At 49.4% G+C, this 277,239-nt stretch overlaps 3 protein-coding genes across 13 annotated transcripts; 2 read left to right on the top strand and 1 right to left on the bottom strand.

Annotated features, from left to right (window-relative positions):
- Positions 1-13,631: 13,631 nt before the first annotated feature.
- Positions 13,632-38,075, top strand: borcs8 (BLOC-1 related complex subunit 8). 9 transcript variants are annotated; one of them, XR_015080507.1, is made up of 7 exons: positions 13,649-13,767; positions 16,809-16,921; positions 19,899-19,963; positions 21,855-21,962; positions 26,397-26,466; positions 31,006-31,085; positions 37,403-37,489. XR_015080507.1 is itself a non-coding variant. In XM_086004433.1 (6 exons), the coding sequence occupies exons 1-6, from the start codon at positions 13,731-13,733 to the stop codon at positions 37,487-37,489; spliced, it is 480 nt and encodes a 159-aa protein (XP_085860559.1). In that variant the 5' UTR covers positions 13,652-13,730; the 3' UTR covers positions 37,490-38,075. The 9 variants fall into 9 exon arrangements, 7 of the variants coding, with proteins under 7 accessions (XP_085860561.1, XP_085860557.1, XP_085860558.1 ...); XR_015080508.1 differs by having other exon boundaries at positions 13,653-13,767; positions 26,439-26,466; XM_086004433.1 differs by lacking the exon at positions 31,006-31,085 and having other exon boundaries at positions 13,652-13,767; positions 37,403-38,075.
- On the bottom strand, positions 33,062-52,439 carry tmem221 (transmembrane protein 221). The gene is made up of 3 exons (XM_086004429.1): positions 52,041-52,439; positions 40,425-40,510; positions 33,062-34,128 (listed from the first exon to the last, which is right to left on the bottom strand). The coding sequence occupies exons 1-3, from the start codon at positions 52,349-52,351 to the stop codon at positions 33,629-33,631; spliced, it is 897 nt and encodes a 298-aa protein (XP_085860555.1). The 5' UTR covers positions 52,352-52,439; the 3' UTR covers positions 33,062-33,628.
- Positions 52,440-131,607: 79,168 nt separating this feature from the next.
- mef2b (myocyte enhancer factor 2b) lies at positions 131,608-261,193 on the top strand. 3 transcript variants are annotated; one of them, XM_086004427.1, is made up of 9 exons: positions 131,608-131,943; positions 198,516-198,648; positions 208,253-208,456; positions 211,793-211,933; positions 216,878-217,058; positions 250,997-251,166; positions 251,744-251,846; positions 257,951-258,104; positions 259,762-261,193. In XM_086004427.1, exons 2-9 carry the CDS (start codon positions 198,595-198,597, stop codon positions 260,075-260,077), a joined length of 1,323 nt encoding a protein of 440 aa, XP_085860553.1. In that variant the 5' UTR covers positions 131,608-131,943; positions 198,516-198,594; the 3' UTR covers positions 260,078-261,193. The 3 variants fall into 3 exon arrangements, with proteins under 3 accessions (XP_085860553.1, XP_085860552.1, XP_085860554.1); XM_086004426.1 differs by having other exon boundaries at positions 131,608-132,266; XM_086004428.1 differs by lacking the exon at positions 131,608-131,943 and adding an exon at positions 142,673-143,217.
- Positions 261,194-277,239: the final 16,046 nt, after the last annotated feature.

The raw sequence follows: 277,239 nt of genomic DNA, 5'->3' as shown, positions 1-277,239 counted from the left end.
GTATATGTGCTCTATGGTCAGTAGCCGGGTGCCGGTAATGCGTTGGGCAGTTTTGACTACCCGCTGCAGGGCTTTCCGGTCATAGTAGCTACAGCTGCCATACCACACTGTGATACAGTTCGTCAGGATGCTCTCTATTGTGCAGCGGTAAAAGTTAGAGAGGATCAGGGGTGACAGGTTACATCCCTTCAGCCTCCTTAGGAAATATAGGCGCTGCTGGGCCGCCTTCACCAAAGAGGAGGTATTGAGGGACCAGGAGAGGTCTTCCGTGATGTGGACTCCGAGGAACTTAAAGCTGTCCACCCTTTCCACCACAGCCCCATGGATGTGGATGGGGATGTGACTTCCGCCTTTAGATCGGTCAAGAATAGGGCGAGCAATGGCCCAGGTATTGCCGTTAGCTACGCTTTTTCCTGCAAACCTCTGCCCAAAGAATCTTTGCCCTGGATGTTGCGAGGGTAATGGGGCATCTGGGACCTCGGTGAACGATGGGACCAAGAGTCTATCTCCTTAATCCAAGAGATAGAAGGATTGAGAAAGAAAACAGGAGCAACAGAGAAGGAAATGGGGTTAATGGAGTCAAATCAGGTACAGAAAGAGAGCGAAAGATTGGATTAAAAGCGAGAGAAAAGAGACAGAAAGGACAAGTAAAAAAACATTAAAAAAAAATTAAACCGCTAAGAAGAATTTACTACCTGCAGGAATGAGACTCAACAGTTTAAATTGTTCCCTTTCTGGGCCGAGAGGTTGAGTGGCATTGCATTAACAATTATCACGTCGTTAAAGGGGTATTACGTTCCAGCCCTAACTTTCTGCGGTGAGTTTAAGGGGCAAATCCGGCAAGTTCTTAAAAATAGCGGGGAGGTTGAAGCCAAGATGCTGTTTGTGCGAGGCAAATGGCGGAGCGGCGTAAATCGGCCAGCAAGTTCTGGAGATTCGCAACTCCCGGTGTATCACTCCTTCACCTGAACTTGCTGATTGGCGCATTAATAACACCGTGTGTTGTAAACTCCCTGTTACTCACCCAGCAGGATTTGGGCCACTACAGTTAGGGGATTAAATACGTGGGGTTACGGGGATCGGGTGGGATATGTGTCGGTGCAGGCTCGATGGGCCGAAATGGCCTCTATCTGCACTGTGGGGATTCTGTGATACAGTTGGCCTCAACGCACCTGGGCTGAAGGGGGCGGGGGGAGAGAGAAAAAATCACACGTGGTTCCTGCTCCTGATCTCTATCCAGTGATGCCTACTGGAAACGCACGTGTGAATGTCATGTAGTTAGAGGGTTGAGCTGGGCTGTGATGCCCCCACAGTCGAGTAGCCAGTCAGCGCTCATTGTCCAGACTCATGCCTGCAGAATGGTCACTCAGAAGGTCTGCCCACTCCTGAGAGATTATTGTCGAGTGTCGGTTATGTTGTGATTTTTAAATCTTTGCTTTTAAATGAAGTTTTGAGCAAATCGGGACAAGTAATTTCGTCGCTGCTGAATGAAACCATTTGGATTTTTAAGACCTAATCTCAGTATCGAGCGATCAAGGTAAATTTTGCAAGGCCCCACTGAGCCACAGAGTACCACACTGGATGATGCATTTACTCACTGAGCCTGGGGAGGGAAAGGTCCTTTTTTTTTTTGCATATCTTGAAAAACCTAATTTTTAAAAGCAAACAGGCCCATTCAATGGCGCGCAGAGCACAGGAGTTAACCTCCTTAGTGCTGACAAAAGTATTTGATTTTTATATCTCGACACCTTGGGAGTAGAACCCCTTTATATCGACGTACTGCATTAAGAGATGCCACGGTCGATGCCGTCTCCACCAGCCTTCAGATTAATTCCTTTGAAGTTATGGCAGAGCTAGCCCGACCTCAAGGCAGGCGGTTGTCCTGAAACATAAATGGGAGTTGGACGGACGCCAGCCCTTCAGCGATTCTCTGTCAGACAGTGAGATAAACCTGGCGACAGTGGTTTGGCATCGGAGTTAGCTTGTTTCTGGCTAGAATGAATCTGTCTTTCACTTACTCGCGCGATAAAGGCCATGGTGACTGAAATATGCTTGTGTGCTTTCTTTCAAGCGATCGGTATGGATGCTGAAAGCCCTTCAGCGCATTTCAGCTCACCCTGTCGGAATAACAACCCTACTGTCTTCCCCCATTACAGCACTGGCTGTTTCTTTAGTGCGTCCAGCATCGTAGAATCTTACAGCACAGGAGGAGGCCATTTGGCCCATCGTGCCTGTGCCGGCTCTTTGGAAGGGCTATCCAATTAGTCCCACTCCCCCGCGCTATCCCCATAGCCCTGCAAACCTTTCTTGGCCACCATCACTGAGGACCCCAGTACCAGCTGTCAATCACTCTCTTGCTGGTGTTTGTCTTAAGCTTGCCCTTCACTGTCCCAACCTTACCCTCCTCTTGTCCTGCACCCTTGGGAGTCTCTACAGATACTGCTTCAGGTTTACCTTTTCTATCCCATCGAGTACGTACCTCTATACGTCTCTCAGTTGTCTGTTTTCCAGGCTGCATACCTGTAGCTGGGATTCAGCCACGTTGCTCACCTCTGCCCTGCCTCTGGCCCTAGATGTCGCCTTATCTGATTGCTTTCCTGTTCTGAGCAGTGGCATCTTTTCCCTGTCAGCTGTGGCTCCGTGGGTAGCACTCTCTCGCCCCTGAGTCTGAAGGCTGTGGGTTCAAGTCCCACTCCAGAAACTTGAGCACAAATTCTACACTGACACTCCCAGTGCAGTACTGAGGAAATGCTGCACTGTTGGAGGTGCCGTCTTTCGGATGAGACGTTAAGCCGAGGCCCCATCTGCGCCCTCAAGTGGTGTAAAAGATCCCACGGCACTATTCAAAGAAGAGCAGGGGAATTCTCACTGGTGTCCTGCCCAATATGTATCCCTCAACCAACATCACTAAAAACAGGTTATCTGGCCATTATCTCATTGCTGTTTGTGGGAGCTTGCTGTGTGCAAATTGGCTGCCGTGTTTCCTACATTACAGAAATGACTATACTTCATTGGCTGTAAAGTGCTTTGGGACGTCCTGAGGTGAAAAGTGCAGTAGAAATCTAAGTTTTACATTTTCCCCCCACACTTTTCACACAGAGAACAGAATTAAGGGCCTAGATCAGATGGGGAACATCCACCACCGGCACACTGTGGCTGCAGTGTGTACCATCTATAGGATGCACTGCAGCAACTCGCCAAGGCTGCGTGGACATCACTTCCAAGTCACACACCATCCTGACTTGGACGTACATCGGCCGTTCCTTCATTGTCGCTGGTTCAAAATCCTGGCACTCCCTAACAGCACTGCGGGAGTACCTTCACCACACGGACTGCAGCGGTTGAAGAAGGCGGCTCACCACCACCTTCTCGAGGGCAACTAGGGATGGGTAATAAATGCTGGCCTTGCCAGCGACGCCCAGATCCTGAGAATGAATTTTAAAAAACATCCCTAACCCCTGAAGTGACAGGGATAGTGCACCTCAACTCGGCAACCGATGAGAATTTCTTTCTAGCTCATTACACGCCCGTCTCTATCGATTTGTGTCATTCAGGTCTTTGACATTTAATTCTGTAGCTCAGAATATCCTGTGAGGCTGGCACATTGTTCCTGGTCCAAAGGTGGGCAGAGGGCGGAACTGGGACTCAAGCTCTGAGGTTTGAATGACTGATAACATTCCCACATCAGACGCAAAGGTGAGTGAGAAAAAACTGAATTTCTCACTTCACAAATCTTTTCTGTCCCCATCACCAAGACCGCCTACTTCCACCTCCGTAACATCGCTCGTCTCCGTCCCTGCCTCAGCTCATCCGCTGCTGAAACCCTCACCCGTGTTTTGTTACCGCTAGACTTGACTATTCCAACGCGCTCCTGGCCGGCCTCTCAAAACTCCGCTGCCCCCATATCCTAACTCGCACCGAGTCCCGTTCACCCATCACCCCCTGTTGCTCGCTGACCTACGTCGGCTCCCGGTTCAGCAACGCTTCAATTTTAAAATTCTCATCCTTGATTTCAAATCCCTCCATGGCCTCGCCCCCCTCCCTCTCTCTGTAACCTCCTCCAGCCCCATAACCCCCCCCCCCCCCCCGAGATCTTTGCAATTCTGGCCTCTTGCGCACCCCCCAAATTTTAATCGCTCCACCATTGGCAGCCGTGCCTTCAGCTGCCTGGGCCGTAAACTCTGGAATTCCCTCCCTAAACCTCTCCGCCTCTCCTCCTTTAAGACTCTCCTTAAAACCTACCTCTTTGACCAAGCTTTTGGTCATCTCTTATGTGGTTCGGATAACGCTCCTGTGAAGTGCCTTGGGACATTTTATTACGTTAAAGGCGCTATATAAATGCACGTCTGCTTTGAATTTCGGAAATCTCTGGATACGCACTCAAAATGTGACTGTCCGGACTGATAGCGCCACTGTTCCGAGTTGGGCAGAAGAAATGAAGAGTTGAGAGACAGCAGCAGCCTCGAGATCGAAAGGGGAGGGAAATAGGATAACCTGGCTAAGCATTATTCCACAGAGAGGCCTCGGGCCTTGCCTCTGCTGGTTCCCTTTCTTCCTTCAGTACACAATCTGGATATTTTAAGAGGGGGAGGGGATGTAAAGTCAGCACTTGGGGTGGGTTTTGTGTGTCCAGGTCTACAGGGGGTGGGCGGCTGATGGCCACTCCAGGCTTTGGGTTGGGTTGGCTTCCATTGCGCAATGAATTGACCAGCCAAGAACGAGCCTGGTTTCATTTTCCTTCAGAGACTCGCGCACATTAACTCCAGTTCTGTAACGGAAGGGGAAGAAATGGAACTGAACAGGGAGGTAAGCAGAGCAGTCCTGAATGTTTCTTTTTTCTTTATCTTCAGCTGACACGCTTTTATTGGCGTTGCTGTGGCCAGCATTGATCGACGTACAGCGTGTCCCTCACACAAATTAACATCAGTGGTCTGTGATGTGCAATTAGTGGGAGGCAATGTACAAAGCAGCTCCTCAGCATCAACCAAATTAAACTACTGCTGGCCACGGGCCAACAAAAGGCCATTAAATCCATCATATGAGGGGAGACTAGATATCACCTCTATTAATAATGCAAGAAGTCAACTTCAAAGGAAATCTCACAAACTATCAATGGCACCTTGGGTTATGGAACTGAGCCATAAAGGGAAGGTCCCAGGTTTGATTCCTGCTCTGCTGAGTTGGAAGATCTCAGCGGGTACGGTAGTGCAGCGGTTATGTTGCTGAACGAGCGATCCACAGGCCTGGGCGAATAATTCAGGGAACGCGAGTTCAAAACCCGCAGTTTGAGAATTGGACCTCAGTTTAAAGGTAATCTGGTTACGGTGAAGCTCTGGGATTGTCGTTAAAAACACCCCAACTGGTTCACTAATGTCCTTTAGGGAATCATAGAAGTTTATGGCACAGAAGGAGGCCCTTTGGCCCAATGTGTCCGTGCCGGTAAAAGAGCTCTCCAGCCTAATCCTACTTTCCAGCTCTCGGTCCGTAGCCCTGTGGGTTACGGCACTTCAAGCACATATCCAAGTACTTTTTAAATGTGATGAGGGTTTCTGCCTCTCCCACCCTTTCAGGCAGTGAGTTCCAGACCCCCACCACCCTCTGGGTGAAAAAAGTTCTCCTCAACTCCCCTCTAATCCTTCTACCAATTACTTTAAATCTGTGCCCCTGGTTATTGACCTCTCTGCTAGGGGAAATAGGTCCTTCCTATCCTCTCTATTTTATACACCTCAACCAAGTCTCCCCTCAGCCTCCTCTGTTCCAAAGACAACAACGCCAGCCTATCCAATCTTTCCTAATAGCTAAAATTCTCCAGCCCAGGCAACATCCTCGTAAGGCTCCTCTGTACCCTCTCTAGTGCGAGCACATCCTTCCTGTAATGTGATGACCAGAACTGTGCGCTGTACTCTAGCTGTGGCCTAACTAGTGTTTTAAGCATAACCTCCCTGGTCTTATATTCTATGCCTCGGCTAATAAAGGAAAAGAAAGAATTGCATTTCTATAGCGCCTTTCACGACCACCGGACATCCCAATGCGCTTTACAGCCAATGAAGTACTTTTCTGAAGTGTTGTTACTGTTATAATGTGGGAAACGTGGCAGCCAATTTGCGCACAGCAAGCTCCCACAAACAACAATATATTAATGACCAGATAATCTGCTTTTAGTGATGTTGGTTGAGGGATAAACATTGGCCCCAGGACACCAGGGAGAACTCCCCTGCTCTTCTTCGAAATAGTGTCATGGGATCTTTTACGTCCACCCGAGAGGGCAGATGGGGCCGCGGTTTAATGTCTTATCCAAAAGATGGCACCTCTGACAGTGCAACACTCCCTCAGTACTGCACTGGAGTGTCAGCCTAGATTTCTTGCACCCACAACCTTCTGACTCAGAGGCAAGGGTGTTACCAACTGAGCCACAGCTGACACCTGCCATGGCTTAACCTCTGTTGACTAACCTCTGAAGTGGCCCAGCAAGCCACTCAGTCACGGCAACTCGGGAACAGAAATACACGCTGGCCTTGCCAGCGATGCCCACATTCCCAGAGAATGAATTAAAAAAACAAAGTGAGTATTGACACCACTGTGTCAGCCAATGAGTTGGAGGTAGGGCAGAAGTTATGGCAAACAGTTTATTTTACAGCAAAATGTAAATTGAGTGCAGCTCCAACAACACTCAAGAAGGTCGACACCATCCAGGACAAAGCAGCCTGCTTGATTGGCACCCCATCCACCACCTTAAACATTCACTCCCTCCACCACCGGCGCACCGTGGCTGCAGTGTGTACCATCTACAAGATGCACTGCAGCAACTCGCCAAGGCTTCTTCAACAGCACCTCCCAAACCCGCGACCTCTTCCACCTAGAAGGACAAGGGCAGCTGGCGCATGGGAACACCGCCACCTCCAAGTTCTCCTCCAAGTGACACACCATCCTAACTTGGAAATATATTGGCCGATCTTTCATCGTCGCTGGGTGAAAATCCCGGAACTCCCTCCCTAACGGCACTGTGGGAGCACCTTCACCACACGGACTGCAGCGGTTCAAGAAGGCGGCTCACCACCACCTTCTCAAGGGCGATTAGGGATGAGCAATAAATGCCGGCCTTGCCAGCGACGCCCACATCCCAGGAACAAATAAAAAAAAACAAAGTCAACACTTCTGAAAACTAGCGCATTGGCACCCAGACCGCCAGTTGCGGCCAAAGTGGAAAGTCTCGGCCCGTATCTTTATATTGAAACTTTATATTAGGACGTTGATGCCCCTTTAAATCAATCCGAGCGAAGGTAATTTTATTTTGGATGTCAGAACAGATTGCAAAGCTTCAACAGAAACACAAGAATCACAGGCTGTGAAAAACAAAAACTGCTCCCAAAAGGTCTGTAGGGGAGCACAGGAGCTGCGCGGAACCTGACCTAGTTTCGAGACTGTTTCTTTATTAAATGAACAGTGCCCCGGGGATGTGATTCTAATGCAATGTGTGTCTGTGTCCTTTAGGAACAGCTTTCTTGCTGGGTATGAAAGGCTAGAGAGGGGGGGAGCTACTCAATTATTATACAGCGCAGGCACAAGGTAATGAGGATGTGCTGTTGCGGCTGTTTTCTTTGGTCCCTCTGGGGGTGGGGTGGGGGGATGCGGGGGGGGTGGGGGGAGGTGGACAGAGGCCACGTGTAATTTTTAAATCCCCGTTCCCATTCATTTGCTCTCAGGTTGCTAATACTGCCAGAGGCGATGCGAGGAATCATTTCTTTACACAGCGAGTTGTTGTGATCTGAAATGCACTGCCTGAAAGCTCATCCAATAGTATCTTTCAAAAGAGAATTGGATAAATACTTGAAAGGGAACAAATTTGCAGGCCTTTGGGGAAAGAGCAGGGAGTGTGGGACTAATTGGACAGCTCTCCCAAAGAGCCAGCACAGGCGCGATGGGCCAAATGGCCTCCTTCTGTGCTGCATCATTCTATGATTCTGACTTAGCATTTATCTACCAATGTGAACAGCCCTTTGCAAACCTCCAGACCCACAAAATTTAAACAACATGCATTTATATAGCGCCTTTAACGGTAAAACGTCCCAAGGCGCTTCACAGGAGCGTTATCAGACAACAAACAGACACCGAGCCAAAGAAGGAGTGTTTAAGGATAGTCTTAAAGGAGGAGGGAGAGGTGGAAAGGCGGTGAGGTTTAGGAAGGGATTTCAAGATCTTAGGGCATTGATGTCTGAAGGCACGGCCACCAATGGTGGGGTGAAGGGAGTGGGGGATGCATAAGAGGCCGGAGTTGGAGGAACGCAGAGCTCTTGGAGTGTTGTCGGGTTGGAGGTGGGAAAAGAATCAGGTCGGGGTTTAAAAAATTCATTCTCGGGGACGTGGGCGTCGCTGGCAAGGCCAGCATTTATTGCCCATCCCTAATTGCCCTTGCGAAGGTGGTGGTGAGCCGCCTTCTTGAACCGCTGCAGTCCGTGTGGTGAAGGTGCTCCCACAGTGCTGTTAGGGAGGGAGTTCCAGGATTTTGACCCGGCGACGACGAAGGATCGGCCGATATACTTCAAAGTCAGGATGGTGTGTGACTTGGAGGAGAACTTGGAGGTGGTGGCGCTCCCATATGCCTGCTGCCCTTGTCCTTCTAGGTGGAAGAAGTCGCGGGTTTGGGAGGTGCTGCCGAAGAAGCCTTGGCGAGTTGCTGCAGTGCATCTTGTAGCTGGTACACACTGCAGCCACGACGGGCCGGTGGTGGAGGGAGTGAACGTTTAAGGTGGTGGGTGGGCTGTCGAACAAGTTGCTGCTCCTGCTGAATATCTGGTGAGCCCTCCTGGGAAGTATCTATGGGGTGAAGACATGATGGGACTCAGCTGCGATGCCCTCCATGGTCAAATAGGGCACGAAGGCTCACCATGTGAGAATGTACTGGCGCATGAACTGTGCCTCAGCAAGAGTCAGCAACTTCAGGAGAGGAGGGGAGGAATGGAGGGAGGAAAATAAGAGCACCAAGAGAAATGAACACTGTGAAAATATATCTCACTGACATGCAGACAGAAGGCTGGCAGTCTGGCATCCTGCTCCAGCACAGCACTGGCAGGAGCTGCCACTTTGTGTCATTAATATTCAGCTGAAGCCTATTCAGCAGAGTGCTGGCCTGCTTGTACACAGGGCTCATTCAATCATCCTGGCAGGACGCTCGGAAAGCTATATCATTAAAACAAGCCATTATTTCTTTTGCGACATTTTGAGGTCGCATGGTTTGGGGGTGGGGGGGAGGATACAGTTTGTGCCGAGTCGATTCTCCGACCTTATATAATTAGCTGCTCTGTCCTGTTCTCCTCCTTCCTGTACCGAAGGTGCTGCCTCTCCCTGGGGGTCAGGTCCACCTGAAGGTGCTGCCTCTCCCTGGGGGTCAGGTCCACCCAAAGGTGCTGCCTCTCCCTGGGGGTCAGGTCCACCCAAAGGTGCTGCCTCTCCCTGGGGGTCAGGTCCACCCGAAGGTGCTGCCTCTCCCTGGGGGTCAGGTCCACCCAAAGGTGCTGCCTCTCCCTGGGGGTCAGGTCCACCCAAAGGTGCTGCCTCTCCCTGGGGGCAGGTCCACCCAAAGGTGCTGCCTCTCCCTGGGGGTCAGGTCCACCCGAAGGTGCTGCCTCTCCCTGGGGGTCAGGTCCACCCAAAGGTGCTGCCTCTCCCTGGGGGCAGGTCCACCCGAAGGTGCTGCCTCTCCCTGGGGGTCAGGTCCACCTGAAGGTGCTGCCCCTCCCTGGGGGTCAGGTCCACCCGAAGGTGCTGCCTCTCCCTGGGGGCAGGTCCACCCAAAGGTGCTAACTCTCACTGGGGGACAGGTACACCCAAAGGTGCTGACTCTCGCTGGGGGAAGGTACACCCAAAGGTGCTGCCTCTCCCTGGGGGTCAGGTCCACCCAAAGGTGCTAACTCTCACTGGGGGACAGGTACACCCAAAGGTGCTGACTCTCGCTGGGGGAAGGTACACCCAAAGGTGCTGCCTCTCCCTGGGGGTCAGGTCCACCCAAAGGCGCTAACTCTCGCTGGGGGACAGGTCCACCCGAAGGTGCTGCCTCTCCCTGGGGGCAGGTCCACCCGAAGGTGCTGACTCTCGCTGGGGGCAGGTCCACCCGAAGGTGCTGACTCTCGCTGGGGGCAGGTCCACCCGAAGTTGCTGACTCTCGCTGGGGGACAGGTCCACCCGACGGTGCTGACACTCCCTTGGGGGGACAGGTCCACCCGAAGGTGCTGACTCTCGCTGGGGGCAGGTCCACCCGAAGGTGCTGACTGTCGCTGGGGGCAGGTACACCCGAAGGTGCTGACTCTCGTTGGGGGTCAGGTCCACCAAAAGGTGCTGACTCTCGCTGGGGGCCGGTCCACCCGAAGGTGCTGACTCTCCCTCGGGGGGAGGAGGGGGAACAGTTTCCGCAGTCGCCAGAATGTCCACCGGCACCGTGAGCAAATGGCCGTTCTTCACCTGTGGGAGCCGAGGCAGCAAATAGCAGTGGGCCGTTTGACCGGGTAAGGCATCACAGTCAAACTCGATCCTGTCCTCACGTGATGTTCACGCCCGCCCCGTTCGGTTTCAGGCAGGAGTCACTGGCAGAGCGAGAACCCTGGCTGATCGTTTAACTGCTGCCTCCCAGAGACGAACAGCTACCTCAGCACGGATTGAGGCTGGAACCTCCAGAAGGAACTGACTCATGCTCGGTTCCATTGCCCAGGTGGCAGGCGCCCTCTGATAGCTCATGGAGATGAGTATGTTGGAATGCTATTCCACCATGGGGGCTATCACAGTTGAACCCTAATCACTCGTCACCCAATGTATAAACATACACCCATTGCGTTCAAATCCCGCTAGAGAATTTAACTTCAGAATAAAAAGCTAGAATCAGTAATGGTGACCATGAAACTACTGAATTGTAAAAAAAATCTGGTTCCCTAATGTCCTTTAGGGAAGGAAATCTGCCGTCCTTACCCGGTCTGGCCTATATGTGACTCCAGACCCACAGCAATGTGGTTGACTCTTAACTGCCCTCTGAAATGGCCCAGCAAGGCACTCAGTTTTATAATAATAATTCAACTTTATTGTCATTGTACAACAAAATGTGATCTTGCAAGCTCCCATGAGTCCAGTACAAATAACATTAAACGTAAATAGCACTGTCCTGGGAGAAGCAAAGCCGCTGCGTCTGTGCGCGCCGCCATTCCATTTCCACCATTCCTCCTGTCCGACAATCTTCAGCCCAACGCCCGGGCCTGCTCACCAGCCACCCCTCCCGGGGCTCCTTCCGTGACCTTCTCACCAACCGCCCCTCCTCGGGGCTCCTTCCGTGACCTTCTGCACCTGGTCTTACCCTAATGATCACCCCTCCAGGTACTAACCAGGCCTGGCTCTGCTTAGCTTCCAAAGCCTTGCCAGTGACCCTGTCCCTAGTCCCAGGAACCACAATGCTTTCACCACATGGACTGCAGCAGTTCAAGAAGACAGCTCACCACCACCTTCTCAAGGGCAATAAATGCTGGCATTGCCTTGCCAGTGATGCCCCCATCGTGTGTGTGTGTGTGTATGCTATTCCACCATGTGGGCTATCACAGTTGAACCCAATTCACTCCTCGCTCAATGTATAAACATACAGCCATTTGCCAGGAGGAGGCAGTGGTGAGCAAGCACAAGTTCAAACTCCGGTTGGCTTTACCCCTCCCAAACCCAGAAGATGTGCTCGGGTAACTTAGCTAACACAGCACAGACAAAGAATTTAACCTTCCTGCTCTGTGCCAAGCAGCGCCCGTTTAATAGACAAACGTGGTTCCTGCCTTCATCTGATACAGCATTTTGTGGGAGCGAGTTGCAGAATTCCACTAACCTGTGTGTTCAAAAATCGCTTCCTGATTTCTCTCCTCAACGGCCTAACTCTAATTTTAAGGTTATGCTCCCTTGTTCTTGATTCCCCCTACCAGAGGAACTAGTTTCTCTGTATCTACCTTACCAAGTCCTTTTAACATTTAAACATCTCCATCAGTTCACCCCCTCAACCTTCTAAACTCAAGGGAATACAAGACAAGATTATGCAAACTGTCCTCATAATTTATTTGATGCATTTAAGGGGAAGCTAGATAAGTGAGAAAGGAATAGGCTGATAAGAATGAGATGAAATAGGGGTGGGAGGAGGCTGGTGTGGAGCATAAACACCGGCACGGACCAGTTGGGCCGAATGGCCTGTTTCTGTGCTGCACATTCGATTTATGCCTCTATGTAATTACAGTGACACAGGAACAGGAGGAGGCCATTCAGCCTCTTGAACCTGTTCCGCCATTCAAGTAGATCATGGCTGGTCCGCACCCTAAATCCATTTACCCGCCTTTGCTCCATATCCCTCGATACCCTTACCCAACAAAAATCTGTCGCGGTCAGTCTTGAAAATTTCAACTGACCCCCCCCCCAGCATCCACAGCCTTTTGGGGGAAGAGAGTTTCAGATTTCCACTACCCATTGTGAGCAAGATTCGTTCCTGATTCCCCTCCTGAATGGCCTCGCTCTAATTTTAAGTTATGCCCCCTTGCTCAGGACTTCCCCCCCAACAAAGGGTTGCCCGTCCCCATCCCTGTAACCTGCTCCGGCACTAAATAAAACATAGGAACAGGAGTAGCCATTCAGCCCCTCAAGCCTGTTCCACCATTCAATCAGATCAACCCGCTCAAAGTCTGACCCCGGCCTCTTGCGCGTCCCCCCACCCTCCCGTCACCCATCATTGGTGGCCATGCCTTCAGCCGTCTAGGCTCCGGGCTCTACAATTCCCACCGAAGCTCTTCCTTCTCTTCAAGCATGTCCTTAAAATCCACCTCTTCGAGCAACCCTTTGGTCACGTCTCTTAACCTCTCCTTTTGTTGGTAGTCCATATTTTTGACTGTTCCTCTGTGAAGCACCTTGGGCGGTTCTTCTGTGTTAAAGGCACGATTTAAATGCAAATTGTTGTTGTTGTAACTTCGACCGGGGCACAGCAAGACAGCCTCTTGTATAGACATTGGGTGAGACCAGGATCATACTCAGATGTGATGCTCCCTGCAGTCAAATAGCTGATCAGCACTCAGCGTGCTGACGCTCACATGAAAAGCAAAGGGCTGGTAGGATTGCCATCGCTGATTGGACATATCCTTAGAGGTTTAATCGCACGACCTTGTGTCGCCAATTGCCCCCCACCCTCTAACCCATTGCCCCGAAAAAAAACCCCATTGCCCCGCCCTCCCCCTGACCAATCGGAAAGCAAACAGACTCTTTGTTACCTGATTGGATGATTCTTGACAGCCAGTCAAACAGCCCTTCCCCCTTCCCCCCCCATCAACAATATTTTTAAAATAATAAATAAAAGAAGTACTTAACACCCCTATGATTTTTTCCCCCAGGTGTGTCCTGGAGATTAACCTTTAATTTTTGGAGACTAATTCTTGGCAACCCTAACCTGCGCGAGAGGGACACAACAGAAACGTACCACACTAATGACTTTTGATTTTAATTCCCTTTCGCAAAACAAGGGGAAGTTTTTTTTTTAACCTCCACCAAAAATAAACCAGGCTTATTGAATGAACAAGATTAAAGCGAGTCCCCTTTCGGTGGGGCAGGGTGTGAGAGAGGGGTGGAACTGTTGTTGATGGTGTTGGTTTTCCAGAGGGAAGGCAGAGTGGGCGAGCATTTCCTGGAGAGGGAGGGGGGCAGGAAGTGGCTGTGTGCATCTTTGCAGATTGTGCTTGAAGATGGAGGATCCAGAGATGCAGCTGAAAGTTAAGAAGGGTGAGAGCTTCATTTACACAAAATAAAACCTTGAGGGAGGGGGGTGGGGAAGCTTTGAGCAGCTGCAGTCAAAAAGGGGGGCAAGGAACCAGAATCAGGTACAAAGACAGAGAGTAAGGGGTTAAGGGCAGCTGCTCAGACTGTCATTTGGCCATCTTGCCTTTATTAGCCGAGGCATAGAATACAAGAGCAGGGGGGTTATGCTTGAACTGTATAAAACGCTAGTTAGGCTGCAGCTAGAGCACTGTGTGCAGTTCTGGTCAGCACATTACAGGAAGAATGTGATTGCACTAGAGAGGGTGCAAAGGAGATTTAAAGAAAGACTTGCATTTCTATAGCGCCTTTCATGACCACCGGATGTCTCAAAGTGCTTTACAGCCAATGAAGTACTTTTTGAAGCATAGTAACTGTTGCAATGTGGGAAACGCGGCAAACAATTTGCGCACAGCAAGCTCCCACAAACTGCAATGTGATAATGACCAGATAATCTGTTTTGGTGATGTTGATTTTTAGGGATAAATATTGGCCCCAGTTCTTCTTCGAAGTAGTGCTATGGGGTCTTTTACATCCACCTGAGAGAGCAGACGGGGCCTCGGTTTTAACGTCTCATCTGAAAGTCGACACTGCCGACAGTGCAGCGCCCCCTCAGCACTGCACTGGGCGGCGTGTCAGCCTAGCTTTTTGTGCTCAAGTGCCTGGGGTGGGACTCGGAACCCACAACCTTCTGACTCAGAGGCGGGTGTGCCACCCACTGAGCCACAGCTGACACTAGATTTACGAGAATGTTGCCAAGACGGGAGAATTTTAGCTTTGAGGAGAGGTTGGATAGGCTGGGGTTGTTTTCTTTGGAACAGAGGAGGCTGAGGGAGGATTTAATTGAGGTGTATAAAATTATGAGGGGCCTAGATAGAGTGGATAGGAAGGATTTACTTCCCTTCGCAGTGAGGTCAATAACCAGGGGGCATAGATTTAAAGTAATTGGTGGAAGGATTAGAGGGGAGTTGAGGAGAACTTTCTTCACCCAGAGGGTGGTGGGGGTCTGGAACTCACTGCCTGAGAGGGTGGTCGAGGCAGAAACCCTCATCACATTTAAACAGTACTTGGATATGCACTTGAAGTGCCGTAACCTGCAGGGCTACGGGCCGAGAGCTGGAAAGTGGGATTAGGCTGGAGAGCTCTTTTTCGGCCGGCACAGACACGATGGGCCAAATGGCCTCCTCCTGTGCCATAAATTTCTATGAGTCTAAGTGGATTTCTACAGGGATCGATGATGTTGGCTATTTACATAAATGATTTGGACTCTGGAATCGGAAGTGCAATTTTGAAACTGGGGGAGTGTAGTTAATACAGAGGAGGACTACCACAAAATACAGGAAGATGTTCATAAGCTTGGTGTGTAATTGGCAAATGAACTTCAATATAGATAAGTGTGAGGTGGTACATTATGGTAGGAAGAATAAAGAGGCCACATACTGCTTGGAAAATAAGTGTCTTAAGTGGGGCAGAGGGATCTGGGAGTACAGATACACAAATCACTAAAAGTAGCGACACCGGCTAATAAGGCCATAAAAAAAGCAAACCAAACACTGAGGTTCATTTCTAGAGGGATAGAATTGAAAAGTAGAGAAGTGATGTTAAACTTGTATCGAACCTTGGTTAGACCACACTTGGACTGTGCACAGTTCTGGCCTCCATATTATAAAAAGGATATAGAGGCACGGGAGAAGGTGCAAAAAAGATTTACTACAGTAGAATGATTTCAATCCATTCCTTTTTTTTCCAATGATAAAATGTAGTGTGGAGAAGATGTCCTCTGTTTGATATTTGTAGTGAGATTGTTTTTTTATGAACTCACTGCCGACAGCGCATAGTTATTGTTGAAGAAAGACTTGCATTTATACAGCGCCTTTCACGACCTCCGGAGGTCCCAAAACGCTTTACAGCCAATGAAGTACTTTTTGAAATGCAGTCACTGCTGTAATGTGGTATATTCAAGACTGAGCTCGATAGATTTTTGGATACCAAGGGAATCAAGGGATATGGAGATTGGGCGGGATGGTGGAGTTGAGGTCGAAGATCAGCCATGATCTTATTGAATCACGTACGGCCTACTCCTGCTCCTAATTCTTATGTTCTTATGAAACGTGGCAGCCAATTTGCGCACAGCAAGGTCCCACAAACAGCAATGCGATAATGACCAGATCATCTTTTTTTAGTGATGGTGGTTGAGGGATAAATATTGGCCCCAGGACGCTTCCCTGTTCTTCGAATAGTGCTGTGGAATATTTTACATCCACTTGTAGGGTTTGTGATCCCTGGTCAGGTATGGCACAGACTCAGTAAAGATTAGATTTCGGGCTAATGTTCTCTCCCTCCGGTTCGATCTGGGTTTGGTACAGGTTTCGTGCCCCCTGGGCAGGATTGGCACGGGTTAGATGTGGGGCTAGAGCTCCCAGGTTTTGCATCAAGCTCGCTGTAGAGGTGACACGAAGCAGGTGACAGTGTGTGGCTTGTGGTGACGCACGCTCGCTGAATCTCGATGTACCAGCAAGGACATTGTCACGTGTTCAAATCTCACCGCCTCGCCCACCCTCCCTATCTCTACAACCTCCTCCAGCCCTACAACCCTCTGAGATCACTGCGCTCCTCCAATTCTGGCCTCTTGCGCATCCCCGATTTCCATCACTCCACCATTGGCGGCCGTGCCTTCAGCTGCCTGGGCCCTAAGCTCTGGAATTCCCTCCCTAAACCTCTCCGCCTCTCTCTCCTCCTTTAAGACGCTCCTTAAAACCGACCTCTTTGACCAAGCTTTTGGTCACCTGTCCTAATATCTCCTTATGTGGCTCGGTCTCCATTTTCTTTTCTGGTAACACTCCCGTGAAGTGCCTCGGGATCCTTTACTACGTTAAAGGCGCTATATAAATGCAAGTTGTTATTGTTATCTCGATATACTGTGCCGGTTAAATCGTGCGGTGCTGCCTTCCCGAGAGCGGGGCAGCCCCGTGAATCACACCTGGTCTAACTCCTGAGTTCTCATCCAGTTACAGATAAATTCACAGAGAGTATGTACTTCTTGGCCAACGAGCCCTCGGTGGCTCTGTACCGACTCCAGGAGCACGTGCGCCGATCCCTCCCGGAGCTGGTGCAGCACAAGGTGAGGAGAGCGTGAGTGCCGGGGAATTATTGGCTTGCAATTCAGTTATACCTGCTCCAATTCTGATTGTCCAGTACCAGCAGGAAATAACCAGTCAGATCGTCCGCACCCGCTCCTTCACCCCTCCTCCTCCCCCTCCCCCCTCCCCTCCCCCTCCCCCCTCCCCTCCCCTCCTCTCCTCCCCTCCCCCCTCCCCTCCCCTCCCCTCTCCCCCCCCTCCTCCTTCCCCCCTCCCCTCCCCCCTCCTCCTCCCCCCTCCTCCTCCTCTCCCCCTCCTCCATCCTCCTCCTCCCCCCTCCCCTCCCCCCCTCCCCCTCCCCCCCTCCCCCTCTCCCCCTCTCCCCCTCCCCCTCCCTCCCCCCTCCCTCCCCCTCCTCCCCCCCTCCTCCCCCCCTCCCTCCCCCCCTCCTCCCTCCCTCCCCCCCTCCTCCCCTCCCTCTCCTCCCCCCTCCCTCCCCTCCTCCCCCCCCCTCCCTCGCCCCCCCTCCCCCCCTCCTCGCCCCCCCTCCCTCGCCCCCCCTCCCTCGCCCCCCCTCCCCCCCTCCCTCGCTCCCCCTCCCCCCTCCCTCGCCCCCCTCCCTCGCCCCCCCTCCCTCGCCCCCCTCCCTCGCCCCCCTCCTCCTCGCCCCCTCCTCCATCCTCTCCCCCCTCCTCCATCCTCCCCCCTCCTCCATCCTCCCCCCCTTCTCCATCCTCCTCCTCCCCCCCCCCTCCATCCTCCTCCTCCCCCCCCCCATCCTCCTCCTCCCCCCCCCTCCATCCTCCTCCTCCCCCCTCCTCCTCCCCCCCCTCCTCCTCCCCCCTCCTCCTCCCCCCCCTCCTCCTCCCCCCTCCTCCTCCCCCCCCTCCTCCTCCCCCCCTCCTCCTCCCCCCCTCCTCCTCCCCCCCCTCCTCCTCCCCCCCTCCTCCTCCCCCCCTCCTCCTCCCCCCCTCCTCCTCCCCCCCTCCTCCTCCCCCCCCTCCTCCTCCCCCCCCTCCTCCTCTCCCCCTCCTCCTCTCCCCCTCCTCCTCTCCCCCTCCTCCTCCCCCCCTCCTCCTCCCCCCCTCCTCCTCCCCCCTCCATCCTCCTCCATCCTCCTCCTTCCCCCCTCCTCCATCCTCCTCCTTCCCCCCCTCCATCCTCCTCCTTCCCCCCCCCTCCATCCTCCTCCTTCCCCCCCCCTCCATCCTCCTCCTTCCCCCCCTCCTCCATCCTCCTCCTTCCCCCCTCCTCCTCTTCCTCCCTGCCTTCCTCCTACTCCTCCCCCCTCCCCACCTTCTCACCCCCCCCCGCTCCTCCCCACTAATAGGTAATCGGTGTTGGCAAAAGCTATTTGACTGCAGGAGCCATCATTGCCGACCCTGCTCTACACAATTGTGAGCTTTGCAGCAGGACTTCCTGGGCAGTAACCATGAGCAGGCCTGTTTCTGATTTTTTTTTTTTTTTACCCCTTCCTTCCCCGCACTTTTGTTACCCCAAAGGCACCGAAACCCGACCACATTGTCCCCTGCTGTTAGTCCTGGCTGGGATCAGCCAGACAGGTTGAAGCCGCGGAAAATGTCCCGGTTTGTGCTGAGCCGCCAGGGACAGCATCAGGTTCTCCTGCTATAGGGATGTTGGCACCTTGCAGATCGCTAACCCCCCCCACACCCCCCGCCCCACCATGTAACTGACTGGGGAGCAGCAGAATAACGGGGGTAAGGTGGGCAGTGATGTTTTCCTCCCCCCTTCACGAGTTCACCAGTCCCGTCCGTGTGCTGACGGTCAGGCTGTTTACGCCGGGAGGGAGAACCGCACAACTGGGGGTCGGCTGCAATCCTCGTGTGTTTCCCAACCCCAATTTTTTTCTTCTCCTTTCCTGAAGCCTCATACTCAATAACTAGGGTGGAACTGCTGGACTCCACAGGAAGCACCGGGTTGAGTTTAACAGTTGATGCATCTGTTAATGTTTAATGCCTTTGTTACTACAGGGTTATAGCCTGTGAAACCCAGGCAGAGAGGACCTGTGGGAAGGAGGGAGGAGAACAGTAGGAGTGTGTTTGTGTGTGTGTGTGCTAGGCCAATGTAGCAGAGCCTGGTCTCCAATCGTCTTGGATCCCCTTGACATTGGACCAAGACCTTGCTCTGTCAAGGCCGTGTGGTAGCTGGTGTGCAACGGCCACCCATGTTAAAAGAATTCACGCACAGGCATCTTCCACCCTTTAAAATGAAGTTCGGGGCCTGGAACGTCAGGACCCTCATGGACAACCCCAACAGCGACAGAGACTGTAGGTCCCGCATTGGACTCATCAGTCACCTGAGAACTCATTTTTAGTGTGGAACAAGTCATCCTCGGTTCCGAGGGACTGCCTAAGAAGAAGAAGCAGTGTGTAAAAGCACCTCTACACAGCAAACACACAATCACATGCGGGTAACAGCACTCTCACAGTCACACGCGAATGACAGTATACTCACGATCACCCGCGGGAGTCACGCAATCAATCGCGGGTAAATGCCCTCGCACAGTCACACACACACACACACACACACACACACACACACACAGTCCCACGCAGTCCCACGCAGTCCCACGCAGTCACACGCACACGCACTCGCACTCGCACTCGCACTCGCACATTCACACTCACACACACACACAGACACAGTCTCTCACACACACACGCACACACTCACACTCACACTCACACTCACACTCACACTCACTCACACACACAGTCTCACACACACGCACTCTCACACACACACACACACACTCACACTCACATTCAGATATTGTTTTGTGTCGGTACCCCAGTCGCATGGAAACCGTCCCACAATGTAAATGGGGCTGATTTTATGGGCACGCGGAGCCCCGGTGTGTTAACAGTGACAGTTCTGCTCAGAGTAGCTCCATGAAAGGGACCTAAAAAAGGATCCCTCAGCCTCAAAGTAAAATGATGTCTGTTTAATCAGCAGGGTTGGCCTTGTTAGATCCGCATGCTTTTGTTTCCCCTGCAGACAGACATGCAAGGCGTGGAGGAACAGTGCCAAGGTGCGATATATACCGTCGAATACGCCTGCAGGTGAGACTCCTCGGCGGAGAAAGAGGTTGAAGGAATGTTTTCAACGTGTACTGAGCGCAAGTTGCCCGCTTCGACCCCAGTCTGTGCTACGTAAGCTGATTGCAGCGGGGTGTGACAGTAGGAGATGCTATAATAGCACTTGGCTCCAATAAGGTTGGATTCCCCCTCCAGATGTCTGTCCAGTGACCTCTGTTGGAGAGCGCGTCCATGTACGGGCAGCGGATAAAAAACGCATTTTACTGGCCTGTGAAGCTCCCATTGTCGAATAGCCAGCCAGCACTCACTGACTGGCTTTGACTTGCGTGCCTAGGTGGGGTACTGGTGTGCATCCCAAGTCTGTGGAAGTTGAACTCCAGCAGGGGGCACCGCCTTCAAGGGAGGCGGGGAGAAATATCTGTAACCCCTTCTAATCGAGCCATATACAGAGACTGTACTGTGAATGGATGTCTTTATTCTTATGCACATCAAGGTGAGGGATGTTGGTGCCAGAGGATGGAACACTTGCCCAGTTTGGGGACATAATCTCACCATCAAGAACTCTCGTTTCAGGTACAGCACGGTTTAGATACAGAGTAAAGCTCCCTCTACACTGTCCCATCAAACACTCCCAGGGCAGGTACAGCACGGGTTAGATACAGAATAAAGCTCCCTCTGCACTGTCTCATCAAACACTCCCAGGGCAGGTACAGCACGGGTTAGATACAGAGTAAAGCTCCCTCTACACTGTCCCATCAAACACTCCCAGGGCAGGTACAGCACGGGTTAGATACAGAGTAAATCTCCCTCTACACTGTCTCATCAAACACTCCCAGGGCAGGTATAGCACGGTTTAGATACAGAGTAAAGCTCCCTCTACACTGTCCCATCAAACACTCCCAGGGCAGGTACAGCACGGGTTAGATACAGAGTAAAGCTCCCTCTACACTGTCCCATCAAACACTCCCAGGGCAGGTACAGCATGGGTTAGATACAGAGTAAAGCTCCCTCTCCACTGTCCCATCCAACACTCCCAGGGCAGCTACAGCACGGGTTAGATACAGAGTAAAGCTCCCTCTACACTGTCCCCTCAAACACTCCCAGGGCAGGTACAGCACAGGTTAGATACAGAGTAAAGCTCCTTCTGCACTGTCCCATCAAACACTCCCAGGGCAGGTACAGCACGGGTTAGATACAGAGTAAAGCTCCCTCTCCACTGTCCCATCCAACACTCCCAGGGCAGCTACAGCACGGGTTAGATACAGAGTAAAGCTCCCTCTACACTGTCCCCTCAAACACTCCCAGGGCAGGTACAGCACGGGTTAGATACAGAGTAAAGCTCCTTCTGCACTGTCCCATCAAACACTCCCAGGGCAGGGACAGCACGGGTTAGATACAGAGTAAAGCTCCCAACAGTGTGACTCTGATCTGCACCAGTGTGGCATTTTTCCATTTCACCCATCAACTCTCTTGTCTCTGAGTGATATTGGCAAATGGTGTCAGTTTTGTGTTGTGGGTCCATAACCCCTGGGGCCTGGCCCTGGGTTGAGACTCATTTACATAGCAACCTTACGGCCAACAAACCTAGGAGACAGGGATAACTATTGGCCAGGACACCAGGGAGAACTCTGCTTTTCTACGAATATTGCCGTGGAATCTATTACGTCCACCTCAGAGGGCAGACAGAACCTCGGTTTAACGTCTCATTCAAAAGACTGCACCTCCAACGGTGCGGCACTCCCTCAGCACTGCACTGGAGTGTCAGCCCAGATTTTTGTGCTCAGGTCCCTGGAGTGGGGACTCGAACCCGCAACCTTCTGACTCCGAGGCAAGAGCGCTACCCACTGAGCCACAGCTGACACCTATCCTGAAAGGGTTAATTCTGCCTTTTTTTCTTCCCCCACTCCCTCTGTAGCGCGGTGAAAAGCATGTCCAACAGTGGGGCCTACTTCAAGAACATCGAGGGGCTGCTCCGACAAGCCATCAGCATCAAGGACCAGATGAGCTCTCTGCAGAGCCGCAGGTACTGTGAGGGCCGTGGGTTCTGCTTGGTGCGCCCATTGTTTCCATCCTCTATCCTTTCATTTTGATCATTCCACCGTCAGTTTGGGTCAGTGTGTGTCGGGGGCGGGGGAGTCATTAAAAGCAGCACACCAGACCTGGGTAGTCATGGAGGTTTATTGTATTGTGGCGAGGTTAGAATTGGACTTGAAACCAGCCGGCCTGACTAAAATGACCTCTCAACTTTAGAAGAAAAAAAAAATCACTTCACAGCGCCACTCAATGGCCAGAACCTGCATCTGTAGCGTGACAGTTTACATAGGAAAATTTAATGGGAAATGTTGACATAGCAATTTACAGTGGCACACGTTGACAGAAAGGCGTGGCCAAAAATAAGATAGCAACAACAACTTGACTGCATGGCACCTTTAACACATCAAAATATCCTGAGGCGCTTCGGAAAGGTGTCATTTAGAAAAAAAGAATGGGCCTCCGAACCAAAGGAGGACGTGTATTAAGAGGGGTGACCAAAATGGGTGGTGAAGGAGGAGAGGGAGATGGAGACGAAAAGTCGAAAGGGCTGTAGGGAGGGTATTCGAGGGCGTGGGGTCGAGGTGTCTGAAGGCACGGCCGCCAATGTTGGGGCGCAGGGCGAGGGGGATGTGCAAGAGGCCTAAATCGGAGGAAGGGAGTGTTTGTGAAGGGAGAATTGTAGGGCTGGAGGTTAGAGAGAGAGGGGTAAAGGTCATTGAGGGAATATAAACATGAGAATTTTTAATTTGAGGCATCCTCAGGGGAACAGGCACCATTGTAGCTCAGGGATGACAATATATATCAATGATTTGGATGAGGGAACCAAATGTAATATTTCCAAGTTTGCTGATGACACGAAACTAGGTGGGGTTGTGAGGAGGATACAAAGAGGCTTCAAGGTGATTTAGACAAGTTGAGTGAGTGGGCAAATACATGGCAGATGCAGTATAACGTGGATAAATGTGAAGTTATCCACTTCGGTAGGAAAAACAGAAAGGCAGAGTATTATTTAAATAGTGATAGATTGGGAAATGTTGAAATACAGAGGGACCTGGGTGTCCTTGTACACCAGTCACTGAAAGCAAACATGCAGGTGCAGCAAGCAAATGATATATTGGCCTTCATTGCAAGAGGATTTGAGTACAGGAGCAAGGATGTCTTACTACAGTTATACAGGGCCTTGATGAGACCACACCTGGAGTACTGTGTGCGGTTTTGGTCTCCTTACCTAAGAAAGGATATACTTGCCATAGAGGGAGTGCAGCGAAGGTTCACCAGACTGATTCCTAGGATGGCAGGACTGTCGTATGAGGAGAGATTGGGTCGACTAGGCTTGTATTCACTAGAGTTTAGAAGAATGAGGGGGGTCTCATTGAAATGTATAAAATTCTGACAGGGCTAGACAGACTGGATGCAGGGAGGATGTTTCCCCTGGCTGGGGGGGGGGGTCTAGAATGAAGGGTCACAGTCTCAGGATACGGGGTAGGACATTTAGGACTGAGATGAGGAGAAATTTCTTCACTCAGAGGGTGGTGAACCTGTGGAATTCTCTACCACAGAAGGCTGTGGAGGCCAAGTCACTGAATATATTTAAGGAGATAGATAGATTTCTAGACATAAAAGGCATCAAGGGGTATGGGGAGCGAGCGGGAATATGGTATTGAGATAGAGGATCAGCCAGGATCGCGTTGAATGGCGGAGCAGGCTCGAAGGGCTGAATGGCCGACTCCTGCTCCTATGTTTCTATGATGAGTGGCAGAGTTTTGGATGAGCTGAAGTTCACGGCGGGTGGAGGAGAAGGCGAGGTGAGCAGATCGTTGGACTAGTCATGAGGCAGAACCTCATTCCTTTGATGGCCTTGCTGTGCAGTGTTCACCCCGTGACGTGCAGAGTTGGATATCTAGCGGCGTAGCTGGGTTTCTGCGGGGTCATCAGACGAGTGGCAGATGGGACCTTAAAATTTTTTTATTTCCCCCATGCGTCACATCCGCTTCGTGTCAGCAGCATCAGTGATGCCATCTCAGGGAAGGTGCGGCAGAGAGACTGCGGGTGCTGCTGGGATTTTTTTCCTCATTGCCCATCGCAACTCTTCCCCCTCGCCCCAATGTGCTATAAAAATCTCAGTAGTACATTAAAATGCACATCGGATATTTTGGAGTCTTCCCGCTGGTCCGTGCGTTAGGGGGGATTTCGTAGGCGGTATGCACTGCGATTCCCAACGGGCGCGACCGGCGGGCATTTCTCCCTGCCCACCCCCACCCACCCAGCAAGAACACGTGACAAATTACCCCTCTGTGACTCATCCCGCTACATTTTAGGGCTCACCGGGTGGGTCTTCCCAGCTGCCAGCCTCAGTCTGTCGTCGGTGTTGCCAACGGCTGCCCGAGACCCACTCAGCGGCACCGGCATTGGCGCAGTCCGCAAGGCGGCCGTACAGCACGGAGCATCAGAGCTGAGGTTGATTTCTTGCCGTTGCGAACGTGCTTGTAAGTTGCTTGTAGCATTGTCTACGGTCAGTTGACGAATATAAGTTTTATTTTACATACAAAATGAAGGGCGGTTCTGAGGAAAGAAATAATCACTTTGCAGCGCCACTTAAGGGCCAGAGCCTGCAAGTACAGCGTGACAGTTGACATAGGAAAATTGAATGGGAAATGTTGACATAGCAATTTACAATGGTACGCGTTGACAGAAAGGCGTGACCAAAAATAAGTGACGACAGAAAGTGAGTTTTCTTGACGGTTTTTAATAAGATACAGAGAAAAATATGCTACAAAGATGATGGCGGTGATGTGCTGATTTAATGAAACCCCCCTGGGAGGCCTGTTTAGTTTGATGTATTGAGTTTTAATATTTTATTTTGTAGCTGTTTCTTAGTCCTGTGAGTACTGAGTGTCTATTACAGCATAAAGTGGCATCCTTTTTATATTGTGTGTGTGTGTAACCCCTTTACACCTCTTCCTGTGTCCCGTACTCCCATCAGCCTCACGAGCAGTCCTGCATCTAAATTATTTAGGTGTGGGGGGGAATGGTGGGGAGGGTGTGGGTGGGAAACCGTGATAAACCTCTGTGCAGAGACACTTGGATTGTGTCAAACCATCCAGACATTCATGCTCCTCAGTCAAGACAAACCTTTTGCTCAGTAAAAGGCTTACTTGAATGAGGGAAGAAAGTGGAACTGCTTTCTGGAGTCAGTGTTGTATTGATGGTGCATCTGCTGGGGAGGCCCCAGGAGCTCTTTAACTTCAGGTTTTGAAGAAATTAAAGCAGTCGGTCCACCCCTCTCCCCCCTTCAACCTCTTCTGAACAAGTCCTCTTTTGCTGGGGTCCTGTTCTGTGGGAGCTGCCCCTGTCCACTTATACCTCCCTACAAGCGGCCGTTCTTCATGAGCGAGCCTCGGGAACGAGTGTCAGGAAGTTATTCGACTGTGGGGGGGCATTGCACCGGAGCTCTATCCTGTCCTCCCCCCTGCGTCCACATGCACTTTGCAACAGAAGGTCACTGAACTGCAATGAAGGGCAGAAATTCTGGCTGACGATAATGGAGTCAATGACTAATCATGGCAATCAATCTCTTATCAATGAGTCGACAACAGACCCAGAGATTGAGTGGAATGGGCCGATACTCTCTGGAGTTTCGAAGAATGAGAGGTGATCTCATTGAAATGTACAAGATTCTGAGGGGCATTGACAGGGTAGATGCTGAGAGGCTGTTCCCCCCTGGCTGGAGAGTCTAGAACCAGGGGGCATAGTCTTGGGATAGGGGTGCGCCATTTAGGACTGAGATGAGGAGAAATTTCTTCACTCAGAGGGTGGTGAATCTTTGGAATTCTCTACCCCAGGGGGCTGTGGAGGCTCAGTCGTTGAGTATATTCAAGACTGAGCTCGATAGATATTTGGATACTAAGAGAATCGAGGGATATGGGGATCGGGCGGGAAGGTGGAGTTGAGGTCGAAGATCAGCCATGATCTTATTGAATGGCGGAGCAGGCTCGAGGGGCCATACGGCCTACTCCTGCTCCTAATTCTTATGTTCTTGAGGCGAGTGGTGGAGAGCTTTGGGAACCAGAGGTCCAAAGTCACCTTTTTCTTCCCAAGCGTGTTACACTCACCACACGCCATGTCTCAAGTTACTCGTATACTGACCTCCTAAAATGTTATTTTCTGAATGAAATCTTATCCATCTCGACCCCAAGCATTTGTGGGCTGATAGATCGCCAGAGTCTAAAGGGCAGACGAGATTGCGATGCGCGGCAGGGTGAAGCTCCTGCCCCGCTTGTAACTGGATTTTAAATGCACAATGTTAAAATGCACCCTCAGTACTCCAGTGTTTATGTTGCACTTCCATTTTAGTTTTTATTTACCCTTCGCTGCATGCAGCTTTAGTGATGTGAGTGTCTGTTACAGTTCCATTGTTACACAGGCAGTTCCTGAACCTCCCTCCTTCTCTTCTTCCTGAGTGCAGAGCCAAGCGTGCACCCCTCCCTTTCCAGGTTAGTACTGCTGAAATCGGGGGCACAAGCAAAAATCTAGTGCCAGGCTTGGGGCCTACTCGGCCTCGAGTACAGTTGAATCTTGATGAATACTTTGGCCACCGCAGACCTTCCAACGTGCCATCTTTTCCGAGCCATCTCCTCAAATGATTTAATCGTTATATACTTGTCTTTGTTTACTGGTATACTTTGTATCAAACCGATTAGTGGCAGCTCAAAGCTTCTGTGGGCCTAAAGCAGCCGCTGAATCACCGGCCAATTTGGTTAACTCAAGCCTTTGGTACTTGGTCTTATTGTCGCTCGAATGGAATTTACCTCAAGGTTGGAAGGTCTGCTCTTGTGCCAAGGTTTATATTTTTTCTCTCCCATTTTCCTCCTCCCACAGGCTGTTCAATCGCCCCACGATCAGTAGGTGGGCACGCGGGTGCAGGGACAACAACAGCACAGTCCGGCTGACCGTCTTGCATGATTGTCGCGCAAGAGAGACTGGCACCATTCTGTTATTTTTTCTTTATATTCGTTCGTGGGATGTGGACGTCGCTGGCAAGGCCGGCATTTATTGCCCATTCCTAATTGCCCCTTGAGAAGGTGGTGGTGAGCCGCCGCCTTGAACCGCCGCAGTCCGTGTGGTGAAGATACTCCCACAGTGCTGTTAGGGAGGGAGTTCCAGGATTTTGACCCAGCGACGATGAAGGAACGGCGATATATTTCCAAGTCAGGATGGTGTGTGACTTGGAGGGAAACTTGGAGGTGGTGGTGTTCCCATGCGCCTGCTGCCCTTGTCCTTCTAGGTGGTAGAGGTCGCGGGTTTGGGAGGTGCTGCTGAAGAAGCCTTGGTGAATTGCTGCAGTGCATCTTGTAGATGGTACACACTGCAGCCACGGTGCGCCGGTGGTGGAGGGAGTGAATTTTAAGGTGATGGATGCGAAGCTGAGGTGTAGGGGCGAGGGCCTCCATGCAGGAAAGGTCGATAGCAATGCTCCCCCTAACTTTGGTTTTGGGTGAGCGGCCCATTCACCGTTTTCGTGCATGCACGAACTTTAACATTGGCAAAAGCCAGTCCCGGGCTGCGCGGGACCAGCAGAGAGCTGGGCGGCCACACAGCTTAGAGGGAACGTCGGTCGAAAGGGGTGGAGGAGGAGATGAGGTAAAATCGAGAAGTGATGACACCAAGCTTGGGTTTCAAAAGGCCGTAGATAGGAGGAGGAGGAGGAGAAAGGGAAGAATGAGGGGGCTGGGGAGTTCTACGGTTTTGAGGTCCCGAGAGAGAATGAGTTAAGAGCGACGAGTCTCGATTGGAGTGCAGGGAGAGCTTAGGGTTGCCAACTCTGGTTGGATGGTTCCTGGAGGTTTTCTTCTCTCCCCCCCCCCCCGCCGCTCCCGCCATTGGTCACCCAACACGTCCATCCTCAGCGCTCCACCTCCCTGCGGCCAATGGGAAACATATAGAAACATAGAAGATAGGAGCAGGAGTCGGCCATTCGGCCCCTCGAGCCTGCTCTGCCATTTAATGAGATCATGGCTGATCATCCAAATTCAGTACCCTGTCCCTGCTTTCTCCCCATATCCCTTGATCCCTTTAGCCTTAAGAAATATATCCAACTCCTTCTTGAATATATTTAATAGGTTGGCCTCCACTGCCTTCTGTGGTAGAGAATTCCACAGGTTCACCACTCTCTGGGTGAAGAAATTCCTCCTCATCTCTGTCCTAAATGGCTTACCCCTTATCCTTAGACTGTGACCCCTGGTTCTGGAATTCCCGACCATCGGGAACATCCTTCCTGCATCTAGTCTGTCTAGTCCTGTTAGAATTTTATAAGTTTCAATGAGATCCCCTCTCATTTTTCTAAACTCCAGCGGATATAAGCCCAATCGACCCAATCTCTCCTCATACGTCATTCCTGCCATCCCAGGTATCAGCCTGGTGAATCTTCGCTGCACTCCCTCCATGGCAAGAACATCCTTCCTCAGATAAGGCGACCAAAACTGCACACAATACTCAAGGTGTGGTCTCACCAAGGCCCTGTACAACTGTAGCAAGACATCCTTGTTCCTGTACTCGAATCCTCTCGCTATGAAGGCCAACATACCATTTGCAAACGGGCTCTTCATTCACCCGATTGGAGGATGCTTAACTGTCCGTCAAACAGCCCTTTTTTAAACCGTCTCTCAATATTTTTACAACTAATAAATGTTCAACGGTAATGGAACAAAAAAAAAACGCACACAATTTTTGTTTAACGTCCCTTTGACTTTTCTCCTGGGTGTTGCTGGCAGCAGGGGCCTGGTGATTCATTTTTTAAATCCTGGAGGGTTGCCAACCCCCAGGGAGAGAGAGCGCGTGGGATGCGGCATTTCGAATTTAGGAGATGAAATTTGACGGAGCATTAACCAACAAAGTGGAGAAGAAAACGAGAGTGATGGAGGGGGAGTCCGGAACCAGGGGTCACAGTCTAAGGATAAGGGGTAAGCCATTTAGGACAGAGATGAGGAGGAATTTCTTCACCCAGAGAGTGGTGAACCTGTAGAATTCTCTACCACAGAAGGCAGTTGAGGCCAACTTATTAAATATATTCAAGAAGGAGTTGGATATATTTCTTAAGGCTAAAGGGATCAAGGGGTATGGGGAGAAAGCAGGGACAGGGTACTGAGTTTGGATGATCAGCCATGATCTCATTGAATGGCGGAGCAGGCTCGAGGGGCCGAATGGCCGACTCCTGCTCCTATCTTCTATGTTTCTATGGTTGTGACTGAGAGAGGTCGCAGGTAGAGGTGAGGGAAGCACGGCCTGTCGGGCAGCAAGGGGAGCTAAGCTGTACTGCCCCTCCCCCCCAGCTAGTCGGTGGGAGATCGTTGAACCCTCCCGAGACCCTCGGTGGTGAAAGTGATACATACCGTGCCGCTCCGCCAGAATTGAAGGAGATTGACCAGCGATGAGCCGCTGGTGAATGAAGGGGAGAAAGGAGGTGGGGGAGGGGGTAACATGGAGGGCGGCTTCAACCTGGTGACACGAGGACTAAACGGCAGTCATGACTAAGACCATCTATTTCCACCTCCGTAACATGGCCCGTCTCCGCCCTTGCCTCAGCTCATCCGCTGCTGAAACCCTCATCCATGCCTTTGTTACCTCTAGACTTGACTATTCCAACGCACTCCTGGCTGGCCTCCCACATTCCACCCTACGTAAACTTGAGCTCGTCCAAATCTCGGCTGCCCGTGTCCCAACTCGCACCAAGTCCCGTTCACCCATCACCCCCTGTGCTCACTGCCCCGTGTCCTTGCTCACTGCCCCGTGTCCTAACTCACACCCAGTCCCGTATCACCCCCTGTGCTCACTGCCCCGTGTCCCAACTCGCACCAAGTCCCGTTCACCCATCACCCCCTGTGCTCACTGCCCCGTGTCCTAACTCGCACCGAGTCCCGTTCACCCATCACCCCCTGTGCTCACTGCCCCGTGTCCTAACTCACACCCAGTCCTGTTCACCCATCACCCCCTGTGCTCGCTGCCCCGTGTCCTAACTCGCACCAAGTCCCGTTCACCCATCACCCCCTGTGCTCACTGCCCCGTGTCCTAACTCACACCAAGTCCCATTCACCCATCGCCCCCTGTGCTCACTGCCCCGTGTCCTAACTCGCATCAAATCCCGTTCACCCATCGCCCCCTGTGCTCGCTGACCTACATTGGCTCCCGGTTAAGCAATGCCTCAATTTTAAAATTCTCATCCTTGTTTTCAAATCCCTCCATGGCCTCGCCCCTCCCTATCTCTGTAATCTCCTTCAGCCCCACAACAACCCCCAACCCACCCCCGAGATATCTGCGCTCCTCTAATTCTGCCCTCTTGAGCATCCCCGATTTTAATCGCTCCACCATTGGTGGCCGTGCCTTCTGTTGCCTGGGCCCTAAGCTCTGGAATTCCCTCCCTAAACCTCTCCGCCTCTCTACCTCTCTTTCCTCCTTTAAGACGCTCCTTAAAACCTACCTCTTAGGCCAAGCTTTTGGTCATCTGCCCTAACTTCTCCTTATGTGGCTCGGTGTCAAATTTTGTTTTATAACACTCCTGTGCAGCGCCTTGGTATGTTTTACTACGTTAAAGTAGTAGTTATTGTTTTTTGGAATCTAGACACAAAAGGCATCAAGGGGTATGGGGAGAGAGCGGGAATATGGTATTGAGATAGAGGATCAGCCATGGTCATATTGAATGGCGGAGCAGGCTCGAAGGGCCGAATGGCCGACTCCTGCTCCTATTTTTCTATGTTTCTATGAAAGACAACTCAAATCACAGTGGAGATAAGTTGAAGGTTCCCGGCTATTTGGATCGGTGCCCAACAGACCCAACCCGTCACTGTCCGAGACGCTTGACGCTCTCTGACTGGTCAAGGGGCCAATCTTTCTTCCTTTTTGCCTCACTTTCTGTATAGGGAAAACATCAAAATAAGGGGTGGGTGGGGAGGGGGAAGGAAATTTAAATTATGCACGTGCATAGTTTATTTTTTGATTGGACAACAGTTACCATGGCATTTTTTCTTTGTCCACCACAGGAAGTGATGCAAAGAATGTCCTGAGCTTGGGTTGAAGAGAATGAGTCGTGTGAGCGCCATTCTTGTCTTCAAAAAGCCAGGTGAGCTACAGGCAAGCTGTTTGTTCTCCTTCATCCCGTCCCCCTTCCCCAAGAGCGCCTGGCCTCCACTTGACCACATGAGCAAGGCTGGAAGCTCGTCCACCCACGTGGTCGCCACTGTATCCCTTTGGAAAAACGAGCCCCTTCCTTGGGATTCCCGGAGATGTGGCTCGCGTGTCATTTGTAAATCCCCCTCCCTCCCACCCCCCACCCAGCTCGACATTGCTTTTTGCAGACATTAACATCTGTGCATAAACCTTTGTCAAAAATTAGTTCTGTTCCTTCGCCCCCCTGCTCAGCTAAAGGGGCTGCCTCTTGCTTTGATCACCAGTCTGTTCACAGTTAGCGGAGGTTGTTGGGAGCGACACTAGAATTGGCCCCAGCATCCCAGGGGTTGGGAAAGGCGGTGCGGGGACGGGGGGCGGAAATTAGCTTGGGATCTCGCTCTTAATCACTATCCAGCGATCGCTGCTGGAAAGTGTGCGTGTCCGTGTGTGTGTGGAAGCTGGGGGGGGCGGTGGGGGTGGGGAAGAGGCCACAGAGCTCAGATGCGATGCCTTCCCAAGTCAAATAGCCGGCCGATACTTGCGTTCCCCAGCACGGGTTCCGAACCTCGAGGGGGCAGGAGGGAATTGGAATTCCGAAACAAAGCCAGCTTGATTTAAATCCAAACTTATTGCAAGACACACTGTAGCGACCACTTGAAATAACAGTGTGGTAGGGTGTGCCGAGGTGTAGTGTGCTGGAGCTCCAGGTGAGGTTAGGACAGCAAGCACGGAGTGGTGCCAAATTTCCAGCCCCCAGTCTGATGCTGAGTTAGTTCATCTGACCCAGGGAAGGTGTGGGGATGCTACGATCAGCCTCGGAACCCCCCTGGGGCAGGGGGAGGGAGGGGGGGGAAGGGGGGGTGGAGGTGGAAAATCAGTCAGAGGTTCCCACTGCAGATCGCTACCCTGTGACGGCAGCTGGAAAAGGGCTCGGGTTCGGGTGTGATGCCCTACGCAGTCGAGCAGCCTGCTGGGATCGCTCGTGAAGGAGTGGTTCCCGGAGGGCAGCTGGCAGCTTCACCTTAACCTTGCATGAGTTAGTGCAATAGTCCAAAAAATATTTATATTTATTTAGCTGCAAAGGGAGTCAGTTTTCTTAGATTATAAATTAACAGCACTTTAAGTAAGACATTCTTCTCCCCATTCAGTTAACTCTACCTGCCACTGTTCTAAGTAAAAAAAAAAAAAAAAAATGCCCCGATCAGTAATCGAATGTAGTAAATTTCTCTACCTGTACATTTTTTTGGAACCATTCAGGGGACGTGGGTGTCGCTGGCAAGGCCCATCCTTAATTGCCCTTAGTGGTGGTGAGCTACCTTCTTGAATACAACTGTGTGGCTTGCTGAGCCATTTCAGAGGGCTGTGGGTCTGGAGTCACATACAGGCCAGACCGGGTAAGGACGGCAGATTTCCTTCCCCTAAAGGAAATTAGTGAACCAGATGGGTTCACGGTTGCCATTACTGATACTAGCTTCTTTTTTTTAAATATCCAGATTTATTTAATTGAATTTAAATTTCCCAGCTGCCTTGGTGGGATTTGAACTCGGATCTGTGGGTAATTAGTCCAGGCCTCTGGATTACTCGTCCAATAACATGACCACTATGCTACAGTACTTCTTGCGCTTTGTAGAGGCTTCTGACCCGTTCTCCCCGCCAGATGAAGATGGGACTCCCACCTGGGAAACAATTGGCCCAGAATTTGCTGCCAAAGTAATGGCGAGTTTAATTGCACTTGCCAGTGTCGATGTGGAAATCGTCCCGGCAACTTGTGGCGAGGAGAGAGATACCCGGCGAGTTGCGAATCGCCACGAGTTGCCGGACGATTTGCGCCACTCCACCGCCAGCCTCGCGTAAATGGCAGCGCGCCCTCAAAACTCCCCGTGAGGTTTATGAAATTGCTGCGTTTGTGCATTAATTAAACTCGCCGCAGAAAGTTAGCGCTGCGACTTAACAGCGTAAAGACTTTTTTAATGAGGAGATTTATGTTCATACAATGACACTCAACCTCTCCGGCCCAGAAAAAGAACAATTAAAACTGTGGAGTCTGATTCCTACAGGTAGTAAATTGTTGTTAGCAGTTTTTAAAATTTAAAATTTATATATTTTTTTCTTACTTTTCCTTTCTGTCTTTATTCTCTCTTAATTCAGTCTTACTTCCCTTCTTTCTCTTTCTCTTTCTGCCACTGATTTTGACTCGAATTCACTCTATTTCCTCCTCCGTCGATCGCTCTGTTCCTTTCTCGGCCCTTGGTTATGGGGGATAGTCTGTTGGTCCCGTCGTTCACTAAAGTCCCAGACGTCCCGTTGCCCTCGCCGCGCACTCTCAGCAACTCGCTGGGCAAAATCTTTCTCCGAGCTGAAGGGTGAGGTGGGGGGGGGGGGTTAAAAGTCTTAACTAACGGGGTCACGCCGTGAGATGCCCCTGCTCCGACAGGATCTGTGCCATTATTGCCACCTGCCTCCCCCCCGGTCCCGTCTCCGCTGGGGACCCGGGGCTCAGACAAGTGTTGAGTCCTTCCTGCAGACGGTCCCCTTGCGAGCCAGCACACGCCTCATTTCGTGCGTCACCCCGTCCCAGGGTGCGGCGCACGGCACACCGCGTCCCGCCGACAGCGCCCGCGGGCGCCCGTACCGGTCTCGTCCCGTCACCGCGGGGCCGGCCCGGCTGGCCGAAGTGGCCACATAAAAGGCCTTCTGCTCGCGGTACCGCTCGTAGGCCGTCTCCCGGCGGAAGGCGGGCAGGCGCGATGACTCCTCCTCCTCCTCCCCGTGGACCGGACGCTCCGGGTCAGGCTCCGGCCAGCCGCCTCTCGGGGCGCGGTTGTTCTCGAACAAGGTGGTACCACGCTCTGGGAGACCGGCCCTGCTCGTGCACCAAGCCTTCGCCAAGGCGTGGATGACAATGATGGAGAGCGCCAGCGCCCCAGTGGCGAGGACACTGGCACTCGCTATTGCGCTCTCCTTCTCAAACTCCAGCAGCACGTAAATGGAGAGAGCTGGAACGAAAGCACAGAAATCTTTATGTAAGTCCCACAGGGCCGAGAGTAATGCACGATCAAATGTCTGAGCATTAGTCCTGTCACTGGGCAAGTGCTAAAGGTTGTGCCTTTCAATTAATTTTTTCTTGTGTCTATTAAGGTGAACACCTTTTATTTGAGGCATACAGTGTCAGCATCAAACACTCCCAGGGCAGGTACAGCACGGGTTAGATACAGAGTAAAGCTCCCTCTACACTGTTCCCATCAAACACTCCCAGAGCAGGTACAGCATGGGTTAGATACAGAGTAAAGCTCCCTCTACACTGTCCCATCAAACACTCCCAGGGCAGGTACAGCACGGGGTTAGATACAGAGTAAAGCTCCCTCTACACTGTCCCATCAAACACTCCCAGGGCAGGTACAGCACGGGTTAGATACAGAGTAAAGCTCCCTCTACAGTGTCCCATCAAACACTCCCAGGGCAGGTACAGCACGGGTTAGATACAGAGTAAAGCTCCCTCTACACTGTCCCATCAAACACTCCCAGGGCAGGTACAGCACGGGTTAGATACAGAGTAAAGCTCCCTCTACACTGTCCCATCAAACACTCCCAGGGCAGGTACAGCACGGGTTAGATACAGAGTAAAGCTCCCTCTACACTGTCCCATCAAACACTCCCAGGGCAGGTACAGCACGGGTTAGATACAGAGTAAAGCTCCCTCTACACTGTCCCATCAAACACTCCCAGGGCGTACAGCACGGGTTAGATGCAGAGTAAAGCTGCCTCTACACTGTCCCATCAAACACTCCCAGGGCAGGTACAGCATGGGTTAGATACAGAGTAAAGCTCCCTCTACACTGTCCCATCAAACACTCCCAGGGCAGGTACAGCACGGGTTAGATACAGAGTAAAGCTCCCTCTACAGTGTCCCATCAAACACTCCCAGGGCAGGTACAGCACGGGTTAGATACAGAGTAAAGCTCCCTCTACACTGTCCTATCAAACAATCCCAGGGCAGGTACAGCACGGGTTAGATACAGAGTAAAGCTCCCTCTACAGTGTCCCATCAAACACTCCCAGGGCAGGTACAGCACGGGTTAGATACAGAGTAAAGCTCCCTCACACTGTCCCATCAAACACTCCCAGGGCAGGTACAGCACGGGTTAGATACAGAGTAAAGCTCCCTCACACTGTCCCAACCTCAGAAGGGAGCCGCCTGCTGGACCAGAGAGACAGAGATAACAGGTTCGAGGGGCTGAATGGCCTCCTCCTGTTTTTATGCATTGCAGCTGAGATTCGGAGACATGGACTGGGGATTGGACCAATTCATTTTTCACAGGAACTTAAATGATAATTTTTGTATTCCAAAACATTCCCACGTATTGTCTGCTCCTTGGGGCTCTGAGGATCTTAAACATGAATCCTTTCTGATGATGTCAGGCGAGGGGAATCCCTTGAGGTGTGGTATTGTGTACTTCTCTTGTGTCCGAGCTGTATTCTGGCCCGCGGAAGGAGTTTCGGTTTTTGCTCCAGGCCTGCTCTTCAGAATTGCTGTCTCCCTCAAACGCTTGTATTGATACAGCACCAGGTCACAGCAGAATGCTTCACAGAATTGCCGTGTCGAAGTGTATGTCGCTTTTGAAGGTGCCACCGATCGCTCGTTAGTAGCACTCTGTGGGTTCAGTTCTCCAGAGACTTCAGCCCATAATCCCGGCTGACTCTCCTCGGTGAGGGAGTGCTACACTGTCTGAGGTGCCGTTAAACCATCTGCCCTCTCAGGTGAACGTAAAAGATCGCATTGCACTTTTCAAAGAAGAGCAGGGGGAGTTCTCCCTGGTGTCCTGGGCCTATATATATCCCTCAATCAGCATCACTAAAAACAGTTTATCTGGTCATTATCACATCGCTGTCTGTGGGAGCTTGCAGTGCGTAAAATTGGCTGCCGCGTTTCCCACATTACAACAGTGACTACACTTCAAGAAGTACTTCATTGGCTGTAAAGTGCTTTGGGACGTCGTGATGTTGTGAAAGGCGCTGTATAAATGTTGTAATGTAGGCAAACATGGCAGCCATGTTTCACACAGCAAGATCCCACAAACAGCAATGCGACAAATGACCCTTTAACCTGTTTCTGGTGATGTTGATTGAGGTATAAATGTTGGCCAGGATACCTGAGAGAAGTGCCCTGCTCTTCGAAATAGTGGCCGTGGGATTTTTTTATGTGCACCTGAGAGGGTAGAGGGGGGCCTCGGTTTAACGTCTCATCCGAAAGACGGCACCTCCGACAGTGCAGCGCCTCCCTCAGTACTGTACGGGGTGAGTCCGCCTGGGTTATGTGCTCAAGTCCTCATGGGGTTTGGCGCACCGGTATGAGTGCTACCGACTGAGCCAAGCTGACACACTGTAAAATGTAACCTTTTCGCTAAGTTAATTGAACCCCTTTCCGAAATGCAAGGGTAAGTTTCCCAATCATGCCCTCTTGGTGCAGAGCCCCACCTGCCGAGAGTGCGTATCACGAAATTAGCATAGCGCTAATCGTGGGCCGTGCACACTCAATTTCTCAACATGCACTCCTGACGTGCGAGAGTTTGCACGAGCAGCACGCTCGCCAGTTTAGCGCCATCTACTGGTGGGACATCAGAACTGCGGCAACCTTTATTTGCACTATTTACACAGAATCACACACCGAAACCCCACAGTGCAGATAGAGGCCATTTCGGCGCATCGAGCCTGCACCGACACATATCCCACCCGATCCCCGTAACCCCTACATATCCCACCCTATCCCCGTAACCCCACGTATTTAATCCCCCTAACACTAAGGGTCAATTTATCATAGCCAATCAACCTAACCCGCACATCTTTGGACTTTACGTATCAGAATTAGACCGCACAGGAGGAGGCCATTCGGCCCATCGTGCTCATGCTGGCTCTTTGAAAGAGCCGTCCAATTAGTCCCACATTTTCCCCCAAGTATTTCTCCAATTCCCTTTTGAAAGTTACTGCTGAATCTGCTTCCACCGCCCTTTCAGGCAGCGCATTCCAGATCATCGCAGATCTTGGAGTAGGAACCCTGGTTGACCCCCTCCTCTCCCAGCTCATGGGTGCTGAGGCCAGTTGTAGTGCTCCAGCTGCTGTCCTGGGCGGGATCAGGGATCAGACCCGGGGGACCCTCCCCTCTTTATGGGTCAGTAGCCCACCTGGCAGCTCGCTTAGCCAGCGAGTCACTGAAGGGCGCCGCGCTGTAACACTAACGCGGCTGATGTTTGTTTTTTTTGGGTTTCTCCGCAGTGTTGGATGGTGTATTCAGTGAACAATGGTCGCAAAGCTCATTCCGGGCCACGCGAACAAAACGGATCAGATGGGATAAGGTTCTGAAGGAGTTGGACAGTTAACGGCACTGGTGTGTTTACACGTGGGTGTGTGTGTGTGTTTACACGTGTGTGTGTGTGTGTGTGTGTGTGTGTGTGTTTTCACAAGCGTTAACAGAAAAACCTCTTTGCCGAGCGCAGCTCTTTACAAAGGAACAGCTTTGAATTCTTCCCATCAGCACTTTACGACAGCACTGAAGAAGCTATTCCACAGAAGCTGAGTCGCACCTGCAGATAAGTCGCACCCTATCGCAATAGCCTGCCTCTCCGTCCCAAAAAAATGTTGCACTATTGTGTGTGTGTATGTGTGTATATAAGATTTTGCACAAAGGAAATCAGCCCCCTTTTCCACCCACATTCTCCCCACGGTGTTGAGAAGGCTCGGGTACAAAGGTCTGGCTTCTGTACAAAGATTTTCCGGTTGATTTGCTTGAAAATCCGCACTCCCGTCCTCAGGATACAGAGACTGCCGAGAGATCTCGGGAGAGTACCTGACGATTCTTCTGTGTACTTTTTGTGGGGGGGGGGTGGGGTTTGCATTGACTGTAGCACCTTGTGCACCAGTACTGTAATAAATAAATGGATGGAAAGACTGAACTGCCTTGGTAACAGGATGCTTTGCTGCCTTTAGTGCAGCCGAACCCCCATCCCACACATTAGTGAACTTCTCACCGGGTCTCCACCCCACTGTGTTTGGAGGGCCGTGCGGTGGATTACATAGAATTACGTAGCGTTTCCAGCACAGAAGTAAATATAAATACAAAGTATAAATATAAATATAAATTTATATAAATATAAATAAATACAAAGTATTTACAGCCCAGAAACAGGCCCTTTGGCCCAACTGCTCCGTGCCGGTATTTATACTCCACACGAGCCTCCTCCCACCCCTCTTCATCTCACCCTATCAAAGTATCCTATTCCTTTCTCCCTCATGTGTTTATCCAGATTCCCCTTAAATCCATCGATACTATTCGCCTCAACCACTCCCTGTGGGAGCGAGTTCCACATTCTCACCACTCTCTGGGTAAAGAAGTTTCTCCTGAATTCCCCATTGGATTTATTAGTGACTCTCTTATATTGATGGCCTCTAGTTCTGGTCTCCCCCACAAGTGGAAACATCTTCTCTACGTCTACCCTATTAGGTCACCCCTCAGCCTTCTCTCTCTTTTCTCCAGGAAAGAGTCCTAGCCTGTTCAGTCTTTCAGGATACTGATGGTGCCAAGGCGTTGTGCCATGGACTGGCTAGACGCAGGTCTGTTCCCACAATTTGCCTGCACTTGTTGTGGTCCTGATCTGAAGGCCAAGTGCCGAGGACAACATCAATGGGATGCTACGACCGGGAAGGTCCTGGGTGCGATTGCCAGCCTGTGTGGAGTTGGTTGACCTGTGTAGGGGTGCTGCAGTTGGCCTCAGCACCCTAAGGCTGCTCCTGTGCACCTCCTGGTGGTCAGTTTCAGATCGGCCTTGGCGAAGAACCCGGAAGAGAGGGCGGGGTCACCAGACTTGGTCATGAGGAGAAGGCCCAAGGCCCTCTGCCGGCCCAGTGGGCCCAAGGCCCTCTGCCGGCCCAGTGGGCCCAAGGCCCTCTGCCGGTCCAGTGGGCCCAAGGCCCTCTGCCGGCCCAGTGGGTAAATGCACCTTTGTCCTCCAGGTTTGGGGAAGACTGGGAATCCAGCTACTTATCACTAGCCAGCAACTCTTGTTGGAAGAAATGCATGTGTGGACGAAGGGCAAGGACGGGACTGCGCTCGGCTGTGATGGCCCTCCAATCCCCACAGTCAGACAGCCTGCTGACCCTCGAAGTCCAGGCTCGTACATGACGAGCGGCCAGAACAGGTGAGATGGCTGCCCGTAGGAAGAAAGAAAGAACTTGCATTTATATAGTACCTTTTGCATCCTCAGGACGTCCCAAAGCAGTGAACAGCCAATGAAATAGAGAAGTTATGTTAAACTTGCATCGAACCATGGTTAGGCCACACTTGGAGTACTGTGTACAGTTCTGGTCGCCATATTATAAAACGGATATAGAGGCACTGGAGAGGGTGCAGAGAAGATTTACAAGGATGATACCAGAAATGCGAGGGTATACACATCAGGAAAGGATGAACAGGCTGGGTCTCTCTTGAAAAAAGGCTGAGGGGTGACCTAATAGAGGTCTTTAAAATTATGCAAGGTTTTGATAGAGTGGATACAGAGAGAGTGTTTCCACTTGTGGGGAAGAGCATAACTAGAGGCCATCAATATAAGATAGTCACCAAGAAATCCAATAGGGAATTCAGGAGAAACTTCTTTACCCAGAGAGTGGTGAGAATGTGGAACTTGCTACCACAGGGAGTGGTTGAAGCAAATAGTATGGATGCATTTAAGGGGAGGCTGGAGAAGCACATGAGGGAGAAGGGAATAGAGGGTTACGCTGATAGATTTAGATGAGGAAAGACGGGAGGAGGCTCGAGTGGAGCATAAACACCGGCATGGACGGGTTGGGCCGAATGGCCTGTTTCTGTGCCGTACATTCCGTGTAATTCTATGAATTACTTCTGAACTCTTGCCACTGTTGTATTATGGGAAACATGGCAGGCAATGTGCGCACAGCAAGATCCCACACAACAGCAATGGACAATTAATTGGTTTTGATGGTGTCGATTGAGGGATATTGTCAAGGGCACCAGGAGAGTGCTCTGTTCTTCAAAACTAGTGCCATGGGATCTTTTACGTCCACCCACACAGACAGACGGGGCATCGGTTTAACGTCTCATCCAAAAGACGGCACCTCCGACAGTGCAGGGCTCGCTCAGGGGTAGATTTGTTTTTTTGGGCTCCAGTCTCTGGAGTGGGACTTGAACCCACGACCTTCTGACTCGGAGGCGAAAGAGTGCGGCCCACTGAGAGCCAAACTGACGAGACGGGGAAGAACTCGTGCCTCCCGTCTCACCACTTACCTGCCAGATACACGATGACACCCAGACAGAACGAACTGAGGGCCACACGACGGGAACATCGACTGTTCAGGAGAAGCCAGCCAGCCCTGGAATGGGAGAGTAAAAAGGACCCAGGGTTAGAATCCCAGCAACGTCGCCGATATCAATTGTCTAACCTTTTTTTTTACAAAAAATGATTATTAAAATGGTGTGTGCCATCAAACGAGGTACCTGATCTGCTTTTTCAAATCCTGATCCTTGTTTTCAAATCCCTCAGTGGCCTCACCCCCTCCCTATCAATTCAATTCAAATCACTTTATTGGCATGACAAGTTACATCTTATGTTGCCAAAGCATCGGAAAACATTCATGTTTGTTCACAAAAATACAGATCTATCCATACAGTGTATAAACAGATATATCCCTGAGTGTATAAATATACTTTCATATAATTTATATATACTCTTATCTTATCTTTAGTGGTTGTCCCTCTGTTTATGGCAAGCTGTAACATAGTGTGCCGCTAGTGTTACGCAATTTCTCTCTTCCCCTAGTAGGTATGGGAGTTTTTGGTCGTCATTCAAATTTCTGAATTCCGGGCATATTTTTGTAAATTTTGGGTAGAAATTCTCCCTTATGCCCTGATATTTTCTACAAGCTGTGAGGAAGTGCATCTCTGTCTCCACCATTCCCTGACTGCAGTGAGAGCATATCCTGTCCTCTCTTGGTAGCCGGGTCTGCCTGTGTCTACCTTTTTCGATCGCCAGGCTATGTTCACTAAGTCTGTATCTCTGTAATCTCCTCCAGCCCTACAACCCTCCGAGATCTCTGCGCTCCTCCAATTCTAGCCTCTTGATTATCCCCGATTTTAATCGCTCCACCATTGGCGGCCGTGCCTTCAGCTGCCTGGGCCCTAAGTTCTGGAATACCCTCCCTGAACCTCTCTTTCCTCCTTCAAGACGCTCCTTAAAACCTACCTCTTTGACCAAGTATTTGGTCACCTGTCCTAATATTTTTTTTTACGTGGCTCGGTGTCAAATTTTGTCTAATAACACTCCTCTAAAGCACCATGGGATGTTTTACTACGTTAAAGGCGCTATATAAATGCAACTTGTTCATGCCTTCAAAGGAATCTGCAGTTCACAGCCTCCCCACATGGGGGCAGACTGTGTGACCCCCCCTGCCCCTCAGGCCTGTGCCCTCTCATCTCCCAGAACCTGGTGACCTTGTGGTCCTGGCAGAGGCTTGGGATCCGTGCCCGACTGATCGCAGGGTATGATGTCCCAAGACCTATAGCAGCTGTGTAATGGGAGATTTAGAAGTGGATCGACTGTGTGTCGTGTATGAGATTAATTAGCCAGGAGAGCCTCACGGATACTGGGGGGTCAATTGAAATTTTCAAGACTGAGATCAATAGATTTCTCTGGGGTGAGGGTATCGAGGGATATGGAGCAAAGGCGGATAGATGGAGTTGTGGTGCAGATCCGCCATGATCTGTCTGAGTGGCGGAGCAGGCTCGAGGGGCTGAGTGGCCTCCTCCTGTTCCCATGTTTGCCTCTTCCTTGAAATTTATGAAACTTTATTTTGGAGTATAGCTTTTGTAAGTATTTTCTGATGTGAACGCGCTATTTCATATGGGAGCTGGATACAAAAACCACAATGGGGAATCACACATCACTGCAACGCAAGGGCAGATGTGGGAGCCCATTCGGCCCATCGAGCGCTTCCTCCCATGGCCGACGACCCACTCGAGCAAAGGATAAACGGGGATTTCGGCATCTTTCAGACAAAACTCCAAACACCGCGATCCTTCAAAAGGGAGCTGGACGAGTTCCTGAGAGCCAAGAACATCTCCAGTTATAGAAGGTGGGTGGGGGGAGCGGCGGGGTAGCTGGGACTGAGTTCATGTCGTCCCCTGGAGCCTCAGTGGGCTGGAGAGGAATTTCCTTCAGTTTTATTTTCCTGAATTATTGTGTTGCACTGGGGCCAATATTTATCCCTCAAATCAACATCACTAAAACATGATCTGGTCATCATCACATTGCTGTTGTGGGAGCTTGCTGTGCGCAAATTGGCTGCTGCGTTTCCCACATTACAACAGTGACTACACTTCAAAAATGTACTTCATTGGCTGTAAAGCACTTTGGGACGTCCGGTGGTCGTTTAAGGTGCTATAGAAATGCAAGTATTTCTTTTCTAAATTGGTCTAATTAGCTTCAATCTGTGTCCTCTGGTTCCCGACCCACCTGCTCGTGGAAACAGTTACTCCTTATTTACTCTATCAAAGCTCCTGGGCCGAAGGGAGGACAGTTCTGCAGCACAGAGGGTGCGGAGTTTGGCAGGGGAGACCCCCAGGGGGGGGTGGAATTTGTAGCAGAACACTGAATCCAGATGGTTGCAGCCCCTTTTCCGCCCCCCCACCCCCTCCCTTAGAAATGCTAGTGCTACCGGTGACAGAACTGCGGGGAACATCGGCACAATTTCATCTCGCACCCAGTTTAAGCAGGCACCCACACCGAGTCCGAAATAGCACAGGCTCACACCCACACTATTTAAATTAGCCTGACCATGGGACTTTGGCCTGGGCCAGGGTTAAGACAGAACTTGCATTTATATAGCGCCTTACACGACCTCAGGATGTCCCCAAAGCGCTTCACAGCCAATTAAGTACTTTTTGAAGTGTAGTCACTGTTGTAATGTGGGAAACGCAGCAGCCAATTTGTAAGATCTCACAAACCGTAATGAGATAATGATCAGATAATCAATCTTTTTTAAGTGATGTTTGTTGATCAATATTTACCGGTACACCTGGCAGAACTCCCCAGCGCAGTTAGAAGATGTATCTGTTGCGTTTTTAAGTAAAATGTCCTGGATGCGGGGACATAAGTGACGAATCCTACCAACCCTGGCAGTGCGGAGTTATGTCGTGGCAACAGTGTAAGAATATTTGGTTAAGATTCTCCTCCTGAGTATTTCTATATTTTTTTATTCGTTTATGAGATGTTGGCGTCGCTGGCAAGGCCAGCATTTATTGCCCATCCCTAATTGCCCTTGAGAAGGTGGTGGTGAGCCGCCTTCTTGAACCGCTGCAGTCCCGTGTGGTGAAGGTGCTCCCACAGTGCTGTCAGGGAGGGAGTTCCAGGATTTTGACCCAGCGACGATGAAGGAACGGCCGATATATTTCCAAGTCAGGCTGGTGTGTGACTTGGAGGGGAACTTGGAGGTGGTGGTGTTCCCATGTGCCTGTTGGCCTTGTCCTTCTGGGTGGAAGAGGTTGCGGGTTTGGGAGGTGCTGCCGAAGAAGCCTTGGTGAGTTGCTGCAGTGCATCTTGTAGATGGTACACACTGGAGGGAGTGAATGTTTAAGGTGGTGGATGGGGTGCCAATCAAGTGGGCTGCTTTTCCTGGATGGTGTTGAGCTTCTTGAGGCTGTACTCATCCAGGCAAGTGGAGAGTGTCCATCACACTCCTGACTTGTGTCTTGTAGATGGTGGAAAGGCTTTGGGGGAGTCAGAAGGTGAGACGCTCGCTGCAGAATACCCAGCCTCTGAGCTGCTCTTGTTGCCACAGTATTTATGTGACTGGTCCAGTTAAGTTTCTGGTCAATGGTGACCCCCCAGGATGTTGATGGTGGGGGATTCGGCGATGGTAATGCCGTTGAATGTCAAGGGGCGGTGGTTAGACTCTCGCTTGTTGGAAATAGTCATTGCCTGGCACTTCTATGGCGCGAATGTTACCTGCCACTTAACAGCCCAGGCCTGAACGTCGTCCAGGTCTTGTTGCATGTGGGCATGGACTGCTTCATTATCTGAGGAGTTGTGAATGGTGCTGAACACTGCAGTCATCAGCGAACATCCCCATTTCTGACCTTATGTTGAAGGGAAGGTCATTGATGAAGCAGCGGAAGATGGTTTGGCCTAGGACACTGCCCTGAGGAGCTCCTGCAGCGATGTCCTGGGGCTGTGATGATTGACCTTCAATCACCACAACCATCTTCCTTTGTGCTAGATATGACTATATACAACAAACAATAACTTGCATTTATATAGCGCCTCTAACATAGTAAAACGTCCCAAGGTGCTTCACAGGAGCGATTATCAGACAAGATTTAACACCGAGCCACAAAAGGAGATATTAGGGCAGGTGACCAAAAGCTTGGCAAAGAGGTAGGTTTTAAGGAGCGTCTTCGGAATAGCGCCATGGGATTTTTATACATCCACCCGAGTGGGCAGACGGTTTAACGTCTCACCTGAAAGACGGCACCTCCGACAGTGCAGCACTCCCTCAGTGCTGCACCGGGACTGTCGGCCTGGATTATGTGCTCTGGAGCGAGGCTTGAACCCACAACATAGTTCCGCACTGCCCGGGGTTGGTAGGTAGGGTCGTCACTCATGTCCCTGCATCCAGGACACCGTACTTCAAAAAGGCAACAGATGCATCTTCTAACTGCGCTGGACCTCACTCGCCAGCAGCGCACGATTTCCTGGTAACGCACTCGCTGTGAGGATCACCCATACCTGAACATTCACACCATCATGGTACACAAGGTGAAAACCTCAGGACTCGAGGAGCAAATTAAATCTGGAGGAGGCAACTCGAGCACGGCTTATAGCTCCGGGTGTGGGGAAAACTCTTGCCTGCTGCAGGTAACGATATTGTAAATGTATTCATGTTTAGGTCTCTCAAACCTCTCCGCCTCTCTCTCCTCCTTTAAGACACTGCTTAAAACCTGCCTCTTTGACCAATCTTTTGCTCACCTGTCCTAATATCTCATGATGTGGCTCGGGGTCAATATTTTGTTTGATAATCGCTCCTGTGAAGCACCTTGGGACGTTTTACTACATTAAAGGTGCTGTATAAATGCAGGTTGTTGTTTGTTGTGTATAGAAATACTCAAGAGGAGGACCTTAACCAAATATTCTTACAGCGTTGCTTTGCACTGTGACCCGACGAGCCCCTGGCACCCAATGCTTTTTCTTTTACACTTTCTGCTCCTCCCTCCCCTTCTAGGCTGGAACCCCACCCCGCTAAAACAACGATTCGAATTGAATTCCTGTCAAACAAAGGTCTGAGGGAAAGCGACGAGGGGAATCAATGCAGCAAACTCGCACGGGCCATTATTCCCTCTAAAAGAGCTAATTCAAAGCAGCGCCAGCCGCAAAGCGGGCAGGTTTAAGGGTGGCACGTCCTCGCTCAGCTGGGCTTCCTTTTCAAGGGGCCTGTCCTGGGGGTCTTTCTGTAGAAGAAAAGCTCACACAAAGACTGCGGCTCATTAAACTCCCTGCTCACGCTATTGAGTGCTTTCCCGCATCCCTCCCCCCCACCACACGACCTGGCTGATTACAGAATCAGGACTCGGTAAAAGCCACAAAGCAGCTCATTCTCTAACAAGCTCCCTTCTTTCCCCTCTGGCCCAGTTGATACGTGCACTGTCTGCTGTGGTACCGAGACACACACACAGACCACGAGACAAGCACTTAATCGAAGCACCGCACTTCGGTACCGAGGGAGTGCTGCACTGTCGGAGGTGCCGTCGTTCAGGTGAGACGTTAAACCGAGGCCCCGTCTGCTCTCTCAGGTGGACGTACAAGATCCCACGGGCACTACTTCGAAGAAGAGCAGGGGGGCTCTCCCCGTGGTCCTGGGGCCAATATTTATCGATCAATCAACATCACTAAAAAACAGATTATCTGGTCATTATCACATTGCTGTTTGTGGGAGCTTGCTGTGCGCCAGTTGGTGGCCGCGTTTCCTACATTATTCCTCAACCCCCTTTCAAAAATACAGGAGTGACTGTGATCTGCTTTGGGACAGTCCCGAGGATGAAATCGATGGTGGTGAAAAATCGGGCGGTTTCTGTAAACGGTCAGGCAATCTTCAACCTCACTTTTACCCCTGTGCAGAGACTTAAATATCCAGCCCATCGTCTCTCTGAGTTCGACCTGGTCACGCTGCTCTGATTTGCTGCATTACTGATCCGGCCCTGGTAACTGCAGATCCTCAGACAGCAACACCCGACTTGTATTATGGGCTGTGACTCGCATTTGGCTGTTTACACAGTGTGCAGCAAAGTCATCAGCTTTGCCCCCAACTATAGAAAGGCTCTGCAGTGAGTTTATAAAATGCCCAGGAAAATCTCATGGCAGCACGGTGGCATAGTGGTTAGCACTGTTGCCTCACAGCGACAGGGACCCGGGTTCGAATCCGGCTTCGGGTGTCTGTGTGGAGTTTGCACATTCTCCCCGTGTTTGCGTGGGTTTTCTCCGGGTGCTCCGGTTTCCTCCCACAGTCCAAAGATGTGTGGGTTAGGTTGATTGGCTATGATAAATTGACCCTTAGTGTTAGGGGGATTAAATACATGGGGTTACGGGGATAGCGTGGGATATGTGTTGGTGTAGGGGTTACGGGGATCGGGTGGGATATGTGTCGGTGCAGGCTCGATGGGCCGAAATGGCCTCTATCTGCACTGTGGAGTTTCTGTGATTCTGTGACCCATCCGAGTATTTGTTCAACACAGAATTTGGTCCGCACTGGAGTTATACCGCACACGGTGCCAGGTCCCAGCCAAGAGGTGACTTCACATTGCATGGTCCGCACTGGAGTTATACCGCACACGGTGCCAGGGCCCAGCCAAGAGGTGACCTCACATTGCATGGTCCGCACTGGAGTTATACCACACACGGTGCCAGGTCCCAGCCAAGAGGTGACCTCACATTGCATGGTCCGCACTGGAGTTATACTGCACACGGTGCCAAGCTCAAACCAGCCTCCTGGAGTTGACGTAACATTGCTTGGTACCAACCGGCTATGGACCAAATTGGAGTTATACTCCAGGTGGTGCCAAGCTAATCTCAGCTTCCTGGAGGTGACCTCACTGAAGTTGCCTTTGCATCGGGTTTACTGCCAGGACCACGGGCTTCCAGATTTGCTGCTGCCCGTGAATGGAAAATCCCCAGCTTTAGAGAATCCAGGAAATTTGCTTTGGTGTTGCCGGGAACACCATGACCTGGCACCGCCACCGCTGGCAAGACACTAGTCAACCACCCACCCCTTGTCAACCACGTTGGTGTGGGACTGGAGTCACATAGGCCAGCCTGAGCAAAGACGGCTGATTTCCTTCCCTGAAGGTCATTAATGAACCTGTTCATCAATCCAATATCTTCACAAATTCAAATTCTCAAAATGCCACAGTGGGATTTGAACTCACGTGCTCCAGATTATTAGTCCAGGCCTCTGGATTACTAGTAGCATAACCACTGTACTATTGTAACCCTGTGTATAATTCCATAAGACCAAACTGGAGTTATACTCCAGGTGGTGCCAAGCTAATCTCAACTTCCTGGAGGTGACCTCACTGAGGCTGCGTCCTATCATCATTATGACCTGAAGCCGCCTTTGCATCGGGTTCACTGCCAGGATCATGGGTTCCCAGATCCTTGGAGCAGAGAAGGCTAAGAGGAGATTTGATAGAGGCGTTTAAAACCATGAAGGGTTTAGAGAGAGCAAATAAAGAGAAACTGTTTCCAATGGCTGAGGGGGTCGATAACCAGAGGGCACAGATTTAAGGTGATTGGAAAAAGAACCAGAGGTGACATGAGGAAAAACTTTTTACACAACGAGTGGTTAGGATTTGGAATGCGCTGCCTGATAGGGTCGTGCAAACAGATTCAATAGCAGCCTTCAAAAGGGAATTGGATAAATACTTGAAGGAGATAAAAATTGCAGGGATATGGGGAAAGAGCAGGGGAAGTGGGACAACATAGAAACATAGAAGACAGGAGCAGGAGTAGGCCATTCGGCCCCTCGAGCCTGCTCCGCCATTCAATGAGATTGTTGAAGATAATTTTGGAGCAAAGACTCTTGCAAAGACTGTCGGGATACTTGACATTAAAACTGGCTAACACTGGGCCTTGAGCTCGCACCTACTCTGGGATGAGGTAGTGCCAGCTGCATTTTTGGTATTGTACTTTTGTGGTTATCTTGCAAGGACAGACAGTCTGGTATTGTTTTACTTCTGCTTATCCTGTCTCGCGGTCAAAGGTCCCAAGAAGTTTTAACCCTGTTGCACATTGCTTAGAATAGCCCCCCGTTATAGATGTCACGGGGTATCACTGTGATTATGTAATCAATTGCTCAACTGTTTTGACTCCTGTATAAAGGTAGGAGCATTTAGAGTGTAAAACGAGAAGTCCGGCGGTTGCACAAGGGTGCATAGCAGCTTCTCCCAGAGCTCTGCAATAAAAGTGTACTCTCACATTTCAATTAAACTACAGTCGTCTGAGTCTTATTACTCTATCAAGCTGAGGTTGGGTATACGTCGACCTTGTATATCACTTGGTCCGTTCAGGCTCCAACTTGGGGAATTAGTGGTGCTGGTCATTTCTCTGAGTATACCTCGTTCCACTAATCCCTTAACAAGATCATGGCTGATCATTTAAATTCAGTACCCTGTCCCTGCCTTCTCCCCATATCCCTTGATCCCTTTAGCCTTAAGAAATATATCTAACTCTTTCTTGAATATATTTAATGAACTGGCCTCCACCGCCCTCTGTGGCAGAGAGTTCCACAGGTTCACCACTCTCTGGGTGAAGAAATTCCTCCTCATTTCAGTCCTAAATGTCCTACCCTTTATCCTTAGACTGTGACCACTGGTTCTGGACTCCCCGACCATCGGGCACATCCTTCCTGCATCTAGTCTGTCCAGGCCTGACAGAATTTTATAGGTTTCGATGCGATTCCCCTCTCAATCTTCTAAACTCCAGTGAGTATAAGCCCAATCAACACAATCTCTCCTCATACGTCATTCCTGCCATCCCAGGTATCAGCCTGGTAAATCTTCGCTGCACTCCTTCCATGGCAAGAACGTCCTTCCTCAGATAAGGCGACCAAAACTGCACACAATACTCAAGCTGCGGTCTCACCAAGGCCCTGTACAACTGCAGCAAGACATCCTTGTTCTTGTACTCGAACCCTCTTGCTACGAAGGCCAACATACCATTTGCCTTCTTAACCGCCTGCTGCACCTGCATGCTTACCTTCAGCGACTGGTGCACAAGAACACCCAGGTCTCTTTGCACTTCCCCTTCTCCCAATCTATTGCCATTCAAATAATAATCTGCCTTCCTGTTTTTGCCACCAAAGTGGATAACCTCACATTTATCCACATTATAGTGCATTTGCCATGTTTCTGCCCAATCACCCAACCTGTCCAAATCGTACTGGAGTTTCACGACATCCTCCTCACAGCATACCCTCCCACCCAGCTTTGTGTCGTCTGCAAATTTGGAGATATTACATCCAATTCCCGCATCCAGATTATTAATATATATTGTGAACAGCTGGGGTCCTAGGACCGATCCTTGCGGTACCCCACTAGTCACTGCCTGCCACTCGGAAAACGACCCGTTTATTCCAACTCTTTGCTTTCTATCCGCCAACCAGTTCTCTATCCAAGTCAATACCTTGCCCCCAATCCCATGTGCCTTAATTTTGCACACTAATCTCTTATGCGGGACCTTATCGAAAGCCTTCTGAAAGTCCAAATACACCACATCCACTGGTTCTCCCTTATCTATTTTACCAGTTACATCCTCAAAAAATTCCAGTAGATTAGTCAAGCACGATTTACCTTTTGTAAATCCATGTTGACTTTGTCCGATCCTGCCACTGTTTTCCAAGTGCTCTGCTATTACATCTATCTATATATATAAAAGAGCTCTTCTGTCTGTCCCGATGTCTGTCTATTCTCTATACGTTTGAAAGTTACAGAGCGTACCGATGCGCGCGTCGCCTCAAAAGAAAGCTTGCGATTCCGGACCGGTCATAGGCGTATTTACGTTTCGGCCGGACAAAAACCGCGCCCGCGGTATCCAAAAAACGTTCAGCCTTCCGCTCATTAGCATCTCATTAGCGACCGTGTGATGTCGAGGTCGACCAATCGGACGGCGGGTTCCTTCCTACAGTTGAGTGTCGAGTGACTCGACGATTGACCAATCCTATGCTTCGGTGACCTGACCGGTCGACCAATCGGTGCGTGTGTGGGCGGGCCTTATCCTTCTGAACCGAGGTGAGTGGCCGCCATCTTGATTTTTCATGATTTTTTCCCCACACTTTCAGTGTGTTAGGGAAGTTAGGTAAATATTTGAATTATGTGTTAGGGAATTAATTAACAATTTATTTGAGTTTTATATTGTGTTTAGCAACCCCCCCCTCCTCCTCACCCTCGCGCAGGGGGGACTTGGGGCCTGAAGCTCAAAAAATTTCTCTCTCTCTCTCTCTTTCTTCCCTCTCGCTCTCTCCTTCTCCTCTTCCCTCTCTCCTCTTCCCTCTCTCTCCTTCTCCTCTTCCCTGTCTCTCTCTACTTCCCCCTCTCAGGTTTCACGGTGTCGGGGCCGTAGCGCGGGCGGGCCGCCCGAAGTTTCCCGCTCGCTAACGGCCGCCAGGCCGCCTCGCGCCGCCCGCGCATGCGCCGCCCGCACTGACCGCGCATGCGCCGCCCGCACTGACCGCGCATGCGCCGCCCGCACTGACCGCGCATGCGCCGCCCGCACTGACCGCGCATGCGCCGCCCGCGAGAGCCCGCTCCCGGCGCCGGCCGCCGCTCAGCATTCCTCGTCTGTGCTGAGTTAGCTGTTCCCAGCTGGTGGGGGAGCAAGATCGGTGTCCTTGATGGAGACGGAGACGGGGTCGTGGGGGGGGGAGACAGTGATTACACCGGGGGGGGGGGGGAGACAGTGATTTCACGGAGGGGGGGGGGGGGAGACAGTGATTACACGGGGGGGGGGAAGATAGTGATTACACGGGGGGGGGGAGACAGTGATTACACGGGGGGGGGGAGACAGTGATTACACGGGGGGGGGGAGACAGTGATTACACGAGTGGGGAGTGTGAGGGGAGGGAGAGGAGGGGAGGGAGGGGAGGGAGAGGAGGGGAGGGAGGGATAGGACAGGGAGAGGACATGACAGGGAGAGGGGGGACACACAGGGGCAGGGAGACCAAGCGCCCCAAAATTGCCCTCGCAACGCGGGGCTCCCCAGCTAGTCCTTTATAATGGACTCTAGCATTTTCCCCACTACTAATGTCAGGCTTACTGGTCTATAATTCCCCGCTTTTTCTCTACCACCTTTTTTGAATAGTGGGGTAACATTAGCTACCCTCCAATCCATGGGTACTGTTCCAGAGTCTATCGAGTTCTGGAAGATGACCAGCAATGCATCTACTATTTGTGGATTGCTCTTCGAAAGAGCCGGCGCAGACTCGACGGGCCGAATGGCCTCCTTCTGTGCCGTACTATTTTATGATTCGATGAAATGCAGCGGCAACTGTGCACTCGCACGCATTTGCAGGGCTATGGGGAGAGAGCAGGGGAGCGGGCACCTAATTGGGCGGCTCTGTCACAGAGCTGGCACGGGTACGATGGGCTGACTGGCCTCTTTCTGTGCTGTACCATTCCATAATTCTATCCAGTTTGCATCGAAACCGTTCTTGCATCAATGAAAACAACTAGCTTAAGTGGGTCTGCAAGCTGCCAGTCTTAATGGTCATTAAAGTCACTCCCAACACATCAGCTCTGTCCAACCACAGTTTTTGTTAAAAAGAAAGCAGGATTTTTTTCTTTTTTTGTCAATTTTTGTTTTACCTGTCTGGTTCCGCCTCCCCTCCGCAGACCTCGGCGGCCAGGTAGCCGTGCATCAGCGCCAGGAGCAGGCAGCACAGGTGCAGAGCGAGCGAGAGAGACGCCAGTCCCCGGGAGACGCAGCGCAGCAGCCGCCGGGACAACGCCCACGGGACCGGCGATCGCGACTCGCCGCCGGGCTGCGAGCGGAGCTGCAACAGCAGAGTGGCCGAGAGCAGGGACATGAGAGCGCCCAAGGCGGCCAGGCAGAGCAAGGCGGCCAGGCAGCCGGAGCCCGGAGCCTCCACCGCCGCCCTCCTGTCTGCTTGCTGCATAACTGCATCAATTTGAAAGTTTGCACCAACTTTGTTCTTGTCCGGAGTCTCTCTCTCTCTCTCTCTCTCTCACTGCCTTCACTGTGACTTCATTCCTTCACCACTTTCCGGTTGCAATTTATATTAAGTTGCATGACCACTGGATGTCTCAAAGTGCTTTACAGCCAATGAAGTACTTTTTGGAGTGTGGTCACTGTTGTAGGAAAATTAAAGTAATTGGTAGAAAGATTTGAGGGGAGTTGAGGAGAACTTTTTTCACCCAGAGGGTGGTGGGGGTCTGGAACTCACTGCCTGAAAGGGTGGGAGAGACAGAAACCCTCATCACATTTAAAAAGTACTTGGATATGCGCTCGAAGTGCCGTAACCTACAGGGCTACGGACCGAGAGCTGGACAGTGGGATTAGGCTGGAGAGCTCTTTGTCGGCCGGCACGGACACGATGGGCCGAATGGCCTCCTTCTGTGCCGTAAATTCCTATGATTCTACGAATATATTTAATTCTGACGAAGGGTCATCGACCTGAAACGTTGATTCTGTTTCTCTCTACAGATGCTGCCTGACCTGCCGAGTGTTTCCAGCATTTTCTGTGTTTTATTTCAGATCTCCAGCATCCGCAGTATTTTGCCTTTTGTATTAAAGATAAAATAGGTGAATGGCTGCAGAGATAGTGGATGCGTTGGTTGTAATCTACCAAAATTCCCTGGATTCTGGAGAGCTCCCAGCGGATTGGAAAACCGCAAATGTAACGCCCCTAGTCAAGAAAGGAGGGAGACAGAACGCAGGAAACTATCGACCAGTTAGTCTAACATCGGTCATTGGGAAAATGCTGGAATCCATTATTAAGGAAGTAGTCGCAGGACATTTAGAAAATCATAAGACAGTCAAGCAGAGTCAACATGGTTTTATGAAAGGGAAATCGTGTTTGACAAATTTGCTGGAGTTCTTTGAGGATGTAACAAACAGGGTGGATAAAGGGGAACCAGTAGATGTAGTGTATTTGGATTTCCAGAAGGCATTCGATAAGGTGCCACATAAAAGGTTACTGCACAAGATAAGAGATCACGGGGTTGGGGGTAATATATTAGCATGGATAGGGGATTGGCTAACTAACAAAAAACAGAGAGTCGGGATAAATGGGTCATTTTCCGGTTGGCAATCAGTAACTAGTGGGGTGCCACAGGGATCAGTGCTGGGGCCTCAACTATTTACAATCTATATTAATGACTTGGATGAAGGGACCGAGTGCACTGTAGCCAAATTTGCTGATGATACAAAGATAGGTGGGTTAGCAAGTTGTGTGGAGGACAGAGTCTGCAAAGGGATATAGATAGGTTCAGTGAGTGGGCAAAGATTTGGCAGATGGAGTATAATGTGGGAAAATGTGAGGTTATCCACTTTGGTAGGAAAAATAGAAAAGCAAAATATAATTTAAGTGGAGAGAGACTACAGAATGCTGCGGTATAAAGGGATCTGGGGGTCCTAGTACATGAAACACAATGTTAGTATGCAGGTACAGCAAGTAATTAGGAAGGCAAATGGAATGTTGGCCTTTATTGCAAGAGGTATGGAGTATAAAAGTAGGGAAGTGTTGCTGCAACTGTACAGGGCGCTGGTGAGACCACACCTGGAGTACTGCGTACAGTTGTGGTCTCCTTATTTAAGGAAGGATATACTTGCATTGGAGACAGTTCAGAGAAGGTTCACGAGGTTGATTCCGGAGTTGAAGGGGTTGACGTATGAAGAAAGGTTGAGCAGGTTGGGCCTATACTCATTGGAGTTTAGAAGAATGAGAGGTGATCTTATTGAAACATATAAGATTCTGAGGGGGATTGACAGGGTGGATGCAGAGAGGATGTTTCCCCTCGTGGGGGAATCTAGAACTCGGGGGCATAGTCTCAGAATAAGGGGTCGCCCATTTAAGACGGAGATGAGGAGGAATTTTTTCTCTCAGAGGGTCGTGAATCGTTGGAATTCTCTTCCCCAGAGAGCTGTGAATATATTCAAGGCAGAGATTGACAGACATTTGAACTACAGGGGGGTCAAGGGTTATGGGGAGTGAGCGGGAAAGTGGAGTTGAGGCCAAGATTGGATCAGCCATGATCTTATTGAATGGCGGAGCAGGCTCGAGGGGCCGATTGGCCGACTCCTGCTCCTGATTCTTAAGTCAATCAATTGCTGTGGAGGAGAAATTTTGAAATGTGTTTTCAAAGAAAGTGCATTTTTACAGCGCCTTTCACAACCTCAGGACGTCCCAAAGCACTTTACAGCCAATTAAAGTACTTTTTTGAAGTGTAGTCACTGTTGTAATGTAGGAAATGCAGCAGCCAATTTGCGCACAGCAAGCTCCCACAAACAGCAATGTGATAATGACCAGATTATCTGTTTCAGTGATGTTGATTGAGGGATAAATATTGGCCCCAGGACATCTCCCCCTGCTCTTCTTTGAAATAGTGTCATGGGATGTTTTACATCCACCTGAGAGGGCAGACGGGGCCTCGGTTTAACGTCTCATCCGAAAGACAACACCTCCGACAGTGCGGCGCTCCCTCAGCACTGCAAGCGTCAGCCTAGCTTATGGGGCTTAAGTTTCTGGAGTGGGACTTGAACCCACAACCTTCTGACTCAGGCGAGGGTGCTGCCCACTGAGCCACGGCTGACACTATGCAAAACAATACTAAACACAACAGGGATGAGGGACTTCAGTTACGTGCAGCGTCGAGAGAAGCTGGGATTGGTCTCCTTAGAACAACAACAACAACTTGTATTTATATAGCGCCTTTAACATAGTAAAACATCCCAAAGCGCTTCACAGCAGAATAATCAGACAAACCTTTGACACCGAGCCACATAAGTAGATGTTAGGACGGGCGACCAAAAGCTTGGTCAAAGAGACAGGTTTTAAGGAGCATCTTAAAGGAGGGGAGAGAGATGGAGAGGTTTAGGGAGGGAATTCCAGAGCTCGGGGCCCAGGCAGCTGAAGGCACGGCCGCCAATGGTGGAGCGATGGAAATCGGGGATGAGAAGCCAGAATTGGAGGAGTGCTGAGATCTCGGAGGGTTGTAGGGCTGGAGGAGATTACAGAGATAGGGAGGGGGCGAGGCCACGGAGGGATTTGAAAACAAGGATGAGCAGAGGAGTTAACGGGAGATTTAATAGAGCGGTTCAAAATTATGAGGAATTTGATAGAGTAAATAAGGAGAAACTGTTTCCAGTGGCAGGAGGGTCGGTAACCAGAGGACACAGATTGAAGGTAATCGGCAAAAGAACCAGAGGGGAGATGAGGAGAATGTTTTTACGCAGCGAGTTGTTGTGATCTGGAATGCGCTGCCTGAAAGGGCGGTGGAAGCAGATTCAATAGTAACTTTCAAAAGGGGAATTGGAGAAATACTTGAAAAGGAAACATTTGCAGGGCTCTGGGGAAGTCGAAGTGGGTGGGGGGGAGGTGATGGGGGAGGAAGAGTGGAATGAATCGGAGAGCTCTTTCAAAGAGCCGGCACAGACACGATGGGCTGAATGGCCTCCTGTGCTGTCAGATTGTACGATAATTCTATAATCTTCACTTAATTCAAAGTTGCTTGCTTCAAGTGATCTGATTACGAGGAGCGTGCTGAGTGCTTGGAATGAGATTTACAATCGATAAGCTCCTTTTAACAATGTGGCATGCTGAAACGATACGTGGGAGACTCTCGCTCCAAATGAAAGCGAGGGGTCAGTTTTTAAATGAAAACTGCTTTTACTCCCTGGCCTCACCTATTTTTAGTCGATCACCTAACACATTTTCAAAAAAAACAATCCTGTCTTTATTCAACTGAAGCAGTGGATAACTTTAGTTTAAACAGACAAGACAATAGTATCACAGACAGAAATCTGGGTGAATATCTTAACCAGTTCACTAAATTTAGCACATAGGGGAAATTGAACCCCAAATATTTTCAGAGTAATGCTAATTTTTTTAATTGAATATGTAGTTTATTTCTAGCCAATTAATAATTACAATTAACATATTCATGCTTCTCACTGAATTGCAATTTTACATTTTAAAATCTCCATTTTATTTTTGAAATGTATTTCTGTATTAATAGCCAGTTTCCCATTTCCGCCTTCCCCCATTCCCCCCTCCCAACTCGTTCTCGCTTTCCCATTCCCCTTTCCCCATTCCTGCTCTTTCCCCATTCCCGCTCTTTCCCCATCCCCTTCTCCCTTTCCCCATTCCCCTTTCCCCATTCCTGCTCTTTCCCCATTCCCCCTTCCTTTCCCCATCCCCTTCTCCCTTTCCCCATCCCCTCTCCCTTTCCCCATTCCCCTTTCCCCATTCCCGCTCTTTCCCCAATACCCCCTCCCTTTCCTCATTCCCCATCACCCTCTCAATTTCCTCATTTTCCTTCTCCCTTTCCCCATTCCCCCATTTTTCCTATTCCCCCTCTTTCCAACCCCCGTTCCCCCTCTTTCCCCATTCCCCCTCTTTCCCCATTCCCCCTCTTTCCCCATCCCCCCTCTTTCCCCATCCCCCTCTTTCCCCATCCCCCTCTTTCCCCGTTCCCCCTCTTTCCCCGTTCCCCCTCTTTCCCCGTTCCCCCTCTCCCTTTCCCCATTCCCCCTCTTTCCCCATTCCCCCTCTTTCCCCATTCCCCCTCTTTCCCCATCCTCCTCTTTCCCCATTCCCCCTCTTTCCCCATCCTCCTCTTTCCCCATTCCCCCTCTTTCCCCATTCCCCCTCTCCCTTTCCCCATTCCCCCTCTTTCCCCATTCCCCCTCTTTCCCCATTCCCCCTCTCCCTTTCCCCGTTCCCCCTCTCCCTTTCCCCATTCCCCCTCTTTCCCCATTCCCCCTCTTTCCCCATTCCCCGTTAGTTAAGATGCTAGTTGCCGATGCAGAGCCACTGACCCAGATGCAGTTTCCATTCTTGTCTCATTTGCATCGTCTAAGTTTCCCAGGGTTTCCTTAGCAACGGAGATTAGCATGTATCTCCAAACTGTGGGAACCTGATCTGAGGAGCAGCGAGAATTTGCATTAACCGTTTAAGGGACGTGGCAGAATTTGTGCACCAAGATCTTAAAGAATATTAAACCCAATGGCTCTCGAATTGGACCAGACCCAAGAGCTGAATTTCCTCTGCTGTTGAAAATATGGAGGGGACCAGTTTTCCTGCCCCTCTCCTGAATGCTCTAACTCAGCCTGGGGTACGATGCCATGGCCCCCACCCCGTATCTTGCCCATTCTTCACCTGAGTCCAGAGACTGAATGAATGGTGCATGCTACTTGACCATGTGGGGCATTACCACAGGCAAGCCCGATCCTTTTAATCAGAGGGCTGTTATGATACGCAATTCCTTGCCAGAAACAAGGGTGGCAGCAGGGTACAGTAGTGTAGTGGTTATGCTACTGGACAAGTAATCCGGAGAACGTGAGTTAAAATCCCACCGGGGCAGTCTGAGAATTTGAATTCACTTTAAAAAAAAAATCTAGAAATAAAAAGCTGGTCAGAGTAATAGTGACCATGAAGCTGTCGGATTGTCGTTTAAAAAAAAAGGACGTGTTTATTCGCAACACCAAAAGCTCTGATTGGTCCCCTTGGATGACGAGTCCTGATTGCTGATTGGTCCCCTTGGATGACAAGTCCTGATTGCTGATTGGTCCCCTTGGATGACAAGTCCTGATTGCTGATTGGTCCCCTTGGAGACCAGACACACCCAGCAGTTTCTCTGGAACGTGTAATTAGATCCTCCCTGCCTAAGTGATCAGTTACTTTGCAAAGTGGAATTTGAGCCATTCTGACTCTCGACTCCAGACGGAGCAGAGCTCACTTGGAACAGACAGGGCTCACCCTCGTGGGTTAAGGCCTTCTCCCACCCCCAAACAAGTTCCCGCCACCCCACCCAAGTTACTGACATACTCCCCGCGCCCCCCCACCCAAGCTCCTGACCTTCCCCCCACCCCTCCCTCCAATTCCCTCTCTCGCTCCGATTCCCTCTCTCTCTCCCCCTCCAATTCCCCCTCTCACTCTGATACAGGGTAGAACATTTAGGACTGAGATGAGGAGAAATTTCTTCACTCAGAGGGTGGTGAACCTGTGGAATTCTCGACCACAGAAGGCTGAGGAGGCCAAGTCACTGAATATATTTAAGAAGGAGATAGATAGATTTCTAGACACAAAAGGCATCAAGGGGTATGGGTATTGAATGGCAGAGCTGCTCCTATTTTTCTATGTTTCTATGATACCCTCTCTCCCCCCCGCCCCCTCCGATCCCTGCTGTATCCCTCTCCCCTCTCCTCTCCCCCTCCCCTCCTCTCTCACCCCTTTTGATCCTCTCTCCCCCCCCCCGCCCCCCCCCCCCCGGACCAGCACGGATCCAGTGACGGGCCTCGTCCCACGGAGCTGAACAAAGCCCGGTCCGCGCTGCACTGCAGCCACAACAGTGGGGTACGGCGCTTGGGCAGCCTCGGTAACAGCGCGCAAGGGGATCGGGTGCACATGCGCAAGAAAGGGGGTGGGGCCAACCACAGAAGGACTCAAAAAATGTTTGTGCAGATAATCACTTTGTAAAAAAAAAACAGGTTCACTGATGTCCTTCTTTACATTAGGAAACCTGCTGTCCTTAACCCGGTCTGGGCCTAATTGTGACTCCAATCCCACACCAGCGTGGCTGACTCTTAATGGCCTTCTGAAGCGGCCTCGCAAGCCCCTCCATTGTATGAGAACGGACTGCAGTGGTTCCAGAAGAAGGCGCACCACCACCTTCTCCAGGTAACGAGGGAATGGGCAATAAACGCCGACCGAGCCAGTGACGTCCACAATCCCCAGAATGAGTTTTAAAAAGAAAACCAGAATCAATAGTGGCTTCTGATGTAAAAAGACTACCGAGTGCTTGGTTTGAGTATAAAACAAGGCTTTAATCAACTGTTTCACAACCATGAGATTCTAGTTACATCACTAGTTCCTGGTTACAGAAACATCCTGAGCAAGCTGGGCCCACGCCAGTGTATTTATACTTCTTGGACGGCGCCACCAGCTGGCCGCCTAGTGTTACTTCGTGAGTCATGATAAGATTCATGACAACTTCTAAAAGGGAAGTGGATAAATATTTCAAAAAATAAAATCGAATGGGAAATGGGGCTGAATGGATAGTTCTTCCAGAGTGCCAGCACAGAGATAATGGGCTGAATGGCCTCCTTCAGTGCTGTAAGATTAAGAAGAATATAAGAATTAGGAGCAGGAGTTGGCCATTCGGCCCCTCGAGCCTGCTCCACCATTCAATGAGATCACGGCTGATCTTCGACCTCAACTCCACTTTCCCGCCTGCTCCTGATTCTATTTCACAGGAGGAGTCACTGGATAGTGACCAGGGATGGGAGCCCATTGCTGATATTTTGTTCCCCTCTTAGCCGGGGGGACCTGAGCCCAGTCGTAGAACAGGGTCAGGGAGGAAACCCGACACCTTCCTCGACTGTGTGCCTCAGTACCACGCTGGAGGGCTGGGGGATCCAGCAGGGGACAGAGCTGCCGACAGCAAAGAATATCCGTCAGACGCGCAAAAACCCAAGCCTTTGGCACTGACTCCAGTCCCCCAGCTCCGCCACTTCTAAGACTGAACCAGACTATACCTAATGAAGGATGTACTTGCCTTTAGAGGGGGGGGCAACGAAGGTTCACGAGATTGATCCCTGGGAGGAGAGGGTTGTCCTACGAGGAGAGATTGAGTAGAATGGGCCGATACTCTGTGGAGTTTAGAAGAATGAGAGGTGATCTCATTGAAACATAGAAGATCCTGAGGGGGATTGACAGGGTAGATGCTGAGAGGCTGTTTCCCCCTGGCTGGAGAGTCTAGAACTAGGGGGCATAGTCTCAGGATAAGGGGCCATTTAGGACTGAGATGAGGAGGAATTTCTTCACTCGGAGGGTGGGTTGTGAATCTTTAGAATTCTCCACCCCAGAGGGCTGTTGAGTATATTCAAGGCCGAGATCGGTAGATTTTTGGACTCTAGGGGAATCGAGGGATATGGGGATCGTGCGGGAAAGTGGAGTTGAGGTCGATGATCAGCCGTGATCTTATTGAATGGCGGAGCAGGCTCGAGGGGCCGAATGGCCGACTCCTGCTCCTAAATCTTATGTTCTTATGTTGACTATTCCAACTGCTCTCCTGACCAGCCTCCCCTCTCCCTCCCTCCACAAACTACAGCTCATCCCAAACTCTGCTGCCCCGTGTCCTAACTCGCACCAAGTCCCGTTCACCCATCACCCCCTGTGCTCACTGCCCCGTGTCCTAACTCACACCCAGTCCCGTTCACCCATCACCCCCTGTGCTCACTGCCCCGTGTCCTAACTCGCACCCAGTCCCGTTCACCCATCACCCCCTGTGCTCACTGACCTACATTGGCTTCCGGTCCGGCAACGCCTCGATTTTAAAATTCTCATCCTTGTTTTCAAATCGCTCCATGGCCTCCTCGCCCCTCCCAATATCTGTAATCTCCTCCAGCTCCACACCCAATGTTTCTGTTAAGCTGTGTGGGAGCGCAGTGGTCTGGAGGCTTTATAATGGAAATAAGCGCACATGCGCGGTTATTTAACGGGACCGCGCACCCAAAAAAAAATTCGCGGGGACATTGCCTACAACCCCCCCCCAAGATCTCTGCGCTCCTCCAATTCTGGCCTCTTGTGAATTCTCGATTTCCATCGCTCTTTGGCGGCCGTGCCTTCAGCTGTCTGGGCCCTAAGCTCTGGAATTCCCTTCCTAAATCTCTCCATCTTTCTACCTCTCTCTCCTCCTTTAAAAACCTTCTCAAAGCCTACCTCTTTGACGCTGTTTCTGGACACCCCTTGTAACCTCTCCTCTCCGGTTTCGGTGCCCATTTGTGAAACGCCGTCAACCGGGTTTCACGTTATATAAAAGCAACGTGTTGTTGTCAGCTGGACAGCTTATATATTTTTTAATTAATTCTCTGGATCTGGGCGTCGTTGGCAAGGCCAGCATTTATTGCCCATCCCTAGTTGCCCTCGAGAAGGTGGTGGCGAGCCGCCTTCTTGAACCGCTGCAGTCCGTGTGGTGAAGGTGCTCCCACAGTGCTGTTAGGGAGGGAGTTCCAGGATTTTGACCCAGCGACGATGAAGGATCGGTGATACATCTCCAAGTCAGGATGGTGTGTGACTTGGAGGGGAACTTGGAGGTGGTGGTGTTCCCATGCGCCTGCTGCCCTTGTCCTTCTAGTTGGAAGAGGTCGCGGGTTTGGGAGGTGCTGCCGAAGAAGCCTTGGCGAGTTGATGCAGTGCAGAAAATATGAACACACTCCTGGGAAACTCCCCCCCACCCCCTTATGCAAATACTGAGTGTTAGTTACCAAAGAAAACAGCGTTATTATTGCAGAAATGTTTTCAATTAGTAAAATGAAAGACAGACTTGTATTTCTATAGCGCCTTTCATGACCACGTGACTTCCCAAAGCGCTTTACAGCCAATGAAGTACTTTTTGAAGTGTAGTCACTGTTGTAATGTAGGAAATGCGGCAGCCAATATGCGCTCAACAAGCTCCCATAAACAGCAATGAGATAAATGGCCAGATCATCTGTTTTCAGTGATGTTAATTGAGGGATAAATATTTTACCCAGGACACTGGGGAGAACTCCCCTGCTCTTTTCGAAATAGTCCCACAGGATCTTTTATGTTCACCTGACAGGAGCAGACGGGGCCTTGGTTTAACCCCTCCTCCGAAAAATGGCACCTCCGACAGTGCAGCACTCCCTCACTACTGCACTGGAGTGTCAGTCTAGATTTTTATGCTCAAGTCTCTGGAGTGGGACTTGAACCCACGACCTTCTGACTCAGAGGCAAGAGAGTGCTGCCCACTGAGCTACTGGCTGACAGGAAAGGCTTTCATTCAATTAATGTGTAGCCAGTGTGTGACACCAAGCAACATCAGCACTGCATTTGGGAGTGTCAGCCTAGATTTTTGTGCTCAAGTCTCTGCAGTGGGACTTGAACCCACAACCTTCTGACTCAGAGGCGAGGGTGCTGCCCACTGAGCCACGGCTGACACACCCACGGCTAACATCGGGAGGCTGATGTTGCCCACGGACTCGTACCCCAGGAAGAGCGGAACAGAGAAAATGAGGGGAATAAAGCAAGGACAAGTTGCGACAGTATTTGAATAATTAGATGTGGATTCCACATTCATCCTGTTTCATCTGCTCCAATGCGCACACAGCCCTTGCCTATCTGGCAGCTCACTGGCTCTCTCCTGTGACCTTTATTAGTATTGCAGCATCCAGCGAGTAGGGGGGAACTGCACGGATTGCAGTCTGAGGGCTAAATTCTAAATTTCAGCGGGGGCGAATTACCCGCTCGTTATACACACCGCCCGATTTAGCATTCCATTGAAACCCCAGCCGATAGTTAGCATGTACCCTAAAGCTCTTAACCACTGGCTTCTCACGGGCATCCAAAACTCAGCTGCCCGTGTCCTAACTCGCACCGAGTCCCGTTCACCCATCACCCCCTGTGCTCGCTGATATACATTGGCTCCCGGTCCGGCAACACCTCGATTTTAAAATTCTCATCCTTGTGTTCAAATCCCTCCATGACCCCTCCCTATCTCTTTAACCTCCTCCAGCCCTACAACCCTCCGAGATCGCTGCGCTCCTCCAATTCTGACCTCTTGTGCTTCCCCCGATTTTAATTGCCTTCAGCTGCCTGGGCCCTAAGCTCTGGAATTCCCTCCCTAAACCTCTCCGCCTCTCTCTCCTCCTCCAAGACACTCTTTAAAACCGACCTCTTTGACCAAAGCTTTTAGTTACCTCTCCAAATGTCTCCTTATGTGGCTCGGTGTCTGGGGTGCAGACTATTTGTTACAGTAATCGTAACAGTCTGCTGGATCACCTTTCAACCTGTCGGTCAGATCCTGCAATGTTCTAAGTTCTCGTTCCTATTTATTGTATGGCCAGATGATCTGTTTTTAGTCATGTTGTTTGAGGGATAAATATTGGCCCCAGGTCACTGGGGAGAACTCCCCTGCTCTTCTTTGAAAGAGTGCCGTGGGATCTTTTAGGTCCTACTTAAATGTGAGTGTTTTCTTTTTATCTGCCCTTGTCAAACACATGGATGAATTGTCAGGGTGAAAGACCAGCGAGCAACAACAGGGGGAGCCGATCACCAACAAATGAGGAGGAGGAGCTTCCAGCAGCTGCCATGAGGGGGCGGTGTTCACTTAAAGGGACGCTCACCTGAACCTCAAAGAATCTTAAAATCAGATAAAGGGAAACAGCTGCCTTGTTACCGTGTCTCTTCGAAACAGCCATGTTGCCAGGTGACGGGCCGTTGAATCCTGGGTATAAACTGGCAAGGCAGCCCGCCACATTCTGCCAACTGATTGGACAAGACTCCTCACTCCTAACTTCAAGATAATAATTTATTTAAACATTGTTTGAATCCCCGATTTCCATCACTCCACCATTGGCAGCCGTGCCTTCAGCTGCCTGGGCCCCAAGCTCCGGAATTCCCTCCCTAAACTTCTCCGCCTCTCCTCCTTTAAGACACTCCTTAAAACCTCCCTCTTTGACCAGGCTTTTGGTCGCCTGTCCTGATATCACCTTATGTGGCTCGGTGTGAAACTTTGTTTGATAATCGCTCTTGTGAAGCGCCGTGGGACGTTTTACTACGTTAAAGGCGCTATATAAATACAAATTGCTGTTGTTGATTGGGATCCGTGGTTTTCGAACTTTAGCTATTCACAGTAAACACACTGCCCCCGTCTGGTGCTGAGCCGCATAGACCAGGAAGATCCCGGAGTCGATCCCTGGTCTGTGCTGAGTTGTCTGAACTCAGCCTTGGGTGGCAGAGGAGGAGCCCCCTCGATGCTTCTGGACTAGGGAGTGGGGAAAAATATCAGCCAGATTTCCCGCTCCCGATGGCCGTCCAGCGGCCCCCCCAACCCCCCCTCGCCCCCCCCGCCCAGTCAGGTAAGGACAGGATCAGACTTAGCCGCGATGCCCCACACAGTCGAATATTCCGATGCTTTGGCTCACAAATGAAGGCATCGCGAAGGCACCTGGCGCCCGTAGAATCATGCCCCTGTCCTGAGCCCAATTGTAGCAATCTCTCCCCCTCCCCACTCCACAGACTTGGGCACATAATCTAGTCTGACACTCCCAGTGCAGTACTGTGGGAGTGCTGCACTGTCAGAGGTGCAGTACTGAGGGAGCGCCACACTGTCGGAGGGGCAGTACTGAGGGAGCGCTGCACTGTCGGTGGAGCAATATTGAGGGAGTGCAGCACTGTCGGAGGGGCAGTACTGAGGGAGTGCCGCACTGTCGGAGGGGCAGTACTGAGAGAGCACTGCACTGTCGGAGAGGCAGTACTGAGGGAGCACCACACTGTCGGAGGGGCAGTACTGAGGGAGCGCTGCACTGTCTGAGGCGCAGTACCGAGGGAGCGCTGCACTGTCGGAGGAGCAGTACTGAGGGAGCGCTGCAGTGTCGGAGGGGCAGTACTGAGAGAGCGCTGCACTGCCGGAGGGGCAGTACTGAGGGAGCGCCGCACTGTCGGAGGGGCAGTACTGAGGGAGTGCTGCACTGTCGGAAGGGCAGTGCTGAGGGAGTGCTGCACTGTCGGAGGGGCAGTACTGAGGGAGTGCCGCACTGTCGGAGGGGCAGTGCTGAGGGAGCGCCGCACTGTCGGAGGGGCAGTACTGAGGGAGCACTGCACTGTTGGAGGGGTAGTGCTGAGGGAGTGCTATACTGTCGGAGGGGCAGTACTGAGAGAGCGCTGCACTGTCGGAGGGGCAGTACTGAGAGAGCGCTGCACTGTCGGAGAGGCAGTACTGAGGGAGTGCTGCAGTGTCGGAGGGGCAGTACTGAGGGAGCACGGCACTGTCGGAGGGTCAGTACTGAGGGAGCGCCGCACTGTCGGTGGGGCAATATTAAGGGAGTGCAGCACTGTCGGAGGGGCAGTACTGAGGGAGCACCGCACTGTCGGAGGGGCAGTACTGAGGGAGCGCTGCGCTGTCGGAGGAGCAGTATTGAGGGAGCGCTGGACTGTTGGAGGGGCAGTACTAAGGGAGCGCTGCACTGTCGGAGGGGCAATATTGAGGGAGTGCAGCACTGTCGGAGGGGCAGTACTGAGGGAGCGTCGTACTGTCGGAGGTGCAGTACTGAGAGAGTCTGTTGGAGGGGCAGTACTGAGGGAGCGCTGCACTGTCTGATGCGCAGTACTGAGGGAACGCTGCGCTGTCGGAGGAGCAGTACTGAGGGAGCGCCGCACTGTCGGAGGAGCAGTACTGAGGGAGCGCTGCACTGTCGGTAGGTTAGTACTGAGGGAGCGGCGCACTGTCGGAGGAGCAGTACTGAGGGAGCGCTGCACTGTCGGTAGGTCAGTACTGAGGGAGCGGTGCACTGTCGGAGGGGCAGTACTGAGGGAGCGCTGCACTGTTGGGGCTGCTGTCTTTTGGATAAGATGTTAAACCAAGGCCCCGTCTGCACTTTCAGGTGAACGTAAAAGATGCCATGGCCACTGTTTTGAAGAAGAGCAGGGGAGTTCTCCCCGGTGTCCTGGGGCCAATATTTATGCCTCAACTAAATTATCTGGTCATTATCACATGGCTGTTTGTGGGAGCTTGCTGTGCACAAATTGGCTGCCGCATTTCCTACATTACAACAGTGACTACACTTCAAAAAAGTACTTCATTGGCTGTAAAGTTCTTTCTTTTCTTTTTAATGTTGAGGTAGAGAGTATCCCAATTAACACAGAAATCCAGGAATGTGGCTCAAAATTTAGGGATGGATGTTGCGTGTTGTGTGTTGGGTTTGTGGAGTTGGTCCTCCAATGATGTCTCTTCCCTCTCAGCGGAGGAAAAACCCGCGGAAAGCGGTCGAGCAGCCCACAAGATGTTGCTACCTTTGCCGCCCCGCGTCACGCTATTCGGCTTCCCTCCAGCTCACTGTGCGTGGCTGCCTCCACACAGCAGATGCTGCAGTGCTCAGGGAGCTCGGCTCGGCTCGGCTCCTGAAGCCAGCAGCTGCGATAAGGTCAGAGTTTGAGGGTTTCCTGTTGAGGTCTGAGCACACACTGAGGCAGACAGAACCTGACAGATAGGGAGGCAGAGTGGCTGTGGTTAGAGAGAGAGAGGGAGAGGGAGAGAAAAACACAGACAGAGAAACAGCGAGCACGAGAAAGAATGTAAAAGTAGAGAGTGTGAGAGAAAAGAGAGACAGAGCTAGAGAGGGCGGTGAATGCTCAGTCGTTGAGTATATTCAAGGCTCTGATCGATAGATTTTTGGACACTAAGGGAATCGAGGGATATGGGGATCGGGCGGGAAAGTGGAGTTGAGGTCGAAGATCAGCCATGATCTTATTGAATGGCGGAGCCGGCTCGAGGGGCCGAATGGCCGACACATGCTCCTAATTCTTATGCTCTTACGAATGAATACAAAGGCAGAGAAAGAGAGCGAAATAGACAGAGGGGCATTAGGACCAGGAGGAGGCCATTGAGCCCCTCGAACCTCTTCCGCCATTCAAGTAGATCGCGGCTGACCTGCATCTCAGCTCCATTTATCTGCCTTTGCTGCATATCCCTCGATACCCTCACCCAACAAAAATCTATCGCTCTCAGTCTTGAAATCTCCAATTGCCCCCAGCATCCACAGCCTTCGAGAATTCCAGATTTCTACAACACTTGTGATTCCTGATTTCCCTCCTAAACGGCCTAGCTCTGGTCCCCTCATTCTGGGCTCCCCCCCCACCACCAGAGGAAATATTTTCTCTGTATCTACATGAGAACACAAGACGTAGGAGCAGGAGTTGGCCATTCGGCCCCTCGAGCCTGCTCCGCCATTCAATAAGATCATGGCTGATCTGATCATCGACCTCAACTCCACTTCCCCTGCTCGCTCCCCATAACCCTTGACTCCCCTGGAGCTCAAATATCTGTCTCTCTCCGCCTTGAATATATTCAATGACCCAGGGCTGGATTTTGCCAATGGGGAGCTTTTGGAGGCGGGACCCCCACTTGTCAGGCGTTAGTCCCGCCTCCATCGATTTGTGGCCAACCCACGCTATTTTCCCTTGATTGACCTTGTTAAGCCCCGCCTAGCGGGTTTAGCCGGCCAATTAAGGGGAAAGCCGGTTACAGAGAACGTCAGCGTATGACGTTACATCTGTCAGATGAATTGTCATCGTTTGACAGCTCTGTGAAGCTGTCAAACACTGACATTCTCTGTAGTTTGATGAATTCTTGAATTCAAGACTCATTAAACCTCTTTCTTTAGCAGAAATTAGATGGTTGCTGCATTGGAGAATGCAACGGCCATCTGTCATCTCTGCCGGTGAGATGCGAGACTCTCCGCATCCCCAACGATTGAAGCCTGCAGGAAGAAACAAAAGTAAGTAAACTTTTTCTAACACTTTCCACTTACCTCACATACTCACCTCTCCACACTTGCACCCATCACTTGCCTTCACAGCGCACCTTTCAAACCCCTCCGACCCCCTGCAGACCCACTGCTTGGCTCGGTGACCCTGGCGGGGGTTCAGAGCCTTCGGGAACCCGCACATGTGTGGGTAAAATGGGGATAATCCTCTTAACTGCCTGTTAACTATCTGTTAACAGGCAGTTAAGTAGCTGTAATCCCCTTCCTGCCTCCAAGGAGACGGAACCCAGCGTGGGTCGGCTACCCGCCTCCTGGCGAGATGGCACGGAGGCAGGTTGGGCACCCGCCCCCAGATTCTGCCATTTTCCCAGCAGTCCTGCCTCCATACCCGCCTCCCCAGGGCTGGCAAGGTCGCGCCCCTAGTCTCCACAGCTCGCTGGGGAAGAGAATTCCAAAGGTTCACAACCCTCTGAGAGAAGAAATTCCTCATCATTTCCGATTTAAAAGGGTTCCCCCTTATTCTGAAATTATGCCCCCTTGTTCTAGATTCCCCCACGAGGGGAAACATCCTCTCAGCAACTACCTTGTCAAGCCCCTTCAGAATCTTACATGTTTCAATAAGATCACCTCTCATTCTTCTAAACTCCAATGAGTATAGGCCCAACCTGCTCAACCTTTCCTCATAAGACAACCCGATCAAATCCGTTTCGACATTTTAAACACCTTGATCAGATCACCCCTCAACCTTCTAAACGCCAGGGAATACAAGCCCAGTCTATGCAACCTGCCCTCCTAATTTAACCCTCTGGTGAACCTGTGCTGCTCCCCCCCCGAGGCCAAGACATCTTTCTTGAGGTGCGGGGCCCAGAACTGAACGCAATTACTCCAAATGCAGTCTAACCAGATTCATTGACATTCAGAGCACTGATCAGAAATCACATCGCGTCAACAACACCCGCCTGCGGCCTTCGCGATGCTTTGCTTTAATTAAACAGTCGGGTTCTTCTGTATTGAACCTACCTTAATACTAACACCTGAAATGGGAACGTCTACCACTGCCCAGACTGAAGAATCAGCAGAATATCACCTCTACTCTCCAATTGTGTCTGTATTTCTCTCAGTGTCTCTGTCTCTCTCTCTGTTGCTAACTATTATTATTTCTATACGTGAGTGTGTTCTTCTCTTTCCGGTTTATCTCTCTCCCTCGCTCTGTTTCTTTTTGCCTTGTTTCTGTCTGTCTATTTTTTCTCTGCCGCTGCCTTTCTCTCAGTCTGTCTCTCACTCGTTCTTTTTCTCATTCTCTGTCTAAGACTGTATCCCACCCCCCGTCCCTTTTCTCTGTCTCTGATTATCTGTCTATTTCACTCTCCCTCTGTTTCTCTGCCTCTGTCTGCCTTTCTCTCGCTGCCTGTCGCTCTCTCACTCTGTCGCTCTCACTCTCTGATGTTGCATTCCTTCTCTTGCTCTCCGTTTCTCTGTTCAGTTGAGCAGAGCTCTGGTTAGATCTCACCTGGAGTCACTGCGTCCAGCTCTGGGCACCGTGTCTCAGGAAGGACATATTGGCCTTGGAGCGGGTGCAGCCAATGTTCCTGTTAAGCTGCGTGGCTGTGCAGCGTTCTGGAGGTCCCGCACAGACCGTTCAACGGCTTTATAATGGAGAAAACCGTGCAGGCGCAATAATTTGAAAGGGCCGCGTAGCCAAAATAAACTGGCGGGAGCAGCGCAGATTCACCAGAATGATACTCGGGGCTAAAAGGGTTAAATTCCGAGGACAGACTGGGCTTGTATTCCCTCGAGTTTAGAAGATTAAGGGGTGATCTGATCGAGGTGTTTAAGATGATTAAAGGAGTTGATCGGGTCGAGAGAGAGAAACTATTTCCTCTGGTGGGGGGAGTCCAGAACAAGGGGGCAGAAACTTAAAATTAGAGCCAGGCCGTTCAGGGTGATGTCAGGAAGCACTTCTTCACACAAAGGGCAGGGAAAATCTGGAACTCTTTTCTCCCCCAAAATGCTGCTGAGGCCGGGGGTCAATTGAAAATGTCACAACAGAGATTGATCGATTTTTGTTGTGCAAGGGGATTAAGGGTTACGGAACCAAGGTGGGTAGATGGTGTTAAGATACAGATCGGCCATGATCTAATTGAATGGCGGAACAGGCTCGAGGGGCTGAATGGCCTCCTCCTGTTCCTGTGTTTCTAGACAGGGCAGTGGAGACAAAAGATAGACTAGGGATTGCTGAGTGCTGTACTGGGAGAGTTCGGGTACCAGAGAGATGAATTTTGATGTTTTTTTTTCCATCCATGACAGTTGTTATGTTCGTCTCACTTCAGAAACCACATGGTTTATTTTTGCCTGAGCAGGTTTGAGTCGTGTGCGCTTCTCTTCCAATCCTCTCTGTCAGAGAGATGGCAGAGTAAGAAAAAAGCAGAAGTAGATGAGAATCACATCTCATCTCTGGCTAAAGAGGAGGCGTGAACAAAACGTCCGAGAGTTCAAGCCCGCGGCGGTCGTCCAGCTGGTCCAGACTGTCACGAGCCTCGCCCCTGGCTCCCAGTCTAGTTAAACCCTGCTGGTGGACCTCCGCTGGCATTGCTCGTGGGCAGCCTGGGACCTGGAGCAAAAAGTTGCAATTGCTCCGCTGCTAACCCGGCCTGTGCCTTTAAGCGTGCTGCTCAGGCTCGCTCTGTGCTTTCAATAAGGGGAGGCTAGACAAGCATATGAGGGAGACGGGAATAGAGGGTTATGCTGATCGATTTAGATGAGGAAAGACGGGAGGAGGCTCGTGTGGAGCATAAATGCCAGCATGGACTGGTTGGGCCGAATGGCCTGTTTCTGTGCCGTATATCCTGTGTAATCCTGTGTAATAGGCACCTGCCATGGTAAGTTAGAGGCTAATCGCTGCGGCTGCTGGAAGATTTTGTAGACTGGCGGCTGATTGTAAATCCCTGGCTCTTGCCCTTGGAGAGAGAGAGCTCAGGTTATCCCAAGTTAAAGAAAAACCACAGCCCTGGCATAAAGTCCACGTGTAACTTTCAGTAGGAGTCATTAAATAGCGATGAGGAGAGGGACCACTGCCTGACCCAGGGGCATTGAGACCAAAGAACAACAATAACTTACATTTATACAGCGCCTTTAACATAGTAAAACATCCCAAGGCGCTTCACAGGAGCGATTATCAAAAAAAAATTGACTTCGAGCCACATAACGAGATACTAGGGCAGGTGACCAAAAGTTTGGTCAAAGAGGTCGGTTTTAAGGAGCGTCTTAAAGGAGGAGAGAGAGGCGGAGAGGTTTAGGGAGGGAATTCCAGAGCTCGGGGCCCAGACAGCTGAAGGCAGGGCTGCCAATGGTGGAGCGATGAAAATCGGAGATGCAAAAGAGGCCTGAATTGGAGGAGTGCAGAGAACTTGGAGGATTGAAGGGCTGGAGGAGGTTACAGAGATAGGGAGGGGACGAGGCCATGGAAGGAGTTGAAAACAAGGATGAGAATTTTTAAATCGAGGTGTTGTCGGATCGGGAGCCAATGTGGGTCAGCGAGCAACAGGGGGTGATGGGTGAACGGGACTTGGTGCCGGTTAGAATACGGGCAGCAGAGTTTTGGCTGAATTCACGTTCATGGAGGACCTCAACTGGAGCACCTCTGCAGTTGTCCTAGCTTAGATTAGCTAGCTCAGCGCAAACTGGTCTGCATGGCTCAGTACCACACTATACGCAGCCTTTGCCTATTGACTCCTTAGCGACATGAATCTTGTCAGTCATGTGAAAATGACTTATGTAATAATACTGGGTGGCCTGCTGGTGGCGCTGTCCAGGGAGAGTATAAATACTCGGGCACGGGCCCAGCTTGCTCAGGACATTCTTTAACAGGAACTAGTGAAGGACACAACTAGATCTCTATGTTGTAAAACAGTTGATTAAAGCCTTGTTTAATACTCAGGCCAAGTGCCTAGTAGTTTTCTTACATCAATTAGCTTCCATCAGCCCCTATCTGGACTGAATCATTCGAGGAGACCCATTCCACCAGCTCCTATCTAGATTTGTACCCAACTCCCAAAGGCAAGAGGTTGCAGTTCTGACCCTTCGTCCCGCCAAGTCCATCACACTATCTCTATATCCAACGGCTTTACACCTAGTGCCCTAGGCCCCCACATGAAGATTGGCCACATGAGGGAAGGCCGGGTGGTGTCTGTGTGTAAACTCCAGCATAAGGCAGCACTTCTAGTGTTGAAAGTTAAAGGAAAAAATGGAAGACATGGAATGAAAGTTCCCCCTCTCTGAAAGCTATAAGGGGTCCTTTGTGAAATAAGTCCAGGCAGTCGCAACCCAGTCACTGTTGGCCAAAAAAAAATCCCATTACAGAAAACATTAGGAACAGGAGGAGGCCATTCAGCCCCTCGAGCCTGTTCTGCCATTCAATTAGATCATGGCTGATCTTTACCTCAACTCCATTTACCTGCTTTAACTCCATATTCACTTGATACTCTTACCTAACAAAACTCTATCGATCTAAACAGAAGACAGGCAGCAAAACAGAGACGGGTGGAAACCGAGAAAGACACATATAGAAAGACTTGCATTTATAAAGCACCTTTCATGACCACCAGATGTTGCAAAGCGATTTACAGCCAATGAAGTACTTTTGAAGCGTAGTCACTGAATTGTAATGTTGGAAACGCGGCAGCCAATTTACGCACAGCAAGCTCCCACAAACAGCAATGTGATAATGACCGGATAATCTGCTTTAGTTCAAAAGCAAAATACCGCGGATGCTGGAAATCTGCAATAAAAACAGGAAATGCTGGAAATACTCAGCAGGCCAGGCAACATCCGTGGAGAGAGAATAGAGTCAACGTTTCAGGTTGAAACCCTTCGTCAAGACTGAAAAAGCACAGGAAATGAAATAGATTAAAAGGCCAGGCTGGGAGAGAACAAAAGAGAAGTGAAGAGACATTAAGAGGTATTCAAAACGAGAGGAGATGGTGAGAGGACTAGTGGAGACAAAAGACGGCTGTAGATGTTTTAGTGATGTTGATTGAGGGATAAATATTGGCCCAGGACACCAGGTTTAATAGTAACTTTCAAAAGGGAATTTGGTATATATAGCAGAAAAGGAAACTATGGGGAAAGTGCGGGGGAGTGGGACTAATTGGCTAGAGATGGCGCAGACACGTTGAGCTGAATGGCCTCCTTCTGTGCTGTATGATTCGATTCTATTATTCTAGTGGAGATAGTTCTCATGCATATGGTTGAGATAATGAAGAAGTGGGATGAATCCAGTCCCCACATAAGCAACACATTGCAAGAAGTTTCTCACCACATGCCGAGCACCTGGAGAGAGAGTGACAGTCAGGAGATTTCTGCATCAACAAGGCACCAGGAGCAGCTACAAGGCAATGAAGCACTTTTTGAAGTGGAGTCACTGTTGTGATGTAGGAAACGCAGCTGCCAATTTGTGCACAGTAAGCTCCCACAAACAGCAATGTGATAATGACCCAGATAATCTGTTTTTAGTGATATTGATTGAGGAATAAATATTGACCAGGACACCAAGGAGAACTCCCCTGCTCTTCTTCGAAATAGTGCCAGGGGATCTTTTACATCCACCTGAGAGAGCAGACGGGGCCTTGGTTTAACGTCTCATCTGAAAGACGGCACCTCCAACAGTGCTGCACTCCCTCTGCACTGCGCTGGACTGTCGGGCCTAGATTTTGTGCTCAAGTCTCTGGAGTGGGGACTGTGAAGCCACGACCTTCTGACTCAGAGGCGAGAGAGAGAGAGCTACCCACTGAGCCACTGACTGACACTTAATACAGAAATAGAGAGAGACACACAAAGAAAGACCCACAGAGAAACACAGAGACATACACAGAATCTGAGAGAGTCAGACAGAGAGGAGAGAGAGGAACAAGCTGGAGATAGACCGAGAGAGGCCCAGAAAGAAGGGAATACCTGTTATCAAGGAGCAGCCAGCAAGATAGCAAGATGTTGTCAGCAGTGGCACCAACTGCAAAGCAATGCTGTAAAACTCACGTGGTGGAATCCCTATCAATGTCTGTTATGCGTACTTTCATTCTGTATCTACACTAAATCTCTGTTCTTGCTCATTGTACTGAGATAGACAAATATTGCAGAAATATATTAAGATTAATTGTAGTTTACGCAGAGCTGCGAGGCAGTATTCAATCTGATTTTCCCAGTACCTCTGGACGAGATTATAATTAAATGAGTCACTAGATTTCAGAGAGAATCACCCTGTTGCTCGCTGACCTACATTGGCACCCAGTCCAGCAACGAATTGATTTAAACATTTTCATCCTCGTTTTCAAATCCCTCCATGGCCTCATCCATCTTTATCTCTGTAACCTCCTCCAGCCCCTACAACCCTCCGAGATCTCTGCGCTCCTCCAATTCTGGCCTCTTGCGCATCCCCCGATTTCCATCGCTCCACCATTGGCGGCCGTGCCTTCAGCTGCCTGGGCCCCGAGCTCTGGAATTCCCTCCCTAAACCTCTCCGCCTCTCTCTCCTCCTTTAAGACGCTCCTTAAAACCTGCCTCTTTGACCAAACTTTTGGTCACCTGCCCGAATATCTCCTTATGTGGCTCGGTGTGGAATTTTGTTTGATAATCGCTCCTGTGAAGCACCTTGGGACGTTTTACCATGTTAAAGGCGCTATATAAATACAAGTTGTTGTTGTTGCATCTGTTGTGATGGATAAGAGTTGAGTCACTAGTCAAATGATAAGAAAGTAAAGATATTTTTATTATATACTTGTGAGATACAGCTGATCGCTTCAAATTTGATTACTGCTAACTTGTTTTGCATATTGCAGAGGATACATATTGGTGTGGAAAATGTTCATTTCAAAGGTATTATTTCTATGCAAATTATTTTGATTGGAAACCAAATTGGAACTATGTAACATGGCCTGTTTTATCCTGTAATCAATTAAATGAAGAGAAAGTACTGGGTAACCCATAGCGATGGGATGGTGTACCGGGGAGGTGGAAATCAGCACATTCATTTGGTAAATTTATTCCAATTATGGAAGGCACCTTGGGTTGGATTTTCCTTTGAATGATTGCCCATTGTCTGGTGCTTTTGGAGCTGCCTAGTGCCTCAAAACTGCCGGTCTACCATTGCACCAGAATTATCCGCCCAAAAAATTCAACCTTTAAGGCTCGCCCTGCCGCCTTTAAATGGGATCAAATGGGCGCAGCTAACCCCTCTGAGGCATTTTCCCCGACATAAGAATTAGGAGCAGGAGTAGGCCATTCGGCCCCTCGAGCCTGCTCCGCCATTCAATATCATGGCTGATCTTCGACCTCAGCTCCACTTTCCTGCACGATCCCCATATCCCTTGATTCCCTTAATATCCAAAAATCTATCGATCTCTGTCTTGAATATACTCAACGACTGAGCCTCCACAGCCCTCTGGGGTAGAGAATTCCAAAGATTCACCACCCTCAGTGAAGAAATTTCTCCTCATCTCAGTCCTAAATGGCCGACCCCTTATTCTGAGACTGTGACCCCTGGTTCTAGACTCCCCAGCCAGGGGAAACATCCTCCCTGCACCTACCCTGTCAAGCCCTGTAAGAATTTTGTATGTTTCAATGAGATCACCTCTCATTCTTCTAAACTCCAGAGAGTATAGGCCTAGTCTACTCAATCTCTCCTCATAGGGCAATCCCCCCATCCCAGGAACCAGTCTGGTGAACCTTCGCTGCACTCCCTCTATGGCAAGTATATCCTTCCTGAGGTAAGGAGACCAAAACTGTCCACAATACTCCAGGTGTGGTCTCACCAGGGCCCTATATAATTGCAGTAAGACGTCTTTACTCTTATACTCAAATCCTCTTGTAATAAAGGCCAACATACCATTTGCTTTCCTAATTGCTTACTGTACCTGCATGTTAACTTTTGGTGATTCGTGTACAAGGACACCCAGGTCCCTCTGAACACCAACATTTCCCAATCTCTCACCATTTTAAAAACACTCTGCTTTTCTATTTTTCCTACCAAAGTGGATAACTTCACATTTCTCTACATTATATTCCATATAATGAAATATATGACCCAAATTATGACTACCACTATAAAAGTCACCATTCACTATATAACACGTCGCAGAAGCTGTTTGTTCCCTATACGCAGATATCCACTCACCGGGGGAGCAGCACTGTCTCTACCAGAACAAGGCATCACTGCCTTGATTTACTTTGCCACTGAATCCTTCCAGGCAACATCTTCTGAGTTTGCACATTGCTATCTAGAAAGTGACTAACGCTCTCTTCGTTTCCTTCCCAATGGAGCCAGAGTTTCAAAGAGAGAGATAGTAATAGAGAGAGAGAGCTCTTTCAGTTCTATAGACTGATAGAGTTCGAACAGATGCTAGGAGCAATTGGCCATATGAAAACTCCCTGAATATTATAAAGAAAGACTTGCATTTCTACAGCACCTTTCACGACCACCGGATGTCTCAAAGCACTTTACAGCCAATGAAGTACTTTTTTGAAGCGTAGTCACTGTTGTAATGTAAGAAATGCGGTAGCCAATTTGCACACAGCAAGCTCCCACAGACAGCAATGTGATAATCTGTTTTAGTGATGTTGATTGAGGGATAAATATTGCCCAGGACACCGGGGAGAACTCCCCTGCTCCACTTCAAAATAGTGGCCATGGGATCTTTTACGTCCACCTGAGAGAAGCAGACGGGGCCTCGGTTTAACGTCTCATCCAAAAGACGGCACCCCCAACAGTGCAGCACTCCCTCAGTACTGCACTGGGAGTGTCAGACTAGATTTTTGTGCTCAAGTCTTTGGAGGAGATTACAGAAATAGGGAGGGACGAGGCCATGGGGGGACTTGAAAACAATGATGAGAATTTTGAAATCGAGGCATTGCCGGACCGGAAGCCAGAGTCGGTCAGCGAGCACAGGGTGTGGGTGGGGGTGGGGGGCGGGGGGGTGCGGGGTGATGGGTGAATGGGACTTGGTGCGAGTTAGGACACAGACAGCAGAGTTTTGGATAAGCTCAAGTTTATGGAAGCCTATCTATGACTACTCCTGAACGCCGTATTTTTGTGCCAGCTGTCTTACTTGCTCGACCTCCTTCGATGGGGTGAGATGAGGTTGAGCGGAGGATGGCTGGGGAGGTTCCCCATGAGCCTTAGAGGTCCAAGGTGACCCTGGTCTCAGGGAAGCATGTAGAAGTCCCAGCAGGACCAGCTTCTGGCTACTTCTACCTTGCCGTATTAAGGGTGTCAGGCTCATATCTGGAGCTCCCTCATGAAAGAACATAAGAACATGAGAAATAGGAGCAGGAGTCGGGCATACGGCCCCTCGAGCCTGCTCCGCCATTCAATAAGATCATGGCTGATCTTCTACCTCAACTCCACCTTCCTGCACTATCCCCATATCCCTTGATTCCCTTAGTATCCAAAAACCTATCGATCTGAGTCTTGAATATACTCAACGACTGAGCCTCCACAGCCCTCTGAGGTAGAGAATTCCAAAGATTCACCACCCTCTGAAGAAATTCCTCTTCATCTCAGTCCTACATGTGAAGGTGTTGGAAGGGGTTCTCAAGTACATAGGTTCAGTGTCATTGACTGAAGAGATAGAAACATCTGCACCCGGTCCTTGCAACCTACTGGCACAGGTCATAGACTTAGAAGCACTGTTGGTTGGTGGCATTGTAGACTAAATAGTCCCAATTAGGTCTTGGAAGCCTTGTGAAGGTGCCCCATTCAAGCCGTCTATTAGTAGCTTCTACTACAGAAGCCATCCCCGCCCTTTGTGGTTCAGTGGGTAGCACACTCTCGCCTCTGAGTCAGAAGGTGGTGAATTTCAAGTCCCCACACCAGAGACTTGAGCAGGAAATTCGCAACTGACACTCCAGTGCTGAGGGAGTGCCGCACTGTCAGAGGTGCCGTCTTTCGGATGAGACATTAAACCGAGGCCCCGTTTGCCCTCTCAGGTGGACAGAAAAGATCCCAGGGCCACTATTTCGAAGAGCAGGGGAGTTCTCCCCGGTGTCCTGGGCCAATATTTATCCCTCAATCAATATCACTAAAAACAGATTATCTGGGCCATTATCACATTGCTGTTTGTGGGAGCTTGCTGTGCGCAAATTGGCAGCTGCGTTTCCTACATCACAACAGTGACTCCACTTCAAAAAGTACTTCATTGCCTTGTAGCTGCTCCTGGTGCCTTGTTGCTGCAGAAAGCTCCTGACTGTCACTCTCTCTCCAGGTGCTCGGCATGTGGTGAGAAACTTCTTGCAATGTGTTGCTTATGTGGGGACTGGATTCATCCCACTTCTTCATTATCTCAACCATATGCATGAGAACTATCTCCACTAGAATAATAGAATCGAATCATACAGCACAGAAGGAGGCCATTCAGCTCAATGTGTCTGCGCCATCTCTAGCCAATTAGTCCCACTCCCCCGCACTTTCCCCATAGTTTCCTTTTCAGCTATATATACCAAATTCCCTTTTGAAAGTTACTACTGAATCTGCTTCCACCGCCCTTTCAGGCAGCGCATTCCAGATCCTAATAAGTGTTTCCACTTGTGGGGAAGGACATAGCTAGGGGCCATCAATATAAGATAGTCACCAAGAAATCAAACAGGGCATTCAGAAGGAACTTCTTTACCCGGAGAGGGGTGAGAATGTGGAACGAAAAGTATAGATGGATTTCAGGGGAAGTTAGAGAAACACATGAGGCAGAAGGGAATAGAGGGTTATGTTGATAGAGTTAGATGAGGAAAGACGGGAGGAGGCTCGAGTGGAGCATAAACGCCGGCATGGACTGGTTGGGCCGAATGGCCTGTTCCTGTGCCGTATATCCTATGTAATCCTATGGAACTCGCTGTGAAAACATTCTCCTCATCTCGCCGCTGATTCTTTTGCCAATCACCTTAAGTCGTTTGGTTACTGACCCTCCTGCCAGTGGCAACAGTTTCTCCTTATTTACTCTATCAAAACCCTTCATCATTTTGAACGCCTCTATTAAATAACCTTCTCTGCTCTAGAGAGAACAATCTCAGCTTCTCTAGTCTCTCCGCATAACTGATGTCCCTCATCCACTACCTGCATGTGGAGTCAATGCTCCCCAGTCACAGCTCTTGTGAAGACAGGCTCCTGAGATCTGGATCCCAAGACTCCTCTGCTAAGGGCCACCATTTCTCCAACCTCTGTGGGTTCGTCCGCACGTTGTGTTCTGGCCCTACTACAGGTCTTAACTCAAGTCTCATGTTCTTGAGTCACCTACTAGAAGAGAATCCCTGACGCAGTTAACTTCTAAATTTTTATTATTCACTCTTGGGATGTGGGCGTTGCTGACAAGGACCAACATTTATTGCCCATCCCTGGTGGCCGTTGCGCCTTGTTCTTGAACCACTGCCATCCTCTTCAGAGGGCAGTTAAGAGTCAACCATGCTGGTGTGGGAGTGGAGTCACATGTAGGCCAGACCGGGTCAGGGCAGTAGATTTCCGTTCCTAAACATTGGTGAACCAGTTGGGTTTTACAACAATCCTGTAGTTTCATGGTCCTTTATTTACCGATACCATTCCTCATTACAGCCATGGTGGGATTATAAACTCACCTTCTAACTGGATTACTCATCCAGGGTTCTGGTTTACTAATCCAGTAACATAACCACTACACTGCCATGCCTTTGCTCTCCTCTCTTGTACATAGGCAATGAGCAGTATTGTGGCTAAGTTGCTCACTATCTCTCTCCGAAACTCCTATCTATCTCTAGACAGATTTGTGTATTGTCTCACTTCCTCACACAGTTGTTTTCAGAAGGCAGTTAACAGAAATCCATTTTCAATTCACAATATATTGGCGCTACTAAAATCCCAGGTGAAAAAAAAAGATAAACGGATCCTGCCCCTCTCAGAGGGGAGCTGTGGTGAAGGGCGCACGACTCAGAGAGTTGGCACTGCTTCAAAGCTTCGCAAGTTTCGTCATTATTTGTGTGGGGAAGTCCAGGTGCAGGGCTGAGACTCACTGTGCGGGATCCCACAGAGACTGTGAAGCATTGGAGGGAAGACATGGTATATTAGGAAGTAGTCATAGGATCATAGAAACTTACAGCACAGAAGGAGGCCATTCGGCCCGTCGTGCCTGTGCTGGCTCTTTGAAAGAGCCGTCGTGCTTTAGTCCCACCTCCCCCCCCCCCCCCCCCCGCTTTTTGTCCGTAACCCTGTCAGTTCCTCATCCTCCAGAACCCATCCAACTCCCCTTAAAAATTATCCATGGAATCAGCTTCCGCCACCTTTTCAGGTCGAGCGTTCCTGATCCCGACAACTCCCCGAGTGAAAACATTTCTCCTCACCTCCCCCCTCTCGATCTTTTGCCAAATCATAGATTTTAAATCTATGACCGCTGGTTAGTGATTCCAAGTCCTGCAGCTTGTCGGAAGCGGGGAAGACTGAGGGAGGGGACGAGTTTCACGGTTTCGCGATGCTGCGGAGATTCTCACAAATATGCCCTGAATTCAGAAATCTGAATGACAACCAAAAACTCCCATTCCTACTGGGGGAGGAGAGAAGCTGTGTAACACTGGCGGCACACTATGTTACAGCTTGCCATGAACAGAGGGACAACCAGTAAACTAAGAAAAGAGTATATATAAACAAGGCGAATGTATATTTATACACTCAGGGATATACCTGTTTATACACTGTATGAATAGAACTGCGTTTATGTGTTCAACTATAAATGTATTTTGATGCTTTGGCAACATAAGATGTACCTTATCATGCCAATAAAGCGATTTGAATTTGAATTTGAATTTGAGAATGAGATAGAGTCGGGGATGGCGCGAGGAGTCATGATTTCAGCCCAGTGAGGGTTTAAGGAGGAGCAAGAGAGTGTAGGATGGTGTATTGAAACTTCTGAGGAACAAGAGAGGAAGATTCAGAGAAGCAATCATCAAAATACAGGAAACATTTTTTTATCCGGCACGGACGGGACCGACGTGGTGCCGGTTCATCAACAATTCCGGATAACCGAAAGCTATAGTAAAAGATACGGAGCTGAGAGCTCCGTATAAAGCAACAAACCCTGTTGCTTAGCAATAGCTTCAGAACAATGGGCACAAGTTGCAAGCGTCTCTGTAGCTTAGCAACAGCTGCAGCCACACCCTTGCACAGCAACAAATGGAGTAAAAAAAGTAATAAAACTTACCTGAACCTACTCCTGAATTTTGCCGGTTAACCGAGATTTCCGGTTATTTCAGTGCCGGTAAATCGAAAGTTTCCTGTAATATTGATAACATTTATATATGTATTTGTATATGGATACGGTAAGTTGGTGGTAACATTCGAGATCTAGTAGCCCAGAGAGCATGAATTCAAATCCCATGATGACAAGTTGAGAATTTAATTTCAGTTTTAAAAATATGGAAATAAAAAGCTGGTAAAATGTGACCTTGAATTCTCATCCTCATTGTTGTAAAAACACGTGTAGTTCACTAATTTAGGAAAGGAAATCTGCCGCCCTTACCCGGTCTGACCTGTATGCGACCCCAGTCCCCACACCAACCTGGTTGACTCTTAACTGCCGCTCTGAAGGGGCCGAACAAGCCACTCAGCTATATCACCGTCTCCTCAGGGCAAGAAGGGATGGGCAATGAATGCCGGCATTGGCAGCGACGCCCATGTTCCGGGAATGGATTTTTAAAAGAAGTATATATAGATAGGGAGGCCTTTGGAGGCGAGAGGTGAGAGAGGGTCTGCACAACAGGTTGGTTCTTGTAGCCCGTCCAAAGGTTTTTTGAAGATATGAGAACAGCGATCAAGTCTTGAATGGGCATTGGCTTTTTGCAGACTTCAGTCGTTGAGCAGAAAAGAAGGCTTGTAAAAGGAAACGGTGCTTCTTAGAGCCTGTGCGCACATGCGTAAATGCAAGGAGTCCAGTTAGTGAGAGATATATATATGTTTGCATGAGATTTCTATAATTAGGAGGTTACTGCAGAGGCTCAAGATAGATTAGCTGTCCCTGAAAGCGTGATGTTAAACGCTCTGCTCGGAATGCATTGCTTGTCGCATGCGCGCCTGTTTGCTGCAGGAAGATCCGAGTCAGGGTTTGCAGGGGTGGGGTCACCTGTGTCACACGATAAGCCTTTTCCTCAAAAGAGATGCGCTGGGGTTCACCGCATTGAGACAGGAATGCTATTTCTGTTAGTTATCACTGCACCGCAATGGCTGCAAAAACAGTATTGAAAGAAGAAGTTAAAAAAAAGAACGGGGGGGGGGGGCGGTCGGTCGGTGGCTGGGGTTTGTTCTGAATAACAGGCCTTGGGTCTCGCAGGTTAACTCCGTCAGCTCTGAGAGGCGTTGCGCAGTCAGTCGCTGCGCGCTATGTCAACCAAGTTCGTGCAAAAACGCAATTGCATCTATGCAGCGCCCTTCACAACCTCAAAAGACGCGCCAAAGTGAAGTGTGGTCACTGTTGTAATGTAGGGAAACGTGGCAGTGCACTTGCACACAGCAAGATCCCACAAACAGCAATGTGATCATGACCAGATCATCTGTGTTAGCGATGTTGGTTGAGGAATAAATATTGACCCCAGGACACTGGGGAGAACCCCCCCTGCTCTTCTTCGAAATAGTGGCCGTGGGATCTTTTACTGAGAGAGCAGACAGGGCCTCGGTTTAACGTCTCATCTGAAAGACGGCACCTCCCTCAGTGCTGCACTTGAATGTTGGCCAAGATTTTGTGCTTAAGTCCCTGGAGTGGGACTTGAACCTATGATGATTCTGAGTCAGAGATGACAGTTCTACCAACTGAGCCAAGGCAGGGGTAGTCTCAATCAGGCCTTTGAACACAAAACTGCCCCTGATTTGGCACTGAAGTGGCAATCGCAATATACGTAGAAATATAGAAGATAGGAGCAGGAGTAGGCCATTCGGCCCCTCGAGCCTGCTCCGCCATTCAATGGGATCATGGCTGATCATCCAAACTCAGTACCCTGTCCCTGCTTTCTCCCCATATCCCTTGATCCATTTAGCCTTAAGAAATATATCTAACTCCTTCTTGAATATATTTAATGAATTGGCCTCAACTGCCTTGTGTGGTAGAGAATTCCACAGGTTCACCACTCTCTGGGTGAAGAAATTCCTCCTCATCTCTGTCCTAAATGGCTTACCCCTTATCTTTAGACTGTGACCCCTGGTTCTGGACTCCCCCGCCATCGGGAACATCCTTCCTGCATCTAGTCTGTCTAGTCCTGTTAGAATTTTATAAGTTTCAATGAGATCCCCTCTCATTCTTCTAAACTCCAGTGAGTATAAGCCCAATCGACCCAATCTCTCCTCATACATCATTCCTGCCATCCCAGGTATCAGTCTGGTGAATCTTCGCTGCACTCCCTCCATGGCAAGAACATCCTTCCTGAGAGAGGCCACAGTACCCAGTGGCAAAGGGGTAATTGTCAGTTGGGTACGGTAGCAGCCACTTGTCTTGGCCTGGTCTGAGGCACACTGTTGGGGTAGTGTGGAAGGATCTACTAATCCATGTGGACACTCCCAGTGCAGTGCTGAGGGAGTGCTGCAATGTCGGAGGTGCCGTCTTTTGGATGAGACGTTAAACTGAGGTCCCATCGGCCCTCTCAGGTGGACGTAAAAGATTCCACGGGCACTATTGGAAGAAGAGCAGGGGAGTTATCCTCGGTGTCCTGGGGCCAATATTTATCCCTAATCAACATCACTAAAAACAAATGATCTGCCCATTATCACATTGCTGTTTGTGGGAGCTTGCTGTGTGTAAATTGGCTGCTGCGTTTCCTACATTATAACAGTGACTACACTTCAAAAAGTACTTCATTGGCTGTAAAGCACTTTGGGACCTCCTGAGGTGGTGAAAGTCTTTCTTTCTTGATACAATACCTGATCCGGGAGCGCATGTTGTCGACCATAACTGCCTGAAATGGGGAATGTTTCATTTCCAAACTTTAATATGAGCCTAACATTAGGAACATCAGGAACAGGAGGAGGCCATTCAGACCCTCGAGCCTGCTCCATCATTGAATTAGAACCCGGCTGATCTCCGCCTCAACCGCATTTCCCGGCCTTTGCTCCATATCCCTCGATACCCTTACCCACCAGAAATCTAGCTATCTCAGTCTTGAAAGCTCCAATTGAACCCCCAGCATCCACAGCCTTTTTGCGGAGAGAGTTCCAGATCCCATTTGTGTGGAAAAGATTGACCCAAAGGATGGCCGACAGTGAGATGTACAGCGACAGTACTTGCAGGTTCCTGGGATTCACATTGGCTTTATTTTTGAAGATAAATCTACATCTCAAAGAAGAATTATTATTTATTTTTTGGTGAGCCCTATCAGATGAAAGAGTTCAGGATAGAATCGGTCGTGAATCCATGACTATTCTCAGTGCCCATCACGTGCTAATGAGCCCTTGGATTGAAACACGTTTTGAGTCAACTACCTGAACGTGCTTCTTGGACCCAGGGCAGACAATTAATTTTCCCAAGGGCTATAGAGGAAATTGGAGAGATGGTTACAGAGGTGCCTATGAGCAGATTGAAAACCTGTTATCCTGCAGATCTTTGGTACCTTAATCCAAAAGGCCATCCTTCACTTTGTCCATCATCCAGGACCAAGCAGCCCGCTTGATTGGCACCCCATCCCCCACCTTAAACATTCACTCCCTCCACCACCGGCATACCGTGGCTGCAGTGTGTACCATCTACAAGATGCAATGCAGCAATTCGCCAAGGCTTCTTCGGCAGCACCTCCCAAACCTGCAACTTCTTCCACCTAGAAGGACAAGGGCAGCAGGTGCATGGGAACACCACCACCTCCAAGTTCCCCACCAAGTCACACACCATCCTGACTTGGAAGTATATCGGTCGAACCTTCATCGCCGCTGGGTCAAAATCCTGGAACTCCCTCCCTCACAGCACTGTGGGAGTACCTTCACCACACAGGCTGCAGCGGTTCAAGAAGGAGGCTCACCACCACCTTCTCAAGGACAGCTAGGGATGGGCAATAAATGCTGGCCTTGCCAGTGACGCCCACATCCCATGAACGAATTAAAGAAAAACGTGTAGATAATGAGCACCAGGATATCTGACTGAGGAGGACATTACAGGTGAGCTGATCCTGTCCGCACCTGACACAGGTGTATGTTTCCGCGGGGGTTGCTGAGTAGCAATCGGAGCAGTGGGACCTCAGCTAATTTTTTTAGCCCCTCACCTGCTTAACGGCACTGAGGCTAATGGTAATATCCTCCCCCACCTACGGGTGAGATCAGCGAATTCAGCACATTTAGGACTGAGATGAGGAGGAATTTCTTCACTCAGAGGGTTGTGAATCTTTGGAATTCTCTACCCCAGAGGGCTGTGGATGCTCAGTCGTTGAGTATATTCAAGGCTGAGATCGAGAGATTTTTGGACTCTAGGGGAATCAAGGGATATGGGGATCGGGCGGGAAAGTGGAGTTGAGGTCGATGATCAGCCGTGATCTTATTGAATGGCGGAGCAGGCTCGAGGGGCCGTATGGCCGACTCCTGCTCCTAATTCTTAAGTTCGTAGGGGAAAAATTGAGCTGCGCCCCCATTGGGGCGCTAACTTCGCCAGGGCGCTACTTTTAGCGCCCCGAAAAAATTAGCACCCCCCACTGACGAAATTGAATGGTAGCGCCCCAAGAGGGAAGCGGGGTGCTACTGGAAGTGCTCCGCCTCCCTCTTGGGGCGCTGCGAGGGAATATTGCGCCGCGGTACTGCAGGCCTTTCTCCCCTTCTTAAAGGGGAGGGGCCGAGCGCAGCGTGACCCGGGGCCCAGCTGGGCCACCAGGGATCGGAGTGCCGACAAAAGAGCCTGGCACTCAAGAGAAGTGCCAGGCTCACGGAGCGCAGCCAGCACTCCGCTGGGGGAGGGGGGGCGGTGCAGAGGAGGCAGGGGAGGGCAGGTGCTGGCAGGCAGCCAGCAACAAAAATGGCCGTCCGGCACCTCGCCTTTAATTAGCGCCGCCCCGGCCGCAGGTAGGCCCCCCTGACCCCGTCGGACATAGTGTCTGCCGGTAAGTCAGGGGGCGCTACTGAAGATCGCGAGCGGGGCGCTGCGCAGGGCGATGACGTCATTGCCGGCGACGCAGCGCCGCAGGGCGCTAATGGTTACCGCCGCCGCTATCCTCCCACTGAATTTCGCGGGAGGCGTTGGCAGCGCCGCGCCCGGGCGCTAGTTGCTTTGCGCCCTGTTAGCGCTCTCTTAGGGCACTAACGGGAGGCGCAAAGCAACCGAATTTCCCCCCCCTTATGTTCACAGTCTGGAGATAGTATCTGGGATACACTGAATCATTGCAGGGAGGGGGAAATTTTGAATGAAAAAAGTCTCCTTGTCAGTGCAGAAACACTGGCAAGAAACTGTCCAACTGCTTAACATGACGGTTGTTAGAATTTTTTTTCTAGAATTAGATTTAATCGAAACCCCCACATGGTGTAATTTGCATGTCTAATTTAAGCACTGATACGCGTTGAACACCAAGTTGCTGAAAGCTACAGCTCACTGTTTCTTATCTTTCACTCTTTTTATTCTGCTGTTGTTTGAGTTATTTCTCTTTGACGATTTAATATCCTCCCCACCCGGGTTTCTGCACCCCCCCCCCTCTCCTGCTGACGGTGAGACGGATACGGATTCCAGTTGCCCCTCCCCCTGCCCCGGTAGCTCGCCCAAAGGGCCCTTCATCGTTTGTGAGCCTGACCAGTTATTGGCGGTGGACTATTGAACTGTGGAGGGCATCACAAAGAGATAAATGACCGGATCATCTGTTTTTAGTTATGTTGGCTGAGGGATAAATATTGGCCCCAGGACACCAGGGAGAACTCCCCTGCCATTCTTCAAAATAGTGGCCGCGGGATCTTTTACGTCCACCTGAGAGGGCAGACGGGGTCTCGGGTTTAACGTCTCATCCAAAAAGACGGCACCTCCGACAGTGCAGCCCTCCCTCAGCACTGCACTGGGAGTGTCAGCCTAGATTTTGTGCTCAAGTCTCTGGAGTGGGGCTCGAATCTACGACCTTCTGGCTCAGAGATGAGCGAGAGAGAGAGTGCTGCCCACTGAGCCACGGCAAGTCTCAATCAGACCTTTGAACGCAAAACTGCCCCAAATTTGGCACTGATGTGGCAATCACACTAAGCGAGGCCACAATACCCAGTTGGGGACAGTAGCGGCCACTTGTCTAGGCCTGGTCTGAGGCACACTGTTGGGGTAGCGTGGAAGGATCTACTAATCCAAGTGGACACTCCCAGTGCAGTGCCGAGGGAGTGCTGCACTGTCGGAGATGCCGTCTTTCGGATGAGACGTTAAACCGTCAGGTGGGCATAAAAGATTCCATAACTGTGGAGGGCATCATGACCCAACCCGCTCCTTTCCTCACCCAAGGTCTGCACACGCCCCTGGATAGCAGTCAGGATCCCCCTGGATCCCCACCCATCGCCCAAGACGACTGACCACAATTGGAGTACAGCTAATCCAGCGCAGACGGGGGACTGAAGCTGAGACCTGCCTAGTCCACCCTAGGCTGTGCCTCCTGAGCCAATGGGTGGAATCACCTACCTGCTGCTTATTTCTCTTGAACTGTTCTGACAGAAAAGGCAGATTAATGCCCCTCACCCTTCACCAGTGGCCCTCCCAACTCGAGGCGCATAATGATGAACAACATATGTACCAGCTCCAGGAAGCCAATGGTCAAGTGACTGTATCAGGGATTGTTGCTCAGTGCTTGATATACCTATCAATTCATCCAATGAAAAGCGACAAGTTAAGACAGTAACTATAGGTTTTTATTGGCTAAATAACAGAGCCCACCCTCGTGGGTGATCGGATCCAACAAGGAGGAATACCAGCCAGTCGACCACCTTTATACCTGGGCAAGTAGGTGGAGCCATGGGCGGAGTCAGCAGTGGTCAGCCCAGGTATAACAGCGTGACAAGAGGCGACCTCGTGTAGTGATACAACAGTGTGAACAGTGATAACCATAGAGTAACGATATAACAGTGATAACCATAGTGTAACGATAAAAGTGGTTTACCACAGTGCTTTAGTTTCAACAACAGAGAGAATTCATAAGAACATAAGAAATAGGAGCAGGAGTAGGCCATTCGGCCCCTCGAGCCTGCTCCACCATTCAGTAGGATCATGGCTGATCTTCGACCCCAACTCCACTTTCCTGAGCTATCCCCATATCCCTCAATTCCCTTAATATTCAAAAATCCATGTTGGATGGATTGCTGGCTGGCTTCTCTCTGTATCCACTCTATCAAAACCTTTCGTAATTTTAAGGACCTCTATTAGGTCGCCCCCTCAGCCTTCTTTTTTCAAGAGCAAGGAGACCCAGCCTGTTCATCCTTTCCTGGTATGTATACCCTCGCATCCCCATCCCCATCCCCCTCTACTCCTTTCCACCCACATAGGCAGAGGGATGCTCACCTTGCGGGTCCCTCCCGCGCCCGTTTGGTTGGCCCCCTCAGGTGGCACTTGAGCGGTGAAAGAAGCGACCAATCAATAGCCCCCGTTTCCCGGATGTGTTACCATTCCACATCAACAGAAACACCAAACTCCTCCAACTCCGAAAAGCAATCCAATGCCGGTATAGACCGGGAGTTGTACTCAGGTACCCTAGGGTCTGATACCGAGATAAACAGAGCCCTTGCGTACTTCACCTCTTTTTTGACTTATTTTCCACTGACAAACCAAGAGCAAGGGCCTCGGTCCATAGCACAGGCACTACCAAAGTTGGAAAGAGATGAATTAATGGTTAAGCGATATCAAATTTGGGTTTCGAATGTTTGCAGTTTATAGGAGAAAAGGGAAACTGAGGGAGGTAAGGAGTTCAACAGTTTTAGGATCCTGGGCAAGAATGAGTTAGAGTAAGAGATGGTCTGATGAGTCTTGAGTTTAACACAGTGAGGATCCATGGAAGAGGAAGACTGCGTAAGACAACAGATTTGGCACTTAGAAGAAGCAACAATGTTTAGAGAAGCAATGATCAAACTTCGACCGATGACCATAGTTGTACTGATATCAAGGAGGAAGAGAAAGGTTGGAGGCTGAAGAAATTTCATCAGAGATCTATCTTATTTCCACCCCCAAATCCCATCCAGGAGTTTGAGAAAACCTTCCCAAAATATGGGCGTAGCATTCAAATATTGGGCAGACTTAAGTTTTGCAAAGACTCAAGAGTTGAGGGGAAAAGGGAGGGTTTAGCATGAAAGGGGAAGCTGGGTTTCTTGCAGGCAGCTTTGGTAATGAAGCACAGGTCAGCTGTGCCAACAGGTGCAAAGGTGTCAGCTGTAGCTCTTGCCTCTGAGTCAGAAGATTGTGGCTTCAAGTCCCACTGCAGGCACTTGAGCACATAATCCAGGCTGACACTCCACTACAGTACTGAGGGAGTCTGTCTATTGGATGAGATGTTAAACCGAGGGCTCTGTCTGCCCTCTCAGGTGGGCATAAAAGATCATGTGGCACTATTTTGAAGAAGTGCAGTTCTCCTCGGAGTCCTGGCCAATATTTATTGCACATCCAACATCACTAAAAAAACAGATTATATGGTCATTTATCTCATTGCTGTTTGTGGGAGCTTGCTGTGCACAAATTGTCGGCTGCGTTCCCTACAACAGTGACCACACTTCAGAAGTACTTCATTGACTGTAGCGCGCCGTGGGACGTCCTGAGGTTGAGAACGCGCTCTATAAATACAAGAATCTTCTTCCTATTGTTCAGTGGCCTAACAAAAACCAGTGCCTCGACATAGCACAACGACAGCCAAAGTGTACAGTTTCCCCTCACACATCAAGTCAATTAACATTCTTTCTCAGTAAAACAAAACCCTTTGCCGTGCCATGTCGAGTTTACAAAATTCAGAGTCCTCGGGGAGTCAATTGAACTGCTAACGAGGCCGATTAATACAATGCTAATTGGCCTCTCAGGAGCTAGCCCATCAGCCAGGATCTGTGCTCAACACAAACAGTTATTGAAACAGTCATCGCATTTTACCAGACTTCTTTGATTTGATCTTCCTGCCATCCCTCCAATAATTTCCCCCCTCCGCTCCCGTAAGTTGCTGACTCAAGATGGAATCCTTTACAGGCCAACCTCCGGTACCCCTTCCCAGTGAGCCTCCTTCAGGGCTGCTTGTGATGAAGTGAAAGAACTTTGGATATTAAGGGAATCAAGGTATATGGGGATTGGGCGGGAAGGTGGAGTTGAGGTCAAAGATCAGCCATGATATTATTGAATGGCGGAGCAGGCTCGAGGGGCTGAATGGCCGGTTCCTGCTCCTATTTATACATAGAAACATAGAAGATAGGAGCAGGAGTCCAAAGATGTGCGGGTTAGGTTGATTGGCTATGATAAATTGACCCTTAGTGTTAGGGGGATTAAATACGTGGGGTTACGGGGATCGGGTGGAATATGTGTCGGTGCAGGCTCGATGGGCCGAAATGGCCTCTATCTGCACTGTGGGGTTTCTGTGATTCTGTGAGGAGTAGGCCATTCGGCCCCTCGAGCCTGCTTCGCCATTCAATAAGATCATGGCTGATCATCCAAATTCAGTACCCTGTCCCTGCTTTCTCCCCATATCCCTTGATCCCTTTAGCCTTAAAGAAATATATCTAACTCCTTCTTGAATATATTTAATGAATTGGCCTCTACTGCCTTCTTTGGTAGAGAATTCCACAGGTTCACCACTCTCTGGGTGAAGAAATTCCTCCTCATCTCTGTCCTAAATGGCTTATCCCTTATCCTTAGACTGTGACCCCTGGTTCTGGACTCCCCAGCCATCGGGAACATCCTTCCTGCATCCAGTCTGTCTAGTCCTGTTAGAATTTTATAAGTTTCAATGAGATCCCTGTAGTGTCCGAGTATCAATAATACACGGACTGCAGGAGAACAATAAAACAGGTATTTACTGAACAGAGGGTAAACTTAAGACTGACGTACAGAAGCCTGCTATGGCTTTTTATACAGGTGTGGTCACTGCCGGTACTGCAGTATGAAATCAGTTCTTCTCTTAAAGGTACATACACAACAATTCCTCCCCTTTTAGATAAACAGTACATAACATTCATTTAACAACTAAATAATAACTAATTACAATTACAATTGTCTCTGTACTATATACATCAACTGAAATAATTATTTATAAGTTCAGTCTTTGAGGAGGCTTCCTGATCCTGACTGGATAGCGCCTTTCTCGAGTATCCTGGCTTGCGGCGGAGTCGATTCTGGCTCATTGTCATTGGTTGGTTCGTCAGCTTCCAATACCACTGCTTCTGAGGTAGACGCAATCTGTACTTCGGGTTCATTACCAGGTGCACATGCTCGTGGTATGGGTTTGGCTTGTTCCTGTGACTCTAGAATCTGGTCAGCATGGCGTCTCACGATGCTCTCGCCAACGTCCACTGTGTACATTAGTGGTCCCTGCTGTGTGCATATTGTTCCTGGCTGCCATTTTTCTGTTCGGTAGTCGCGGGCCAAGACTGGTTGCCCTATCTTGAAGCTCCTGGTTGGCTTCTCATTGATGTGCTGGAATTGCTTATCCTCAACATCTCGTCTTATGTTTGGTTTGAGCAAATCCAGGCGACATCTTAGCCTTCGGTTGAAGAACATTATGACTGGAGCTTGGTTGGTGACTGCATATGTCGCATTCCGGTAAGCAAGCAAGAAATTATCTACCTTGTGTTGTAGTGGTATGTCGTCGTTATACATCACCTTTATTGCCTTTTTAAAGGTCTGAACAAACCTCTCAGCCAATCCATTCGTGGCTGGATGATATGGGGCAGATGTGTAATGTTTCACCCCATTATTCCTCAGAAACCTCCAGAAATCCTCGGACACAAACTGTGGCCCATTGTCAGAGCAAATCTGTTCTGGCAAGCCATTCCTGGCGAAGATGGTCCATAGGACTGCAATAGTTTTCTCCGTGGTGCTGGAGGACATTTTGATGACCTCTGGCCATTTTGAATGGGCATCCATGGCGATTAGAAACATTGAGTCCATAAATGGACCAGCAAAATCAATGTGTACCCGTTGCCATGGAGATGGGGGCCACTCCTATGGGTGTAGAGGGGCCTGTGGTGGTGCATTTTGGACTTTCTGGCATCCTGAGCAGCTCTTGGTCAGGTCCTCGATTTGTTTATCGATTCCCGGCCACCACACATAAGCCCTGGCTAGGCTCTTCATTTTTTCCCCTCCCAGATGACCCTCATGAAGCTCATTGAGCACTCTGTCTCTCAACTTGGGTGGAATTACCGCTCGGGATCAACACATCAAGGTCCCCCGGCACACTGACAGCTGTTCTCTCCTTGGCGAGGATGCTGGCAACAGTGAGTCGCCATGTGCTAGCCATCCCTTCACCGTCAAATCATAGACCCGAGAGAGTCGGTTCATTTCGGGTTTCCTTCTCCATACTTGAGTTTGTAACAGGTAGACATTCGACTATGGTCGCATGGAATATCTCAACAGGGTCCACTGCAGGTGCTTCCTCTACCGTAGGCAACGGTAGGCGCGACAGCCCATCAGCGTTTCCATGCTGTTTCGTACCCTTGTACTCTATGTCGTACTGATGTGCCCCTAGAAAAAGTGACCATCTTTGCAGCCGTTGCGCCGTCATCACCAGAACGCCCTTCTTTGGGTTAAAAATGGAGACCAGGGGCTGATGATCAGTCAGTAGGGTGAATTTCTGCCCGTGCAGATAGTGATTGAACTTCTTCATCCCCCACACCAGGCTGAGGGCCTCCCTGTCAATCTGGGCGTAGTTACGCTCGGCTGAGGTTAACGAGCGCGACGCAAAGGCTATTGGCCTCTCTGAACCGTCAAGGAATTTGTGTGACAGCACCGCTCCAATGCCGTAGGGAGATGCATCACATGCCAACCGAATCAGTAGTGTTGGGTTGTAGTGGGCCAATACTTCTTTTGAAGTGATTAGGCATTTACATTTCTGAAAGGCACGCTTACACTCATCACTCCATTTCCATGTTACTCCAATTTGCAGCAGGGCGTTCAGTGGGTGCAGAATTGTAGATAAATTCGGCAAGATCTTATGGTAGTAGTTCACCAACCCGAGAAACGACCTCAGTTGCGACACATTTTCCGGTGCTGGAGCCTTGACTACAGCCTCAATCTTGTCTGGTGACTTATGCAACCCTTCCTCATCAATCATGTGGCCACAATACGAGATTTGTCTCCTGAAGAACTCGCATTTGGGGCGGTTGGCTCTTAGCCCATATTCCTGCAATCTAGTGAGCACCTGCTCCAGGTTGGCAAGGTGTTCATTGTCATTTTCGCCCGTAACCAGGATGTCGTCCAAATAACACTGGGTCCCCGGGGATCCCTTGCAGGACTTGTTCTATCACCCTCTGCCAAATAGCCGGGGCTCATGCTACCCCGAATACCAGTCGATTGTACTGGTAAAGGCCTTTGTGAGTGTTTATTGTGAGGTATTTCCTAGATGCTTCTTCCACCTCCATTTGTAGATACGCTTGGGCCAGATCAATCTTCGTAAAGCGTTTCCCTCCAGATAGTGAGGCGAAAATATCTTCTATCCGTGGAAGTGGATATTGTACTGTGTGCAGGACTGGGTTCACAGTTACCTTGAAGTCCCCACAGATGCGAACCTTCTTCGGCTCCCCAGGTGTGCTGCTCAATGATTTCTTCATTGCAGGAACGATGGGTGTGGCCCACTCGCTCCAGTCCACCTTGGACAGCACACCTGAACGCTCCAGACTCTCCAGCTCTGCTTCAACGGCTGGGCGGATCGCGTACGGTACCGGTCTGGCCTCAAAAAATTTTGGGTTTGCGTTATCTTCGATTTTTATCGTTGCCTTTACTCCTTTTAGAGTCCCAAGTCCTTGTTGGAACACCTCTTTCGCGTCAGTTAGAATTTTTGACAGTCGTCCAGGTGTGACGTCATCATCCTTTTTGTCAGTCACAGTTAGCGCCTGAATGGAATGCCAATCCAATTGTATTTTTCGGATCTATTCACGTCCCAATAATGGTGGTCCTCCATCTTGTAGTATATATAGATACAGTTTCTGTGTTTCCTTGCCGTTGTATTTAACTGGCACCCTTATTTTTCCTCTGGGGTAGACTTTTTGCCCCGTCTATGTCTTCAATACAATGGACGTGTCCTTTAAGGGTATGTGTGAGAATAGCCGCTCATAGTCTCGTCGATTCATGACAGTTAGGGCTGATCCTGTATCCAATTCCACCTTTACTTGGGACCCTGCTATCATGAGGGTGACCCAAATGGTTCGGTGATCCTCCTTTGTGATCACGTTGTGTAACTTTAGACAACTTAGTCTCCTGCTCCCGGAGTCATTATCACTCTCCTGATCTTCCGAACTACTGTCTGTCATTTTTTTTACTTTCTTGTACTTTTCCTTAGTAGTTCTTGTAGTGTTGGTTTTCTTTCCCGACCTGCAGACTCTTGCTATATGTCTCATTTTCCCACATTGCCTGCATACTTTGTCCTTAAACCAGCAGTCCTTCTGATCATGGGTTGTTCTGCTGCAGCGATAGCACTTTTCTGCTCCATACGCCATTTCGTTAGCGCTGTATTCTTGTGGTTTCTGTTGTATTTCCGCAGCTCCCCATGCTGCTGCTTCGTAGGATACTGCCACGCTGAAAGCCTGTTCTAGCGTCAGGTCCTTTTCCGAAAGTAGTCGTTTCTGGGTTCCTTCACTCTGGAGCCCGCAGACAAACTTATCCCGTAAGGTGTCTGCCAGTCCTGCTCCGAACTGGCAGTGCTTCGATAACCTGCGTAGTTCCGTAAGATAGTCAGCATTGTTCTCATCTTTGTGCTGGTTTCTTTTCTGGAACTTGAATCTTTCTGCTATCAGCAGCGGTGTAGGGTTTAGGTATTCCTGTAAGATATTAACAATCTCTTCAAAACTTTTCTCCATTGGTTTAGCTGGGGTAATTCAATTCCGCAATAGGCCGTACATTCTCGCGCCCATCAAATTTAATAATACCGATGCCTTCTTTCCATTGGCCACCTCATTGGCATTGCAGTACACTTCAATTCTTTCCACATACGTGGTCCAGTCTTCTACCTCGTTGTCGAAAGCAGTGATACTGCCACTCTTCGGCATCTTGGGTGATTTAAAATGGTGCCTCCCGCGCTTTTCCTTCTTCCCCAATGGAATAAAATGGCGCCTCCCGCGCTTTTCCTTCTTCCCCTTGCTGCCACGCTGCTCCTAGCATTCTACAGGGTAATGGTGGCGACCCGCGGCTTCAGCGCGTCTCACTTTTCCTTCCCCTCGTTTTATTTTCTCTACGCTGCCCGGTTCTTGAGCACCGACCGCGCCCTGTGCGCTCCACCCTCTCTCTCTCTCTTTCCTCCCGACGACGCTGCGCGGCCCCTTTGCAGAGCTGCTCGATCGAGCTCGAGCCCGCCACAGTCCGGAAGGGTCAGCGCACTACCTGCTACCAGCACGATTTGCTGGAACACCTTGACTGGGGAGCCAAACCCAGCTCTTCACAGCCTCTCCTGCAATTCTCCGAACACCGATGGATCCTTGGGCGGTTGCCCGCGGTCGACGCCCGTTGCTCTGACTTCGACCTCCAAGAAGCTTCTTCTCAGGGAAAGATCCCCGTGAGGTGATGCAGTACTGCAGGTGAGTTCGAACCTGCTCGTCGCCAGTGTAGTGTCCGAGTATCAATAATACACGGGCTGCAGGAGAACAATAAAACAGGTATTTACTGAACAGAGGGTAAACTTAAGACTAACGTACAGAAGCCTGCTATGGCTTTTTATACAGGTGTGGTCACTGCCGGTACTGCAGTATGAAATCAGTTCTTCACTTAAAGGTACATACACAACAATTCCCTTTAATTCTTCTAAACTCCTGCTCCTATTTCTTATGTGGTGATGTTTTTAAGTGTCTCAGTGGGCTATTGGGGAAAGCACAAAGGAGCATGATCCTCTGCTCATCCCAAAGTCCACACTCGCGCACTCGCCAACAGAAGTCATAAACAGGAGCCCGGGCTGATTTTTTTCCCCTCTCCCTAACCCAGTTTGTAACTTCATCCCCTCTTCACTTACCCCGTGAAAGTGAACACTTGGCCTATTGAAGCAGCTCTGCTGGTCGTTCCAAGTGTAGGTGGGCAGAGGAGGCTGGAGGAGGAAAAAGACGAGGGAAAAGAGGTGCCTGAAAAATCTGGAGGGGCGGAAATTTGCCTTACTTTTTGCGCAGCGAGTTGCTGTGATCTGGAAAGGACGGTGGAAGAAGATTCAATAGAGACTTTTAAAAGGGAATTGGATTGAAAAGGAAAAATTTGCAGGGCTGTGGGGAAAGAGCAGGGGGGAGTGGGACTAATTGGAGAGCTCTTTCAAAGAGCCGGCACAGGCACGATGGGCTGAATGGTCTCCTTCTGCGCTGTATCATTCTATGATTCTAATGTTAGCATCCCAACAGATGGAACATGTGACCATCTCCATCTGTATGGCTCAGTTTCAAACCCCTCCCCCCAAGCCCATTGGGGTGGCTTTATTTGACGTGTTTTATTTTTTGGGGGCGGGGGCGGGGGTGTAGGCTTCTTGAGACGTGGAACTCCTTCGATTCTGGACCAACAATGTGACTTGGTTGCAGCCTCAATGCAGCTATCAGCTGCGTCCTGGTGGCCTTCCACACGGTCTTCTAAAAGAAGGACTTGCATTTCTATAGCACCTTTCACGACCTCAGGACATCCAATTACAGCCAATGAAGTGTACTTCAATGATCAATGATCAGCCATGATCTCATTGAATGGTGGAGCAGGCTCGAGGGGCCGAATGGCCTACTCCTGCTTCTATCTTCTATGTTTCTATGTAGTCACTGTACTAATGTAGGAAACACGGCAGCCAATTTACGCACAGCAAGCTCCCACAATCAGCAATGTGATAATGACCAGATATTCTGTTTTAGTGATGTTGATTGAGGGATAAATATTGACCCCAGGACTTCTGGGAGAACTCCCGCTGCTCTTCTTCAAAATAGTGCCATGGAATCTTTTACGTCCACCTGAGAGAGCAGATGGGACCTCGGTTTAACGCCTCATCCGAAAGGCTGCATCTCCAACAGTGCGGCACTCCCTCAGCACTGCACTAGGAGTGTCAGCCTGGATTTTGTGCTCAAGTCTCTGGAGTGGGATTTGAACCCACAACCTTCTGACTCAGAGGCAAGGGTGCTGCCCAATGAGACACAGCTGATTTCTGATTTATAATAAGGTGCCAGTTTTGGCTCCCAGTGCAGTACTGAGGGAGTGCTGCACTGTCAGATGAGGCATTAAACCAAGGCCCTGTCTGGCCTCTGAGGTAAAGATCCACTAGTTTGAAGAAGGTCAGGGGAGTTCTCACTGGTACAAAAGCAAAATACTGCGGATGCTGGAAATCTGAAATAAAAATAGAAAATGCTGGAAATACTCAACAGGTCAGGCAGCATCTGTGGAGAGAGAAAAACAGAGTTAACGTTTCAGGTCGATGACACTTCATCAGAACTGGAAAAAGTTGGAGATGTAACTGTAGTGTATGTGCTTTAGGTCAGAACTACTTTTTACAGCTCCTGTATACTGTAGTACCAGCAGTAACCACACCGGTATATAAGCTGTGCGCATGCCTCTGTACTCCAGTCTAGAGATGACCCTCCTCCAGTAAAGACCTGTTGTTTGTTTATGTACAGCATCCGTGTAATTCTTTATCCACTGAACCACGGATCTAACAGTGGCGACGAGTGTTGATGTGAATCTACCTGCAACATTAAACAAAAACAAAAAAAATAGTCGAGTCCAGGAACACGGGCGTCGACCGCGAGCAACCGCCCAGCAGTCAGGCAGAGATCCAACTTCGCTGGGGAGGCTGTGGAGAGCCGGGCTTGGTTCCCCAGCCACAACAAGCAGTAAGAGACCGACGACAGGTCCTGAGCAGACCCTTCCCGAGCAGCGGCGGCTGGAGCCGACCGACGGCAGAGAGAGAGAGCCGGGCAGCGTCGACGGGGTAAGAAAAAGGGTGAAGAGAGCAGGGCGCAGCCGGGGGTTGATCACCGAGCGGCGTCGTGGAAAAATACTGCAAAACCGGAGAGAGAGAGGGTAAGAAACAGCCGGGTTCTAGACCGAGCGGCGTCGACAAATATCAAGAGAAGAACGCGCAGAGCACAGCCAGGGATCACAGGCTGATCAGGGTCCGCGGGGCGAAGCAAGGGGAGGCGCCATTGAGCCGCGGAGAAGCAGGGAGAGCGCGGGAGACGCCATTGAGCCGCGGAGAAGCAGGGAGAGCATGGGAGGCGCCATTGAGCCGTGGAGAAGAAGGAAGAGCGCGGGAGACTCCATTTTGTGAAGCGCAGCGGAGAAGACGGGCGAGCGCGGGAAGGAAGGAAAGCGTGGGAGATGCCATTTTGTGCCAGCGGAGAAGAAGGGGAAGCGCGGGAGGCGCCATTGGGGATAGATAACGCACAACCAAGGATGCCAAAGAGTGGCAGTATCTCTACGTTCGACAATGAAGTCAAAGATTGGGCGACATATGTGGAACGTATTGAGGTGTACTGCAGGGCGAATGAAGTGCCAGATGCTAATAAAGCACTGGTTCTGTTAAATTCCATGGGTGCAAAAACTTATGGGTTACTGCAGAATCTAATAACCCCAGAGAAGCCGGTAAACAAGGATTTTGGAAGCATAGTAGAAATCCTACAGGACCACTTAAGCCCCACACCGCTGCTGATAGCAGAATGATTTAAGTTCCATAAAAGGAACCAACACAAAGACGAAAGCAATGCTGAGTACCTAACGGAACTGCGCAAGCTATCGAAATACTGCCAGTTTGGAGCGGGACTAGCAGACACGTTAAGGGACAAGTTTGTGTGTGGGCTACAAAGTGAAGGAACCCAGAAACGGCTTCTATCAGAAAAGGACCTTACGCTGGACAAAGCTTTCAATATGGCAGTATCACATGAAGCAGCCGCAAGGGGCGCTGCAGAGATACAACGGAGACCGCAAGAATACGGCACCAACGAAATGACCTATGGAACAGGGAAGTGCTATCGCTGCGGCAGAACAACACATGACCAGAAAGATTGTTGGTTCAAGGACCAAGTGTGCAGACAGTGTGGGAAAGCAGGACACATAGCAAGGGTCTGCAGGTCTGGGAAGAAAACCAACAGTAAGAAATCTCCACAGGAGAAGTACAAAAAGGTACACCAGGTGATGGACAGTGGTTCAGACGAACAGAAAAGTGACACAGACTCCGGAAGCAAGGAGCTGGGCTGTCTGAAACTACATAACGTAACCGAAATAGAGGATCACCAGACTATCTGGGTTACACTCAAGATAGATGGAGTCCAAGTGGAAATGGAATTGGACACAGGGTCAGCTCTAACAGTCATAAATCAAAGAGACTACAAGCGGCTATTTTCACACATACCCTTGAAAGCTACAGAGATTGTCTTGAAGACGTATACGGGGCAAAAAGTCTACCCCAAAGGAAAAATAAGGGTGAAAGTGACATATAAAGGTCAGGAAATACCTAAAATGGATATATATGTATTGCCAAATGGAGGACCACCACTGCTAGGACGTGAGTGGATCCGGAAGATACATTTAGATTGGCATTCCATACAGGCACTGAAGGTGGAGGCCAAAAAGGATGACGACGTCACACCTGGACGACTGTCAAAAATGCTAACTGACGCAAAAGAAGTGTTCCAGGAGGGACTAGGAACACTAAAAGGAATAACAGCAACAATTAAAATAGAGGAAAATGCAAGCCCAAAGTTTCTCAAGGCCAGACCAGTGCCTTATGCGATCAGACCAGCAGTTGAAGCAGAGCTGGAAGGGTTGGAACGTTCAAGAGTACTGTCCAAAGTGGACTGGAGCGAGTGGGCTACACCCATTGTCCCTGAAATGAAGAGGTCGTTGAGTAATACGCCTGGGGAACCAAAGAAGATCCGCATCTGTGGGGATTTTAAGGTGACAGTGAACCCAGTCCTTCACACGGTACAATATCTGCTTCCACGAATTGAGGATATTTTCGCCTCGCTATCTGGTGGTAAACGCTTCACCAAAATTGATCTAGCCCAGGCGTACTTGCAGATGGAGGTAGAAGAAGCTTCAAAACATTACCTTACGATCAACACCCATAAAGGTCTCTGATGTAAGAAAAAGGAGACTTACCATCAAGTAACTTTAAAGTAAGCTTTAAGTAACTTATAAACACACTATGTACACGAGAGGTCTTTACCATGCCTCTGGTAGAAGCCTCTTACAATACTGAACAGACCAGTATTTATACCAGTCCAACAGGAAGTGACATATGACAGGAAGTGAGGTGTGTACACAGTTCATAGTTCATAGTTCATAGTTCACAGGAAGTGATGACATAACTTCCCGTAAGTTATCATTTTTATCACATTCTTCCCTCCTGCAGGATTAGGAGGCTGTGGTCTACCTTTTGGTCCGCAGCCGCCGAACAAGGAAGAGTCGCACCCGTTTGGATTCCCGTCGTAGAGGGTCGCTGGTCCGCTTACATGCGGTTGGCCATTGGTCAGAGTCTGTGTGGCCTGGATTGCCCTGTGAAGGGTCGGGGAGATCATGGCTTCGAGTATGAGCCCCAATAGGTTCAAAGTCGGACTGCCTTTGTTCAGAGGGAGGTGCAGAGCTGGTCTGTGGCGGATCAGTACTTTCATGCGCGGTACTGGGAGGGTCACAACCTTGAGCACGGGGTTCTACCGGCACCAAGCTAGTTGGTGTCCGATCAGGATCCTGGAGAGGGGTACCCGATAGGTCCCAAGAGTTTCCTGGTGAAATGCCATCACCCGATGTCCCACTAGGTCCTGGTGGGCAGGGAGCCAGATCCCGTAATGATACGGTAGATTCTCGGCCGTCGGAATATCGTATGTTTGCATAGGTGGGGTTGGCATCGGTTAGTTCGACCTCATCTACAAGAGGGTCATTTTTAGACGTCCGAACGTATCTTCGGAGTAATACAGGTCCAGGAGTAGTTAGCCATGACGGGAGTGATGTCCCATGAGATGAGCGACGCTGGAATCCAAAGAACCGCTCATGAGGTGTAGTATTTGTGGCTGTAGAAAGCAGGGACCGTATAGAGTGCAATGCATCCGGAAGCACTGTTTCCCATTGCTGGTCTGGTAGGCCCCGAGATCTTAAAGCGAGACGTACGGAATTCCAGATGATACCGTTATACCTCTCTACCTGCCCATTTCCGATGGGATGGTATGGTGTTGTTTTGCTTGTAGCAATTCCCCGTTCTGAGAGGTAGTCCTTGAGTTCCCTTGACATAAAGGATGGACCCCGATCTGAGTGAATATAAGCCGGCATGCCACAGAGAGAAAATACCTGCTCAAGGCAGCAGATTACTGTGGACGCCAGCATATTGGAGCAGGGGAAGGCAAACGGAAAACGTGAATATTCGTCGATCATGGTGAGCAAATATGTGTTCCGAGTTGAAGAGGGCACTGGGCCCTTAAAATCGATGCTAAGTCGTTGCATCGGTTGGGTTGCATGTATGAGTATACCATCTGAGGGGCGGAAGAACTGAGGTTTTAATTCCGCACAAAGCCGGCATTCTGAGCATATTTTCTTTACATCTCCAGTGGAAAAAGGGAGATTCCGTGATCGTACGAAATGTAGCATGCGCGTAACGCCAGGATGACACAAACCATTGTGGACATCCATGAGAGTGGAGGATGACATAGTGGAGCAGAATGCCCGTGTGAGGGTGTCCGGGGCCACATTCTCCTTGCCAGGCCGATAGAGAATGGTATAACCAAAAGAGGCCAGTTCCATCCTCCAAAGTTGTATTTTATTATTCTTAATTTTGGTTCGTTTTCGATTATCGAGCATGAAGGCGACTGATCGTTGGTCCGTGATCAATGTAAAGTGCTGGCGAGCTAGAAAATGGTTCCACTTCCGTACTGCCTCTATGATGGCTGTGGCTTCTTTCTCAACCGGAGGATAATGTAGCTCGGCACCTTGTAAGGTCCTGGACATAAATGCTACAGGACGACCTTCCTGATTCAGAGTAGCCGAGATCGCCACCTCCGAGGCATCACATTCAACCACGAAAGGGAGATTCTCATCAATGGAGTGAAGAGCCGCTTTCTCCAACTGTCTTTTGAGAAGGTTAAAGGCTGCAACAGCCGCTGTTCCCAGTGGAAATGATCTAGCATGCAGCAAGGGTTGGATTTTGTCCGAAAAATGAGGAATCCATTTAGCGTAGTATGCAAACAGACCGAGAGCCCGACGTAAAGAAGCCGGATTCTTAGGTGACGGGAGCCCTTGGAGCGGGCGAAGTCTTTCTGGGTCTGGCTTAATGATACCATTGCCTACGCAGTAGCCAAGGATGTTGATGGTCGGTTGCGACTCAACAGATTTGGATTCATTCAGGGTCAAATTACGGCGATGGAGGGCATCCCGAAATTTTTGGAGGTTGGAGTCGTGTTCCTGTTGATCGTGACCTGCAATGGTAATGTTATCAAGATAGGGAAAAGTGTCCCTTAGGTTTTCCTGCTTAACCAGGCCATCCATTGCCCGTTGAAAGACAGCCACTCCATTAGTAACCCCGAATGGGAGGCGACGAAATTGGTACAGCCGTCCATTAGCCTCAAAGGCTGTGTACTGCTTATCTGAGACCTTCAAGGGTAACTGATGATAGGCACTTTTTAAATCGTAAGTTGAGAACACTTTGTATTCGGCCAGTTTATTAACCATATCATCAATGCGTGGCAATGGGTAGGCGTCCAAGTCGGTATATTGATTGATGGTTTGCGAATAATCGATGCATAGTCGCTGTTTGTAAGGTTTTAGAGGGTTCTTGACAATGACGACTTGAGCCCGCCAGGGCGACGAACATGGTTCAATGATATCCTCTGCTAGAAGTCGAGAGATTTCAGCCACAATAAAAGATTGGTCTTCCTGATTAAAGCGCCGCGATTTTGTTATTATCGGTTGGCATTGAGGCGGAATACTGGCAAATAATGAGGGTTCATCAAGTGAAGCTGCTGATAATGCACAAAATGGTAATTTAGATGGTATATTAGAAATATTAAGTCCGGGTTTGGATCCACCAAACTCAATGGTGAGTTTCTTATGCTGTTTTTGGAAGTCCAGCCCTAAGAGGAGATCACTACATAAGTCTTTGAGCACCGAAAGTCGGGTGGAGGGATACATACGACCATGAAGTGTCATATCAACAACACAAAAGCCGGAGATTCTGGTATTAAGTGATGACTGGGCCATCGCAATTGCCTGGTCCGATGGGAAGACATGTAGTTTCAATTTCGCAACAATCTGTTCCTTAATGAAACTATCAGTACTTCCTGAGTCAATTAAGGCATCTAAGGTATGCCCTTTAATTGAAATTTTTGTGGCTGCATGAGACAGGTTCTGTGGGCAAGCAGCTGTAATTGGTGTCGTTGCACAGAGAGTGGCTAAAACTCTCGGTGTGCTTCTTCGGGAGAGAGCTCAAGAGGAAGCTTGATAGGTCCTAGCTGGAGCATCTTGATAGGCCCTAATTGGGGCAGTTCGGTAGGCCTTAGCTGGATTGGCCCTCGTAGAGGCCCTTGATAGGCAAACTTTAGCAAAGTGTCCTTTTTTCCCGCAATAACTGCAGATTGCATTGCGAGCAGGGCAGGTTTTCCTAGGGTGAAAAGCATCTCCACAAAAGAAGCATTCCTTCCTAGATTGCCAAGAGGCTGCTAAAGTGGGGTCGTCCTCCTCTTCTTCATCAGAATTATCAGAATTAGATTCCCCCATGATAGGGTTCACCTGAGACTGCTTGAATTGTCTGGTTGCAGCTACAGCAGCAGATCGAGATCTGGGCAGCTGATAGAGGTCTGCATTTCTCTTTGCCAAATCCAGTGAACAAGCTAGGTCAAAAGCTTTTTGTAGCTCAAGTGTTTTACTTTCTAGTAGACGCTGGCGTATAAATGGAGAGGCAATCCCGCAGATGAAAGCATCACGAATCATTTCTTGGCGGTACAGCTCAGCTGAGGCTGCCTGAAAGTTACAATCTACGCTGAGCCTGCGAAGTTCTTGCAGGAATTCGTCAATTGATTCCCCTGGCCCTTGTCGGGCTGTGGCCAGTAGATGTCTAGCATAGACCTCATTTGGGGTCTTCGCATACAGTTTCTTAAGTGCCTGAATCACCTCTTCGTAATTATCCCATTCATCAACATATTCGAACACTTTTGGGGTCACATAATTGACAAGTATCTTCAATTTAGCAGGAGCATCCGCTTTACATTCATCCAGAAAATTCTCAAAAGTACGATACCAATGCTTCCATACCCTGCCAGCTGCTGGTGTATTCGGGTCCAAGTCCAGACGAATAGGTCTAAGGATTTTCTCCATGATGGGTGGTTCCCTGGATCCTTAACTTCCGAGTTTGTCTGAAGGTCTAGTATTTGTCAGTGTAAATACTAAGTTACTTAAATTGATGTAAGAAAAAGGAGACTTACCATCAAGTAACTTTAAAGTAAGCTTTAAGTAACTTATAAACACACTATATACACGAGAGGTCTTTACCATGCCTCTGGTAGAAGTCTCTTACAATACTGAACAGACCAGTATTTATACCAGTCCAACAGGAAGTGACATATGACAGGAAGTGAGGTGTGTACACAGTTCATAGTTCATAGTTCACAGGAAGTGATGACATAACTTCCCGGAAGTTATCATTTTTATCACAGTCTCTATCAATACAACCGGCTGGTGTTTGGAGTAGTCTCGGCTCCGGCTATCTGGCAAAGGGCGATGGGTCAGGTCCTGCAAGGGATTCCAGGGACCCAGTGTTATTTGGACGACATCTTGGTCACGGGCGAAAATGACGGTGATCACCTCGCTAACTTGGAGAAGGTGCTCGCCAGATTAAAGGAATATGGGCTACGAGCTAATCACCACAAGTGCGAGTTTTTCCAGAAACAGATCTCGTATTGCGGCCACGTCATCGATGAAGAGGGGTTACATAAGTCCCCTGACAAGATTGAGGCAGTAGTCAAGGCTCCAGCACCAGAAAATGTGCCACAACTGAGGGCGTTCCTCGGGCTGGTAAACTATTACCACAAGTTCTTACCAAATTTGTCTACGGTACTACACCCGCTGAACATCCTACTGCAAACAGGGGTACCATGGAAGTGGGATGACGAACGTAGACGAGCTTTCCGGAAGTGTAAAGAATTGATCACATCAAAAGAGGTGTTGGCCCATTTCAACCCAGCACTACCAATTCGTTTGGCATGTGATGCATCACCCTACGACATTGGAGCGGTGCTGTCACACAAATTCCCAGACGGGTTGGAGAGGCCAGTGGCTTTTGCGCCTCGGTCACTAACCTCAGCCGAGCGCAACTACGCCCAGATTGACAGGGAGGCCCTCAGCCTAGTATGGGGAGTAAAAAAATTCAACCATTATCTGCATGGGCAGAAGTTCACCTTGCTGACTGACCACCAACCACTTGTCTCCATCTTTAATCCTAAGAAGGGCGTGCCAGTAATGACTGCACAGCGGTTACAAAGATGGTCCCTGTTTCTAGGGGCGAATCAATATGAAATCGAATATAAAGGCACGAAACAGCATGGGAACGCTGATGGGCTATCGCGCCTGCCACTGCCTACGGTGGAGGAAGCACCAGCAGTGGACCCTATCGAGATGTTTTATTCATCGATAATTGAACGATTGCCAGTAACAAACGCGGATATAGAGAAGGAGACCCGCAATGATCCGACGCTGTCATGGGTATATGAATTGACGGTGAGGGGATGGCCAACACATGGTGACTCACTGTTGCCAGCATTCTCATCCAGAAGAGAACAGCTGTCAGTATGCCAGGGGACAGTGATGTGTGGATCCAGAGTGGTGATTCCACCCAAGTTAAGGGAGAGAGTGCTAAAGGAGCTACATGAAGGTCATCTGGGGGGAGTGAAAATGAAAAGCCTTGCTAGGGCTTATGTGTGGTGACCGGGAATCGATCAACAAATCGAAGACCTAACTAAGAGCTGCTTAGGATGCCAGGAGGTCCAAAATGCACCACCACATGCCCCTCTACACCCATGGGAGTGGCCCTCCTCTCCATGGCAACGGGTGCACATTGATTTCGCTGGTCCATTCATGGACTCAATGTTCTTAATAGTAGTGGATGCTCATTCAAAGTGGCCTGAGGTGATAAAGATGTCTTCAACCACTACAGAGAAAACGATTGCAGTCCTACGGACCATATTTGCCAGAAACGGTTTGCCAGAGCAGATCTGCTCTGATAATGGACCACAGTTTGTGTCCGACGAGTTCCAAAAATTCATGAAAAGGAATGGGGTAAGGCATTACACATCCGCCCTGTATCATCCAGCCACCAATGGATTGGCTGAGAGGTTCGTACAAACCTTTAAGAAGGCGATAAAGGCCATGTGCGACGAGGAAATTCCACTACAGCATAAGATGGACAATTTCTTATTAGCCTACCGAAACGCGACACATGCAGTTACCAATCAGACCCCGGCCATGATGTTCTTTAACAGAAGGTTGAGATCTCGTCTGGACTTGCTCAGACCAAATGTGCGAAGAAATGTTGAGGACAAACAATTCCAGCACATCAACGAGAAGCCGACAAGGAGCTTCAGTGTAGGGCAACCAGTCTTGGCCCGTGACTATCGAACAGAGAAGTGGCAACCCGGAACGATATGTACAAGGCAGGGGCCATTAATGTACACAGTGGATGTCGGGGAGAACATTGTGAGACGCCACGTCGATCAGATCTTAGCGTCACAGGAAGGCGTCAACCCCATGTCTCGAGTACCTGGGGATGAACCCGACATACCGGTGGCATCTACTTCAGACCCAGTAGCAGTGGAACCCGATGAACTACCTGATGAAAAGGGGTCAGAATCGCCTCTGCACCAAGAACAAGAACCTCCGGAAAGGCGCTATCCCGAAAGGGTCAGGAAGCCGCCCCAAAGACTGAATCTATAAATGGACTTTTTGTTATTGAATGTACATGTAAAAATGTAATTGTTATTTGAATATTAAAGGGGTATTATTAATCTAAAAAGGGAGGAATTGTAGTGTATGTGCTTTAAGTCAGAACTACTTTTTACAGCTCCTGTATACTGTAGTACCGGCAGTAACCACACCGGTATATAAGCTTTGCGCATGCCTCTGTACCCCAGTCTAGAGATGACCCTCCTGCAGTAAAGACCTGTTGTTTGTTAATGTACAGCATCCGTGTAATTCTTTATCCACTGAACCACGGATCTAACAGTAATAGATTTGTAAGCAGGTGTAGGGGCTGGGAAAGTGGGGAGGGGAGGAAAGAACAAAAGGGAAGGCCTGTGATAGGATGGAAGGCAGGAGAGGTTAAAAGACCAAAGGGATGATGGTGCAAGGCAAAAGGAGATGGTAATGGGACAAGTAAAGAAACAAAAGATGACTCTAGATGAAGTGTAAATGGCGATGGCAGAATCTTCAACAGCTGCCAAAAAAAATAGAGGCCGAGGTTATGATCTGAAATTGTTGAACTCGATATTGAGTCCGGAAGACTGTAAAGTGCCTAATCGAAAGATGAGGTGCTGTTCCTCGAGCTTACGTTGAGCTTCGTTGGAACAGTGTAAGAGGCCAAGGACGGAAAAGTCAGAGTGGGAGTGGAGCGGAGAATTAAAGTGACCGGAAGCTCTGGATCCCCCTTATGGACTGAATGGAGGTGTTCCGCAAAGCGGTCACCCAATCTGCGTTTGGTCTCCTCAATGTAGAGGAGACCGCATCATGAGCAGCGAATACAGTATATTAAATTGCAAGAAGTACAAGTAAATCGCTGTTTCACTTGGAAGGAGTGTTTGGGGCCCTGGACAGTGGGAAGGGAGGAGGTAAAAGGGCAGGTGTTGCATCTTCTGTGCTTGCACGGGAAGGTGCCGTGGGAAGGGTAAGGGGTGTTAGGGATGATTGAGAAGTGGACCAGGGGGTTGCGGAGGGAGTGGTCCCTTCGGAATGCTGAAAGGGGAGGTGAGGGAAAGATGTGTTTGGTGGTGGGATCACGCTGGAGGTGGCGTAAATGGCGGAGGATGATCCGTTGAATGTGGAGGCTGGTGGGGTGAAAGATGAGGTCAAGGGGAACCCTATTGTGGTTCTGGGAGGGAGGGGAAGGGGTGAGAGCAGAAGTGTGGGAGATAGAATGGACACGGTCGAGGGCCGTGTCAACCACAGTAGAAGGGAATCCTCGGTTGAGGTAAAAGGAAGACATATCGGAAGCACTGGTGTGGAAGGTGGCATCGTCAGAGCACATGCGGCGGAGACGGAGAAACTGGGAGAATGGAATAGAGTCCTTACAGGAGGCGGGGTGGCCGGTGTCCTGGCCAATATTTATCCCTCAATCAACATCACAAAAAAAAACAATATCTGGTCATGATCACATTGCTGTTTGCGGGAGCTTGCCGTGCGCAAATTGGCTGCCGTGTTTCCAACATTAGAACAGTGACTACACATCAAAAGCACTTCATTGGCTGTGAAGCGCTTTGGGATGTCCTGAGGTTGTGTAAGTTGCTATGTAAATGCAAGTTCTTTCTTATCAATTAGTGTTGAATTATTAGAGTACAGCCATGCTCGCTGGGAACTGGTTTGACCCTGCCTCAGACTCACTTCACACAGAAACTCTTAAAATTGGCCAGAGTAGACTTGCATCCCATCGATCTGGCCTGATTGGAACCCAGGTCCCCAGAGCAGCAAGATCAAAGTAGAGTAAAGAATAGGAGAGGAAATGGGATGGATCTAGAAGTGGGGCGATGGTTGGGTGACACTAAGGATAGATTCTGCTTTTTAAGAAAACTGTGTACATTGTCGGGGGGTAGGGAAGACTGAAGTGTTCGACGTAGAAGAATGTCAGCACGCTATTCGGTCACGGTGGGCAGAAAGTTATAGAGCAACAAGTCTTGTTTTCAACATAGCGAGGATTGAGGAAGAATGAAGAGGATGTGATGTGGTACCTTTGGCATGAAGGACGAACAAGACAGGAATGCGCAAGATCTGACAGTTTGCCTTCTGCTGTTGTTGGGGGTCACGCCCTTTTGTGAGAATGGGCCTTGGTAAGTTCACCACACGTGAACCTCATAAGAAGTGTTATTCATTTCCAAGAACCAATACCGTTGGCCATAAATAGACTCACGAGGGCTCCTCTTATCAGAGATCCAGTAAAGCGGAACCTATAAAGGAGAACTTTGATGTCCCAGGGGGCTGGTGGTGGGTGTGGTTCATAAACACGTGAAACAAGGAATTAAAAAGAAATAATGTCTTTAGAATATGATGTATAAAAGGCCATTTCCCTGCACCATAAGCACCAGAGATGGGCTGACAGACAGGGCCTTTATCGTCATCGAACCTTTCCTTCCCTTGCAACAATTTCTCTTCAGGAATCTGAGAAACCCGGGCGAAGGGGCAAAGACACCAAGGATGAAGAGAGTAGTTGAGAAGTGATAATTGTGCCGTCTTTCAAATGAAACGTTAAACCGAGTCCCTCCTCTGGCCTCTCAGGTGGAGGCAAAAGGTCCCACAGCCACTATTTCGAAGAAGAGCAGGGAAGTTCTCCCCGGTGTCCTGGGCCATCATTTATCATTCAACCAACGCGTAAAAACATTGCTGCTCATGGGAGCTTGCTGTGCGCAAATTGGCATAAATTTGGGTTTTAAAGCTCTGTAGATTGTAGGAGGAAGGGGGGTGCTGAGGGGGTTCCATGGTTTTGGGGCTCTGGGAAAGAATGAGTTCGAGTAGGAGATGGTGCGATGAGTCTCCATCTCAACAGAGTGAGGACCTTGCTGTGCACAAATTGGCTGCCGCATTTCCTACATTACGACAGTGACTACACTTCAAAAAGTACTTCATTTGGCTGTGAAAGATTTTGGGACGTCCTGAGGTTGTGAGAGGCGCTATATAAATGCAAGTCTTCCTTCCTTAAGCTTCAAAGAATACTGGGTAAAGGGGCTGAAACTCTATTAGAGCAGTCGACAGTATCAATTCCCCAACCCTTCACTCCCAGAGGGGACCTGCACTCAATGGGAATGCAGGTTGGAGAGTTGGGACCATGGTGTTGTATCTCTGACTGGTTCGACCTTTGAGTGCGATCTCCCTGTTGGATGTATGAGACCATAGAAGCATTGTTCTCAGATGCTATGTTGGAGATTGTATCAGAATGTATTACGGTGAAGGGCATTTTTTTTTAAGAAGGGTGAGGGTCTTTCTAATCTTCTTTATTTGGCTTTCTCCCCTACACCACCTCTCTCCCACTTTTTACAACTCTTCTTTTTCTGTTTATTTTCCCTGCTTATCCCCCTGCTCCTCCTCTCCCGTCCCGAAAGCTCCGACTCCTGTTGGGGCTCAGTTCCACATGCGCAGCAGCCCGCCAATGCTGCAACCAAATGGCCATTTTTCATGCGTCAACCTAGACGGTGACGGTAAGTGACGGTGACGGCTATTCAGAATTAGGGGGCAACACAGCCAAGCCAGATTCTGTCCTCTCGTCACGTTCATACACATTCGCGTTCCAGCAAAGGTGAGGGTCCACTGGATACAGATCAGGAGTAAGCTCCCATGTTGCCTTCTCCTCTTCTCTCCCCTTCTTCTCCTGTGTGTCAACCAGTGGCTCAGTGGGTCACACACTCGCCTCTGAGTCAGAAGGTTGTGGGTTCAAGCCCCACTCCAGAGACTTGAGCACAAAATCTAGGCTGACACTCCCAGTGCAGTACTGAGGGAGTGCTGCACTGTCGAAGGTGCCGTCTTTTGGATGAGATGTTAAACCGAGTCCCTGTCTGCTCTCTCGGGTGGATGTAAAAGATCCCATGGTACTATTTTCGAAAAAGAGCAGGGGAGTCCTCCCCGGTGTCCTGGCCAATATTTATCCCTCAATCAACATCACTAAAACAGATGATCTGGTCATTATCACATTGCTGTTTGTGGGAGCTTGCTGTGCGCAAAATGGCTGCCGCGTTTCCTACATTACAACAGTGACCGCACTTCGAAAAGTACTTCATTGGCTGTAAAGCACTTTGGGATGTCCGGTGGTCCTGAAAGGCGCTGTAGAAATGCAAGTCTTTCTTTCGTTTTCCAACTGTGGGAGATCTGCTACCTCAGCAGAGCTCCGATGGAACCTGGGGCCTCCCTGGCCTGTGTGTTTCACTACCACAGCCGGCAAAGCATTTACCCACACAACCTGCCAAAACAAAACTTCTTTTGGTGAACCTCCATATTCAAAAGGGGTCCTAACGGTGAAACCGCCATCATTAGCAGGGTCTTTGTGGCGAGACCCTCCCTGCAAAATTAGAGTGAAGTGAAGGGCTACGGGCTTGCCCAACCACACTGGCGGGCTTTGATAACCACCCGTCATTCTGAAAGGCATCGCTCCATGGTAATACTGGTCTTTGTGCGAACCCGCCCATGAAAACAGGAAATGGCTGTGTCTGTGAATAGTTCCCCAGTCCTGATAAAGGGTGATCTGTACACTGTTCCAGTGATGAGTCACGGTCTAAAGCTGACATGGCCTACTGTTCTGATAATATTGGGTTCTAGGAATTCTGGCGATACTCAATAACACTCCACAGAGCGGAGGCTTCGCTGAGGTACCCTGGCCATAACAATCCCGTCCCCACCCCAATTTTTTCCTAAGAAAGAACTTGAACACACAGCGTCTTTCACGACCTCAGGATGCCCGAAAGAGCTTTACAGCCAATGAAGTACTTTTTGAAGTGTAGTCACTGTTGCTTTTTTAAAATTCGTTCACGGGATGTGGGCGTCACTGGCAAGGCCGGCATTTATTGCCCAACCCTAGTTGCCCTCAAGAAGGTGGTGGTGAGCCGCCTTCTTGAACCGCTGCAGTCCCGTGTGGCGAAGGTGCTCCCACGGTGCTGTTAGGGAGGGAGTTCCAGGATTTTGACCCAGCGACGATGAAGGAACGGCGATATAATTCTAAGTCAGGATGGTGTGTGTGGCTTGGAGGGGAACTTGGAGGTGCTGGTGTTCCCATGCGCCTGCTGCCCTTGTCCTTCTAGGTGGAAGAGGTCGCGGGTTTGGGAGGTGCTGCCGAAGAAGCCTTGGCGAGTTGCTGCAGTGCATCTTGTAGATGGTACACACTGCAGCCACGGTACGCCGGTGGTGGAGGGAGTGAGTGTTTAAGGTGGTAGCTGGTGGGCCAATCAAGCGGGCTGCTTTGTCCTGGATGGTGTCGAGCTTCTTGAGTGTTGTTGGAGCTGCACTCATCCAGGCAAGTGGAGAGTATTATGTCCGTGTATAATTGAGACACGGACAGCAGGAGTTGATCATAACAAGTCTTTACTCAATGGAGACAATTGAGAAACTGAAACTACAGAGGGCTGCTAGCGCCTTTTATACAGGGGTGGTCACTGCCGGTACTGCAGTCTGAGACCAGTTATTCCCTTAAAGGTACATACACAACAATTCCTCCCCTTTTAGATAAACAGTACATAACATTCATTTAACAACTAAATGATAACTAATTACAATTACAATTACGGTTGCTAGATACATTGGTTGAGGTTAAGCAATTATAAGCTCAGTCTTTGAGGAGGCTTCCTGATTCTGCCTGGATAACGCCTCTTTGGGGTATCAGGTTCTTCTGGCAAGGTTGAGTCGGGATCAATGTTGTTGTTTGGTTCATCTGCTTCCAATATCACCGATTCTGCGGTAGATGCAATTGGTACGTCGGTTTCATCGCCAGGTGTATCAGATCGTGGTGTGGAGTTGACGTTTTCCAGTGACTCTAGAATCTGGTCAGCATGGCGTCTTACAATGTTCTCTCCAATGTCCACGGTATACATGAGAGGTCCTTGCCGTGTACAAATCGTTCCTGGCTGCCATTTCTCTGTGAGGTAGTCCCGGGCCAACACTGGTTGACCTATCTTAAAACTCCTGGTCGGTCTTTCATTCATATTCTGAAACTGCCTGTTCTCCACATCTCTTCTGATGTTTGGCTTAACCAGATCCAAGCGGCATCGTAGTCTTCGATTGAAGAACATCATGGCAGGAGTTTTGTTGGTAACCACATTTGTCGCATTCCGGTAGGCAAACAAGAAGTTGTCCACCTTGTGTTGTAGGGGTATATCTTCATTACACATTGCCTTGATAGCCTTCTTGAATGTTTGAACAAACCTCTCGGCCAATCCATTAGTGGCTGGATGATATGGGGCGAATGTGTAATGCTTAACACCATTGTTCTTTAAGAACCTCCAGAACTCTTCAGACACAAACTGTGGTCCATTGTCAGAGCAAATCTGTTCAGGCAGCCCATTCCTGACGAATATGGTTCGTAAGACTGTGACAGTTTTTTCTGTGGTGGTTGAGGACATTTTTATTACCTCTGGCCACTTTGAATGTGCATCCACCGCAATTAAAAACATCGAGTCCATAAAGGGACCAGCAAAATCAATGTGCACCCTTTGCCATGGAGATGAGGGCCACTCCCATGGATGTAGAGGGGCTTGTGGTGGGGCGTTTTGGACCTTCTGGCATCCTGTACAGCTCTTGGTCATCTCTTCGATTTCTCTATCGATTCCCGGCCATCACACAAACGCTCTGGCTAAGTTCTTCATTTTTACCCCACCCAGATGACCCTCATGAAGCTCATTGAGCACTCTATCCGTCAACTTAGGTGGAATTACTACTCTGGATCCACACATCAAGGTTCCTCTGCACACTGACAGCTGTTCTCTTCTCGGTGAGAATGCTGGCAGCAGTGGTTCGCCATGTGCTGGCCATCCCTTCACTGTTAAATCATAGACCCGGGATAGTGTCGGGTCATTCCATGTTTCCTTTTCTATGCTTGCATTCGTCACAGGGAGACATTCGACTATGGTCGAGTGGAATATCTCCATTGGATCCACTGCAAGTTCTTCTTCCACCGTCGGCAATGGTAGGCGCGACAATCCATCAGCATTCCCATGCTGTTTAGTTCCTTTGTACTCGATGTCATATTGGTGTGCCCCTAGGAAAAGGGACCACCTCTGTAGCCGTTGTGCTGTCATTATCGGTACGCCCTTCTGAGGGTTGAAAATGGAGACAAGAGGTTGATGATCAGTTAGTAGAGTAAATTTTTGACCGTGCAGGTAGTGATTGAACTTCTTCACCCCCCACACTAGGCTGAGGGCCTCTCGGTCAATCTGGGCATAGTTACGCTCGGCCGAAGTTAACGAACGTGATGCAAAAGCTATCGGCCTCTCTAACCCATCAAGGAATTTATGTGACAGTACCGCCCCAATGCCGTAGGGAGACGCATCACATGCCAGTCTTATCAGTAGTGATGGGTTGTAGTGAGCCAATACTTCCCTTGAAGTGATTAGGTCCTTACTCTTCTGAAAGGCCCGCTTACAGTCATTGCTCCATTTCCATGCTACTCCCGTCCGTAGTAGGGCGTTCAGTGGGTGCAGAATTGTGGACAAATTCGGTAAAAACTTATGGTAGTAATTCACCAATCCGAGGAATGACCTCAGTTGCGACACATTTTCAGGTGCTGGGGCCTTAACAACCGCTTCAATTTTGTCAGGGGACTTATGTAACCCCTCTTCATCAATCACGTGGCCACAATACGATATCTGTTTCTTAAAAAACTCGCACTTGGGGCCGTTGGCTCGTAGCCCATGTTCACGTAGTCTAGTGAGCACCTGTTCTAGGTTGTTAAGGTGTTCACTGTCATCTTCACCTGTCACTAGGATGTCGTCTAAGTAACACTGAGTCCCCGGAATCCCTTGCAGGACTTGTTCCATCGCTCTTTGCCATATCGCCGGAGCTGATGCTACTCCGAATGCCAATCGATTATACTGGTAAAGACCTTTGTGAGTGTTTATCATGAGATACTTCCTAGAGGATTCTTCAACCTCCATCTGCAAATATGCTTATGCTAGGTCAATTTTTGTAAAACGCTTCCCTCCAGATAGTGAGGCGAAGGTATCTTCTATCCTTGGAAGAGGATATTGTACTGTGTGAAGGACTGGGTTCACCGTCACCTTGAAGTCCCCACAGATGCGAACCTTCCTTGTCTCCTCAGACTTATTGTTTAACGTTTTCTTCATGACAGGAACGATGGGTGTCGCCCACTCGCTCCAGTCTACCTTAGATAACACACCTGCATTCTCCAGATTCTCCAGCTCTGCCTCGATGGCTGGGTGAATTGCATATGGTACCGGTCTTGCTTTGAAAAACTTGGGAATTGCATTCTCCTCTATTTTTATCGAGGCGGTTACGCCTTTAAGAGTGCCCAGTTCTTGTTGAAATACCTCTTTGGCGTCAGCTAAGATTGTTGACAATCGTCCAGGAGTGACGTCGTCATCCTTTTTACCAGCCACCGTCAGTGCCTGAATGGAGTGCCAGTCTAAACTTATCTTTCTGATCCATTCATGTCCCAATAACGGTGGTCCACCATCTTGCAGAATGTAGAGATACAATTTCCGTATTTTCTTGCCGTTGTATTCGACAGGCACCCTTATTTTTCCTCTGGGGTATACTTTTTGCCCCGTATACGTCCTCAAGACAATGGCTGTCTCTCTCAAGGGTATGTGTGAGAATAGCCGCTCGTAGTCTCGTCGATTCATGATGGTTAGAGCTGATCCTGTATCCAATTCCATTTTGACTTGGGATCCTGCTATCGTGAGGGTGACCCAAATGGTTCGGTGATCCTCTTTTGCGATTACATTGTGAAGTTTGAGACAGCTTAGTCTCTTGTTCCCGGATTCACTATCGCTCATCTGGTCTTCGGAACTACTGTCCGTCATCTTTTGTACTTTCCTGTACGGTTCCTTAGTAGCCTTTTTGTTGTCGTTGGTCTTCTTCCCAGACCTGCAAACTCGTGCAATGTGTCCCATCTTTCCGCATTGCCTGCATATTTTGTCCTTGGACCAGCAGTCCTTCTGGTCATGGTTAGTTCTGCCGCAGCGATAACATTTTGCAAATCCCCGTGTCAGTTCGTGGGTGCCGTATTCCCGTGGCTTTTGTTGTATTTCCGCAGCTCCCCTGGCTGCTGCTTTGTACGATACTGCCACGCTGAAAGCCTTATCTAGCGTCAGCTCTTTCTCTGAGAGTAACCTCTTCTGGGTTCCTTCACTCAGGAGTCCACAGACAAATTTGTCCCGTAGGGTATCGGCCAGTCCTGCTCCGAACTGGCAGTGCTTTGATAGCTTGCGTAGTTCCGTAAGGTAATCAGCATTTCTCTCATCTTTATGCTGAGTTCTCCTGTGGAATTTAAATCTTTCTGCTATCAGCAGCGGTGCAGGGTTTAGGTGTTCCTGTAGGATAGCAACAATTTCGTTAAAACTCTTCGCCTTCGGTTTGGCTGGAGCAATCAGGTCCCGCAATAGGCCGTATGTTCTTGCGCCCATTAAGTTTAGCAGTACCGATGCCTTTTTCTCATCGGCTATTTCGTTTGCCTCGCAATATACCTCGACTCTTTCCACATACGTGGTCCAGTCCTCTATTGCATTATCAAAGGCAGTGATACAGCCAGTCTTCGGCATCTTGGAAATCTAAAATGGCACCTCCCGCACTTTGCCTTCTTCCCCGATTTAACAAAATGGCGCCTCCCGCGCTTTGCCTTCTTCCCCGCTGGATTAAGATGGCGCCTCCCGCGCTTTGCCTTCTTCCCCGCTGTTGCTAGCGCTGTTTTCCGCGGTTTCCATTACAATCTGCAGCTCCTCGCGGCTTCCTGCGCGTTTTATATATATTTCCTTTGTTATTTTATTATTTTCCCGTCGTGGAACAACCCTGTGGGACTCTTGCCTCCCTCTTCTCGGGTCTGTACGCAGCCCGGCTTCGTAGCACCGGCCGCGCCCTGTGTGCTCCACCCTCTCTCTCTCTCCTCTTCCCGACAACGCTGCTCGGCCCCGTTGCAAGCCACCCGCTCGAGTTCTAGACCGCCGCAGCCCAGGAAGGATCAGTGTACTACCTGCCACCAGCCCGATTAGCTGAAGCACCGTTGACAGGAACCAAGCCCCGCTCTTGACAGCCTCTCCTGCAATCCTCAACTCCGCTGACTCAGGGGCGGATGCCCACGGTCGACGCCCGTTTCTGCTGCTTCTTTCTTCCTTCTGGCCTCGACCTCTGCTCACTTCGCTTCAGGAATGGATCCCAGGAGGTGGTGCAGACTGTAGGTAAGTTTGTATCTGCTCGTCGCCAATATTATGTCCGTGTATAATTGAGACACGGACAGCAAGAGTTGATCATAACAAACTTTACTGAATGGAGACAATTGAGAAACTGAAACTACAGAGGGTTGCTAGTGCCTTTTATACAGGGGTGGTCACTGCCGGTACTGCAGTCTTAAACCAGTTATTCCCTTAAAGGTACATACACAACAGAGAGTATTCCATCACACTCCTGACTTGTGCCTTGTAGATGATGGAAAGGCTTTGGGGAGCCAGGAGGTGAGACACTTGCCACAGAATACCCAGCCTCTGACCTGCTCTTGTTGCCACAGTATTTATGTGGCTGGTCCAGTTAAGTTTCTGGTCAATGGTGATGATGGTGGGGGATTCTGCGATGGTCATGCCGTTGAATGTCAAGGGGTGGTGGTTAGACTCTCGCTTGTTGGAGATAGTCTTTGCCTGGCACTTCTGTGGCGCGAATATTACCTGCCACTTATCAGCCCAAGCCTGAACGTCATCCAGGTCTTGTTGCATGCGGGCATGGACTGCTTCATTATCTGAGGGGTTGTGAATGGCACTGAACACTGGCAGTCATCAGCGAACATCCCCATTTCTGACCTTATGGTGGAGGGAAGGTCATTGATGAAGCAGCTGAAGATGGTTGGGCCTAGGACACTGCCCTGAGGAACTCCTGCAGCGACATCCTGTGGCTGTGATGATTGACCGCCAACCACCACAACCATCTTCCATTGTGCGAGGTATGACTCCAGCCAGTGGAGAGTTTTCTCCCCGATTCCCATTGACTTCAGTTTTACTAGGGCTCCTTGATGCCACACTTGATCAAATGCTGCCTTGATGCCTAGGGCAGTCACTCTCACCTCACCTCTGGAATTCAGCTCCTTTGTACATATTTGGACGAAGGCTCTAATGAGGTCTGGAGCCGGGTGGTCTTGGCGGAACCCAAACTGGGCATCGGTGAGCAGGTTATTGGTGAGTAAGTAACACGTAATGTAGGAAACGCGGCAGCCAATTTATGCACAGCAAGCTCCCACAAGCAGCAACGTGATAATGACAAGATAATCTGTTTTTAGTGATGTTGACTGAGGGATAAATATTGGGCCAGGAAACCGAGGATAACTCCCCCCTGCTCTTTTTCAAAAATAGTACCATGGGATCTTTTATGCCCACCTGAGAGGGCAGACGGGTATCGGTTTAACATCTCATCCAAAAGACGGCACCTCCGACAGTGCAGCACTCCCTCAGCACTGCACTGGAAGATGGTAACACTAGGGGCCAGTGTGTAACTGCTAAAAGATGTGGTAACTCTCGGGGGTTAGTATGTGCGAGTGCTCAAAGACATTGGAGCTAATTTTAACTTAAGCTACCTGGTGGGAAACTGACAAGGCAAAAGAAAGACTTGCCTTTCTACAGCGCCTTTCACGACCACCGGACGTCCCAAAGCGCTTTACAGCCAATGAAGTACTTTTTTTTTGGAGGTATAATCACTGTTGTAAGTTAGGGTCGGCCGCGTGTTTTACACATCGCTCGATTTTACTTTCCGTTGTGGATTAGGTTACAATGCTCCCCACGGTAACTCTGTGGGGCGGGGGGGGGCGTTGAATGGTGGATCTTCCGCCTGTTCTATTTGCGAAGGTTTGCTGTCAAGTGCGAGGTGATCACAATGAAAAATGAAAACTGAGAGAGAGGGGCAAATAGAAAGGGAGCCTGATCAGAAACCCCGCGCACAAAACACAAACGCTTTTACACATTCAAAACAAAGCAAAGACACAATGAGGAAGGTCAGAGGTCCTTAAACTCACGGGGGTACCAGTAAGAGAGCTAAAAACAGCTCTGCACTTCCGTCATTGTGCAACGTACCACAGTGTGTCACAATGTAGGGGGAGGGGGAGGGGGGTGGGTGGGGGAAATTGAGTTGACACTTCCTCCTCACTGGAAACGAATGAAGAATTTTCGAGAGCGATTTCCACATCCCATCTCTCCCTGCCCCACCCTTTCTTGATTCCCGCTGGAGTACAGTTATCATCAGCCGATCCCTCGTTACCTTATAGAATCGAACAGGACAGAAGGAGGCCATTCGGCCCATCGTGCCTGTGCCGGCTCTTTGTAAGAGCTCTCCAATTAATCCCACTCCCCCCTGCTCTTTCCCCAGAGCCCTGCGATTTTTTTTTTTTCATGTATTTATCCAATTCCCTTTTGAAAGTTACCATTGAATCTGCTTCCACCTTTCAGGCACAACAACTCGCTGCATAAAAAAAAATTCTCCTCATAGAAACATGGAAGATCGGAGCAGGAGTCGGCCATTCGGCCCCTCGCGCCTGCTCCGCCATTCAATGCGATCATGGCTGATCATCCAAATTCAGTACCCTCTCCCTGCTTTCTCCCCAAATCCCTTGATCCCTTTAGCCTTAATAAATATATCTAACTCCTTCTTGAATATATTTAATGAATTGGCCTCCACTGCCTTCTGTGGTAGAGAATTCCACAGGTTCACCACTCTCTGGGTGAAGAAATTCCTCCTCACCTCAGCCCTAAATGGCTTACCCCTTATCCTTAGACTGCGACCCCTGGTTCTGGACTCCCCCGCCATCGGGAACAGCCTTCCTGCATCTAGTCTGTCCAGTCCTGTTAGAATTTTATAAGTTTCAATGAGATCCCCTCTCATTCTTCTAAACTCTAGCGAATATAAGCCTAATCGACCCAATCTCTCCTCATACGTCATTCCTGCCATCCCAGGTATCAGTCTGATGAATCTTCGCTGCACTCCCTCCATGGCAAGAACATCCTTCCTCAGATAAGACAACCAAAACTGCACACAATACTCAAGGTGTGGTCTCACCAAGGCCCTGTAAAACTGCAGCAAGACATCCTTGCTCCTGTACTCGAATCCTCTCGCTATGAAGGCCAGCATACCATTTGCCTTCTTAACCGCCTGCTGCACCTGCATGCTTACCTTCAGCGACTGGTGCACAAGGACACCCAGGTCTTGTTGCACTTCCCCTTTTCCCAATCTATTGCTGTTCAGATAATAATCTGCCTTCCTGTTTTTGCCACCAAAGTGGATAACCTCGCATTTATCCACATTATACTGCATCTGCCATGCATCTGCCCAATCACCCAACCTGTCCAAATCGTACTGGAGTTTCTCGGCATCCTCCTCACAGCACACATGCCCACCCAGCTTTGTGTTGTCTGCAAATTTAGAGATATTACATCTAGTTCCCTCGTCTAGATCATTAATATATATTGTGAATAACTGGGGTCCTAGCACCGATCCCTGCTGTACCCCACTAGTCACTGCCTGCCACTTGGAAAAAGACCCATTTATTCCAACTCTTTGCTTCCTGTCTGCCAACCAGTTTTCTGTCCAAGTCAGTACCTTACCCCCAATCCCATGTGCTTTAACTTTGCACGCTAGTCTCTTATGCGGGTCCTTATTGAAGGCCATCTGAAAGTCCAAATGCACCACATCCACTGGTTCTCCCTTATCTATTCTGCCAGTTACATCCTCAAAAAATTCCAGTAGATTAGTCAAGCACGATTTACGTTTTGTAAATCCATGTTGACTTTGTCCGATCCTGTCACTGTTTTCCAGGTGCTCTGCTATTACATCTTTTATAATGGACTCTAGCATTTTCCCCACTACCGATGTCAGGCTTACCGGTCTATAATTCCCCATTTTTTCTCTACCACCTTTTTTAAATAGTGGGGTTACATTAGCTATCCTCCAATCCATGGGAACTGTTCCAGAGTCTATAGAGTTTTGGAAGATGACCAGCAATGCATCTGCTTCCTTTAATACCCTAGGATGTAGATTATCAGGCCCTGGGGATTTATCGGCCTTCAATCCCGTCAATTTCCCTAACATCATTTCCCTACAAATACTGATTTCATTCCGTTCCTCCCTTTCATTAGACCCCATGTTCCTCGATATCTCTGGGAGTTTATTTGTGTCCTCCTTTGTGAATACAGAACCAAAGTGTGTATTTAATTGGTCTGCCATGTCTTTGTTCCCCATTATAAATTCCCCTGATTCTGACTGCAAGGGACCTACGCTTGACTTTACCAATCTTTTTCCCTTCACATATCTATAGAAGCTTTTACAGTCAGTTTTTATGTTCCCTGCAAGCTTACACTCATACTCTATTTTCCCCCTCTTAATTAATCCCTTTGTCCTCCTTTGCTGAATCCTAAACTGCCCCCAATCCTCAGGTTTGCTGCTTTTTCTGGCCAATTTATATGTCCTCTCCTTGGATCTTATGCTAGCCCTAATTTCCCTTGTTAGCTAATGTTGAGTCACCTTTCTTGTTTTATTTTAATGCCAAACAGGGATGAACAAATTCTGTAGTTCATCCATGCGATCTTTAAATGTTTGCCATTGCCTATTCACCGTCAACCCTTTGAGTAACATTCCCCAATCCACCCTAGCCAACTCGCGCCTCATACCATCGTAGTTTCCTTTATTTAAATTCAGTACCCAAGTCTCTGAATCAACTACTTCACTCTCCATCTTAATGAAGAATTCTATCATATTATGATCGCTCCTCCCCAAGGGGCCTCGCACAACAAGATTGCTAATTAATCCTTTCTGATTACATAATACCCAGTCTAAGATGGCCTGATCTCTAGTTGGTTCCTCGACATATTGGTCCTGGAAACCATCCCGTATACACTCTAGGAATTCCTCTTCCACAGTATTTTTACTAATTTGGTTAGATCAATCTATATGTAGATTAAAGTCACCCATGATAACTGCTGTGCCCTTATTGCACGCATCACTAATTTCCCATTTAATGCCATCCCCAACCTCAGCATTACTGTTTGGGGGTCTGTATACAACTCCCACTAACGTTTTCTGCCCTTTGGTATTTCTCAGCTCTACCCATACAGATTCCACATCATCAGAGCTAATATCCTTCCTTACTATTGTGTTAATCTCCTCTTTAACCAGCAATGCTCGTCTGCCCTCTGGTTCTTTTGCCAATTATCTCAAATCATTATCCTCTGGTTACTGACCCTCCTGCCACTGGAATCATTTTCTCCTTATTTACTCTATCAAAACCCTTCATAATTTTGAACACGTCTATTAAATCTCTCCATAACCTTCTGTGCTCTAAGGCGAACAATCCCAGCTTCTCCAGTCTCTCCACATAACTGAAGTCCCTTATCCCTGGTACCATTCTAGCAAGTCTCCAAGGCCTTGACATCCTTCCTAAAATGTGGTGCCTGGAATTGGACTCAGTACTCCAGCTGAGGCCTAACCAGTGTTTTATAAAGGTTTTGCATAACTTCCTTGCTTTTGCGCTCTAGTCCTCTATTAATAAAGCCCAGGATCCCGTGTGCCTTTCTTAACAGCCTTCTCAACTTGTCCTGCCACCTTCAAAGACTTGCGTGCGTCCACCCCCGGGTCTCTCTGTTCCTCCACCTTGCCTGTCTGAGCCGAGCCACTGAGCGCCAATGGGCTATTCGACTGGCTCATTGTTTAGCCCGTTCCTGCCCTCACCTGGTCCTCACACGTGAGCCCCTGCCAGCAGGAGTCAGTGGTTTGCAATCGGGATCGGAAACCCTGTCGGAGTATTTTTTTTGAAAACCCACAAATGCCGGGCACCTGAATTAAACTGAAAAAAAAGCTAGAACGGTGCATCAGCTTCTAAAACAAAGGAGTAAAGGCCGTTTAATGTCTTGAGGAGGGATCTTTCGTTCTCTGCTACAGGTTGAGCGTTCCTGAATCCGGCAACCTCAGGACGGGGGCCGAGCCGGTTTTTGTGTTTTTCCAGGACTTCGGAATGTGTTTCCGATGTCCGAAGTCCGGAAATATCGCAACCTGGGCTCGGGCGTTTCCGGACTTCGGACATCAAAAACACGAGTCCGAGTCCGGAAATGCCTGGGCCGCTCCCGCGTAGCGCTGACGCGTTTCTCCGCCCCTCCCCTTCTGTTAAAGGGGAGGGATGCTGCGAGCGCCGCAGAGCATCCGACGGCCCACACTAGGCCACCAGGGCAGCATGGTGCCGTGGCCGCAGCCTGGCGGACACACTTAGTGGAGCCGTGCAGATTAAGGAGGATAAAACACAACACTAAAGTTTTATTGCATCACTCGCACTTTTCATTGGATTTTTCAAAAAAAGGCAACAAAAGTTAATGGCTTTTTGAAGTACAGGTTGAGCGTCCAAAATCCAGAGTTCTGGATTCCGGACGATCCTGCCACCAATCGTCCCGGAGTCCGGAACATTCCTGATTCCGGAACTCTGGATTTTGGACGCTCAACCTGTACAAGTCCTTTCACAGCTTCTTCCCCCACCCTGCCTCCGACTGCCCCAACTGCACTCTCCACTTTTCCAACTCTGGTTGACTGCCCCTCCCCCGCACCCCCCTGTCCCCCAGCAGCAGCAGATTTTCATGGCTACAATCTCCACAACTCTTCTTCACTCCCTCTACCTCTCTCCCGACCATCAAAAGCCTTCTCAAAACCTGGCTCTTTGACCTTTGGTGTGGTCAGCTCCGCTAACTCTCAAACTCCATTGAGTGACCACCTCCTTCCTTTCCCTCACTTCCCTTAACTCTTCATTTCCTGCGGAGTGACCATCCTTTCTCCTTTTGGTCAACTCCCCATACTCTTCAGTTCCTGCGGAGTGGCTATCTCCCTTATTTTCTTTTGGAAGTACGATAACATGTTTTAATGTGTTAACGGCATTGGAGAAAGGTAAGTGACATGAATCTTGTCCTTCATGTGGAAGTGACTTAGGAAATAATACTGGGCGGCCTGCGGGTGGCGCTGTCCAGGGAGAGTATAAATACTTGGGCATGGGCCCAGCTTGCTCAGGACATTCTTTAACAGGAACTAGTGAAGGACACAACTAGACCTCCATGTTGTAAAACAGTTGATTAAAGCTTTGTTTAACACTTAGACCAAGTGCCTAATAGTTTTCTTACGTCAGTAAGCGGTTGTCAAAACTGAAAACCTGACCGAGGAGCTCTTCCTGAACACCATCTCCAGTCTTTAGGCCCAACCCAACCACTAGCCAGGCTAAGACCAGCTAACTCAACACAGACCGGAGAAACTGAGACCTTCCTGGTCTCCTCGGCCCTCATTTTGCCCCTCTAATTCCTTTTGAATGACGATATCCTGCTCAGGCTAGGCTTCAGTGTCTGACTATGTTGTTGTGGTCGGCGTTGAAGCGCTGTGGCGGACCAGGCTGTGGTGTCACCGGCTAAATCTCAACAACAGTAACTCACGGACTGCAGAGGTTCAAGGAGCAGGTGCAGCACCACCTACTCAAGGGCGACTAGGGATGCGCAGCGAATGCCGCCCTTGCCAGCGATGCCCACATACCAGAGAACGGAATTTTAAAAAAGTCACAGCGAAGGTGCTTCTCCTGGATCTCTCGTTCTAATGGGAGTCACAAGGGTGCAAAGTCCGAGGGGCTTCCAAAAAGTCAGTGCCCACAACGGATGCCCAACTGCTTTGAGGGCAGAGCGGTTGACGTGCTGGGCCGCAGAAAGCTGACTCCTCACCACGACACCCAATGGCGCGTGCCGTTATCAGGGAGCTCTCAGTGAGGGCCAGGTGCCTCTCCCCCCACCACCCTCCGCTAGAGTTGCCAACTCTGATTGGACAGATTCCTGGAGGTTTCGTCACATGACCTCCTGCCTCCAGCCGCCCCGCCCCCACACTCCCTCCATTGGTCGCCCGACACGTCCATCCTCGTGCCCCGCCTTCCCACGACCAATCAGAAAGCGAATAGACTCTTCATTCTCCGATGGGATGATTCTTGACTGTCAGTCAAACAGCCTTTTTTCCCCCCAATGTCCGATATTTTTATAACTAATAACCAGAGTGTTCAAAGAATTTTTTTTCAACAACACAATTTTTTTCACGCTCCCTGTGATTTTTCTCCAGGGTTGCTGGCAGTGGTGTCCTGGAGATTAATCTTCAATTCCTGGAGTCTCCAGGGCAATCCTGGAGGGTTGGCAGCCCTACTCCCCGCCGACCCCGCACCCCCCCCCCCGCCGCACACAATCCCTGTCTGACCATCTGCACCTTCCAGCAGTCGCTGATAGGACAGCATTGGCAAGACTCTGGGAGTTGGTCTGATCTTCCAACTTGAGCGCATGGCCCAGCAGACCTGGGGGGGGGGGCGGGGGTGGGGAGAAGAGAACATAGGAACAAGAGGAGGCCATTCAGCCCCTCGAACCTGTTCCGCCACTCAATTCTGATTATGGCTGATCTTAACTCTATCTACCCGCCTTGGTCCGTAACCCTTAATATCCTTGCCTAACAAACATCTATCAACCATCTCAGGGAACGGTAGCATAGTGGTAATGTTACTAGACTAGTAATCCAAAGGCCTGGACTAATAATCTGGTGACAAGAGTTCATAATCCCACCACGGCAGCTGGAGAATTTAAATTCAGTTAATTAAATAAATCAGGAATAAAAAGCTAGTGTCAGTAATGGTGACCATGAAACTACCGGATTGTTGTTAAAAACCCATCTGGTTCACTAATGTCCTTTAGGGAAAGGAAATCTGATGTCCTTACCTGGTCTGGCCTATATGTGACTCCAAACCCACAGCAATGTGGTTGACTCTTAATTGCCCCACTGAACTGGCCTAGCAAGATGCTCACGGGTAATTAGGGATGAGCAATAAATGCCAGCCTTGCCAGCTACGCCCACATCCAGTGAACGAATAAAAAAAAAATCTCAGAACAATAGTCGAAAACAGATTGTAAAAATATGCAGCTGCTCTTAGAAAATGCTGGTAGCTCGATGCATTTCAATTGAATTGTGTTCCTATGTATCAGTTGTAGCCAATCTACACACGGAAATCCTGTCCTCCTGGTCAGTCAGAGTTTCCTGTGTTGAATCTCTCTCCTTCTCTGACCTGTGGGGGCCTCCTCAGTCTGGCTTGCATTTCCTTGGCCCTGGGTTCAGAGGTCACGGTCTCTGGGTCATGCGAACACTGCATTCTGCCATGTAGGAGAGCTGTCGCCATATTCTCCTGGGCTGCACGCTCTCCCTCCTCCCTGTATCGCCACTGTGTCAAAACCAAGACCCATCGAACCATCTCCTACTCTAACTCATTCTTGCCCAGAACTGTGGGCCTCAGCCATCCCATCTTCCTATAATGTACAAGATTTTCAAAGCCCGATCTTGGCATCATCTAATCGCTACTTCCTCATCTATTTTAAACTCTTTTCAGCTCTATGCTGTAGATGCTTATGTATTTCAGCTTTCTCCTCCTCCAGCCCCACAACCCTCCGAGATCTCGGCACTCCACCAATTCTGGCTTCTTGCGCATCCCTGATTTTAATTGCTCCACCATTGGCGGCCGTGCCTTCGGCCGCCTGGGCCCTAAGCGCTGGAATCCACTCCCTAAGCCTCTCCGCCTCGCTACCTCTCTTTCCTCCTTTAAGACGCTCCTTAAAACCTACCTCTTTGACCAAGCTTTTGGTCACCTGCCCTAATATCTCCTTATGTGGCTCGGTGTCAAATTTTGTTTGATAATCGCTCCTGTGAAGTTGCCTTGGGACGTTTTGCTATGTTAAAGGCGCTATAGATATGCAAGTTATTGTCGTTGTTGTCTCTATGTACATAATTTACTCATATTTAAATAGATAAAAACTTCATAACTGTAGGTGTTGTTAATTATGCAATGATATCACCATGCCAACTGATTGTGCTATTGAGCCATCTGCTTTTGATTAAATATCTAGAACCCTTTGCCCAGACACGTCACTTTGGTGTTGTTGCCCAATTTCAGTTTTCCCCTTTGCTCCTCTCCTCTGCTGAAGATGCTGGGGCATGCATTGTCAATGAGACCCACCTCGTGCTCCCTTGACCCCATTCCCACTAAACTGCTGACCGCCCAACTTCCCTTCCTGGCCCCCCCATGTCAGCTGACAAACGTAACTGGATCCCTGCCCTCAGATACTGTCGCCCTCCCTTTCAAAACTGCCTTCACCCCCCCCCCGCACCCAGCAAAGAACCCGCCCTCGACCCTTCTGTCCTTGCAAACTTCTGCCCCCAACTCTCAACCTCCCTTTCCTCTCCGAAGTCCTTGGATGAGCCGCAGTTTCCTCCAGCGAAATATTCGGGAGACGGAAACCATTCTCTTCGGCCACCCCCCTCCCCCCCTCTCCCCACCCCCTGCCCCCGCCACCACAAACTCCGCACCCTTGCCATCGATTCCATCTCCCCCCTAGACAAGGTCCCCGTTAAGCCGCGCGGCTGCATGGCTGCGCAGCGGTCTGGAGGTCCCGCGCAGGCCCTTCAGCGGCTTCTGCACGGGAGAAACTGCGCATGCGCGAAGATTTGAATGGTCCGCGCAGCTGCTTAAAGGGCCCGCGCGGCCAAAAACAAATTGCAGGGAACATTGTTCACAACCTTCTTGTCCTATTCAAGCCAGAGTTGTTGCTTCTGACCTCATCCGTGCCCCTGAGCTAGAGAGCGGGGAAAAAATCAGCCAGAATACCCAGCCGTGATTGTTGTCCAGTGACTCGCTGTTAAGGGCCTGCGTGTGGACATCAGGTAAGCACAGGATCAGCAACTGAGGCACTGAGGTAACTCCTTTTGAACGTTGCTGTAGTTTTGTTAAGGAGTCCATTATTCATCAGAATTAGCCCAGGCTTTGCTGAAACTGCATTATTTCAACAAGAAACTGATAACATGCAAAACACTCCTCAGCTTAAAGGGACTGAACTTCCTTTGGTGCCTCCCTTGACGATACACACAACTAGGCGAGGGACGTTAGCTATTGAACCAGTGTTAATTTTTTTTTTCCATTTCCCACACCAGCCGCCTTTGTGACCTCTCTCGGTGAGATTGCCAATTAGTGCTTCTCTTGTCCGATTGGTGACTGGATTCACAGCCACTATCCCAGAGGTGACCAGCGGACTCGTTGAACAAAAATCTGTTGCACAAAAAAAAAATACTTTTAATTGAAGATTGCATTTATTCTGTACATTGTTCACATTGAATTCAGCAAAGGCGCCACATTTTCTTGAGTTTTGGTACATTATGATTACATTACACATGTGGAGAGACTGGAACAGCTGGGGTTGTTCTCCTTAGAGCAGAGAAGGTTAAGGGGAGATTTGATTGAGGTGTTCAAAATCATGAAGGGTTTTGATAGAGTAAATACAGAGAAACTGTTTCCAGTGGCAGGAGGGTCGGTAGCCAGAGGACACGGATTTGAGATAATTGGTAAAAGAACCAGAGGGGGAGATGAGGAGAATGTTTTTTACGCAGTGAGTTGTTGTGATCTGGAATGCGCTGCCTGAAAAGGCGGTGGAAGCAGATTCAATAATAACTATCAAAAGGGAATTGGATAAATACTTGAAGGGGAAAATGTTGTAGGGCTATGGAGGAAAGAGTAGGAGAGAGTGGGACTAATTGGAGAGCTCTTTCAAAGAGCCGGCACAGGCACGATGGGCCGAATGGCCAATGATACAGTACCTGGGGAAGAGAGGCCATCACTTCCTGATACTTGTGTGTTTCATAGTTTTTAAACTTTCCGAATTGCTTCTTTACATATAAATAAACAACTTCAACTTTTAATTACACAACTATTGGTTAGGATAATACCATCTTGTATCATCCTAACAAACGGTTCTGTAATAAAGATTAATATTGTGGGATTGAATTAGTTACAATGGAGGGCCAGCACCACAGTGAAACATCTTATGAAAGACTTTACCATATTTGCATACAGAGAAGATGCAAAGACAGTATCAGTGATCTTACTGAATAATATAAGTGAGAGGTCAAGTCTTACAGAGGAACATGCCTCCAATGTTGAATAGAATGGAACAGACGGTAATATGAAATTGAAATTGTGATTATACGATACCAGATTTCTTGAAGATGTGTCAGCCGTGACTTAGTGGGTAGCACTCTCGCCTCTGAGTCAGAAGGTTGTGAATTCATGTCCCACTTCAGGGATTTGAGCACAAAATTGTAGGCTGGCACTCCTAGATGGAGGACCGAGGGAGTGCTGCACTGTCAGAGGTGCCGTCTTTCAGATGAGACGTTAAACCAAGGCCCCGTCTGTTCTCTCAGGTGGGCATAAAAGATCTCATGGCCTTACTTGGAAGAAGGAGTGGGCCTTTGGCGTAGCGGTAGCATCCCCGCTGCTGGGCCAGAAGGTGTAGGGTTTCGAACCCCGCTCCAGACAGTCCCGGCAAGTGGAGTCGGAGCTCCGGCTCTAAATTCTGGGTTGACATCCAGCGGGATACGTGCGTCCGTGGGTGTGGGTGGCCCCCCCCCTCGTATGGGTTGTGGGAGCCCGTAAAACCCTCCCGCCAAAGGACTAGCCACCCTAATGGCTGGTATGAAGATGGTTACAGTCACGGAAGGAGCGTTAACGCAGCCAGAAATCCTTCCACCACTTCATACAGTTCCCCAAAGGGAACAGTGTGAAGACACGTATGACGATGACTTGGAAGAAGAGCGGGGTGGGGTGGGGGAGTTACCCCCGGTGTACTGGCCAATAACGCTACAACATCACTACAAAAAAAAATGATCTGGTCATTATCACATTGCTGTTTGTGGGAGCTTGCTGTGCGCAAATTCACTTCCATGTTTCCTACCTTACAATAGTGACTACACTTCAATAAAATATTTAATTGACTGTAAAGTGCTTTGAGACGACCTGAGATCGCGAAAGGCATGCTATAAATGGAAGTTTTTCTATTTAAAAGCCTGGAGGTTGTATGAGGTAGGGAAGGTTGAAAGGAGTGAGGAGTCCCACAGTTTTGAGATCCTGGGAAAGAAACTTACAGCACAGAGTTAGGCCATTCGGCCCATCATGTCTTTGAATTATCCCATTAGTCGCACATCCCCTGATCTCTCCCCCATAGCCTATGATTTAGATTAGATGCTACAATGAGTCTTGACTTCAACGCAGTGATGATGCAGAAGTGGGGAGGGGGAGAATGTCAGATATTAATATTGCAGAAGATATGGCAGAACTGAAGCAAAGTTTTCAGTGAATTGTTTCTGAAACTGTGCGTACTTTTTTTGGTGTTGAAAGTAGAAGAAAAAGAAAGACTTGCATTTCTATAGCGCCTTTCATGACCACCGGATGTCGTAAAGCGCTTTACAGCCAATTAAATATTTTGAAGTGTAGTCACTGTTGTAATGTAGGAAACGCGGCAGCCAGTTTGCGCACAGCAAGCTCCCACAAACAGCAATGTGATAATGACCAGATCATCCGTTTTAGTGATGTTGATTGAGGGATAAATATTGGGCCCAGGGCACAACTCCCCCTGCTCTTCTTCGAAATAGTGCCATGGGATCTTTTACATCCAACCGAGAGCGGTTTAATGTCTCATCCGAGATGATGGCACCTCCGACAATGCAGCGCTCCACTGGGAGTGTCAGTCTAGATTTTTGTGCTCAAGTCTCATGGAGTGGGATTTTGAACCCACAACCTTCTGACTCAGAGGCAAGTGTGCTACCCACTGAACCACAGCTGACACTGGTTGAGTTGAGGTATGGCACTGGGAGAAATCGCTGCCCTTCTTTAAATAGTGTCAGGGGGATCTTTAGCATCCACCAGACCTGACATTTGTATCTCAGGTTAATGTCTCAGCCAAAGTACAGCATCTCTGATAACTCAGAACAATCCCTCAGTACTGCAGACTATCAGCTCAAGCTCTGGCAAGAGGTTTGAAACCACAACCTTCACTCTTTAATTCACAATATTTCTCAGAATAAAGTGCATGTTTTATAATTTAAAAAAAACAGACCTTCTATTTTCAGAAGTGCTAAAACAGGAGTTAAAATGGAGTTGAGAGTTTAACAGTGAAGTAAGGGAGCATCTCCAAATGAAACCACTCACAACACACACTTTCAGAATGAAATAAAAACAGAAAATGCTGGAAATACTCAGCAGGTCAGGCAGCATTCGTGGAGAAACAGATTCAACGTTTCAGGTCTGATGACCTTTCCTCGGAACTGGAAAAAGTTAGAGATGTAACAGATTTTAAGCAAGTGCAGGAGCAGGGAAAGGGGCGGAGGGGAGGAAAGAACAAAAGGGGAGGTCTGTGATAGGATGGAAGGCAGGAGAGATTAAATGACAAAAATGTATGATGGTGTGAGGCAAAAGGGACAAGTTAAAAAAACAAAATGATGGGTCTAGAGGAGGTGTAAATGGCAATGGGCAGAATCATCAACAGCTGGCCATGTGGAAAAATAGGGAGAGAGGTTGTGGTCTGAAATGGTTGACCTCGATGTTCAACCTTTCAGAATGAAGCTGGGTTGGGAAAATAAATAAAACTTGGGTGGGAGGTTGGGTGAATATTGGGCGGGTTGCTCTTAATCCTGCGCCCCCTCCCTTTGAAATAAATACATTAAGAAGTGGAGGACGGAGATGGGCAATTAAAGCTGTCTTTACTCTTTTTTTTCCTGGATCAACCTATTTGGAGACGGTCCCTAAGCTGGAGTCAGTGACAGTGTTGGGATTTGCCCCCTTTTTAATATTAGAACCATTTATAAATGCGCCACAAATGCGAACGCACAGTCCCGCTGGTGCAAACAGGGAGCCTGAGAGGGGGGAAAATCCACCCAAATAATTCTAAATACAATCACAATTTAAAAAAATACCAATGCAAACAAAAATAAAAAATATATATATTTAAAATAAATGCGAACCGAGTTTTTTTCCTTTCCCCCCCAGATGATTGACAGGCGGGATTGAGCGACAGGCGCATCCACCAATGGGAGGAGAGGGTCCGAAGGGCGGCCAATCAGACGGGAGAGGAGGAATTGATACAGGAAGCGCAGCGGCCAATCGGAGGCGGCATGCTGATGAGGGAACGTTGGGTGGGCCAATGGGAGCGGGGCGGAGGCCCGTGAAACTGAAGGAACTTTTTTGTAACAAACACATCAGCTGGAGGCTCACGTGGGGCCGCGGCACCGACCAGCGACACAGGCACACAGTGAGAGAAAGAAGCCCCTCTCTCCACTAGATCTAGAATAAATTCAAAGCAAAAAGCACCGGGTGAAGTGCAGGGCTGGGGACAGTGTAATGAGGCCGGGGACTTGGCACTGCAGCAACTGACAGGGGCTGTCAGAGCTCCTGGGATCTCCGGTACAGTATTATATTGAGAGGATTGTGTCCTCTTGACTCCCTCCTCCTTCTCCCCTTCCTACTCCCTCTCTCTCTATATATATATATGTGTTACTGACTTAGTCTTTTCAGGCTGCCCCGCGATCGCTCTACAACCCTTAAAGGAGGATGAGGCGGTGCATTTGAAAGGCACCAAATATTTTATTTTAATCCGGCTCCAACAAACGTGTCCAATTTTTATCATCCCCTGGACTGGATTTTTTTTCTGTGTGTGTGTGTGCTGAAGTTTTAATCAGAAAACGCCAGAAGAGTGGATTTGGGGAACATCGGTGTCACAGTGTCAGGTTAGTGGCGTCTTTATAACCACAGAAATATATCTATGTACTGTGTGTGCGTGTGTGTTAAACATGCAATTTGATTATTGTAAGAAGTCATTAAGATATATTAAAGGACAAATGGGAGATTTATATATAGCGATGGAAAGATGGGAGTTCTTGTCAGTTTGGCTCACTCTTGCCTCTGGGCAGTTGTGGGCTCAAGCTTCACTTCAGGACTGTAGACTGACGTTTAATTGTTGGAGGTGCTGTCGTTCAGGTGAGATGTTGAAGCAAGGCCTTAGTTCAGCTGGACAGTAAAGATCCCATCGCATTATTATAAGAGCAGGGAGTTCTCCCGGTGCCCTGGCCAATATTTCCCCCTCAGCCACTTACAACCGATTAATGGGTCACTGCTGTGTGCTCGATGGCTGATGTGCTTTCCTACGTAATATTAGTCACAGTGCTCCGGTAATAGATTGTATATGAAGTGCTTGGAGATACTTCGGAGCGATGTGATGAGCACCATTAAATGCAAGTTCTTTAAAAGGGTGAGACAGATTGCAAAACCCATTTAAAAATGCGCTTTATTTTTTTAAAAGACCTGCAGGTGATATTTTAAAACGAGAATCAGTCGAACGGATCCGATATTGAAAGCGTTAATTTGCACCGTTGAAGTTTGCAGCACTCACGGAGGCCATTCGGCCCATCGTGCCTGTGGCGGCTCTTTGACAGATCAATCCAAAATAACAATCCACTACCTTGCTCTCTCCCCATAGCCCTACAGGGTTATGGCAATGAAGCATGAGGGGTTAAATATGACTGTGTGCACCGCTGCATGCATTTAGTACATTTATAAATACTGTATTTTAAGGGCAGTATTTATCTCATTATTATTTGATGGTTATTTTGTGCTATTATTAAATAGCATTTTGTCTAATTTCAACAACAACTTGCATTTATATAGCGCCTTTTAACGTGGTAAAACGTCCCAAGGCACGTCACGGGAGTTTAATGAAACACAATTTGACACCAAGCTACATAAGGAGGTGTTAGGACAGGTGACGGTTTTAAGGAGCGTCTTAAAGGAGGAGAGGTGTAGAGAGGCGGAGAGGTTTAGGGAGGGAATTCCAGAGCTTGGGGCCCAGGCAGCTGAAGGCACGGCCACCAATGGTGGAGCGATGGGAATCAGGGCATGCGCAGGAGTCCAGAATTGGAGGAGCGCAGAGATCTCGGAGGGTTGTAGGGCCGGAGGAGGTTACGGAGATAGGGAGGGGCAACGAGGCCATGGAGGGATTTGAAAACCAGGATGAGAATTTTAAAATCGAGGCGTTGCCGGACGAGGAGCCAATGTAGGTCAGCGAGCACAGGGGGCGATGGGTGAATGGGACTTGGTGCGAGTTAGGACACGGGGCAGTGAGCACAGGGGGTGATGGGTGAACGGGACTTGGTGCGAGTTAGGACACGGGGCAGTGAGCACAGGGGGTGATGGGTGAACGGGACTGGGTGCGAGTTAGGACACGGGGCAGTGAGCACAGGGGGTGATGGGTGAACGGGACTGGGTGCGAGTTAGGACACGGGGCAGTGAGCACAGGGGGTGATGGGTGAACGGGACTGGGTGCGAGTTAGGACACGGGGCAGTGAGCACAGGGGGTGATGGGTGAACGGGACTGGGTGCGAGTTAGGACACGGGGCAGCCGAGTTTTGGATGGACTCTTCTGTTTTTTGACAATGACATTGCCTGAATATGTTGTGTTCTTCTACGTTTCCTGAGTAACTGTTTGGCCTGCCTTTTTTAGTTAAGCCTGTGTTGATAGCTCAATGTGTAAATGCACTTTGTCTTGTGGTATTGAACTATGCAGGGCATCCCAGGCTGTGCTGAGTTCATTGTAACCAGCTCCCTGAACTGAACACATGGCTGCAATGAGTTTCTATTTCCTTGGATCATGGAGGTGGGCATTCAGCAGGGTCCTTGCTCCTGATCACTGCCAGTGACTCCTGTTTTGAAAGTGAGGAATTACTGACTGAGTGCAGCCCCACACGGCTGAATAACCCGTCGTCACTGACTTCCTATGCTCACCTTATGAAGAACGGCCACTTGAGCTGAGGTATTAGAGTCTGGCTGGAGCCCGTGGCACTGTGCCCCAAGCAGGAGTGTGCACCTTCACAAGAGAAGGGGGGGGGGGGAAATTGAAAAAAATTATCCCCGCAAATTTCCTCCAGGCATTCTATCGATCAGCCGGTGTAACTTTGGTAGAAGATTGGTGGAATTGCTGTTTGCGCCTATATCCAAGGTTGCCACCAAACCCACAGCGGCCAATCACGACAATCCACAGAGAAATTTCCTGGCATATATCCTGTTCTCGATAGATATTTCTTTAAGCTAATTATTAGTTGCAACCTGAATAATAATAATACACGGTAGAGCTTTTGGGGTGGGGGCTGAAAATTATCAAAATATCAGAATGCTTGATCTACCAAAGTGGCAATCTTTGAGACTTCCCCGAGAAGGTGTTTCTGATGCTAATCAGTGCCAGCTTCGACAGAGCGGGCAGCACTCTGAGTCAGAAGGTCGTGGCTTCGAGACCCGCTAGAGATTGAGCACATAATCCAGGCTGACACATTAGTTCAGGGCTGAGGGAGCGCTGCACTGTCGGAGGTGCCGTCTTTCGGATGCCCTCTCAGGTGGACGTAAAAGATCCCACGGCCACTATTTCGCAGAAGAGCAGGGGGGCGTTCTCCGCCGGTGTCCTGGCTAACATATATCCCTCAACCAGCATCACTAAAACAGATTGGTTATTTATCTCATTGCTGCTTGTGGGATCTTGCTCTGTGCAAATTGGCTGCCGTGTTTCCCTACATTTCAACAGCGACTACACTTCAAAAGTACTTCATTGGCCGTAAAGCACTTTGGGACGTCCTGAGGTCGGGAAAGGCACTATAGAAATGCAAGTTCTTTTCTTTATATAATTACTAAAACAACAGTTGTCACTCAATCTGAAAAGATAGGCGAGATAAAAGGGGCAAAGCGGCCCGCAAACGCTGGAAATATGAAATAAAACCAGAAAAATGGTGGCAATCCACAGCAGGTCACTCGGCATCTGAAAGAGAGGAGGAGAGTAAATGTTTCTGTAGAACAGCTTTCTGGTGAAGGGCTGCATCTGTGCTATAATCAGCTGCTCCTTGACCTGCTGCGTGCTTGCGGCCTTTTCCTGTTTGTATCATTAAAGGCAATGATTATCTCCAACAAGCGAGAGTCTAACCACCTCCCCTTGCCATTCAATGGCATTACCGTCGCCGAATCCCCCACTATCAACATCCTGGGGGGTCACCATTGACCAAAAATTTAACTGGACCAGCCACATAAATACTGTGGCAACAAGAGCAGGTCAGAGGTTGGGTATTCTGCAGCGAGCGTCTCTCCTCCTGACTCCCCAAAGCCTTTCCACCATCTACAAGGCACAAGTAAGGAGTGTGATGGAATACTCTCCACTTGCCTGGATGAGTACAGCTCCAACAACACTCAAGAAGCTCGACACCATCCAGGACAAAGCAGCCCATTTAATTAGCCCCCCATCCACCACCTTAAACATTCACTCCCTCCATGACTGGCGCACCGTGGCTGCAGTGTGTACCAGCTACAAGATGCACTGCAGCAACTCGCTAAGGCTTCTTCGGCAGCACCTCCCAAACCCGCGACCTCTTCCACCTAGAAGGACAAGGGCAGCAGGCGCATGGGAGCACCACCACCTCCAAGTTCCCCTCCAAGTCACACACCATCCTGACTTAGAAATATATCGGCCGTTCCTTCATCGTCACTGGGTCAAAATCCTGGAACTCCCTCCCTAACAGCGCTGTGGGAGCACCTTCACCACACGGGACTGCAGCAGTTCAAGAAGGCGGCTCACCACCACCTTCTCAAGGGCAACTAGGGATGGGCAATAAATGCTGGCCTTGCCAGCAATGCCCACATCCCATAAAAACGAATGAAAAAAAAAAATAGACTAGCGACCTGTTATAATCTTGCACTTTCCCGCCAAGGTTCGCTTGTGCCAGCGCAATGTTTTCATAAGTGGGCTTCACGTGCAGGTTAACAAGCGGGTGTCATGGTAGTGCCAAGAGCTGGTGCTCATTGCGCACTGTGGAATCTGGTGGCGTGGCGCGAGCTCGCAAACGCACTTCACTGCGTGCCACTCTTCAATCGTGGCCGTGTTATTTGTGGGGGGGAGTTGAAGGTGTAAAGTGGGCACTACCTGCTCACCTACTTCACTACAGCGGAGACTGGGGTGGGTGGTGATGCCAATTCCAGGGTATCCTGGACTTTATTAGTAGAGGCATAAGAGTACAAAAGCAAGGCAGTTATACTGAACCTTTCTAAATCACTGGTTGGGCCTCAGCTGGAGTATTGTGTGCAATTCTGGGCACCGCACTTTAGGAAAGATGTCAAGGCCTTCGAGAGAATGCAGCATGGTACCGGGGATGAGGGACTTCAGTTACGTGGAGAGGCTGGGGTTTTTCTTCTTAGAGCAGAGAAGGTTTAGAGGAGATTTAATAGAGGTGTTCAAAATGATGAGGGGTTTTAATAGAGTAAATAAGGAGAAACTGTTTCCAGTGGCAGGAGGGTCAGTAACCAGAGGACACAGATTGACGATGAAAGGCAAAAGAACCAGAAGGGAGATGAGGAGAATTTTTTTTTTACGCCGTGAGTTATGATAATCTGAAAGGGTGGTGGAAACCAATTCAATCGTAACTTTCAAAAGGTGAATTGGATAAATACTTAAAAAGGAAAAGTAATTGCAGGGCTGTGGGGGAAAGAGCGGGTGAGTGGGACTATTTGGAGAGCTCGACCCAAGAGCCAGCACTGGCACCACGGGCCGAATGGTCTTCTTCTGTGCTGTAAGAGTCTGAGCTGCGATGATCCTGGGCTCAGTAAATGCAGCCAGGAGCCAGAAATCCGCAGACACTTTTGGAGCAGGGTTGGGTGAGGACGAATGCAGAACCAACATAGAGAAACAAAATGCAAATTGGTTGCCGTATTTCCCCACATTTCAACAGTGACCACATTGGCTGTGAAGCGCTTTGGGATGTCCTGAGGTCGTGAAAGGCGCTATAGGAATGCAAGCCTTTTTTTTTTATTGGCTGTGAAATGCTTTGGGAAATAACAACAGAAAATGCAGGAGAAACTCAGCAGGCCAGGCAACATTCGTGGAGAGAAATTAGAGTCAATGCCTCAGGTCGAAATCCTTCGTCAGGACTGAAAAAGCACAGGAAATGAAATAGATTGAAAGGCCAGGCTGGGAGAAAACAAAAGAGAAGTGAAGAGACATTAAGAGGTATTCAAAACGAGACGAGGTGGTGATAGGACTAGTGGAGACAAAAGACGGCTCTAGATTAGGTGTGAAATGCGCTGGCAGAATGGGAGACAGCTGCCATGTGGGAGAGGAAAAAAAGGGGGGGGGGGAAAGGGCCAAAACAAAAGTGTGGATAAAAAATAAGTAAAAATGTAATAGGGGCCGAGGTTATGATTTGAAATTGTTGAACTCGATATTGAGTCCGGAAGGCTGTAAAGTGCCTAATCGGAAGATGAGGTGCTGTTCCTCGAGCTTACGCTGAGCTTCCGTGGAACAATGCAAGAGGCCGCGGACGGTGAGGTCTGAGTGGGAATGGGGCGGTGAATTAAAGTGACAGGCGATTGGAAGCTCGGGGTCATCCTTACGGAGTGCTTTGGGATGTCCTTTAGAACATGATGAGGGTTTTTTTTTAAATGTAGGATCTCTCTTTTCTTTCTTAATCCCATCATGCGAGATGTTGATATTTGAAAAGGAATCTCCCAAAATGACAGAGACTTGCAATAAAACCGGCTGCTCAGCTAATGCTGCGCTGTTCAGCTGTTTGAGATGACAACACCTGTATCAAAGGCATTTCAAGTTGAAACATCTCAGTCGGTGAAGGCGATGGCGAGCCGGTAAAATTGCTACTGAATCCTGTGAGAATATTGCTTCAAGAATAGATCAGGAAGTTGATTGTGACACATCAAGAGACAAGGTGCCCCGTTCGTGCCCAAATAAGGTGCAGATAAGCTGTGGTCGTTTCTGGCCTAGTGATAAGGCACCATCCGGTGTGGTATCAAACCATACATACCATACCTGTGCTGTGCTGAGGCAGTCCGATGGGACATTAAACCGAGGCCCCGTCTGCCCCCTCTCAAGTGGACGTAAAAGATCCCACGGCCACCATTTCAAAGAAGAGCAGGGGGAGTTACCCCCGGTGTCCTGGGGCCAATATTTATCCCTCAATCAACATCACTAAAAAAATGTTTTATCCGGTCATTATCACATTGCTGTTTGTGGGAGCTTGCTGTGTGCAAATTGGCTGCCGCGTTTCCTACATTACAACAGTGTCTGCACTTCAAAAAGTATTTCATTGACTATAAAGCGCTTTGGGATGTCCTGAGGTTGTGAAAGGCGCTATATAAATGCAAGTTCTTTTCTTCATCTCCGGCGGTAACTGGCACACTGCCATTATCCCTGACAATAGAGAAATAGGAGGAGGCCATTCAGCTCCTCGAATCAGTTCCGCCATTCAACCAGATCATGACTGATCTGTACCTCAACTTCATTTACCCACCATGGCTCCGTTTCCCTCGATACTCTTACCCAACAAAAATAGAAACATAGAAGATAGGAGCAGGAGTCGGCCATTTGGCCCCTCGAGCCTGCTCCGCCATTCAATGCGATCATGGCTGATCATCCAAACTCAGTACCCTGTCCCTGCTTTCTCCCCATACCCCTTGATCCCTTTAGCCTTAAGAAATATATCCAACTCCTTCTTGAATATATTTAATGAATTGGCCTCTACTGCCTTCTGTGGTAGAGAATTCCACAGGTTCACCACTCTCTGGGTGAAGAAATTCCTCTTCATCTCCGTCTTAAATGGCTTACCCCTTATCCTTAGACTGTGACCCCTGGTTCTGGACTCCCCGCCATCGGGAACATCCTTCCTGCATCTAGTCTGTCTAGTCCTGTCAGAATTTTATAAGTTTCAATGAGATCCCCTCTCATTCTTCTAAGCTCCAGCGAGTACAAGCCCGATTGACACAATCTCTCCTCATACGTCATTCCTGCCATCCCAGGTATCGGCCTGGTGAATCTTCGCTGAACTCCCTCCATGGCAAGAACGTCCTTCCTCAGATAAGGCGACCAAAACTGCACACAATACTCAAGATATCGATCTCAGTCTTGAAAGCTCCAATTGACCCCTAGCATCCACAGCCTTTTTCTTGGGAAGGGGGGAGAAAATTCCAGATTTCTCCCTGAGCAGGGGAGAGGGTCAAAGGTCAGCCAGGGTCCACGCTCCTTATTGCTGCTCCTAATGGAAAGAGCGCGTGTGTGGAAATTGGGTAAGGGCGGTGATCAGTGAGGAAGGGCGCAGGCCCTAGCTGTGATGTCCACTCTCTGGGACGCAGTAACCCGCTGACACTCACCAACCGATCTCACTAATTATGAATGGCCGCTCGGAAGAGGAGCTGTTACTCCAGCGAGAGTTAATGGCCGCAGGTGTCATTCGGAGAAAACCGGGGAGGAGACGAGTTGTTGTGATCTGGAACGCGCTGCCTGAAAGGGCGGTGGAAGCAGATTCAACAGTAACTTTCAAAAGGGAATTGGAGAAATACTTGAAGGGGAAAATTTGCAGGGCTGTGGGAAAGAGTGGGGGAGTGGGACTAATTGGATCGCTCTTTCAAAGAGCCGGCACAGGCACGATGGGCTGAATGGCCTCCTTTTGTGCTGTGTCATTCAATGATTCTTCCTTGGGAAATAAATCTTCACTATCAGTTCCAAACTTGACAAGCTGAGCTTTTGATAAGAAGTGACCTCTCTTTCCATCAGTTCATAGAGAGTTAGATGAAGAGGGGTGGGAGGAGGCTTGTGTGGAGCACTGACCTTTTGGTGCCAATGACCTGTTTCTGTGCTGTAACTCTAGTTTGTCTGTATTGGGTACCTTCTCCATTCAGAAACCCTGGCGTGACCGCTGTGGCTCTGTGGGTGGCACTCTTGCCTCTGAGTCAGACAGTTGTGGGTTCAAGTCCCACTCCAGCAAATTCAGGCTGACGCTTCAGTGCAGTACCGAGGGAGTGGCACACTGTCGGAGGTGCAGTTTTTTGGATGAGAAGTTAAACCGAGGCCCTGTCTGCCCTCTCAGGTGGACGTAAAAAATCCCATGGCACTATATTGAAGAAGAGCAGGGGGAGTTCTCCCCGGTGTCCTGGGCCCAATATTTATCCCTCAACCAACATCACTAAAATCAGATGATCCGGCCATTATCACATTGCTGTTTGCGGGAGCTTGCTGTTCACAAATTGGCTGCCGCGTTTCCTACATTACAACAGTGACTGCACTTCAAAAAGTACTTCATTGGCTGTAAAGCGCTTTGGGATGGTCGTGTAAGGTGCTATAGAAATGCAAGTCTTTCTTTCTGGACAAGCGAGGCCTAGGTTTTCCTGAGAATTCTTATTCCATACAACAGAAACAGACAGGAAGTTCTGTCAAAGTCGAAGGGAATTTCGAACTGCCAGTGGCACTGACCTAAGCATGAGCTAATGAGGAATGCTGGGCTCTGAGCTGGAAAGATATTGAACTACATGCTGCCAAAATGTGGAACTTATTTAAGAACTTAAAAAAAATAATGTTCTCATTAAGATGAGGGAAGTGTTGGGAAAAGGAACACTTTCCCATTTCTGGCACCAAGTGAAAAATCAAACACTCCCGGGGCAGGTACAGCACGGGTTAGATACAGAGTAAAGCTCCCTCTACACTGCCCCATCAAACACTCCCAGGGCAGGTACAGCACGGGTTAGATACAGAGTAAAGCTCCCTCTACACTGCCCCATCAAACACTCCCAGGGCAGGTACAGCACGGGTTAGATACAGAGTAAAGCTCCCTCTACACTGTCCCATCAAACACTCCCAGGGCAGGTACAGCACGGGTTAGATACAGAGTAAAGCTCCCTCTACACTCTCCCATCAAACACTCCCAGGGCAGGTACAGCACGGGTTAGATGCAGAGTAAAGCTCCCTCTACACTGTCCCATCAAACACTCCCGGGGCAGGTAGAGCACGAGTATGTCTGTGGCTCAATTCTAACCTCCAACGCTCTACAGCATCAGTTCACACACCTGCATTTTGTGGTATAAGGGCAGCTTTCTGCTAATGGGTTCTGCCCAATCGGGAACTAGATTGCAACTGCATAAACCCATTTGACAAAGGATCCTTGCAGCTAGCAGACGTATTCATGCAATCACTCTGAGCTCGAAACAAATCCGGGCCGCAGAGATGAAAGAATGGTCATGCTAACCCCAGCACACCCACTGCTGGAGCCAGCACTGAGCTCGATGCTAGGTGATCAAGACTGGCTGAGGGAGACTTGGCCTTTGAACTCTCCCCCTCCCTCCATGTTTGGAAGCCCCTGGCACCCCCACCTGACCATTGAATTGAGACGTTGGTGCCTGTGGGGTCGTGAGTGGCTTTCGATACAGTCGGGAATCAGCAAGAGACACGATTTCATTGTGTTTTGACAAGAATTTGCACAATGAGTCAGCTTGGAGGTGTTTTTTGTTGTCGGCCTGTGTGCATTTAAAAGGGATCTGTGGTTTCCTCCAAGCTCTGAACTGCCTAACACTCTGTATTAGAAAATATTTCGGTGAATTTAAACAAAATCTCCAAAGGTAGCTGTGAAATATCCTAACGTATTTCGATAGTTTGCGGGGGGGGGGGGTGATAGGTGGTGAGGGGTGGTGGTAGTGGAACCTATTCTCTGAACATCACTGGGGCAAAAGGGAGGCTTCTTCCCCCTCAGTAAATATAAAACACTGGTCGCTGTGTTACAAACAGGTGTGTTTGTGCTCCTGAGATGCTTTGTGTCCGAGCCTTGCAGGCCCGGGTGCAAATTGCAAGGCCAGAAACACCCACGGAACCGCAAGGGTGCTGCTGTCATGATTGGCCCCCTGAACAACTTGGAAAAAAAAAATGTGAAGATTCTCGGGTTGTGGGCATCACCGGCAAGGCCAGTATTTACTGTCCATCCCTAGTTGCCTTGGCAGCATGACTGGCTGGGCCACTTCGGAGGGTGGGTTAAGAGTCGACCACGTTGGTGTGGGTCTGGAGTCACCTATAGGCCCAGGCCAGGTAAAGACAGCAGGTTTCCTTCGCTAAAGGGACATCAGTGAACCGGTTGGGCTCTTCACATCAATCTGACAGCTTTATAGTCATTTTTACTGATACCAGCTTATTACGTTTAGATTTTTTGTTTAAAAATTGAAATCAAAATGACCTGGTGGGATTTGCACTCATTTTGTCGGGATTATTAGTTCAGTCTCTGAATTACTGAGCCAGCATCATAACCACTGCACTGAAGGCTGAGATGTGACCTGATTGAGGTCTTTAAGATGATGAAGAGGTTTGAAAGGGTAGATATATGAGAACGATGTTTCCACTTGTGGAACTAGAGGTCATAAATATAAGATAGTCACTCGTAAACCCGACAGGGAATTCGGGAGAAACCTCTTTGCCCAGAGAGTGGCGAGGATGTGGAACTCGCTACCACAGGGAGTGGTTGAGGTGAATAGCAGAGATGTATTTAAGGGGAAGCTGGATGAACACACGAGGGAGAAAGGAATGGGAGCGAGATGAAGTAGGGGCTGGAGGAGGCTGGTGTGGAGCAGAAACGCCGGCACGGAGCAGCTGGGCCGAATGGCCCGTTTCTGTGCTGTACTTTTATCTCTCGTGTAACGTGTCCCTCTCATTTGTACCACGAGACGGAGGGCAGCCGTGTCGGAACGAGATTCTCGAACTCGGCTGAGCTTGAAGGGGGGAGAGCAGAAAGCAACTGTGCTTTCTAAATAAAGCTCGGCCTGACTGACACCGGAGGCCGCAAATTACAGGTTCTGCTGGTGCACAGTCTGACATCAGAACATGAAAATTACAAGGTTTGTATTTTTAAATACAATTAAGTGTGCTGTGTGTGTGCGTATAAATATACATGCTACTGCATCTCACTGCAGAGCCTCTGTAATAGCAGACAGATAGACAGACATGATTAGAGTTGGAATAAATTCCGGCAATTCCAAGAATTGTCATTGCTATTTTTAAACATTTGTCGTTGAGTTTGGGGATTGGGGGAGGCACTCTTCTCTTGGCTTCTGTCTTCTGTTGCCCCCTTTTGTTCTCTGTCCGCCCGCGCCCCCCCCGCCCCCTCCTCCCTCCCACTGGTGGTAGTAACTCTGGCTGAGAGAAAGTTCCTACGTTACTTCACCAAAGTGACTGTTCTAAATACGTGTCTTAGAATCTTACAGCACAGAAGGAGGCCATTCGGCCCATCATGCCTGTGCCGGCTCCTTGGAGGAGCTCTCCAATTAGTCCCACTCCCCCCTGCCCTTTCCCTGTAGCCTTGTATTTTTTTTTTCCCTTTTCAAGTATTTATCCAATTCCCTTTTGAAAGTTACTATTGAATCTGCTTCCACCGCCCTTTCAGGCAGCGCGTTCCAGATCACAACAACTCGCTTCGTTTAAAAAACAAAACACAATTCTCCTGATACTGGTTCTTTTGCCAATTATCATAAGTCCAGACAGTAAACATCGACAGGCTGTTCAACCATGTGGGGCATTGCAACCAGGTCTGATCCTGTCCTCACGAGACATGTGTATACACACACACTCACGCACTCACTCACACACACTCACTCACACTCTCGCACACACTCACTCACATGCACACACTCTCACACTCACACACTCTCTCACACTCTCACACTCTCACACTCTCTCTCACACTCTCTCTCACACTCTCTCTCACACTTACACACACACTTACACACACACTTACACACACACTTACACACACACTTACACACACACACACTTACACACACACTTACACACACACTTACACACACACTTACACACACGTAACTGGAGAGTGATCAGGAACCAGCAAGCCTGGTTGGTTTCTCCCCTTCTTTCACCGAGACCAATTTCAACATCTCAAACACTCCTAGAATTCATGCAATCATCGTGCCTGTTCTGGCTCTTTGAAAGAGCAGTCGTGCTTTAGTCCCACACCCCCGCTTTTTGTCTGTAACCCTGTCAGTTCCTCATAGTCATAGAGTCACCAGAGTTATACAGCACAGAAAGAGGCCCTTCGGCCCATCGTGTCCGCGCCGGCCATCAAGCCCTGTCTATTCTAATCCCATTTTCCAGCACTTGGTCCGTAGCCTTGTATGCTATGGCGTTTCAAGTGCCCATCTAAATGCTTCTTGAATGTTGTGAGGGTTCCTGCCTCTACCACCCTTTCAGGCAGTGAGTTCCAGATTCCAACCACACTCTGGGTGAAAAAGCTTTTCCTCAAATCCCCTCTAAACCTCCTGCCCCTTACCCTGAAACTATGCCCCCTGGTTATTGACCCCTCTACTAAGGGGAAAAGTTCCTTTCTATCTACCCTATCTAGGCCCCTCATAATTTTGTATACCTCAATCAGGTCCCCCCTCAGCCTTCTCTGCTCTAAGGAAAACAACCCCAGCCTGTCCAGTCTCTCTTCATAGCTGAAACGCTCCAGCCCAGGTAACATCCTGGTGAATCTCCTCTGCATCCTCGCCAATGCAATCGCATCCTTCCTATATGTGACTCTAGACCCACAGCAATGTGGTTGACTCTTAACTGCCCTCTGAAATGGCCTAGCGAGTCCCTCAGTTGTATCAAACCATGACCCGCAAGAAGGCCCACCAGCACCTTCTCAAGGGGCAAATAGGAGCGGACCGTAAATGCCGGCCTTTGCAGCGACGGCCACATCTGCAGAACGAGTCAGTGAATAAGCTGCAGTTTTAGGTCGTGATCCGCTCTGACTTGGAGCTGGGTTGAGACGGGCCAAGCTCGTTTCATGCAGGACCCTTCTAGCCATCGGAGGAAACCTCCGCCCCACCAGTCAGGGCAGGATTTTGAACACCAGTCCTAGGGGGGGAAAGGCTGGGATCAAACCCATGTTCAAGCTTTTATAAAGGAAGGAGGCTAGAAAAGAGGCAAGGCAGGCATATCAAACATGTGAATAGCGCAATAGGACAGCACTGAAGGAGGCCATTCGGCCCATCCAGTCTGCACCGGCCCTTTCGAAGAGCGATCCAGTCAGTCCCACTCCCCGGCTCTTTCCCCCTAGCCCTGTAATTTCCTCCCCTTCAAGTATTTATCCAATTCCCTTTTGAAAGCTACCATTGAATCTGCCTCCACCAGCCAATTGTTGAATAGGGCCCCTTACTTCTAAAACAAAATCTTGCCAGTCCAACTAAGAAGGAATAACAACCAGCAGAGTCAATTTCCGGCATATACAGGATAATAGATAGTGGGCAGTAATGCAGATGAGTGGTTGGATAATGTCACTAAGTGTGAGTTATATTTTCCTTTTCTGTAGTTGCAACCCTTTACGATCAGTCAGTGCGCTGGTTTGGCTCAGTTGATCCCTCTCGATGTAAAGGCTGGAACCTAGGCCGACACTCCCAGTGCAGTGCTGAGGGAGGTGCTGCACTGTCGGAGGTGTCGTCTTTCGGATGAGACGTTAAACCGAGGCCCCGTGGACGGAAAAGCTCCTGTGGCACTATTTCATAGCAGGAGAGTTATCCCCGGTGTCCTATACCCAAAACGATCTGATCATTTATTTGATTGCTGTTTTTGTGGGAGCTTGCTGTGCGCAAATTGGCTGCCTACATTACAACAGTGAGTCCACTTCAAAAAGTACTTCATTGGCTGTAAAGTGTTTCGGGACGTCCCGAGGACGTGAAAGGCGCTGGAGAAATGCAAGTCTTTCTGTCTTTAGAGTTGATTCAGGTGGATGTTAAAGATCTCGTGGCACTATTCGAAGGAGAGCAGGCGACTTCTCCCTGTGTCCTGGACTCGGGCAGTCTGGCTCCCCCAAGAGGGATTCTCAAGGCGAAAAGGGGGGGGGGCCCCCGATAATTCAGCACTGTCGAACCATTCACGGGGGGGGGGGGGCACCCGCTTTCCCATATGACTGGTTTGCCTCTGCCTTTGCCAACATTGCTCCCTCAACCATCATGAATGGTTTTGCTGGAGTAAATAAGGAAAAACTGTTTCCAGTGGCAGGAGGGTCGGTGACCAGAGGACACAGAGTGAAGATAATCGGCAAAAGAGCCAGAGGGGAGATGAGGAGAATGTTTTTATGCAGCGAGTTGTTGTGGTCTGGAATGCGCTGCCTGAAAGGGCGGTGGAAGCAGATTCAATAGTAACTTTCAAAAGGGGAATTGGAGAAATACTTGTAGGGAAAAAATTTGCAGGGCTGTGGGGAAAGAGCAGGGGGGGAGTGGGACTAATTGGAGGGCTCTTTCAAAGAGCCGGCACGGGCACGATGGGCCGAATGGCCTCCTTCTGCATCGTATCATTCTATGATTCCAGCCAATGCCACTAAAAACAGATTAACTGGCCATTCATTCGTATTGCTGTTCGTGGGATCTTGCTGTGCGCAACATTGGCTGTCTCCATGGTAATTATTGCACTTCAAAGTCATTGATTGTCCTTTTGAGATGTTTCTGAGATGTGATAAGACGTTACATAACTGTGAGTCTTTGATTTTTTTTCTCACCATTTTAAGGCATCCACCATGGCTGGTAAAGGCTACCCTTGTGCTGTAAAAAAAAATAAAGATTGCGTCTGTGCAGCGGGTGAAAGTATGTGGTATTGTGCGGCCATATGTCATGTGCAGCAGCCAATAGGTGCTTTATGGCACTCTGACACTGTACGTAACGTCAAAAAAAATAATGATTACTTCTCGGGATTTGGGCATGGTTGGCAAGGCCGGAATTTGTTGCCCACTCCTAGTTGGCCTAGATAAAACTAGTGGCTTGCTAGGCCCCTTCAGAGGGCAGTTAAGAGTCAACGGGGTAGATCTGTGTGATAGTGTAAAACGGGCGAAGGTTCTACATCGCTCCCGATTTTTATTCCCGTTAGCACAATAGTGAGTGTTTCCAGAATGCTGGGATATCATTTTGCAAACAACTTTTATTATCTGAATAATAATAATCAACTTTATTGTCATTGTTAGTGCACAAGTGCAGTACAACGAAATGTAGGCTTGCGGCTCCCGAGAGTGTACATTTAGATTAAGACATTTAAACATTCAACATTCATATGGCTTGTAACACATTAACATAAACATAATAACGGAGTCATATATTGATTGAAATGTGCTTAAATACTTGGGGAAGGGGGAATTTTGAGCTGCCTTGTTCCCGTCAAAGTGTAACCGATGTCTTGGACTTCGAGTGAGGCAGGACATGTGATGAAATTTCCCGCCACAGAACGGCGCTAACTCTCCTTGTGCAATCTTTTCCAGTTACGGTATAATCCGAGGAATCCTCATGTTCCCCTCAACAGTGTCGGCCATGGCTCAGTGCCTCACCTCCCTGAGTCGGAAGGTTGTGGGTTCAAATACCACTCCAGAGACTTGAGCCCATAACCCCAGGCTGACACTCCCAGTGCCAGTACTGAGGGAGCGCCGCACTGTCGGAGGGGTCGCCTTTTGCTTGGAATGTTAAACCGAGGCTCCGTCTGCCCACTCAGGTGGATGTAAAAGATCCCATGGCACTGGGAAGAGCAGGGGGTGTTCTCCCCGGTGTCCTGGTGCCAATATTTATCCCTCAACCAACATCACTAAAAGAACAGATGATCTGGTCATTTATTGTATTGCTGTTTGTGGGAGCTTGCTGTGCGCAAATTGGCTGCCGCGTTTCCCACATTATAACAGTGACGACACTTCAAAAGTACTCGATTGACTGTAAAGCGCTTTGGGACGTCCAGTGGTCGTGAAAGGCGCTATAGAAATGCAAATTCTTTCTGCCTTCATGATCAAATGGTGAGTGGGCACATTTTGCCGACGGCCATGAAAAGGGGGTGGCGGGGTGGGGTGGGGGAGGGGGGTGGGCTGATGGGAGGCCCCTCGGAGCCTGTCTCTGCTCTTGCCGTTATCACTGCCGTTGAGTTCCAGTCAATGAGCAAAACCCCCGTCTGTCTGGTTTTTTTTTGCGGCAAGTGTATTTGGATTTTACGCATGAGTTAAACTATCGAGACTTGTAGTGGAGGGGGGTGGGGGTGGGGAGAGGGAGGGAAAGAATTGGGGACAGATTTTCCCTGTCTTTGTGTCACTAGTTAAACCAGGTGTTTGTTGTGCTTCATCCTTTGACCCTCAAAGACCAGCTCTTTAACCTTTGACCCTCAGGGGTCATTCGAACTTCCTGTTGCAATGCTATTAATAGAGCATGGACCTATCCTGTTTCCTGTTTGTCACAAGTTTTGTTTCCACTCAGTCCGCTTAATTGCTGCACATTGTCCAGTGATGCCTTTGCTTGTATGGGGAGGAAGGGGGGATTATATTTTTCTGTGCTCGACAAGTTGAGCGGACCCTGGCTGTATGAGTCTCGGTTAATCTGAAGAAGCCACTCGTGCCAATGACTAAATGCAGTGAGTGACGTCTGTCCCATGGGCTGGAGACGGCCAATTGGCGCCAATGTCTCCTCTTGCTTGTCCTCGTATTCCCAGCTCTCACTTTTTGTCTCTAGGACTGAGACCGCCACGGGCGCTCTCCTCCTCCGGCCCCACATTCTTCCAAGAACTCTGCGTTCCTCCAACTCCGGCCTCTTGTCCACATTCCCCATATCCATCGCCCCCACCATTGGTGGCTGTGCCATTGGCCCTAAGCTCTAGAATTCCCTCCCTAAACCTCTCTACCCCTCTCTCCTTTAAGATGCTCCTCAAAACTTATCATTACGGGAGGAAGTCCAATTTCTCTGTGTCTGTCTGCATCTCTCTCTCTCTCACTGTCTGTGTCTCTGTCACTGTCTGCGTCTCTCTGTCACTGTCTGTCTGCGTCTCTGTCTCTGTCTGCATCTCTCTCTCACTGTCTGTGTCTCTGTCTCCATCTGCGTCTCTCTGTCACTGTCTGTATGTGTCTCTGTGTCTCTCCGTCTGTCTCCTTGTCTCTCTGGCTTCAGTGTGGGTGGAACCTCCTGCTGTTTGATGAGAGTTAACCCATTCTCCAGCCTGAGCTTGCTTGAGGAGCAGGTACTGCACATTACGCTAAATTGCAAGAATGCCGTTGAAACTATATTTAGAGCCGAGTTGTCCAGAACGCATTTAGTTCCAAGCTAAATATAGGTCTGTGCCAGTACGCGGGCAGGAGGGGGGAGGGGAGGGGGGTCAGGAAAGGAGGCCGTGAGTACCTCGTCTCCAAATGCCTGAAATTTGAGCTGTTTTATGACGTGGCTCATTCCTTGGAGCTTTGCCAGTGTGAAACGGAAAGAGATGCCCATTGCTCAGTGCTGTCAGTCCAAGTGTTGGTTGCTATTAACCCCTTTTATAAATAGCCCAGTTCTCTTGGCACAAGGGTATCTGGGGTGGAGGAGGGGGGGAAGGGGTGAGGAGGGGTAAGGGTGGTGGGTGGAGGAGGGGTAAGGGGTGGTGGGGTGGAGGAGGGGGGGAGGTGGAGGAGGGGGGGAAGGGGTGGAGGAGGGGGGGAAGGGGTGGAGGAGGGGGGGAAGGGGTGGAGGAGGGGGGGGGAAGGGGTGGAGGAGGGGGGGAAGGGGTGGAGGAGGGGGGGAAGGGGTGGAGGAGGGGGGGGAAGGGGTGGAGGAGGGGGGGAAGGGGTGGAGGAGGGGGGGAAGGGGTGGAGGAGGGGGGAAGGGGTGGAGGAGGGGGGGAAGGGGTGGAGGAGGGGGGGAAGGGGTGGAGGAGGGGGGGGGAAGGGGTGGAGGAGGGGGGGGAAGGGGTGGAGGAGGGGGGGGGAAGGGGTGGAGGAGGGGGGGGGAAGGGGTGGAGGAGGGGGGGGGAAGGGGTGGAGGAGGGGGGGGGAAGGGGTGGAGGAGGGGGGGGGAAGGGGTGGAGGAGGGGGGGGAAGGGGTGGAGGAGGGGGGGAAGGGGTGGAGGAGGGGGGGAAGGGGTGGAGGAGGGGTGGAGGAGGGGGGGGAAGGGGTGGAGGAGGGGGGGGGAAGGGGTGGAGGAGGGGGGAAGGGGTGGGAGATGGGGGAAGGGGTGGAGGGGGGGAAGGGGTGGAGGAGGGGGGGAAGGGGTGGAGGAGGGGGGGAAGGGGTGGGAGATGGGGGGAAGGGGTGGGAGATGGGGGGAAGGGGTGGAGATGGGGGAAGGGGTGGAGGAGGGGGGGAAGGGGTGGAGGAGGGGGGGAAGGGGTGGAGGGGGGGGGAAGGGGTGGAGGAGGGGGGGGAAGGGGTGGAGGAGGGGGGGAGGGGGTGGAGGAGGGGGTGGAGGAGGGGGGGAAGGGGTGGAGGAGGGGTAAGGGGAGGGGGTGGAGGAGGGGTAAGGGGAGGGGGCGGAGGAGGGGTAAGGGGAGGGTGGAGGAGGGGTAAGGGGTGGAGGAGGGGTAAGGGGTGGAGGAGGGGGTGGAGGAGGGGGGAAGGGGAGGGGGTGGAGGAGGGGGGAAGGGGAGGGGGTGGAGGAGGGGGGAAGGGGAGGGGTGGTGGAGGAGGGGGAAGGGAGCTAGAATGAATCGAATTCTGTCTTGCTGAAAATTTGTGGGAAAGCTCAATAATGAACACTTCCCACCCTGGACACGGCAGCAGCGCAGTGTGGTGGTTCTCTAACAGGACGAGTAATCCAGAGGCCTGGGCCAACAATCCCGAGAGTGAGTTCAAATCCGGTTTGCGAATTTGAATTCTGTTTTTGAAAATCTGGAAATAGAAAAACTGGTCTCAGTAAAAGTGACCATGAAACTGTCGGATTGTTGTAAAAATCCAAACTGGTTCACTAATGACCTTCAGAGAAGGGAACCTGCCGTCCTTACCCAGTCTGGGCCTATAGGTGACTCCAGTCCCACACCAATATGGTTAACTCTTAACTGCCCTCTGAAGTGGCCTGGCGAGTCACTCAGTTGCATCCAGGGCAACCAGCGACCGCCAATAAATGCCGGCCTTGCCAGCGACACCCGAACCCCGAGAATGATTAATAATTTTTTTTAAATGGAAAAGGTGACTTTTTTTTTCAAAAGTAAATCAGTTTTTAAGGAGTAGATTTCCGAGCTCCCGGTCAAGAGACTCGCCCCCTGCGGCTCGTATTGGAAATTCGCACGCGCGCTGCCCCGTGATCTTCCCGTTGCGGGGAACTGTGGATGGGGGGGGGACTAGTGCCTGAAATGCCGTTACGCACGGTAGGTAGCCAAGGCAACCGGCGAGGTGCGCGAATCCAGTAAAAGAAGGCCTTGATGGCTGGTTCGCCGTTTTAGATGTTACTGGACCATCCGGCCTACCTGCTAGGCTTTGGCCTGTGCTCCGGCTCTGGCTCACGGACAGGTGGTGTAATAGTTCTACGGTGCCTTTACATTCCGGGGGTTTCTTTTAGTCACGGGGATTAGACGCGTGCCTCGGCCTCCATTTTAATATTCTCACCCTCGTGTTCAAATCTCCTCTGGCGTGGCCTCGCCCCATCCTATCTCTGTAACTTCCTTCAGAAAAAGAAAGGTTTGCGATTTCTCCAGCACCTTTCACAACCTCAGGATGTCCCAAAGCGCTTTACAGCCAATGAAGTACTTTTTTGAAGTGCAGTCACTGTTGTAATGTAGGAAACGCGGCAGCCGATTTGCGCACAGCAAGCTCCCACAAACAGCAATGACATAGTGACCAGATCATCTGTTTTAGTGCTGTTGGTCAGGACACTGGGGGAACACTCCTGCGAATAGCGGCCGTGGGGATCTTTTACGTCCACCCAAGAGGAGCAGACGGGGCCTCGGTTTAACGTCTCATCCGAAAGACGGCGCCTCCGACAGTGCGGCGCTCCCTCAGTAATGGATTTTTTTGCGCTCAAGCCTCTGGAGTGGGGCCCACAACCTTCCGACTCGGAGGAGAGAGAGAGAGAACGGCGCAGGCCTAAAATTTGATCCTCCCTGACATTCACATCACATAGCTATGCTGGAATAGCCGGTAAATTGATAGCAGGAAACAAGGCCCACAGGGTCTGTCGAAGGGGTTAACTCTTACCAAAGTACCAGAAGTATTGCTCGGGCTTTGACTGCTTCCCATCCCTGAGAAGCGAAGGTTTTTTTTTGTTTTGTTTTTCCGCATTGATGAAATGGAAACTTGTAGCTGTGCCAAGTATGGATTCTGCCTTTGTCTGAGATATCACCGCGCGCGATATTACTACAGCCCTGCCAGAGCAGAGCCCTGGGGAACAGAAATCTGATCACGTAGGGGAAAGGGTTGTCTTGCACCCTCGGGAAGTCTTTAGCATGCTCAATCCGGAGGTCCAGGAGTATCTCTCCGCTCTCTCCCCACCCCCCCACCCAACAGAAGCTACCATGGGTGTATTCATTTTTTTAATGTGTACGGCAGAATTGAATAATTTATCGCTTTGGGAAACATGGTGTAAACTGGCAGTTTCTCCAACATTGTTCCAACTCTTTGCCTTCTGGGGCGGTAGGCTTTTAGAAAATGGGACGAAACCATTCAAAGAGAAAGAGAGAAAGACTTGCATTTCTATAGCGCCTGTCACGACCTCCGGACGTCCCAAAGCGCTTTACAGCCAACGAAGTACTTTTGAAGTCTAGTCACTGTTGTAATGTAGGAAACGCGGCAGCCAATTTGCGCACAGCAAGCTCCCACAAACAGCAACGTGATAATGGTCGGATAATCTGTTTTAGTGAGGGATAAATATTGGCCAGGACACCCTGCTCTTCTTCGAAATAGTCCCAAAATAGGGATCTTTTACGTCCACTTGAGAGCAGATGGGGCCTCGGTTTAACGTCTCATCCGAAAGACGGCACCTCCGACAGTGCGGCACTCCCTCAGTACCGCTCCTCTGACAGTGCGGCACTCTCTCAGTACTGCCCCGCGACAGTGCAGCGGTCCCTCAGCACTGCCCCTCCAACAGTACAGCACTCCCTCAGTACCGCCCCCTCCCTCAGTACTGCCCCTCTGACAGTGCGGCACTCCCTCGGTACCGCCCCTCCGACAGTACGGCACTCCCTCAGTACCGCCCCCTCCCTCAGTACTGCCCCTCTGACAGTGCGGCACTCCCTCGGTACCGCCCCTCCGACAGTACGGCACTCCCTCAGTACCGCCCCCTCCCTCAGTACTGCCCCTCTGACAGTGCGGCACTCCCTCGGTACCGCCCCTCCGACAGTACGGCACTCCCTCAGTACCGCCCCCTCCCTCAGTACTGCCCCTCTGACAGTGCGGCACTCCCTCAGTACCGCCCCTCCGACAGTACGGCACTCCCTCAGTACCGCCCTCTCCCTCAGTACTGCCCCTCTGACAGTGCGGCACTCCCTCAGTACCGCCCCTCCGACAGTACGGCACTCCCTCAGTACCACCCCCTCCCTCAGTACCGCCCCTCCGACAGTGCGGCACTCCCTCAGTCGTCTTCTCTTCTTCTTAGGCAGTCCCTCGGAACCGAGGATGACTTGCTTCCGCACTAAAAATGAGTTCTCCGTGTAATGATCAGTAACATGTCATTCTAGAATGGTACACTAGGTGGAGCTGTATGTTTAGTAAGGGGCTACCCACAAGGCAGTGGTCAAGATGGATGCCTGTACACTAGTCCACATGGCTGAATAAATGACTAGCTCAAGCTAGCTGTTCATAATGAAAACGTCTATTTATTTATGAACATAACACTCCGGTGACTGATTAGTCCAATGCGGGACCTACAGTCTCTGTCACAGGTGGGGCAGATGGTGGTTGAAGGGGCGGGTGGGTGGGGTGCTTGGGTTGACGTGCGCTGCCTGCGCTTGGCTTCCGCTTGCTCCCGGCGAAGAGACTCGAGGTGTTCGGCGCCTTCCCAGATGCTTCTCCTCCACTTTGTGCGGTCTTGGGCCAGGGATTCCCAGGCGTCGGTGGGGATGTTACACTTTTTCAAGGAGGCTTTGAGGGTGTCCTTGAAGCGCTTCCTCTGCCTACCTGGGGCTCTCTTGCCGTGCCGGAGCTCCAAGTAGAGCGCTTGTTTTGGGAGTCTCGTATCGGGCATGCGGACAATGTGACCCGTCCATCGGAGCTGATTGAGCGTGGTCAAAGCTTCAATGCTGGGGACTCCCTCGGTACCGCCCCTCCGACAGTGTGGCGCTCCCTCGGTACCGCCCCTCCGACAGTGCGGCGCTCCCTCGGTACCGCCCCTCCGACAGTGCGGCGCTCCCTCGGTACTGCACTGGTAGTGTCAGTCTAGATTTTTGTGCTCAAGTCTCTTGGAGTGGGACTTGAACCCATGACCTTCTGTCTCAGAAGCGAGGGTGCTGCCCACTGAGCCACAGCTGACGGCATTGGGTGAGTTTACCTCCTTGAGGAAGAGCTGTTCGCCACGATACTTCACAACTGTCCCTTTGGAAGTGGGACGTCCCAATGTCTGAGCTCAGACGGTGGTACTGGCAAGATATTCGACCACGGGGTGGGGGGGAAGGGCCAACTAAAGCTGAGCTCAATCTTGCCCTCACCCAACGTCCCTGAAGGTCACTGCTAGAATACAACTGTCCAGTCTGCGAGGTCAAATTAACAGCCTGCTTCTTTGACAGAATTAACAGCATGGTAGCTTCAGATTCTATCAAGTTTTCTCAGCAAATGTTATATAAATCAACAGGGCTCAGAAGCCTCGTAGATGGGGTTATTTTTTTCTTCCTCCCCCCTCTGTCTCTTTGTTTTTAACTAAGAATTCCTAGCCCAGGGACGCTGAAGCATTTTGATCTTTATCGCTGATGTTAGCCGAGCCAGCACAGATGCCTGACGGGACGGTGGAAGCAGATTCAATAGTAACTTTCAAAAGGGGAATTGGAGAAATACTTGAGGGGGAAAAAATTTGCAGGGCTATGGGGGAAAGAGCCGGGGCGGGAGTGGGACTAATTGGAGAGCTCGTTCAAAGGGCCAGCACAGGCACGATGGGCCGAATGGCCTCCTTCTGTGCTGTGTGATTCTTTGATTCCAGGAGATGCGGGGGATTGAACCTGTAACTTTTCTGGCTTGTGTGGCTCAGTTTTGTGTCCGTAGCAACTGAACCATCGGGGTGCTCCCCTGGTTCAGCTTTCTTGATGGGTGCGGATGGGATGTTGAACCGAGGCACCGTCCGCTCTCTCGGGAGGACGTAAAAGATCCCACGGCCACTCTTTCGAAGAAGAGCAGGGGAGTTCACCCCGGTGTCCCGACTAATATTTACCCTTCAACCAACATCACCAGGAAAAAAAAACCACAGGTTATCCGGTCATTCATCACATTGCTGTTTGTGGGATCTTGCTGTGTGCAAATTAGCTGCTGTGTTTTCATACATTACATCAGTGAGTCACTTCAAAAAGTACTTCATTGGCTGTGAAGCGCTTTGGGACGTCCTGAGGTCATGAAAGGCGCTATAGAAATGCAAGCCTTTGTTCTCTCTAAACCTCCAGGCCCATGAAATTCAAATCGGGCAAACCAAGAGTAGGGAATATAGGGGCTGGATTTCCACAGGGGGTTCACCTGCCGTAACTTTGGAAGAGCCGTGAAACCCCACCCCGCCCACAAATACAAATGGAGGAAACAGATTTAGGACAGAGATGAGGAGGAATTTCTTCACCCAGCGAGTGGTGAACCTGTGGAATTCTCTACCACAGAAGGCAGTTGAGGCCAATTCATTAAATATATTCAAGAAGGAGTTGGATATATTTCTTAAGGCTAAGGGGATCAAGGGATATGGGGAGAAGGCAGGGACAGGGTCCTGAATTTGGATGATCAGCCATGATCTCATTGAATGGCGGAGCAGGCTCGAGGGGCCGAATGGCCTACTCCTGCTCCTATCTTCTATGTTTCTATGAAATGGAAATCCACCCCCATAGGGACAAATAGAACAGAGTTGCCTGAACTTTGTGGGCTGGAATTGACCCATGGGCCGCGGTTTGGGAAAACCCTGATGGCGAGGAGGGCAGGAAGGCCGGTTATTCTTTGTCAATTACCCAGCAGAGGTGAGGTAACATGACATGTGGTGAGTGTCATGTGCTCGGGAGGAACAGGTGACTTTGGACCTATGGTTCCCAAAGCTCTCCACCACTGGGGGTTTTTCTCGCCTCGTTTCTGGGTCTGTTGTAGACTCATTGGTAGAGATTGATCGCTGTGATTGGTCAACAATTCCATTATTGTTGCATCGTCATCACATTGCAGCGTCAACCAAAACTCAGTTGCCCGTGTCCTAACTTGCACCAAGTCCCGTTCACCCATCACCCGCTGTGCTCGCTGACTTACATTGGCTCCCGGTTAACCAATGCCTGGATTTTAAAATTCTCATCCTTTGTTTTCAAATCCCTCCATGCCCTCACCATCTCCCTAATGCTGTAGCTTCCTCCAGCCCCATAACCCTCCGAGATCTCAGCGCTCCTCCAATTCTGGCCTCTTGAGCATCCCCCGATTTCCATCGCTCCACCATTGGCGGCCGTGCCTTCAGCCGCCTGGGCCCCGAGCTCTGGAATTCCCTCCCTAAACCTCTCCGCCTCTCTACCTCTCTCTCCTCCTTTTGAGACGCTCCTTAAAACCGATCTCTTTGACCAATCTTTTGGTCGCCTGTCCTAATATCTCCTTTTGTGGCTCGGTGTCGAATTTTGTTTGATAATCGCTCCTGTGAAGCACCTTGGGACGTTTTACTACGTTAAAGATGCCATATAAAGGCAAGTTGATGTTGTTGTTGTATCAAGTGACTACCAGGATGGTAGAAGGCGAAGTAGATGGACTTTGATCTTTTGATCGTCCACTAACTCCTATGTAGCTGGCTGACTGGCACTGTTGGTGCCGTGGGTGTCACTGAGGGAGGTCAGTCTGTGTTTGAATGTTTCTCTCGCCTCTGCACAGAATGAGAATAGAATGAAGGTTAGTGAGAGCTGATCAGGACTAACTAACGCTGAAAATTGGCGTTGGTTAAAATTTATTGTACTTACGACAAACGAATCTCTTTATAAAAAGAAAGACTTGCATTTCTATAGCACCTTTCACGACCTCAGTGCCTTACAAAGCCCTTTACAGCCAATCAAGTATTTTTAAAGTGTAGTCACTGTTGTAATGTAGGAAACACGGCCACCAATTTGCACGTCGTGAGGACTTAAGCGAAATTTAAAATTATTTCTAAGACTAAATGTTGACACACTTCCATGAGACCCCTGCAAATGCCAACTCTATTCCTAGGAACCCCTGTAAATACTGACACACTCCCGGGGAACACCCTGTAAATACTGACACACTCCCGGCGACTCCCTGTAAATACTGACACACTCCCGAGGACACCCTGTAAATACTGACACACTCCATGGGACCCCCTGTAAATACTGACACACTCCCGGGGACTCCCTGTAAATACTGACACACTCCCAGGGACCCCCCCTGTAAATACTGACCCACTCCCAGGGACCCCCCCGTAAATACTGACACACTCCCGGGGACTCCCTGTAAATACTGACACACTCCCAGGGACCCCCCCGTAAATACTGACACACTCCCGGGGACCCCCCTGTAAATACTGACACACTCCCTGGGGCTCCCTGTAAATACTGACACACTCCCAGGGACCCCCCTGTAAATACTGACACACTTCCAGGGACCCCCCTGTAAATACTGACACACTCCCAGGGACCCCCCTGTAAATACTGACACACTCCCGGGGAACGCCTGAATATTTTTAAATTCTCACTAGTATGTTAACAAACACGGTATTCTCGAAATACTGTATTCGGAATGATCGGGCACAGATGGACAATATTTTTTTTAATTATTCGTTCATGGGATGTGGGCGTCGCTGGCAAGGCCAGCATTTATTGCCCATCCCTAGCTGTCCTTGAGAAGATGGTGGTGGGCCGCCTTCTTGAACCGCTGCAGTCCGTGTGGTGAAGGTGCTCCCACAGTGCTGTTAGGGAGGGAGTTCCAGGATTTTGACCCAGCGACGATGAAGGATCGGCGATACATTTCCCAGTCAGGATGGTGTGTGACTTGGAGGGAAACTTGGAGGTGGTGGTGTTCCCATGCGCCTGCTGCCCTTGTCCTTCTAGGTGGAAAAGGTCGCGGGTTTGGGAGGTCCTGCCGAAGAAGCCTTGGCGAGTTGCTGCAGTGCATCTTGTAGATGGTACACACTGCAGCCACAGTACGCCGGTGGTGGAGGGAGTGAATGTTTAAGGTAGTGGATGGGGTGCCAATCCAGCGGGCTGCTTTGTCCTGGATGGTGTCGAGCATCTTGAGTGCTGTTGGAGCTGCAATCATCCAGGCAAGTGGAGAGTATTCCATCACACCCCTTACTTGTGCATTGTAGATGGTGGCAAGGCTTTGGGGAGTCAGGAGGTGAGACATTCACCGCAGAATACCTAGCATCTGACCTGCTGTTGTTGCCACAGTATTTATGTGACTGGTCCAGTTAAGTTTCTGGTCAATGGTGACCCCCCAGGATGTTGCTGGTAGGGGATTCGGCGATGGTAATGCCGTTGAATGTCAAGGGGCGGTGGTTAGACTCTCGCTTGTTGGAGATAGTCATTGCCTGGCACTTGTGTGACATGGATGTTACCTCCACTTATCAGACCAAGCTGAACGTTGTCCAGATCTTGTTGCATGCGGGCATGGACTGTTTCATTATCTGAGGAGTTGTGAATGGCGCTGAACACTGTGCAGTCATCAGCAAACGTCCCCATTTCTGACCTTATGTTGGAGGGAAGGCCATTGATGAAGCAGCTGAAGATGGTTGGGCTGAGGACACTGCCCTGAGGAACTCCTGCAATGATGTCCTGGGGCTGTGATGATTGACTTCCAACCACCACAACCATCTTCCTTTGTGCTAGGTAAGACTCCAGCCAGTGGAGAGTTTTCCCCCCGATTCCTATTGACTTCAGATTTACTAGGGCTCCTTGATGCCAATAATGATTGAATCATAGAATCTTACAGTTTAGAAGGAGGCCATTTGTCCCATCTTGCCCGTGCCAGCTCTTTGAAGGAGCTCTCCAGTTATTCCCACGCCCCCTGCTCTTTCCCCAGAGCCCTGCAATTTTTTCATGTTCAGATATTTATCCAGTTCCCCTTTTGAAAGTTACTATTGAATCTGCTTCCACCGCCCTTTCAGGCAGCGCATTCCAGATCACAACAACTTGCTGCGTAAAAACATTCTCCTCATCTCCTCATTTTGCTAATTACCTGAAATCTGTTTCCTCTGGTTACCGACCTTCCTGCCAGTGGAAACAGTTTCTCCTTATTTACTCTATCAAACCCCCTCCCCCCCACCCCATCATTTTGAACACCTCTATTAAATCTCCCCTGAACTTTCCCTGCTCTAAGGAGAACAACCCCAGCTTCTCCAGTCTCTCTCCACATAACTGAAGTCCCTCATCCCTGCTGCCATTCTGGTAAATCTCCTCTGCACCCTCTCCAAGGCCTTGACATCCTTCCTAAAGTGTGGTGGACACGAGACTCAAATGGAGGCCGCACCAGTGATTTTTTAAAATGGTACTGTATATTCTGGTGGCCTTATGGACCGCTTACAGGACCGATTTGAAACCCAGCGGGCTAAAACCGCTCCGGGACTGCTGCTAACTTGACCACTGCAGTGCTGCAGACAGCACGTGTAGAACAGGGACGTGTGATGTACTTTTTGCCACAGCATTCGAACTTAAACCGTCTACAGATTTGAAGGTCAGTGCCTTTACTGAGCTGACTGGGAGGTGACGTGCAGTCGTATATTTGTGGCTACGCTGAGTTTATTTGTGGCTACGCTGAGTTTGGGATGCTGACAGATTTGCTGCTGATGAACGATGCCATTATTAATAACCGGTTTACAGGCTCGTGCAGCGAGGGGACTTTGATAACGGATCAAATCCGCGCCCGTCATTCCCGTTTTTGGGAAGCAGGTCTGGCATTTGCCTGGCGGAGCCCTGAGCAAGGGTTTGGTTTGGGTCCCCCTACATTCTCAAGAAAGAACTTGCACTGGGCGGGATCTAAATCGGGCGATTGGCCCGAATCCAGCCTGTTCTTGCTGGATGGATTTTTTTTTTTAAACTTGCTTATTGGATGTGGGCGTCGCTGGCAAAACTTATAAAATTCTAACAGGACTAGACAGACTAGATGCAGGAAGGATGTTCCCGATGGTGGGGGAGTCCAGAACCAGGGGTCACAGTCTAAGGATAAGGGGTAAGCCATTTAGGACTGAGATGAGGAGGAATTTCTTCACCCAGAGGGTGGTGAACCTGTGGCATTCTCTGCCACACAAGGCAGTTGAGGCCAATTCATTAAATATATTCAAGAAGGAGTTGGATATATTTCTTGAGGCTAAAGGGATCAAGGGATATGGGGAGAAAGCAGGGACAGGGTACTGAATTTAGATGATCAGCCATGATCTCATTAAATGGCGGAACAGGCTTGAGGGGCCGAATGGCCTACTCCTGCTCCTATCTTCTATGTTTATTTCCCATCCCTAATTGCCCTTGAGAAGGTGGTGATGAGCTGCCTTCTTGAACTGCTGCAGTCCCGTGTGGTGAAGGTACTCCCGCAGTGCTGTTAGGGAGGGTTTTCCAGGATTTTGACCCAACGAAGGAACGGCCGATATACTTCCAAGTCAGGATGGTGTGTGACTTGGAGGGGTACTTGGAGGTGGTGGTGTTCCCCTGCGCCTGCTGCCCTTGTCCTTCTAGGTGGAAGAGGTCGCGGGTTTGGGAGGTGCTGCTGAAGAAGCCTTGGCGAGTTGCTGCAGTGCATCTTGTAGATGGTACACACTGCAGCCACGGTGCGCCGGTGGTGGAGGGAGTGAATGTTTAAGGTGGTAGATGGGGTGCCAATCAAACGGGCTGCTTTGTCCTGGATGGTGTCAAGCTTCTTGAGTGTTGTTGCAGCTGCACTCATCCAGGCAAGTGGAGAGTATTCCATCACACTCCTTACTTGTGTCTTGTAGATGGTAGAAAGGCTTTGGGGAGTCAGGAGGTGAGATACTCACTGCAGAATACCTAGCTTCTGACCTGCTCTTGTTGCCACAGTATTTGTGGCTGGTCCAGTTAAGTTTCTGGTCAATGGTGACCCCCAGGATGTTGATAGTGGGGGATTCAGCGATGGTAATGCCATTGTATGTCATGAGGAGGTGGTTAGACTCTTGCTTATTGGAGATAGGCATTGCCTGGCACTTCTGTGGCGCGCATGTTACCTGCCACCTATCAGCCCAAACCTGAATGTCGTCCAGGTCTTGTTGCATGTGGGCATGGACTGCTTCATTATCTGAGGAGTTGCGAATGGCGCTGAACACTGTGCAGTCATCAGCAAACATCCCCATTTCTGACCTTATGTTGGTGGGAAGGTCATTGATGAAGCAGCTGAAGATGGTTGGGCCTAGGACACTGCCCTGAGTAACTTCTGCAGCGATGTCCTGGAGCTGTGATGATTGACCTTCAAACACCACAACCATCTTCCTTTGTGCTAGGTATGACTCCAGCCAGTGGAGCGTTTTCCCCCCGATTCCCATTCACTTCAGTTTTACTAGGGCTCCTTGATGCCACACTCGGTCAAATGCTGCCTTGATGTCAAGGGCAGTCACTCTCACCTCACCTCTGGAATTCAGCTCCTTTGTCCATGTTTGGACCAAGGCTGTAATGAGGTCGGGAGCCGAGTGGTCTTGGCGGAACCCAAACTGGGCGTCAGTGAGCAGGCTATTGGTGAGTAAGTGCTGATTGATAGCACTGTCGATGACACCTTCCATCACTTTGCTGATGATTGAGAGTGGACTGATGGGGCGGTAATTGGCCGGGTTGGATTTGTCCTGCTTTTTGTGGACAGGACATACCTGGGCAGTTTTCCACATTGTCAGATAGATGCCAGTGTTGTAGCTGTACTGGAACAGATTATCAGAGTTTGTGGCAACAGGCTGAATTATAGAAAGTTCAGAGGGGAAGGGAAAAATGAAATAAGAGGGGCAAAGAAAGATTATGAGAATAGACTGGCAGCTAACATAAAAGGGAATCCAAAAGTCTTCTATAGGCTTATAAATAGTAAACAGGTAGCAAGAGGAGGGGTGGGGCCGATTCGGGACCAAAAGGGAGACCTACGCATAGAGGCAGAGGGTATGGCTGAGGTACTAAATGAGTACTTTGCATCTGTCTTCACCAAGGAAGAAGATGCTGCCAAAGTCATAGTGAAAGAGGAGGTAGTTGAGATACTGGATGGGATAGAAATTGGTAAAGGGGATGTATTAGAAAGGCTGGCTGTACTTTAAAGTAGACAAGTCACCAGGAGCGGATTGGATGCATCCTAGGATGCTGAGGGAAGTAAAGGTGGAAATTGCGGAGGCATTGGCCATAATCTTCCAATCCTCCTTGGATACAGAGGTGGTGCCATTGGACTGGAGAATTGCAAATATTACACCCTTCTTCAAAAAAAGGGTGTAAGGATAATCCCAGCAACTACAGGCCAGTCAGCTTAACCTTGGTGGTGGGGAAGTTTTTAGAAACGATAATCCGGGACAAAATTAACAATCACTTGGACAAGTGTGGATTAATTAAGGGAAGCCAGCACGGATCTGTTAAAGGCAAATCGTGTTTAACTAACTTCATTGAATTTTTTGATGAGGTAACAGAGATGGTTGATGAGGACAATGCGATTAACGTGGTGTACATGGATTTCCAAAAGGCGTTCGACAAAGTGCCACATAATAGACTTGCCAACAGAGTTGAAGCCCATGGAATAAAAGGGACAGTGGCAGCATGGATACGGAATTGGCTCAGTGACAGGAAACAGAGAGTAGAGTTGAACAGTTGTTTTTCGGACTGGAGGAAGGTATACAGTGGTGTTCCCCAGGGGTCGGTGCTGGGACCACTGCTTTTCTTGATATATATTAATGACTTGGACATGGGTGTACAGGGCACAATTTCAAAATTTGCAGATGACACAAAACTTGGAAATATAGTGAACAGTGAGGAGGAGAGTGATAGATTTCAAGAGGACATAGACAGGCTGGTGAAATGGGCGGACACGTGGCAGATTAAATTTAACGCAGAAAAGTGCGAAGTGATACATTTTGGTAGGAAGAACGAGGAGAGGCAATATAAACTAAAGGGTACAATCCTAAAGTGGGTGCACGAACAGAGAGACCTGGGGGTATATGTGCACAAATCATTGAAGGTGGCAGGGCAGGTTGAGAAAGCGGTTAAGAAAGCAAACGGGATCCTGGGCTTCATAAATAGAGGTATAGAGTACAAAAGCAAGGAAGTTGTGATGAACCTTTATAAAACACTGGTTCGGTCACAGCTGGAGTATTGTGTCTAATTCTGGGCATCGCACTTTAGGAAGGATGTGAAGGCCTTAGAGAGGGTGCAGAAAATATTTACGAGAATGATTCCAGGGTTGAAGGACTTCACTTACTTGGATAGACTGGAGAAGCTGGGGTTGTTCTCCTTAGAGCAGTGAAGATTGAGAGGAGATTTGATGGAGGTGTTCAAAATCATGAGGGGTCTGGACAGAGTAGATAGAGAAACTGTTCCCATTGGCAGAAGGGTCAAGAACCAGAGGACACAGATTTAAGGTGATTGGCAGAAGATTCAAAGGCGACATGAGGAAAATACTTTTTTACGCAGCGAGTGGTTAGTATCTGGAATGCACTGCCTGAGAGGGTGGTGTAGGCAGATTCAATAGTGGCTTTCAAAAGGGAATTGGACCAGTACCTGAAGGAATAAAAATTGCCGGGCTACGGGGAAAGGGCGGGGGAGTGGAACAAGTGTAAGTGCTCTTTCCGAGAGCTGACATGGGCTTGATGGGCCGAATGGGCTCCAACTGTGCTGTAACCATTCTGTGATTCTTGTTACTGAATCACACAGAGAACCCATTGCATCATACGCAACCCTTGAAAACCCACAGCCCTGGTGGACCTCCATCTCTGGCAGCACATTGACGTTTCAGCTTTGCCGTGGACATGTCAGTTCCTCTCCTTCTGAATTCCAAATCCGCTTCGCTGCACACACACAAACTTTCGATAATCAGAGAAGTGAGACAGACAGAGGGGGAGAGGAGTGGCTTGCAGAAGTACATCCAGAAAGGAAAGGTGGCGAGTGAGAGGATTGGTAAGAGGTTCTAACTATCAGGAAAGACTGAACAGGCTGGGACTCTTTTCTCTAGAAAAGAGAAGTCTGAAGGGTGTCCTAATAGAGGTCTTTAAAATTACAAAAGGGTTCGATAGGGTAGACGTAGAGAGGATGCCTCACAGCTCCAGGGACCCGGGTTCGAATCTGGCCTCGGGTGACTGTCTGTGTGGAGTTTGCACATTCTCTCTGTGTTTGCGTGGGTTTCCTCCGGGTGCTCCGGTTTCCTCCCACAGTCCAAAGATGTGCAGGTTAGGTTGATTGGCTATGATAAAAAAAATTGACCCTTAGTGTTAGGGGGATTAAATACGTGGGGTTACGGGGATATGTGTTGGTGTAGGGGTTACGGGGATCGGGGGTGGGATATGTGTCGGTGCAGGCTCGATGGGCCGAAATGGCCTCTATCTGCACTGTGAGGTTTCTGTGATTCTGTGATGTTTCCACCTGTGGGGAGACCAGAACTAGGGGTCTTCACTATAAGACAGTCACTAATAAATCCAATAGGGAATTCAGGAGAAACTTCTTTACCCGGAGAGTGGTGAGAATGTGGAACTTGCTGCCACAGGGAGTGGTTGAGGCAAATAGTATTTAAGGGAAAGCTGGATAAGCATATGAGGAAGAAAGTAATAGAAGGATATGTCAATGGGGTGAGATGAAGAGGAGTGGGAGGAGGCTCGTGTGGAGCATAAACACCGACATGGACCAGTTTCTGTGCTGCAAACTCTATGTAATTCTATGTAACTTGTGAGTGGGTGCATTTTTGTAGGTTATTGCTTAACGCAGGATGCAGCAAGATTTTTATGTGCTTTCCCCTCCCCCCAAGTCATTCTAGTCAATAGTGTAGGACATTACCAAGTTTGAAAAGTGTGGGAGAGAAATGAGACTGAATTGACACCAATCTCAGGGGTTTTAAAAGCCTGCAGATAGCGAGGGATAAAGGAGTCTGGCACTTTTGGAAGTTCTAAGAAAGAATGAGTTGAGTAGGAAATGGCGAAATGAAGTCTAATTTCAGCACACTGTGGATGCAGGAGCAGGAAGTGTGAGTGCAGCCTGGTGTACTTAGAGGAGGATCAAGATGGCCTTGTTTTAGGTGAGGGGTAACGTGGTCAAGGTTTGCTTTAAGTAGCAATCAGCGAGGGCATGAAAGAAAAAAAAAAGACTTGCTTTTCTAGAGCACTTTTCACAACCTCAGCACGTCCCAAAGCGCTTTACAGCCAATGAAGTACTTTTGAAGTGTAGTCGCTGTTGTAATGTAGGAAATGCGGCAGCCAATTTGCGCACAGCAAGCTCCCAGAAACAGCAATGTGATGATGACCAGACAGTCTGTTTTTGTTATGTTGATTTTGTAGTGTCCGAGTATAAATAATACACGGACTGCAGGAGAACAATAATAACAGGTATTTACTGAACAGAGGGTAACTTAAGACTGAAATACAGAAGCCTGCTATGGCTTTATATACGGGGTGGTCACTGCCGGTACTGCAGTATAGAATCAGTTCTTCTCTTAAAGGTACATACACAACAGATTTGAGGGAGAAATATTGGCCAGGACACCGGAGAGAACTCCCCTGCTCTTCTTCAAAATAGTGGCCGTGGGATCTTTTACGTCCACCCGAGAGAGCTGACGGGGCCCGGGTTTAACATCTCATATGAAAGACGGCACCTCCGACAGTGCAGCACCTCTCTCAGCACTGCACTGGGAGTGTCGGCCTAGATTTTTATGCTCAAGTCTCTGGAGTGGGACTTGAACCCACGACCTTTGACTCGGGCGAGAGGGTGCTGCCCACTGAGCACAGAAACTGGTCCATGTTGGACACTAAGGGAATCGAGGGATATGGGGCTAGGTGGAGTTGAGGTTGAAGATCAGCCATGGTCTTATTGAATGGCGGAGCAGGCTCGAGGGGCCGAATGGCTCCTATTTCTTATGTTCTTAACAAATCCTTTCACACTTGCGTTTTGTTCCTCCATAGCATAGTGAACTCTTAGAACAATATTCCAGAGAAGGGTTTTTGATTCGGGGTCCGTTGACACTTTTAAAGGGAAATGGCTCCACATCTGTTGGGAAGGGGGATTGAGGGGTAGAGAAATGTTAACCAGAGGTAGACAAAGGAATTCTGTGTCATCCATACATTCCCTGTGACAGTTTGATTTTTTTTAACAAAGCTTACTGTGCCCAATAACATTGGAAACACAGAGAACCAAGGCTGGGTAAGTATTTTGACTATGTTGGGTCTGGGATTTAGAGACATGCCCTGATTACCTTCAGCTTAATCCATTAGGGACTTTACTATGAGGTTGGGCTTGATGCTGTAGTATTTTCCATGGTTTCGTGTACTGCATATTCCTTAATTACTTTGCAACATTTGGTATGGCCGCCGCCAAGTACTGACGTTGCCTCACCAAGGCCCAACAACTAGATTTCTTTAAGACAAGTGTATGCGAGGAGGGTTTTTAAAAAAAAATTCGTTCACAGGATCTGGGCATCGCTGGTAAGGCCAGCATTTATTGCCCATCCCTAATTGCCCTTGAGAAGGTGGTGGTGAGCCGCCTTGAACCGCTGCAGTCCCGTGTGGTGAAGGTGCTCCCACAGTGCTGTTAGGGAGGGCCGAATCCGATGCCTAGTTCGATGCCGGGTGGTCTGTCCGGTTTAATTCTCATTATACATTTTGTAGTGCTTTGTTACAACTGAGTGGCTCGCTGGGCCATTTCAGAGCGGCAGTTAAGAGTCAACCACAGTTGCTGTGGGTCTGGAGTCACATATAGGCCAGACCGGGTAAGGACAGCAGATTTCCTTCCCTAAAGGACATTAGTGAACCAGATGGGTTTTTCCCAACAATCCGGTAGGTTCATGGTCACCATTACTGACACTAGCTTTTTATTCCAGATTTATTTAATTAACTGAATTTAAATTCCCCAGCTGCCGTGGTGGGATTTGAACTCGTGGATTACTAGTCCAGGCCTCCGAATTACTCGTCCAGTAACATAACCACTGTGCTAGTGTGCGCGTTTCCTGTACACCCTCTGGGGGTGCAGGTTTCAAGGAATTTGGCTTTGAAGTAACCGAGAATGCAGTTGCCTCGGTCACAGATCATTTTACTGCACGGTACAGTGAGCCGGTAGTCAAGGAGTCAAGAAACTCTGGTTGTCCAGCCATTAACTTTGCAGCTGTGGGAGGGAAGGTGTGCAGTTCTGGTAGACAGGGGCAGCCAACACCGCAATGCTCTGCAGTTACCCGAGGTAAAGCAGCATTTCTGTAGCGCCTTTCACGACCTTGGGACGTCCCAAAGCGCTTTACAGCCAATGAAGTACTTTTTTTGAAGTGTAGTCACTGTTGTAATGTAGGAAACATGGCAGCCAATTTGCGCACAGCAAACTCCCACAAACAGCAATGAGATAGTGAGATAGGCCGAATGGCCTACTCCTACTCTCTATTTCTTATGTTCTTATCTAGGGGACTCGATGTAGGCTCGAGTACTGACGTTTGCTTTGCTGCTGACGAGCATTCATCAACAATCTTTATCACTAACCATTCCACTTCACGGCAGTGTAGGCAGTGTAGATGAAAGCATAAAATTACAATCAGATGTCGATAGATTAAGTGAATGAGCCAAACTGCGGCAAATGGATTTCAATGTAGGCAAATATGAGGTCATCCACTTTGGACCTAAAAAGGATCGAACAGGGGACTTTCTAAATGGTGAAAAGCTATAAAAACTGTGGTGGTCCAAAGAGACTTGGGGGTCCAGGTACATAGATCATTAAAATGTCATGAGCAGGTACAGAACATAATCAAAAAAGGCTAATGGGATGCTGGCCTTTATATCTAAAGGACTAGAATACAAGGGGGTAGAAGTTATGCTGCAGCTGTACAAAGCCCTGGTTAGACCACACCTGGAGCACTGGGAGCAGTTCTGGGCACCACACCTTAGGAAAGATATATTGGCCTTGGAGGGAGTGCAGCGTAGGTTTACCAGAATGATACCCGGACTCCAAGGGTTAAATTACGAGGAGAGATTACACAAACTAGGGTTGTATTCCCTAGAATTTAGAAGGTTAAGGGGTGATCTGATCGAAGTTTCCAAGATATTAAGGGGAACAGATAGGGTAGAGAGAGAGAAACTATTTCCGCTGGTTGGGGATTCTAGGACTAGGGGGCGTAGTCTAAAAATTAGAGCCAGACCTTTCAGGAGTGAAATTAGGAAACACTTCTACACACAAAGGGTGGTAGAAGTTTGGAACTCTCTTCTGCAAATGGCAATTGGTGCTAGATCAATTGTTAATTTAAAATCTGAGATTGATAGATTTTTTATTAACCGAAAGGTATTAAGGGATATGAGCCAAAGGTATATGGAGTTAGGTCGCAGATCAGCCATGATCTCATTGAATGGCAGAACAGGCTGGAGGGGCTGAATGGCCTCCTCCTGTTCCTATGAATGCAAGGAGAAAATGGGAAAATGGACTTTTGGGGGTCATTGAGGAAATTTCCCAGGGCTCCACTCAATAACCAGACAGCCTCTGGTTGAAAGAATCAAAGGACATCAATTGAAGTTTGATTCAAAAGTTGGATCTTGTTTTGTGAAACACTACAATGTGAGCTTGTGTTTTTAGGTCTGAAGTATGTATCACCTTGCTGCACAAGGCAGACGATTGAGTGGCCTTGTTATGGCATTGTGCATTGGTTCGATTAATCAGTCATGCTGTGAGGAGAGTTGAAGTGAGGTAGTACCCAACAGGAGGCCCGGGGAAAGCTGAAGAGCGAAGATAGTGAAATTCAACGTGCCAGTCATGACTCAGTGATAGCTCTCTCGCCTGTGAGTCTGCAGGTTGAGTGAGTGCTGCACTGTTGGAGGTGCCGTCTTTCGGACATAATCGATTCCACAGCACTACTTTTGAGGAAGAGCAGGGGGAGTTCTCCCCGGTGTCCTGGCCAATATTTATCCCTCAACCAACATCACTAAAATAAAACAGATTATCTGGGTCATTATCTCATTGCTGTTTGTGGGAGCTTGCTGTGCTCAAATTGGCTGCTGCGTTTCCCACATCACAACAGTGACTACACTTCAAAAAGTACTTCATTGGCTGTAAAACGCTCTGGGATGTCTTGAGGTCATGAAAGGCGCTATAGAAATGCAAGTCTTTCTTAAATTTGGAATTTCCCAATGGATCATTGGGACTGCCTGGTGTGGTAGTGAGCCATTCGAGCAGGAAGTTTCCAGGTTTACTCACTGGCTGCTGCTGAGTTCACCAGTCCCATCCAGGATGGCACTCGGGCTGCTGAACGCAGCCTTGATGCCCCTGGTCCAAGAGTGAATAGGGTGGGGGGGTGAAACCCTGCCTCTGATCACCAGCCAATGACCCCTAGGGTCGCCAACTCTGGTGGGGCGTATTCCTGGAGGTGTCATCACATGACCTAACGCCTCCTACCGCCCCGCCCCCACACTCCCTTCCATTGGTCTCCTGTCACACCCATCCTCGCGGCGCCGCCACGCCTCCCCACACCAGTCGGAAAGCGAATTGGACTCTTCATTATCCGATTGAATGGTTCTTGACTGTCAGTCAAACAGCCTGTTCTCCCATCGCCTGTACTTTTTCTTTGGAACAGAGGAGGCTGAGGGGAGATTTAATTGAGGTGTATAAAATTATGAGGGGCCTAGATAGAGTGGATAGGAAGGACCTATTTCCCTGAGCAGAGGTCAGGGTGTAGATTTAAAGTAATTGGTAGAAGGATTAGAGGGGAGTTGAGGAGAACTTTTTCCACCCAGAGGGTGGCGGGGGTCTGGAACTCACTGCCTGAAAGGGTGGGAGAGGCAGAAACCCTCATCACATTTAAAAAGTACTTGGATATGCACTTGAAGTGCCGAAACCTACAGGGCTACGGACCAAGAGCTGGAAAGTGGGATTAGGCTGGAGAGCTCTTTGTCGGCCGGCACGGACACGAGGGGCCGAATGGCCTCCTTCTGTGCCGTAAATTTCTATGATTCTATGATTTTTATCACTAAGAAAACAAAGTGATCAAAGAACATTTTTTTTTTAAACGCAATTTTTTATTGCCCCTTTGTTTTTTCCTCCCGGAGTCGCTCGCGGCAGTCGCTCGCGGCAGTGTCCTGGAGATTGATCAGTAATTCCTGGAAACTCCAGGTCAATCCCGGAGGGTTGGCAACTGTGATGACCCCTGATGGAAAGAGCGTGCATCAGGGAGAGCTGTGATGCCCTCAGTGAGAGAGCAACCTGCAAACGGCCAATGTCGGGGAGCAAGCATCGGGGTGAGGTACCTGAGGGCAGCCCGCCCCCACCCACCCCCCGCAACCCAAAACTAGAGTTCGTGACGTACAAGAGGAAATGAGCAGTCAAACACATTGAAAAATTCCAGTAGACAAAAGGACAATCAAAACGACCGTGTCAGCCGGGGTTCAGTGGGCAGCACCCTTGCCTCTGAGTCAGAAGGTTGTGCGTTCAAGTCCTGCTCCAGCGACTTGAGCACAAAAATCTAGGCAGACACTCCAGTGCAGTGCTGAGGGAGCGCTGCATTGTCGGAGGGGCAGTGCTGAGGGAGTGCTGCATTGTCGGAGGGGCAGTGCTGAGGGAGTGCTGCACTGTCGGAGGTGCTGTCTTTCGGATGAGACGTTAAACCGAGGCCCCGTCTGCTCTCTCAGGTGGACGTAAAAGATCCCACGGCACAATTCCAAGAAGAGCAGGGGAGTTCTCCCCGGTGTCCTGGGGCCAATATTTATCCCTCAACCAACATCACTGAAACAGATGATCTGGTCATTATCACATTGCTGTTTGTGGGGGCTTGCTGTGCGCAAATTGGCTGCCGGGTTTCCTACATTACAACAGTGTCTGCACTTCAAAAAGTACTTCATTGGCTGTAAAGCGCTTTGGGACGTCCTGAGGTCGTGAAAGGCGCTGTAGAAATGCAAGTCTTTCTTTTATTTAATTCAACAATAGGCAGTATGAGAAAGAGTTTGCCTTTGAATTACGCCACTCTTACCTTCTGCAATGGCTCTTGAAAACTCTCAGGTGTTTCCTTATTTCTAAGTAAGCAAATGAATTTTGTGCTGGGGGTGTCTGAAAGACGATGCCCAGGAGGACTGACACGCTCTCTGATTTTAAGGTAATGAGTAAGGTGCTCGTTAGAAAGGCAGGGAGCTGTCATTGGGGATTTCAGTAATTAAGAGTTCAAGGGTCCCTTGAGTTTACTGCACAGTGTGTGGAATTGGGGAGGGGGGAGATTCTCTTTGAAGCCATCGCACGTTTACATGCTCGGGTGGGTACGTGTGTTTGTTTTTCTCAATGACTCCCTCCTCAACTGCCCCCTTTTGGTTCCAATCTCTTGAACGTACCAGGCCTCAGTCCCTGCTTGGAATTGCTTGAAAGGCCACTGACAGGAGCAGCTAGGACTGGAGGTGGGGGGGGGAGGAAAGTGTTTTTTTGCAGAATTGCCCTCCTAAGACATCGGAAGGTGTGCGTGTGCGCGTGTGTGTGTGCGTGCGCGCGTGTGTGTGTGCGTGTGTTCCAGCCTGGGACACCGATCGTTGCTCTGGATAATGAGATCTCACTTTGCCACAGGCCCATCGAGAGTTAAATGGGGGCCTGTTGACCCTTGGAGTGTTTTGTTGTGATCGAGCTGAAGCAGTCAGTAAGCTGCTGTTTACCCGGCGAAGCTTGCTTTGTTTATGTTTCCGATGCCAGTCTTGTGCCCGCCCCATCCTGCTGTCTCCACGGCCAAAGGTGCTGACTCTTACCTGGGTACAACTACCACAGAGAGCAGCTGAGGCGAATCGCATCGATGGCCTTTAAGGGGATGCTCGATAAACACATGAGGGCGAAAGGAATAGGAGGTTATGCTGTTGACATTTGAAAGATTGAGTTGCGAATTATGCCATGTGGGCTGGGATTTATTCAAATCCAAAAGTAGATCTGTGAAGTGAAGGTGTTTAAAAATTCGCCCAGTGCTGCACTACCCCATAATTCTATACTTTGTTAAATTCACTCTTGGGATGTGGGCGTCGCTGGCAAGGCCAGCATTTATTGCCCATCCCTAATTGCCGTGACTGAGTGTCTCGCTCGACCACTTCAGAGGGTGGTTAGGAGTCCGCCACGTAGGTGTGGGGACTGGAGTCACATATAGGCCCAGACCGGGTAAGGACGGCAGGTTCCCTCCCCTAAAGGGACATCAGTGAATCAGTTGCGTTTTTAAAGATAACTAGACAGCTTCAGCATCATTTTTACCAACGCCAGCTTTATGTTTCCAGATTTTATTAAAATTCAAATTTTCCAGGCCTCTGGATTACTAGTTTCAGTAATTATTAGCCTTGTGCATGCTTTAAATAAATTGTCAATTGCCTGAGGACATGATTGGGCTCAGCTGTGATGCCCCCTTTAGTCGAACATCCTGCTGATGTTCAGCACCTAAGCTGACAGCAACAACTTGCATTTATACAGCGCCTTTAACGTAGTAAACTGTCCCAAGGCGCTTCACAGGAGCGTCAATCAGACAAAATTTGACACCGAGCCACATAAGGAGATATTAGGACACGTGACCAAAAGCTGGGTCAAACAGGTACGTTTTAAGGAGAGTCTTAAAGGAGGAGAGAGAGATGGAGAGGTTTAGGGAGGGAATTCCAGAGCTTGGAGCCTGACATGAATCTTGTCATTCATGGGAAATGACTTATGAAATGATACTGGGCAGCCTGCTGGTGGCGCTGTCCAGGGAGAGTATAAATACTCGGGCATGGGCCCAGCTTGCTCAGGACATTCTTTAACAGGAACTAGTGAAGGACACAACTAGATCGCCATGTTGAAAAACCGTTGATTAAAGCCTTGTTTAATACTCAGGCCAAGTGCCTCGTAGTTTTCTTACGTCAGCGCCCAGGCAGCTGAAGGCACGGCCGTCAATGGTGGACCGATTGGATATTAGGGATGCCAGAATTGGAGGACCACAGAGATCTCGGAGGGTTGTAGGGCTGGAGGAGGTTACAGAGATAGGGATTGGGCGAGGCCATGGAGGGATTTTGAAAACATGGATGGGAATTTTAAAATCGAGGCGTTGCCGGTCAGCGAGCACAGGAGGTGATGGGTGAGCAGGACTTGGTGCGAGTTAGGACACGGGGCAGTGAGCACAGGAGGTGATGGGCGAACGGGACTGGGTGTGAGTTAGGACACGGGGCAGTGAGCACAGGGGGTGATGGGTGAACGGGACTGGGTGTGAGTTAGGACACGGGGCAGTGAGCACAGGGGGTGATGGGTGAACGGGACTGGGTGTGAGTTAGGACACGGGGCAGCGAGCACAGGGGGTGATGGGTGAACAGGACTGGGTGTGAGTTAGGACACGGGGCAGTGAGCACAGGGGCTGATGGGTGAACGGGACTGGGTGTGAGTTAGGACACGGGGCAGTGAGCACAGGGGGTGATGGGTGAACGGGACTGGGTGTGAGTTAGGACACGGGGCAGCGAGCACAGGGGGTGATGGGTGAACAGGACTGGGTGTGAGTTAGGACACGGGGCAGTGAGCACGGGCTGATGGGTGAACGGGACTGGGTGTGAGTTAGGACACGGGGCAGTGAGCACAGGGGGTGTTGGGTGAACGGGACTGGGTGTGAGTTAGGACACGGGGCAGTGAGCACAGGGGTTGCTGGGTGAACGGGACTGGGTGTGAGTTAGGACACGGGGCAGTGAGCACAGGGGGTGATGGGTGAACGGGACTGGGTGTGAGTTAGGACACGGGGCAGTAGAGTTTTGGATGAGCTGAAGTTTGCGGAGGAGGCAAGGTGGGTGTTCGATGACAGCCCAATACAGAGTAAAGCTCCCACCACTCTCTTCCAAAAATGTGAACTCAGTCCCAACCTCAAACGAGTGCCCCCTACTGCACTCGCGTGGCATATTTTGTCATCGCAGTCCAAAACTGGATGGGAGCATAGATGGGCCCATTTGTACTTGGGAAAAGTGTAGTCCCCACTTGCGCACGTACCTGGCATTATTGGTAAAAGCAGCAACTCAAAAACTGGGGCCTTTATTTCCTGTTTTCAGCACGGTGGCATAGTGGTTAGCACTGTTGCCTCACAGCGCCAGGGACCCGGGTTCGAATCCGGCCTCGGGCGACTGTCTGGGTGGAGTTTGCACATTCTCCCCGTGTTTGCGTGGGTTTTCTCCGGGTGCTCCGGTTTCCTCCCACAGTCCAAAGATGTGCGAGTTAGGTTGATTGGCTATGATAAATTGACCCGTAGTGTTAGGGGGATTAAATACGTGAGGTTACGGGGATCGGGTGGGATATGTGTCGGTGCAGGCTCGATGGGCCGAAATGGCCTCTATCTGCACTGTGGGGTTTCTGTGATTTCTGTGATAATAGTTACCAGGCTCCACTCCCCAAAGACAGGGGGTTCGGATGACTGGTCTCACTAACCAGAGCTGGCAGACGGCTACTAATTGCAGGAAGGATTTTGTGACGTGATGTCAAACCCCACCTTCAAGGACAGACCCCCTCCCCAAGCCACCATCGAATAGACCTTCCCCCACAACTGGATCCATCCCCATACACAGAACCCCTCCCCAAGCCACCATCGCATAGACCTCCCCCCCCCCCCCCCCCCACAACCGGATCCATCCCCGTACCCCATACACAGACCCTTACCCCAGCCAAAATCGCATAGACCACACCCCACAACCGGATCCATCCCCGTACCCCATACACAGAACCCCTCCCCAAGCCACCATCGAATAGACCTTCCCCCACAACTGGATCCATCCCCATACCCCATACACAGAACCCCTCCCCAAGCCACCATCGCATAGACCTCCCCGCCCCCCCCCCCCCCCCCACACAACCGGATCCATCCCCGTACCCCATACACAGACCCTTACCCCAGCCAAAATCGCATAGACCACCCCCCACAACCGGATCCATCCCCGTACCCCATACACAGACCCTCTTCCCCAAGCCACCATCGCATAGACCACCCCCCGCAACCGGATCCATCCCCGTACCCCATACACAGACCCTTATCCCAGCCATCAACTCACAGAGGACTCTCTCCACAACTAGATCAATCCCCAGTCATACTCCGAGCATCTCCCTCCCTCGGATCCATCCCCCACCCTCAGACAACTGAGTCTTGGGTTGCCAATCCTCTGGGACTGTCCTGGAGTCTCCAGGAATTAATCTCTTGGACACTGCTGTGAGCAATAGCTGGGAGAAAAATCATAGGGGCGTTAAAAATAATTCTTTAAACACTTTTGTTTATTAGCTACAAAAATATTGGAGAAAAAGGCTGCACCGAACTAATTAGCTGGATGGGAGACTCTGATGCGCCCTCTCACTGGTACAAGAGAGGCCAGCAGTCGTGCTCACGATTCAGCGTGGTGGGTGTATAATAATAATCCAATATGAAAACCATATTTTCCATTCCCACGGAGTTTCATACACTTCTCCATACTTACTCTTTTTTCTTGGCAATCGAAAGCCCACCAACAAGATAACTTGGTCCACGTGGCAGCCTCCAGTGAAAAGCTCAACACCTCACCTCTACTCTTCAAAAGGTTTCCCTTCCCCGAGACCCTAAGCTCTGGAATTCCCTCCCTAAACCACTCCACTTTCTCTAAGATGCTCCTTAAATCCTACCCCTTTCAGCAAGCCTTTGGTCACCAGTCCCAATTTCTCCTTGTGTGGCTCGGTGTCAATTTTTTTGTCTTATAACACTCCTGTGAAGCGCCTTGGGACGTTTTACTACAACAACAACAACTTGTATTTATCTAGCACCTTGTAGTAAAACGTCCCAAGGCGCTTCACAGGAGTGTTATAAGACAAAAAATTTGACACCGAGCCACATAAGGAGAAATTAGGACAGGTGACCAAAAGCTTGGTCAAAGAGGCAGGTTTTAAGCAGCATCTTAAAGGAGGAGAGAGAGGCGGAGAGGTTTAGGGAGGGAATTCCAGAGCTCGGGGCCCAGGCAGCTGAAGGCACGGCCACCAATGGTGGAGCGATTTATAATCAGGATGCTCAAGAGGGCAGAATAGGAGCGCAGATATCTCGGGGGTGGGGGGTGGTGTTGTGGGGCTGAAGGAGATTACAGAGATAGGGAGGGGCGAGGCCATGGAGGGGTTTGAAAACAAGGATGAGAATTTTGAAATCGAGGCGTTGCTTCACCAGGAGCCAATGTAGGTCAGCGAGCACAGGGGTGATGGGTGAACGGGACTTGGTGCGAGTCAGGACACGGGCAGCTGAGTTTTGGATCACCTCAAGTTTACGTAGGGTGGAATGTGGTCGGCCAGCCAGGAGTGCGTTGGAATAGTCAAGTCTAGAGGTAACAAGGGCATGGATGATGGTTTCAGCAGCGGGTGAGCTGAGGCGGGGCAGAGACGGGCGATGTTACGGAGGTGGAAGTAGGCGGTCTTTGTTATGCTGCGGATATGTGATCGGAAGCTCAGTTCAGGGTCAAATGTGATACCAAGGTTCCGAACAGTGTGGTTGAGCCTCAGACAGCTGTTGGGGAAGGCGTTCTATAAATGCAAGTTGTTGCTGTTGTTAAACCTGACCTGGACGTGCTCCGTCTCCCAGCATTGACGTTCCTCACCCCATGCTGTTTATGGGGATTATATTTCACCCCCGGCCACCCCCACAGTGTATTAGTCTTTGCTATTTCTTCGTAAAGACAGTGAAGGCAACCAGTAAAATTCCAGGAAGGGCAGATCTTAACTTCACTGCCCAGAGAAAGCAGAAGCTACGAAAATGATCTTCCGAGAAGTAACTCAAAACCTTAACGGAATGCAAATCAGAACAAAACCTTTACTCTTTAGAATCTTACAGCACAGAAGGAGGCCATTCGGCCCATCGTGCCTGTGCCGGCTCTTTGAAAGAGCTCTCCAATTAGCCCCACTCCCACCTGCTCTTTTCCCCGTAACCCTGTAAATGTTTCTTTTTCCTCACTGTTGTCGCCTCTGGTTCTTTTGCCATTCACCTGAAACCTGTGCCCGCTGGTTACCGACCCTTCTGCCACTGGAAACAGCTGCTGCTTATTTACTCTATCAAAACCCTTCAAGATTTTGAACACCTCTCTCAAATCTCCTCTTAACCTTCTCTGCTCTAAGGAGAACAATCCCAGCTTCTCCAGTCTCTCCACATAACTGAAGTCCCTCAATCCTGGTATCATTCTAGTAAATCTCCTCTGCACCCTCTCCAAGGCCTAACTAGTGTTTTATAAAGGTTTAGCATTACGTCCTTGCTTCTGTACTCTATTCCTCTATTAATAAAGCCGAGGATCCCATGTGCTTTTTTAACAGCCTTCTCAACTTGTACTGTCACCTTTAAAGATTTGTGTATGCACACCCCCAGGTCGGTCTCTTGCTGCACCCCCTTTAAGATTGTACCCTTTAGTTCATATTGCCTCTCCTCATTCTTCCTACCAAAATGCATCACGTCACACTTCTCTGCGTTAAATTTCATCTGCCATGTGTCCGCCCATTTCACCAGTCTGTCCGTGTCCTCCCCGTTGTTTACTGCATTTCTGAATTTCGTACCCTTTGAAATCATGCCCTGAGCACCCAAGTCCAGGTCATTAATATATATCAAAAAGAGCCTCCCCCGCTTTCCCTTTCTCATCGTACAGGAGTCAGCACACTGGAGGCTTCAAGCCCCTAAAACCGCAGTAAGCTGGTTAGCGGGCTCTGCACTGAAACAGGGTACACCCGAGCTAATTAAAGGGTCGGCTGGATGAGAAACTCTTGATGGGCCCTCGTACTGGGTAAAAGAGGGGACAACAGTGGTGGGGTCCATATGTACTATGCCCCCTCAACAGACTTTTTTAACACAGTGAGTTGTAGGATAGATACTGTTCTCTGTAGCCGTGAGCGAGAGTTCCGAAGGTTGTGGTGCCTGCCCGGTGCCAGGGTTAAAGACACCTCCTCGCGGCGGGGGAAGGTCTTGGAGTGGGAAGGGGAGGATCCAGTTTCCATTGTCCATGTGGGAACCAGCGACATAGGTAGAACTAGGAATGAGGTTCTGCTGAGAGAGTTTGAAGAGTCAGGGTCCAAATTAAAAAGCAGAACCTCAAAGGTAATAATCTCTGGATTGTTACCTAAGCCACGCGCCAATTGGCATAGGGATAAGCAGATTAGAAGGTTAAATGCGTGGCTCACAGTGTGGTGTGGGAGGCAGGGGTTTTGCTTCATGGGCCACTGGCACCAGTACTGGGGAAAGAGGGAGCTGTTCCATTGGGACGGGCTCCACTTTTAAACCGGGCTGGGACCAGTGTCCTGGTGAATCGAATAACTAGGGCAGTAGACAGGGCTTTAAACGAATGAAGAGGGGGTGGGAGGATTCAGGAAAGAGTGAATTTAAAAGTAGCAAGAGAAATGTCAAGGCTCTAGAGCAGAGTTTGGGGTAAAACTAAGCAGAGTGGGTCAGGATGGGACCGAGAGAGTAACTAAGGTGACAGCAGGGAAAAATAGAAAAAAGTCAAAGCTAAAGGCACTATATCGGAATGCGTGAAGCATTTGCAACAAAACAGATGAATTAATAGCGGAGATAGAAATTAATAGGTTTGATCTAATAACCATTACAGAGACATGGTTGCAAAGTGACCAAGGTTGGGAACTAAATATTCCAGGATACTTCACTTTTAGAAGAGATAGGCAAAATGGAAAAGGAGGGGCCCTGATGATAAAGGATGGGATAAAGACAGGAGAGAGAAAGGATCTTAGTTCCGAAAATCAAGAAGTAGAATCAGTTTGGGTGGAGCTAAGAAACAGCAAGGGGCAGAAAACATTGGTGGGAGTTGTTTATAGGTCCCCAAACAGTAGTTGTAATGTAGGGCAGAATATAAATCAGGAAATTAGAGGCGCATGTAACAAGGGTAATACAGTGATCATGGGGGACTTTAATCTTCATATAAACTGGGCAAACCAAATTTGCAGTAATAGCGTGGAGGACGAATTCATGGAATGTATACAAGATAGTTTTCTAGATCAGTATGTTGAGGAACCAACTAGGGAACAGGCTATTTTAGATTATTGTGCAATGAGAAAGGGTTAATTAATAACCTTGTAGTGAAGTGGCCTTTAGGGAAGAGTGACCATAATATCATAGAATTTTATATTAAGTATGAAAGTGATTCAGTTAAATCCAAAACTGGGGTCTTAAATCTAAACAAAGCAAACTACGTAGGTATGAGGGGCGAGTTGGCTAAGGTAGATTGGGAAACTACATTAAAAAAGGTCTGATGGTAGACAAGCAATGGCTAGCATTTAAAGAATTAATACATAATTTACAACAAATATACATTCCTTTTAAGGCACAAAAACTCCACAGGAAAAGTGGTCCAACCGTGGCTAACAAGAGAAGTTAAAGATAGTATTAGATCAAAGGAAGAGGTTTATAATGTTGCCAAAAAGAGCAGTAAGCCTGAGGATTGAGAGGATTTTAGAATTCAGCAAAGGAGGACCAAGAAATTGATAAAGAAAGGGAAAATAGAATGAGAGTAAACTAGCGAGTGACACAAAAGCAGACTGTAAAAGCTTCTATAGGTATGTAAAAAGGAAAAGATTAGTGAAAGTAAATGTGGGTCCCTTACAGGCTGACACAGGAGAAATTATAATGGGGAATAAGGAAATGGCTGAGAAATTAAACAAAATACTTTGGGGTCGATTTTCCCGAAGCTGTCGGGAAGAAGGCGGGACTACAACTTTCGGGTTTTAGACCCGCCTACTTCGACGTCCGGCCAATCCGTGCGATTTTCCCTTGATTGACCTTGTTGAGCCCGCCCAGCGGGCTCAGCAGGCCAATTAAGGGCCACCCGGCAACAGGTGACGTTACAGACTGCAATTTCATCTGTCAAGAATTCTTGACAGACAAAATATCAGTGTTTCACAGCTGTTTGAAGCTGTGAAACACAGACAGTCTGAGTTCTAACCTGAGTCCTTCTGCACAGACTCAGTTAGAACTCTCAGCAGCACTCAAAGCTGAAGGCTGTCACTTTTCACAGATCGCAGCCGTTCAGCTTTAAGTGCCGGCTGAGTGATGGGCTCCCGACGGCTACAGGAAGAAAGGCTGTTAAGGTAAGTACAGGTACGTAAAAGTTCTTTACACACTTTAGACACACCAAACACACTTACCTTTGCACTCATGCACCCATCACTCACCTGAGCACCGACATCGCGACCCCTCCAACTCCTTCAACCCGACGGCCCGCCTGTTCTAACCTGGCGTGGTTTGGAGCCGTCGGGAAACCCACACGAAACCCCTCAAAATAGGGATTAGGCTCAAAACTGCCTGTTAACTACCTGTTAACAGGCAGTTAATTGGCACTAATCCCTTCCCGCCTGGTTTCGGCAAGTCCCAGTGCGGGGCGGGTACCCGCTGCCCCTGAAACTTGCGTGGGGCGGGGTTTTGGGCAGGATGGTGTCGGGACCCCCAAATTCAGAATTCCCCCCCCCCCCACACGCCTGAAACCCCGCCTGACGGCTCCAGGAAAATGGACCCCTTTGTGTCTGTCTTCATGGATGAAGACGCAAAAAACCGCCCGGAAATAGTGGAGAACCAAGGGTCTAGCGAGAATGAGGAACCGAAAGAAATTAGTATCAGTAAAAAAAAGTACTGGAGAAATTAATGGGACTGAGAGCCAATAAATCCCCTGGACCTGGTGGCCGACATCCTAGGGTTTTGAAAGAGGTGGCTATAAAGATAGTGGATGCATTGGTGTCATTTTTCAAAATTCCATAGATTCTAGAACGGTTCCTGCGGATTGGAAGGTAGCAAATATAACCCCACTATTTAAGAAAGGAGGGAGAGAGAAAACGGGGAACTACAGACCAGTTTACCTGACATCAGTAGTAGGGAAAATGCTAGAATCTATTATTAACGATGTGGTAACAGGGCACTTAGAAAATAATAATAGGATTGGGCAGTCAACGCGGATTTATGAAAGAGAAATCGTTTTCGACAAATCTGTTAGAGTTTTTTGAGGTTGAAACTAGCAGAATAGATAAGGGGGAACCAGTGGATGTGGCATATTTGGATTTTCAGAAGGCATTCGATAAGGTGCCACACAAGAGGTTATTAAACAAAATTAGGGCTGATGGGATTGGGAGTAATATACTAGCATGGATTGAGAATTGGTTAATGGACAGAAAACAGAGAGTAGGAATAAACGGGTCATTTTCAGGTTGGCAGGCTGTAACTAGTGGGGTACTGCAAGGATCAGTGCTTGGGCCTCGTTATTCACAATCTACATCAATGATTTGGGTGAGGGGACCAAATGTAATATATCCAAGTTTGCTGATGATACAAAGCTGGGTGGGAATGTAAGTTGTGAGGAGGATGCAAGGAGGCTTCAAGGGGATATAGACAGGCTAGGTGAGTGGGCAAGAATATGACAAATGGAATATAATGTGGAGTAATTTGAAGTTATCCACTTTGGTAGGAAAAATAGAAAAGCAGAGTATTTTTTAAATGGTGAGATTGGGAAATGTTGGTGTTCAGAGGGACCTGGGTGTCCTTGTACACGAATCACTGAAAGTTAACATGCAGGTACAGCAAGCAATTAGGAAAGCAAATGGTATGTTGGCCCTTATTACAAGAGGATTTGAGTATAAGTTAAAAGCCGTCTTACTGCAATTATATAGGGCCCTGGTGAGACCATGCCTGGAGTATTGTGTACAGTTTTGGTCTCCTTACCTAAGGAAGGATATACTTGCCATAAAGGGAGTGCAACGAAGGTTCACCAGACTGGTTCCTGGGATGGGGGGATTGTCCTGTGAGGAGAGATTGAGTAGACTAGGCCTATATTCTCTAGAGTTTAGAAGAATGAGAGGTGATCTCATTGAAACATACAAAATTCTTACAGGGCTTGACAGGGTAGATGCAGGGAGGATGTTTCCCCCTGGCTGGGGAGTCTAGAACCAGGGGTCACAGTCTCAGAATAAGGGGTCGGCCATTTAGGACTGAGATGAGGAGAAATGTCTTCACTCAGAGGGTGGTGAATCTTTGGAATTCTCTCCCCCAGAGGGCTGTGGAGGCTCAGTCGTTGAGTATATTCAAGACTGAGATCGATAGATTTTTGAATATCAAGGGGTATGGGGATAGTGCAGGAAAGTGGAGATGGGGTAGAAGATCAGCCATGATCTTATTGAATGACGGAGCAGGCTCGAGGGGCCGAATGGCCGACTCCTGCTCCTAATTCTTATGTTGTGATCTGGAATGCGCTGCCTGAAAGGGTGGTGGAAGCAGATGCAATAACTTTCAAAAGAGAAGTGGATAAATACTTGAAGGGAAAAATTGTACAGGGCTATGGGGAAAGAGCAGGGAGTGGGATTAATTGAATAGCTCTACCAAAGAGCCGGCACGATGGACCAAATGGCCTCCTTCTGTGCTGCATCATTCTATGATTCTATGAAATGTCTTGTTTATGAGCCAAGTCCTGTCCCCTCGCCTCTTGCAGGTACTGACTCCTGCTGGGGGCAACAGGTTCCACTGGCAATGGGCCCCTCTCTGGCACCTCACCCAAGCAGCCATTCCTCGCGGGCGAGTCAGTGTCAGCCAGCTATTCCACCTTGAAGTGCATCACAGTCGCACCTGATTTTTGCGCTCCGCCAGCACCGGCGGACGGAGGCTTCGCAGCAGGGGTCACCGGGCAGCAATCGGGAGCGACGACCCTGACTGACGTCCTTTTCTTCATACTTCCCTTGCCCGTGGACCAATTGTAGGGGCCGCTTGCTGCCTTCATTAGCTGAGATCAGTAAATTCCTCACTCGCTGGGAACAGAACGCGGGACTTCCTTGTGTGCATTGCTTCATCCTTTCTTTATCCACGGAGACTGTGGGAAGCTCCGTCCGCCCTCCGCCTCTCCCCTCCGCCCCCCACCCCCCCATCCCTGGTGTCTGATCTAGTTGATGCCATGCAGTGACATTTCAGGAATGTCCAACCCATGGAGACGTTGGGCGGTGGGGGGGAGAGAACCTTCGCCCTCAGTTCCCTTGCAAGACTTGACCAGTTGCACTGTGCGGCACATGGATTATACCCTTATGAGGAATGGGTCCATCAGCACACTGGAGGTGGAGAGAATGCCATTGTCGTGACTGTAGCTGCCCAGTGTGTTGACAGACTGGGTGAGAGTGGGGTCGTGGGAATGGAATCGTTTGTTTCCGTTCGTAAGCCTAGATCGCAGAGACTGGCTAAATATAGCCACTGTCAACCAGGAACCGCTACTTAAGTCTCGAGTAAAGATTTGCTTGTTGGGTAGAATTGTAACATCACTGTGTAAGTGTAGCAAGTGCAGCATTGCAAAGCTTTGTATGCTTGTCCTCGACTGCTAGAGAGACTTGCATTTCTCCAGCGCCTTTCACAACCTCAGGACGTCCCAAAGCACTTCACAGCCAATGAAGTACTTTTTGAAGTGTAGTCACTGTTGTCTCTCTTAGGCGGAACCGAGGATGACTTACTTCCACATTAGAAATGAGTTCTCAGGTGACTGATGAGTCCAATGCGGGACCTACAGTCTCTGTCACAGGTGGGACAGACAGTGGTTGAAGGGGCGGGTGGGTGGGGTGCTTGGGTTGACGTGCGCTCCTTCCGCTGTTTGCGCTTGGCTTCCGCTTGCTCCCGGCGAAGAGACTCGAGGTGTTTGGCGCCTTCCCAGATGCTTCTCCGGAGGAGAAGTTACTGTTGTAATGTAGGAAACGTGGCAGCCAATTTGCGCACAGCAAGCTCCCACAAACAGCAATGTGACAATGGCCAGATAACCTGTTTTGGCGGTGTGGGCTGAGGGATAAATATTGGCCCCAGGACACTGAGGAGAACTCCCCCTGCTCTTCTTCGAAATAGTGGCCGTGGGATCTTTTACGTCCACCTGAGAGGGCGGACGGGGCCTCGGTTTAACGTCTCATCCGAAAGATATTCCGGTCCTTTTTTAATTTAAGGTGTCAATATGGCTCAGTTGGAATTGTTGGCCTAGATTATGTACCCAAGACCTGGAGTGGGGCTTGAACCCACTACCTTCTGACTCAGACAAGAATGCTACCAACTGATCCAAGCTGGCACTGTTGATTTCTTTTAGCGCCCCTCGGTGTGACTGCTCTGGCCTGCTGAGTGTTTGCCTCCTCCCCACAGTCCTCCCGCAACCTCAGGTGATCGAACCTTCTGCCATATTGCCCCCCAGAATCTGGAACTCCCTAAACCCCCCCAGCTTGTTGCATCCCTCCCCAAAAAGCTGCCTTATAACCTGACGTAAGAAAACTACTAGGCACTTGGTCTGAGTATTAAACAAGGCTTTAATCAACTGTTTTTCAACATGGCGATCTAGTTGTGTCCTTCACTAGTTCCTGTTAAAGAATGTCCTGAGCAAGCTGGGCCCATGCCCGAGTATTTATACTCTCCCTGGACAGCGCCCCCAGCAGGCCGCCCAGTATTATTTCATACGTCATTTCCACATGAATGACAGGATTCATGTCATAACCTATCTCTTCGAGCACACTTTTGGTCGCCTTGCCTTGTGCTCCCTTGAGTTTAGATGGTTGAGGTATAAGCTAATCGGAGTCTTCAAAAAGATAAATGGATTCTAACAAGACTAGACAGGCTAGATGCTGTTCCCGATGGCGGGGGAGTCCAGAACCAGGGGTCACAGTCTAAGGATAAGGGGTAAGCCATTTAGGACAGAGATGAGGAGGAATTTCTTCACCCAGAGAGTGGTGAAGCTGTGGAATTCTCTACCACAGAGGGCGGTGGAGGCCAATTCATTAAATATATTCAAGAAAGATGTGGATATATTTCTTAAGGCTAAAGGGATCAAGGGATATGGGGAGAAGGCAGGGACCGGGTACTGAATTTGGATGATCAGCCATGATCTCATTGAATAGCGGAGCAGGCTCGAGGGGCCGAATGGCCTACTCCTGCTCCTATCTTCTATGTTTCTATGATAGGATGGATACAGAGAAACTATTTCCTGTGGTGGGGGGAATCCAGAACAAGGGAGCATAACCTTAAACGATAGCAAAATACTGCAGATGCTGGAAATCCGAAATAACAACAGAAAATGCTGGAAAAACTCAGCAGGCCAAGCAACATCCGTGGAGAGAGAAATAGAGTTAATGTTTCAGGTCGAAACCCTTTGTCAAGACCTGAAACGTTGACTCTATTTCTCTCTCCATGGATGTTGCTTGGCCTGCTGAGTTTTTCCAGCATTTTCTGTTGTTATTTCGGCATAACCTTAAAGTTAGAGGAATGAAATCAGGAGGCACATTTTCACACAATGGGTAGTGGAAACCTGGAGCTCTCTCCCCAAAAGGCTGTGGCTGCTGGGGTTGGGGTGGTCAATTGAAATTTTCAAGACTGAAGTCGATTAGATTAGGTAAGGCTTTCAAACAATAGGGAGAAAAGATGGGTCAGTGGAGTTGCGGTACAGATCAGCCGTGATCTCACTGAATGGCGGAACAGGCTCGAGGGGGGCTGAATGGCCTCCTCCTGTTCCTATCTTCCTAACACCCCTCCCTGACTCTTATGCACGTCTGACATCGAACTGTGAAGCACCTTGGGACATTGCACCATGATGAAGGCGTTCTGTAAATGCCAGTTGTTGTCTCAATTGATTTTTTTCACAATCAAATATTTTTTTCCTGTTCTTTTAGATGTCAGCTGTGTCTCAGTGGGCAGCACTCTCGCCTCTGAGTCAGAAGGTTGTGGGTTCAAGTCCCACTCCAGAGACTTGAGCACAAAAATCTAGGCTGACACTCCCAGTGCAGTGCTGAGGGAGTGCCGCACTGTCACAGGTGCCGTCATTTGGATGAGACGTTAAACCGAGGCCCCATCTGCCCCCTCAGGTGGATGTAAAAGATCCCATGGCACTATTTCGAAGAAGAGCAGGGGAGATCTCTCCGGTGTCCTGGGCCAATATTTATCCCTCAACCAACATCACTAAAGCAGATTTTCTGGTCATTATCACATTGCTGGTTGTGGGAGCTTGCTGTGCGCAAATTGGCTGCCATGTTTCCCACATGACAACAGTGACTGCACTTCAAAAAGTACTTCACTGGCTGTAAAGCACTTTGAGATGTCCGGTGGCTGTGAAAGGCGCTATAGAAATGCAAGTCTTTCTTTCTTTCTGATGTTAGTTTTCAGAAAATCCTAAATTTAATCGTAGCAAGGTTGGCTGGATTCCCCAGAGGTTCCATTGACCTCCTAACCTCCACCTCCACCAAGATCCACTAGGAATTTGTTATATTTCTGTACACAGAGCCATAGGCTACTATACAGGAAACAGCCCACCCACCATCCACCCCCCCGTCTCCCAACCCAATCAGGAGGTGGGGCTGTCACTGGATTCCCCAGCCTTGGCCGAAGACATTCAAACGGCAGAACAAGGCCCCTCAGTCTGGGGATGTACCTGCGTCCAACAGCTGAACTTTGCAACTTCCAAACGGATCCCCCCTCCCCCCTCCACCCCCCCCCCCCACACTGTGGAAAGGACACTTTCAAAATGGCCGCAGTCACGATAAAAGAAAGACTTGAAAGAACTTGCATTTATATAGCGCCTTTCGCAACCTCAGGACATCCCAAAGCGCTTCGCGGCCAGTGGAATACCTTTTGAAGTGTAGTCAACGATGTAACGCAGGAAAAACCGACAGTCAATTTGGGCACAGCAAGATCCCGCAATGTGATAATGATCAGTTAATCTGGTTTTTTTTTAGTGATGTTGGTTGAGGGATAAATATTGGCCCCAGGACACCAGGATTCAATAATAGCTTTCAAAAGGGAATTCGATAAATACTTGAAGCGAAAAAATTTACAGGGCTATGGGGAATAGAGCAGGGGCGGCGGGGGAGTGGAACTAATTGGAGAGCTCTACCAAAATGCCGGCACAGGCACGATGGGCCGAATGGCCTCCTCCTGTGCTGTGTTATTCTGCGATAGTATGATTTTTTTTTCTCGCAGGAGTTGCTGGCAGCAGTGGATTAATTTTTTCATTCCTGGAGACTCCAGGGCAATCCTGCAGGGTTGGCAGTCCGAGTGCAGAGGACTCCTTCCTGTCTGCATGCAAGAATGCTTGCTGCTTTGAGCACACTGGTAAACTTCAAGTAGACCCAATCATACGTGCGGACCGCCTTCTTTCTTTTAACATGCCCGTTTAACGTCTGGTTTTCATTCCTCCAAATTACTGGAAGGATAGGCCCGAAACCAGACTTTGAAGTTCCAAAAACTGTGCCGATAATCATGCCTAGCGCCGGGCAATACAGATGCGAATGATTAAAGAACTGGAAGCACAGATACAGCGAAACATAACCTATAGTTTTAGTAATAGCAGGCTTTTTATTCTCCGATAACAGAGCAAAGAAAAATATAATTGGCAGCGTGCAAGATAAATTGATTGACCTTCATATCGGCAAGCTTCAAGAGTTTGTATGGAATTCCTCCATTTTTAACCCAGGTGCCCCTCCATACGTTGAGTTCTGGCCCTGCGGCGGGTCCTAACTCAACTCTCGCGCACGAGGTTCTTGAGCCACTTACTCGGGAAGAGTAGCTGAGGTTGGTTCCCCGTTTCCTTCACGGTTTTTATCTTTGGAGTATCTTTTACGTTGTACGTACAGCACAGAAACAGGCCATTCGGCCCAACTGGTCCGTGCCGGTGTTTCTGCTCCACACGAGCCTCCTCCCACCCCTCCTCATCTCACCCTATCAGCATATCCTTCTATTCCTTTCTCCCTCATATGTGTACCTAGCTCTCCCCTTAAATGCATCTATACTATTCGCTTCAACCACTCCCTGTGGTAGCGAGTTCCACATTCTAACCACTCTCTGGGTAAAGAAGTTTCTCCTGAATTCCCTATTGGATTTATTAGTGACTATCTTATATTGATGGCCCCCTAGTTCTGGCCTCCCCCACATCTTCTCTGCGTCTCCCCTATCGAACCCTTTCATAATCCTAAAGACCTCTATCAGGTCACCCCTCCGCCTTTTCCTTTCTAGAGAAAAGAGCACCCCAGCCTGTTCAATCTTTCCTGATAGGTACAAGCTCTCAGTTCTGGTATCAATCCAGTAAATCATTTTTGCCTCTTCCCCACTGCCTCTATATCCATTTTTTTTAATCGTTTGGAGACCAGAACTGTGCACAGTGCTCCAAAATACAACTTTAACATGGCTTCCCTGCTTTGAAACCATGACTTTCTGACTCAGAGGAGGAAATGCGACCATTGAGCCAACGGCTGGCTCCAACACAGGTGTAGGCCCATTTATTTTAACTGGTTTAACACCAGTGGCGAGAGGAATGTCATATAGGTTGTTTTAAGGCTTTACCTTCCAGTATCCGGGCCAGTTATTTCAAAAGATATTTGCTGGAGGATTTAATGACCTCATCTTATAATCCCCCTCGCTTCTAGGTTATCTTCCAGTTTAGTTGACCTGGGGGGATAGTCATTATTCTGCTGGTAGTCCGCCTTTCAGTTGCAAGCAACAGCTTAGGGCTATGGCCCCCTGGGAGACCCGTGTCCGCTCGCTGATATATTGTTTTATCAAGGCCCCGTGGTATTTTTAGTTCTGTTTATGATATCTCCACTGTTTTATTTATTTTCCGGCGGTTATTTATATAATCTGGCCACGGTTTGCTTCCGCGAGACTCGCTGCCTCGATGCTGGGATGGTTCCCTTCTTCGATCCACTCCAGAGATGCGGGGGCTGTGGGTGGACAGAGACATCCTGCCCAGACGCTGGCCTGTAATTCCGCAGAAGCAGCACTCTGATCTCTCTCTGGTCCCTCTTTATTTCACTAGCAGGGTCATGTCTGTGAAATAAGAGCCAATCCCAGTGACGTCTTGCACTAGCCGACCTCCTGTGGCGGCCCACTACAGAGAGAGTCCAAGACCGAGGCCCCGTCTGCCTCCTCAACTGGACGTAAAAGATCCTGTGGCCACTGTTTCGAAGAAGAGTAAGGGAGTTCTTCCCCACTGTCCTGGTCAATATTTACCCCCCAACCAAAACCTAAAAAGAGATCTATCACATGGCTGCTTTGTGGGAGCTTGCTGTGCGCAAAATTGGCTGCCGCATTTCCTACATTACAACAGTGGCTGCACTTCATTGGCTGTAAGGTGCTTTGGGACATCCTGAGGTTGTGAAAGGCACTTGAAAAATGCAAGTCTTTTTTTTATACAGGTATTATGTTTAGTTAAATAGCAAAACAGGGCAAATGGGAAGCAAAGTTGTTTTGGAGCATTGGGGTTTTTCAGCCGTACAAGCTGAGAAGCTGGAAGAGGCAAAACTGGGGGGCTACAGTGCCACCACTGGAGGGAGGGTGTAATTACCGCGTGACATGTTTACATAGCAGATTCCATTATAAATGTGGACATAGAAATTTATAACAGTAAAAGAGTCTGACAACAGGAAGTAATGTTTTGTCAATAGAAAGTGCACGCAAACATAAGACTTTTAATATCATAGCTTTTTTTAAAAGATGGTTTTATGAACTTTTGTTGTGGTTATCAGGGTGAAGGGTGGTGATGCTGGGGAGTGGAACACTTCCCATGTTGGGCATCGAGTGTCAGCATCAAACACTCACAGGCAGGTACAGCACGGGGTTAGATACAGAGTAAAACTCCCTCTACACTGTCCCATCAAACACTCCCAGGGCAGGTACAGCACGGATTAGATACAGAGTAAAGCTCCCTCTACACTGTCCCATCAAACACTCCCAGGGCAGGTACAGCACGGATTAGATACAGAGTAAAGCTCCCTCTACACTGTCCCATCAATCACTCCCAGGGCAGGTACAGCATGGGTTAGATACAGAGTAAAGCTCCCTCTACACTGTCCCATCAAACACTCCCAGGGCAGGTACAGCACGGATTAGATACAGAGTAAAACTCCCTCTACACTGTCCCATCAAACACTCCCAGGGCAGGTACAGCACGGGTTAGATACAGAGTAAAGCTCCCTCTACACTGTCCCATCAAACACTCCCAGGGCAGGTACAGCACGGGTTAGATACAGAGTAAAGCTCCCTCTACACTGTCCCATCAAACACTCCCAGGGCAGGTACAGCACGGATTAGATACAGAGTAAAGCTCCCTCTACACTGTCCCATCAAACACTCCCAGGGCAGGTACAGCACGGGTTAGATACAGAGTAAAGCTCCCTCTACACTGTCCCATCAAACACTCCCAGGACAGGTACAGCACGGGTTAGATACAGAGTAAAGCTCCCTCTACACTGTCCCATCAAACACTCCCAGGGCAGGTACAGCACAGGGTTAGATATAGAGTAAAGCTCCCTCTACACTGTCCCATCAAACACTCCCAGGGCTGGTACAGCACGGGTTAGAAAGGTATTATTGAATCTGCTTCCACCACCCTTTCAGGCGGTGCATTCCAGATCATAACGTAACCCACTTACTTGCATAAGGGTCTAAGTTCTCAGTTCCTTCCTATTTCCTATGGAGACATAATGCACCTCCGTGGTTATGTGCATGAGCGTCATTGGCTATTTACATTAAAATGCCCCCTCTGGGTACATTCCCACATGCTGATTTGCATATGCCATCACAGTTCAATGTCCTGTTCTAACCAGTAGTGACCGGAATCCCCCAATCTGAGAAGCGAGGGTAGCAGGGCACAAAAACCGGGCCAGATCTCAAAGTAAAATGCAATCATAAAATCAAAGCGCTTCACTGTGTTTGGGGCCTCTGGCTGTCCCATGATCGTCTTCCTCCCCCCCCCCCCCCCCCCACGGACGATTTTCTCCCCTCACCTCCTAATCTGCTGACCCTTGTTTGAAGAGAGAGCAGCGGCCAGACATTCAACCCTGGACGCCATCACAATGCCACGAGAGATCTGTACAGTCACACTTCCTGTAACACTTTTGTGTTACCTTTCTGTGTCACTTGCTCTGCTGCCCACATCCCCTATATCCAAGCCCCGTTCACCCATCACCCCTGTGCTCGCCGACCTACATTGTCTCCCGGCCTGGCAATGCCTCGATTTAAAAAAAATTTCCATCCTTCTTTTCAAATCCCTCCATGGCCTCGCTGGCAACCTCCTCCAGCTCTACAACCCTCCGAGATCTCTGCGCTCCTCCAATTCTGACCTCTTGCACATCCCCGATTTCAATCGCTCCACCACTGGCGGCCGTGCCTTCAGCTGCCTGGGCCCCAAGCTCTGGAATTCCCTCCCTAAACCTCTCCGCCTCTCTCTCCTCCTTAAAACCGACCTCTTTGACCAAGCGTTTGGTCACCTGTCCCAATATCTACTTATGTGGCTCGGTGTCAAATTTCTGTCTGGTAATCGCTCCTGTGAAGCACCTTGGACGTTTTACTACGTTAAAGGCGCTATATAAATGCAAGTTGTTGTTTTGTTATAAATTGATAACTTCCTCCTTCTTGTACTGTGAGCTTCTTGAACACGCTCTTTACCACATTAGCAAGGCATCTGCATCACCTCCATCTCCCCCCCCCCCCCAACCCCCCCAACCCCAAGCCAACCTCCAACACCTCACTGCTACAGTAACACTCAGAATTTCCACCACAATGTGGCTGATGCAAAGATGACGTTGCCCAGGGCCTTCAGTTTGGAATCGGGGTATTCCCCTCCACTCGCCCATTCGAAAGAACGAACGATGTGGAAGGCAGAGAAAATCGGGGGGAAACGAGAGATGACTTGGATCACGTTTAGAATCATAGAATGTTACAGCACAGAAGGAGGCCATTCGGCCCATCCTGTCTGTGCCGGCTCTTTGAAGGAGCTCTCCAATTTGTCCCACTCCCCTGCCCTGCAAATTTCTCCTTTTCAAGTATTTATCCAATTCCCCTTTGAAAGTTACTATTGAATCTGCTTCCACCGCCCTTTCAGGCAGTGCGTTCCAGATAATGTGCTGCGTTAACAAAATATCCTCATCTCCCCTCTGGTTCTTTTGCCAATTATCTTAAATCTGTGCCCTCTGGTTACCGACCCTCCTGTCCGGGGAAACAATTTCTCCCTATCTACACTATCAAAACCCTTTTCATAGCTTTGAACACCTCAATTAAATCTCCCCCTTAAAGTTCTCTGCTCTAAGGAGAACAATCCCAGCTTCTCCAGTCTCTCTCCACATCACTGAAGTCCCTCCTCCCCTGGCACCATTCCGGTAAATCTCCTCTGCACCCTGTCAAAGGTCTTGACAGCCTTCCTAAAGTGTGGTGCCCAGAATTGGAGTCAATACCCCAGCTGAGGCCTAACGTAACCAAGGGGTGTAGCTCGGACTTGCGAAGTTCAGTACAGGAAACTTTTTTTTTTATCCATCACGGACGGGACCGACGTGGTGCCGGTTCATCAACAATTCCGGATAACCGAACGCTATAGTAAAAGATACGGAGCTGAGGGCTCCGTATAAAGCAACAAACCGCTGTTGCTTAGCAACAGCTTCAGAACAATGGCCACAAGTTGCAAGCGTCTCTGTAGCTTAGCAACAGCTGCAACCACACCCTTGCACAGCAACAAATGGAGGAAGGCAAGTAATAAAAGTTACCTGAACCTACTCCTGAATTTTGCCGGTTAACCGAGATTTCCGGTTATTTAGGTGCCGGTAAATCGAAAGTTTCCTGTGCCACACTTGTTCTCTGGATGTGGGTGAAGCTGGCATGGCCAGGTTTGTTGCCTGTCCCTAGTTGCCCTGAGAAGCTGGTGGTGGGCAGACCACTGCAGAAGGCATGACAACAATAACAACTTGCATTTATATAGAAAGACAGAAAGACTTGCATTTCTGTAGCGCCTATCATGACCGCAGGATGTCCCAAAGTGCTTTACAGCCAGTGAAGTACTATTTGAAGTGTCGTAGCTGTTGTAATGTGGGAAACGCGGCAGCTAATTAGCGCACAGCAAGCTCCCACAAACAGCAATGTGATAATGACCAGATCATCTGTTTGAGTGATGTTGGTTGAGGGATAAATATTGGCCCCAGGACACCAGGGAGAACAACCCCCCGCCCCTCTCCCCACTGCTCTTCTTCGAAATAGTGGCCGTGGGGTCTTTTACAGTTGGCCTCCCATTTCCACCCGACATAAACTTGAGCTCAACCATAACTCTGCTGCCCCGTGTCCTAACTCGCAGCAAGTCCCGTTCACCCATCACCCCCTGTGCTCACTGCCCCGTGTCCTAACTCAAACCCAGTCCCATTCACCCATCACCCCCTGTGCTCACTGCCCCGTGTCCTAACTCACACCCAGTCCCGTTCACCCATCACCCCCTGTGCTCACTGCCCCGTGTCCTAACTCGCACCCAGTCCCGTTCACCCATCACCCACTGTGCTCACTGCCCCGTGTCCTAACTCGCAGCAAGTCCCGTTCACCCATCACCCACTGTGCTCACTGCCCCGTGTCCTAACTCAAACCCAGTCCCGTTCACCCATCACCCCCTGTGCTCACTGCCCCGTGTCCTAACTCACACCCAGTCCCGTTCACCCATCACCCCCTGTGCTCACTGCCCCGTGTCCTAACTCGCAGCAAGTCCCGTTCACCCATCACCCCCTGTGCTCACTGCCCTGTGTCCTAACTCACACCCAGTCCTGATCACCCATCACCCCCTGTGCTCACTGCCCCGTGTCCTAACTCGCACCAAGTCCCGTTCACCCATCACCCGCTGTGCTCACTGCCCCATGTCCTAACTCGCACCGAGTCCCATTCACCCATCACCCACTGTGCTCGCCGACCTACATTGGCTCCCAGTCCTGCAACGCCTTGAATTAAAAATTCTCCTTATTTTCAAATCCCTGCATGGCCTCGCTCCTCCCTTTCTCTCTAACCTCCTCCAGCCCTACAACCCCACACCCCCCCGAGATCTCGGCGCTCCTCCAATTCTGCCCTCTTGTAATCGCTCCACCATTGGCGGCCGTGCCTTCAGCTGCCTGGGCCCTAAGGTCTGGAATTCCCTCCCTAAACTTCTCCGCCTCTCTCTCCTCCTTCAAGATACTCTTTAAAACCTCCCTCTTTGACCAAGCTTTTGGTCACCTGTCCTAATATCTCCTTATGTGGCTCGGTGTCAGATTTTGTTTTATAACGTTCCTGTGAAGCATCATGGAATGTCTTACTACATTAAAGACCAGCATTTATCATATTATCATAGAATGAGACAGCACAGCCATTTGGCCCCTCGTGCTTGTGCTGGCTCTTTGTTTGAGCGATCCAATTAATCTCACTTCCCTGCTTTTTCCCCATAGCCCTGTAAAAATAAAAATAAAAATTCCCTTCAAAGATTTATCCCATTCATTGGCCATGGCTAGTTGCCCTTGGTGATGGTGGGGCCTCGTGCTTGAACCACTGCAGTCGGTGTGATGAAGGTACTCCCACAGTGTTAGGTAGGCAGTCGGGAGCTTGAGTAGCAGTGCGATGAATTCTGTGTGTGGGAATCGCTTTTGGCTTTCTGAGTTTTTGCTGTTCAGTTGAAGCTTGCAAGCAAGCTATTCTCCGACAGTAGCTGGGACGAATCGCTGTGCACCTCTCAGGCTGGCTCAGGCCAGCTCTAAGCGACCTACAGTAATCCTGTGCATGACCCAATTCCCAAGTGTCGTCAAGGGGACTATGGGGACGGTTTCTCTGCATCTGCCTTCTCCCTCTCCCCCTCTCGCCCTCTCTGACGCAATTGAACCTCAAGAGTTTCTGGAGGAGCTGTAGTTCACACATAAATATTTCAGTGTTGGCCAAACAAACAACCTCATTCCCCACAGTTTCCCATACCAGAGAGAAATGAAAGCTGTAGCAGAAAACCTGGATGTGCAGAAAGCTGCATGAATGAAGCTTTCTTTCTGTGGCTGTGTCTGTTCACCAACAACAACAATGACAACCTGCATTTATACAGCGCCTTTAACGTAGTAAAACATCCCAAGATGCTTCACAGGAGCGATTATCAAATAAAAATTTGACACTGAGCCACGTAAGGAGATATTAGGACAGGTGACCAAAAGCTTGGTCAAAGAGGTCGGTTTTATGGAGAGTCTTAAAGGAGGAGAGAGGGGCGGAGAGGTTTAGGGAGGGAATTCCAGAGCTCGGGGCCCAGGCAGCTGAAGGCACGGCCGCCAATGGTGGAGTGATGAATGGTCCAGGGTGAGATATCCCACATGGTACTGCAAGGTCTGTTTTGAAGTCTTAGGAAAAGTTCTTCACTAACTAACTCCCCACCCCCGTTCCCAGTTGTCGTCCCCCTTTTCTCCTGAAGGCGCTGATCTTTGCTGGGGGTATTATGCCTCAGCTGCCCTCTAAGTACCTCGAGGGCGTTCCGAAATGGTGCGAGATTCTCACGGGGGAAAGAAAGGGGAGCCCCTGATAATGCATCGCTATGGAATCCGGGGGCATTCGGGAAGTCTCCCGCTTTCCCATATGGCCAGTCCGCCCCGTTAGGTCATTGAATTGCCTACCAGCATTTATTGATTAACTGTCACTGGATTGACTTTCACACACACACACGTACACACACATTCAGATATGCACATATTCACACACACACAACCCCCACACATACCCACACACACATACAGACTCGTATAACCCCCCCCGCCCCACACACACACACACACACACACACACACACACACACACACACACACACACACACTCAAATACACAGACACACACACAAATACACAGACACACACTCACACACACACTCAAATACACAGACACACATATACACACACACTCAAATACACAGACACACATATACACACATACCCCCACCTCCCCCCCGCCACTCACCCACCCACCCACACACACATGAGGATTACAGTTATGTGGAGAGTCTGGAGAAGCTGGGGCTGTTCTCCTTAGAGCAGCGAAGGTTAAGAAGAGATTTGATAGAGGTGTTCAAAATCATGAAGGCTTTAGACCGAGTGAATAAAGAGAAACTGTTTCCAATGGCTGAAGGGTCGATAACGAGAGGGCCCAGATTTAAGGTGATTGGCAAAAGAACCAGATGCGACACTTTTTTACACAACGAGTGGTGAAGATTTGGAATGTGCTGCCTGATAGGGTGGTGGATACAGAGTCAATAGGAGCCTTCAAAGGGGAATTGGATAAATACTTGAAGGAGAAAAAATTGCAGGGATATGGGGAAAGAGCGGGGGAGTGGGGCTAACTGGATTACCCTTCGAAAGAGCCGGCGCAGACTCGATGGGCCGAATGGCCTCCTTCTGTGCTGTACTATTCTCTGATTCTGAGTACCTCACTCAATTTGCCTGGCTTTTGCTCAGTTGAGCGCTAGCGCACCACATAGAATGTACAGCACAGAGACCAGCCTTTTAGCCCAATTGGTCTATGCCAGTGTTTATGCTACACACGAGCCTCCTCCCACTCCAGTGACTTCTTCTCGCCCTCCCCACTCCCACCCCGTATCACCTTCTCTCTCTCAGACTTGAGCACAAACATCTAGGCTGACAGTCCAGTGCAGTGCTGAGGGAGTGCTGCACTGTCGGAGGTGCCGTCTTTAGGATGAGCCGTTAGACCGAGGCCCCGTCTGCTCTCTCGGGTGAATGTAAAAGATCCCACGGCCACTATTTCGAAGACGAGCAGGGGAGTTCTCCCTGGGGCCAATATTTATCCCTCAATCAACATCACTAAAGCAGATGATCTGGTCATTATCACATTGCTGTTTGTGGGAGCTTGCTGTGCGCAAATTGGTTGCCACATTTCCTACATTACAACAGTGACTACACTTCAAAAAGTACTTCATTGGCTGTAAAGCGCTTTGGGACATCCGGTGGTCGTGAAAGGCGCTATAGAAATGCAAGTCTTTCTGTTTCTTTTGTATCAAGTCTCCCCTTAAGCACTCGGGTTCTGTGCCCCCGGGGCTGGGATGGGGAAATCGGCCAGAGGTTCAGCTCCCGATCACTGTCCAGTGGCCTCTGCTGGCAAGCGCGGTCTAGCACCCTGTCGACGCTGGCTATCGGGGCTCGCCCAATGATCAGTTGGACGGAGGTCAACACCTTCAGGAGAGGCAGAGGGAAAAACTCTGTGTGGGCGAGGGGGGAAAAAGGGCGGGGCCGCATCACTTGGTGTAAATCTCGTACGGCGGCGGCTGAGCCCTGTAACTAAATTTAGAGCTACGTGGCACAGCAACCATAAGTTATTTTTTTTAAACTCTGGAATGACTGCGCTGGTTTTGAAGAACACTGAAGATTACTAGTTTGATTATATACTCTCTATGTATCATCAGCCGGGACCATCAAACGACCAATCAAGTCAGCAACAGAAAAAAAAATGATTGGCAGCAAATTCAACCAATCAGTGATATTACTACCAATTTGAATCCCGCCCCCTCCCCCCCGTTCTCCAAATTGCTTGTGATTATTCTGAGTTATTAACGTGGCTCCTGTTAATAAGAGTCACATTCAAGTAAAGGAGTAACATTTATTTAATATGGGTTATTACACTGTGGCGATATGAGTGGGGTGTCGGTCATCTTCAAGTGAAGCAGGGTTAGAGGTCGGAGAAAATTTGGCCAAGGCGCACAAATGTCATTTATTCCCCATTTGCAAGTCATATGTTCTGTCCTTCCCTCCATACAATATTTTGAATTTTATATTCTTATTTATACTTAAATAGCAAACCTTACAGCGACTTGGGAGAAGTAGAACTGACTGGACCAGAGTACACCATGGTGTCAGCCATTGAGTTGAAGACGGGACGGGACTTGCGGCAGGGCACACGGTCTATTTTACAGCAAACAACGGTCAGCAAACAGAGAGTCTATTTAAACAGCGCACTACATCAAACAGTCTACAGAGTCTATTTAAAAAGAGTCCACGAACTACAGCAAACAGAAGCAGGGACATTACGTCTCCCGATAAAAGCAGGGTGATTCCGCCAGCAAAATGCAGTGAGTGGAGGATAGTTACATAATACAAATTATGTGCGCAGAATCAATCCCAGTCACTTACAGCGGTTTTCTGTTTGTGGCACAAATAGATTCTGTTTTGCTGTAAAATGGACTCCTGCTGTAAGTCCGGGACTAGTGGTGTCACTATATGTAGCCTAGGGAGTTTCTCTGCAGGACAAGAAGTTGGGAGATGCAAAATTGCGATGACTCAGCACCACCACTGGTGGGAGGGTGTAATTACACCGTGACATGTTTACATGGAAAGTTTCCATTGTGAATTGGAATTTATAAATGTGACAAGTCTGGTAAGGTTTTGTAGACAGAACTAGGTTCAGCTGTAAGATTATTTTAATATATTGTATAGATGTAATTATTTATTAATGTGTATTAATTCCCCCTCCCCCCCCAGGTGATGACAAAAAAACAGTTCTGTACTTGGATTTGAAACGTCAAAGAGACGAGATTGTTAGACGAGCGGAGAGTCAAAAATGGGGAGAAAGAAGATACAGATCTCCCGAATCGTTGACCAGCGGAATCGGCAGGTATGGGATTCCCCGTGGGGCGGGGGGGGGGGGTGGGGGGGCGGGCGTGTGGTGTAACCTCGAGCCCTCTGCCACTGGCCCCACCCACAACTGACCCCGGCCACAACTGACCCCGGCCACAACTGACCCCGGCCACAACTGACTTCCATGCCCAATTATCCTACCCTTTCTCTCGCCAAGGTGTTGGCTCCAGTATTTCATGTGTAATGCCAGACAGTGCGTGTTGACGAGCTATTCAGCAGTGGTGGGAATCACAGCCATGTCCACACTCTCTTACACACTCCAGTTAGACCGTGATCAGGTGTAGGAGGGATCTTGGCCGATTCCCTTCCCCTTCCCCTTCCCATTCCAGGGCCTCTCAGGCCAATGGTGGCACCTCTCATGATACTGGAGCTGACACCGAACTCACTTTGCATACCGGGCAACGAACGTGGAATGGTCTTGACGTAAGAAAACTACTCGGCACTTGGTCTAAGCGTTAAACAGAGCTTTAATCAACTGTTTTACAACATGGAGGGCTAGTTGTGTCCTTCACTAGTTCCTGTTAAGAATGTCCTGCGCAAGCTGGGCCCGTGCCCGAGTATTTATACTCTCCCTGGACAGCGCCACCTGCAGGCCGCTCAGTATTATTTCATAAGTCTTTCTTTCATGAATGACTGGTTCATGTCAGGCCTGTACCACACTGGGCACTGGATTTACCAACTAACCCACCCAGCAGGTGGCCAACAGTTTTCAAATCGTCCCCCACCTGCCTCCATTTTTAAAAGTAGCATCCAACTCCCATTCTATCCTTCACCATTGTTGGCATTCTGCCAATGTTATTCTACCAGTGGCCACCTGGAGGTGCAAGAGAGCAGACTGGGCTAACCCAGGTTTTGGCTTTCTCGGCCTTGACGACCGAACCAATCTCGGGAATTTGTTTGCCCTTGGGCAAATCGGTCGGGCATCCTATTGCCCCGATTTTTAAAATTCTTATCCTTGTTTTCAAATCGCCTTCATGGCCCTCGCCCCCGCCCCCCCTCCCTATCTCTGTGACCTCCTCCAGCCCCACAACCCCCCCACCCCCCCCCCCCGAGATCTCTGCGCTCCTCCAATTCTGGCCTCTTGCGCATCCCCGATTTTAACCACTCCACCATTGGCGGCCGTGCTTTCAGCTGGTGAGGCCCTAGGCTCTGGAATTCCCTCCCTAAACCTCTCCACCTTTCTTTCCTCATTTTTAAGACGCTCCTTAAAGCCTACCTCTTTGACCAAGCTTTTGGTCGATAGTCCTAATATCTCCTTATGTGACTCGGTGTCAAATTTTGTCTGAAAACGCTCCTGTGAAGCGCCTTAGAACGTGTTACAACGTTAAAGGTGCTATATAAATACAAGTTGTTGTTGTGCGGTGGGGTAACAACAGGTGTCAGGGGTGGGGGGGGGGGAAGAGCCCTAGGACAGAAAAGGAGGCGACAGATTTAAGGAAGCCAGTTGACCGCAGGAATTGTGCATAGAAGCCCAGTGGGGGCGTTTTCCCGGATTGGCACCAAGATTCCCCAAGGGAAAGTAGGCCATCTGTTCGTGTGAGGGTCGGAGGCGGAATTCCCAGGTTGCCGGCATAAATCTAAAACTAAAACGGGAATCTTCGCTGCAGCCGAGAGGCTTTAAGCAATGCAGGAAAGAGAGCTTTCTATTTCTGTGAAGAGAGGGGTCATGCCCTGAATTGGTGATGAAGGGGACACTGTCACCATATTAGGTAGTTTTTTGGTCAGGTTAAATCCCCAGGAGCCTCCCGGAATAGATCGCTCCATGATCCCAGTTGAAATTCCACCTTTTTGGTGATTAAGGAACACTGAAGTGACAGGAGAAACTCTCGCAATAACTTACATCGAGTTTCACAGCACAGAAACAGGCCATTCGGCCCAACTGCCCCGTGCCGGTATTTCTGCTCCACACAAGCCTCCTCCCACCCCTCCTCATCTCACCCCATCAGCTTATCCCTCTATTCCCTTCTCCCTCATGTGTTTATCCAGCTTCCCATTAAATGAATCTGTGCTATTCACCTCAACCACTCCCTGTGGCAGCGAGTTCCACATTCTCACCACTCTCTGGGTAAAGAATTTTCTCCTGAATTCCCCATTGGATTTATTAGTGACTATCTTATATTTATGGCTCGTGTTTATTTAAGAATAAAAGTTACCAATTTACCAGCTGATAAGCACACCACTGACCCTTAGTGTTAGGGGGATTAAATACGTGGGGTTACGGGGATAGGGTGGGATATGTGTTGACGTAGGGGTTACGGGGATCGGGTGGGATATGTGTCGGTGCAGGCTCGATGGGCCGAAATGGCCTCTATCTGCACTGTGGGGTTTCTGTTCTGTTCTGTTCTGAGCCACACAACAACAACTACTTGCATTTATATAGCGCCTTTGATGTAGTAAAACGTCCCAAGGTGCTTCACAGGAGCGTTGTCTGAGCCACATAAGGGGGTATTAGGACTATCGACCAAAAGCTTGGTCAAAGAGGTTGGTTTTAAGGAGTGTCTTAAAGGAGGAAAGAGAGGCGGAGAGGTTTAGGAAGGGAATTCCAGAGCTTGGGGCCCAGGCAGCTGAAGGCACGGCCACCAATGGTGGAGTGATTAAAATCGGGGGATGCGCAAGAGGCCAGAATTGGAGGAGCGCAGAGATCTCGGAGGGTTGTAGAGCTGGAGGAGGTTACAGTGTTGGAAAGGGGGGGCGAGGAGGCCATGGAGGGGATTTGAAAGCAATTATGAGAATTTTAAAATCGAGGCGTTGCTTAACTGGGAGCCAATGTAGGTCAGCGAGCACAGAGGGGTGATGGGTGAACGGGACTTGGTGCGAGTTAGGACACGGGGGCAGCAGAGTTGTGGATGACCTCAGAGTTTACGGAGGGTAGAACGTGGTCGACCAGCCAGGAGTGCGTTGGAATAGTCGAGTCTAGAGGTAAACGGCCCAGAATGTTGCCGGGGTTTCTCTTCCTACCCCCACTGGATCAACAGTGGTACAGCTGCAGTAACTGGGCCACGATGACTCCGGGGAGTGAGAAAGAAACCGCCAGAGATCCTGCTCCCCCCACCCCCCCGACCTCCATCCAGTTGCTCTGGCTGGAAAATGCGGATGTCATGGGATGCCACCCACGATCGAATAGCCTCGGCCAACACTCAGCTGCCTGTCACATTGCTGCCTGTGGGAGCTTGCTGGGCGCAAACTGTCCACTGTGTTTCCTACATCACAACAGTGAGTACACTTCAATAAAAGTACTTCATTGAGTGTAAAGCGCTTTCGTGATGTCCTGAGGTCGTGAAAGGCTTATATTCGCTGGAGTTTAGAAGAATGAGAGGGGATCTCATTGAAACTTAAAATTCCAACAGGACTAGACAGACTAGATTAGATTCCAGCCTGTAGCTCACTCCTGGGCAATCGTATTCAAAATAAATATCTTGTCTATCCACATATCCCATAAGCACTAATTCAGTAGAAATGTTATTTATTAGAACTGTAGTTTTGCCCATTAAGAATATGCTTTATCCTGGGCCAATATTTATCCCTCAACCAACATCACTAAAACAGATTACCTGATCATTTATCTCATTGCTGCTTGTGGGAGCTTGCTGTGTGTCCTACATTACAACAGTGACTACACTTCAAAAAAGTACTTCATTGGCTGTGAAGCGCTTTGGGAGGCCCGGACATCATGAAAGGCGCTATATAAATGCAAATGATTTCTCTTTCTTTTTCTGCCTGTCTTGCTCTATCCTCTGAAGACTGGGCCATTCTAACGCTGGAATTTAGGGGTAAGCCATTTAGGACAGAGATGAGGAGGAATTTCTTCACCCAGAGAGTGGTGAACCTGTGGAATTCTCTACCACACGAGGCAGTTGAGGCCAATTCATTAAATATATTCAAGAATGAGTTGGATATATTTCTTAAGGCTAAAGGGATCAAGGGATATGGGGAGAAAGCGGGGACAGGATATTGAATTTGGATGATCAGCCATGATCTCATTAAATGGCGGAGCAGGCTCGAGGGGCCGAATGGCCGACTCCTGCTCCTATCTTCTATGTATCTAAGGTGCTACAGAAACGCAAGCTCGCTCTTTTTTATTTCTCCGAATGCTCTTTTGGCTCAGGTTCAACTCCCCAGGGGCCGCCCACTGTTTTCAAATCCATTTAAAAAGAACCGACAAACTGATTTGCATCAGATTTGCCTAATGTCTGTTTGTGAGTCAGCAGGTCACAAGACTTGACGAGTCAGTGCCCATTCTGCCGAGTTGTACAGCAGTCGGGGCTCCTCATAGGTGAATTCCCGGGCATGGGTAATCACTCGCCATGTGTGAAGTCTCTAGTTTCTGTTGGCTATCTTTGGCTTGTGGTATTCTTATCGAAGTATCGGTTTTGGTCCCATTTTAATTAATATTAAACCTATTTTCTCGTTCAAAAATTCACCATGTCGCTCGGAGAGTTTCTCCCTCGCTGGCTGTATAAAGCAATTTTATTTATTTTTATTAGTTTTTGGGCTTTGAGCATTGCTGGCAAAGACCGGCATTCATTGTCCATCCCTTATTTGCCCTGAGAAGATGGTGCTAGGCAATGTTCCCTGGAATTTTATTTTGGGGTGCATGGCCCCTTTAAGGGGCTGCGCGGCCCCTTTTAAAAATATGGCGCATGTGCGGTTTTTCCTAATTTAAAAGCCGGTGAGCCGGCGGCGCGGGAGCTGCAGAGCGCCACGCAGCTTAAAGGGACCATTGGTGGTGGGCCGCCTTCTTGAACCGCTGATACAGGTTTGCTATGACTGAGGGACTCGCTAGGCCACTTCTGAGGGTAGTTAAGATTCCCAGTGTGGGGGCTGGAGTCTCATGTAGGCCCAGGCCGGGTAAGGATGACAGGTTTCCTTCCCAAAAGGACATTAGTTCAAAATCCTGCGAGGGTCTGGACAGAGTAGATGGAGAGAAACTGTTCCCATTGGCGGAAGGGTCAGGAACCAAAGGACACGGATTTAAGGCGATTGGCAGAAGAACCAAAGGCGACATGAGGAAAACCCTTTTTACGCAGCGAGTGGTCAGGATCTGGAACGCACGGCCTGAAAGGGTGGTGGAGGCAGACTCAATCGTGTCTTTCAAAAGGGGAATTGGATAAGTACCTGAACAAAAAGAATTTGCAGGGCGAATGAGGAGAGATTGTGTCGATTGGGCTTATACTCACTGGAGTTTAGAAGATTGAGAGTTGATCTCATCGAAACCTATAAAATTCTGTCAGGTCTGGACAGACTAGATGCAGGAAGGATGTTTCTGATGGCTGGGGAGTCCAGAACCAGGGGTCATAGTCTGAGGATAAGGGGTAAGCCATTTAAGACTGAAATGAGGAGGAATTTCTTCACCCAGAGAGTGGTGAACCTGTGGAATTCTCTGCCACAGAGGGCGGTGGAGGCCAGTTCATTAAATATATTCAAGAAAGAGTTGGATATATTTCTTGAGGCTAAAGGGATCAAGGGATATGGGGAGAAAGCAGGGACAGGGTACTGAATTTGGATGATCAGCCATGATCTCATTGAATGGCGGAGCAGGCTCGAAGGGCCAAATGGCCTACTCCTGCTCCTATCTTCTATGTTTCTATGTTACGGGGAAAGGGCGGGGGAGTGGGAATGTAAGTTGTGAGGAGGATGCAAGGAGGCTTCAAGGGGATATAGACAAGCTAAGTGAGTGGGCAAGAACATGGCAAATGGAATATAATGTGGAGAAATGTGAAATTATCCACTTTGGTAGGAAAAATAGAAAAGCAGGGTATTCTTTAAATGGTGAGAGATTGGGAAATGTTGGTATTCAGAGGGACCTGGGTGTCCTTGTACACGAATCACTGAAAGTTAACATGCAGGTACAGCAAGCAATTAGGAAAGCGAATGGTATGTTGGCCTTTATTACAAGAGGATTTGAGTATAAGTTAAAAGACGTCTTACTGCAATTACATAGGGCCCTGGTGAGACCACACCTGGAGTACTGTGTACAGTTTTAGTCTCCTTACCTAAGGAAGGATATACTTACCATAGAGGGAGTGCAACGAAGGTTCACCAGACTGGTTCCTGGGATGGGGGGATTTTCCTATGAGGAGAGATTGAGTAGACTAGGCCTATATTCTCTGGAGTTTAGAAGAATGAGAGGTGATCTCATTGAAACATACAAAATTCTTACAGGGCTTGACAGGGTAGGTGCAGGGAGGATGTTTCCCCTGGCTGGAGAGTCTAGAACCAGGGGTCACAGTCTCAGAATAAGGGGTCGGCCATTTAGGATTGAGATGAGGAGAAATGTCTTCACTCAGAGGGTGGTGAATCTTTGGAATTCTCTACCCCAGAGGGCTGTGGAGGTTCAATCGTTGAGTATATTCAAGGCTGAGATTGATAGATATTAAGGGAGTGAAGGGATATGGGGATAGCGCAGGAAAGTGGAGTTGAGGTGGAAGATCAGCCATGATCTTAGTGAATGGTGGAGCCAGTTGGGTTTTTAAGACAAGCCAACAGCTTCATGGTCACTTTATTTCCAGCTTTTCCTTTTATGAAACTGAATTCAAACTCTCAAAGTGCCGTGGCAGGATTTGAAGTCCCGTTCTCTGGGATATTATTGCCGGACTCTGCATTGCTGGTACCAGCAGCAATCGCTTCTCGACCTTGCTCGATTCTGGCTGGGTGTATTCCTGGAGGGTTCATCGCATGACCTCCAACCGCCCCACCCTGTCACGCAGACTTTCCCTCCCCCCCCCCCCCCCCCCCCCATCTCCATTATTTTTATAACTAACAAATAAAAACTGTTCAAAGAAAAATGATAAAAACACGGATTTTTTTTTTAATGCCCCTGTGATATTTCTCCCGGATTTGCTCTCGTCAGAGTCCCGGAGATTAACCTTTTAATTCCTGGAGACTCCAGGGCAATCCTGGAGGGTTTGGCAACCCTCCAACAACAACTTGCATTTATATAGCGCCTTTAACGTCGTAAAACGTCCCGAGGCGCTTCACAAGAGCCATGACGGCACGGAAGGAGGCCATTCGGCCCATCAAGTCCGTGTCGGCTCTCTGTAGAGCAATCCAGTAAGTCCCATTCCCCCGCTCTATCCCCGTAGCCCTGCAAGTTTATTTCCCTCGAGTGCCTATCCAGTCTCCCCTTGAAAACATTGAGTGTCTCCGCTTCCACCACTTCCGTCAGCAGCGAGTTCCAGGTCCTCATCACTTGCTGTGTAAAAAAGTTTTCCCTCACATCCCCCCTGTATCTCTTGCCCAAAACCTTAAATCTGTGTCCCCTAGTCCTTGTACCGTCAACTAGTGGGAACAGCCTTTCCCCGTCTAGCCTATCCAAACACGTCATAATCAGACAAAATTTGACACCGAGCCACATAAGGAGATATTAGGGCAGGTGACCAATAGCTTGGTCAAAGAGGTCGGTTTTAAGGAGCGTCTTAAAGGAGGAGAGAGAGGCGGAGAGGTTTAGGGAAGGAATTCCAGAGCTTAGGGTCTAGACGGCTGAAGGCACAGCCGCCAATGGTGGAGTGATAAAAATCGGTGATGCGCAAGAGGCCAGAATTGGAGGAGCGCAGAGATCTCGGGGGCGGAGTGGGGGGGGGGGGGGGTTGTAGGCAACGTTCCCTTTAAGCTGTGCGGCTGCACAGCGCTCCAGGGCTCCCGCGCAGCCGGTGAGCCAGCTTTTAAATGGGGAAAAAAACGTGCATGCGAGGAATTTTGAATGGACCGTGCAGCCCGTGAAAAGTACCGTGCGGCCCGAAAACAAATTACAGGGAACTTTGGTTGTCGGGCTGGGGTAGATTACAGAGTTTGCTCGACGAATTAATTCATGCAGTCGTGATTGATTTAAATACAAGGGTTTTTGTTGCTCTGCTCTCCTGTCTGAGACTCATACTGACTCATACTGGGAAATGGTTGCCTGGGTGCTGTCTAAAATACACGAATTGATGCAAACTCTGCACGGGAACAGTGTACACAGTTGGACCTGTGCAGTCTCTGTTGTCAGGCTCCTGCTGTACGTGCGAAGCCGCAGTCACACTGCAAGGGGCCTTGTTGTGGTCTGATGCCAGCCATTGTGTTAATATCTCTTTGTCACCTCGTCCTAGTGTGAGATTGTGAGAGAGGGGCAGAAAGGAGACTCGGTCTCCTTCATTGTGGTACGGTTTGCACCCATTCATCTATAATGATAGTCTTAGAATCTACAATAGAATCTTACAGCACAGAAGGAGGCCATTCGGCCCATTGTGCCTGTGCCAGATCTTTGAAAGAGCTCTCCAATTAGTCCCGCTCCCCGTAGCCCCACAAATGTTTCCCCTTCAAGTATTTTAAGCCCTAGATGTCCTAATATCTTTACCCCTCCCCCATAGGGACAGTGCAACAGAAGCTAAAAGCGTTTCAAGTTGAGAGAGTCCCTGTTGTTCTCCGCGTTTCTTCCCTCCCCCTCCTGAAGGAGGTGACTCACGTTGGGGCACCGTTCCACGGTCACTGGCAGGCTTTCATCCCTTGTCCAAGTGACCATTCTTCATTCAGCAGACCAGGCAGTGAGTGTCAGCAAGCTATTCAGGCTGAATAGCGAGCTGTGCTTTCACTGCTAAGTGTCTGCTCGCCTAAGCTGGCAGCATCTCGCACCCGTGGCTCAGTGGGTAGCACTCTCACCTCTGAGTCGGGAGGTTGTGGGTTCCGTTCCAGTGATTTGAGCACATAGTCCAGGATGACGTTGCCAGTGCAGTGCTGAGGGAGTGCTGCGCTGTCGGAGGTGCCGTCTTTCAGATGAGACGTTAAACCGAGGCCCCGTCTGCTCTCTCGGGAGGATGTAAAAGATCCCGTGGTGCTGTTTCGAAGAAGAGCAGGGGAGTTCTCCCCAGTGTCCTGGCCAATATTTATCCCTCAATCAAGATCACTCAAACAGATTATCCGGTCATTATCACATTGCTGTTTGTGGGAGCTTGCTGTGTGCAAATTGTCTGCCGCGTTTCCTACATTACAACAGTGACTACACTTCGAATAAGTCCTTCATTGGCTGTAAAGCACTTTGGCACGTCCAGTGGTCGTGAAAGGCGCTATAGAAATGCAAGTCTGTTGCACATAACGTACCCATTTGTGAGCTATTTCTGAGAGGCGGTAAAGCCCTGCAGAAGCTCAAGGTTTCCTATTCCACAGCGTGGAGAATCGCAGCGAGGTTGCGATCCTGTCCTTGACGTTCCCACCAGGGCATTTTCCAGCAGAACTCACTGGACAGTGATCAGTGCTTGACGCTCCTGTGAAGCGCCCTGGGACGTTGTACCACACCAAAGGCGCTACATAAATGCAAGTTGATGCTGCTGTTCCCACTTTGCATGGTTCAGTACCGCAGGAGGCTGTGCATTTACCTACATTGGGGGGGAGAGGGGGTGCCATGAGAATCTGCGTTTCACTTAAAGAAGAGCGATTGAGTGATTTTGGGTGAATTGCACCATTGGGGGTGAGTTTCGTTGTCTTGACGATAACATCACTGATTCACGTCTGGCTTCTCTTTTTTAATTTCTCCTCCACCCACCCCCCCCCCCCCCATCCCCCAACCGGGTTTGTGCTGACCTTTGACCTTCCCCCCCCCCCCCTCGCAGGTGACCTTCACAAAGCGGAAGTTCGGCCTGATGAAGAAGGCGTACGAGCTGAGCGTGCTGTGCGACTGCGAGATCGCCCTCATCATCTTCAACAGCACCAACCGGCTCTTCCAGTACGCCAGCACCGACATGGACCGGGTGCTGCTCAAGTACACCGAGTACAGCGAGCCCCACGAGAGCCGCACCAACTCTGACATCCTAGAGGTAAGGAGACCGTCGGCCAAGGGGGGGGGAAATGGGTCAACCCATCGACCCCCTCCGTCCAACTCCAGTCAGCCGCAGTAGGGCCTTCCTCCAACGAGCCTTCACCATAGGCCACATAGCCGATGGATTGGGCGTTGTGGGCACTGAATACTGGGGGCTGCTCGGGCCTAATTTGGACAAAGCCTGGAGTCTTCCATTCCCTCCTCTCCCCTCCCAGGGCAAGGCCTGAAAGAAGAAAGAAAGAAAGACTTGTATTTATACAGCGCCTTTCACAACCACCGGATGTCCCAAAGCGTTTTGCAGCCAATGAAGTTATTTTTTGAAGTGTAGTCACTGTTGTAATGTAGGAAATGCAGCAGCCAATTTGCGCACAGCAAGCCCCCACAAACAGCAATGTGATAAAGACCGGATAATTTAGTTGAGGGATAAATTACAACCAAGACACTGGGGGAACTCCCCTGTGCTTTGAAATTGGCACCTCCAGCAGTGCGGCACTCCCTCAGCACTGCACTGGGAGTGTCAGCTGAGATTTTTGTGGTCAAGTCCCTGGAGTGGGACTGTGAAGTGACAACACTCTGACTGAGCAGCGAGAGAGAGAGTGCTACCCACTGAGTCACGGCTGACACACTCCGAGTCTTCCTTCCTCCCCCCTCCCCCCACACACCACATCAGGACAAAGTCTGGAGTCTTTGTTTCAAAGTGAACACTACCACCACCCACCCCGCCCAAACTCTATTCCCCAAATGATTTTAGCTTTACGCAAGCATTTTGGATTCTTGGAAGGAAAGGATCTTTTTAAATGTTCAACAATTCGTGACCACATAGAGTGACTGAGGCGAACAGCATAAATGCATCGAAGGAGAAGCTGGATAAGCACGTGAGGGAGAAAGGGATAGAAGGTTATGCTGATGGGGTGGGAGGAGGCTGGTGTGGAGCATTAACACCGGCATGGACCAATTGGGATGAATGGCCTGTCTCTGGGCTGTAAAATTCTATGTAATTGTATGATTTTAAATGGGAGGGAGGCAGCAGTAGAAAATTTCTTCTGTGTTTCTGTTTAATCACAGAATCACAGAAACCCCACAGTGTAGATAGAGGCCATTTCGGCCCATCGAGCCTGCACCGACACATATCCCACCCGATCCCCGTAACCCCTACACCAACACATATCCCACCCTATCCCCGTAACCCCACGTATTTAATCCCCCTAACACTAAGGGTCAATTTATCATAGCCAATCAACCTAACCCACACATCTTTGGACTGTGGGAGGAAACCGGAGCACCCGGAGGAAACCCACGCAAACACGGGGAGAATGTGCAAACTCCACACAGACAGTCACCCGAGGCCGGATTCGAACCCGGGTCCCTGGCGCTGTGAGGCAACAGTGCTAACCTTCGTTCTGGGGCTGTGGGCGTCGCTGGCAAGGCCGGCATTTATTGTCCATCCTCTGGGTTGCCCTGAGAAGGTGGTGGCGGGCCGCCGCCGCCGCCTTGAACCGCTGGTAGCGGGTTTGATACAACTGAGTGGCTGGCTAGGCCCCTTCAGAGGGCAGTTAAGAGTCAACCATACTGGGTGTGGGACTTGAGTCACATATAGGCCCAGACCGAGTAAAGACAGTGGGTTTCCTTCCCTAAAGGACGCCAGTGAAGCAGTTGGGTTTTTAAAGAGCCTGTTTATAGACTCACAAACAACATATGGAAGACATCTTGTGCCCTTGAACACCGCCCAACTCCCATGTAGACTTTCAGTGGTCTCTTCCACGAGTGATGTCATGGCTAAATCTCAAAGCGTACAGATGGTGGCATCACCACCCTGACCTGGAAATATATCGGCCGTTCCTTCATCGTCGCTGGGTCAAAATCCTGGAACTCCCTCCCTAACAGCGCTGTGGGAGCACCTTCACCACACGGACTGCAGCGGTTCAAGAAGGTGGCTCACCACCACCTTCTCGAGGGGCAACTCGGGAAGGGCAATAAATGCCAGCCTTGCCAGCGACGCCCACACCCTGTGAATGAATGGGGGAAAAAAAATGTGTTTTGTACAAAATCAAAACACCAACCTTTTCATATCACGATGCATAAATTATGGAAGAGAATCATTTTGTGCAGCACATTCTAATCTCTGTGTGCTTTTCTTTTCCTGTCATTGGTGCAATCAATGGCAAAACAATTACAGCTAAGTTGTCGATTGTTGCTCTGGATGTCATTGTTGTGAGGGGCATGAGGGGGACAACAACAGGGAGCATTCTCCACCCTCACGGCCGTGCCACTTAGAAATTCAAAAAACATGAGGAGATTGCCTCTGCACGTAAACAGGGTTTTGAGGGAGCATGTTTTGACTTGCTGGCAGTGAAATTTCTAAAGGACAAGTGGCCATTCTTGGATTCAGTAGGCCCGTTTCCATACCAACCGAGCGTTCTGCATAGAATCAGCTGGCCCACCACATGTCTGTGATTTGGCCTTTATCTTACCTGAGAATTAATTTTGTCTGAGGCTCTGGCAGGATACAATCGTAGAAACTGACAGCACAGAAGGAAGGACGTTCAGCCCATCGAGCCCATGCTGGGTTTTTGAAAGAGCCGTCGTGCTTTAGTCCCACCCCGCCCCCCGCACACCTTTTGTCTGTAACCCTGTCAGTTCCTCATCCTCCAGTACCCGTCCAACTCCCTTTTGAAAATTATTCATGGAATCAGCTTACGCCACCTTTTCCGGTGGAGCGTTCCCGATCCCCACAACTGGCTGAGTGAAAACATTTCTCCTCATCTCCCCTCTTGATCTTTTGTCAATGATTTTGAATCTATGACCTCTGGTTATTGACCCACTCGCCCGAGGGAATAGTTTTTCTCCGTCTACTCTTTCAAAACTTCTCATCGTCTTGAAAACCTCTATTAGGTCACCTCTTAACCTTCTCTGTTCCAAGGAAAACAGTCTGAACTTTTCCAACCTCTCCTCATAACTGAAGTCCCTCACCCCTGGTCACATCCTGGTAAACCTCCTCTGCACCCTTTCTAAGGCCTTTACATCTTTCCTGAAGTGTGGGGCCCAGAATTGTCCACAACTCTCCAGCTGAGGCCTAACCAGAGATTTAGAAAGCTCGAACATGATCTCTTTGCTTTTATATTCTGTGCCTCCAAATAACCCACATGCTTTTTTTTTTAAAACCACCTTATCAACTTGCCCTGCCACCTTGTAAGGATTTGTGTATACAGGCACCAAGGTCTCTCTGCTCGTCTACACTTTTCAAAATCGTACCAAAGTGGCCAAAGGGTTTACTCTGGGGCAACTGTTCAGGATGTGGTGCTGAATGTTCTTTTAAACTGTGATTTCTGCCTAGACGCTGAGAAAAAAGGGTTTAAATGGATGTGAGAGTCCAGATCTGGAGATTGATGACTCGGTTGAGCCAAGCATGGAGGTAAACGACAAATACAGAAAGTATGACACGGTGAATCACATGAACAACAGACAGAGGGTTTGTGTAAGTAGCTTGGAATGGTTTATATATTTTTTTTGTGTAATTTATTTTCTCTTCCTCCTGAAATCTCTGCACGTCGCATACATTTTGCCTCCAAGTGAAACCTACTTTTAGGCCTCAGTAGCTGGCCTCTCGCCAGCTTTATATGACGGGAACCCTATTTGGATTGACTTTCTCCCTGGTTTCTCCCTGCTCCCTCTGGAGAAGAGCCTGGTCTTCATGTACCATCTCCGCCCCCTCCCCCCCACTCCATGGGAATAAATACTCTCTGGAATCACAAGGTACAAACTACATCCAAATGCTCCAGGGCAATCTCACCCTCACACTTTCTTAAGCTGCTTTGTTGTGTTATTGCATCTCTGAATGAGGGTTCTAAATTTTACATATTCTACACTGGTGAATTTCAAATATTTACGTAGAATTAGCTAGGATTTTACATATTCTACACTGGTGAATTTCAAATATTTACGTAGAATTAGCTAGGATATACAACACAGAAACAGGCCATTCGGCCCAACCAGTCCATGCCGGCGTTTATGCTCCACTCGAGCCTCCTCCCGTCTTTCCTCATCTAAACCTATCGGCATCACCCTCGATTCCCTTCTCCCTCATGTGCTTGTCAAGCCTCCCCTTAAATACATCGATACTATTTGCCTCAACTACTCCCTGTGGTAGCGAGTTCCACATTCTCACCACTCTTCGGGTAAAGAAATTCCTTCTGAATTCCCTATTTGATTTCTTGGTGACTATCCTCTATTGATGGCCTCTAGTTATGCTCTTCCCCACAAGTGGAAACATTCTCTCTGTGTCGACTCTATCAAAACCTTTTATACTTTTAAAGACGTCTATTAGGTCGCCCCCTCAGCCTTCTCTTTTCAAGAGAAAATAAACCCAGCCTGTTCATCCTTTCCTGATCGGTATACCCTTGTAGTTCTGGTATCATCCTTGTAAATCTTTTTTGCACCCGCTCCGGTGTCTCTGTATATCCTTTTCATAATATGGCGACCAGAACTGGACATAGTTTCTGTCGGGGGAATCCTGCAAATATTGATGCACAGCCAGGGTCCCCTGTCCTAACTTCCAAATGACAGTATAATGTACCCAGAGAAAAATGGTGCTGTCATTGCAGAAGATAATTAGTAGTTATACAGCAACAACAACAACTTGCATTTATATAGCACGTTTTAACGTAGCGAAACATCCCAAGGCGCTTCACAGGAGCGATTATCAATAAAAACAGTTTTGACACTGAGCCACATAAGGAGATACAGGAAACTGTTTTCTATCCGGCACCGACGGGACCGGCGTGGTGCCGGTTTATCAAAAAGTCTGGATTACAGAGAGGTATAGTAAAAGGTACGAGAGCCCCGTACACAGCAACAAATCCAGGCTTCCCTGTTGCTTAGCAACAGGTGCAGGAACCCCGGTTACACAGCCACAGATCCAGGAACGGCCACTAATATGAAGTAAAACTTACCTGAACCTACTCCTGAATTTTGCCGGTTAACAGAGATTTCCGGTTATTTAGGTGCCGGTAAATCGAGAGTTTCCTGTATTAGGACAGGTGACCAAGAGCTTGGTCAAAGAGGCAGGTTTTAAGGAGCGTCTTTAAAGGAGGAGAGAGAGAGGCGGAGAGGTTTAGGGAGGGAATTCCAGAGCATAGGGCCCAGGCGGCTGAAGGCACGGCCGCCAAAGGTGGAGCGATTAAAATTGGGGGTGCGCCAGAGGCCAGAACTAGAGGAGCGCGGAGATCTCGGAGGGTTGTAGGGCTGGAGATAATAATGTACAAGCAAGTCAATATATAGAGAAACAATACAGAATCCTTAAGATATTGTAAGAAGTCACACAGCACCAGGTTATAGTCCAACAGTTTTATTTGAAATCACAAGCTTTTGGAGCGCTGCTCCTTCATCAGGTGAAGTGGAGAGATGCATAAAGACACAGCTTATATAGTCAGAGAATAATGCCAGATGATTACAGGTAATCTTTCTAACTGCCATTTATCACACCTCGGCAGAGAGATAATCACAGCAATCAAAGGTGTGAATGGTGTCCAAACACGCGCAACAATCGCCAGGCAGGAGTGTTCCCTCCCAGTCGGGGAACACTTCAGCAGTCAAGGACATTCAGCCTCCGATCTTCGGGTAAACATTCTCCAAGGTGGCCTTCGAGACACACGACAACGCAAAATCGTAGAGCAGAAACTGATAGCCAAGTTCCGCACTCATGAGGACGGCCTCAACCGGGATCTTGGGTTCATGTCACGCTACATGTAACCCCACCTGACGTAGGGTCATCCAGACTCGAGTCGTTGTTGGCTTGTTCTCTCTACACAGATGCGGCCGGACCTGCTGTGATTTCCAGTAAAAAAAATGTTTTTTTGTCTGTTTTTTGTTTTTCATACAGACCCCAGCATCTGCAACATTTGACCCCTTGTGACCCCACCTCATTGTTCTTTGGTGTAATGTTTTCCTGACTGACCTGTTTGGACACCATTCACACCTTTGATTGCTGTGATTATCTCTCTGCCGAGGTGTGATAAATGGCAGTTAGAAAGATTACCTGTAATCATCTGGCATTATTCTCTGACTATATAAGCTGTGTCTTTATGCATCTCTCCGCTTCACCTGACGAAGGAGCAGCGCTCCGAAAGCTTGTGATTTCAAATAAAACTGTTGGACTATAACCTGGTGTTGTGTGACTTCTTACATTTGTCCACCCCAGTCCAACACCGGCATCTTCACACCTTAAGATATTGAGCTCATGATAGGGACAGAAATCTGATCGCCTCATGGACTTCAATGTTATACATGGACTGCTATTTGGGAGGGGAAACCCAGAGATCCAGACTAGCATTACTGGCCCAAAGGAGATGCAATTTTGCAGGATTAGATTTTTGCCACTAGTGTGATCCTACACTGCTGCTCGCTAGCAGCATCAAGTGGCAGAAACTGGGAACTACATCAAGAAAGTAACTGATACAAAAGCAAAATACTGTACTGCGGTTGCTGGAAATCTGAAATAAAAACAGGAAATGCTGGAAATACTCAGCAGGTCAGGCAGCATCTGTAGAGAGAGAAACAGAGTTGACGTTTCATGTCGATGACCCTTCGTCAGAAAGTAACTGATGTGTCTGAATATCTTGAACCTGTGCATTCAGGACAGGATTGATGAAGTACCTTTTGTAATGTTTCAGGAAGATTATATTTTAAAATCTCCCGACGTGGCTCAGTGGGCAGCACTCTCGCCTCCGAGTCAGTAGGTTGTGGGTTCAACTCCCACTCCAGGGACTCGAGCACAAGAATCTAGGCACTACTGTCGAAGGTGCCGTCTTTCGGATGAGATGTTAAACCGAGGGCCCGTCTGCTCGATCAGCTGGATGTAAAAGATCCCACGGCACTATTTCGAAGAAGAGCAGGGGAGTTCTCTGTGTCCTGGCCAATATTATCCTTCAACCATCAGCACTAAAAAACAAATTATCTGGTCATCATCTCATTGCTGTTTGTGGGAGCTTGCTGTGCGCAAATTGGCTGCTACGTTTCCCCACATTACAACAGTGACTACACTTTAAAAAAAAAAGTACTTTATTGGCTGTAAAGCGCTTTGAGTTGCCTGAGTTTGTGAAAGGCACTGTAGAAATCCAAGTCTACTTTCTAAATTCGACTGGTGGTGAGTATATATACCTGGAAATTCCAGATTCATAGAATCAAAGAAATTTACGGCACAGAAGGAGGCCATTCGGTCCATCGTGTCTGTGCCGGCCGACAAAGAGCTCTCCAGCCTAATCCCACTTTCCAGCACTTTGTCCGTAGCCCTGTAGGTTACGGAACTTCAAGGGCATAGCCAAGTACTTATTAAATGTGGTGAGGGTTCCTGCCTCTCCCACCCTTTCAGGCAGTGAGTTCCAGACCCCCACCACCCTCTGGGTGAAGAAAGTTCTCCTCAACTCCCCTCTAATCCTTCTACCAATTACTTTAAATCTGTGCCCCCGTTAATTAGGTTGGAGCTCCTGTCCGTGCTGAATTGACTCGGGTGGTTATAGAGGGGCTGCAATTGGTCTCCACAGACATGGGCTAAGGGAGAGAGAAAAAATAATCAACCAGGGTTCCTGCACCTGATTGTTATTCAGTGATTCCCATCTGGAACGTTCCTGTCAGCTGAGAACAGGCTGCACTGTGATGTGTAATGGCCTGCAAACACCGCTGTCTACGGCCGCACGCTAAGAGTTACCACCTGGGTAAGGTATGGGAGGGCAGCCGGCACCTACTGCCCCTCACCCCAGCAGAAGCCCCTGTCTACAGGGGAGGAGAAAGGGGGTGGGGGAGAAAGAATCACATTTAGGTTACGTGAGTTTGCGTATTACAAGCTGCCCCCTTCTTTATTATAGATACAGCGGTGCCTGAGCGCTTGATCCAAAATCTTCACTGAACCATCAAATTCCCTGGCAAGCTGCTAGTATATTCATCAGTATCCAGCGGCACAAGAGTCCAGGCTTTATAAGGGCACAAAAAACAGAAACCCACACAGCCCGGATCTGAAACCCTGAAAATATTCAGAGGCTCAAAATGTTGGAAATATTCCTTCATTATTTCCTGCCAGATTCTCCCCTTCACAAATAGTCTGTCCACTCACCAGGCCATGTGTTGAATCTTGGATTCTCTGCTGACCCGGTGATGTCCTTCGTGGAATAGCCTATTTGAAAAGGGTGGGCGGGAGGGGAGCAACCTAAACTAGGGGGCTGGAGCTTCAAGATAGTGTCAAATTTTTGTCTGATAACACACCTGCGATGTGCCTCGGGATGTTTAACTGTACTAAAGATGCTACATAAATGCAGTTCGTCGTTGTTGCTAATCATGAAGTTTCACAATGAAGAGTTAACATTGCAATACCTTGCCTTTGTTTCACTCTCTTGCCTCCTCTCTCTCTCTTCCTCTCTCTCTTTCTCAGGCAGGCACACTGTCTAACCATGAAGTGTCCATTCTGGCCGCAGCACAGAGCGCCACCAGTTTGGCCTACGGCAACCCAACCGGGTCCATCCTAAATCGAGGGCCCCTGCCACAGCCAATCGTACCTCGAAGCGCTCACTCGTCAGGGCTGACGTCGCAAGTGTCCACGATTTCTCATTCAGGTACGCTGCTGGAATCCTATCGATCTAATCTGAGCATTTGCAGATGTTCCCTTACTTCAGTTAATATCAATGCCTCACATCAATTTGGTGAATTGGAGGAATGTTGCCACAGGTCGAAGGGATTACCCCGTCACTTTTCAAAATGAAGTGAAACCCACAGTGCCACATGTGAGTTGATTTTTGCGCAATATAGATTCTATTGGAACTGTATAGATCAATGGTGATCTAATAGAGGAAAGGTGCACAGTTTTAGTCAACCTCCCTGAAATAGGATATTGTTACATTGGGAAGGGGAAAGTAAGAAGGGCAATTGCTTAGGGAACTAAATAAAGAGGTAAGATCCAGGCTACTGATTGCCTTGTTATTGGAGTAAGGAGATGCGACCGACCTTTAGAATAGTGAAAGATATCAATAAGGCGGAGGGTAAGCTGGCTGTTTAGCTTGTACAGTGAGCTTAGAACTTGAGGACACACAGAAGGGTACAGCACAGAAGGAGGCCATTCGGCCCATCATGCCTGTTTTAGCAGCCAATCCAGAGTTGGAGAGTTTAATTCTTTCCTTCAATTTTTTAATGTTCTTATGAGACATTAAATGCGGTTGAGTTGGTCCCAAGCTGCCATCCTTGGTGATGGGAGATTAGAACCAAGCCGGTCCTCTGCTGCGGACTCGGTAAGAAAAGGAAGACTTGTATTTACACAGCACCTTTCACGACCACCAGACGTCCCAAAGCGCTTTACAGCCAATGAAGTACTTATGAAGTGTAGTCACTGTTGTAATGTAGGAAACGCGGCAGCCAATTTGCGCACAGAAAGCTCCCACAAGCAGCAATGTGATAATGACCAGATAATCTGCTTTAGTGATGTTGGTTGAGGGATAAATATTGGACAGGACACTGGGGAGAACTCCCTGCTCTTCGAAATAGTGCCATGAGATCTTTTACGTCCACCTGAGAGAGCAGACAGGGCCTCGGTTTAACATCTCATCCAAAAGACGGCACCTCCGACAGTGTGGCACTCCCTCAGTATTGCACTGGGAGTGTCAGCCTAGATTTTTGTGCTCAAGTCCTGGAGTGGGACTTGAACCCACAACCTTATGACTCAGAGTTCATGCCTGACTCCGGTAGGGTTGCAGTGCTCCAGACCAGTCAGACCGGGAAGGGTAGTAGGCCTACCACTGAGGCCTAGGATGCTTCTCACTTTGCTCTGCAGGCCAACATCATAGCAGGAAGGATGGGTCTAGCTGGGCATGCAGTGAGGAACTTAGGGTCGTAGAATGTCACCGCACGGAAACAGGCCATTTGGCCCTTCTGTAAGTGCCAGTCGTGGCTCAGTGGGCCGCACTCTCCCGTCTCTGAGTCAGAATGTTGTGGGTTCTAAGTCCCACTCCAGAGACTTCAGCACAAAAATCTAGTCTGACACTCCAGTGCAGTGCTGAGGGAGTGCTGCACTGTCGGAGGGGCCGTCTTTCGGTTGAGATGTTAAACCGAGGCCCTGTCTGCTCTCTCAGGTGAATGTAAAAGATCCCGTGGCACTATTTTGAAGAAGGAGCAGAGGAGTTATCCCCGATGTCCTGGGGCCAATATTTATCCTTCAATCAACATCACTAAAACAGATGATCTGGTCATTACAACAGTGACTCCACTTCAAAAGTACTTCATTGACTGTAAAGCGCTTTGAGACGTCCAGTGGTCATGAAAGGCGCTGGAGAAATACCTTTTCTTTCTTTCCTTCTTTCCTTTCTTTTCTTTCTTACAAGTCTGCACTGTTGTTTTTCTCCACATCAGCCACCTAGCCTAATCCCGCTCCCCTGCCCGCAGACTCCGACCATTTTCTACTCTTTCTGTTTTCAAGCAACTACCCAGTTCCCTTTTATAAGAATGAGGTAGTTGAACTGTTGCATGTGGGCTTTTAGCCAGTTTTGGCTCCTTTAGAAACTGTGGGGTGATGGTGGTGGTGGCGGCGGGGGGCTGGCGGGGAGTCTCTAATTCTCGGTTGTTGTGTAGATTCTGCGTAATCCCTCAAGACTTGTGTGTGAGTAGATAATATCCCAACAGCAAGAGAGTGTGCAGTGAATGTCAGGCCAATGTAAAGCCTTCTCATTTGGATTTCTCAATAGTTTGGTTTGGAGGCTGCTAAACACGAATGATGGGTTTCTGCGCCTGTCTAAAGAGAAATTTTATTTTTCTATTCCATACAGGGGAATCAATAGCCTCCGCTGGTTTATTGAGAAATCATCAATTGTCTAATTACTGGTAAAACCCAGTGCCCCGTATAATTGGTAATGATGTGTTCCCAGCATCGGAAGGTCTTGTTTCTGTTCCTGAATCTCGTTGCTATATTTATCTCCTCTGAGCTCTAGCCACAGCTCTGTATTACGGCCGTCCTTCCTTAGGCTCACATCTGCTTGGGTTTCTTTTGAATGAAATTTACATGAAGCCCACGCGATTTGAAAAGCTCAGTTTGGCCCGTTGAATGGCAAGGGACCTTTTCACCTTTCAAAGTGCCCACGCCTTTTCTTTCACCTTGGCCCTCTCCGCCGCGAGCCTCCTTCTCTAGGTGGCATCAATCTGCCAAGTAGAGTAAAGAGAGAAAAAAAAACTGCTCTCGAGTTCAGTGAATGAGGTGGAACTCTGGAGTTCAAGAAATGTTCTTTTAAAAAAAAAAAAAAAAAATATTTTGCTTCTGTGTTCCCGTCTGATTTTTCCTGCCCCTCCTCTCCTGAAGGTGCCGACTCTCGCTGGGTGATGGGTTCCACAGGAGCCAGTCACCCTTTGGTACCTCACCCATGTGGCCATCACCTTAAAATGATATTCAGTGTCGGTGGATTTCATACTGCAATGTTACGGAGTCGGATCCTGCCCTTACCCAAAACACGTGCACACACACACACAAACATGCACACGCACGTTCGTGCACATACACAGACACGCGTGTGCACACACACACACAAACATGCACACGGATATGCACACGCACGTTCGTGCACATACACAGACACGCGTGTGCACACACACACACATACATGCACACACAATTTCCAGAAGGGACCACTGGACAGTGGTCAGGTACGGAGTTCTGTCTGATTTCCACCCCATTCTCTTCCTAGCCCTGGAGAGTTGAGGCCAATGATCGTGCCTCCCTGAGTGCCCCCTCTGAGATGCGCTCACTCAGCACAGACTGGTAATTGAAGCTGGGAATGCCCTGGGCTCCATGGCCCAGTCTGCTGCCCTTACCAACAAACCCACAAGGAGGGCCCCACAAAATGAATCTGTGATGAGATTCTTGGACAAGACAATCCAACGTCCTCCTGTTCAACCTTCACCTGGAAGAAGCAAATCAAAAGTTCAGGGTTTGGGGAATCTGCATAAATTTGAAAACTGAGATATTTACAATGCAGGGTTGCATCTGTAGGGGCTCGGGGATTGAAATAATCAGTGAGATAAAGGCTGTTTAGAGAGAGAAGGAAAATAGCTCAAATACAGGGAGAATAGTCAATAATCAATGGCGCTGGCCAACAATCAATGATACTAGACAATAATTGAGAAACTTCCTAGCCAACAATCAGTGACATTAGAGAACACTCAGGGGACGAGGCCAATAAAGGGGCACGAGCCAAAAATCAAGAGACTCATCAAATACAGTAAAACTAGCCAACAATCAGTGATGGCAGCCAACAAACAGGATCTCCCCAATATGGAAAGGTGAGATATCAATCAGCAATGCTAGCCAATAATTGGGAGACTCCAATATCACATAGAATGGGTGAGTCTGGGTGTGCTCCTGAACTGGGGCAGATCCAACTGATTGTGCAACACCGGAAAGGGAGAAAGGTAGGTTTGCCATTTAAGGTCTCTGACCCTTGGTCGAGGAAGGGTCTCCACAGATGCTGCCTGACCCGCTGAGTGTTTGCCAGTATTTTCTGTTTTGATTTCAGAATCCAGCCTCTGAGGTATTTTGCATTTTGTTTTACAGTAAGGAGACATTGGCTATTCCAACTACTAGAGAACGAAAGTCTTGCATTTCTATAGCGCCTTTCACAACCTCAGGACGTCCCAAAGCGCTTTACAGCCAATTAAGTACTTTTGAAGTGCAGTCACTGTTGTAATGTAGGAAACGCAGCAGCTAATTTGTGCACAGCAAGCCCCCACAAACAGCAATGTGATAATGACCAGATAATCTGTTTTTAATGATGTTGGTTGAGGGATAAATATTGGCCCCAGGACACCGGGGAGAACTCCACTGCTCTTCTTCAAAATAGTGGTCTAGGGATCTTTTACGTTCCTCTGAGAGAGCAGACGGGGCCTCGGTTTAACGTCTTATCCGAAAGACGGCACCTCCAACAGTGCAGCACTGCACTGGGAGCGTCCGCCTGGATTATGTGCTCAAGTCTCTGGAGTGGCCTTCTGACTCCGAGGCAGGAGGGCTGCCCACTGAGCCAAAGCTGACACGGAGACCCTTTTTCTTGAGCAGAACAGGAGTGTGGGAGGGGATGTAGCAGGAGCTGGGATGGAAAACACAAACTGACTGTAAAGGGAGAGATAGAGAGGTGTAAATGGGTTAAAATCTGCTCGCTGACTCATCCAGCCACAGTGTACAGTACTCAGTGCCATTTCCTGCCTCGGTTGCTTCAGGAACAAATGAGCTCATTAACTCCGTGAGTGCCGCACTGTTTCCAGCCCTTGGGTTTCCTGCGAGACTGTTTTAACCCCCTTGATTCTAACACCAGTGAGTGGGCAGGAGGAACTGCTGAACTTGAGAATGATCCTGTTCCTTTACACTGACGACTGTGTTAAAGTAGCACGGCACGGCAAGGCGGGGTTTGCACTGTGTGAGTTCCACAGCCGTGCAGTGCGTGGGCCAGCCTCTTGCCCAGCAGACACTGTGGGTTGCTCGCAGATGGCTCTTGCACGCTTCCTGCTGGCTATTTGCAGAGTGACGTTAGCACAGGCTGACTCACTCTCCTACCCGAGTGAGAAACACCACAGTGGGTACAAGAGAAATGAAAAATCACAATTGCTGCACCGAATTATGTCCCTGATGAGCAGCTCTTCGAAACTCCATTTATCTTGAATTCTCCTCCTTAGGCAGTCCCTCGGAGCCGAGGATGACCTGCTTCCACATTAAAAATGAGTTTGCAGGTGACTGATGAGTCCAATGCGGGACCTACAGTCTCTGTCACAGGTGGGGCAGACGGTGGTTGAAGGGGCGGGTGGGTGGGGTGCTTGGGTTGATGTGCGCTCCTTCCGCTGTTTGCGCTTGGCTTCTGCTTGCTCCCGGCAAAGAGACTCGAGGTGTTCGGCGCCTTCCTGGATGCTTCTCCTCCACTTTGTGCGGTCTTGGGCCAGTGATTCTCAGGTGTCGGTGGGGATATTGCACTTTTTCAAGGAGGCTTTGAGAGTGTCCTTGAAGCATTTCCTCTGCCTACCTGGGGCTCTCTTGCCGTGCCGGAGCTCAGAGTAGAGCGCTTGTTTTGGGAGACTCGTATCGGGCATGCGGATGATGTGACCCGTCCATCGGAGCTGATCGAGCGTGGTCAAAGCTTCGATGCTGGGGATGTTGGCCTGAGCAAGAACACTGACATTGGTGCGCCTATCCTGCCAATGGATTTGCAGGATCTTGCGGAGGCAGCGTTGGTGGTACCTCTCCAGTGCTTTGAGGTGCCTGCTGTACATGGTCCATGTCTCTGAGGCATACAGCAGGGCGGGTATCACTGCTGCTCTGTAGACCATGAGCTTAGTGCTGGGTTTGAGGTCCTGGTCTTCCTCAGGCGACCGAAGGCTGCACTGGCACACTGAAGGCAGTGTTGGACTTTGTCGTCGACGTCTGCCCTTGTTGACGGTAGGCTCCTGAGGTATGGAAAGTGGTCCACGTTGACAAAGGCTTTGTCGTGGATTTTGATAATCGGGTGGCAGTACTGTGTGGTGGGAGCAGAATTCTACGAGAAGCGTAGCAACAGGAGGAGGCCATTCAGCCCCTTGCGCCTGTTCCACCATACTATTAGATCACGGCTCATCTGCACCTGAACTCCATTTACTCGCCTTGGCTCCATATCCCTTGATTCCCTTACCCAACAAAAATCTATCGATCTCGGTCTTGTACATTTTAATTGACCCCCGGCACCCACAGCCTTTTGAGGGAGAGAGTTTCAGATTTCCACGACCCTTTGTGTGGGAAAAGTATTTCCTGAGGTGACTCCTGAATGGCCTGGCTGATACCAGCTTCTTCTTCTCAGATTTTTAAACTGAATGCTCAAGCCGCCATAGTGGAATTTGAACTCGATTCCTCTGGATTATTGCCCCAGAATTTCTAGTCCAGTAACATAACCACTACACTGCCGTAGCTAGATAGGTAAAAAGCAATCAGATTCTGTGCCAGTCACACCCCACACATCAGCCATTCTGGGGTTTTAAGAACATAAGAAATAGGAGCAGGAGGATGTTCCCGATGGCGGGGGAGTCCAGAACCAGGGGTCACAGACTAAGGATAAGGATAAGCCATTTAGGACAGAGATGAGGAGGAATTTCTTCACCCAGAGAGTGGTGAACCTGTGGAATTCTCTACCACAAAAGACAGTTGAGGCCAATTCATTAAATATATTCAAGAAGGAGTTGGATATATTTCTTAAGGCTAAAGGGATCAAGGAATATGGGGAGAAAGCAGGGACAGGGTACTGAGTTTGGATGATCAGCCATGATCTCATTAAATGGCGGAGCAGGCTCGAGGGGCCGAATGGCCTGCTCCTATCTTCTATGTTTCTCGACTGAACAGGCTGGGTCTCTTTTCGCTAGAAAAGAGAAGTCTGAGGAGTGTCCTAATAGAGGTCTTTATAATTACAAAAGGGTTTGATAGGGTAGACATAGAGATGTTTCTATGAGTCGGCCATTCAATAAGATCATGGCTAATCTTCTACCTTATCTCCACTTTCCTGAACTATCCCCATATCCCTCGATTCCCTTAATATTCAAAAATCTATCAATCTCTGTCTTGAATATACTCAACGACTGAGCCTCCACAGCCCTCTGGGGTAGAGAATTCCAAAGATTCATCACCCTCTGAGTGAAGAAATTTCTCCTCATCTCAGTCCTAAATGGCCGACCCCTTATTTTGAGACTGTGACCCCTGGTTCTAGGCTCCCCAGCCAGAGGGAAACATCCTGCCTGCATCTACCCTGTCAAGCCCTGTAAGAATTTTGTATGTTTCATTGAGGTTGGTCGTGCTGGTTGAGGGAAGAATGGCGGTCGGGACATCGGAAGAACTGCCCTACTCTTCTTCGAATAGAGGTATTATAACACCCACCTGAGCGGGCACACAGGAACTTGGCTTAATATCTCGCCTGAGAGGGGTGATGCCTCGTAAGATGCTGCATTCCCTCAGTGTACTGCACTGGAGTGCCAACAACAAGAGCTTCCATTTATATGATGCCTTCAACATTAAAGAAAAATCCAAGGGGTGGTGTCTGGCATTAGAAGCCCTGGGAGGGGCCGGGAGTGGGGTGGGGGGTTGGGGCGGGGGGACGGAAGTGGATAGAAAAATAGAAAATTAATTTATCGCAAAAAATACATCTGTTCCATGGTCAAAGGGCTGGAAATAGGAACCGGTATTGTGAGAGAATTTCTTGCCAGAGACCGAAAGTAACCGGCAACAATTGGGAACACCCGGAGGTTGCAGATTGATTTGCATCGGTCTGTTTCTGCCTGGATGTTCAGAGATTGCTCTCCGAACCCTTGAGGCGATCGAAACTAGTCCAGGAGATCACATAGACCCTGATTTATAGCCTGGATTTATATTGGAAAAAAAAATGAGAGAGAATGCTAAAATGTCCATCGGCAGCACTTCAGCTACGGGTTCAAAGGGTGTTCGTGAGCGCGAGAAAGGATTTTGCAATCCTTCGGGTATGGTCGAGATTTTCGATAGCCTCTCTCGCTCCAGGCCAAGACGGTTTACAGTATTAGGGGCCGCTATTGGAACTTTAAACAAGTATGGAAAAGCACCCAAAATGGGTAGAATTGTAACAACAGCCAGAAGAAATAATCCAGCAACAAAGCTGCAAGTAGTTGGCTCGAAACGTTGACTCTATTTCTCTCTCCACAGATGTTGCCTGGCCTGCTGAGTTTTTCCAGCATTTTCTGTTGTTATTTTGGATTTCCAGCATCCGCAGTATTTTGCTATCGTGCAAGTAGTTGATGATCTCTTTAAATAGCGCTGGGGGAGGGGGGATGGTCCCTCGTGCCGTTGAACATGTGTTCAGCAGTGCGAGGTTAAGAGAGGGCATCGGCTGGAGCGTGGAGCTCCAAAATGGCAGCGCTGGCGTCAAATCAGTATGGCAGCGCTGGCGTCAAATCAGTGTTGCACGCTGATTGACATCATGATCCACCTGCTCTGCATGCTGCCGGCGGACATTAGGGGTATGCGCAAACCCCTTTACAAAGATGGCAGCCAGCCCACTTCCCAATGGAAGTGTGTGCGCGTGTCGCGGACGCCATTTCCGTAGCGCCCAAAAAACGGGCGCCACAGTGTCCAATTTCGCACCCTCCCCCAACTTTTTCTTTCGCTCATTCTTTCTCTGAGAAATACACAGGGAACGCCGTTTGGATCTGTCACGGCCTGACGCAGCCCTAGTGTCACGGGAGAACCCTCTCCGCAGGCCCCTTTCTCCTCGCCTGGCTCCATGAATTATATTCTGCCTCTGCGAGAGATTATCCCTCAATACAAGTTCCTACTTTCAGCCCAGTCCAGAACTTGAGCACACAAACCTAGGCTGACCTCCGACCTCCCTTCGCCCAACCATTGGTGCTAGAGCCTTTAGCTGGCTGGGTCTGATTCTCTGGAATTCTCCCCCTAAAGAATTTGCGTAAGGGCGGAACTAGGTTGGATGTTAGGCGGTTCTTCCTTTCCCAGTGAATAGTGGACCTGTGGAAGCCCAGGTGAGACCACATCTGGAGCACTGTGTACAGTACTGGGCACCACACCTTAGAGCGGATCTATTGGCCTTGGAAGGAGGGCAGCGCAGATTCACCAGAATGTTAGCAGGGCTCCAAGGGTTAGATTATGAGGAGAGGTTACATAAACTAGGCTTGTGTTCCCTGGAATATCGAAGGTTAAGGGGTGACATGATTGAGGTTTTTAGTATTTTGAAAGGGATTGATAGGGTAGATAGAAAGAAACTTTTTCTGCTGGTGAGGGGAGTCTAGGACAAGGGGACAAAACCTTAAAATCAGAGCCAGGCCATTCAGGAGAGACATTGGGAAACACCTCTTCACACAAAGGGTGCTAGAAGTGTGGAAACTCTCTCCCACAGAAAGCAGTAGATGCTTGGGCTCAATTAATAATTTTAATTGGATAGATTTTTGCTAGCCAAGGGTATTTTTTTTAAATGATCTTTTCCACGGGATGTGGAGGCTGCCGACAAGACCAGCATTTATTGCCCATCCCTAATTGCCCTTGAGAAGGTGGCGGTGAGCTGCCTCTTGAATACAACTGAGTGGCTTGCTGGGCCATTTCAGAGGGCAGTTGTGGGTCTGGAGTCGCATATAGGCCAGACCGGGTAATTTAAATTCAATTAAATAAATCGGGAATAAGATAGTGACCACGAAACTATCAGATTGTTGTAAAAATCCACCTGGTTCACTAATATCCTTTAGGGAAGGAAATCTGCTGCCCTTACCCGGTCTGGCCGATATGTGACTCCAAACCCACAACTGCCGTGGTGGGATTTGAACTCGTGTCTCCAGAACATTATTCCATGCCTCCGGATTGCTAGTCCAGTAAGATAACCACGATGCTACTGTCTTCTTCTTAGGCCGTCCCTCGCAACCGAGGATGACTTGCTTCCACATTCTCAGGTGACTGATGAGTCCAATGCGGGACCTACAGTCTCTGTCACAGGTGAGGCAGACGGTGGTTGAAGGGGCGGGTGGGTGGGGTGCTTGCGTTGACTTGCGCTGTTTGCGCTTGGCTTCCGCTTGCTCCCGGCGAAGAGGCTCGGTGTTCAGCGCCTTCCCGGATGCTTTTCCTCCACTTTGTGCGGTCTTGGGCCAGGGATTTCCAGGCGCCGGTGGGGATGTTACGCTTTTTCAAGGAGGTTTTGAGGGTGTCCTTGAAGCGTTTCCTCTGCCCACCTGGGGCTCTCTTGCCGTGCCGGAGCTCCGAGTAGAGCGCTTGTTTTGGGAGTCTCGTATCAGGCATGCGGACAATGTGACCCGTCCATCGGAGCTGATCGAGCGTGGTCAAAGCTTCGATGCTGGGGATGTTGGCCTGAGCAAGAACACTGACGTTGGTGCGCCTATCCTGCCAATGGATTTGCAGGATCTTGCGGAGGCAGCGTTGGTGATACCTCTGCAGTGCTTTGAGGTGCCTGCTGTACATGGTCCATGTCTCTGAGGCATACAGCAGGGCGGGTATCACTGCTGCTCTGTAGACCATGAGCTTAGTACCGGGTTTGAGGTCCTGGTCTTCAAACCCTCTCTTCCTCAGGCGACCAAAGGCTGCACTGGCACACTGAAGACGGTGTTTGTCTTTGTCGTCGACGTCTGCCCTTGTTGACAGTAGGCTCCCGAGGTATGGAACTGTACCCTATTAAGGGCTATGGATCCAGGGTGGGTGGATGGAGTTAGGATACAGATCAGGCATGATCTCATTGAATGGTGGAACAGGCTCGAGGTGCTCAATGGCCTCCTCCTGTACCTATGTTGCAGGCTCGCGTGGTGAATAATGAATAATGAAACATAGAAGATAGGAGCAGGAGTAGGCCATTCAGCCCTTTGAGCCTGCTCCCCTGATTCACTGTATTCTGTGCAGTGGCTCAGTGTGTACGAGGCATGGGCAATGGCCTAAAGCGTCCATCAAACACAAAGCTGCTGGAGGGGCAGAAGTTATTGGACTCAGTGCCTCCAATCCATCTCCAGTAATGTTGCCACTCTAATTAGATGCTGCTTCCATTTTTCTTTTGATTCCCGCCTTCTCCCCTGCTCTGTTTCTCTCGCAGGGCTGTACCTCCGCGGGCTCCGGCAGCCCTCTGGTACCTCGCTTAAAGCAACCATTCTGAATGGGCACCGAGTGTCTGGCTGTTGGACTGTGGAGGCCATCACAGGGGAGGACAATCCCCGGTCCCCACGTGCACGCCCCGGGATGGCTGGGGCACATAGTAGGCTGACCAAGAGCGGTAATTTAAAATGAACCTGGCTAAATTCTCCCCTGCTGAGCCTTACAGATTTTATTATTTTTTTTAAATTGAGAAATCCGGGTGAAGGGCCACGGCCGAGAGTGAATAGAAGACGAGCTCACTCAGGAAGTACTGGTTAAGTGACCCAAGTATGGGTTTTAAAAGCTTGTGGGTGGAGGGGAAGACTGAACGTTTTTTTCAAATTTTTTTTTTTTTTTAGCATTATCACTGCATCCTGTATTGGGGGAGCTTCGCGCCCTACTCTCCTGAGCTTAGCCGTGGACTGGGCGGTTGCATTCTGTAAACGGGTCGTGCACCGCATTTACAGAGCGACCCAAGTGGGATAAGCCCCTCCTGCATTTACAGAGCTCAAACCAGCTCCCTTTTAATTTCAACAGCAGAATCGCAGATCCACGTTCTCATCCGGTCTAGCGATTCCTGGAACCTGGCCTCGGCTTCGTAAGAACATAAGAAATAGGAGCAGGAGTCGGCCATTCCGCCCCTCGAGCCTGCTCCGCCATTCAATGAGATCGTGGCTGATCTTCTGTGATTGCACTGTGTCGCAGAGCTGACGGACGGAGTCTTGTGTCGGAGCACCTTAAGGGAGGGGAGCCAGCCTTTAGCTCACTGGGAGCCATTCCCGCCTCTGACTCAGAAGGTGTAGGGTTCTGAACCCCCACTCTAGACAGTCCCCCGGGTCTGAATTCTGGGTTGACATCTAGCAGGATACTCGCGTCCAGTGGATGTCTCCCTCACCACCCCCTCATCGTATGGGTTGTGGGAGCCCATCCCTCTTTCCCACCACCGCCCCACCCACCCTCTATAGGACTGACCCTATATGGGCTGGTATAAAGATGGTCACGCCCATGGAAGGAGTGGTCACGTCGCGGCCTGTCACACTGCTAATCAGCTCTGCGAATCCTCCCACTACCTCACACTGATCTCTTCAAGAGGAAGAAGGTGAAGATAACAAAACAACCTTGACGGAGGATTGGAGGCCGACAGATTTGAGATTTTATTTTAGCTATGAAGAAAGATTGGATAGGCTGGGATTGTTTTCTTTGGAACAGAGGAGGCTATGGGGAGATTTAATTGAGGTGTATAAAATTATGAGGGGCCTAGATAGAGTGCATAGGAAGGACCTATTTCCCTTAGCAGAGAGGTCAATAACCAGGGGGCATAGATTTAAAGTAATTGGTAGAAGGATTAGAGGGGAGCTGAGGAGAACTTTTTCACCCAGAGCGTGGTGGGGGTCTGGAACTCACTGCCTGAAAGGGGGGTAGAGGTAGAAACCCTCATCACATTTAAAAAGTACTTGGATATGCGCTTGAAGTGCCGTAACCTACAGGGCTACGGACCAAGAGCTGGAAAGTGGGATTAGGCTGGAGAGCTCTTTGTCGACCGGCACAGACACGATGGGCCGAATGGCCTCATTCTGTGCCGTAAATTTCTATGATTCTAGAGTACGACGAGTCTTATTTCAACGCAGGGAGGAGGAGGAGGAAGAGTGTGATGGATGGGAGGACTTTGAGCTTAGAGGAGGAGGAAGGGAGGAAAGTTCAGAGGGACAAGACGGGCTGGGTGGGGGTGGCGGGTAAGCAGGCTTGTGGGAAGGAACAACAATCTAATGTTAGAACAGACACAGGAAATGAAAGGGACTGCAGGCCCCGGCCAGCGGAGGAAATCGGGAGGGAACAGGAAAGTGTTTGTTTGAAATATTCTCCCAATCAAAGACTCTCAGAAGTGTTGCCGTGTCAGCTCTGAGCTGGATATTCCATCTCGTACTTCCCAAGGGGGTTAGTAGGATGCACAGGGTTTCGCCTTTCTCATCCAAGCTGACGTTTCCATCTCTCCACCACATTTCTCTCTCTTTCTACCATTCTGTTTAAACCAACAACAACAACTTGCATTTATACAGTGCCTTTAATGCACTAAAACGTCCCACGGCGCTTCACAGGAGCGATTACCAAACAAAGTTTGACATCGAGCCACATAAGGAAACATTCGGACAGGTGATCCAAAGCTTGGTCAAAGAAGGTGGGTTTTAAGGAGCGCCTTAAAGGCGGAGAGAGAGGTAGAGAGGCGGAGAGGTTTAGGGAGGGAATTCCAGAGCTTAGGACCTCGGCAGCTGAAGGCACGGCCGCCAATGGTAGAGCGATAAAAATTGGGGGATGCGCAAGAGGCCAGAATTGGAGGAGCGCAGAGATCTCGGAGGGTTGTAGGGCTGGAGGAGAGATAGGGAGGGGCGAGGCCGCGGAGGGATTTGAACATGAAGATGAGGACTTTTAAATTGAGGTGTGTTTGTTGGCACATGGGATGCCCAGCCAGAAACAGTGGTGGAATCGGAATCGTTTTTTTTACAGGGAAATATTAGAAAAAGAGCATTTTTTAAAGGGAGAGGGCGGGGGAATGAGAATAAGTGGATATCTTTCCCAGACAGCTGGAGCTGACGGGATGGGCCAAATGGCCTCCTTCAGTGCTGTCAGATTCTTTGACCCCTCTCCTGAAGGTGCTCTCTTGGGATATGGTTCCACTGGAAGCAATTCAACCACAGTCAGCATCACACTTAAACCACAACACTCTGGGCTGGATTTTGTCAATGGGGACGTGATGGAGGCGGGACTCCCACTTTTTGGGTTGTAGTCCCGCCTCCATCGATTTGTGGCCAACCCACGCGATTTTCCCTTGATTGACCTTGTTGAGCCCGCCCAGCTTATGTTCTTATGTTACAGGTGACGTCAGGGATTGACATTTCACCTGTCAAGAGCTTTTGACAGATGAAATATCAGCGTTTGGCAGCTCTGTGAAGCTGTCAAACACTGACAATCTGACTTTTAACTTGAGTCCTTCTCCACAGACTCAGTTAGAAATCTCTCCAGAACAGAAAGCAGAATGCTGCAACTTTTGACAGCTCGCGGCCATTCTGCTTTCTGTGCCGGTGAGATGAGGGACTCCCAAGACCTGAAGGAAGGAAGCCTGCATTCATAAGTAAAGGTAAGTGAAACTTATTTAAACGCTTTACACACACCAAACACACTTACCTCTGCACTCATGCACCCATCACTCACCTGAACACCGGACATCTCGAACCCTCCAAGCCCTTCAGCCCGACGGTCCGCCTCGCTAACTTGGCGTGGTTTGGAGCCGTCGGGCAGCCCACACTTCAGCGATTAAAAATAGGGATTAGGCCAAAAACTACCTGTTAACAGGCAGTTAATTGGCACTAATCCCCTTCCCGCCTCGGGGAGGCGGCTCCCAGCGCAGGTCGGGTACCCACCTCCTGGGAAACGGGCATGGAGGCGGTTTGGGGGCAGGATGGGTTCGTGCAATTTTCCCCCCGCTCCCGCCTCCAAACCCGCCTCCACGGGGCTTGGAAATTCGAGCCCTTTATGTCCATGCACACACCCGCACTGACCTAGGGGTGTCACTGGGTGGCGATTAGGGAACGGGAACCCCATTTGATTTTCCTCTACCCAGCCCTGGGGTACTGAGGCTAATTATAGCTCCCAACTGAGACCCAATATTTTTTTTATTAGTTCATGATGTGGGCGTCGCTGGCAAGGCCGGCATTTATTGCCCATCACTAATTGCCCCTTGAGAAGCCGCCTTCTTGAACCGTTGCAGTCCGTGTAGTGAAGGCGCTCCCACAGTGCTGTTAGGGAGGGAGTTCCAGCTTCTTATTGTTTTTTGTAGCAGTTTGCGAGGCCATTTCAGAGGGATCATCTGTCATCTGCAAATTTTGAAATTGTGCCCTGTACACCCAAGTCCAAGTCATCAATGTATATCAAGAAAAGCAGTGATCCTAGTCCCGACCCCTGGGGAGCACAAGGCTGGACCTCACTGTTTGCAACCTTGGTGTCATATTTGATCCTGAAATGAGCTTCCGACCGCACATCCGCAGCCTAACAAAGACCGCCTACTTCCACCTCCGTAACATCGCCCGTCTCCGCCCCCACCTCAGCTCATCCGCTGCTGAAACCCTCATCCATGCCTTTGTTACCTCTAGACTTGACTATTCCAAGTGTGGGTGATGGTCGAAGGTTGCTTTTGTGACTGGAAGCCTGTGTCCAGTGGGGTACCTCAGGGATCGGTGCTGGGTCCCTTATTGTTTGTGATCTACATAAATGATTTGGATGAAAATGTAAAAGGTATGATCAGTAAGTTCGCAGATGACACGAAAATTGGTGGGGTGGTAAATTGCGAGGAGGAAAGCCTCCGGCTACAGGACGATATAAACGGGTTGGTCAGATGGGCGGAAAAGTGGCAAATGGAATTTAACCCTGAAAAGTGCGAGGTGATGCATTTTGGACGGACAAATAAGGCAAGGGAATACACAATGAGTGGTAGGACCCTAGGAAGTACAGAGGGTCAGAGGGACCTTGGTGTACATGTACATAGATCCCTGAAGGCAGCGGAGCAGGTAGATAAGGTGGTTAAAAAGGCATATGGGATACTTGCCTTCATTAGCCGAGGCATAGAATATAAGAGCAGGGAGGTTATGATGGAGCTGTACAAAACGCTGGTGAGGCCACAGCTGGAGTACTGTGTGCAGTTCTGGTCGCCTCACTATAGGAAGGATGTGATTGCTTTGGAGAGGGTGCAGAGAAGATTCACCAGGATGTTACCTGGGATGGAGCGCCTCAGCTATGAAGAGAGGCTGGACAGGCTGGAGTTGTTTTCCTTGGAGCAGAGAAGGCTGAGGGGGGACCTGATTGAGGTGTACAAAATAATGAGGGGCATAGATAGGGTAGATAAAGAGGAACTTTTCCCCTTAGCGGGGGGGTCAATAACAAGGGGGCATAGATTCAGGGTAAGGGGCAGGAGATTTAGAGGGGATTTGAGGAGGAACTTTTTCACCCAGAGGGTGGTTGGAATGTGGAACTCAATGCCTGAAAGGGTGGTGGAGGCAGGAACCCTCACAACATTCAAGAAGCATTTGGATGAGCACTTGAAATGCCATTGCATACAAGGCTATGGACCAAATGCTGGAAAATGGGATTAGACTGGACAGGGATGGATGGGCGGCGCAGACACGATGGGCCGAAGGGCCTCTTTCTGTGCTGTAAAACTCTATGACTCCTGGCCGGCCTCCCACATTCCACCCTACGTAAACTTGAGGCCATCCAATACTCGGCTGCCTGTGTCCTAACTCGCATCAAGTCCCGTTCGCCCATCACCCCTCTGCTCACTGACCTATACTGGCTCCCAGTTAAGCAGCGCCTCGATTTCAAAATTCTCATCCTTCTTTTCAAATCCATCCATGGCCTCGCCCCGCCCTATCTCTGTAATCTCCTTCAGCCCCACAACCCCCCCCGAAATATCTGCGCTCCTCTAATTCTGCCCTCTTGAGTATCCCTGATTATAATCGCTCCACCATTGGTGGCCGTGCCTTCTGTTGCCTGGGCCCTAAGCTCTGGAATTCCCTACCTAAACCTCTCCGCCTCGCTACCTCTCTTTCCTTCTTGAAGACGCTCCTTAAAACCTACCTCTTTGACCAAGCTTTTGGTCACCTGCCCAAATGTGGATCGGTGTCAATTTTTTTGTCTTATAATAATCCTGTGCAGCGCCTTGGGATGTTTTACTACGTTAAAGGTGCTATATTAATACAAGTTGTTGTTGTTGTCTAGACAGAGTAGATAGGGAGAAACTGTTCCCATTGGCAGAAGGGTCGAGAACCAAAGGACACAGATTTAAGGTGATTGGCAGAAGAACCAAAGGCGACGTGAGGAAAAACTTTTTTACGCAGCGAGTGGTTAGGATCTGGAATGCACGGCCTGAAAGGGCGGTGGAGGCAGATTCAATCACAGCTTTCAAAAGGGAATTAGATAAGTACCTGAAGGACAAAAATTTGCAGGGCTACGGGGAAAGGGCGGGGGAGCGGGACTAGCTGAAGTGCTCTTGCTCGACGGACTGAATGGCCTCCTCCTGTGCTGTAATTATTCTATGATTCTAAAATAACCACTACTCCAGTAGTGTTTGTCTCTAAAGCTGACTTGCAACGAGAATGAGGCTTTGACATTTATTCAGAGCTCTGTCCCCCCCTTCCCCCATCCCCCATCCAGCAGCAGAGAGAGTGGGCGGGAGTGCTTACTTCCTCATTACACTTTTAAAAACATTCCGATCAAAGTTTTCAAAGTTTCCAGGTGGCGCCTTTTGAAATGTGGTTTCCCATCGGATCGGAGTTATATCCACAGCTGCTGGGAACTGGTAGTGGTGTGAGACAGCCTCTTGGAGAGGGAGGGAGAGAGAGAGAGAGCGTCTCCCCAATTGGCTTTCATGTGGTCGGCCGTGATCTGAGTTATACTGCTACCTGTCATGTTTATGCGCACCCAGAACCGCTTCACGTTAACAACAGCAACTTGCATTTATATAGCGCCTTTAACGTAGTAAAACGTCCCAAGGCGATATGAGCGTTAGCAAACAAAATTTGACCAAGTCACATAAGGAGATGTTAGGACAGACTTGGTCAAAGAGGCAGGTTTTAAGCAGCGTCTTGAAGGAGGAGAGAGAGGGGTGGGGAGGTTTAGGGAGGGAACTCCAGAGCTCGGGGCCCAGGCACGGCCGCCAATGGGAGAGCGATGGAAATCGGGTCGACACGAAAACTGGTAGAACCGCACCTTTAGGTCTCCCACAGTCCGTGGGGAAATCCCAGGGGGTCCGTGGGGAAATCCTGGGAAGTCAGTGAGGAAATCTAGTGGGGGTGGGGCAGTCCTTGAGGGAATCCCAGGGTTCTGTGAGGGGGGAGTGGGACTAGCTGAAGTGCTCTTGCAGAGAGCCGGCACGGGCTCAACGGGCCGAACGGCCTCCTTCTGTGCTGTGACCATTCCAGGGTTCCGTGAGGGAATCCCAGGGTTCCGTGAGGGAAATCCCAGGGTTCCGTGAGGCTGTCAGATTTTTGTTTATGAGCCTTCCGTGAGCAGAGTGTCTGAAATTTGATATTTCGCCTGTGTGTTACTTACTGGCAGGTGGTTTCTGTTGCTTTATACTCATTTAAAAAAAAACCTGCAATGGAAAAAAAGGCGGAATTTGCATTTGTATAGCACCTTTCACATCCACAGTGAATTTTTTATTCCTTTCTTTTAATTCATTCTCTGGATGTCGTTGGCAAGGCCGGCATTTATAGTCCATTCCTAATTGCCCCTTGAGGAGGTGGTGGTGGGCCTTCTACTGTTTGCTAAAACTGAGTGTCTTGCTGGGCCACTGCAGGGGGGCAGTTAAGAGTCAACCGCGATGGTGTGGGACTGGAGTCACATATAGGCCCAGACCGGGTAAGGACGGCGGGTTTCCTTCTCTCAAAGACATTGGTGAACCAGTTGGGTTTTTAACTACAAGCCGACAGCTTCATGGTCACTCTTACTGATCCCAGCTTTTTAATTTCCAGATTTTTAAAACATGAATTCAAATTCTCAAACCAGCACGGTGGGACTTTAATTCACGTTCTCTGGATTATTAGTCCAGGCCAACACGGCAGTCAATTCGCGCACAGCAAGGTCCCACAGACAGCAATGAGTTAAACAGTTCTTGGTGGTGTTGGTTGACGGGTAACTCTCTGATCTTCTTTGAATAGTACCACGGGATTTTCTACATCCAACCGAATGGGCAGACGATGCAACACCCCCTCAAAGTCAGCCGATGTAATGTCAGCCGGGGCTCAGTGGGCAGCACTCTCGCCGCTGAGTCAGAAGGTTGTGGGTTCAAGTCCTACTCCAGAGACTTGAGCACATAAATCTAGGCTGACACTCCCAGTGCAGTACTGAGGGAGTGCCGCACTATCGGAGGTGCCGTCTTTCGGATGAGACGTTAAACCGAGACGCCGTCTGCTCTCTCAGGTGGATGTAAAAGATCCCATTGCGCTATTTCGAAGAAGAGCAGGGGGGGGAGTTCTCCCCGGTGTCCTGGCCAATATTTATCCCTCAACCAACATCACTAAACAGATGATCTGGTCATTATCACATTGCTGTTTGTGGGAGCTTGCTGTGCGCAAATTGGCTGCTGCGTTTCCCACATTACAACAGTGACCCCACTCCAAAAGTACTTCATTGGCTGTAAAACGCTTTGGGACGTCCGGTGGTTGTGAAAGGCGCTATAGAAATGCAAGTCTTTCTTCCTTTCTCTGGCTCAGTTGGTAGCACTTACCCCTCTGAGTTCACAACCTTGGTGTCATATTTGACCCTGAAATGAGCTTCCGACCACATATCCGCTGCATAACAAAGACCGCCTATTTCCAACTCCGCAACATCGCCCGTCTCTGCCCTTGCCTCAACTCATCCGCTGCTGAAACCCTCATCCATGCCTTTGTTACCCCCAGACTTGACCATTCCAACGCACTCCTGGCTGGCCGACCACATTCCACCCTACGTAAACTTGAGCTCATCCAAAACTCGGCTGCCCGTGCCCTAACTCGCACCAAGTCCCGTTCACCCATCACCCCCTGTGCTCACTGCCCCGTGTCCTAACTCGCACCCAGTCCCGTTCACCCATCACCCCCTGTGCTCACTGCCCCGTGTCCTAACTCGCACCAAGTCCCGTTCACCCATCACCCCCTGTGCTCACTGCCCCGTGTCCTAACTCGCACCCAGTCCCGTTCACCCATCACCCCCTGTGCTCACTGCCCCGTGTCCTAACTCGCACCGAGTCCCATTCGCCCATCACCCCCTGTGCTCACTGCCCCATGTCCTAACTCGCACCCAGTCCCGTTCACCCATCACCCCTGTGCTCGCTGACCTACATTGGCTCCCGGTTAAGCAATGCCTCGATTTCAAAATTCTCATCCTTGTTTTCAAATCCCTCCTTGGCCTCGCCCCCTCCCTATCTCTGTAACCTCCTCCAGCCCCAACAACCCTCCGAGATCTTTGCGCTCCTCAAATTCTACCCTCTTGAGCATCCCTGATTATAATCGCTCCACCATTGGTGGCCCTGCCTTCAGCTGCCTGGGCCCTAAGCTCTGGAATTCCCTCCCTAAACCTCCCTGCCTCTCTACCTCTCTCTCTTCCTTTAAGACGTCCCTTAAAATCTACCTCTTTGACCAAGCTTTTGGTCTTCTGTCCTAATTGCTCCTTATGTGGCTCGGTGTCAAATTTTTGTCTTCGAACACACCTGTAAAGAGCCTTGCGACGTTTTACTATGTTAAAGGTGCTCTATAAATACAAGTTGTTGTTGTTGTTGAGTGAGAAGGTTGTGGGTTCAGGTCCCACTCCGGAAACTTGAGCACAATATCCAGGCTGACACCCCCAGTGCAGTGCTGAGGGAGTGCTGCACTGTCAGAGGTGTTGTCTTTTGGATGAGACGTTAAACTGAGGCCCCGTCTGCTCTCTTAGGTGAACGTAAAAGATCCCAGGGCACTATTCAAAGAAGAGCAGGGGGCATTCACCCTGGTGTCCTGGGGCCAATATTTATCCCTCAACCAACATCACTAAAACAGATTATCTGGTCATTATCACATTGCTGTTTGTGGGAGCTTGCTGTGCACAAATTGGCTGCCGCGTTTCCTACATTACAACAGTGACTACACTTCAAAAGTACTTCATTGGCTGTAAAGCACGTTGGGATGTCCTGAGGTTGTGAAAGGCGCTATAGAAATGCAAGTCTTTCTTTTCTGTTTTTAGATTATGTGCTGGTTGAGGTTAGAATCTACATTCTTCTGCCTTGTACCAACTCATTCAAGCTGAACCTGTCTTTAGGATGTTACAACAGGAAACTTGGGTGCAAATTAGTATTTATAGGGGATCCCCATGAATATCCGTGTTCACAGGGGGCCTGTATGAATGTCTGCAAGGATTTCAAATATTTGTAAGGGGTCCTCATAAGGGGGGGGGGGAGCCAGGGAGTCTATTAATATTTCTAGCCTACCCCGGGAGTGTGTCAAGTGTTGGCCTGATTTGGACCCAGGTGAAAGGTCAGAGTAGTTAACCCACTGCACCATCCAATTCCCTCTCAGAGTGTATTGACCAAAGCTTACTGATTGAAAGGGCAACCTGAATGTTGTCAACGAGCGGGGCTGGGGAATGCCGGCACACATTCGAGAGAGAAAAATACTTCAAAAAGAGGAGTTTCACCGTCAACTAAATAAATGAGGTGGGTGTGACCTGACCTTTTACTCGAAGATGGCATGAATCTATTCAGTGACTTTGTTGTGGCTGTAACTCTCTGGTTTATATTGGAGCCTGTATTGCCTGAGAGTACTCTGAGACATCAATGCGCGTCTGTCGGACTGACTCAGGTGGAAAGAAAAAATAGAAAGACTTGCATTTCTGTAGCGCCTTTCACGACCACCGGGCATCCCATGCACTTTACAGCCAATGAAGTACTTTTTGAAGTGTGATCATAAGAACATAAGAAATAGGAGCAGGAGTACGCCAATCGGCCCCTCGAGCCTGCTCCACCATTCAATAAGATCATGGCTGATCTGATCCTAACCGCCAATCTACTATCACAGAACTATCTCCTGAATCTAACAGAATTAGACACACGAAATAGGAGCAGGATCAGGCTACACGGCCCCTGGGCCCGCTCCGCTACCCACAGGACCATGACTGATCCGAACCTAGACTCATGTCCAAATTCCTGCCCGCTCCCCGTAACCCTTAATTCCCTTTACTTCTAGGAAACTGTCTATTTCTGTTTTAAATTTATGTAATGATGTAGCTTTTACAGCTTTTTGGGGCAGCATATTCCATGGACCTACCACCCTCTGAGTGAAGTAGTTCCTCCTCCTCTCAGTTTTGAAAGAGCAGCCCCTTATTCTAAGACTATGCCCCCTAGTTCTAGTTTCACCCATCATCGGGAACATCCTCCCCGCATCCACCCGATCCAACCCCTTCACAATCTTATATGTTTCAATAAGATCGCCTCTCATTCTTCTGAATTCCAATGAGTAGAGTCCCAATCTACTCAACCTCTCCTCATATGTCCATCCCCTCATCCCCGGGATTAACCGAGTGAACTTTCTTTGTACTGACTCGAGAGCAAGTATGTCTTTTCTTAAGTATGGACACCAAAACTTTTGTAATGTAGGAAACGGGGCAGCCAATTTGTGCACAGCAAGCTCCCACAAACAGCCGCTGCTTCTTCTTAGGCAGTCCCTCGGAACCGAGGATGACCTGCTTCCACACTAAAAATGAGTTCTCAGGTGACTGATGAGTCCAATGCGGGACCTACAGTCTTGGTCACAGGCGGGGCAGACGGTGGTTGAAGGGGGCGGGTGGGTGGGGTGCTTGGGTTGACGGGCACTGCTTGCGCTTGGCTTCCGCTTGCTCCCGGCGAAGAGACTCGAGGTGTTTGGCGCCTTCCCGGATGCTTCTCCTCCAATTTGTGCGGTCTTGGGCCAGGGATTCCCAGATGTCGGTGGGGATGTTGCACTTTTTCAAGGAGGCTTTGAGGGTGTCCTTGAAGCGTTTCCTCTGCCCACCTGGGGCGCTCTTGCCGTGTCGGAGCTCCGTGTAGAGCGCTTGTTTTCCCACAAACAGCAATGTGATAATGACCAGATAATCTGTTCTTTTAGTGATGTTGATTGAGGGATAAATATTGGCCCCAGGACACCAGGGATGAAGATGGGGAGTGTAAAGGGCGACAGGCATGTCGGTACAGAACAGTTACCTCGCGCAGAATGGCCTCCGCTGCACTTCGTCGTGTCGCCAACCCTCCAGAATTGCCCTGGAGTCTCCAGGAATTGAAGATGAATCTCCGCTGGGAGCAAACCTGGGAAGAAAAATCACAGCGAGAATTAAAAAAAAAAAATAGCTTTCAACACTTTTGTTTATCAGTTCTAAAAATGTTCGAGTTGGGAAAGGAAAGGCTGTTTGACCGATTGGTCAAGAATCACGCAATCGGGGTAACAAAGAGTCTGTTCGCTTTCCGATTGGGCAGGAAGGTGTTGTGCCGCGAGGAATGGAAATGTTGGACGGCCAATGGTGGGGGGGGGGGGGAAGCGTGGGGGGTGGGGGGAGCGTGGGGGGAGCGTGGGGGTGGGCGGTTGGAGGGAGGAGGTCTTGTGACCAAACCGCCAGGAATACATCCAGCCAGAGTTGGCAACCCGAGCGCTTTGCCAAGAGCTGGGTCTTACCTGGTGAGTCTGACCCGCTCCGCTGCAGAGGGGCTGGGGGTTGCGGGGGAGAGCGAGTTTTACATTGAACCTGTATCGAATTGTACAGTGTGTAAAGGAGAAAGTCTGGGACAGTGCAGGGAATTAGAAAGAGCGGCCGTACAGACCCACTTAAAGGGTCGTTTTACTTCGTTAAAGGTGCCATATAACAACAACTTGCATTTATATAGCGCCTTTTAATGTAGTAAAACATCTTGAGCGATTGTCCAACAGAATTTGACACCGAGCCACATAAGGTGATATCATTGCATAATTAACAACACCTACAGTTATGAAGTTTTTATTTTTTTTAAATATGAATAAATTATGTACATAGAGACAACAACGACAATAACTTGCATTTCTATAGCACCTTTAACGTAGCAAAATGTCCCAAGGCAACTTCACAGGAGCGATTATTAGGGCAGGTGACCAAAAGCTTGGGCAAAAGAGGTCGGTTTTAAGGAGCGTCTTAAAGGAGGAGAGCGCGGCAGAGAGGTTTAGGGAGGGAATTCCAGAGCTTAGGGCCCAGGAAGCTGAAGGCACAGTCGCCAATGCTGGAGTGATGGAAATTGGGAATGCACAAGAGGCCGAAATTGGAGGAGCGCAGAGATCTCGGGGCGGGGGTGGGAGGGTGGTTGTAGGGCTGGTGGAGGTTACAGAGAGCGGGAGGGCCGAGGCCACTGAGGGATTTGAAAACGAGGATGAGGATTTTTAAAAGTCGTCGTCGTTGCTGTTGAAGCATCTAGCTCGGACGTGGCAATTTTTACGCCAATTTTCTCCCGCGCCTGGCCTGTGGTTTCACGGTACGGGCGCTCCTCCGGCACCGCGCCCAAATGGGCGCTTAGGGCCGTGAGTGTCAATAGGCGCAGCCAACACCTAAAAACAGCCGATCTGGTCCTGATCAGCTTGCTGTTTGTGGGATCTTGCTGTGCGCAAATCGGCAGCCGCCTTTCCCTACATTACAGCGGCGGCTACACTTTAAATAAAGAACTTCCTTGGCTGTAAAGGGCTTCGGGGCGTCCCGAGGTGGTGAACGGCGGCGTGTATAAATTGCGAGCTCTTTTTTGAATCAGATATGCAATTACAGTCGCATTCCGGGTCGCCAATTAGCCAGATGCTGGCGAGCGACGTGTTGGACCACGCTTTTTTTTTTATAGAAACACGCAAAAGAAAGGCAGGGATGGGCTGGGGCTGCCGATTAAGGGGTGCACTGGAGACGCTGCAGGATGTTTGTGATGCTGCTTCGAGAAGGAATCTTTTTAACAAAGTCAATTCCAGCAGCAGTGTGAGTACATTGTCAGAATGAAACTTGACATCATTTTCACAAGTTGTATCTTGGCGAGCAAGCCGGATTTCCTGTTGAGTGTTACTCAGCGCTCTGCAGTTCCACGGTTTCATATCGAGCCGGTGTCTCTGAGTGGTGGTGGTGGTAGTGGTGGGGTGGGGGGGGGGTCGGAGGGGGGGTCGGAGGGGTGGGTAGGGGGAGGGGGGAAGGGAGCTGACTGCGGTGCTGCCTGAGTGATTCCACCAGTGCAACGCACAGATTCGCACTGAGTCACAGCGTGGGCTGTCTCTCAGCTTGCAGAGTCTCTCCCGTGTAGGCCAACAACAACAACTTGCATTTTATATAGCGCCTTCAGCCTAGTAAAACGTCCCAAGGCGCTTCACTTCAAAGAAAGAACTTGCATTTCTATAGCGCCTTTCACAACCACCGGACGTCCCAAAGCGCTTTACAGCCAATTAAGTACTTTTTCTTTGAAGTGGAGTCACTGTTGTAATGCAGGAAACGCGGCAGCCGATTTGCGCACAGCAAGCTCCCACAAACAGCAATGTGATGATGACCAGATAATCTGTTTTTTAGTGACGTCGATTATCAGACAAGATTTGACAGCGAACCACATAAGGAGATATTAGGGACAGGTGACCAAAACGCTTGGTCAAAGAGGCAGGCTTTTAAGGAGCGTCTTATGGAGGAGAGAGAGAGAGAGAGAGAGAGAGAGGGGGGGAGAGGTTTAGGGAGGGAGTTCCAGAGCTCGGGGCCTAGGCGGCTGAAGGCGCGGCCGCCAGTGCTTGTCCCGAACACCACAATGCGGCCCGTCCCCCCATGCCTCCGCCCCTCAGCAGGGCTGCGGTTCCTCTGGCTTCCGAGTCGCCTCTCACGCCAGACGTGTCGGCGCCTGCGGCCGGAACGGGTCAGCCCAACAACCCTCTACGGTTGAAATGGGGGCAAATAACGGTGTCAGTGCTGGCACCCGAACTCCGCTCCCAGTTGTTGACTGTTACTCATAGCTCATTCTCCGTGCCAGTAGGAATTCACCCATTCTCAATACTAGAACATACTTAATACTGGAGCTCCCTAATCCAGTGTGCGCGCACACACACACATACACACCAATGTTCCCTTTAAGCTGTGCGTGCAGCGCTCCAGGGAACCCGCGCAGCCGGCTTTTTAATGTAAAATCCGCTGACTGGCCCACGCAACCCCCTAAAGGGGCCGCGCGGCACCAAAAATAACTTCAGGGAACATTGACACACAAACACACACACACACACACACACACACACACACACACACACACACACAGATACAGGCACACAAACAGATACAGGCACACACACACACACACACACACAATGGTGACCATGTAACTATCGGATTGTCGTAAAAACCCATCTGGTTCACTGATGTCCTTTAGGGAAGGAAATCTGCCGTCCTTACCTGGTCTGGGCCTATATGTGACTCCAGACCCACAGCTATGTGGTTGACTCTTAACTGCCCCTCTGTAAATGGCCCAGTGAGCCACTTGGTTGTCAAGAAGATGGTTCACCACCACCTTCTCGAGGGCAATTAGGATGGGCAATAAATGCTGGCCTTTCTATAAGGCCTTAAAATTTGAGGGAAGGGGGGGTTGGGGGTCTCCCGATCTCTCGACATACCTTCCAACGAGGATTGGTTGAAAGCTCCAGCGAAACGGCGTAGAAATCCGTTTACGCCGTTACTGCAGGATTTCAGCCTGAAATTACCACCAGAGATGGGAATTACCCCAGGGGAAATTGTCCCCCGCTTTGTTCGAAGGGAGTTGGAAGTGGGAGCAACAATATCAGATTTGTGTGTGTGTCTGTGTGTGTGTCTATGTCTGTCTGTGTTTTTTTACTCATGGGATGTGGGCGTCACTGGTAAGGCCGGCATTTATTGCCCATCCCTAGTTGCCCTCGAGAAGGTGGTGGTGAGCCGCCTTCTTGAACCGCTGCAGTCCGTGTGGTGAAGGTGTTCCCACAGTGCTGTTAGGGAGGGAGTTCCAGGATTTTGACCCAGCGACGATGAAGGAACGGCCGATATATTTCCAAGTCAGGATGGTGTGTGACTTGGAGGTGGTGGTGTTCCCACGCGCCTGCTGCCCTTGTCCTTCAAGGTGGTAGAGATCGCGAGTGATGCGCCATCAATTACTCAAAGGACTGAGGTTAAGCGAGTAACAATCAGGCTTTTATTAACTAAAGAATGAAGGTCTTGTCTCGAGTGGTCGACCCGTCCAGAATACTAAGGGACTGGGAGGTAGTCACTTATATACCTGGAACAGTGGGAGGAGTCAGCTGAGGCATGTCCAGACCTGTACCTAGTGGAATACATATACAGACACAGACAGGTATAACAGTGGTTTACCACAGTGAGTTTGGGAGGTGCTGCCAAAGAACCTCCCAATTCCAGGTCCCCTACAGGTCTAGTAATGTTATTTCCAGTTCTAGTATGCCTACAATCTTGTACTGTTACTCTGAACGTCAGCACAATTGTTCCCAGCAACAGCATTATGCTGTTCTGGTACTAGGACACCCCAGTGCAGTGCTGAGGGAGTACTGCACTGTCTGAGGTGCCGTCTTTCAGATGAGACGTTAGACTGAGGCTCCGTCTGCTCTCTCGGGTGTACGTTAAAGATCCCGTGGCCACTATTTCGAAGAAAAGCAGGAGAGTTCTCCCCGGTGTCCTGGGGCCAATATTTATCCCTCAATCAACATCACTAAAACAGATGATCAGGTCATTATCACATTGTTGTTTGTGGGAGCTTGCTGTGCGCAAATTGGCTGCCGTGTTTCCTACATTACAACAGTGACTCCACTTCAAGAAGTGCTTCATTGGTTGTAAAGCGCTTTGGGACGTCTTGAGGTCTTGAAAGACGGGGTAAAAATACAAGTCTTTCTTTTGGAAAAGAGAACCCAAACTCTGAAACATTTTCTTTCCTTCTCCGATCCTCGGTTCTGTAAATGAGGGTGAACTACAACATAAGGAATAGGAGCAGGAGTCGGCCATTTGGCCCCTCGAGCCTGCTCCGCCATTCAATAAGATCGTGACTGATCTTCTACCTCAACTCCACTCTCCCATACTACCCCATACCCCTGGTTCCCTTAGTGCCCAAAAATCTATCAAACTACAGGAAACTTTTTTTTAGACGGGACCGACGTGGTGCCGGTTCATCAACAATTCCGGATAACCGAAAGCTATAGTAAAAGATACGGAGCTGAGAGCTCCGTATAAAGCAACAAACCCTGTTGCTTAGCAACAGGTTCAGAACAATGGCCACAAGTTCCAAGCGTCTCTGTAGCTTAGCAACAGCTGCAGCCACACCCTTGCACAGCAACAGATGGAGGAAGGCAAGTAATAAAACTTACCTGAACCTACTCCTGAATTTTGCCGGTTAACCAAGATTTCCGGTTATTTAGGTGCCGGTAAATCAAAAGTTTCCTGTACTTGGTGTTTTGTGGAAATGAGGGAAAGCTCCTCAAGACTTTGAACTGCTACCTCTGTCACTAAATATCTATCTTGCATCAGCATGAGTTTTTGACTTGAACAACACAAAAAAAGGAGAAGCGGTATAGTAACTATGGAAACGGAAAATCTGGACAAAATCTACTGCCCACGAAATCAGCAAATGACGATTATTAAAAATAGAAACCGTGACAGTTTTCGCAAAGTACTGGGGGGGGAATCCAGAGTTCTCACAAGTGTCAATTCTGTCTTACAAATATTTTCCATTCCTAGATGGAAGTGGAGTGTAATACCGCGACTGCTGCGGGGTGTTGAGTAGGCCGAAGCCTGTGATGGCAGCCACAGAGCCGTGGTGTGTGCTGGAAGTGGGTTTTGTTTGTAATGTACAAAGGGGTTTAGTGTGAGCTATGTCATGCTGTACGCTGCCTCTTATCCTCCATGTGGGCCCGAGCTCTAAGTCAGTGTTACTCGCTAATGTTTTGCTACGCGCCATCATCCCCGCGATCTTGCTTTGAGGGGCTGCTCTCAGGAATGCTGTGACATGCTGTGCAGTGGAGTGATGAGATCTGGGCCTTTTTGAAGTGCGATTTCCCACACAGTAAGAATTGCAGGTGCAGAGCCGGATCCCAGTTGCCAAGTGGAAGCTAAGGATTCTCTCTCAGGAGTGGCGGGGGGGTGGGGGAGGGGGGGTAAAAAAATGCTATGGGACCAATATTCTATTTTAAAAGACGCTCTCACTTGCTGTATGGAGCCAGGGATAATCCTGCCACATGATAAGTGTTCCCTTTTGGGATTCGACGCTAGTCTCCCGTTTTCTTGCAAGGGAAGCGAGAGGGGACAAAATTGAATCCCGCCTCAGCCACCATTGCAGAGTTGGTGAGGCCACGAACGAAGGGGATGCATGAACGGGGAGCAGCTTCTCGAGGGAAGTTAGGGATGGGCAATAAATGCTGGCTTTGCCAGAGACGTCCGCATCCCGTGAATTAATAGATTTTTTTTTTTAAAGAACCTCGACCGACGAAGGCCATGTAGGGTCGCCAACTCTGGTTGGACGGATTTCTGGAGGTTTCATCGCATGACCTCCTGCCTCCAGCCGCCCCACCCCCACTCTCTCGCCATTGGTCACCCGACATGTCCACCATCGCAGCGCCCCGCCTTCCCACCGCCAATCGAAGATTCACCAGGCTGATACCTGGGATGGCAGGAATGACGTATGAGGAGAGATTGGGTCGATTGGGCTTATACTCACTGGAGTTTAGAAGAATGAGAGGGGATCTCATTGAAACTTATAAAATTCTGACAGGACTGGACAGACTAGATGCTGGAAGGATGTTCCCGATGGCGGGGGAGTCCAGAACCAGGGGTCACAGTCTAAGGATAAGGGGTAAGCCATTTAGGACAGAGAGGAGGAGGAATTTCTTCACCCAGAGAGTGGTGAACATGTGGAATTCTCTACCACAGAAAACAGTAGAGGCCAATTCATTAAATATATTCAAGAAGGAGTTGGATATATCTCTTAAGGATAAAGGGGTATGGGGAGAAGGCAGGGACAGGGTACTGAGTTTGGATGATCAGCCATGATCGCATTGAATGGCGGAGCAGGCTTGAGGGGCCGAATGGCCTACTCCTGCTCCTATCTTCTGTGTTTCTATATTTCTATGAAAGCAAACAGACTCTTCATTGCCCAATTGGATGATGCTGGGTAGTCAGTCAGTCAGTCAAACGGCCTTTTTTTCCCCCTGCCAAGTCCAATATTTTAAAAAAATTCATAAACAAAAGTGTTCAAAGAAAGCTTTTAAACCACAATTTCTTGTAACGCCCCTATGATTGTTTGTCCTGGGGTTTTCGCGCAGCTAGAGTCCCGGAGATTAATCTTTAATTCCTGGAGACTCCAGGCCATTCCTGGAGGGTTGGCGTCCCTGAAAACAACAACTAGAATTTATATAGCGTCTTTAACATAGTAAAACATCCCAAGGCACTTCACGAGCGATTATCAAACAGAATTTGACCCTGCACCACATAAGGAGATATTAGGACAGGTGACCAAAAGCTTGACCAAAGAGGTCGGTTTTAAGGAGCGTCTTAAAGGAGGAGAGAGAGGCGGAGAGGTTTAGGGAGGGAATTCCAGAGCTCGGGGCCCAGGCAGCTGAAGGCACGGCTGCCAATGGTGGAGCGATGGAAATCGGGGGATGCTCAAGAGGCCAGAATTGGAGGAGCGCAGATATCTCGGAGGGTTGTGGGGCTGGAAGAGGTCACAGAGATAGGGAGGGGGGTCGAGGCCATGGAGAGATTTGAAAACAAGGCTGAGAATTTTGAAATCGAGGCGTTGTTTAACCGGGAGCCAATGTAGGTCAGCGAGCACAGGTTGGAGGCGTCAAGGGTTGGAATTTTAAGGCCATCGATAAATGCAGGTGGGTCACCTGTCTAGTGGGAGCATGCTGTGGCGGTGGGGGGTGGGGGACTGGTGCTGAGCATGGCGTACTCCCCATGGCAAACCTGACACGACTGTGACACTTTACTTAACATGATTTAGAAAAATGATAAACCAATGATGCAGTGACCATGAAAATAGTTCAAATCAAAGTGTTAAAGGGGACACCTTAATAAGATTGACCACAGTCCCATACAAACTCCCTTTATCGTGATATCTGCTTTCAGTTAATTGCTATTAAAATAATTTATACAGAGAAAAATGGATACCTGGGAGTTACAGGCTGCAATCTAATTGAGGGGTTCAGGGGGTTTATATATGGAATAACAGATACCCGGGAGTGAGTTACAGGCTGGAATCTAATCGAGGGATTCGGGTTATTTATGTATAGAATAAGCGATACCTAAGTCTAAACAAATGAATATCAAGCTGAGTATGGCAGTCATTGTGCAAGTATTTTAAGCACAGGATATGTCTGAGCCAGTGCCGAGACATACAGGTGACCATAACCCACTTGTGACTTGTGGTGAGTTACCGTCTCAGCTTCACCTTTGTACTTCGATATTGCATCCCACTGCTGACCAGAACCTGCCCCCTACCTCTCTCATCCATCATCAAAAGAAATGTAGCTTCACAAATCGAGGGATTCGGATAACGCCCCAAGCCACAGGCCAACAGACGGAGGCATCTTTAAACCAGTATCGCTACCCTAAGATTTATCTTCAAAATCATGAGGGGGTCTGAACTGTTCCCATTGGCAGAAGGGTCGAGAACCAGAGGACCCAGATTTAAGGTGATTAGCAAAAGAGCCAAAGGCGACATGAGGGAAAACTTTTTTACGCAACGTGTGGTTAGGATCTGGAATTCACTGCCTGAGAGGGGGGTGGAGGCAGATTCAATTGTGGCTTTCAAAAGGGAATTGGATAAGTACCTGAAAGGAAAAAAATTTGCCGGGATACGGGGAAAGGGCGGGGGAGCGGGACTGGCTGAAGTGCTCTTGCAGAGAGCTGGCACGGGCTCGACGGGCCGAATGGCCTCCTTCTGTGCTGTAACCATTTTATGATTCTTTACTGGGGTGACAGTTTCATTGGTGACGACACAGGGAAAAAATTGCAGGGCTGTGGGGAAAAAGCAGGCGGAATGGGACTAATTGGGCGGCTCTCTCAAAGAGCCAGCACAGGCATGACGGGCTGAATGGCCTCCTTCTGTGCTGTATGATATCAATGGCAGCGTTGTGCAGCCTTAGCTCAAATGGTCTTTCTGTGTCAGCCGTGGCTCAGTGGGCAGCACTCTCGCCTCTTGAGTCAGAAGGTCGTGGGTTCAAGTCCCTGTCCAGAGACTTGAGCACAGAAATCTAGGCTGAGACTCCAGTGCAGTGCTGAGGGAGTGCTGCACTGTCGCAGGTGTCGTCTTTCAGATGAGACGTTAAACCGAGGCCCCGTCTGCTGTCTCAGGTGGACGTAAAAAATCCCAAGGCCTCTGTTTTGAAGAGGAGCAGGGGGGAGTTCTCCCTGGTGTCCCCAATATTTAACCCTCAACCAACATCAACAAATTATCTGGTCATTACCAGATTGCTGTTTGTGGGATCTTGCTGTGCACAAATTGGCTGCCACGTTTCCTACATTACAACAGTGAGTACAAAAGTCTTCAAAAGTACATTATTGGCTTTGAGAGAGCTTTGGGACGTCCTGAGGTGGCGAAAGGCACGGTGGAAATGCAAGTCTTTCTATTTTTGTGTGTAAACCCAGACAGTGGCTGAAGGCCTAGTTGGGATCAGGCCAACTCAGTTGAATTTAAGACTGCTGTCCCTACGGCTTCACGCAGCATTACTGTGGTGTGCTCGTTGGGGGTCGGGTATGTTCGTGCTGCCAAATGAAACACCTTCTATTTTGGGCGCAGGGTGTCAGCATCAAACACGCACAGGTCAGCTCTGAACCCCAAATTAGGGTACGGCAGTGTAGTGGTTGTGTTACTGGTAATCCGGAGGTCCGGGCTGGTAATCCAGGGAACGCAAGTCCAAATTCCACCGTGGCAGTTTGAGAATTTGAATTCAGTTTTAAAAAGGAGGGAAATAAAATGGCTGCTCCCAGTAAATGTGACCGTGAAGCTGTGGAATTGTTGTAAAATACTCAACCGGTTCACTGATGTCCCTGCAGAGGAAGGAAACCTGCCGTCCTTACCCGGTCTGGGCCTATAGGTGACTCCAGTCCCAAACCCAACGTGGTTGACTCTCAACTGCCCCCCTGAAGTGGCCCACTCAGGTCAGGGAAACTAGAAATAACAACAGAAAATGCTGGAACAACTCAGCAGGCTAGGTCAACATCCGTGGGGAGAGAAACAGAGTTAACGTTTCGGGTCGAAACCCTTCGTCAGAACTGAGGAAAAAAGGCAGGAAATGAAACAGATTAAAAGGCCAGTTTGGGGGCCTGGGAAATGGGGGGAGGGGGGGGGGATGAAAGAAGAGACATTAAGAGATATTCAAGGTGAGACGAGATAGGGAAACTAGGGTTGGGCAATGAGAAATGTGCCCCCTAACGTTTCTTTTGGGGTGCGTGGCCCATTCGCGCGCAACTTAACATTGAGAAAGCCGGTCCCGGGCCGAGCAGGTCAGGCAAACTGCTGCACAGCTTTTAGGGAACGTTGGAACGTAGCCGCAAGCCTACATTTCGTTGTACTGCACTTGTGCACTAACAATGACAATAAAAGTTGATTTGATTTTGATTTGATTTGGCGGTAAGTGCTGGCCTTGCCAGTGAGGCCCACATCCCGGGAATCAATTTATTAAAAAAAACCTTGTTCTACCAGGCTCTTCCTCCTCCCTGTAAACTCAAATTATTGCACCTGGAGCCCATAACTGTGAACTCCTACTACAACAGCAACAACTTGTATTTATATAGCGCCTTTAATGTAGTAAAACATCCCAAGGCCCTTCACAGCGTAATCAGCCTGAAACACTCAGCAGGTCCGGCAGCATCTGTGGAGAGAGAAACAGAGTTAACGTCTCGGGGGTCAGAGAAGCAGATGTTAGGACAAGTGACCAAAAGCTTGGTCAAAGAGAGAGGTTTTAAGGAGGGACTTCAAGGAGGAGAGAGAGGTAGCGAGGCAGAGAGGGTTAGGGAGGTCATTCCAGACTTGGGGCTCAGACAACTGAAGGCACGGCCGCCAATGGTGGAGCGAAGGAATGGGGCGATGAACAAGAGGATGGAGTTGGAGGAACGCAGAGATCTCGGAGGGTTGTGGGACTGGAGGAGATTTTACCTTCTCTTCCACCTACAATCTACAGGATTTTAAAACTCAAGCTTGATGCTGCACCTAACCACCACTTCTCGATCCTCCTCACCTACTGTTTTCACCATTGACGCTGTCCTGCACTCTGTGGGCCTTGACCATTCACCCAGATTCCGAAAAGAGTTTCAAAGAACAACCTGCAATGTGAGTGTGGTCAAATCTAGTTTCCTGTTTATTCATCACCGTATATTGTTTTGTGCTTTTTTTTAATGTGACAGGTGCTGGTTACTTGAACACCCACGTCTCACCGGGGATGCTGGTCTCCCCTGGCAACCTCAATAGAACCATGGCGACAAGGTCCCCGACCCCTGTGAACCTTGGCCCCGACAACCGAAGAGGTGAAATGCATGCTGTCTCAACTGGCTCCAGGAACATGGCTGCTTCGCTGGTGAGACCTTAATTACGATCGATTGGCCATTTATTCCTACACTTCATTGTTTACAGAAAGACTTGCATTTCTACAGCGCCTTTCACGACCTCAGGACGTCTCAAAGCGCTTTACAGCCAATGAAGTACTTTTTGAAGTGTAGTCACTGTTGTTATGTAGGAAACGCGGCAGCCAATTTGCACACAGCAAGCTCCCACAGACAGCAATGCGATAATGACCAGATAATCTGTTTTTAGTGATGTTTATTGAGGGATAAATACTGGCCCCAGGCCACCGGGGAGAAATCCCCCTGCTCTTCTTCAAAATAGTGGCCATGGGATCTTTTACGTTCACCTGAGAGAGGGCAGACGGGGCCTCAGTTTAACGTCTCATTTCGAAAGACGGCACCTCCGACAGTGCAGCACACCCTCGGCACTGGCACCGGGAGTGTCGGCCTGGATTTTGTGCTCATTTTGGATAGAGAATTTCACACACAAATTATGCAGGAAACCAAACAAATATTCTGTCATTTGAAGGGTTTAATGTGCAATATTTTTTGTTTTGTTTTTGTTTTTTTTCTCCTCCTCTCTCTCACCAGAGAACGAACACGTCAGCTCTGCAGCCCACCTCACCGATGGTTACCATGGCAACCCCCAGTCTGACTGGCCATGGATTAGGGGGTTACTCCTCCGGCTTAAGTGGTAAGAATATTCACTGATTACTTTGAGGCTGTCGGTCTACCCGGTTGTGTTTGTTTCCGCCGCCCCCCCCCCCCCCCCCGCCCCCCACTCCCACATTACAAAGCTCTGAAGATGATTCATGAGGCAACCCCCAACAGGTCAACGGGTCAGTGCATCCTTCTGTGAGCAGGAAGATCCCAGGCTTGATTGCCCTTTGACCTAACATAGAAACATAGAAGATAGGAGCAGGAGTCGGCCATTCAGCCCCTCGAGCCTGCTCCGCCATTCAATGCGATCATGGCTGATCATCCAAATTCAGTACCCTGTCCCTGCTTTCTCCCCATATCCCTTGATCCCTTTAGCCTTAAGAAATATATCTAACTCCTTCTTGAATATATTTAATGAATTGGCCTCAACTGCCTTCCGTGGTAGAGAATTCCACAGGTTCACCACTCTCTGGGTGAAGAAATTCCTCCTCATCTCTGTCCTAAATGGCTTACCCCTTATCTTTAGACTGTGACCCCCTGGTTCTGGACTCCCCCGCCATCGGGAACATCCTTCCTGCATCTAGTCTGTCCAGTCCTGTTAGAATTTTATGTTTCAATGAGATCCCCTCTCATTGTTCTAAACTCCAGTGAGTACAAGCCCAATCGACCCAATCTCTCCTCATACGTCATTCCTGCCATCCCAGGTATCAGTCTGGTGACTTGTACTGAGTTGGCTGATCTCTGGCAGGGCAACAACAGAGTACTAGAATTAGATCATCTGTAACACACCGCTCAAAACAGGCTGCCAACACCCACCGTATGGGCCCTGGTGCGGCAAAGCTGATGGAAGATAGCCAGAGCTAGCGGAGTTATACCCCAGTGCCTTCAGTGTCGGCTTGGCTCAGCTGGTAGCACTCCTGACACTGAGTCAAGAGTGACACTGCGAACCTCACCCCAGAGACTTGAGCACTTAGGTCACCAGGCTGACACTCCCGGTGCAGTGCTGAGGGAGTGCTGCACGGTCGGAGGTGCCGTCTTTCGGATGAGACACTAAACCGAGGCCCCCGTCTGCTCTCTCAGGTGGACGTAAAAGATCCCACGGTCACTATTTCAAAGAAGAGCAGGGGAGTTCTCCCCAGTGACTTGGCCAATATTTATACCTCAGCCAACATCACTAAAAAAAAAAAAAAACATTATCTGGTCATTATCACATTGCTGTTTGCAGCTGTGTGCACATTCTGGGGTAGTTTTAACTTTTGGCGCATGTAAAATGGGTGATAACGAACTGGCTGCTCTATCCACATGATTTTCTCTTCCAGAGGTTAGATACAGGGTAAAGCTCCCTCTACACTGTCCCATCAAACACTCCCGGGGCAGGTACAGCACGGGGTTAGATACAGAGTAAAGCTCCCTCTACACTGTCCCATCAAACACTCCCAGGGCAGGTACAGCACGGGTTAGACACAGAGTAAAGCTCTCTCTACACTGTCCCATCAAACACTCCCAGGGCAGGTACAGCATGGGTTAGATACAGAGTAAAGCTCCCTCTACACTGTCCCGTCAAACACTCCCAGGGCAGGTACAGCACGGGTTAGATACAGAGTAAAGCTCCCTCTACACTGTCCCATCAAACACTCCCAGGGCAGGTACAGCATGGGTTAGATACAGAGTAAAGCTCCCTCTACACTGTCTCATCAAACACTCCCAGGGCAGGTACAGCACAGGTTAGATACAGAGTAAAGCTCCCTCTACACTGTCCCCATCAAACACTCCCAGGGCAGGTACAGCACGGGTTAGATACAGAGTAAAGCTCCCTGTACACTGTCCCATCAAACACTCCCAGGGCAGGTACAGCACGGGTTAGATACAGAGTAAAGCTCCCTCTACACTGTCCAATCAAACACTCCCAGGGCAGGGACAACACGGGTTAGATACAGAGTAAAGCTCCCTCTACACTGTCTCATCAAACACTCCCAGGGCAGGTACAGCACGGATTAGATACAGAGTAAAGCTCCCTCTACACTGTCTCATCAAACACTCCCAGGGCAGGTACAGCACGGGTTAGATACAGAGTAAAGCTCCCTCTACACTGTCTCATCAAACACTCCCAGGGCAGGTACAGCACGGATTAGATACAGAGTAAAGCTCCCTCAAGGCTGCGCCCATAATAGAGCTCTAACCTCAGAATAGTGCCAGTAGTGTGACTGCTCTTACTGCCTCCACCACCAGCCATTCTGCAGCTTCGCTGAGTAGGAAACACGGCAGCCAATTTGCGCACAGCAAGGTCCCACAGAGTGCAACGAGACACTTGCCAAGATTGTCAATTTGGGCTAAATTAGGAGTCGTTTTACGTCTTTGAGCACTCAATGCTAGAACTGGGAGTGGGTGTGTTGAAATTCATCTCACAGTGGACCCTTACAGCCGTAAGATAGAGCGGACGTTTCTGCTTATCTCTCTGGGCTGAAGTAGAACCTTTTTATTTTAACGGAATACGCTTGCTGTTGCCCGCAGGCTCGTAACTGTTTATAATTAGCTTCCCAGAGAGCAGAGAGCATAGACACAGAGTTCCTTTGTGGCCGCACTCATTGTGTGATGCTTTGTAACCCAGATCTGAGAAGTGAGCACGACCCAGACATTGGCTGCACGCTGTAGTTTTAACTGTGGCCGTGCTCAGTGTTAAGCGGAGGTTTGATGTGCCTTTACTGGTCCTGCTCAGACCTGTTGTTTCGTATTGCCACCTCATGGTTGAGTGAGGCCAGTACAACTCAATCCTGTTATCTGCCAGCATAAGAACATAGGAGCAGGAGCAATGTTCCCTGTAGGCTGCACGGCTGCATCGCGCTCCAGGGGTCCCGTGCAGCCGGCTTGCTGTCTTTTCAATCGAAACCGTGCATGCATGGTATTTTGAATGGGCCGCGCAGCCCCAAAAAAATTACAGGGAACATTGAGCAGGAAACATAGAAACATAGAAGATAGGAGCAGGAGTAGGCCATTCGGCCCCTCGAGCCTGCTCCGCCATTTAATGAGATCATGGCTGATCATCCAAATTCAATACCCTGTCCCTGCTTTCTCCCCATATCCCTTGATCCCTTTAGCCTTAAGAAATATATCTAACTCCTTCTTGAATATATTTAATGAATTGGCCTCAACTGCCTTGTGTGGTAGAGAATTCCACAGGTTCACCACTCTCTGGGTGAAGAAATTCCTCCTCATCTCTGTCCTAAATGGCTTACCCCTTATCCTTAGACTGTGACCCCTGGTTCTGGACTCCCCCGCCATCGGGAACATTCTTCCTGCATCTAGTCTGTCTAGTCCTGTTAGAATTTTATAAGTTTCAATGAGATTCCCTCTCATTCTTCTAAACTCCAGTGAGTATAAGTCCAATTGACCCAATCTCTCCTAATACGTCATTCCTGCCATCCCAGGTATCAGTCTGGTGAATCTTCGCTGCACTCCCACCATGGCAAGAACATCCTTCCTCAGATAAGGCGACCAAAACTGCACATAATACTCAAGGTGTGGTCTCACCAAGGCCCTGTACAACTGCAGCAAGACATCCTTGTTCCTGTACTCGAACCCTCTCGCTACGAAGGCCAACATACCATTTGCCTTCTTAACCGCCTGCTGCACCTGCATGCTTACCTTCAGCGACTGGTGCACAAGGACACCCAGGTCTCGTTGCACTTCCCCTTCTCCCAATCTATTGCCGTTCAGATAATAATCTGCCTTCCTGTTTTTGCCACCAAAGTGGATAACCTCGCATTTATCCACATTGGGCAGATGCATGGCAGATGCAGTATAATCACCCAACCTGTCCAAATCATACTGGAGTAGGCCATCCGGCCCCTCGAGCCTGCTCCGCCATTCAATAAAATCATGGCTGATCTTTGACCTCAACTCCACTTTCCCGCTCGATCCCCATATCCCTCGATTCCCCCGAGAGTCCAAAAATCTCTCGATCTCAGCCTTGAATATACTCAACGACTCAGCACCCACAGCCCCCTGGGGTATTGTTTCCCACATTACAACAGCGACTACACTTCAAGAGTACTTCGTCGGCTGTAAAGCGCTTTGGGACGTCCTGAGGTCGTGAAAGGCGCTGCACAAATGCAAGTTCGTTCGTTCATTCTCTCTCGAGTGAAGAAATTTCTCCTCATCTCAGAACGCAGTGGGGAAATGTCGGAGAATTGGATCGTTGCTGCTGCGGAGTCTGATTTTACTGTTCACATCGAGCGGCGGGGAGTCCGTTAAAGGGAAACCTAAATGCCGGTCTTGCTACTCCAACCCTGTTTAATCTTGTCCCTGTCGATGGCCTGCTCCAGTACCTCGTGTAACCTCATCTAAATGAGATGGTGCAGCTGCGGCCTGGTTCCGAGCGGTACTGTCTCCTTAGTTGCCAACCCTCCAGCATTGGCCTGGAGTCTCCCGGAATTAATGACCAATCTCCAGGACACTGGCTGCGAGCAACATCCCGGGAGAAAAATCATAGAGGCCTTAAAAAGAAAGTTGTGTGTTTATTTCATTTTCTTTGAACACTTTTGAAGTTATAAAAATATCGGAGATGGGAAAAGAGAGACTTGCATTTCTATCGCGCCTTTCATAACCTCAGGACGTCCCAAAGCTCTTTACAGCCAATGAAGTACTTTTTGAAGTGTGGTCACTGTTGTAATGTAGGAAATGCAATGTGATAATGACCAGAGAATCTGTTTTTGTTGTTGTTTGAGGGATAAATATTGGCCCCAGGACACTGGGGAGAACTCCCCCTGCTCTTCTTCAAAATAGTGGCCGTGGGATCTTTTACATCCACCTGAGAGAGCAGACGGGGCCTCGGTTTAACGTCTCACCCGAAAGACGGCACCTCCGACAGTGCGGCACTCCCTCAGCACTGCCCTGGGTGTGTCAGCCTAGATTTTGTGCTCAAGTCTCTGGAGTGGAGCTTAGAACCCACAACCTTCTGACTCGGAGGCAAGTGTGTTACCCGCTGAATCGCAGCTAACTGATTCAATAAATAGAATGACACGGCACAGAAGGAGACCATTCAGCCCATCGTGCCTGTACCAGCTCTTTGAAAGAGCTCTCCAATTAGCCCCACTCCCCCCTGCTCTTTCCCCACGAGCCCTGCAAATTTTTCCTTTTCAAGTATTTATCCCATTCCCCATTTGAAAGTTACTATTGAATCTGCTTCCACCTCCCTTTCAGGCAGCGCGTTCCAGATCACAACAACTTGCTTGTTCTAAAGTTGCTTCAACCTTGCATACACCTTTTCAGATCATAACCTCGGCCCCTATTATATTTTTATATATTTTTTATCCACACTTTTGGTTTGTGCCTTTACCTTTTTTCCCTCTCTCCCACATGGCAGCTGTCTCTCACTCTGCCAGCGCATTTCACACTTCATCTAGAGCCATCCTTTGTCTCTTTACCTGTCCTATTACCATCTCGTCTCGCCTTGAATATCTCTTAATGTCTCTTCACCTCTCACTGACCTTCCCTTTTGTTCTTTCATCCCCTCCCCTATTTCCCAGCCCCCAAACTTGCTTTTTCACCCATTTCATTACCTGCTTTTTTCTCAGTTCTGACGAAGGGTCTTCGACCTGAAACATTAACTCTGTTTCATTGAAACTTACAAAATTCTAACAGGACTAGACAGACTAGATGCAGGAAGGCTGTTCCCGATGGTGGGGGAGTCCAGAACCAGGGGTCACAGTCTAAGGATAAGGGGTAAGCCATTTAGGGCAGAGATGAGGAGGAATTTCTTCACCCAGAGAATGGTGAACCTGTGGAATTCTCTACCACAGAAGGCAGTTGAGGCTAATTCATTAAATATATTCAAGAAGGAGTTAGATATATTTCTTAAGGCTAATGGGATCAAGGGATATGGGGAGAAAGCAGGGACAGGGTACTGAGTTTGGATGATCAGCCATGATCTCATTGAATGGCGGAGCAGGCTTGAGGGGCTGAATGGCCTGCTCCTATCTTCTATGTTTCTATGTTTTTTATGTTTCTCTCTCCACGGATGGTGCCTGGCCTGCTGAGTTTTTCCCAGCATTTTCTGTTGTTATTTCGCATACACCTACTAGGATTCCCCACTTTGTATAATTAAACGCCATCCCTTTCCTGTTCCCTGGTGATCTGCAGGTTACTCGCTTAACGACAACGCTTCTTCTGTCTCTGTGTACAACTCGCCGGGCGGAGTCCATCAGGACCAGACAGCCATCTGGCAACTGCGGCAACACCAACACCACCATCAGCACCAGGGCGACCTTCAACCGTCGGCACACCCCCATCTGGGGTAAGTCAAACACTCAGCCGCTAATCACCCAGATTGTCTATTGACACCACTGCATCCGCCAGTGAGTCGGAGGCACGGGGGGCAGGACTCACAGCAAACAGCCTATTCTACAGCAAACAGCAAAAGCCAACAAAGTCTACTCACAGAGTCTAGCTAAAAAAAGAGCCTGTACGAACTACAGCAAACAGAACTCGTGACCAAAACTGCAGCAACTCCTCCCAATAATAGCAGGATTATTTCTCCAGATAAAATGCAGTGAGTGGAGGATAGTTACATAATACAAATGATGTGTGTAAAATCAGCCCCAGTCACTGACAGTTGGGCCGTCTCCAGCCCTGATGGGTGGGGGAATTACCCAATCATCTCCATTCTGGCCAGGACTTGTGGTGTTGCTATATGCAGCCGTAATATCTGTTCCCAGGCCCCGACTCAGCCACTCAACTCCTCACACCGTGAGTGCTGGGACAGTCAGTTCCGTTGTGTCCCAAAGGCGCTCCACAAAGTATAAATGGATTCCGAACTGGTGCTAAAAGGGATTAATTACGAGGACAGGTTGCATAGACGAGCTTGTATTCCCTCGGGTATAGAAGTTTAAGGGGCAATCTAATATAAGTATAGATGCATTTAAGGGGAGGCAGACTAGACAAGCATATGAGAGAGAAGGGAATAGAGGGTTATGTTGATAGAGTTAGATGAGGAAAGACGGGAGGAGGCTCGAGTGGAGCATAAACACCGGCATGGACTGGTTGGGCCGAATGGCCTGTTTCTGTGCCGTATATCCTATATAATCGAGGTGTTTAAGATGATTAAAGGAGTTGATCGGGTAGATAGAGAGAAACTATTTCCTCTGGTGGGGGGAGTCCAGAACAAGGGGGCAGAACCTTAAAATTGGAGCTAGGCCGTTCAGGGGTGATGTCAGGAAGCACTTCTTCACACAAAGGGCAGTGGAAATCTGGAACTCTCTCCCCCGCAGAAAGCTGCTGAGGCTGGGGGTCAATTGAAAATGTCAAAACTGAGATTGATAGATTTTTGTTAGGCAAGGGGATTAAGGATTATGGAACCAAGGTTTGAAACATATAAGATTCTGAGGGGGATTGACAGGGTCGATGCTGAGAGGCTGTTTCCTCCTGGCTGGAGAGTCTAGAACTGGGGGACATAGTCTCAGGATAAGGGGTTGACAATTTAGGACTGAGATGAGGAGGAATTTCTTCACTCAGAGGGTGGTGAATCTTTGGAATTCTCTACCCCAGAGGGCTGTGGATGCTCAGTTGTTGAGTATATTCAAAGCTGAGATCGATAGATTTTTGGACTCTAGGGGAATCGAGGGATTTGGGGATCGAGCGGGAAAGTGGAGTTGAGGTCAAAGATCAGCCGTGATCTTATTGAGTGGTGGAGCAGGCGCGAGGGGCTGAATGGCCGACTCCTGCTCCTAATTCTTATGTTCTTAAGGCGGGCAGATAGAGTTAAGCTGCAGATTAACCACAATCAATGTTCCCGCAGAGGCCGCTTGCCGAATTTACAATAGGATAACCTATGTATGCGTGGAAATTTGAATGGGCCGCACAGCTCGTTAAAGGGGCCGCAGACCCCCAAACAAAATTAAAGGTCGCATTGGCTGCGATCTAATTTTTTTTTTTTGCTTCTCTCTCTCCGCCAGGGTAATCGGTAACTCTCACCTGAGCCAGAGCTCCAGCCTGGCCCTGCCCTCCTTCCAGACGGTCAGCATCAAGTCGGAACGCGCCTCTCCCCACAGCGACGGTGGTGGCGGAGGAGGGGGGGGCGGTGGAATGTTCCAGCACCACGAGGGACGCCTAGCGCTCAGTGGGCTGGAGGGCACCCGCAGCCCCTGCGAGGACCCCAAGGATTACGCCAAGGGCTACCAGTGCCCCATCGTGCTGACCCGGCCGCCGGCCAGCGACGAGGACAGCCTCGCCGTCAAGCGGATGCGCATCGCGGACAGCTGGCAGAGATGACGCTCCGCGGCACAGCCGGAGTTTACCGTGGGGAAAAAAAAACTGACGGAGGCGGCTCCTGGATCTTGCTTTAATTTTTTTGCAGCTCTTCCTGCATTCCCGACCATAGGGGCCAGGAATTAATTTACTTCGAATCTGTTAACCCTTTGAGAACCAGGCTGGCATTTACCAATTTGTGGGCGGGGGAGTGGAGGAGAGGTGGGTGTTCCACGCGCCCCGATCCTTCTTTACCTTCTCCCCAGAGCTTCAGCTGGCTAGAGGCCTTCATAGAGGTTTCTGTCGCTCTGTTTCTGCCACATGGGGAATAATTTATTTTTTTATTCCTTCTCCCTTCCCTCCCTCCTTCCCTCCCTCCCTCTCTCACTCCTTCCCTCCCTCCCTCACTCTCTCACTCCGTCCCTCCCTCCCTCACTCCTTCCCTCCCTCCCTTCCCTCCCTTCACTCCCTCACTCCCTTCCCCTCCCACTCCCTCCTTCCCTCTCCCACTCCCTCACCCACTTCTTCCCTCCCTCCTTCCCCCTTTAACTTCCACGCACGCAGACGGTAAATGCACCGCACCGTGCCCCTGTGTGCGCGTATGTGTTTCCGCACGGACCGTGAAAGGTCCTGAGCTCAATTCCTGGTCTGTGGCCGAGGGAGGGAGAGCCGGACAGGACAGGCACGGGCCTCGCTGGGCGGACGGTTTCCGCAGGCGCTGGGCGCCCCTGGTACACCCCGCCCAAGCAGCCATTCCTCACATCAAATCAAATCAAATCGACTTTTATTGTCATTGTTAGTGCACAAGTGCAGTACAACGAAATGTAGGCTTGCGTGCGTTGGCAGGCTGTTCGACTATTAGCGGCATCGCGGCCTTGCCCCATCCTCTTCTCACACACAGTGAGAACGCATTTGAAGGTGGAGACCATTGGAGCAATTATTGTCCACTCCTCCACAACTCGTCCTCACTCCTGCACCCACCAGACGTGACACGTGGTGCGGGTAGGGGGTGTAATTTTAACGTATCTCGTTGGGTGGGAATTCCACGGGATCGGGTGGAGCGCCGTTTTTTTTGCGCCCCTCCCGATATCACTCCCCACTGACTCCTGAGGAGAGTAAAATTGAGCGGCCGGGGGGGGGGGGGGGTTAAAAAACCAGCGTTGCACCGGATCCCATCAGATGGGAGGATTAGCTTAAAACTGCCTCCCGTTAGAATAGAGTGACGGCACCTTCTGTCATTCATTCCGTGAATCTCACAGGCTAGCGACGGACCTCTGTGCGTTTTAACTCGCTATAAAATTAAATGGAGATTTAAAAAAAAAAAATCACGTCAAAACCCCCCCCCCCCCCCCCCCCGCTCCGCGTTTCCCTGCCGTTCCTAGGGGGCGGTGGGAATGCATCACTGGTTCTCAATTCTCCCGAATATAAACGGTCTTGAAGGGTTAAGATGCACCTGGTTTCAAATGGGAGACCGTACCTTTGTTAAATATTGTTCTGTTTTATTTTTTGAAAGTGAGAGTTTTTTCGCAGTGCGAACAGATTCCTCTGTCACTTCTTTTTCTCTTGTGTTGCGCGGGACCCGTTTAAAGGTGGGGGTGGAAGGGAAAGTGCTGGGCTTTCTGTGTTTCTGTGCATTCGGGGAGGGGGAGGGGGAGCCCGTGTCACTTTTCGTCATGAGGGTGTCATTGTACAAGTGACACGATGCCTTTCAGTGACTTTGTCCTGGTCTGGGGGCAAACGCAAGGCAGTTTGCAGCCTCATTAAAGATCAATGTTTGAATCGCCACTTTCTCCTCCCCCTCACTCCCCTCCGCTCGCCATCACTCCACTCTCCTCCCCCCCCACCCCTCCACTCCCCATTACTCCCCCCCCACCCCTCCACTCCCCATTACTCCCCTCTCCCCTTCCCTTCCCTCCCCACCCCTCCCCTCGCCTCCCTTCCACTTTCCTCCTCTCACTTCCCCTCGCTTCCCCTCCCCTCGCTTCCCTTGCCCTCCCCTCCCTCGCCTCCTCTCACCTCCCTCTCCTCGCTTCCCTTCCCCTCCCCTCCCTCACCTCCCTCTCCTCGCTTCCCTTCCCCTCCCTCTCCTCGCCTCCTCCGCCTCCCCTCTCCTCGCTTCCCTTGCCCTCCCCTCCCTCGCCTCCTCTCACCTCCCTTCCCTTGCCTCCCTCCCCTCCCTGGTGTCCGTAGAACGGTACCCCAGTAATAGCCAGTGCCTTTGGGAGTGGAGGGGAGAAAATAAGGAAGGAAAAAAAGGATTGAATAAAACATTCCCTGTAGGTCAGTCAGAAATCCCTATCGGCCAAAATAGGCACCAAACATTGTTTTTTGTTAAAGGAAAAGTCAGTTCTTGTCCAGTGATATGGTGGCCTTCATTGTTAAGGGTTTGTATGAACTTTTGCAGGGCGTAAACAAGCTTTAAAACTCAGGTCTTGATATCTTTCCCCATCCCCACCACCATCTTAAAACTATCCCTCCAACACCCCCCTCCCCAATCCAGTATTGAATATAGAGATGAAACCTCAAGCCTCCCAAAGATAAGGCGATCTTCACAACAGAGAGCATCCAGGAGACTTCATTGAATCCTGCAGCTCCGTTAGCCTATCCCTCCCCGTGCTGGGGATGGCAGGGCCCAAGGGAAAGCAGATATTGCAACAATCTGAACAAAGAAGACTTGTATTGCTGATATTTACAGTGCACTGAGGAGTTTCAGTATTTTATTATTTCATTTGTAATGAGTTACTTAAGTTGTGCTGCAAACTCTGTGAACATCCTGAGTTTCAATTTTGTTTTTGTATTTAAAGCATGTTTTTTTAAAAAAAAGCAAAAGCACAGTTCTTGTATTTAGCTGCAATGTTCCTTCTTTGTCTGGTGTCATCTCAACCCTTTGAGGCTGACCGTGCTCTCCCTCCCTATAAAATCCAAACCCACCCATTGGGGGAGTCCGTCCATTGGGAGAATCCACCAGTTGGGGGAGTCCATCCATTGGGAGAATCCACCAGTTGGGGGAGTCCATCCATTGGGAGAATCCACCAGTTGGGGGAGTCCATCCATTGGGGAAGCTCTTCTAGTACCTTCCTCACATCTGATACCTGCCACCTTGTGGTACACAGGTCCCTCTGGTAAATGGTGCCCTCTGACACATTAACCCCTGTGTTACGAGCAGGACGAGCGTGGTGCGGTACAGGCAGAAAGAAAGCGTGGTGCAGGCAGGCAGAGAGTGTGTTACGGGCAGAGAGAGAGAGCATTATGGGCAGGGGGAGTGCGGTACGGGCAGAGAGAGTGTTACGGGCAGGGGGAGAGTGTGTTATGGGCAGGGGGAGAGTGTGTTACGGGCAGAGAGAGAGAGCATTATGGGCAGGGGGAGTGCGGTACGGGCAGAGAGAGTGTTACGGGCAGGGGGAGAGTGTGTTACGGGCAGAGAGAGAGAGAGCATTATGGGCAGGGGGAGTGCGGTACGGGCAGAGAGAGTGTTACAGGCCGGGAGAGAGAGTGTTACAGGCAGAGAGCGAGAGTGTTACGGGCCGGGAGAGAGAGTGTTACAGGCAGAGAGCGAGAGTGTTACGGACAGAGAGAGAGAGTGTTACGGGCCGGGAGAGAGAGTGTTACAGGCAGAGAGAGAGAGTGTTACGGACAGAGAGAGAGAGTGTTACGGGCCGGGAGAGAGAGTGTTACGGGCCGGGAGAGAGAGTGTTACGGACAGAGAGAGAGAGTGTTACAGGCAGAGAGAGAGAGTGTTACGGGCCGGGAGAGAGAGAGTGTTACAGGCAGAGAGAGAGAGTGTTACAGGCAGAGAGAGAGAGTGTTACGGGCCGGGAGAGAGAGTGTTACAGGCAGAGAGAGAGAGTGTTACGGGCCGGGAGAGAGAGTGTTACAGGCAGAGAGAGAGAGTGTTACAGGCAGAGAGAGAGAGTGTTACGGGCAGGGGGGGAGCGTTACGGGCAGGGGGAGAGCGTTACGGGCAGGGGGAGAGCGTTACGGGCAGGGGGAGAGCGTTACGGGCAGGGGGAGAGTGTTACGGGCAGGGGGGAGAGCGTTACGGGCAGGGGGAGAGTGTTACGGGCAGGGGGAGAGTGTTCCAGCAGGGAATGGGAAGGATGCACCTTTTCCAAATGTACAGGGCATTGGAGAGTGCAATATGTCCCAGGCTGTTCCACTGAGACTGCTATATTCGGTGGAGGGTAACAAGATAGACGACAGGATCTGAGAATGGCTCACGTATTTGGGAGACGGTTTCCAGCACTCAGAGGGTTAACGGGCTAGTCCGCCTTGCATTCAGTTTACTCAGTAAAAAATCAAGGCAGATGATCGACCTCAGTCCCCACTCCCACCCACCTCCCCATTAGTTTGAATCAACCGGCAATCCCTCTGATGTTCGGTGACGCTGTCCGTTCTGCCTGTCCAGGGCTCCATTCTTTGCTGATGTACCGTTTCAGAATGTTCTAGACCTTTCCAGAAGGTTCTGCGTAATCGGCTTTAGAGATTCAGTTTGAATATTGCAGTGTTGTCTTCCTTTTCCACCACCCCCGCCCCCCCCCCCTTCCCCCCAACGGGCCTGTACATAAAGATGGAGGCGGAATGCTCCAGTCAAAAGCGCTGTTGTCTTTTATTAAGTTAACTTAAAAAAAAATAAAAGTTCTGACCATGCTTCACTGTGTCCCGTTGCTTTCCTTATAACGGAACCGGGCGAGGCGGGGGAACGGAACGCAGGGCCCATGGGCCTGGAACAGAAGCAGAAAACTGCTGGAAATGCACAAAAACAGCATAACGAGGAACTAACGCAGAGGGTAAAAAACTCTCGGGCGGAGGGGGGTGGGGGGTCAGTATAACCCTAACCCGCCTAGCGGGAAGTGGACAGATACGAGTCGGACGCTCCTTTTTATACCATGTCGTTGACTTCAACAGCAACAATTTGCATTTATCCAGTGCCTTTAACGTGGTAAAGCGTCCCGAGGCGCTTCACCGGAGTGTAAATCAGACAAAGGTTTTGACACTGAGCCACATCAGGAGATGTTAGGACAGGTGCCCAAAAAGCTTGGTCAAAGAGGTTGGTTTTAAGGAGCGACTTAAAGGAGGAGAGAGAGGCGGAGAAGCTTCAGGGAGGGAATGCCAGAGATTAGGGACTAGGCCACCAGTGTTGAAATTAAATGCTGCTCAAGAGAAGTGGGTGATGCTGGCAAGACCAGATTTATTTCCCAGCTCTAGTTGCCCTTTTTGTGAATGAGTGGCGTCAAGAGGGTATTAAATGCCACTTTCCATACCTCGGGAGCCTACTGTCAACAAGGGCAGACGTCGACGACAAAGTCCAACACCGCCTTCAGTGTGCCAGTGCAGCCTTCGGTCGCCTGGGGAGGAGAGTGTTTGAAGACCAGGACCTCAAACCCGGCACTAAGCTCATGGTCTACAGAGCAGCAGTGATACCCGCCCTGCTGTATGCCTCAGAGACATGGACCATGTACAGCAGGCACCTCAAAGCACTGCAGAGGTATCACCAACACTGCCTCCGCAAGATCCTGCAAATCCATTGGCAGGATAGGCGCACCAACGTCCGTGTTCTCGCTTAGGCCAACATCCCCAGCATTGAAGCTTTGACCACGCTCAATCAGCGCCGATGGATGGGTCACATTGTCCGCATGCCCGATACGAGACTCCCAAAATGAGCGCGCTACTCGGAGCTCCGGCACGGCAAGAGAGCCCCAGGTGGGCAGAGGAAACGCTTCAAGGACACCCTCAAAGCCTCCTTGAAAAAGCATAACATCCCCACCGACACCTGGGAATCCCTGGCCCAAGACCGCACAAAGTGGAGGAGAAGCATCCGGGAAGGCGCCGAACACCTCGAGTCTCTTCGCCGGGAGCGAGCGGAAGCCAAGCGCAGGCAGCACAAGGAGCGCACGTCAACCCAAGCACCCCACCCACCCGCCCCTTCAACCACCGTCTGCCCCACCTGTGACAGAGACTGTAGGTCCCGCATTGGACTCATCAGTCACCTGCGAACTCATTTTTAATGTGGAAGCAAGTCATCCTCGGTTCCGAGGGACTGCCTAAGAAGAAGAAGAAATACCAATGTGGGATAAACATCCCGTGTAGGCCAGATAGGTTTCCTTCTCTGTAGGACATTGGTGAAGCACTTGGGTTTTTATGGACATCACAAGACCACAAATGACCGGATTTATTAAATCCAAATTCACAAATTGCCATTATGAGATTTGAACACTGCTAATCCAGTATCACAGCCCCCATCTTACCATCGCCCAGGAACCCTGGTTAACCTCAGTTTGGAACATGAGTAGTCCATCCTCCACGATCACAGGGGGAGGGATCATGCTGTGTGACACTAAAGCTGACACTCCCAACACTACTTACACTGAGGGAGTGCCGCACTGTCGGAGGTGCCGTCTTTCGGATGAGACGTTAACCCGAGGCTCCGTCTGCTCTCTCAGGTGGACGGAAAAGATCCCCTGGCCACTATTTCAAAGAAGAGCAGGGGGGAGTTCTCCCCAGTGTCCTGGGCCAATATTTATCCTTCAATCAATATCACTTAAAAAAAAAAGCAGATTATCTGATCATTATTACATCGCTGTTTGCGAGAGTTTGCTGTGCGCAAATTGTAATTCAAAAGTAATTAATTGGCTGTAAAGCACTTTGGGACGTCCTGAGGTCATGAAAGGCGTTGCAGAAACGCAAGTACTTTCTTTAGAGTTAAAAGAATGTAAGGCATGTCCTGACCTTCAGCAGAAACTCCCAATAATAAGAGGTTCTGAAGAAAGGTCACCAACCTGAAACGTTGACCCTGTTTCTCTCTCCACAGATGATACCGTGACCTGTTGAGCGTTTTCTGGTTTGCTATTTCACATTTCCAGCATCTGCAGCATTTTGCTTTTGTCCCTGCAATGAGGAACTGTTGCAGTGTGTCTGTTCAGCCACCAGATGTCCTTGTGCACCACCTTTCATTCATTCTGGTGCAGACCCTTTGCAGATACACTGGATGGCTCACTTCTCCAAGGAGATAAAGGGGGAAAGATTCGGTTGCTTTGCACCTCCTGTTAGCATCTTAAGAGGGCGCTAATGGGGCGCAAAGCAGCTGGCGCCCGGGCGCGGCGATGTTTGCGCCGCTCGCGAAATTAACTAGACATTTTGCAGCGGCGCTAAACACTACCGCCACAGTCTCCTGCGCCGGCAGATCGTGACGTCAGTCGAGTGCGCAGCGCCCCGGACCGGATATTGAGTGGCGCCCCCTGCCTTACCGCCTGCCGCTAGCAACGACAGGTTGAGGGGAGCATTTTGCAGTCAGGAAGGGACTGGGGGAGCGCTATTTAAAGGCGACCGCTTCCTGCCTTTTTTTGTTGGTGACATTTTTGCACCACGCAGTCAGAGAGAGAGAGAGAGAGAGAGAGAGACTTCTGGAGAGATTCAACGCTGTGTGAAGGAGTTTTGGGTACTGAGCAGACTTTGCAAGTTCATTTTGATTTGCCCTTCCTTGTATCGATTTAGAAGAGACTGTGGAGGCTGCACTCTGAGCTCTTTCCCTGGGTCTCTCCATTGTTCTTTCCAGCAGATTTGATGTACAGGTCTCTCCAGGCCGAGATTCAAGGCTGCAATGAGCAGGGTGTGGATGAAGAGCAAGATCGACCCTCCCCTTTAAGAACTGGCCGGCGCCAGTGTGTCTGTGTTCCATTGCTGACTGACATCACATGACCTTCGCCAGCGCTCAGGTAGCGCCTCGCTCCTTGGCCTTTGCGCCTTAAGAGAGGTGTGCAGCGCCTGATTTAGCGCTCCCATCACCTCCAGGGGCGATAGAAGCCAAGTTTGCAGTCGGAGGCGATAATTAGCGCCAGGCGCTAATCTTTGCGCCCGGCCAATAATTGCGCTCCAAACGGGACGATACTGAATTTCTCCCCCAAAGGCCTTGAAACTAACACTTCCTGAAATTAACACTTCCTGAAGCTAACACTTCCTGAAATGAATGCTTCCTGAAATACTTCACTTTGCTAATTTGCAGCGGCGTAAATCCCTTTAAAATAATATTTTTTTCTTTGTTCTCGAAATTTGGGTGAGGCTAGCATTTATTACCCATCCCTTTAGTCGCCCTGGGAAGGTGGTGGTGGGCTTTTTCCTTGAACCTCCGCAGTCCTTGTGGCGATGGTGCTCCCACGATGGTGTTGCGTCGAGTTATTGACCCAGCGATGTATTTCCTAGTCAGGCTGGTGTGCGACTTTGGAGAGGATGTTGGAGGTGATGGTGATCCCAAGGCGTCGCTGTTTTTGTCTTGCAGGGTGACAGAGGTGATGGGGCCGGGAGTTGCTGCTGAAGTGAGCTTGGCGAGTTAGCGTCTCCCTTAAAAAAACAAGAGGCACGTATTTTAGATGACAGGATTCAGGTGTTCCCATGATACTAACCAGCTGTGTCATTTCAGGGCCAAGTGTGTGCTTTTGATTTTTAAAGAGATCCTTTCTCACTCCCTCAACAGCAGCAACAACAACTTGCATTTATATAGCGCCTTTAATGTAGTAAAACGTCCCAAGACGCTTCACGGGAGCGTTATCATGTAACACCAAGCCACTTAAGGAGATATTCGGACAGGTGGCCAAAAGTTTAGTCAATGAGGTAAGTTTTAAGTAAGTGTCTTAAAGGAAGAGAGAGAGGTAGAGAGGGGGAGAAGTTTAGGGAGGGAATTCTAGAGCTTGGGGCCCAGGCAGCTGAAGGCACGGCCGCCAGGGCTCAGTACTGGGTCCTTTGCTTTTTGTGGTACGTATCAATGATTTGGACTTGTATGTAGGAAGTGTGATTAAGAAGTTTGCAGATGATACTAAAATCGGCCGTGTGGTTGATAATGAAGAAGGAAGCTGTAGACTGCAGGAAGATATCAATGGACTGGTCAGGTGGGCAGAACAGTGGCAAATGGAATTCAATCCGGAGAAGTGTGAGGTAATGCATTTGGGGAGGGCTAACAAGGAAAGGGAATACACATTAAATGGTGGGACACTGAGTAGTGTAGAGGACAAAGGGACCTTTGATGTCCACAGATCCTTGAAGGTAGCAGGACAGGTAGATAAGGTGGTTAAGAAGGCCTTCGGGATACTTGCCTTTATTGGCCGAGGCATAGAATATAAGAGCAGGGAGGTTATACTTGAACTGTATAAAACACTAGTTAGGCCGCAGCTAGAGTACTGCGTGCAGTTCTGGTCAGCACATTACAGGAAGGATGTGATTGCACTTGAGAGGGTGCAGAGGAGATTTATCAGGATGTTGTCTGGACTGGAGAATTTTAGCTATGAGGAAAGATTGGACAGGCTGGGGTTGTTTTCTTTGGAACAGAGGAGGCTGAGGGGAGATTTAATTGAGGTGTATAAAATTATGAGGGGCCTAGATAGAGTGGATAGGAAGGACCTATTTCCCTTAGCAGAAGGGTCAATAACCAGGGCGCATAGATTTAAAGTAATTGGTTGGAGGTTTAGAGGGGATTTGAGGAGAAATGTTTTCACCCAGAGGGTGGTGGGGGTCTGGAACTCACTGCCTGAAAGGGTGGTCGAGGCAGAAACCCTCGTCACATTAAAAAAGTACTTGGATATGCACTTCAAGTGCCATAACCTACAGGGCTACGGGCCAAGAGCTGGACCATTCGGCCCATCTTGTCTGTGCCGGATAGCTCTTTGTCGGCCGGCATGGACAAGATGGGCCGAATGGCCTCTCTCTGTGCTGTAAATTTCTATGATTCTATGATTCAGTGGTGGAGCGATTAAAATCGGGAATGAACAAGAGACCAGAATTGGAGAAGCGCAGAGATCTCAGGGGGTTGTGGAGCTGAAGGAGATTACAGAGGTAGGGAGGGGGCGAGGCCGTGGAGGGATTCGAAAACAAGGATGAGAATTTTAAAATCGAGGCTTTGCTTAACCGGGACCAATGTAGGTCAGCGAGCACAGGGGGCGATGGGTGAACGGGACTTGGTGCGCGTTAGGATACGGGACAGTGGAGTTTTGGATGAGCTGAAGTTTAATGGAGGTTTGCCTCAGTAGAGTAATGGGTAAATGAGCACCGAGCCAGAGAGCTGGTCCCAGGCTCAGACCCGGGCCTGTGCTGAATTTACTGATCTCAGTTGCAACAGAAGTAGGGGCAATGCAATTGGCCTCAGAGTACTGGGGGTTTGGGGGGGAAGGGGGCGCTCAGCTCGGGGCTCTTTCCCTCTGTCTACTACTTGTGGTGAAAACATAACGATCGGTATAAAAAAAAAAGGCAACAATTTCACTACAGATAAAGATCAGAGGAAGTCCTCCAGCTTGTGGTCGCTGTCCAACAGTTCAGTCTGAATTGTGTCTGCCTGTCTATGTGCAGTCTACTCATAATTCAGACTTGCCTAATTCAAATCACCTGGTTATTCTGCGTATTTTCACACTAAGTTCTTACTGTCTTGGGTTTGCTTTATTTGAATTGCTGGAAAATGTAATTTGTTTTAGTCTGAGAAACACCATTGTACAATCAGGAGTAGACTGGATCTGTTTGTCTCTGTCTTTCTCTCTCTATCTCCATCTTTCTCTTTCTGTGTCTCTTCCCTCTTTCTCATTCTCTCTCTCTCCATTTCTCTCCTTCTTTCTGTGTCTATGTGTCCCTGTGTCCTCTGCCTCTCTCTTTCTCTTTCTGTGTCTCTCCCTCGTTCTTTGCCTCTCCTTTCTTTTTATCTCTATCTGTCCCTTTTTCTGTGTCCCTCTCTCTGTCTCCTCTCTCACTCTATCTCTCTGCCTGCAATCTCTTGGTCCTTTTAAAGCCAAGTTTAGTCCTGTAAAATAAGGTGGGCAGCACCCCTTTCACACCAGTCGCCGAACCCCCCCAAAACACCAGGAGATGCTGAGGTGTTTTCAGACCGTTCAGAGCCTCTCCTCACCCCACACTCCTGCGAAGTTCCCATTAAAAGGCTGGAAGCACCCCTCTGGCAGGCAGAAAGGGGCGTTGGATGGGAGCAAGGAAGAGCCGGGTTAATTATCCGAACTGGGCTGTCTCCCAATCCCGCTGTAATGAACGGAACAAACAGGCGGTCACCCCGGACCTCGGCCCGTCCAATTTCTACTCTCCACCTGAGCAGAATCCCACCCAGCCTGGCCACGCTGGGGGTTGGTAACCTATTATTCAGCGAGCATTAGATAATTATTTCACTGAGAGAAAGAGATAACGTGATTTCTCAACTCAGAACGCACAAGCCATTAAAACCCGTCTCCTCTTCCGTGAGCATTGAGAAATTGATAATGATGTATTATTTATACATAGATTGTCTGGAGCTCTTGTGATTCCTGATTAATACATAGCTGTGATCCCACAGCAGTAACCACACACCTGCTCTCCTCTGGTATATTCAAGATGGGTAGAAATTTCTTCCCCTTCACTCCTTAGGCTGTGTTGAGCCTGTAAGGCGGTTTCGTGTTGAATTTGTGTTTATTTATACAGATCCTGGGCAGGAGGCAGTTTTTTTTAAGTGACTGAATGAGCCACATTCTGTTTGCTTCCGTGCGATTTTTTTTTTTTGTCTTTCAATTTCTTCCCTTCTGCTGTGGAACGAGAAAATTAATGCTTATGCTGATCGCATGCAAATGAGACTGTCGGCTGTGGCTCAGTGGGTAACACCCTCGCCTCTCAGTCATGAAGGTTGTGGGTTCATAACACCACTCCCGAGACTTGAGTATAAAAATCTAGGCTGACACGCCCCGTGCAGTGCTGAGGGAGGGCTGCACTGCCTGCGATGCCGTCTTTCGGATGAGACGTTAAACCGCGGTCCCGTCTTCTCTCTCAGGTGGACGTAAAAGATCCCACGGCACAATTTTTGAAGAGCGGGGGGAGTTCTCCCCGGTGTCCTGGGGCTAATATTTATCCCTCAATTAACGTCACTAAAACTAATTGGGGGAGAAATTGGGTTGAGCCGCAAACGGGGCGCCAAGCTCGCCTGGGCGCCAGATTTTGCGCTGCGATCGGAGCAGCAGCGTTCGCCGGAAATTCAGCTTGAGCGCCCCAAGAGGGAAACGGGGCGAGGCTCGAGGCGCTCCGCGTCCCTCTTAGGGCGCTGAAACTGAATATCGCAGCGCAACGTGCCGCAGCGCCACACGCTGCGGCACGGCGCGCTGCGGTACTGCAGGCCTTCCTCCCCTTCTTAAGGGGGAGGGGCCTGCACCAGCGCGATGAGTGATCGCGAGTGCCGGCAAAAGAGCCCGGCACCGAGGAGAAGTGCCGGGCTCTCGGAAAACAGCCGGCAATGCCGCGGGGGGAGAACAGGAGGCCGGGGACGGAGGTGCTGACAGGCGGCCGCCGAAAAAAACGGCCGCCCCGCACCTCCACCTTAATTTGCGCCACTGCCGCCACAGGTAGGCCCCGTGAACCGGGCGCGATTAGCGAGCGGCGCTACAGAGGCGGTTGCTGCCAAATATCGTGATTGGGGCGGTAGGGGGGCGCTGCGCACACCAATGACATCATCGGTGGTGGCGCAGCGCAACAGGCTAACGCTGCCATTAGCGCCCCAGCTAAATATTGCGGGAGGCGTGGCCAGTGGCGCTAAAGCTACTGAGTGCCCTCTTTAGGCACTAACTGGTGGCGCAGCCCACCGAATTTCATCCCCCATTATCTGGTCATCATCACATTGCTGTTTGTGGGAGCTTGCTGTGCGCCAATTGGCTGCCGCGTTTCCGACATTACAACAGTGACTGCACTTCAAAAAGTACTTCATTGGGTGTAAAGTGCTTTGGGACATCATGAAAGTCTTTCTGTCTGACTTTCTTTCCTTTTTTTTATCTTTCTTTCCCTCCCACCTCTTTTCCTTCCTTCCCTCCTTCCTTCCCTCCTTCCTTCCTTCTTTCCTTCCTTCCTCCTGTCCCCTTGCTACAATGGCCGAGAAAGCCATATTCTGCTCTTTTATAGGTGTTTTGGAGATCACACTCCGCAATTCCATCTGTTATTATTAGGGCCATTGGGCAAAAGTAAGTAACTGGCGGCTCTCTCTGGAGCACACACTCTCCAATCTGTGCCTTCATCTGGGCAAACCACACCCCCCGCCTCCCGTTATTATTCAGTTAGCATTCGATAATTATATCAGCGAGAGTGAGTGAGTCCACTCTGCAATTGGGCGCAATGCCTAGGCTGCTACCCCAGCGCAGTGCCGCGGGAGCGCTGCACCATCGGAGGTGCCACCCCTTCAAATGAGGCGTTAAACCGTCTGCCCTCTTGGGTGGATACTAACGATCCCACGGCACTAAGAAGAGCAGGGGAGTTCTCCCGGAATTCCCGCCCAACATTCCTTCAGTAACCGTCCCCGCCAAAGACAGATTATCTGGTCAAGTTGTCTTGTTTGCTGCTTGTGGCATCTTGCTGTGCGCTAATTGGCTTCCGCGTTTGATCACGTAACAACAGTGACGGCTGTTCAATTGCCATGGGGATGTCTTGAGGACATGATATGGCTCCTTATAAATGCAAGTTCCTTCTTTCTTTATTCCTTAGGATTCCGGGAATCTCACCTGTATTTTGGGGATCAGGTCCCTCGATTCCATCCATTCTTCCGTGAAAACCACAAACCAGTGGAGTTCGGGGCAATTTATTTCCCTTTCCTTTGCATTCCGAGAAAACAGTTCACTGTGACGTTATGAGGCCTCTCATCAGCATTCTGTTGAAATCCAGCCGTGTGTGATTTACAAGTATCGGTTCCCAGTACCTCTCACTCGGTGACCCAGTTATCAAGTACAGAAGTGAAAGCAATGGATCCAGCCTGACAATAAATTAATGTTCAAGATATTTTATTTTCTGCTTTCTCGTAATTCATTTCTTAAAACAAAATCGGTCACAAATTGAGAACATTCAGTGACAATAGTGAATAGAGAAATAGATTGTTAATAAAGTGAGACAATAATATAGGCTGCTGCTGAAATGTGTCAGACAAGTGTCATGCTGGTAAATGGGATGTATTTTGATGTCCTAGATTAGCCCTTAGTTTAATATCAAGTATTTAGTTCAGCTCCTGAAGTGTAAATGTATGTGAGGTACCACCACCTCTCTCGACCCCTCCACTGTCTCTAAATTGTCAGACTGCTTGACCGACATATGCTGTGGCTCAGTAGGTAACACTCTCGCCTCTGGGTCAGAAGGTTGTGGGTTCATAGACCTGTAAGGTTTGCAAAATTCTGCAGATTCCCTCAAACCAAGAAGATTACCCCAAAGAAGAGATTGTTGGACTGTTTTAAAGAATGTTGGGCCAAAAAGGGGCTTAAAGTTAAAACCCCAGGATGCTGGGTATTTTAAAAGGGCATGTCCAGGCCTGTGAAAGGCTGCGACAAAGGGGTTGGGATGGGCCTCTGTAAAACAAGCAGTTTGGGTACTGGCATAGGCCAAACTGTCTGGGAATGTTCCGGGCTGTCTCAGTCATTTCACACGAATGACAATAGGCCTACGAAAGAGCAGTTCCCACCAAAATTACAGAGCCATCAAGAGTATGCATAATGCAGTACATGCCACTGATCAACAAAAGGGACCCTGGCCCCAGCAGGAGAAGACAAAACTTACTAATCGGACCAAAGATTAAACAGTCATTTAAAGCCAATTTAGGTTTCGACGGACCATTCCGGAACCAGTTTAATTAATAATAATAATAATCAACTTTATTGTCATTGTTAGTGCACAAGTGCAGTACAATGAAATGTAGGCTTGCGGCTCCCGAGAGTGTACATTTAGATTAAGACATTTAAACATTCAGCATACATTTGGCTTGTAATACATTAACATAAACATAACCATAATAAAGTGCATTGGCAGATGTGCAGGCTTTAGAGTTTATTTGTGGAGTTCAGTAGGATGACAGCCCTGGGAAAGAAGCTGTTCCTAAATCGGGTCGTAAATGGGACCAATCAATGTTAATGAGTCCGCCCAAAATTTAACAATGAACCGAGACTGATTTGGCGGGCAGATAAGCAGGCCTCAATTAGTATAAACTAAAGACCTGTCTTCACAAGAAATCAGTTCGATGGGTTCGAACAGTTCGATAAGTACAGTTCAGCAGAAGGAGTTCAACAGAAACAGTTCAACCAGTTCGAGAAGAAAGGAGAGACCCATCGTTCAAGTTTAAAACACCATCGAAACTCAGCGACTTCAGAAGCAAGCATCTGGAAGCAGTCCTCTCTCTCAAAGAAGTAACACATCATCGGACACCTTGCGGCACCAAGGGCCGCACGAAACCAACAACCAAATATTACCAGAAGCCAACCAGGTAATACTGGGCCACCGCGACCAACAAGAAACCAACTCGGAAGAAACCAAAGATCTGCAAGTTTTCCCACTCTACAAACTATTCCTGCGTTTGGCGAGCATTATCCCTGGTCCTTTAGAGTCCAACTTAGCTAGTAAGGTGGGATTGGGAGGGGTGAGGTATTTGTCTACTGTAATTTTCCCCTCGTGTATGTCGAAGTGTTTCCCCATTTTATTAAAGTGTTAAGATTATTGTGTTGTGTATTTTTCCTTCTCAAATAAAAATCAAAGTTCTTGAATCAAATTCAGTTGTCTGCTGCAATTTCATTACAATCCCCAAATAAGTCCAGGTCTAGAACCAAGGGAGTGGGAGCGATTCGAACCGCTCATAAGTCAGAGGCGAAGCTGACCCACACACCACCCCCTACAGTCCCCACTCCAGGAACTTGAGCACTAAAACCTAGGCTGACACTCCCAGGGCAGCACTGAGGGAGTGCTGCACTGTCGGAGGGGCAGTACTGAGGGAGTGCTGCACTGTCGGAGGGGCAGTACTGAGGGAGTGCTGCACTGTCGGAGGTGCCGTCTTTCGGATGAGACGTTAAACCGAGGCCCTGTCTGCTCTCTCAGGTGGATGTAAAAGATCCCGTGACACTGTTTCGAAGAAGAGCAGGGAGTTCTCCCCGGTGTCCTGGGGCCAATATTCATCCCCTCAATCGACATCACTGAAAAAACAGATGATCTGGTCATTATCACGTTGCTGTTTGTGGGAGCTTGCTGTGCGCAAACTGGCTGCCACGTTTCCTACATTACAACAGCGACTGTACTTCATTGGCTGTAAAGCGCTTTGAGATGTCCAGTGTGTAGTGATCAATAGCATGTCATTCTATAGTGGACACTAGGTGGAGCCGTAGAGCTGTATATAGCTGTATGTATAAGACTACACTACCCAGCTGTATGATATTAAGACTACATTACCCATGAGGCACTAGGCTACCCACAAGGCAGCAGTCAAGATGGAAGCCTCTACAAGATGCTGTACAAGTCCACATGTGCTCAATAAAAGTGTCTAGCAAAAGCTAGCTGTGTTCATAATAAGAATGCCTATTTATTAATGAACATAACACAGTGGTCATGAAAGGCGCTATAGAAATGCAAGTTCTGGATGAGCAGAAATTTCCTCCAACTAAATATTGGGAAGGCCGAAGCCATTGTTTTCGGTCCCCGCCACAAACTCCGTTCCCTAACCACCGACTCCATCCCTCTCCCTGGTAACTGTCTGAGGCTGAACCACACTGTTCACAGCCATGGTGTCATATTTGACCCCGAGGTGAGCTTCCGACCACATATCCGCCCCATCACTAAGACCGCCTATTTCCACCTCTGCTCTTGTTGCTTTTGGTACCTGAGCCTAACTTTAAACAACAACAACTTGCATTTATATAGCACTTTTAATGTAGTAAAACATCCGAAGGCGCTTCACAGGAGCGTTACAAAACAAAATTTGACAGCGAGCCGAAGAAGGATGGATAGTATGGGTGACCAAGGTTTGGTCAAAAAGGTAGGCTTTAAGGAGGAGAAGAGGCTTCGGGAGGGATTTCCAGAGCTTCGGGCCTTGACGGTTGAAGGCACGGCCACCAATGGTGGGGCGAAGGAAGTGGGGGATGCGCAAGAGGCCAGAGTTGGAGGGAGAGTTGGAAAGTGCATTTTCTCCCTTGTTCCTCCTTAGCTTTCAACAAGTTTCTCCCTACATCCTCACTCTGTTGAAATTAAGACTCATGGCACCATTTCCTACGCTGACTCATTCTTTCCCCAGGTCCCCAAAACTGTGGAACTTTTCCCCTCCCTCAGTCTTGCATTCCTCTTCCAATCTACGGGCTTTTAAAACCCCAATCTTGGTGTCACCTAACTAATAATTGCTGATTTGCCTCATCTTCTCTCCATCTTGAAAAGAAAGAAAGACTTGCATTTCTATAGCGCCTTTCACA

The sequence above is a fragment of the Somniosus microcephalus genome, chromosome 13 (assembly GCF_052327205.1).
Source record: "Somniosus microcephalus isolate GS21.2 chromosome 13, FLI_Smic_1.0, whole genome shotgun sequence".
In the NCBI taxonomy this organism is placed as follows: Eukaryota; Metazoa; Chordata; class Chondrichthyes; order Squaliformes; family Somniosidae; genus Somniosus; species Somniosus microcephalus.
The sequence above is the reverse complement of the archived record's forward strand: the minus strand, read 5'-3'. Positions and strand labels throughout refer to the sequence as shown.

Bases quoted from the DNA above. Each gene is read 5' to 3' on its own strand.
- borcs8 (XM_086004431.1), top strand. From the start codon at position 13,731: ATGGAGGATCCAGAGATGCAGCTGAAAGTTAAGAAGG. The intron at 13,768-16,808 runs GTGAGAGCTTCA...GTTCTCATCCAG, and splicing joins GCAGCTGAAAGTTAAGAAGG to TTACAGATAAATTCACAGAG. The intron at 16,922-19,898 runs GTGAGGAGAGCG...TTTCCCCTGCAG, and splicing joins CGGAGCTGGTGCAGCACAAG to ACAGACATGCAAGGCGTGGA.
- tmem221 (XM_086004429.1), bottom strand. From the start codon at position 52,351: ATGCAGCAAGCAGACAGGAGGGCGGCGGTGGAGGCTCCGGGCTCCGGC. The intron at 40,511-52,040 runs GTAAAACAAAAA...CTCCCATTCCAG, and splicing joins GGGGAGGCGGAACCAGACAG to GGCTGGCTGGCTTCTCCTGA. The intron at 34,129-40,424 runs GTAAGTGGTGAG...CTTTCGTTCCAG, and splicing joins TGTCATCGTGTATCTGGCAG to CTCTCTCCATTTACGTGCTG.
- mef2b (XM_086004427.1), top strand. From the start codon at position 198,595: ATGGGGAGAAAGAAGATACAGATCTCCCGAATCGTTGACCAGCGGAAT. The intron at 198,649-208,252 runs GTATGGGATTCC...CCCCCCTCGCAG, and splicing joins TTGACCAGCGGAATCGGCAG to GTGACCTTCACAAAGCGGAA. The intron at 217,059-250,996 runs GTACGCTGCTGG...TTAATGTGACAG, and splicing joins GTCCACGATTTCTCATTCAG to GTGCTGGTTACTTGAACACC.